The following is a 288358-nucleotide window of genomic DNA, read 5'->3' as shown; positions in this document are numbered from 1 at the left end:
TTCTCCCCTCACATATTCCTAATTCTTTCTTATCTCTCAGAGAAAGTTCTCTTCAGGCTCTCTCCAAGCATGAGCTCTGTCATTGATGACAGAACTAGGTCTGTGTCATAATAATCTTGAGACAGTGAGTGGGAATGAGGATTAAGACAAGGAATGAATGGGTATGTGTATCAATGAAGAGAAGAGTGAACATCTTCAGGACTCTCGTGGGCAGGAGATTCAATCATCAGTCATCTTGATCCATTGTATTAAACAAAAGGCTCTTCTCTGTTTCCTAAAGTTGTAGTTGTACATTTAGGTAACATTCAGAAAAACTAAGTACACAAATCTCTCTTTAACACATACAGAGCCCAGTTTCTTCACTTCTCCAAGTTACCAAAGGATATGTATACCCTTTATCTCTGATATCTAGACCATACAAGTTGAATTTTTCAATGGTAGAGGGTTGGATGGCAGTGATGAATGACAAGCCATATGATAATAAGGCATTTTCCATCTAAACACCAAGTCTCATGTAATTAAAATTTCTTTCCAATATCCTTTCTTTTCTTCTTCCTAATGTTCACCAATTTCAATTTTCCCAAGCATTACTACTTTTCCCAGCATACAATAGGTACCATTCATCAAAGATGACACATTCACTTAAATGGTTTAAAGGGGTTTAAACACCCTCCAGGTGGCGCTCGCCCTAATGTGAGAAATAGTCCTGTGGTAGATTATTCTGTGTGTACTGCTTCTGTGTACTTGTTGGTTTTTAAACCGTCCCAATTTCTGCTTTCTTCTCCCTTGTCAAAAATGCATCCAAGAAAAAGCAATCGGGGGCAAAGAAAAGGCCAAGTTTCTTCCACATTTTCCTCAGGCAAGATTTTTTTAATATTTCGTTTGCTGAAATGTGGCTTCACTGTTGGCCTTTGTTGGAATTTGTTTGATTGATTTCTGTAGCTTTCAGTACAGCTAAAAGGTCATAAATGTGTATGTAAAAGACCCCAAAGAAATTTCCATTGAGGCCTACCAGAGCAAGATTAAGGGGCAGGCCAGTCAGGCAGCTGACCAGGGCACTGATCAATAAGAGGATTAAAACATCACTGGAAATGTAATTAAATGGAGAAGTTGCATTTATCAGAAGTCTTCTCAGGAAGACTATAAGTTGTTGGAAAGAATTTCTGATAAGCCACTTCAGATGGGACTTGAGACCTCCAGAAACCTGCAAATTCTGTATTACCACTGAATTCTGATGTATCCAGTCAGGGGCATGATAGTGCTTTACTGAGCATCATATGAATGTTTGGGGCTAGAGCTGACCACAAAGGAGAGGTTGAGGGCCACCACCAATCTCCTTCTCTGGCTTCTTTATATATTCTGTGCCTTCCCTCTAAATAAATAATGAATGACTCCTTGAAGAACATTATTTCCAAGGGACATCAAATTATTGACTCATTTGTGGTAGTCACACATCCTGCTCAAGGGAATATCCATGGGCAGATGACTCTAAACCCCAAAACATTAGCTTCTTTGTCAAAAGGTGGGCCAGGGAACAGTATTCTTCAGAGTCTCAAAAAGTATTAAGAATGCTTCAAGCAGCAAGTATAGACTCCCAGGAATGAGGCCATCTGAGGGACCAGAAGCAACACAGCAGTGGTTTCCAGACAGGTAAACGGTGGCAACCTGAGAACCCTTTGTTTCTAAATTGCTTTCTTGGCATAATCTTGGATGTAGCACACCCAGAGATGCCCCAAGTGGGGCTGCCATCTGACCCATGCATCTGGAAAGGCTGAAGGTATCCTTCCAACAGTGGAACAGAGGTTAAGTGACTTGCACCCAATCCAATCCATGCTATTTCCTGACTGGTCCACAGTTTCAGTAAGGTTGCTTATGGTCAAGAGATTAAGCAATCCAACAGGATACTTTTTTTAAGAAGCACCTTTGACTAGGTGTTTTTTTCTGCCCAGTGAAAATTATCAAAGCCCAAGGGAAACAGGAGCCTTTAATCCACAAGGCCACAATGCATTCTGATCTCATTAGCTAAGCCCTCAAAGAAATAATTTTGCTGCTCAAAGCTTTAGTGTTATAACCTCATGATGCCTTCTGTCCCCACCCTACCACCTTTCTTCCCTTGGCTGCCAGGAAGTCTAACCCAAATTTAATTTTCAAACTGCTTTGACAATAATAACCTACATTTTGGCACATATATTTCTCCCCACTTGTATAATTTATTATTGTTGTTGTTAAATGTCTTATTTCTGCTTAAAAGTGGTAATGTAAAAGTGCCTTTTAGTTGTAAACTTCTCAAATACTTTATGGAAGAAAATAAGGAATATATCATAAGTTATTAATAGAAAAAGACCTTATTTTATCATTCATCATTGATAATTAATGTATACTTTCTTCTGAATTTCTCATTAGGAAATAAATTTTGCTATTATTGATATGCCAAATCAGAGAAATTTAGAATGTCCACATTAAAAAAAAAAAAATTCCTCAATTTATTGATATAATGAGGGATCTCTGATACTCTCCAATAGTGGGGAGTCCTAGAATGCTTAACTGAAGTACAACTGAAGTCTGAGACAGGAAACTTGAGGACAAATAAGGAGTATTCTAGGAAGCAGGGAAGATGGTGTAGTAAGAGGACCCCAGGTTCACCTGGTCCCATGGATACAACTAGATAACACTCACACAAGCATAAATAATCCAGAAAATGACCCAAAGATTGGCAGAACAAACTCCACAACTAAGTGTAGAGAAGAGACCACATCGAAGAAGATAGGAAGAGCTGAAATGCAGTGGGGAGCAAAATGGACTTTGGGTATCTCCAGGGTAGGATGGAACAGGAGGCACAGATAATAGGGAGAAATGGACTATCACACCAGGGAGCCTGCATAGGGTAAGACAAGTCCCCATATCATTTGGCTTTAAAAGCAAGAGGGCCTAAATTTCATGAGTTCTCACAATGAGTTGTACTTAAAATCTGTTATGTCATCAAAATAAAAAGCTTCTGCACAGCAAAGAAAACCATCCACAAAAGAGAAAGACAACCTACTGAATAGGAGAAGATACATGCAAATGATATAACTAATAAGGGGATAGTATCAAAAATATATAAAGGACTTAATTCAACATACACACACAAAAAAGTCCAATCAAACGATGAGCAGAAGACTTAAACAGGCATTTTTTCCAGACATACAGATGTTCAACAAATACATAAAAAGATGCTCAGTATCACTCATTATCAGGGAAATGCAAATCAAAACCACAATGAGATATCACATTACACCTGTTAGAATGGCTAAAATAAAAACACAAGAAATAACAAGTGTTGATGAGAATGTGGGAAAAAAGGAACTCTCATTCATTGTTGATATAGGAATATAAATTCCTACAGCCACTGTTAAAAAACAATGTGAATGTCCCTCAAAAAGCTAAAAATAGAAATACTATATGATCCAAGTATTTACCCAAAGAAAATGAAAACACTAATTTGAAAAGATACATATGCACTCCTATGATTAGTCCAGTATTATCTACAATAGCTAAGTATGAAAGCAATCTAAGTGTCTATTAATAGACAAATGGATAAGGAAGACATGGTATATACATTCACACATACACATATGTATACAGTGTATACAACACATAATGGAATATTATGCAGCTAAAAGAAAGGATAAGATTATGCTATTTGAAACAAACATGGATGGGCCTAGAGATTATTATGCTAAGTGAAATAAGCCTGACTGAGAAAGACAAATACCATATGATTTCACTCATAAGTGGAATCTAAAAAAAAAAAATTTTAAGAACCCAAATGACTAAACAAACAAAAAGCAGAATTGGACCTGTAAATACAGAGAGCAAACTGATGGTTGCCAGAGAAGAGGATCAGGATTAAATAAAATGGGTGAAGAGGAATGGAAAATACAGGCTTCCAGTTACAGAATGAATAATTCACAGGATTAAAAGGCAAAATATAAAGAATACAGTCAATGATACTGTAATGTATTGGGACAGATGGCAGCTACACTTGTGATGAACATGGCATTATGTATAAACTTGTCAAATCACTATGTTGTACACCTCAACCTAATGTGACATTGTGTGTAAACTATACTCAAAAGAAAAAAAAAAGATTTGACTCATAATAACAAATCCAATAGATTCAAGAAACATTTAAAGAAATTTCAGGATGGGATAATAGAGTCCTAATAGACTAATAAGGAAGACCAGGGATATTTTTCTGAGGTATCACAAGCACTTAGAATTTAACATCTCACTGGATAAACATTATTTCTATAATGCATTCTCTCTGTATCACTTCCAGATGAAAAATATTGAACCATAAGATCCAAGGATGAAACTGAGAATCTGTTTCATATCCTGACACTGAATAAGGTCTTGCCTACGTGCTATGTCAACTCCCAAGCTTTGTTCTGTGAAGCACTATGAGAAGATTGTAATAGAGGTACCCTGAAAGGGGATTCCCTTGTCAGGTAAATTTGGAAACTGCACTATACCATGAACTCATTCTTTGAGATTACTCATTAATTTATGAAAGTCTTTAGGAAATCCTGCGGTCAAGAATGTTGTTTCACTGCTTAATCTAGTTTTTCAAAAGCCTTTTTTGAGCAAGAAAGTCTACTTCCATGGAATCCCTATAAATATTCCACACTCAAATTTATGAAACTACTGTAATTAAGGTAGCCCACCCTGCTCCCTGATTGAATTGAAGAATGCCAGAGATTCTGCAGTTTTGCCAACCTTGTCTCCAGAACATTACAGAGAGCATGAGTCCTGCCAGCCAAGAAGGAAAAAAATGCTCCCCTCCCTCGCTCATGTTCTCTCTCTCTCTCTCTCAAGTAAATAAATAAATTCTTTAAAAAGTGAAAAAATAAACAAATGCAGGTCTGTTGGACCACAAAGACCATGCTTTTAATCCCTGAAGAAAGGAACACTGGAGAGTTTTAGAAATCCATCTAAATGAGTGGGGTGTACACATACACCCATACTCACCCATACTTCTCGGTGGTTATAAAAAGGTGCTTCAAGTGCTATAATTGGGGGGCACTATTTACCCATTTAATTCTGAGGGAAGGGAAATTGTAATAGCCAGGGAAACCCCCATTCCCCACCCACTACAGTTATTCTGCTGACTAATCTACTTGCAATTTACTGATCTAAGGATTCCCTTTCAAAATCTCCCTGTCTTTCTTTACGAGTGCTAATCCCTTTAAAAGGGTAATCCTTTCCCCACTTAGTTCCCAGGAAATCCATTCTTTCAAAAACAGCTCAAAAGTTACTTCCCCTGTGAAGGCTTCCCTAAGGGCTCCCCGCCAACACACACCTATCCCCATCCCTACCTCCCCACTCCTCCACCGCACTCTGACATTCACCCATAACTGTGGAGGCCGAGAAAATTAAGGCCATTACACTTTAAGTTCAGCGTTAGCACAGGTACAGCCATCCCAGGCCCCTGTGAATAAGAGCTGAAATTTACATTCCTTCAGTTACAGGGAGAAAACAGTTCACAGCTTAACTTCCTAGAAAGCCACATATTAAAATAAAAACAGAGCCCAAGCCAGTGGCAGGAAGCCCCACATTAGAATAAGAACAGAGCTCAAAAAAAAAAAAAAAAAAAAAAAAAAAAAAAAAGAACAGAGCTCAATGCCCTTGAAGGCCCCATATCAGAATGTAAACAGAACTTGAGAAATTCCTCCACCCCTTCTGGAGGTCCCCTAGACCAGCCCATAAAACTAAGCTGAAACCCACCTCGGGGGCCCAAGTCCCTGCTCCGCTGTGTCGGGTACACTTGGACGCAAGCTCGAGCTTGTAAATAAACCCTCGTGAGCTTGCATCGGTGTTGGCTCCTTGGTGGTTTCTCAGATTCGCAATCTTGGGCACAACAATAACCTCTACTCCCAGAGCACCCTGTATGTACCCAAACACCACAGGGCTCTGGCTGCAGAACCAGAGCTCTGGCTGCATATTTATATATCTGCTTTCCACTTGATGCCACAGTCCTGTTATGTCTATTTCTGTGTCTCAACGTGGGGCCTGACAAGCTGGAAGGCACTACAAGGATATTCCTTGAATAAATTCGTTCATATATGTGTCAATAGATAGTTTCTATGGTTATGCAAAGTAACCTGCGAGCATTATAGGGTTAAAAAATATATAAAACAGAAGGGAAAATTGATCCTCCTTTGAATAAATATTACAGCCATTCTAATGATTCATATAATGGGATACTATATAACAGCAGTTAAAAGTTAAGAACAAGACCTACAAGTACTGAACGGGTAAATCTCAATGCTGAACTAGAAATGTACCATGTAAAATGATATATGTGATGATAGCATTTGTATGAATTTTGAAACATGACAGTGTTCTGTATAATTTTATGTATAGTAATGATGACTGGTTAACAGCATGCATGGAAATGCTAATCATCAATTCGAAGTTTTGGTTACCTCTGGAACAGAAAGGAGAATAGACTCAGTGAGGGACTCTCCTGGCACTTTATCTGTATGCCTTAATTCGGGGTGGGGGAGAGGGAGTGGAATCTAAAGGAAATATGGCAAAATAAATAAATAGACCTGATTTGATGGAAAGATGGGATCTGGTAATGTGCTTCCCTATAATATACTGAATGTTAGAAATATTTTTTAATAAAATATTCATATATCATTACCACTGCCAGCTTGTGCAAGAGCTTGACCCCAGGCATACAGAACTGAAAGTCACAGGTGCTTCAAGGGGGATGACTGAGGTTGGAAGTGTAATGGGTTTCCTGGGGGGAGGGGAAGTGACTAACTGAGGGCACCTATTATACAGTGAGCTTGTGGTCACCTTAATGAAAATGTCCCAGTCCTGGGACCTCCTCAGCATCTGACAGATATGCCCCCACAGGGCCCTGTGTACAATACCTTCTCTCCACAGTGTCCTGTGCAGCAGGAAAAAGGCTTCTTCTATGGGCAGAAGCAGTCCAGATGAACCAGGATTAGGCAAGCAAATAGCATCTTTGCCCAAAGAAATCAGCTCACTCTCTCCAGCTGAGAGGCAAGCAGGACACCTGGCTTAGAAGCAAGACTCACTTCATAGGGGTCTCAGCTCTTCCAGATTCATCTGCACAGTGACTGAACCACACTGAGCAGTGAGACCTAGTGCTTCTCCTAGCTCTGGAACCACACTGACTCTAGGCCTCTCTCCCACATTTTCTCCTCCAAATCAAATGGGGGGAGGGATGTCCAAACTCACCTGAGATTTACTTCTCTCTAGGTGTGAGGTGTCTGTTTTTATGGGGGTAGAGTCCCCATATACAAACACAAAAAGAGAGACAGAGAAAGAGGAAGGAGAGAGAAGGGAGGAGGGAGGGAAGAAAGGAAAGCAGGAGGGAGAGAATGAGGGAGTAGAGGAGGATAACAGGATACACTCATTTCTTCCTGGCACCCTGCTTCTCCTCTTGATCCCTAACCTTTACCCTGCCCCTTCTTCCTAACCTCTCACTAGGAAGCCCCCAAGATGCCACTACAAACATCTACAACCTCCAGCCAAATCCACCTCATGGCCCCCGCCCCAGAAAACCGGGACAATCTTCAGACCTTTCAACTTCTTTCAGGCTTAAAAGCCTGAAAGCCTGTTTTACTTTCAAAAACTGGTTTTTTTAAACATCTTATGATGTTTTCACATAATTTGGTAATAGTACCAAAACAAAAATTTACTATCTCCACTAAAATAGAAAATTGATACCTATTTAACCAAACCTCCCTAAAAATCAATACTTAAACATATGACTAAATTAAATCCAATGGAAAAATCTTTGGTTCACTTTATATCACAAATCAAAATACAATTTTTGATAGTCACAGGTGACATTAATTACTCTAAATCACAACTATCTGATCTGTCGTGTTTACTGAGCACTTATTTCATGCCAGCATTTGTGCGAATTGCCACAGTCTATGCCCTCAAGAATTTGTTGTCCATACATTATGAATGACTCATCTTGTACAGTTTACGGCTTTTAAATGCATTTGACAGACCGCATAGATAGTATCATTTGAACTTACAAATGGAAATTAGCTATTTGCTTTGATTGCATTGGATTGTATGGTACCATAATTGCATCCTTCACATTTTTGTTATGATTACTTTGCTGACCTGTACTGAACAGAGCCCATAGTCAGGAGATTAGCAGTGAATCCAGAATGTGCTTCAAATTGATTAAAGAAATATAATTGCCACTTACAAGAAGGCAGAGGTCTTTGCAGCTACAAATATCAGTAAGTGTGTGGCCATCATTCACTTACCATTATGGAAATTATGAAGGTCATGGATAGGGAAATATGCAAGAATGGCAGAAATACTTAATCTGCTGCAGATATAGTAAAACAGACGTCAAATTAAAAATAAACATATCCGGGAATATATGCATGAAACGCTTTCTCCTGCTCAGAATTTTGTAGCTCTGGAGTCAACAGCATATTATTGTCAAACACTGTCCAATAACCAGTAACTGAATATTAAGGACTAGTACCTCTTACTTGGAAATCCATGTGTAGATATAATTTATATAAAAATACAAAATTCTTCCAGATACGATGACCAGAGTCATGCATTATATCATTTAAAATAATATGAGATGCCTGAAATGACAACACATTACCTTCTTATAACAGGAATGTTCACTTCTTTTTTGGGAAGACCACCAAACCCAACAGTTACAATTTTTCAGGAGAACCTTATATGTTCTTTCTCACTAGATTGAAGAAAACCTTCTACAACATCCTGATAGATGGTTGTCTGATGTCTGCTTACATAAATCGTAGCGCAGAGCACAGCATTTCAAAGTAACCTCATTGCTCTTCTTCATATTGCAGTAAATTATTATGGTGAAAATTTGAAATTTAGAGCCAGAAAAACCTAGATATGAATCTCACACTAGTGGTGTGACCTTAGACACAATTTTTAACCTCTATAAGTCTCTGTTTCCCAATGTGTAAATGAGGATAATAACACCATTTCAAAAATTGCTATTAGGATTAAGTGGAGAAAGTATACAAAGCATTAAACAATGAATGAAATAAGTGTATAGCTGATACTGTTACTAATAATCCTAGTACATATTTGGTCATGTTCTTACTTTATGTGACTCTCTGGGGCATTATCTCTGTTGACCATAGCTCCTTCTTGAAACTGTCTCTTGCTTTGTTTTCCACTATGTTGTTGAGGAGGAAAAAATTTTCCTCTACCCACCTCAGAGTCTCAGCTAGAACTCTGTGGCAAAAGATTAATAAGAGAAAAGCACACAAATTTATTTAAGTTTACATGATATGGGGGCCCTTATAAGGAAATAGAGACCCCCAAAAAATGCCAAACCTAAGTGCTTTATATATGAGGTTAAACAAAGAGGGAACTGTGGGAAAGTAACCACACTATATGGACAGACTAAAGGAAGAGTTATTTTGACAAGGTCTATTTGTATGAAATTCTCTTGCCCTTGACTACTATCTCTGATAATAAGAATGTCTCTTTCCTCCTGGTATAGGGAGAGCATCCTTCACATAGCAGTTATACCTCCTGCTTTCTGGAATAAAAGGAGAGGTTAGAGTGGCCATCCTGCACCTGTTTTTCAAGGGCCTTTAGCTCAAAAATAATTCTTATGCTAAAACAGCATATTTTGGGGTGGCCTTTTCTGCTATCCTCATTGCTCTCTGCTGGCTCCCCACCTATACTCTTCAGTCCTCTATCTCCCTTGTTAGTTTCTCTTTCTCCACTTCCACACAAATGTCGGAAAAACTGACCATGATAAAAAGAAAAGATTTATAATAGCCACCACTCCATCCCTGCTCCTGTAAGGAGTAAGGATTCTTACTTGATAGGTCCATCTCCTGTTTCTTCCTATTATATGCAGGGGCAAAGTAAGGGGTGAAAAATAAATTTAAAAATTCATATAGAATGCTACTGATTTATAAGAAAAATAGAAAAAAATGTGTGAAAGCCTTAAAGAGACAACTTATTAACTGACACATGTACTGAGGTCTCTGTAATCATTAATTTCTTCAGTAATCAAAGAAACTCTTTGGTAATCAAGAAAATGCAAATCAAGATATATATATTGTGTATCTATTTTACATAATGTATGTGTATACATACATATGTGGCAAGTATATGTATTTTAATATAAGCCAAGGTAAAGTGAAAATATCACTTCCATACTCCACTAGTGATAGTATAATTCTGAAAGGGAACTGTAGTGAATGTATGAAATATCTTAATATTAAGTCTTACTTTACCTATAATTTCATTCCTAGAACTCCATCCAGAAAATGTACACATAACAATACAAATTAAGTCTTGCATGAATATATGCCTTGTGGCATTACTTATTACTGCAAAACCTGAAAATAACGTAAGCATCCAACAATAAGTGATTCAGTATTCCTGACATGATATATCCATTGATAATCATTTATCTAATTAAGTATTATTGTAAAGGAATCTTAAATAATAAAGGTTATTCTCAAAATAGCATTAATTTTTTAAAATGTTACCAAACCGTATGTGCATATATCATATGTAAATTCCTATTTTTAAAGACCTAAACACCACAAATGTTAGCAGTAATGAGGGCCAAATGAAACTTAGGGTTATTTCTCTTTTCTCCCTTTCTACATTTCTTTACATTTCAGTTTTATAAATGTGTGTATAATTTTAGTGGTCAGAAAAATAAATGTGCTCTTCATGTGTGAAGAGAGCCAAGTGTCCTTTCCCAGAGCTCCTCTGTCCTCCACACCATGCCTGTTCGCACTGCATAGACACTAGGTCCTGAACAGCCTTCCCCATATTATTCCCTCTGCTTTGTGAGAGCTAAAGTGTTAAAATATTAATCAGGTGTTTTGCTTTGTGCACAGTAAATTTTGGAGCAGCTCTCCAAAGACTTGAATTGTGTTATCACTGGTACATGTTGCTGTTTGGCCTGTTTTATAATCTGAGCAATGTATGTACAGGCTGTGCTGCCTGCCAACTCTTCCCACAAGGACATCCTCTGCTTCTCTCCCCTTTCAGCTTCACCCCCTCTCTCTACTGAGCTCCACTCCTAGATACTGAATAGACACCTGAATACCTTCTTCACTCACTTCCTTACTGTGCCACTTTACTGTTCTCTTGCCAACTATTATCGATTCATTCACTTATTCAGTTATTGAGCTTTAATACATTTTTTATTAGGGGATATCATGTGCAAGACACAAAGATACAAAAAAAAAATTAAAACCCACACTTCTTGCCTTAGAGTATACAGATGGTGAAAAGACAAACAAACAAACAATCATAATATTCTTGTATGATTGCTTTAATGGAGGGCTTTGGGAACTTCAGATTGAACACAGAAGGCTTCCCTTAATGCAGAGTCAGGAAAAGCTTTGTAATTGAAGTCACATTTCAACTGACTTTAAAGAAAGGAGGAGTGTGAAAGGGAGATGATCTGTCTCCAAACAAAAGAAACAGCAAGTCTGAAAGCAAGTTGGTGGAAACTGAATGAAAAGTATAATTATTTTCCAGGCTCCTCTTTATCCTTCTCAATGTGCCATCTAAGCAAATGACCATTTCCCCTGGTTTTATTCTGCTCTAGTCCTGGAATATGCTTCTCTAAGCCTATGGATCCATAATTTTTAAATCCTGGCTCCTTATCCCCAGCTGCAAAAGTTACATGTTGTCTCTAAATTTTGATTTCTTTCCATGAAAAATAGAGATGATAATATTACCTACATTGGGGAGTTACTGCAAGACATTTAAAAAAAAATAGTAGCAATGCGTAGAACTTAATAAGTTCTGAATAAAATCTAGGTATAAATGTTAATATTATAGTTATTATTATCACTACTCCACACTTTCTTCAGAAATACTAACCCTCTCAAACTATAACATTGGAAATACTAGAAAATAATTCTCACTTGTTTTTGTTGTTAAAATTTTCATTCAGTTAGCTTCCCACCCACAACCCACCTAAACCCAGTATCTAAGTTTGCTCCATACACCTGAGAATTACTGAGTTAATCCTTGATTCTGCTGCCTTCCTCACACTGAATATCCTATTCTCCACATGTATGATCTCATTATAAGATTTCTCCTCTATCTCAAGATTTATTCTAAAATTTTCTAGATTAGCATTTCTGCCAAATATATGTATCACCTATTTTCAAAATTTTGTAGTTACACCTGTATCTTCCCAGAGAATACAAAATCTGGGGTTACAAATCATAGTTGAGCCATCAAACCAAATTAAAGTAGGCACTGTAAGTACTGGGGATGGTCTTGCCCTATGTCAACTATCTATTCATAACAGGGAACTAAAAGGGAACAAGTGAAATGGATGTAATATGACCACTTGAATACAGATGCTATATCTTTTTAAATCAACAGTGAGAACAATTTGACCTCTTATGAAATGCAAAATAATTTTAAATTTCTCCTGAATTTAAATTGTGCCAAGACTTTAAGAGTGCTTTTCTTTTTTTAAGTGAAACTTTGTTTGTTTGTTCGTTTGTTTATGAGAGAAAGACCACATGTGCATGCCCACACAAGCAGGGTAGGTAAAAGAGAGAAGGAGAGAAAGAATCTTAAGCAGACTCAATGCCCAGCATGGAGCCTGGCTTGGGGCTCAGTCTCAGGACCCTGAGATCATGACCTGAACCAAAATCAAGTCAGAAACTTAATCAAATGAGCTACCCCAGCACCCATAGGGATGCTTTTTTAAGTGATCTAAATATTCTCATAGTTAGAACTCTTCTCTAAATTTGATAAGTCACCTACAACTGCTTATTTGCCAGATTAGTAGATAGTGATGGAGACCCAGACTGTGACAAAATTTGAAGCTCTTTACACACTATGTCTATTGCACCTGTCAGACCATACCACCACCACCGTGTTCAGCAGCCAGATATCAAAAAGCTACATCCAGTAGTTTTCTGTACTTAACAGATTACAGACTTGGTTATGAACCAAAAATATTTAAACATAAGTAGGTATTTTAAATGTACACTTTTATTCCTCCAATGTTCGGTCACTGGCAAAAATAAAAAATAAATTAAATAGCTTTGGAATAATATAGTCTTCATCAATTATGTAACCAAACTCAGTATGAGCTGTCTAGTTGAATGACTTACTTAGAGGTGATATAAATTAAGCAAGCTACAAATAGATCCCTTTCCACTTAGCCACTGGCTCTATCTAATGTAGGGAAGGAAGGTAGTAATAATATTTTCATTTATAATGAAAATGAAGGAATGAATATTTAGCAGTCAAGATTTTCATAACCTTTAAAACTTGGTTTCTAGAGTATAGGACCCTGGTCTTATGGGACTTGGGTACCTCTCTAACATATCACATGAGAAGATTACTTAGGAAAGACCACTGTGTGAATACATTTAAATAAATACATTAGTAAGGCTTTTATTACCATTAAAAATGCACAAAGACTCTGAACTTAAAGAACTGAATTATTCTATCCTGTTCAAAAAGGAGTGGGAGATGGGGTAGAAGGAATAACCCTTTTAGGAAGCAGCTTAGACGAAGCTGATCTACAGCCTAATGTGTCTCTCAATTAATATTCAGATATTACATCCAGCCATGCTTAACCCTTGCCTGTATGCCAGAGACCCAGTGTTGCTCTGCTTCTATGATTATACCTAACCAATGGCTAGTGACTGAAATGAATCTTTTCTGACTATGGACACTGACATTCTCTATCCTGCTCAGGAAACTTTCTGTTTTGCTTTGGCTATTCTCAAGGCAGGGCGAGGCTCCTTTCTGAGATTTTAAGGTCTTTATAATTCTGGTATAGTTCTGAGTACTCTCACAGTCCACCTTGTTCGGAGCAACAGCAGCCAGAATTTCAGGCAAAAATATTTCCAAATAAAATACCCAGACTTAAAGAAGCAGTCCTTGAAAATTCAGTGTATTTCAATGACAGCAAATGCTACAATCTATTTAGCTCTTGGTGGAAAAAGAAAGGTATGGCTTGATAAACAGCCAGCACTTATATTTACATCAATTGTACCTTTTCAAATAATACTGCAGTGTTGATGCCTAGGATAGGATTTATGCTAGAAATTCAATTTAGTGGCTGAAGTGAGACAAGTATTTACAGTGTCTCACTGAAAGCCTCTTTCTCCAACCCTCCCCTGTTGTCAGGTTTGTAGAAGGTACTAAAAATGGATGAGGCCAGGTATAAACCTGACTTGTTCATTGATGGCCAATTGAAGGCTATGCTGCGTATACTTAGCTGGGATTGAACTATTGAATAACATTTATTTGCTCATTCACTCATTGCTTGCCTACCTAATTAATATTTACTAAATGCCTGTTTGTTATATGAGTCATTTCAAACAAATATTTAGAAGAAAAAGTAAAAAAAAAAAAAAATCCTGAATTTTGTTTTAGACCATGAGACCTAATTTAATTTTCTGCAAAACATTTTATTTACTGTTTCATCAACACAGCCAAAAAGTTGAAACATCTGTGATCAAATAAATCACCTATGAAACTGGATTTTAGACTACACTTGCATGAAATAACCTCATTAAGCCTCAAATGGATTTTTATGCATTATTCTAAGAGAAGAACAAACAGGCACATTGAAATCTACCCCACTAACATATTTGAATATGTTCATGTTTGTATGACTTTGTAAAAGCAAAATGGGTCTCAGTATGAAGATAAAGAGAGCGTGGAGGACTCCATTTCCAGTAATATGGTAGTTAATGACTCTGTCTCCAAAAACAACTAAAAAGACAGGATAAATTATTAAAGGTTCTTTTAAGATGTTTGAAATGGATAACAGAAATGATAAGAAATATACAGAAACCAAAAAATAAGTGGAAAGAAGAATTCAAAGAGAAAAGCAAATTGCTAAAGCAAGATTTTGCCCTGATGCAGGTCAAAACTGTGAATTTGAGCTTCATTTGCATGACTTCAGGGGCACCAGGGACAAAAGGGCCTTCCCAACTCAGGGAATCTCATAGAAGTCTCTATCCATGAAGCTGGCTGTCCAAAGGCTACGTTCTCATAGAAAGGATAAACTTGGCATAGATTCACGTTGTCCTCATCCCAAAGAAAGCAAGAAAGCATTGCCTATTGTATTTCAGTGCTGAGTGACAGGAGAAAATTTTTTCTCTAAAATTTCTTAACTATAAGTCAGCCTTCATGAGTTCTACAGCCCAAATTCACATTACCCGAATGGTATGAAAAACTTCACCAGAGAATTTAATGTAAACTGCCTGGAAGTTGGCAGTTGGAAGTTAGCCTGGCTGTTCCCAAAGGTGCCTGGAAAAATGCAAAGAAGTGGCTCAGATAAAGTACCAAGAAAATTGAGTTCATAGTCAAAAAATACAAAACATACAAAGAAACAGCAAATAGAAAAATCAGACCCAAACAGATCAGATGTTGGAATTATCAAACACATAAAAAGCACAGCCAAATTAATCATAAGTATCAGAAGTAAAAGAGATAAAAACATAAGAAAAAAAATATTTTTAAATGGCCAAGAAGATTTGAAAAAGGAACAAAATAGAATTTGTTTCTCTTTTTAAAATGTTAATGATAAATAAATGTAGGAGGAATGATACAACTAAAACATAATTGAATAGAAACCATAGTAAAAATAATTGATTCAGGCAGGAATCACCAACAAATGCTAGAACTGTTGGATAAAAGTTTGATAAAACACAGAATATTTACATAATTTAAAAGCTTCTCTCCACTGATTGCTTATTAATTGCAAAGGGAAAAATGAAAATTTTACAGTGGAGAAAGCTGGCTTACCCCCCAGGTGACCAAAATTAATAGTCTCAATAATTAGAAAAATTGACATTCTGATATCAGGGTCTGTAAAGGGAACAGTGTAACTTATACAGCATTCCTTTTTTTATTATTATTGGAGTTCAATTTGCCAACATATAGCCTAACACCCAGGGCTCATCCCACCAAGTGCCTCCCTCAGTGCCCATCATCCAGTCACCCCAACCCCCGGCCCACCTCCCTTTCCACTATCCCTTGTTTGTTTCCCAGAGTTAGGTGTTTCTCATGTTTTGTCACCCTCACTGATATTTTCACTCATTTCCTCTCCTTTCCCTTTATTCCCTTTCATTAATTTTTATATTCCCCAAATAAATGAGACCATATAATGTTTGTCCTTTTCCAATTGACTTATTTCACTCAGCATAATACCCTCCAGTTCCATCCATGTCAAAGCAAATGGTGGGTATTTGTCATTTCTAATGGCTGAGTAATACTCCATTGTATACATAGACCACATCTTCTTTATCCATTCATCTTTCGATGGACACCGAGGCTCCTTCCACAGTTTGGCTATTGTGGACATTGCTGCTAGAAACATCGGGGTGCAGGTGTCCTGGCATTTCACTGCATCTGTATCTTTGGGGTAAATCCCCAGCAGTGCAATCGCTGGGTCGTAGGGCAGATCTACTTTTAACTCTTTGAGGAACCTCCACACAGTTTTCCAGAGTGGCTGCACCAGTTCACATTCCCACCAACAGTGCAAGAGGGTTCCCTTTTCTCCACATCCTCTTCAACATTTGTCGTTTCCTGTCTTATTAATTTTCCCCATTCTCACTGGTGTGAGGTGGTATCTCATTGTGGTTTTGATTTGTATTTCCCTGATGACAAGTGATGAGGAGCATTTTCTCATGTGCTCAGTGGCCATGTCTATGTCTTCCTCCTGAAATTTCTGTTCATGTCTTTTGCCCATTTCATGATTGGATTGTTCGTGTCTTTGCTGTTGAGTTTAATAAGTTTTTTATAGATCTTAGATACTAGCCCTTTATCTGATAGGTCTTTTGCAAATATCTTCTCCCATTCTGTAGGTTGTCTTTTAGTTTTGTTGATGGTTTCTTTTGCTGTGCAGAAGCTTTCTATCTTGATGAAGTCCCCATAATTCATTTTTGCTTTTGTTTCTCTTGCCTTCGTGGATGGATCTTGCAAGAAGTTGCTGTGGCCAAGTTCAAAAAGGGTGTTGCCTGTGTTCTCCTCTAGGATTTTGATGGAATCTTGTCTCACATTTAGATCTTTCATCCATTTTGCATTTAACTTTGTGCTTATACAGCATTCCTATTAAAAATGTGACTGGGCCCAAATTGAGGGACATTCCACAAAACAACTGGCCTGTGTACTCTTCAAAAATGTTACTATCATTAAAGACAAAGGAGAACTGAGGAAATGCTCCAGATTAAAGGAAACTAAAGGGATATAACAAATAACAGTTATATGTGACTCAAATTGGACCTGGAATCAAGGAAAGGGTGTTGCTATAAAAGGCATTATTGTGATAATTGTTAAAATCTGAATATACCTGTATAGTAAATAATAGTAGGTCAATATAAAATTTCAAGACTGTGATAATTATATGCACTTAAATATCTAGGGATAAAAGATCATAACATCTGTAACTCTCAAATGATCCAAAATAGATACATTTTGAAGAAGAAAATACAATGAGGAATGGCACAAAAGCTAATAATTGCTCTGAATCTATAGCAGTTAATGCACTATGCTAGAGAAGTAAAACAAAGGTACAGCAAAAATAGACCCTCAAAAAGACCCTCAAATATATGTAATATAGAGGTATGACAAAGATGACATTATCAGGAAGTGTAGAAAGGATGCTTTTTTCTTAACTGGCTCTGAAATCACTGATATCCATGTGAGGGAAGGGGAAGTGGACTCTTACATTATGAACAGTCAATTCCAGGGGATTAAATACTTATGCATGGGAGGGAAAGCAAAACTATAAGTTTTGATTAAAAAGAACAGAAGAATTCCTGTTTGACCACTGGAATAGCGAAGAATTTCTTACACACGGCAAAAAGTTCACTATAAAGGAAAAGATGAACACATTTAAGTATATTACGGTTATGATCTGTTCTTCAACAGATTCTGACAGAAGAATGTGAACAGGCAAGTCATGAAATAGTGAACATTAAGTCAATATATACAATAATACTTGTGATGCCTCCGTTGGTTAGACATCTGACAATTGATTTTTATTTTATTTTATTTATTTCTTTATTCATGAGAGACAGAGGAGAGAGGGAGGCAGGGATACAGGCAGAGGGAGAAGCAGGCTCCACTCAGGGAGCCCGATGTGGGACTCAATCCCAGAACCCCAGGATCATGCCCTGAGCTGAAGGCAGATGCTTAACCACTGAGCCACCCAGGCATCCCCTGACACTTGATTTCTTTCTTTCTTTCTTTCTTTCTTTCTTTCTTTCTTTCTTTCTTTCTTTCTTTCTTTCTTTCTTTCTTTCTTTCTTTCTTCTTTCTTTCTTTCTTTCTTTCTTTCTTTCTTTCTTTCTTTCTTTCTTCTTTCTTTTTTAAGATTTTATTTATTTCTTCATGACAGACACAGAAAGAGAGAGGCAGAGACACAGGCAAAGGGAGAAGCAGACTCCACGCAGGGAGCCTGACGAGGGATTCAATCCCAGGTCTCCAGGATCAGGCCCTGGGCTGAAGGCAGTGCTAAACCGCTGAGCCATCCAGGCTGCCCTGACACTTGATTTCAACTCAGGTCGTGATCTCAGAGTTGTGAAATCAAGCCCAGGCTCTGCACTGGGCATGAAGCCTACTTAAGATTCTTCCTCTCCCTCTGTCACTCCCTCTGATTCCTCTCGAAAGAAAGAAAGAAAGAAAGAAAGAAAGAAAGAAAGAAAGAAAGAAAGAAAGAAAGAAAGAAAGAAAGAGAAATACTAAAGGTCAATGAGAACAATACAAAATTTCAGTAGAAGACAGTTCAAAACCTTGAATAGGCAATTCTCCAAAGCAGCTAGTAAGTTACAAAGATACTTAACTTGATTAGTGACCAAAGAAAACAAAATAAAACAATAAAATACCATTCCAAACTTAGAAGCTGACAAAAATTTATGCCTGTATATCAATAGTTGCAAGGATCTGGAACAACTGGAACTCTAATAGACTGCTATTGGCTGTTAACGTCATTTCAGAAAATAATTTGGCATTTATCTTACCAGATAAATGTATCTGGTGACCCTCCAATTCCACTCACTCTAAAAAAACATGGACAATAATAGTCCTACCAGTGTTTAAAACAACAGAAATTCGAAACATAAATACTCATCAACAGTAGAAGGGATAAATAAATTTACACTCAGTAAATTTTGTAGAATGAAAAAAAGAATGTTCAATTGTAAAATCTTTATTTTAGGTAATTCTGTTTTTGCTGCCAAGCACCTATTTCTCCTTCTGGTAATGGCATTCTAATCGGCATAGGAAACCACCCCTTACGTACTTCTGTGCATGTGGTGTGAGCCATCTAAAAGCCTCTAGCTCCCAGTTCAGGCATATGAAGTGATCTTGTCACTTAGCCATGTCTCATCCCTCTGGCCATAGTAACTTCTTTAAAAATGGGCACAAGACACAGTCCCGTCCAATGAAGCTCAAATACAGGATGGATGGAACTGTTGGGAAACAGAAGCACTCTTTACACTGAGAATGCTGTATATTTAACTTAGATTGATTTACATAATTCCTAAGAGTTCCATAAACCTCCTGGCAATTGGCAGTATAGTCAAATAGCCCGGATTCACTGAACTATAACAAAGACTAAACTGAAGGCCTAGAGTTAGGGGAGGAAGACAAGGATGAGGCCTATGGGCAGAAGAGCTTAGAAGTAGTGCCTATAGGGGTACCTGGGTGGCTCAATCAGTTAAGTGTCTGACTCTTGACTTCAGCTCAAGTCATGATCTCAGGGTTGTGAGATCAAGCCCACATCTGGCTCTGTGCTGAGTGTGGAGCCTGCGTAGGATTCTGTCTCTCCCTCTCCTCTCTCTCCTTTGAAGAAGAGGAAGAGAAAGAAGAAGAAGAGAAGAAGGAGGAGGAGGAGGAGGAGGAGGAGGGTGACGAGAATGAGGAGGATGAGGAGGACAAAGAGGAGGAGGAGAAAAAGAAAACAAAAAGTAGTGCCTGCAGGAAAACAAAGGAGAAGTGTCTATGGAACAAGTCTTTTGAGAATATATGAAAACATTAGTCTAAGCCAGAAACAACTGGAAGCAAGAAGAGTACATAATACAATTCTTTTTAAAGAAGTACTTCACGGGTGGCTAGTGTTATATGGCTCTCGGCTCCTTCTCCAGATTCATCTTCCACCACTCCTCCTCTCTAGCTCCCTAATTCAAACCATTTTCAACAACTAGCAATTGCCTAAACAGGCTATGTGGATTCCTTCCTCAGGGCTTTTGCATATACCCATCTCTGTACCAGGATGGCCTTCACTGTCTTCACTCACTTTTCATGACTCAGCCTCAGTCTCTCTGAGAAGCCTTAAGAGCCCCCTCTGTGACTTGTGATCCACCTCCCTGGGACAGCCTGGACCTATTGATGGCACTCCCTTGTCTTCCTATTCATCACTTGCTATAATAAAGGCTGCCTCAATAAAGGGACCTTACCTAATTAATTTTAATATCTCCAGTGCCCAGCATGATATCTGTCCATAATACATACTTCTAAAACATGAATTGACAAAATTAATTGAATTGAATGAAGAAAGATTAAAGATGACCAGTAATGAAATAGTCCTATAGATTCTGTACTTTCATCAACCCCAGCTAAAGACAAAAACAAAAAATCATCACACTAAAAGATCCAAAGAATATACTGAGCATTTACTATGGCCATGGGACTAGAAAAGAAATTTCTCTACCTTCTAATCCAGTGCACTACCCATCCCCAAATATAAAGCAGATCCTCCTCCAATTCCCCCATTATAGTCCACTCTACAAAGAGTCTTCTCTCTGCCAGTACAAGGTATTTTCTGAGACCCAAATTCATCTTACAAATGTAGCATGCGCTCGGCTGTCAAAATGCATTTGCTTTCTAATGGCCCCATTAGTTGTCTCCTCTACGTTATAAGCAACCATAAAATAATGACCAAATAAATCTGTGTGTATATAGCACTTAGCACTTAGCACTGCATTTAGCTAAGTTTTTATTGGTAGTTTTAGTTAATATGACTTGCATAAGAAATGACAGTTTCTTCAGGTTCTTTACATTTTTCCTAAATAAAAAAGCAAATTTTATTTTAGACTGGATAGTGCTTAGTGTGGATTTTTTAAAATCTTAGCGAGGAACCAAGGGGCTTATTTCAAATATTTAAAGTGCTAACATGTAGTAGAGGAATTAAAAATAGCATGGTTTCAGAGGATAAAACTGCAGTTAATGGGTAGAAATCAGCAGAAGACAGATTTTAGCTTAAAATAAGGAAGAACTGTCTGTCCTGCTATTAAAGCTGTTCAACAACTGAGGGGGCTGACTTACAAAACAGAGAATTTGGGATATCTGGGTGGCTCCGTGGTTGAGCATCTGCCTTCAGCTCAGGTCATAATCCCAGAGCCTGGGATTGAGTCCCACATTGGGTTCCCTGCAGGAAGCCTGATTCTCTCTCTGCCTATGTTCTGCCTCTCTCTCTGTGTGTCCCTCGTGAATAAACAAGTAAAATCTTAAAAACAACAACAACAACAACAACAACAACAAAACAGATAATTTAGTAAGAGTCATAAAAAGAAATACTCCCATTAATTTTATGTCTAAAGTATATTTCTTCATTAATGTTTGTGGCATTTTGAAATATGTGATGAAGCCATAGGTCTCTCTTTAGTAGATAAAGAAATCAATAGGCTTAAATGTTTTGCTCAAGGTCACACATATTGACTAAATTTGATGTTCTTTTTATTATATAACATTTATTTATTATCTTCAGAAATAATAAGCTTCCTACAATTGCAGGTGATGTTACTTATTGCTATTTAATTCTTGATTATCTAAGCAAAACCTGGATTTTTCTATCTGAAAGTTCACCCAGGGCACCTGAGTGGCCCAGTTGGTTAAGCACCTGACTTCGGCTCAGGTCATGATCTCAAAGTCCTGAGATCAAGTCCCACATTGGGCTCTGAGCTCAGTGGGGGAGTCTGCTTCTCCCTCTCCCTCTGCCCTTCCTCCTTGTGCTCTTTCTCTCTTTCTCATATACATAAATAAAATCTTAGAAAAATAAATATAAAAAATAAAAGTTCATCTACTTGGAACATTTTAGTACATGAAGGTTTTATAGTTCTGCAAATTCTTAGGCATGGCACTTTAATTAGTTTTAACCAATTTTGAATCAAACAAGCTTGATACTAGTGATTAGCCTACAAATTGCTAGATCTTCTGTAACAAATGTTAAAACCATTAAATGTCAACATGTCATTACAAATCCAGTGGCAGTTGGGGAAATGTCAAATTTTTCATTATTTTTCTTCAGTTTCAACAGTAACTACCAGTAGTAGCCACAGTTAATAGTCCAATCCTTTTCTTAAGAAACAAGTGCTTGCATTGAACCATAAAGCAAAACGAGATATAAATTTCTCTCAATTCTCTAAAGTTTACAGGAAACTCTTTCTTCCATAGATAGGTCACAATTTCAAAATAAATTAACATTACAAAACTATGGTGATAGGAGGGGAAGGGACTAAGATCCAAAAGGGAAAAAATGGGGGAAAATAAATAGACAATCTAAAGAATAAAATTAGAGGCGCACCTAGGTGGCTCAGTCAGTTAAGCCTCGACTCTTGATTTCTGCTCAGGTCATGATCTCACGGTCATGAGATTGAGCCTGGCCTCAGACTCCCTGCAGAGCATTGGAGCGTGCCTGCCTTTGGCCCAGGGCACAATCCTGGAGACCCGGGATCGAATCCCACATCGGGCTCCCGGTGCATGGAGCCTGCTTCTCCCTCTGCCTGTGTCTCTGCCTCTCTCTCTCTCTGTGTGACTATCATAAATAAATAAAAAATTTAAAAAAATATATATATATCTCCCCCTCTACCTCCTCCCCTCATGCACACAGTGTGTGCTCTCTCTCTAAAAAAAAAGAATAAAATTAGAAATAACCAATAAATAAAACTTTTTATTCATTAATAACAAAAGAAATTAAAAATGAAATTATAGTGAAATATGATAGTTTTATTTATCAAACTGAAATTTTTTTTAAATATAAAAGCATTCAGGGCTGGTAATGAAGCAATAACAGAAGTGCTCTGTGATAGGCAGCCTCGAAGATAGCTGCCGTGATTCCCATCTCCTTGTACTCTTACCTTGTGTCATCCCCATCCTCAAGTGTGGGCTTGATTTGATAACTTGCTTACTACAAATAGAGTACAGAAAAAGTGTGTCATTTCCAAGGTTAACTTACAGGAAAACTGTACTTTCCATCCATTCTGCTCTCATTCTGTCCCCTGTGCACTCTGAGAGACGTCAGCTGCCATGTTGTGAGCTGCCCCTAAAGAGAGGCCAATGTGGGAAGAGCCAGCAAAAACCTGAGTGAACTTGAAAGCAAACACTCCTTCCTTTGAGCCTTGAATAAAAGCAGCACTGATCAATACCTTGATTGCAGCCAGTAAAAGCATGATAAGCCATGCTGGAATATCAGACCCTCAGAAACTGGGAAATAATAGATACTTGTTGTTTTCAGTAGCTAAATTGCAAGGTAATATTTTATACAACAATGGGTAGCCAATGCATCCTCTCATATACTTTAAGATTCTGGAAAGTTAGTATGACAATATGCATCAAGAGCCTTGTAGGAATTTTATCTGTTTTTAACCAATAATTCCATATCTAGTATCTTTATAAATAAATTAATTGCAATCTGGTAAAAGATTATTTACAAGAAAATCTAAGCATTATTTTTGAGAGTAATCTTAAAACTATTACTTATAATAATTAAAATTTGAAAATAAGCTAAATGCCCCCAAAATACTGGAAATACATAAAAATACTAATAAGACTTTTTTAAAGGAGACAGTGCAAAAAGAAACTAACAATACAGCATTAGTCCTATCCTAATATTAAAATATATTTTAGAGTTATAATAACTAAAACAGCTATATATTTGCACATAAATAGATGGATAAGTGGATCAGAATGGACACAAATAGGTATATAAATTTAATATGTGTTAAAAACATGCAAAACAAAGAAGAGAAGATAGATAATTTAGTATTTAGTCAAAAAGGTAGTCACCTGCGGGGAAAAGCACTGTAATCAATGCCCCCAATCTTAACTAAAGTTCAAATCAAACAAAACGTGAAGCATAAAAACAAATAATGGTTTTTACATATAATCCTAAAGGGAAGAAATTATTCCTACAGAAAATACAAAATCTAAAAAACACACACAAGGGGATCCCTGGGTGGTTCAGTGGGTTAGCGCCGCCTTCAGAGTCCGGGGATCGAGTCCCACGTTGGGCTCCCTGCATGGAGCCTGCTTCTCCCTCTGCCTGTGTCTCTGCCTCTCTCTCTTTCTCTCTGTGTGTGTCTCTTTTTAAAAAAATAAAATAAAAAAACATACACAAGAAAATACTGATGGGGTACCTGAATGGCACAGTATGTTGGACATCTGACTCTTGGTTTCAGCTCAGTTGGTGATCTCTGGGTGGTGGGATCGAGTCCCATCACTGGCTCCATGCTCAGCAAGGAGTCTGCTTGGATTCCCTCTCCTGTCCCTCTGCTCTTCCACCCTTCCCCTGCCTCTAAAAATGAATAAATAAATCTGAAAAGAAGAAAAGAAAAGAAAGAAAAGAAAAGAAAAGAAAAGAAAAGAAAAGAAAAGAAAAAAGAAAAGAAAAGAAAAGAAAAGAAAATACTGATAAATTTGATAACATAAAACTAAAAATATCTGCATGGGATCTTGGGACAGTCTGAAATAAACCCAACTATTAATGAAAAAAAAATCTGCATGGGAGAAAAAAGGTCACAAGCAAGTACTTTTTCTTTTTTTAAAAGATTTTATTTATTTATTCATGAGAGATGCAGAGACAGAGAGATAGAGACATAGGCAGAGAGAGAAGTAGGCTTCATGCAGGGAGCCCTATGTGGGACTCAATCCTGGGACTCCAGGATCACGCCCTGAACCAAGGGCAGATGCTCAACCGCTGAGCCACCCAGGCATCCCACAGCAAGTACTTTAAGTCAAAGAGCCCTTAAAACTAAATTTTAAGAAGACAATATAGGAAGTAGTAAATACAGGAAAATAACTAAGTGATATGTAGAGTGAATATAGAGAAAAGGAAATTAAAATGACTCTTAAACAAAGGAAAATGTGCTCAAACTCTTTCATAATGAGAAATGCAAATTAAATAACAAGTATCATCCATCAGAATGACAAGGTCCAAAGTGCTGAACAGTATGCATGTGTGGGACAGCGGGCACTGTCAAACATGGTGATGGAAGCACTCATTGCAACAACCTCTCTGGAGAGCAATTTGCTCTGTGCATCAAACTTCTCAGACTGCTAGACCTCTATCCTAGACTCACATTTGGATAAAATTATACAGATTCAGGGATGTTCACTGCCACATTTTTGATAACTAAACACATCAGACAACTCAAATAGGCATCAAGAGTTAAATAAATTCAGGGACTTCACTACAATGGAATAATGTCTAGCCTCTGAAAAGAATGAAGTAGCCCAATATGACTGCAAGATGTACTGGTAAACTGAAATCAATTTAAATATATGTAGATTGTGTGACTATGTTCTATGTTAAGAGAGACAGAATATATTCTATGCACATTACAGCATAGAATTTATCAGTGATTGCAAATATATATGTATATGTATACATATATACACATGCACACATATATAGTGATTTTTCTCTGGATGGTAAGATTGCAAATGGTTTCGCTTTTTAAAATTATTTTCTTAATTAACATTTTTTCTACATTCTCTAAAATAACCACATGTAATATCAAAGTAAAAGAAGACTCAAAACATTCATGTACATATTAAAAACTATAAATGGTAAACATTATGTTCAATAGTGATTGAAGGGGTTAGGGAGGAAGTCTGATTTTTTTTAAAGGTTTTCAGAGCTGAGCATTTTCTTCATGTAGTCATGAAAAATGAACATTATATTGACTTTCACATATGTCACATAAAATTGATAAGGACAGAGTAATGGAAGAAAAGGTATAATCAATCTTTAGGTGCAACAGTTTGCTTTTCTGTTAAGTGTCTTTTCCAAAAGCAATTACTAAGGAAGAAGTGAAACCTGAACCAAAAGGAAGACAAACAAGTCAACATACGCTTTCAAACACTTTTGTGAGTTAAAGTTAGACCGGGCCAGTAATTGTCCCTAACTTGGAAAACAGAATGCATTGTGGGAGCAATGTATTTTGTAGTTTGGGGAAGATCCACACTAAAAGCAAAAACATCCTTACTTACTAGTTTCAAGCTGCCAGTAATGTGAAGAACCAATTGACCAAACTATAAAATGAAAAGACAGACTAGCCTGCAGATTTATAAAGCTATGAAAATACATACAGAATTACAGAAACATCTCCCAATTTGGCATCATCCATTGGTAAGTACTATGGTCTGAATATCTGTATTCTCCCAAAATTCATATGTAGAAATTCTAACCTCCAAAGGTGATATCATTAGGAGGTGGAGGCTTTTGGGGCATGATTAGAACACAAGGGTGGAGCCCTCCTGGATGGGATTAGTATTTATTAAAAAAAACAAAAAAACAAAAAACAAAACAATACTCACAGAACTCCCTTGACCCTTTCACTATATAAGGACAGATGTTTGTAGAGTTGGAAAAGAGCCCACACATAATAATGCTAGCACCCTGGTCCTGAAATTCCAGCCTACAAAACTCTGAGCAATATATTTCCACTATTTTATAAGCCACCCACTTTGTAGTATTTTGTTATGGCAGCCCAAACAGACTAAAACAGTAAGCTAGTCTTTCTCTTCAGGATCCCATCTGCCATTTTAAGGTTTACTTATCAGGGTGGGTTCAAGAAGGAAGGTGTGGCACAGAGGAAATTTTTTTTCTCTTAAATAGCTGGATTTCTTGATTTTACTAATGCATGAGGAGAAGGGAGAGAGCATCAGGAGAAACAGGGTATGAGAGGCATGAGGTCTGGCACAGTGAGGGTGGGGTGCTAGAAAAAACGAAGGAAATCATAGGGCATTGGGGAGAGGGGTTGCCCCAAATCAGGTCTGGGACTCAGAAATGATTGCTTCCCAGGATCACCCCAGCTCATATGCACACTCCCAGATACTGGCATGTGTGGGGAATGTTCAGTTTTTGTTAGACAGGTAGAAGGCCAGAGCCCAGCTTTCTCTAGGGAAAAGAGGTTTCTAATGTCATATTCCGGATCTACTGAATCAAAATTTCCAAGGTGAGGTCTAGCAACCTGTTTATTTGTTGTTGTTGTTGTTGTTGTTGTTGTTGTTGTTGTTTTAAACTCCCTAGCTGATTCTGAATTATCAAGACCATTGCCCACTCTTTAAAGATGACTTTAGCATCATATCTTACTCTGGATGACACCTATTACACATATCTTTCTTTTCTGATCCCAACACTGTAATCTTTCAGACAGCCCCAAGCATAGAGAATCATCTGAAATCTTCACCAGCCAACATTATATAAACAGTTGCTAAGCAATTAAATCATTATTACTGGAATATAAATTTCAGTAATATATCACTTGATTAAGCCTACAAAAGACAGAATGTGTGATAAATCAATATTTGTAAGCCCTCTTTCTGTCAACTACAATTTTTGAGCACTATGGGAAAATCAGTATGTAATTTGATTTTGAGTCACCAAGGAAAAAGAATAACAGAATCTCATAAATGGAAAGGACCTTAAAAGTCATTCAGTCCAACATCTCCTCTAATGCCTGAATCCCTACTAAAGCACCTCTGACAGGTGATTTTTACAGCCTGGCAGATCCTGAAAACAAGAATTTATTAGTTAATGCAGAAAGAACAAAATATAAACCTGTGAATGAAAAGTAAAATTATAAACACTTAGGTGAAAGCAATCTTGGCCTCCCAGGAAATTACAAGGATGGATATTTGGTCATGTTTTCTTGATGTTAATTTGACACAGAAATTTGAGCTTGGCCTAAACAAAAGAACTGCATCAAAACACTAAGCTATCCAAACAGGATGGTGCTTTCGTGAAAATACTGCCCTTGTTCTGAGGCAGAAATAGCATAATCACTACAAAACTCACAGACTGCAAATAGTCCTAAAGTTCACAGCACTGAGCTAACAGGCCACATTCTTATTTCACTACACATCCCTCAGAAAAAAAGAGAGAAAGAGATGAGCCGGAGGAGGGTCTACACTGGCCATGACAATAATTCTGTGGATTAAATTAAGCCCAACTCTTTTGCAGCAGGAAAAATGGTCATGGCCCTCCTGGATAACCCCACAGGCTGGGCCAGCATGAAGCAGGTGAGTATGTACTTCCTCACTGTCATCCAGGCACATGAGGAGAAATATTCTCAGGAGCTACTAATTTTATTTTTTCCTAAATTTCAAATACTGAAAGAGGCCGAGAAGAAAGCCAAGTTCATCCAGGGTAGAGGCTATCAGCTTACAACTCCACCACTTACGTAGTATCTACGCAATGTAGCAAAAGAGCACAAAGAAAAAAATATTAGCCTAAGGCCGGGTTTTCATATATAATTTTAGGTGCTTAAAGTTGACTATATCCACATGGCCTTTCCCCTTTCCTTACTACGAGGCTGGCAAATTACTCAACTTCTCTCTGCCTTGGGTTCCTCCTATAGGAAACCATGGTCTTCTAACACATGACTCACTATTTCTTCCTCAAGGTTAAAACGTTGAAAGGCTCCACACGAACAACAACAGAGCTCAAAATTGGTTTCCCCTTCAAGCCTGCCCCAGTTTATTCTCCCACAGCCCTACTCATCATCCTTTGACAGGATCTTGAGCTTTCACACTTCCGTACCTTTGCTTAGGTCTCTTTGCCCACCTGAAAGCCACTCCCCTCTCCCAGCACACCTTATATCTGTCTACTGAAATCTTGTGGATTCTTTGAATCTGATGGAAGTCTAATGTTTCTGAGCTTTTTGTTGGCACTCTCCTGGCCCTTATTACAAAAGGCCTGGTGCTGTTGCAGGTCTTCCCACAGGAGCTGGTCTTCCCAATGAAGTGTTTACTATTTGAGTTAAGGCATCTGCCTTTGGAACAAGAGTTGCCAAATAAAATATAGGATGCCTCGCTAAATTTGAATTTCAGATAACAACAAATAACTTATTTAGTAGAAATATGTCCCATGCAATATTTCAAGCTCATCAGGCTGGAGGATGTCAGCTGCAGCTGTGCTACTTAACACCCACATAGTCTCCATGCAGTCGAGAAAAAGTTTCCATGCAGTATTTGGAACATACACTAAAAAAATACTGTTTATTAGAAATTCAAATTAACTAGGTATCCTGTATTGTTATTTACTAAATCTGGCAACCTTAATATGGGACACTTATATCACTTCCCATGCCCAGCACAATACTCTAGGAGAGTTTAACAGCATATGCTAATTGGTTGAGCTGCACTAATCTAAACAAACCTAATGATGGCTATTATAGAAAACACCTCCAGCATGTGGCCCTCGGTTCCTCCTGTTCCAAAGGACCAAACCTTGATTCACCTGACCTCTATCCTGGGTTAGTAGAGTAACCAGGAACCTGCCCCCACTGGTTTAGTTCCAAACAGTTGCTTTGGGAGCATGGAAGGTGGAGGACTAGTCCGACCCTGAAACCCAGGGAAATGAGTTCCAGGCTCCAGGCAAGCAGTTTCCACAAACGGCCCCCTGAGGGTCAGATGTAGATCAGAAGAGAAAAGTCTGTTGCAGGAGGGTATGTGTGACTGAGAGAATCTCACAGAGCAACTACAGCCAAATTAATAACAGGGAGATAGTGTCCAAGACACTGAGTCCATTTGAACAAAATTCCTCCCTTGAGTTCACTAAAGTCAATCTTTTATATACTTACCATGACTTTTCTCTGTGCCTTTCATCTAACTGCTGTATGCTAGCTTTCTCCTGAGAAAGTGAAAAAGCTGTGTCTTTCCAAATTCATGCCCCACCAGAGACAAGGTAGGAAAAGAGAGCCATGATCTTTAAAGAATAATCCCATATCCCAGGGTGGTACTCTGCTAAACAAGCCAAGAGTTTCCTGCAGCACACACAGGGAGCCAAGTGTAATCAGAAGGTCTGTGTTGTGTGAACCAAGTGTAGTCAGAAGGTCTGTGTTAAGTCGTGGGGGGTGCTAAGAGGTCATGAAAGGAGGTCACAAAAAGAGGAGGCAGCCACACCAGTGCTTTTTAGGGCTGCCTTTTTGGCATTACCTTTCCCCTGAGATTCCTGAAATCCTTCCAGAGCATATCGTGGTTGCTTCATCCTCAGTGGTACCCTGACTACCTTCGTCACTGGCTCCTTGCTCTCAGCTTTCACCATGTACACCAAAACCCTTGGCAAAGAGCCAAAAGGCCACAGAGCAATGCAGCTGCCTGACTGACTGGCCCTCTACATTTGGTTGGTGCACTGTGTTCAAATTCCAGCTCAGCCACTTCTTTAGCACCTGCCAGTAATAAGGTTACTAACTCTCTCTGCACCTCAGCTTCAAAACATACAAAAAAGAGGTTATAAAATCTCCCTACATGGGAATGCGGCCCATTAAGTAATATTAACATGATTAAAACATAATAATAAGAACTCAATACACATTGGTATTCCCCCACCTTCTACAAGAATTTGCAGAGATAGGGGGAATCCATCTTTAACTTTGAAAAACTCTAAATATGGACAATTAATAAATGATGATAGTCTTAACGGAGTTCCTTACAGAAAAGTAGAAGTGAAGGAAGAGTTAGAAAATCTAATGAGCATGTATAAATTAGTAGACTCAGATGACATGCAAGGTAGAGTATTAATAGAACTGACAGACGCACCTCCAGGGTCCTTTCTCATTTTGACTAGAACGCTTGTGTGAAAGCTAAATGACTAGTAGGGTGCTAAGGAAGTGGTGTTAAATCTTTATATCTTAATAAAGACTGGGAGAAAGAGTGATCAGCAAGTTAATGAGATTTTCCTGATATTACTAATCTGAGGGATGCTACAAAGGTAAAATAATACAAAAACAGAAAATAAGCTTGGAAACACAGGCAAGATGTAGTTGAATAAAACTCAAACATGAAAGATGCTAATTCATTCAACTGAGAAGCTTGCTATGCCCAAGGGAATGGAAGAAATAGGGAACTAATATTGAAAAAAGACACCAAGGAGTAAACAAGAATAGCAAATTAGAAAGAAGTTTATATTATGAGCTTGGCCAGAGAGAAGAATAAACACCACTGTTTGAGTACATGTACAAAATTCTATTATTCCAATGAGGGAAAAAAAATGATGGCATGAATCTACTGAGATTGCTGTGAGGATGACACACCAAGTGTGGAGATTTGGAAGGTCGCAGAATTATGTCTAAAGTGAGGGAAATGAGTGACAAGGAATAAAAATGCTATAATAAAGGAAATGATAGTTCCCAGATAAACAAGGGCAGCTGAGTGGTTCATAAAAAATTAGAAGAACATGAAATTAGTCCATAAATATGTGAGAATGATGTGTAATGGGGGATGGCATTTTGTCTGAAGAGAAATTTAAAAAGAAGAGGAATTTTCAAAAGAAAAATGAAGTGTAATAACCTGGCAAACCCATGAAGAGTGAAGCCATGAATCTAATGCTGCCCAGGAAACAAGGGCAAGGCCATGTCTCCAGGCTTTTAAACCAGCTGGGTTCAGAGCTAGAGAGTGTCCTTCCTCCTGAGATATGGTCTTGCTAGTGCAATGGACCAAACGACCTATCAGGCCCTTCCCGAGAAAAGGTTTATGATAGGAAGAAACATATGTCCTGCTCTCAGAGGGAACATTTCTCAAATAAAAATAAAGTAGAAATCCCGGCTCCCTACAGTTATTATGTATCCCAAGACCTGGTTTCAGCAGTGACCCAAATCCCAAGGCAAATTCAACTTAATTTGTGACACTTCCATTAGCAAAGAAGACATGTGGCTTCATCACACTTTTTCCACTTAGAAAGTTTCTTACAAAGGTCAAACGATGTAGCAGAGTCAATGATGTGTTCCAGGACTCCAGAATAAGGAAGAGTTACAATACTAAAAAAATGAATTAAGTGCTAACTATTGTAATGTCAAAAGTGACAGAAATTTAAAAGTTATATCTGGGAGTCTTGGGGTATAAGGAGAAAAGGGCAAGGACTGCATTAAGTTTGAGAAGGAAGAAGGAGACAGGTTCTTCCCTGGTTAGGCAGAGCTGACTGCAGTAGAGAAAGCTCAATAAGTATGTGAGAGAAAGTAGAAAGGCCAAAGGGGAGGAAGAAAGGAAGCAGGGATGGGAAGAGGAAAGAAAAAAGACCTAAACCAGGATTCACTCTATGCCACTAACTTGGAGCTCCAAAAGTGAGTGCAGTGAGTGGGATCCACTCCGGATCCCCGGAGTTATAACCCAGAATATCCAAAGATGCTTAAATTGTCTACAGCAGAATAGCATATTGTAAGGAGCCTAGAGCTATCTCCACTGGGGGAAATGGCCTCAAGGATTTTAGAGTAAAATCATGAACTCTGTAAAATAACTATTCACATTTTGAGAAATCACTCTTGGCTTGCTCCTGAGACTGAATGTTTTATAATGAAAAACCAGGAGACATGCAAACTGGTAGAGACTAAATGTCTTATAATGGAAAATCAGGAGACATTCAAACTAGGTGTTCTTTGATTTTAATAACCCACAAATATAAGTATGTCCAGCAGCACCCTACTATCAAGTAGACATGGTATTGATGAGATAAGGCTGGAGCACATCTTGAAGGCATAAGCAGGTGGCTCACCCTGCTGCTACAGCTGCTCCTAAAGTCTCATTCCTAAAGCTGTGTAACCACCTTTTTGTCAACTTACTTTTAAAGTTCAGAAAGACATTCTCTATGACCACTTGACCAAGAGGACATTTTAAGCCTGACTTACAGATACTTCTATCCAAACTGCTGGCACCAGAAGTGTACTACTGCACTGAGTAGGTCTTTGAGCAGTTTTTCCTGTGGGTTTCTTTGCCTAGAAGCAGATAAGACCTAAGGTCAGAATTTATATCAAGTCATGGACAATGTTCAGTGGTTCATCCAGACTCTCAGGAACTTGGAAGGATGAAATTCCTCGGGAAATTCAGGAAAGAGCTATCTACATATACAGACCTATCAGAATGGACCCAGAGTGCCTATGGGATATTTTTGTCCCATATGAAAAATGACCAAACAACTTCCACTGGAAAGGATGTTTTCTATAAACAGTTATGTGTTAGCCTCCTCCTTCCACCAACCCATGCTTACTCACTGAGTTCATGAACAAGGTGGCCATGGAGCCAGGAATGAAAGTTACACATGAGTTCAACCAGATAGACTCCCTGTGTCCTCCAGGATAGGGAGAGGAGAGCCAGAGGGAAATGAGGTGTGAGATAAGTTTAGGGAGTTAGAAATCAGATGATAGCAGGCCTTGCTGCACATATTAAGGATACTGATCTTCATCTAAGGGAAGTGGAAGGTCATTTAAAGTGGATGGTACTTAAAGTGATGGGAGAGAAGAGGATACAAAACATGCTTGTGAAACAAAAAAAAATGTTTTGGAGTAAAGCTAAAGTAAATACATAGAGGACAGGAGCCTAGACAAGAGCTGATGAAGGCTGGACTCCAATGCTGCATTAAACAGATGAATAAAAGGATGGACTGGAGCAGTATTGGTAAGCTAACATCATCAGAGTGATCAGGTATAGAAACTGAAGAAGACAGATGCAGGAGCTCCTCAGGAAAACACTGGAAAGTTCTCAAAAGGAAGAAAACAGTCTTTTGAATAGAAACCATAGCTATTTCTTCTAATATACTTCCCCTCCCCTCCACCAGTCAACCAACTCAAAAGATTTTGATCAGTGATCAAAACACAGAGTCTGTCTCTGTCTTCAAAAATATCTGTCCATTGCTCACTGATGCCTCATCTTTTTTTTCTTTTTTTAAAGATTTATTTATTTATTTATTTATTTATTTATTTATTTATTTATTTATGGTAGACATAGAGAGAGAGAGAGAGAGAGAGAGAGGCAGAGACACAGGAGGAGGGAGAAGCAGGCTCCATGCCGGGAGCCCAACGCGGGACTCGATCCCGGGACTCCAGGATCGCACCCTGGGCCAAAGGCAGGTGCTAAACCGCTGAGCCACCCAGGGATCCCCTGCTTCATCTTTTTAAAAAATAAAAATAAAAAGTAAGCCTCAGTCACCACACTCCACAATTAGAAGTAAATGGCATTATACTACTTTCCTGGGGCTGCCACAATAAATTACCAAAGAAATGTATTCTCTCTCAGTTCTGAAGGCTAGAAGTCCAAAATCAGTATCATTAGGACCATGCCCCTCAGAAGTCTCTTGGGAAGAATCCCTCCTAGGGTCTTCCAAGTTCTATTGGTTCTTGGCATGTCTCGGCTATGGTACCATAACTCTAATCTCTGCTTCCTTCTTCACACAGCCTCCTTCTCTCTGTGTATCTCTGTGTCGTTTCCTTTTATACTTCTTACAAGGACACTGTTGTTAGGTTTAAGCCCATCCTAAAACCAGGATGATCTCATTTTGAGATTCTTAATTACATCTGTAAAGACCTTATTTCCAAATAATATTCGCAAGTACCAGGGGTTAAGAATTATACACATCTTTTGGGGGCCACTAGTCAACCTACTATAAGTGTGAAATGTAAACAGATTGTTTAGATCCACTCTGCTTAGGCAAGCTTCAATGAGTTTCAGCTAAAATGGCATTCTCCGGAGCATGTCAGACAAATGTAAGCTTCTAGACATGCTCAAAATAAATTTCTACCACGGTCAAGTACGTTTGGGAAATACTGGATGCTATATACCCTTCTTATGATTTACAAATTTATATATACCTATTAAATTTTCTGAGAAGTCCATTGAAGTTGTTCGATCCCACATTTTCCAAATTAATTTGACCTGCAACATCTTCCTTTTGGTTATACAGCACCCACTGACATCTGAAAAACTGTGGTCCACGGGGAAGACTCACAGATAAGTTGAGTTAAAATACAATCAATCAATAATCAGTGAGGATAAATGGTTTGGATTTCAGAATTCTCTCAATTTTGATGAGGGAGAGGAAGAAAGGAAGGGTCCTGTACACTGGGGGACATAGAAGGAGTAGTCTGTGAGTTCAGGCAGGGAGGTATGCTGGAGCCAGTGGGCCATATGCTGGGGCAGGGGCAGAAACATGAGACTGGATACTCGAAGGAATTTTTGCTCAAAGAATTCTTTCTTCCCTTTAAACTGTGAGGAGACAGCGCAAGCTGTGAAAGAGAGGGTTTTGGTTGATTGCCTGGCTTTTTATTTGTGGGTGTGTTAAGGTTGGTTTTCTTCAGTCAAGTAAAAGCATGTAGAGCAACTTTGTGATTTATAGTGGGTTTTGTTTTGTATTTTCTCAAACATGATGATTTCCTCCTAAAAGGGCATGTTTCCTGTGGGTTTTATTAATTGAAGTGCCGCTGTAACTACACTTCTGCCATTCTGAATTCTTCCTGTACTTGCAGCTAAAAGTTGTAGTCTTCCTCCATTTGGCTCCTCAGTTATCAAACATATCTAACAGACTGATGGCTTGGTCAATGAGAATCCTGGATCTTCACTGGAACAGGAGCTATAAAAGCTGTCTGTGCTAGACTTTGGCCAACGTGAGTGGGTAAGCCCCAGTTACCCGGAGATCTGGTAATTCCCAGTAGCCAAGAGCAAACAGAGGCCCAGGGTTCCAGAGAAAGCACAGGCCTCTCATACATCATGAGCTACTCCCAGATTCCTATGCCACCTGCAGTGTTGGACACCCCCTCCTCCTGGGGCATTCTTTGTGGTTGATCTCTCAGCCTCTAGTACACACCAGAACTGTGGCATACCTTCCTCTTTCTGGAAGATAAATGTGTACTCTTGGATCCTCATTCACAGGGATCCTACTACTTTCCTTCAAATAGATCGGCAGACTGAGACAGTTGTTGGGGGGCAGAGGCACTGGGCCCCTCCATTACTCTTCACTCATCTTCAGATTTTAACTGGATATGAAGCTCACAAAAGTTTGTGGCATAGCAAGCCAAACTCTATGCCAGAGTTTCCTGATATGGAAATCCTGTACCATTAGGGGAACACAAGATCATTTTATCTGATATAAGAACAAATATATTTTATGGGTTATGAATTTCAGCTAATGTGCATTAGGAGGAAAATGCAGCAGCACACAAAATCTGTGATTCCATGACTGTGCTTGCTTAGAATCAGTCCAATTTTTTAATACACTTTGCTGAATTTAAAGTTTAATTTTAAAACAATCAATAATCATACAGACCTTTCATATATGCGAGAGGTTTAACCTGACTGAGCTTCAGGAAGCTCCACTCCATCATATACAGACACCACCACAGAGTCTTAGACAGAGAGGGACTTCAGCGGCAGCCTGAAGAGCAAGAGTCTTTTCACCAAACTTGCCCTGATAAATGGATTCTGCGCCGAGTTCAGTCTCCGTCAATGTGAGAAAAATTCTAGGAGAGACAATTTACCATCACAGACAAGTTCGTACTGAAGGAGGATAGCAATGCTTTTCTTTCTTAGGGAAAAAAAATTAAGAAGCCAGACTGCCCTGGAGCAAGAGCTAACAGACAAGTATCAGGGCTTAGAGGGGAAAAGCAAAAGATTTCATTTCGGAAGTTGTAACTTAAGAGAGTAAAAATAACAATCCAATGATTCTGATGCAAAGGACATTTGCTTCTGAACACTTCTGAGTAACTTAGATTATTTGCAATTGGTTCTTGAACAAAATAGTGCTTGGCTCTTCCTCTAAACTCTACATTTTTTTCTTGAATCCAGCACCACACCTCCCCCCATCCTCACCCCCCAGCTTTATAGATCTGCTATGAATGCTCCTGCTCAGATTCTCCAAGGAAAGCCAGAGAGTCATTGATTCCCTGGATTAGCCAGCAAGTCCCTCAGGTACCAGACTCTTGACAATTTTAGGTCTTTCCACCCTGATGCCAAGGTGAGCATTTAAAAAAAAAAAAAAACATTACTCAGGGGCTCCTTGGTGGCTCAGTCGGTTAAGCCTCTGCTTTCTGCTCAGGTCATGATCCCAGGGTCCTGGGATGGGGCCCCACCTCACACTCCCTGCTCAATGGGGAGCCTGCTTCTCCCTCTCCCTCTGCCCACCACTCCACCTGCTTTTGCTCTTTCTTTCTTTCAAATGAACAAATAAAATCTTTAATAAAAAAAAAAAAACTATTACTCATGTATACCCCACTAGGAAACTCTTGATGGATCTTGATCATCCAAAGAACAAAGTTATTGTTTACTCACTAAATATTTTTTGACTATGTACCATATGCCAGACACTGCTAAGTAGCATCCCCCTTGCTTAGAAGTACTGGCACAGGGTAGGCATTTGTTGGAAAATGACTTGGAAGTATTCAGAATCTGGTGCCTCAGAGACCCATGGGCACATGCTAAAGAATGTTCTCTCATCCTTACCTTCTTGGTGAACTCCTACGCAATTTTCAGGTAATAGTGTACATGTCCTATGATACCTTTTTGAATTCATCAAATCATGTGTTTAAAAGTTTATCTTTCACAGCAGTATGTGAGCTTCTGGAAGGTAAGAACTTGGCATTTCTCATCTTTTTATCTCCAGTGCCCCACCACATAGTAAGCGTGAATTTATCACCTGAATATGTGAATTGCTAAAATATAATGCAGTCCAAAACTCAAAAACAATTCATTAATTAATCACTGTTTTGAGTTATATCTTGTTATATGAGAAGAATCACCGTCATTTTTTTGCTTTTATTTTTTCCTTTATAGCCATCTTTTTTAATGAGTATATTTTAGATGTGCCCAGTTAAAATAAGAAAAAGGACACCAGGGATTGGGCTGAGGATAAACTCAAACAAAAGGAGCCCCTAGGTGGCTTAGTCGGTTAAGCCTCTGCCTTCAGCTCAGGTCCTGATCTTGGGGTCCTGAATCTCAGAGTCCTGGGATCTAGCCCCACATCATTGGGCTCCTGGCTTAGTGAGGAGTCTGCTTTTCCCTCTCCCTCTGCTGCTCCCCCTGCTCGTGTTCTCTCTCTCTCTCTCTCTCTCAAATAAATAAATAAAAATAAAATCTTTAAGAATGGGATCAAGAGGAAGTCCATGAGTTTGGGAAAAACCAAACTATTTCAATGAAAAGGAATTATTAAACATCTTCCCTAAGGATGTAGAAGTTCACTCATTCAGACACTCATTCAAATGTTAAATGATGCTTTATAGAATGTTCACTAATTATAATTCCTTCAATATTGTGTTCACTGGAATATTAGGGAACTTCTAATTCATTCCCTCATTAACTCATTTAATGTCTCACAATGACCTAATCTGGGTCCTGCTCTAAACATTGGAAATAGAGGTGACTCTCACAGACAGGGTTCCTATTCCTTGGCGTTTACACCATCTTGTGAGCAGTTGGGTGACAAACATCTAAACTAGGACAGACATCTAACACTAGAGAGAAAGAGGGAAGGAAGGAAGGAAGACAGGAAAGGAAAATACACCGTGACCATAGTGCTACATAGAGATTTAAAATAGAAATAGGGAAAAGGAGACATCAGTAACTATTTTAGACAGATCATGAAGGAAGGTCTCTCTAAGGTCTAACTAACAATAGGGAGCCAGCCAGCTATGATCATGGGATGAAAGCACTCCAGGCAGACAGAATATCTAGTACAGGATTGTAATTCCTAAAATGAAAATTAAAAACATAATTTAACAACAAAACATACCCACAGAGAAACCATTAAAGTTGCTTGAACTTCTGATTAGTATGAATTCAGACTAGTTTGAAGACCAGAACAAAACTGTCATCACTAAGTGACATGAAAATTTAAACTGAAAAAAATTTTAAAATAGGAGTTTTATTTATTTTTTAAAAGATTTTATTTATTTATTCATGAGAGACAGAAAGAGGCAGAGACATAAGCAGACAGAGAAGCAGGCTCAATGCAAGGAGCCCGATGTGGTACTTGATCCTGGAACTTCAGGATCATGCCCTGAGCCAAAGGCAAACATTCCACCACTGAGCCACTCAGGAGTCCCAAAAATAGGAGTTTTAAAACAAAAAAGAATCTTCTGGCTTTTTTTTTTTTTTAGTTAAAGTAATCTAGTTTAGCCAAAATATGTTATCTTAGAAAGGAAATCATACCTTAAACTTTTAACTCTTCATTTTCCTACCATTTTGTCAATCTTCAATTTTTTTTGAAAAAAAAAAAAAAGTTATAACTTCCTTTTGGACTGACTACCAGCAGGATACAAAAATCCCAGTTCTGAAATGAAAACAATTAGAAATTTTAACCAAGTATGCAGAGTGCTAGGCTTTCTTTATGGATGAGGACATCTGGTGAACTTACAGTATCTCATCAATCATCACGACCTCTACTGGATTACAAAAATGATGATATTTAAAGTTTCCAATTCCATAAACAGACAATTAGAGAGGCTGAGTAGCCAAATAAAATGGTTAACTTACAATCACTGATTAAGGCACTGGCAATACTTACCAAAACCTAAGGGAAACTAATACTGCACCACACGGAAAATCTATGACCTCAAATCATGTTACCAACAAAAACAAACAAAACCTAACCACAACACTGGAATTGGAAAATAACAAAACATATATAAAGCATAAAAATATATTTTAAATAAATATACTCAACATGAATAAATTTTGAAAACATTATATTGACCAGAAGAGGCCAGAACCCCATTATAATACTGATTTATCAAAAATTCAATAATAATCCATCCTAATTTATGGCAATAGAAATGAGCAGAATAATTACCTCTTGCAGAGTGATAAGGGTAATGTTCATAAGAAAAAGTCATAAGAAACTTTCTGGAGTGATGAAAAGTTCTACAAATTGGTCTGTGGGGTGGTTATATGGCTGTATACAAAGGTAAAATTTCATTAGATTCAAGATGTGTGTATGTTGCATTGATAAATAATACTATAAACTTAAGAAAAAATAAATTAAATACAAGTAATTAATAAATTAGAAAACAAAAAAGTAGAATTAATTAATAAATATAAAAGCTAGCCTCTTAGGAGGGTGGGTAAATAAATAAACTAGGTAAAACCACTACACTACCAAAGATTTCAAAAATGAAGAAAACACAAAAACAGAAATTTAAGAATATGAAAGGGGAAATATAATAAATATAAGCTCAAATAATTTTAAAAGAATTTTTAATTTATTTAAATTCTAATTCTAAAAATGTTGAAACCCTTTAAAAAGAGAACACTTAAACAAAACCAAAATATGGAAAAAATTCCAAAGTTTTCAAAGAGCTAATTCTCACAAAAACATTGAATTCAGGCAAGTTTGAATGAAATATATGGGATAATTATTGTGTTATTTACACCAGTTTTGAGTAAAAATGGTAGATTTACACTGGTTTTGAGCAAAAATGGTAGATCACAGATACTCCATCTTCCCCCAAAATGAAGAAAAAAAGTAATAAACATGCACACACAAATACACACAAACAAGACAATAGAGTTTAAATCTCTGCCATAAATGTCTAGAAGAAAAAAGGTAAAGATTCTAGTATGATGTAACATGTCATAGTGTGGCTTTGACCCATATCTCAACAAGAGAAAGATAAGTTAAAATATATTGAGAATTCTCACTAATAGCCCCAATTCACAGAGAAGCAAACTGAGTGACAATGATGTTCCCTGGAAAGACATGGACAAACCAATTCTGAAGGAGGCAGAAGTTCTTGTCACCTTTCTACAAGTTTCCAATGATATGGGAAGAATGGCCACTACTATCTCTATAGAACAGGAGGCTATCAGCATTATTCAGATCTAACTATCCCCAAAGGATCATGGAGGATTGAAAACAAATGAGAATATTAATGACATAGGATCTTCTGAGAAAACAGTATGTCAGGGGACAGAAGAAACACTGAAATGCCCCAGTCAGGCTCTCATCATCCACTCACACCCCAACAAAGGTGAGAAAACCAACCTATTACTAGATTGAAAGATTTAACAAATAAAATTACAGGACACCCAGTTTCACCTGGATACACTTATACTAAAAAAATGTTCATTGTTTATCTGAAATTCAAATCTGAGAGTTACAGATCATGTCCATCTACTCTAATAGAACCAGAATCAGAGAGATGCCCTATTGTTTCCTTTTTGTCACACGATAGAATGGAAACAGCACTGAGGGAAAGATGGGTAAGTGAAGATGAAGTGAATCTAGGAGTTCTTCCTCTCCAACAGAAATTCCATGATATAATTAAAAAATAATAAAATAAAATAAAAAAGAGGCCCATCTTAGGCATTTCCATAGAAGCATACACTACCAGAAAATTATATTAACAATATATGCCAAGTCTGAGGAAATGTGAAATATCAAGAACCTAGCCAACCAAGAGGTTGATTAATTATAATGAAGTGTAGCACTCACAAGACTGTCTTGCAAATCCCACTGAAAAATGGAAACAAGGCAACTGAGATGAATAAAGAAGGCTTGCTAAAAGGATCAGTGGTGAATACTGAAAATATTAAATTATGGTAATAAGGCTAAGACAAACTAGAAATTATGAGTAAAGAATAGAAAGTAAGCAAAATAAATATGAGGACTTAAAATAACACAATATTAATAAAAACTGTTGAGGTGAAGATAGGAATTGTTAAATCACTATCAATCAATATTACCTGAAAGTTAAGTAAAAGTAATAAAAATTAAAAATAAATATAATAAATCAAATCTTCCTTTTTTATTTTATTTTTCTGAAACCAAGAGGCATCTTTTAAAATTAATATTTTGTGATAAAATGTTTATCTAAATTTCTGAACTGTCTCCAGTTTCAGTTATTTCAGCTATTTGTTTTCTGTTAATAATATCAAGTAAAATTAATTTTGGTAATTTTTATTTAAAATAAATACTAATAAAATTTAATTTAAAAATATAATTTAGTATGATCTCATGTTTGCAAAATTAATTACATGTAACCTTCCATTTATTCAATAAACAGACATCATTAATTGAGCACCTACCAAGTTCCAGCCACACTGTTCTTTGTATACACACACATAATATATATACGTATCAAGAGATATCTGGTATCATGTATTAATCAATATTAATATTAATGATAGTTATTTTCAAATGATAGAATTTGGAGTCTCCATTTTGTTCTATTTTTCCTTTCAAATTTGAATTATTTGTAAGGAATGGAAACCATTTTTGTAAAAACAACCAATTATCATAAAACATGGAGAAAGGAGGAAATAACATTTAATTTTTTTAACATTTAATTTTTTAAAACCAGCATAACATGTATCAAAACTTGAGCAAAAAATGCATCAAAATGTCATACATGCAAATTTCATTAATGAATATTTAAACAAAAACCTCAATTAAAATATAAGAAAAGGGAGTACAACAAAAGAGTAATATGCCACAAATACTTTATTCCCAGATGACAATCAATACTTACTCATCGGGATCCCTGGGTGGCGCAGCGGTTTGGCGCCTGCCTTTGGCCCAGGGCGCGATCCTGGAGACCCGGGATCGAATCCCACGTCAGGCTCCCGGTGCATGGAGCCTGCTTCTCCCTCTGCCTGTGTCTCTGCCTCTCTCTCTCTCTGTGTGACTATCATAAATAAATAAAAATTAAAAAAAAAAACTTACTCATCAAAGTTAAATTTAAAGATTTTAAATCATAAAATTTTCTTTTTTTTTTTAATTTTTATTTATTTATGATAGTCACAGAGAGAGAGAGAGGCGCAGAGACAGGCAGAGGGAGAAGCAGGCTCCATGCACCGGGAGCCCGACGTGGGATTCGATCCCGAGTCTCCAGGATCGCGCCCTGGGCCAAAGGCAGGCGCCAAACCGCTGCGCCACCCAGGGATCCCTCATAAAATTTTCTTGTTAGAAACTAAGACATTTTATAAAATGCATAACTGATTCCAAATATTAATGAATAATAACCTAGTAAGAGATAATATAATTTTTCAATCTAATAAAGCTAGAGGGAAATCAGGAAAGTAAGGTGTTCCAGAATCCAGGTGAAGAAACTGTTTCAGGAAGGGAGTGATCCACTGTTGAACATTGCCGAGATTCACATAAAACAAAAAAGGAAAAAGAATCACTGATGACACTCTGGTAAAAGCTCTTTTCTTGTCATGGTGAGGATAAAATTTTTATTGAAGTGTTCAAGCAAGAGAAAAGTGTCATCAGCAAGTATGGACAATCTTTGAAGAGTTTTACTATAAAAAGGAAGAGGAAAAAAGATGGTGTGAGGTCAAGGAAGGGATTGCTTGCTTGCCTGCTTGCTTGCTTGCTTGCTTGCTTGCTTGCTTGCTTGCTTGAAGATGGGATATATTCTAACATGCAAGGTGACTCCATAGAAAGGAGGAAAAAACTTGTATTTCCAGAGAGAGAGGGAACAGTTCCAAGAGCAGTATCAGAGAAGCAAGAGGCAGCTGGCCTTAGAAAAGAGCAAGGACAGTTCCTCCATAAAAAGTAAAGCAAAGGCAGAGCATAAAGTACAGATGCAGATAGGTCTGAAGATTTGATGCTGCAAAGGAAAGGGAGTTCTATGTTCATTGTTTTCTATGAAGTAAGAATCAGAATCATCAGTGAGAGTGAAAAATGGTGAGGGATGTTGAGGGGAGTAGGTAGGATGAAAGTAGACTTCTGAGATCATGGAAACATGATAGAGGAAGAAGAAAATAATTAAGATTGCTGGGCTGTGTTCAGGACCCACTTGGGATTCAAGATCATACATTCTAAGTTTAGGGCCAGTCACCATGAGTGAGTGCTGTCTCAGGCGTATCCAGCCCAGGGGCAGATGCAGAATGGGTAGATTACATTAAAGCAGGATTGGGCCTCTTCTGGGTGAGTACAGTAGTGAAGAAAGAGGCCTAGGAGTCAAGGGTTACACACCAAGAGTGACTGCAGTGACACATATGGGAGCTAGGTTGGATAAGAGAAGAGAGGACATTCTGGTGAGCACAGTATAACATATAGAGTTGCTGACCCACTGTGTTATATACCTTAAACTAATCTAACATTGTGTATAAGCTATACTCAAAAAACAATGAAATAAAATAAAATGTGCTTGAAATCTTACCTATAAGAGAAAAAGAGAGAGAAAAGAGGACAAGTTGAGGCAACAAATCATGAAAAATTCTGCAGTCGATGGATAAAAGGTCCTAATGTGGTCACAAATGGTTGTATTTGAGATTTTAGAATAAAATAGGACAAACAGGAGCCAGATGGTCAGAGAGTCGGATACTGAAAGCAGAGATTTTGAAGATAACAGTAAAGGAGTGGAGAAAAAGAACATTACAAGTGAGGAAGATAAGGTACTCAGAGGCCAGGATGATGGCTTTCCATCTCACTCAGTGCAAAATGCAAAGCCCGTATGGTGATCTGCAAGACCTTAAATGTTCTGTACACATCCCCCTTGAATACCCTGACTTTGTCTTCCACTATATTTCTTCTCATCACTCTATGAAACCATACTCACCTCCTTACTCTTCCTTAACCTTGCTAAGAATGTTCACATTTCATGTTCCTTTGCATTTGCTGCCTCTGCCCAGAATATTCTTCCCATGTTACCACCTCATCTAAAAAACTGCCCCACCACAACTCAACAGTTCCTATCCCCCTTCCCTGTTTTATTTTATTCCACTGCACTTAATCACATACCAACATATATATCTCTTACTTAGTTTTCTTGCTTACTCTCTCTATACCTGGAACCCCAAAGCTCCACGAGGGCAATGATCTGTGTCTTTTTGGTTGACTGCTACATCCCCAGCAACTAGAAGAATGCTCACAACATAGTATGCAATCAACAAATATGTATTGAGTGATTGAGAGAGAGAAAGAGATGAGTAAGGGAAAGAGTGAATGAAGAAATACATGGAGCTCTAAAAGCTTTGCTGAAATGGAGAAAGATATTATTATAGATATTATTCCAGAATAATATGATATACTTTATATAAAACATTACTAATCATCAGGGAAATGCAAATCAAAACCATAATGAGATATCACCTCACACCTGTCAGAATGGCTAAAATCAAAAACACAAAAACAACAGGTGTTGGCTAGGATGTAGAGAAGAAGGAACCCTTTTACACAGTTGGTGAGAACACAAACTCGTGCAGCCACTATGGAAGACAGTATGGAGGTTCCCCCCAAAATTAAAAATACAATTATCATATGATTCCACAACTAGGTATCTACCAAAAGAAAAAAAAAGAAAGAAAGAATTCAAAAACACATATGCACCCTTATGTTTATAGTACCATTGTTTACAATAGCCAAATTATGGAAGTAACCCAAGTATCCATTGATAGATGAATAAAGAAGATATATATATATATATATATCATATATATATATATATGATATATATATGTATATGCAATGGAGTATTACTCAGCTATAAAGAAGAATAAAATCTTGCCATTTGTGACAATATGAATGGATCTAGAGAGTATAATGCTAAATGAAGTAAGTCCGTCAGCGAAAGACAAATACCATATGATTTTGCTCATACATGGAATTTAAGAAACAAAATAAATGAACAAATTGAAAAAGAAATAAACAAGAATCAGACTCTTAACTATCAGAAAACAAACTGATGGTTACCAGAGAGGAAGTGCATGGGCGATGGGTAAAATAAGTAAAAGAGATTAAGAGGATACTTATCATGATGAGCACTGAGTAATGTATATAATTATTGAATCATTATATTGTACACCTGAAACTAACATAAAACTATATGTTAGTTACATTGGAATTTAAAAAATAAATATGATTTTTAAAAGTTTAACATCTATCAAAATATCCTTGGAAAAAAGTGTTCAAAAGTGAGGAAACTTCTAGATGACATACAAAGCAAAAACATACTAAGAATATTTAATTTTAGCTACTTCTCTCTCAGTCTTCATCCAACCCTCTGAGCCATTCCTTAAAAATAGTTCTCCCAAGAGTCTTGTGTAGTTTTAATAAAGCACACAAGTTCCACTGAGAATTAGAGCTACAAGCAAAATCCAAACTTAGAAGTTTTTTAATTTACTTCTTAAAGTATACATCCAAATAAATTTTAAAACTTCAACATTTATCTAAGTCATCCAGTTTAATATGGGGAGATAGCCCAGGAATATTCAAATACAGATTTATAAGCTTAAATCAATTCATGAATTTGTCCTAAAACTCAAGGCTGTTCCCAAGGAAGACAAAAATGGGGTAGGGCAGATTCCCAAATGGAAGATATGCAAGAGAGACCACAGGTTCCAAAATGAGGACTAATATCACTTATTTTCTGGCATTCTCAGAATTGCATGTATATTAAAGATTTAACCCAGATATTAAGAACAAAACGTAAAAACAACCTAAATCCTTCTCAGTAGACGAATGAACTGTGGATTTTTCATGCAGTGGAATGGGATACACTAGCTGAAAATGAAAGAATGAAAACAGCTCAAACAGAATTTTCCTCCTCTCATTCTGTTCTTCTTTCCTTCTCTTGCCTTCCTAGCCCTTTCTCTTCATCCTTCATCCCTTACCCTTCTCTTATTTTTCTGTCCTCACTCCTCCCTTCCCTTGCCTCTTTATGGTTCACTTCTCTTACACTCCTTTTTTGGAAAATTCAGGTTAAAAGTCATGAGTGACACCAAGCACACTTCCTGCCAGTGATAGGAATCCCATGGTTGCCTGGCATAGATCTAGTGTCAGAGCCTGAGTAGGGTGAGGAGACCCAGTAGGTTTCTATTAATCTTCAAATTCCATTCCAGAAGTCACTTCCTCCAGCAGGCCTTCCTCCATGACCCAAACCCAGGTGGAATTAATTTTTCCTCTTCTAAGCTCCCAAGATATTTGCGCATGCTTCTAATAATCAAATCTTATTATAACTGGTATTTAAACTGGTTCTTTCTTCTGCTAAAGGTGGATTATAACAATCGCCATACCTAATACATTACATTTTCTGATCCTATGATAACCTGAATTTGTAGAATGAAGTTGAATGAGAGCAGTGGCAGAGGAAGTATGGGTTCTGAATCTGGAACTGGAGAAATGGAACTCAAATGCAGGTAACATCTGGGATCATACTCCACAACACAGAACCTCAATTTTCTAATCTATAAAACATGAAAATACTGGAGCAGGAAGGCAATATTAGCTGCTTCCAGGTTGTTGAGAGGATGAAATAAAATAACTATAGGTGTAGTTAGCACAACATCGGCTTGGTAATCATTCAATAAACACACTGTAACGGTGTCTTTGCTGGGTACAGGCTGTGATTTTGGAATCATTCAGTTGTGTGGAGCTAGGTAATACCTTCCTCTTCCCACCTCTGTTTTATTTACATCCATTAGGTTCACACAGGATGAGGCTCCTTCTAGGGAAAGAACTCCTGTGGTACCTACAACAATTTAACTGGAAAAAATTGATGAAAGGAAGAGGAGAAGTGGCAGAAACCAAACTGTGAGAAGAGGAACCATCAAGACTGGAAAGACAGAGTACTCCATGGGGTGGAATGTGTCAAATTGTCCAAATTGTCACTCACATAATTACATAGAATTCAATATACATTCTCAAGTTACTGATATTTCCAGGCAAATATTTGCCCACCAGACCCTGTGCCCTCAGTGGAGATTCACTGTACCAGACAGCCTCAGTGGTAGAGCCTAGGTTCAGGAGGAAGCTGTGACCTGATTATAGGACATGACTAGCACCTGAGCTTTCCATCCCACGCACCCAGAACATTAGCAGATCCTCTGGAAAGACTGAAATTGTAACTATACCCAAAATAGGCACCCCATCAAGCTTTCTAACTCCTTAAAGCTAAGTAACCTGCTGTAACTAACCCTAAGTGACCAGAAAGAGGTGTCTGTTCCCCTATAGTGTCAGGAACAGTCCATCGGTTCTAATCAACCAAACTGACTCTGGCTGTCTTAGCCATAGAAGGAAAGCTGATGCACTTAAATCCAGGAAGGACGAAAAGCAGAATAGCCCCCAGGACCACTGTCAAAATCTCATAGTCTCCCTGAGGCAATACTGTTGGAATAACAATTTGCTTCCAAAGATGTGTCCCTTTAATCACAGTGCAAATATCCTGGAGACTGAGTCATCTCATCCTAGCTTGGGTTAAGAAGACACCTGTGGGCCATGTGTGCACAAGGCACTGTGATTAAGAACCCCACTGGAACACACAGAAGAGGGAGGGTAGGCTCCCAAGGGGAAGGTGAGATGAAGAGAATGAGAAGCTGGATAAGCATGAATAACAGCCTACTACAAGCTTGCTGTTCTCAGCCAGAGTACTGCAGCAGTATTAGGGCCAAGGCAGCGTGTGGCTGGGCCCCTGGGGGGGCATCCACTCCAGGAGAAGGGATCATCAAGCAGCATGGTGGCTGCAGGGGAACACCAATCTAGCTAGGGCAGAGCAACAACATCTCCTCACACTGCAGGCGTCTTGGCAGCAACAGCAGTCTAGTAGCAGAAGGGAGCAAAAAGGCTGGTTTGTGAGAACACAGAAGACCCCATCTGAGAACTTCCAAGAAGTACATAAAAAATGGAAAGAATTAAAAGTAGGCTGAATGAATTTTACCCATCAGGGGAGAGCAAATGAAATGTAGAAACTACTGTTGATCTTTGATTAGGAAAACTTCAAGTGACCCTTAGTTATTTTCTGTTCTTCAAGAACAGATAGAAAAAGGAACTAGATTCCAATGTCATGCTTACATGTAAGTCTCTTAAAATAGGGCACTGCTGCTAATAACAAGTAGATGGCAGTTCTCCCTCCCCAACAGACGCAGTCACAGAAGAATGACTAACTCCATGAACAGAACTGCCACACACAGTCTCCCTACTAACTGAAAAATCAGGTAATTTTCAAATTCAAAATCCTTCCTCACCCATATTTTATATGGATATGATTTTTCAAAGACATACCATGCCCGTAAGTCAACCAAAAGGATAAAAGGGGTGGATCCTGCCATGAATCACAGAGTGATGTCACATCCTTGTTTCTCTCCAGCCATGTCCCTATACATGCACAACAAACACTCTGTGCCTGTCAGATCTAGTCAAAATGAACAACAGCTAGAGAATGACTAAGGGGAAAAAAAAAACACTTAAAAATTGCAAAACCTACAAATAGGGAATGAATGAAAAGTTGTCACACATGCTCATGTACATAACAACATACATGCACTCAGTTTGTCTAAGTCATGGGTATATTTTTCACCAGGTTAGGAGATGATGAAATAAACATCAACTTCAGATCTTTTTTAAAATTTGGTTAACTTAACTTTCCCCATCTGGCTACCCGGAACCCTCTTGATGACTCAAGGTCTGTGGCTGACCCCTAAAACAGCCCTCAAAGGGCAAGCCCCAATTCACTGCAAACTCTAAGGAAGCCCTGCAGGAAGAAGGCTTCCCTCCACATTTTATTCAAGTCCTGACTTCTTTATACAAAGTATAATAAATAAAATTCTCATATTGCAGATGAGAGATGGCTCCAAAAGAGCCACTGGCAAATGAATGATCCATTGCTTCTTACATCTGGGTAAACCATTTAGAGAACCTGCTAAAATTATTCATGAAACCAGTCTTTTTTTTTTTTTTTTTTTTTTTTTTAATGATAGTCACAGAGAGAGAAAGAGAGAGAGGCAGAGACACAGGCAGAGGGAGAAGCAGGCTCCATGCACCGGGAGCCCGACATGGGATTCGATCGCGGGTCTCCAGGATCGCGCCCTGGGTCGAAGGCAGGCGCAAAACCGCTGCGCCACCCAGGGATCCCCATGAAACCAGTCTTATACCAAAGTCTTATCAAATGTAAGAGCATTTAAAAACTTGTGAGTCCTGTTCAATATTAGTTCCATGTTACTAAAAGGAGCACATTAATTTCTAAGAATATTCTTCCATTTGATCCTGACATTACTTAATTAGGAATCTTTTGCATAGATGAAGGCCTTATATTCTACTTCACCTCCATATTTGGGTTTCACTGTACACAAACTTAGCTTCTATGTTTAGGGCAGCTAAATATTCTCCATAAGATTATCTCTGTCGATCAGAATTTAATTTCTCCAGACATTAAGAAAATTATGGCTTTCACCATGAATACTTATGAAGGTTCTGTTCTCAGGCCTTCTGGGTATCACCCTCCAAAACCCTTGAGAGATCAAGGAAAGGTGAGCTCAAAGAGGAAAATTAGAATGTAAATCACACAAAAGCCTAAGGGGTCCTTCACTGAGAGGAAAAAAAAAAATGACTAACAAATTATCATGTCCATAAGTTCTGAAAAATTAAAAAGTTAACAAATAATGAAAATATTGTACATATGTTTTATATTGTGTTGCATCTTATTTCTATGGCTCTGAGTGTGAAGCAACTTTAGGATACTATCTTCAATAAAAGTACATTTTGCCGATGAAAGCACTAATAACATATGTATTTAAAAAGCAACATTTCATAAGAAACATGTGGTTCCATTAGGAGTAGCACATTCTTTGAGTCCTTTATGTTTTACAGCAGGATTCTGAAATGCCTTTATGATTGTGGGGCTGTTTCCTTTCCTGCTTGTAGTTTCACCAAATAAGGCTTCACTGTCTCATAATTATTACTCAGAGGTCTGATGGACTCACATGGACTTTGTTGGATTCTAACACACAAATAAGAATCTCATTTTAAAGTCGTCAATAAATCCAAATACAAAATTTTGCATTGTACACTAGAAAAATACCTTTTTACAAAAGAATACAAAAGAGACAAAGGTTGCTAGGCAACCACCAGGCACAAGCTTTAGCTTTCAAGGTAACAAAGAGACTACTGTACTTCCACCACCTGAAGGTCCTTGCTCAAAGCAACAAAAGAAAACTGACAGTAAGGAGTTGGAACATAACCCAGAACCACCGCCATTCTCCAAAATCATATTGGAACATGTTTTATTGATTTTAATATGTTGACTTAACAACATAAGTAAAAGAAACATTATTTGGATTGTATCCAACTTTAAAAATTCAACTGGCATCTGCTGCATGACTCTGGCCCTTATCTTCTGTGCACTCTAAAAGATATCCTACACACAAGCTTGTCTTTAAACGAGGTCAAGAGTAGGGAAAAACACCTCTGAAGGAACTCTGCCATTGGTGGCTTCAACCTGGTCTTTTCTCTTCAGTGTACTCCAGACTCCCAAACGTCTAATATCTGAGGTTGGTTTTATAAGTTTAAACTGCTTCAATAATCTAGTAATATCTTGGTGAGAATGAATCCAAGTACTAGGTGTCCTATAATGTTTGTGCCACTTGAAAGAGCCTAAAGAGGAACTCTCAAAGGGTTGAATTTCAGACAGAGCAGCTCCTGAGTGAGAACAGCTCACCAGACCACCACCCATTACTCTGTGACAAGCCTAGTGCTGAAGGCTAAAGGATTGCAATCCTTTTGACCTATGGTGCAGAAGAGTACATAGTATGGAGGCAAGCTGCCGGCCTTCAGTCCTGGCTCTACACTTACAAGCCTTATGGCCTTAGACAAGATGCTTATTCCCTCATTTGCAAAAAGGTGAGAAAGACATTACCTATCATCCAGCAGTCAAGTATTAACTGAAATAACATATGCAAAACCTTTACGTAGTTGCTGATATGTGATATGTGCACAAGAGTTTATATTTTTGTTTATATGTTTAATATTTTATTTAAATTCAATTTGTCAAAATATAGTATAACACCCAGTGCTCATCCCACCAAGTGCCCTCCTTGGTGCCCTCACTCAGTCACCCCATCCTCCCACCCTCCTCCCCTTCTGCAACCCTTTGTTTCCCGTAGTTAGGAGTAACATGGTTTGTCTTCCTCTCTAATTTTTCCACACCCAGTTTCCCTCCTTTCTCTCATAGTTCCTTTCACTATTTCTTATATTCCACTTATGAATGAAACCATAGGATAACTGTCTTTCTCAGACTGACTTATTTCATTCAGCATAGTACCCTCCAGTTCCAACCACGTCAAAGAAAATAGAATTTATATTATTGATATTACTTAATGTCAATGCCTTCAATATTATGAAGGTCAATAGTAAATGCTGCTCCATCTCACTGATTTAACAAAATACTCTCTGGGTACTTTAACTAAATATCCACTGTCAGAATATTTTGTTCCATCATATAGCATAATATCGGAATGAATGATGTGGGGCAAGAACACAGAAGTGGCACTAGATGGATGTGATTAAAGAACATTAAACATACACCTGTCCCTTTCATCATCCTGCATCATCTGGGGCCATGATATTATGGCAGTGGTGATACAGATAAATGGTCCCCAAAAGAGGATGGGGACCTCTATATAGATCTTAGTCTTGAGTTCCTTGCATTTATATGAATCAGGCTACATGGAATTCTGTACACTTAGGTCACCATAGAATTTCAGATCTTTGGGCTACTATCTAAAGGAAGAATACCCGTAAAACCATAAGGAAATTTCCATTTACAGAAAATCAAGAACTACACTGGAGCTGGCTCGGCCACTTATACGTCATTAAGTCCACCTAGTGCTGCCTTCTGTGCCCTCTGGCCTAATTCAAGCTGCTTTCTTGTGTACTGACAGCTTCTGTTTCCTGACGTTAGCTTCCATATGCTTCACGATGGCCTCACTGGTCCCTCCTTCACAATGACTTTCACTCTCATCCATGGATAAGGACGATGCACGTTGTGTTACTTACTCAAAATCCCAAAACAGAGATTCTAGCTGATAGCAAAAAGGTGAAAAGGGCTGTAACAGACAAATACTGCAATATGCTCCCCCAGAGCCTCTTTGGAAATACAGGGATTTCTCCCCTAGCCACTGGGAGTGCTGCTGCCAGACAGTCCCCAACTGTCAGCCCTCACAGGGAACTGCCTCAGCTGCCCCACCCAGGGCAGTGTCCCCTTCCTGGGCAGCTGGGACTTATGAATAGAGAGGATAGTGGCTTAGTCCTCTTGTCCCAACTTGGAACATTTCTGAAGATTCATTCTAGCTTCAAAACTTTCTACAGGAGCACCTGGGTGGCCTCAGTGGTTGAGTATCTGCCTTTGGCTCAGGTCATGATCCCAGGGTCCTGGGATCAAGTGTCACATCAGGCTTCTTACAGGGAACCTGCTTCTTCCTCTGCCTGTGTCTCTGCCTCTCATTGTCTCTCGTGAATAAATAAATAAAATCTTCAAAAACAAAAAAAACCCCTTTACGGTATCTGCTAAGCCCTGCACTGAGACTGTAGCACCATTCAACTGCTCCCTCTGCCCACTCTTGCTTGCTTCCTTCCCCTGTCCTCCTCCCCTGCCCCTTGTTGATCTTGAGAGCTCTCTTGGAGAACATTCTTACCCACTGATCTCCACCTCAGAGTGCTTTGTGGGAAACCAGGCAGTGACAGGAGCATACTCAGACTTTGCACACACCATATCTTCAAGCCAAGCCATATAGGTTGTCACCAGCCAGCCAAAATACTGTTTGCCCTAGATTAAGCACTCATTCCTGATCCAGTAAGCTGTGACCCAAAGGCCAGGAAGATAAGGTTGTGTGGTAGAAAACACCACTTTCAGAGCAGCAGAAACTCTGGGCTAAGTGGAAGGTTTGACAGCTCTTACATTCTCTTATCAATCCCAGGCTGGATGCATAGGTTTGTCCTGTTCTTCCCAAAATCCACAGAATTCAGTCTGATTTCTTTTTTCTTTATAGTTATCACTGCTTCCTCTGCCTCCTGGAGATCCCTGCCTACGCAAGAATGTCTGGAATGAAAACATCTCCACTTTACTGCTATCTAAAAACATTCCCCTTTGAGTTGGAGGGGTTTCCTGCAAATCCTGACAGGAAAACAGAAAGGAGATATGTGAAACAGCAAACATAATTAATACATTAAGAAGAGTTGTTAAAGAGATTTTTAGAAATTCAAGCTTGTGTTATTGCACTAATTAAGGACACTCCGTGATACTTCTTATAAAATTTTAAAAATCCCTTCCTCCTCACATTAGTAATGACTATATCTTTGTTAAGAAAAAAGACTTATTCATTTTGTTTAAAATTATGTGTGCTCATTATAAATTAAAGTAACACGACAAAGAAAAAAATTGTCCAAAGTCCTACTGCCCATAAATAACCATAATTAACATTATGTGAGATATTATTCTAGTTGTCTATCTATTCATATATCCAGAAAAATAGATTAACTTTCATTAAAATGGAATTACAATATGCATGCTATTTCAAACTTAAAGTTTCATTTTTAATTTTATCTAACCAAAAAAAATGAAAATGAGGTAAAACTGAAATAATCCTTGAGTATGAAATGCTTCATACTTTTTGGGAATAAGAAGTATTCCCAAAAAGATCACTCTTAGGCCAAAAGATTATGAGGGGCACCTGGGTGGTTCAGCCAGTTAAGTATCTGTCTTTGGCTCCTGTCATGATCCCAGGGTCTTAGGATTGAGCCCCGCATCACTGGGTTCCCGGCTCTAGGGAAATTTAGCTTCTCCCTCTCCCTCTGCCGGCCACTCCCCCTGCTTGTGTTCTGGTGTAGTCAAATAAATAAATAAATAAAATCTTTTTTTAAAAAGTGATTATGAAAGCTTTAAGCTGAAATAATTTCAACTACATATTTCAACTTTAGATGCTTCCCATGGAACCATGTCCTGCCATAAAAAGAGGAGGGCTGAAGCAGACCACATTACCTTCTCTCTCCCTCCTCATTTCCTGATTCAGATTCTATCACCATATTATCACGTGTGGCAAAAACTGCTGCTTCTTCCCCAATCTCTATTTCTCCCTCTTTTCAATTATAAGTTTGAGTTGAGCACAAGACATCCCTGCTAAAGACAACATTTCTCTTCCTCCTTTACAGGCAGTTGTGGCCATCTGACAAAATTCTGGGCAAGAAAATACTGGAGAAGTAATGTATGCAACTTCTACGCCATGCCTTTGACGGAGAAGGAGCAGGCCCTTGCCTAGATCCCTTTCCCATCTCTCCACAGGCTAGAATACAGACATGACGCTGATGGCTGGAACTTTTATGTGAGAATATGAAATGAAAGCCACATGCTGATGACGGGCAGAACAATAAAGCAGTAGAAGCCTGGGTCCCAATACCCTCAGCCTCCAAACCAGCCCCAGACTATCTACCCAGGCTTTTACTTGAGGATGAAATACATTTCTACTTCATTAAAGCCAATTCGTTTTTTAGGTTTCTTTTTATAGCATCCTAACTGCATTCTAGCTAATATCTCAACTAATCCATCAATAGACTATACATTTATTGTCTACTCTAAAACCATAATTCCCAGAGTTAGTTTTTCTTAGTTCCATATTCAAAGCCATTCAAAGTTCACAGCAAGTCCCTTTTACCAGGATATCTCCATTCCTGAATCCTGGGACCTCTCTTTCTCTCTTTGTTTTTATTTGGTTTGTCAGTAGTACATTAGTTTCCTATTGCTACTATAACAAATTACCATACATGAAAACAAACACGAAATCCCAACACGAACTTATCTTGCAGTCCTCTATGTCATAAGTGCAAAATAGATCTCACTGGGCTAAAGTCAAGGTGTTGGCAGGGCTATGTTCCCTTTGAAGGCTCCAGGAGAGAATCTGTCTCGTTGCCTTTTCCAGCCTCTAAAGACTGTTTGCATTCCTTAGTTCATGGCCCCTCTTCCATCCTCAAAGCCTACAATATAGTTCTTCAAATATCTCTCTGATCCTGACCTTCTTGCTTCCCTCTCTTCCTTATAAGAAAAGTTGTGCTCACATTGGGACCATTAGTAATCCAAAAAGGTTCCTCCTCTCAAGATCCCTAACTTAACTGCATCTACAAAATCCCTTTTGGGGACTTTGAGGATTAGGACATGGACATCTGGGGAGAAGGTACATCATTTTGCCTTCCACATATGGTTTTGTTTTATACTCTTTCTTTTATCTGACCAAGTGGTTTTTATCTAGAAAGGGTTCATGAGTGCTTCATTGCCTAAAGTATATGCTACATTATTGAGAATGTATCTTTCCTTTCTACTTGAAAAATTTTGTTTGAAAGTTTTATTAGATCACCACTTTTTCCAACATGGTATTTATTTCTATAGTAAAAACTTGAAGGCAGCATGTCATTTTTCTCTTTGTATGTGATATTCTTTTTCTGACTCAATGCCTTAAGAATTCTCTCTTCATCCATGAAGTTCAACCTAATCAGGCTATGACTAGATGTTGATTGCTTTTTATTATTTTTGCTAGGATACAATAACCTTGTCCAATTTACTCCTTCAGTTCTTTATTTCACAGAAATTTTCTTTTCTTATATCAATTTCTGAATACATTTTTAGTTCCATTTGTGAAATTATATACCAGGGTCATCAGCAATCTTTGCATTGGATTGATTGCCTTTGTCTCTCTTTCACATCTATTACTTTATATTTAATTACTTAAACATCTTATTCTTTTTTATCTGCATTCATTATGGCTATGTCAAGCCTTTTGTCTACATCAGTATTTTCATTTTCACCTATGCTAGTCTGTTCCCTGATACTTTATTATTTCTGTGATGTCTTACAGATGTCTTAGTTTGGTCCTCAATCTGTTTTATTTGCTCTAGAGCCACCTCGCTATATTATCTATTATCTCTTCCCTGAGATGTCACATGTCTGTCATTTTTGCTACATTGCAAGTAACAGAGAGAATTTGTGGGAATTTCTTTTGTTCTGGGTCATTTCCCAGACTGGAATCATAGTTTCTTTTCTGTTTTTGTTCATGTCTGCTTTTATTGTTGCCAAAGTATGGAAGTATGTCTTCACAATTGCACTGTCATTTCTTCTCATGCTTTTCATACTTGATCTGAGCTGCTTTATCCCAATACTTTTTCTGAGATGTAATGTGGATGATTGTTTGCTTTCTCCTCTCAGCTACAATTTGAAGGCTGAATATCTCATATTCAATCATAGACTGAGTCACAGCAGGTGGGGATGAGTTAAAAAGATGGCAAATACCACAAAATCATGGAATAAAGAATTTTAGTTAATAATTATCTACACACTTCTATAATGCTTTTTTCCTTACATTTTGGCCAAAATTTTTCATTTACCCCTTAATATGACCACAATTTTGTAAAAATCACTTTTTTTGGAGAGGCTAGAAAGATAATCTAGTCTCTGCTAACATATTCATCAAAATTTGCATCTATTATGGATAGTTTTATTATGGAGAATTTCTTTTATCTTCACAACTCATACTTCATAATATATAAATTTGGGGAAATATTATCAAATTGGAGATTCTCTATCAAAGAGAAAAATTTTTTCCAACTTCTGGCTTCAGTTCCAAATTTTTCATACCTTGTTTCTCCAGTAGCACTCACATATTTCCAGTGAGTGCCAGATGCCAGGGATACTTTCATATCATTACTCAGTCTCTGGCTTTGCAGTTGCTTGCTTAAAGTGACTCCAGTTGGACTTGCAAAGCACAAGGTAGAAGTATTTCTGGAGGCAATTTATATGCTGGTCCAGCTAACAATAACTTAATATTCATTAATAGAATTGCAAATCTCTTAAATATATCTCACTAATTTAATATAGCTATATCCCCAGCTCAACTTACCCTTAGTTAATTCACAAAAAATACCACTGGCCACTCTATTGTCACCCAACACAAGGAGAAGTCATAATAGAAAAAAAAATAGCTCTTAACTGACTACAGTCAAAATAATTTTCTTTTGCAAATTTTACAAAAACACAAGATAATGTGAGAATAGTATGCTAGAGCCCTCCTGTATCATTTCAAAGAATTTATACAGATGAGAGACTCTGAATCTTAAGCTTTATTATATTCAATGTATATGTATCTTTAAATGAATGGATATCTTCAGGTTTTAGACAGTCTCTTCAATTCATGTGAAAACCTGGATCCTTCCCTTCTTCGTGTTTCTTCCACTTACTCTTCTCTCCTCATTCCAATACTTCCCATCAGACAAAGGAAAAGATAAATCCACTCAGTTGTCTTCTTTCATATTTAAAGGTAATAGACATCGCTGCTGTAATGTGATTATATGTTCCTGATAAACTTTATTTTCTGTAAAATTATGCACTAAAAATTGGAGAGTTTATGGGGAAAAATACATTTGGAACACTTCACTCAAAACCTGTGCAACTTTGTTAACACAAAAATACTAGCCACAGTTAAATATCCTACTGGCATTTGTTAAGTGACAATTCTTCTTGGATCCTTTACTTTTTTTACACAGCCTATGCTTCCTAAGCAAAGATCAGGGATAAACTTTTGTTTAGGGATGATTGCATAGCAAATCTAAAAGAGAGAACATCTCCTTCCCCAAAGATATTCCACAGTAGTAAAGTCTCTTTCTCTTCCCTAAGGACACATGCTTGTGTTACAAGGATAAGAGTAATAGCTTTCCAGAAAAGAGGACAGGCAGGTCATTAGCAACCCTGATAAAAGCTCAAAGTCTCCTAAATTTGGGATTTGTTTCCTGTGATGAAAACCCACTATATGTATAGGCAGTATCCAGCCTTCATTTGCATCTCCCTATGGGAAATGGGGTTGGGAAATTAATGCAAGATGGTACTCCAACTATTTTCACTGAGTAATAAACCATCTGTGTCTCTGACCTAAGGGTTTAATGTTCTTCTGTATATGTGTATGTGTCTTATGTATACATAAGACACACACACACATACATACATGCATCCTGTGGCAAGCTAACTTGCTAGCCTCCAAGTAGGATAAAACCTTAGATCCTTCACAGTTTTTGGTTTAAAAGCATTTGCATCCAACATCATAATTGTTCCTTAAATCTTGGGAATTTCTCTTAGCCTTTAAGATCTGAGTCCTTAAGATACCAATTTCATCAAAATTTAAAATTTAATCCAGGTTATAGCCTTTTGCAATAATCCATTTTAACACAGAAAATAACATCCTTATAGCTTCTTCTTCATCTGAAGAATCTACTACAGATTTAACAAAGGCCTTCATGTTTAGGAAATGCAATTCTTGAAGCCACTAACCTCACTACTATTTGTACTCAAAGAAGACACATTTGTAAGATATGAAACTTTTTTATAGGGTTTTTATGTATCACCTAGGTTTCCTCTTTAAATGTGAAAAAGTCTGCCCCTGATCATTTCAAACAATTAATAGGATGGGGGAGGGAACCCAAAACTTTTTTCATCATTCTATGCTAACAAATTCACATTGAAAAAAACATGTCTTATAAAAGAGAACACACATTAGGAAAAATTCTCAGGGTCTACTTTTGTTTTGTTGTTTTGTTTTAACCTACTGGTTTAACCTAAGGGGCATCAGGTCTAGTTTATGAGCTACACCCTACTGCTTCCGAGCATTCTTCCATCTTTTTTAGCCACCACTTCTCATATTATTACTTTGCTCTCCTTTCCTTGTTTGGTTCCTACTTGGTTTGGGGTGGGGGGGGACTGGTGGAGGAGGAGGTGATAGTATTTGTTTGATGTAATTCGCTGATGCTTCAAAAATAAGTTTTGGGGATGCCTGGGTGGCTCAGCGGTTAAGCGTCTGCCTTCGGCCCAAGGCGTGATACTGAAGTCCCAGGGATCGGGTCCCACATGGGGCTCCCTGCGTGGAGCCTGCTTCTTTCTCTGCCGTCTCTGCCTCTCTTTCTGTATGTCTCTCATGAATAAATAAATTAAATTTTTAAAAAAGACAAATAAATTTTTTGTACTAGGCATGACACAGCATAGTGCAACATGAATAACAAGCTAACAAGTAAGACACCTCCCTTGTAGTCTAGTTTTCTGCCAAGAAATAACTAGATAGTCTTAAGAACACTATGTTCAGAAGTCCATCTGGAGTATAAGGGAATGGATTTAAAAATCTTTTTGTGTGTGTGGTAAGAACACTTAACATGAGATCTACCCCCCTAGGCCATTTTTAAGTGTACAACACAGTATTGTGGACTACAGGTACAATGTTAAATATCTCCTAAGTTTCTTACAGTTTACAAAGTCTGTAATTCACAGAAAAATGATGTGTATATATATATTTCCTGTTCCTCCCAATAAGAACCAAGAAAAACCCTGGACATTATAAAACAAATATAAGAAGGCTCTGAAAGGTGAAAAGAAGTAGGCAAATCTCATGATCTGAGGAACAATTTGGTAGTGAGCATCTTGAGTTTTCTCCTTTTAGCCACACAGACTGGGTACTGAGAAGCCAGCAACTCAGAAATGCCAAAGGGAACAAACAAAAAATAGCCCCAAAAGATCAGAAGAGAAGCAGTCTACCAAACATAACTTTTAGACAATAACTATTCTACAGTAACCACACACACACACACACACACACACACACACACACACATGACCTGTGGCCCCACCCCCATCATGCCAGCAAAGTCTGAGTGGCAGTCTAGACTTCTGCCCTCAAAAGGATGGAACAAAGCCAATACTCAATATTCTTCCAGGGTGGTATCAAAAAAAGGCACAGTAGGAAAGTGAGGCTTTCATCCTTACCAGGTGTAATGAGAACCTCTCCCATGGTGTCAGGGAAGCCTAGACTTTCATCACCACTTGGAAATAATAAAGTATCCCTCTCCTTCCCCAGTGAGGTAGTGTCAGACTGGGCCTAGTGGGGGGTCAAGAGTTTCTTCACTGCACAATGGTAAGGAAACCATATCCCCAAAGTCCCATTGTGTCAGTGGGAAGCAGTAGTAAGGCAACCCTCCTCCTCCCAGCCAGGGAGATAAAAGTAGAGACCTATTAAGGAGCTGGAACTCCTATCCCACCCAGCAGTGATGAAGAGTCCCCCATCTCAGGTGTCAACAGAGGTTAAGTGAGGAAGCTAGACTTCTACTCTTTCCTGGCAGTAATGAGATGGTGTCCTCTACCCCCTTCCCTACCAGAGCAATATCAGAGAAGTCAGCTAAAATAGAAAGTTTAAATAATTTCCAGAGTCTTACATGATATAACCCAAAATATCTAGGTTACAATAAAAAATCATACATCATAACAAGAACCAGCAAGATGTCAAACTTAATTTAAAAACACAACCAACAAATGCCAACCCCAAGATGACAGGAGTGTTAAAATTATCTGACAAAGATTTTAGAGCAGCTTTCTTAAAAATACCTCAACAAGCAATTATAAGAAATTACTCGAAAAAATATTTCAAATATAAAGTCTCGCAAAGGATTGGGAGATATACAAAAGAAATGATTGGAAATTTTAAAACTGAAAAATTCAATAACCAAAAGAAAAAAATCAATGAGTTGGACTCAACAGCAGGAGGACAGAGGAAAGAATCAGTGAGCTTAAAGTCAAACAATAGAAATTACCCAATCTAAACAAAAGAGAAAATATAGACTAAACCAAAATAAATAAACAGAGCATAGGGACCCTTGGGACTTTAAAAAAATCTAATATTCTAATATTCGTGTCATCAGAGTAGAAGGAAAGGAGAAAGAGGATGGAACTGAAAAGTATTTACAGAAATAATGAATAAAAACTCCCCAAACGATAGAAACCTACATATTCAAGAAGAGCTGAGTGACCCACAAACAGAATATATGAAAAGAAATCCACACAAAGACACATCATAGTCAAACTTCTGAAAATTAAAATAAGTTTTGAAAACAATGAGAGAAGAGTAACACTGTATCTATGAAGGAAAAACCATTCAAATTACAGCAAATATCTCACCAGGGAAAGAAAGACACATTTTTCAAGAGCTAAAAGAAAAGAATCTTACAGAATTACCCAGAATCTTACATCAAACAAAAATATCCCTCAGGTATGTTGGAGAAATCAAGGCATTCTCAGATGAAAAAAAGCTAAGAGGATCTGTTGGAAGCAGGTTTACCATAAAAGAATGATTAAAAATCTCTAAACAGAAAGGAAACAATTGAAGAAGAAACCTGAAACATCAGGAAAAAAGAAAAGGATATGGTAAGCAAAAACATGGATTAAAACAACAGAATTCCCTACCCCTCTTGACTTTTCTAAGTTATGTTAGATGAATGAAGCAAAAATTACAATACTGATGTGGTTCTAAATGTATGTAGCAGAAATATTTTAGACAATTATATCATAAATGGGAAGAGTGTAGGGACATAAAAAGGATTAAGGTGTTTATGTTTTACTCAAGCCAACAAAATGCTGACACGAGTAATCTGTGATAAATGTTTTATATATATATATATGTATATATGTATATATAGTCTAGTCTATACATATATATATAGTAATCCCTATAGCAATTACTAAAAAAGCTACGCAAGGTGATTACACTCAAAAAACTATAGAGAAATCAAGTGTTAATTCTTTTTTTTTTTTTTTCAAGTGGTAATTCTAAAAATACATCCAAGTAACCCACAGGAATTCAGGAAAAAGAAAATAGAGAAACAAAAAACAGAAAAAGCAAACAAAATAAAAAACAAAATAACAGACTTAAGCCCTAACATATGAATAATTAGATTTAATTTCTCTAAATACAGCAAGTAAAAGAGATGGGCAAATTGCATTAAAAAAAACATGACTCAGAGGCACCTGGGTGACTCAGTCGGTTAAGCATCTGCCTTCAGCTCAGGTCATGATCTCAGGGTCCTGGGATCAGGCCCCACGTTGAGCTCCCTGCTGAGCAGGGGAGCCTCGCTTCTCCCTCTCCCTTTGCCCCTCTCTCCCAACTCATGTTCTCTCTAGCTCTCTCTGCTTTCTCAATAAATAAATAAAAATATTTTTAAAAAAATCACAACCCAACTATATGCTATTTATAAGAAATGTGCATCAAATATAATGACCTGGGCAAGCTGAAAATTGAAAGTATGGAAAAAGATATATTATGCAAACATTAATCAAAAGAAAGCAGAATGACTATATTAATATCAAATAACAGGGACACCTGGGTGGCTCAGCAGTTGAGCATCTATCTACCTTTGGCTCAGGGCATGATCCTGGAGTCCCAGGATTGAGTTCCAGATCAGGTTCCCTGCATGGAGCCTGCTTCCCCCTCTGCCTATATCTCTGCCTCTCTCTTTCTGTGTCTCTTATGAATAAATAAAATATTTTAAAAATATATCATATAACATAGACTTCAGAACAAAGAAAATTACCAGAGACAGAGAGGGATATCCTTATAATGATAAATGGGTCAATGCTGCAAGAGAACATAGCAATTCTAAATATGTATGAATATGTATGTGCCAAACCACAGAACTGCAAAATATTTGTAGCAAAACCGATAAAGTGAAAGGAAGAACAGACAATTCTACATTTCTAGTTAGAGACTCCAACACCCATCTCTCAAAAATCAATAGAACAACTATCTAGAAATTTAGCAAGGATACAGAAGTCAAACACAACATCAGCCAACAGGATCTAATCAACATTGATAGAATACTCTACCTAACAACAGAATACACATTCTTTTCAAGGACCCACAGAACATATAACAAGATACACCATATTATGGTATTCTGAGCCACCTCTTCCTTGTGTCAACATTCCCCCTCAACTCACAGAAAAGCCACCTACCATCAACCAATCTCTCTTCATTCCAATTTGGTGATGTACAATATATTATAGCTCTAGGACATTCTAGTCACCAGATCCCATCAGAGTAGGGAAGAAGAAAAGGTAAAGGGGATTCAAATATCCCCCAGAGATACAAGCACATTCACTCCAGAACTCCATAGCTTGTTCAGGAAATAAGTAAGATAAAATGGAATTTGGAATCCAAACCTTGTAAATGGCACAGACCACAGTCATTGGAATTGTACAGCCCTAGCAGAGGAGGGCTTACTCAGGATACTTTCCAAGACTGGGAAAGATTAAGCATAAAAAAAAAAAATCACATGACTGGTGTTTTAATTAGATTTAGCCATTGAATTCTACTATAATGCCTGCACCTACCTCCAAAAAAAAGGGTAAATGACTCTTTCAAATGTGCATTAATTCTAGGATACCATTTAGAAAATTACCTCATGCAGTGTACTAAGTGGCACCCAAATTGCCCAGAAGAGTTATTGTATTTCCCCAAAGTGAGCAATTGACTCTTTTCTAACCAGTTGTATCAAGTCCAATTAGAAGCAGAATATAACTTCCTAGATATTTAAAATGGAATAGGCCAGTATTACAAAAGCCAACTGAGTAATTTATAGGAATTTTTTAATATACAGTTAATATTCCATTAAGATAAGTTAAACTGCCATTTGGAGAATAATTTTCTTTATATATAAAGATAGAACCCACACTTTGTCACTCCCATAAGGCCGTGTGTGTGTGTGTGTGTGTGTGTGTGTGTGTGTTGGTATCTGACTTAGACAGAAATGTATCATTTTCACATTGTTGTGCTGAATTATTCTTTTTTCTTATTTTTTCTTGAAAGGTTTTTGTTTTCTCCATATCACCTATATACTATGACATCATGGAGCAAGTACATCAGCACATTCTTTTCTTGTTATATAAATTATTGGACAGGAAAAATATTCATAGAGCTCTCTTGGGAGACAAATGTGAATCATAAAATCAAGTTTTCTCCATGAGTCTACCTAACGCACAATATGAATTTGTGAAAAATGCATCCCACTGGGAGTTAGGTAACAAAAATGTGGGCACTCAGTTTAACCTCTGAAGTCCTCAGTTTCTCCTTACAGAATGTGAGTGTTGAGATCTGTCTTCTGCCTCTTGAGGAAGCTGCAAAGTTCAAATTGGTTCATATGCATGAAAGTCTGTTGGCTCCCTTAGGACAGGAAGAAAACAATGAGAATTTGTAGTCTTATTCTTTAAGGTAAATCAAAGAAAGTCTTTTAAATTTTAATTAGTTTCCTTAAACCCCTGTGGATAAGTCTCTTTTGCCCATTTCACAAGTTAGAATTCAGGCACTGGGAAGTTAAATGGTTTGCCCCAATCATATAACCCCCTGGAATTAGAGCAAAGAATTCCTTGCATCTACTGATGTGAGAAAGCAACACAGAAGCATCCATGGGCCTTGTGCGCCGAATCATGGTACAGGAGCTTTAATGTGTGGTTGAGCTCTGTGGCTCTGCTGCAGGGTACCAGAAAGATTCTTTTTAATTTTTATTTTTGACAGACTGGGGATTTTTCATTTGGGAAAAAAGGGGGAGAGAGAAACTGAACAGCAGGATCAAAATCATAATCCCTGTTTTTAATGGAAATGTGAACTCAAGATTTTACCTTTGCTGGCCCCAGCTTGAAATCATGCCCCTGAGGGAAGTCTGCCTTCCTTACAACCAGCTGGCACAGTGTGCTTTGTTTTAAGCAGCTCAACTCAAATATGTTTCCCTTTTTATGCTCTCCCTAATAAAGCATTGTACAAAAGATACTGATACTGGAATGAAGTGTGCCTACTTCCTAGTTGAATGATTAAATACTGGCTAACTGGAACTGTAAGAAGGAAAAGAAATGCAGGTCTCCCTTCTGCATTTTCGGATTCTTGTTTACAGTGGGCATAACTCCAGTAAAGTCACTACTAAGGAGTGAAATTGGGTGCATTCTTTGGCTTCTTTGCTGTTCTCTATGCTGCCTCTAGTTTGTAGGAGCTACTGGCCTTTGCACAGTTAGATGGTATAAAAAGAGAGAAATTGACACAAGCAATAAAACAACAGTGGCCCTCAAACCATTTCTCTCTTGCTTTATGGGAGTTGTTTGTTTGTTTGTTTGTTTGAGGGTTTTTTTTTTTTTTGGTAGGTTGCTTTTTTTTCTGATGCTTATTCTCTTGTTTTTATTTTCTGCTCCTCAGCAAAGCAAGGGAGGAAAACTGATAAAAGGACTACCTTCGAGAAGCTTCAGAAAAGGCCACAAAATATTCTTTTATATAACTTGCTACTTTTTAAACCTGAGCACTGAGAAGTAGAGGATTAGGAATTGAGACAGAGAAAGGGGAAAACTAGAAGGATCTCTCCTCAACTTCCTTCTTTGCACTACAATATGGAAATATGTAACAAGTTGCAATTCCAGCCAGTAATACATGTTGTTAGGGCCTTAATTTTGAAAGAAGAAGGCCACTTATCTGGTTATAACCACTCTGGATCTCATCACTAAGAACTCAACAAATTAATCTGGACCCGAGGAGTTGCATAAAGATGTGAGACTTTATGAAGGCAGGACTTTTGAGACTGCCAAGATGTAATGTGAAATAGTTATTGCAAGGTCAGGCTCTGTATCATCTCAGATCTTTATCGTCAAATCTTTACATCTTAGATCTTTCCTCTACAAATTGCACATTGAGCAAATTCCCTACCCTATCAAACCTTTGTCTTCATAGCAACATTCTTTCTAACAACTCAAATGTGGAAACAATCCAAAAGTTCATCAGTTAATGAATGGATAAGCAGAATACACTGCATCCCTACAGTGGAATGCTATTCAGCCACAAAAAGGAAAAAAGAGCATTGATACTTGCTACAGAGTGGATGAACCTTAAAAACATCATGTTAAGTGAAAGAAGCAGTCAAAAAAGGCTACATATGATATGATTCCATTTATATGAAATGTCCACAATGGGTAAATTCATAGAGACAGCAGATTAGTGGTTTCAGGGGTCTAATGAGAGTGAAGAACAAAGAGTGACTGCTAATGTGTACTGGGTTTCTTTTATGGGTAATGAAAACATCCTGAAATATGATTGTGGTGATGATTGTATAGCCTGGAGAACATACCAAAAGTTATAGAATCACATACCTTAAAAAGGTGAATTTTATGGTATGTGAATTATATTGCAGTTGTTGGGGGGGGGACAGATTAATAATAGTTTCTTTCTCATCAGATTGTTAACAATTAAATAATGCAAGTAATGCACATTAACACAGTGACTAGCACATAGTAAGTGCTAAATTAATGTTAATTATTGACAAGAACTTGATTCAACTCACCACTCATAGTTAACATACAATGAACTATAAGAAGCATGCAATGGGTTCTCATCTGACCTCTAGGGTTTCCCCCATGTGATGGAGTGATTGACCCTAAGCAGTGTAGCTAAAGGAATAGCTCTGATCCAGTCTGCATTCTCTTCTGAGAATCCCGTGCTTATGTTGCCCTAAAGTAGGATGACCAGATTTAGCAGCTAAAAATACAGGAAACCCAGTTAAAGCTGAATTTCAGACAAACTAGACATTTTTTCCTATTATAATTATGTTCCAAATGTTTCATAGGACATACTATTACTTAAAAATTATGCAACATTTAAGATATATACTTCTACTAAAAAAAATTTTGTTGCTTACCTAAAATTCAAATTTAGCTGGGCATCTGGAAATCCTACTACCCATGAGGTCTACACTAGGTTGGAAGGCTTCATCTGACATTACAGACCTTATTATGAAGTCTTACCAAGCTCAAAGACCATCCACAGGGTACTGCACATTTATTTATAGATTTCTACCATGACACCACTACCATATACCTTACAAAATCATGGCCTCACTCTGGAAGTCTAATAGCTCTCCCACCTCTAGGTTGTCTACACCAGAGTTTTTGCTCTCAATACAAACATTGTTCCCCAAGAAATCAGCATTTGTCCACACCATGGCAATAAATGAGGCAAATTAAACTCTTCTAGTTGGAAATGTTATTCCTGATAGGAATGGAACAGTTGCATTTGCACAGATCTTTTCTGGGTAATAACCATCTCCCTTCTCCAGCAATAACTGAGGCCAGAACTTAATATCCAATATCTGTGGTTTACACAAAAAAACACAAATACACACAAAAAATAAGGTGTGAGTGCAAAAACATATGTGGTCATTGTCAAGTATAACTTCAATCATTAGGTATGGTTAAAATGTCAGTTGCCAAAACCAAATCTGTAGGTCTTTAAGAATATGATGAATGTTACACATGCAATCATATAAATATAATGACTCTATCTGGAATTTAACTTTTAAAAGCAGTTCATTACTATTCAATTCGGAATTTTCTTATTCTTTTAGAAATTTTATTCTACCTGGAGGTTTCTCACACTTTCAGCAAATGTTTCAACATGGTGTACCTCGGAGACTGGTGAGAATGTGAATTTTATTTATACTAGGTGACCATCCCAGTCAATCATGGATTACTTGTCATAAGTTATACTAGTTTTTTTTTAACCTAGAAAGTATTGCCAACAGGACTGGCTACCAAAATGAAAACGCACTTTCATTGTGTTCAAAAGTCATGAAGAATAGTGAGAGCAGACCATTAAAGCAAATACAGGTGGCCTTGTACAACCTTACAAGTTGTGTGCCCATGAAGCTGGCCCTGATGACAGGTATCACAATGGCTAAACTGAGTCAACATTTTGAGGGCAAAGTTATGTGTATGTCTCTTCCTCCAAACCAAGGATTGAAATCATCTGATAAATTGTTTCTTTCTTGATCTCATTTGACAGTTTTATCAAATCCAGAGGACCCTAAAAAAAAAAAAAAAAAAAAGATTGGGACAGGAAATGGGTTACCCCCTAGAGTAAGGAGCAGAGTGGGTGCAGGACAGGAGTAAGAGGAAGACTTTTGTTGTGTGTACTTTGGTATCTTATATATTTTGAATGGTGTGATGTAAATGTCTTACCCAGCCAAAAATGAGTAAATAAATTTTAAAGAGAGCTTTGGAGTCTCAGATCAAACCCAGCTGAATAAGCCACATGTATTTTGAATATATACAGGCACCATCATTTGGGTGTTTTTATAATTTTCTATTTTTTTATCTTTTATGCATCAAAGGAAAGATATTTCTTAAGGCAATTATGAAATATTCTAGGATGCCTTTAATAGAATTGATTGAATAAGGTAAAATAAGGTAGACTGAATAAGGTAAAATTGTTTCTGCACACCACAAAGTGCTTCACTTTCTAATGCACTGTATATTTTCAGTTTGAGATCATTGTGAATTATGTGACAGGATATGGTTCTCGCTTTGTTTTGGCAGTTCAGGGTCCAATTCAAGCTCAAAGCTAGTAACTGGGGGACCTTTGGGCCACATTTCTGTGTTCTAAAGCTTTCCCTTAGATTTCAACTCTTATCTTACTCAGTTAGGACTTATTTTTCATGATTCCATTTTCATATATCTTTATATTTTCTTCTTTTACTCCATGATTCTTTTAAACCACAAGAAATACTTTATGGAATGAAGTAAATAATTCTCAGCATTTATCCCACAAAGCAATGATGAATGTAGAAGAATTGAATCAAAAGGTTTTGCACTATTTTTTATAGTATCATCTGTCCCTGCTTGTGTGTTAAAGAATAGCTCACTAGACAGAGAGGCAGAATAGTGAGTTAAGAATAAAACCATGTATTTATCGGAAAATAAACTGTTGTGTAAACTTAGAAACAAAATCCAAACCAAGCTATGTGTTAACAATCAGATAAAAGTTAATAGTGAGGCATAAACTTCCAACCTTCTAATAGCACAACTATCAGATTTGGCCCTGATTTAGATTAGAGCTAACAACTGACAATATTATCAGTATCACCTATAAATCATACCTGCACTACGTATTGTCTACTCATACCACTATTGGTAATTGTAAAAAAATCAGGAACAACCTAAATAATGAAGCATGAGGAAACAGATAAGTTATCTATCTAAAACACAGAATATTATATAGCCACCAAAAAAGAATGCTTTGAAAAAGCCTAATGGCATGATAACTACAGTTAACACTGCTATTTGACATATTTGAAAGTTGCAGAGAGTAAAGCCAGAAGTTCTCATCACAATGAAAAAAAAAAAACATTTTTTTTTTGTTTTTTTTGTTTTTGTATCTATATGATGTGATACATATTAACCTGTTCTGGTAATCATTTTACAATATATGTAAATCAAATCATTATGCCATACACCTTAAACTTTTAAAACATTTTTAAATTAAATTCAATTTAATTAGCATATAATGTATTATTAATTTCAAAGGTAGAATTTAGTGATTCATCCTTTCATATGTAAACCCAGGCCTCATTACATCAAGTGCCCTCCTTAATGTCCATTACTCAATTATCCCTTGGCACCACCCTTCTCCCCTCCAGCAAATCTCAGTTTGTTTCTTAGAGTTAAGAGTCTCCTATGGTTGTCTCTCTCTCTGTTTTTTTATCTTATTTTATTTTCCATTCCCTTCCCCTATGACCCTCTGTCTTGTTTTTTTTTTTTTCACTGTCTTGTTTCCTAAAGTCCACATGAGTGAAATCATATGGTATTTGTCTTTCTTTGATTCACTTATTTTGCTTAACATAATACCCTCTAGTTCCATCTATGTCATTGCAAATGGCAACATTTCACTCTTTTTGATGGCTATATATATATATATATATATATATATATATATATATATACCACACCTTTATCTCTTTGTCTTTTGATGGGCATTTGTGTTCTTTCCATAGTTTGGCTACTGTATCTTTGGATCCAGGAGTGCAATTGCGGGGTTGTAGGGTAGCTCTATTTTCAACTTCTTGAGGAATCTCCATACTGTTTTCCAGAGTGGCTGCATCAGTTTGCATTCTCACCAACAGTGGAAGAGGATTCCCCTTCCTCTGCATCCTTGCCAACATCTGTCATTTCCTGAGTTGCTCATTTTAGCCATTCTGACCAGTGTGAGGTGGAATCTCATTGTGGTTTTGATTTGTATTTCTCTGATGCCGAGTGATGTTGAGCATCTTTTCATGTGTCTGTTGGCCATTTTTATGTCTTCTTTGGAGAAATATCTATTCATATCTTCTGTCCATTTCTTTTTTTTTTTAGATTTTATTTATTTATTCACAATAGACATAGAGAGAGAGAGACAGAGACACAAGCAGAGGGAGAAGCAGGCTCCATGCAGGGAGCCCCCCGCGGGACTCGATGCCGGGACTTCAGGATCACGCCCTGGGCCAAAGGCAGGTGCTAAACTGCTGAGCCACCCAGGGATCCCCCTTCTGTCCATTTCTTGACTGGAATTTGGGCTTTGGGGTATTGAGTTTGATGAGTTCTTTAAAGATTTAGGATACTAGCCCTTTATCGGATAAGGCATTTGCAAATATCTTCTCCCATTCTGTAAGTTGCCTTTTGGTTTTTTGGTTTTGTTTACTGTTTCCTTTGCTTTACAGAAGCTTTTTATCTTGATTACGTCCCATGCATTCATTTTTGCTTTTGTTGCCCTGTCCGTCCTTTGAAGATGTGTCTACCAAGAAGCTGCTGTGGCTGAAGTCAGAGATGTTGCTGCCTTTTTTTTCCTCTGGGATTTTGATGGATTCCTGTCTCACATTTAGGCCTTTCATCCATTTTTAGTTTACTTTTGTGTATGGTGTAAGAAAGTGGTCCAGTTTCATTCTTCTGCATGTGGCTATACAATTTCCCCAATACCATTTGTCAAAGAGACTGTCTTCTTTCCACTTGATATTCTTTCCTGCTTTGTTGAAGATTAGCTGACCACAGAGTTGAAGGTCCACTTCTGGGTTCTCTATTCTGTTCCATTGATCTAAGTGTCTGTTTTTGTGCCAGTACCATAATGCTTTGACTATTACAGCTTTGTAATATAAAATACTTGGCTTGAAATCCAAAGTTGTGATGCCTCCAGCTTTGGTTTTCTTTTTCAACTTTCCTTTGGGTATTCGGGGTCTTCTCTGGTTTCATACAAATTTTAGGATTGTTTGTTTCAGCTCTGCTAAAAAATGCTGATGTTATTTTGATAGGGATTGCATTGAAAGTGTAGATTGCTTTGGGTAATACAGACATCTTAACAATATTTGTTCTTCAATCTATGGGCATGGAATGTTTTTCCTTTTCTTTGTGTCTTCCTCAATTTCTTTCATAAGTGTTCTTCAGTTTTCTGAGTACAGATTCTTCACCTTTGGTTAGGTTTATTACTAATTCATTCTGTAAGGCCTTCATTGCCTTCATCCCAAAAGCAAAGACCTCATCAAAAAGGAAGATTACAGACCAATATCCCTGATGAACATGGATGCAAAAATTTTCAGAAGATACTACCTAATAGGATCCAACGGTACATTACAAACATTATTCACTACAACCAAGTGGAATTTTTTCCTAAATTGCAAGGGTGGTTCAACAACTGCAAATCAATCAATGTGATATACTACATTAATAAAAGTAAAGACAAGAACCATATGATCCTCTCTATAGATGCAGGAAAAGAATTTGACAAAATACACATTCTTTCTTGACCAAAACTCTGCAGTGTAAGGGATAGAGGGAACATACTTCAATACCGTAAAAGCCATATGCAAAAAACCCATAGGGAATATCATTCTCAATGGGGAAAAACTGAAACTTTTTCCAAAAGGTCAAGAACATGACAGGGATGTACACCCTCACCACTGTTGCACAACATAGAACTAGAAGTCCTTGCCTTAGCAATCAGACAACAAAAAGAAATAAAAGGCATCTAAATTGGCAAAAAAAAATAAGTCAAACTTTCAGTCTTCACAGATGACATGATAATATATGTAGAAAATCCAAAAGACTCCACCCAAAAATTGCTAGAACTGATACAAGAATTCAGCAAAGTCACAGGATATTAAGTCAATGCACAGAAGTCAGTTGCATTTCTATACACGAACAATAAGGCAGAAGAAAGAGAAATCAGGGAATTGATCCTATTATAATTGTACCCAAAACCATTAGATACATACACTTTAAACTTATACAGTGCTGTAAGTCGATTATATCTCAATAAAGCCAAAAAATACAAAAAAAAAAATACAACATGATAAAAATTTCTGATACAATATTGAGTAAGCAGACTATAATTTTGTTAAATTTATCCAAGAAGAGGGGTTAGGGAGGAAAATAGGTACGTGTGTTTACACACATGGTCAGAATGAAAGTAAGAATATTTTCCTTATAATAATTTCTTATAGTTTCAAATGCTTTTGCAATAAATATATATTGTTTTATTTTTTTAAAAAAGCATAGTTATTTTTAAAGGCAAATCAAGATTTTCCACAACCAAATGCAAGCTGGTACAGCCACTGTGGAATAGAGTATGAGAGTTCCTCATAAATTTAAAAATAGAACTGCTCTATGATCCAGTAATCACACTACTGGGTATTCATACAAAAAAATTCAAAAACACTAAATGAAAGGGATACACACACCCCTATGTTCATTGCAGCATTATTTACAGTAGCCAAATTACAGAAGCAACCCAAGTACCCATAAACAGATGCATGGGTCATTATATGTATACATACATATAATGGAATGCTATTCAGCCATAAAAAAGAATGAATTCTTGCCATTTGCAACAGTATGGATGGAGGTAGGGAGTATAATGCTAAGTGATATAAGTCAGTCAGAGAAAGACAAATACCATATGATCTCACTCATATGTGGAATTTAAGAAACAAAACAAATGAGCAAAGACAAAAGAGAGAGAGAGAGAAAAAAAAAAGAAAGAAACCAAGAAACAGACTCTTAACTATCAAGAACAAACTAATGGTTACCAGAAGGGAGGTGGATGGGGGGGGGGGGGATGATGAAACAAGTAATGAAAATTAAGAGTATATTAATCTTGATGAGCACTCAGTAATATATACAACTATTGAATGACTATATTGTACATCTAAAATTAATACAACACTGTAGGTTAACTATACTGGAATTAAAATTAAAAACTTAATTTAAAAAAAAAGATTGTGTACAACCAAACTCTTGAATTTAGCAAGTACGCCAATATGTAGGCATCCTTCCTGAATTACGGCTCCATTCAGGTCTCCCAAGGGAGAAATGGTAACTAAACTCCTAGTTCTCAATAACGAAATTCATAAACAGAAGATATGCCTCAGAAATCTATAGAAATACAACATCCAAATTAATTAAGGCAACATATATGGAATCAGTTCTTAAAATCAGCAATGTAGGAGAATAGCAGGCACATTTAAAAATGAGAAAATAAACCAAATTGAGCATGTAATTATTGTCAGTTATGTAAGCCCATAGATAGGCCTTTAGAAGAAAAGAGAAATAGTGAATAAGGACATATTTTACAAACCAAGGCCCTTGATAGTCTTTTTTGTCCCAAGATTCCATGTGGAAAAAAGATAAAGATTTGTTTCCACATCTTGCATTACACAGGTAACACTACCAGCAACTTGTCACTTCCATGAACAAACATATTGAAAGTTTGACCTGGATTCCCAGACACTAATGAACAAGAGCCTCAATGATACAAAGGCAACAAACACGAGTTTACAGACTTTTTTTCATCCCTTCACTTCTGTGGAAATAACATTTTTTTTTTTTTTGCTCAGAATTTCAAACCCCTGGTCACACCTCCAAAACAAATAAGTCAGTAATATTGCATACATGCTATCTGCCCAACAATGTGATGGATACAGCTGGTAGTTTAATGCAAATATAAGGTGGGGAGAAGTATCATTACCAAGTGTCTGCCATGTGCTAGACAGAAGGTTGGGGTCTGGAATCTAAGCTCTGATAGCCTCTTCTAGCACTTTAGGAAATAAAATTCTCCTAGAAATGTGGTTTGGGGTGTGAAAGAGTAGCGTTCAGGGCCTTGGAGGCAACATGCAGTTTTCTCTGAGGTCTTTTCCTACTTCTTTTAAAAACAAGCTCTCACTCTAAAAACAAGAGAAAATGAAGCTGCTGTGATTGTAGGCTTGAATATAAATGATTTCTGCCTCAGGAAAAAAAAATAAAAACTTTCCAGAATATTTAGTTCCTAAGTATTACTTTGAATGAGGGAATAAATAAATGAATTTATGAACAAATGAATGAATGAACAAACACATGAAGAATTTTGAGAATGTGTTCTCCGGGAGGGTTAGGACACTTGTAATTCATTCAAGGGGCAGATAGCATGGGAGAAAGTAAAATATGCAAAGTACAGGTGCAAAGAAAGGCTGAAGGTTAGTACATGGCTATGCTTCTCATCCCCCAATGCCCCACAACCTATGACCTCCAGGCTGGCAAGTTCAAGACTCAAGAAATGATAGGCAAGAGGATATGTTTAAAACTGGGAATTTGCCTGGAGCCATCTTTGACCAGAGATCAATAATAAGAACATCAACCACCACCACCACCACAATAATAATAACAGCAGGAATAGTAGTACAAATAGTAACAATAGGTAACTTTTTAAACTTATTGCCATGTGCCAAGTACTGAGCTAAGCTCTTTGCATAAAATATCTCAAGCAAGTGTCACCATAATCCAATTAAAAGGTAGTATTAGGGCAGCCCAGGTGGCTCAGCAGTTTAGCACCACCTTTAGCCCAGGGCCTGATCCTGGAGACCTGGGATAGAGCCCCACATCGGGGTCCCTGCATGGAGCCTGTTTCTCCCTCTGCCTGTGTCTCTGCCTCTCTCTCTCTCTCCCTCTCTCTCTCTCTTTCTCTCATAAATAAAATCTTTAAAAAAAAAAAAAAAGAATGTTTAAAAAAATAAAAGGTAGTATTATTAGCTCCATGTTACAGATTAGAACTCTGGCTTAGAGAAGGTAAGTGAATTTGTCCAAAGCCACACAGCTAGTCCTATGCTACACATATGGTAATTAATTATAGGGTATCTAAACTGTATTTGACACTTTATAAGGAGTTGAATTAGATCAATGTTTCCCAGCCCAGCTGAACATTAGCACCAACCTAACAGCCTCCACATTTGGATGTCTACTCGTTGATTTCCTCCATGTCAAGTTAAATTATTTCAGATGACTCTGGGTCCTGATCTGGATGCTGAGGCAGGAATACTCCTTGAGGAGTCAGCTTGGTCCTTGGATACACAAACACACTGCTTAAGTAACAGACCAGTATGCAAGACTTCCTCTCATTTGAATATTAACTGGCAGCCCAGTTAATACCCAAACTGCCCATTTCTCTGTTTAGAGATCTCAGAAATGTAAAATTATAATGTTTACTTCTTAAAATTACCTAATACTTAAATTGAAAAATGGACAAGGGAAATGCCACCAGCAATTTGAATAAAAAGACTGCAGCGTAATAGAAAGTTTCTTCTAAGAAAAACAAACTAATTCATAGACTGTGAAAGTTAAATCATCTGGCACAATGGTTCTCAATGCTGGATGCACAGTAAAATCACGTGGAGAAGTTATTAAATAATGTTAATAATAATGCCAGATCCATCCCGCAGTGTCTGATTTAACTGATCTAGGGTAGCTCCTGGGAATTGGTGTTTTTAAAAGCTTCAGTCATGGTGAAGAAGCACTGATTCAACCCAGCCCCTCATTACCTATAAAATGATTTGCCATTTAGCAGGCCATGACCACAAAACATCTCTCTAGTATCCTTGGAATCTAATTGAACCAGGACTATAGCTTCTTTTCAAAATTACCCAAAAAAAGTCTTAGAAAAAAATGCTAGCCATAAGACTTGAAGAAAATCAAAATCAAACATAATTATAAATATACTCACTAATAGTTAACACACTGCATCACAATAGTTCTCTTTCAAACATACTCCTAAGTCGGTGAATTACTTGTAATTGCTCATTAAAGGTGTTCTATTTTCTTTGCTTCCATTATAGAGAGTGTGAAATTTTTCAGAGAAACCAAATGGAAAGGTGATTGTCCAGATGTAGGCTAACAGAAGTTTCCACAAACACATGTGGAATAATATCTGGAAGTGGTTCAGCAGACATTGCATGGAGTGGTGTGTATAGCAAAAACTAATCCATCTCATTATGTTTGGCACTGATTCGATCCTTAGCTAAAATGCCTTACCTAGTTCTTTTTACAGTTAAAAGAAATGTTTGGAACTTAACATGAGGGCCAAAGAAAGCATAAACATAATAATGATGATGAAATAAATTCCTTATGAGAGTCCTCTTTTCTCTCTCAAATATTTTTACATTTGCTATTTCATTCTTCATACAACCTGAAAAAATATATATTAGAAGTAAAGATGGAGATAAACATCTTTCCTAAACTGCCTTGAAAAAAAAGTCCAACTCTCAGTAACTCCTCAGCTCCCCAAATCAGGGTCAAGTATTATTTCTGTCTTCCACCAGTATGAACACTGGGCAGGATACTTCAGAGTAGGGGGAAGAAATACAGATATGACTAAGGCAAACTCTCTTACTCATTATGCTCCTATTTTAGTGGAAAGAGTCAGATAAAAAATATGCAAAATAAACTCTGTCTTGTGTTATTCTTAACCATCCTAAATAAGGGAATAAAACTGTTCCCTATCTCAATGAATAGCACCAAGATCCCTTGCCAGTTGAGTAAGCCAGAAATTGAAAAATCTTCCCTCATTCTTACTTCTCTCTTACTAGCCACATCTGGTCCCTTAGCAAGTCCTGCAATTTTGCCTCCTAAGTTATGTCTTGAACATTCTTTCCATCACCACTGTCATCACCAGAGTTCAAGTCACCATCACTTCCCATATGTCTGAATTGCAACTACCTCCTCTATAGTCTCTCTGTTTCCATTCTGGATCCACCCAATGTATGCTACCTGTTGCAATAGGAGTGACCTTATAAAAAAACAAATCTAATCATAAGTTCTCCCACTGAAACCATTCCAGAAACTTTTTATTAGCTATATCGTAAAGCCCAAAGTTCCCTAAGCTGAACTAAAAGGGCTTGCTAGATATAGCCCCTGCCTATCTCTCCAGCCTCATGAACTACCACTGTCCCACTGTTTCCCTCTGCTCTCGCTACTATGGCCTTCCTTCAGATCTTTGACTATTACGTAGTCTTCATATCTCCTGGCATTTTCACTTGTTCTTGTGGGGCAAGAATACTATGCCCCAACTTCATCCTTTAATCACAGCTGAAATATCACTTAGACATGGAAACCTTCATCAACTTCCCAAACATAATTAGATCCTCTCACAGGACTTCACAAGCATCCTTTGTAATACCCCTCACAACTTATAACTGTATATTTATTGTGTGATTATTTAATATCTATCTCCTCCCACCCTGTTCCTATGGCACTGTAAGATCTATGAAAGTAAAGACAATGCCTTATTTGCTTTCCCAGTATATTTTCTGGCACATTGTAGGAGCTCAATACATATACTGATTGAACAGAAGGATGAATAAATGAATGAATGAACGAATGAATGAACACTAAAGACTGAATGAAAAAAGTTAACACTGTAAATAAGTAGTGAGGAAAAAGTAAGATTGTGATCATCAGAAAAAGGTAGGGATAGACTTCCAGCCTCCAAGAACAGCAAACACAAAGATAGTCATAAAGCAGGAATGGAAACATGAAGAATCCAGACTTACTGGGCTGAGGATAACGTGTAATGGAATATTTACCCAGAAAGACGTGATTCTGTCATGAAAAGTCTAGAATGCAAGATAAAAATGGCACTTAATTACAAAGTGAGCCACTGCCATCTTAAGAGCAGGAAGTGACATGTAGAAAGTGAAACTTGGGTAATATTCCGTGCTCACTGATGAAGAGGGTAAGACAATTTCAAAGCCTATGCTAATATCACCACAGAGAACAAAGTTATTTTTAAGTCATATTGCTATCATGTACTTAAAACTCATGGGGGTGCCTGGGTGGCTCAGTCAGGTGAGTGTCTGGCTCTTGATTTCTGCTCATGTTGTGATCTTGGGATCATGGGATAGAGCCTTATTTCAGGCTCTGTGCTCAACAAGAAGTCTGCTTGAGATTCTTTACTTCTTCCTCTGGCCCTCTTCCCCTCACTCTAAAATAAATAAATAAATATTTTTTAAAAATCATGAAGATACCGTGACCTTGAAGGAGAGTATAGATAAAAGATTTCTGTGAGTAGTAATATAACAGGAATGAGATTTCTCAATAAGATGGTGAACTAAAGCAACCTGATTTATAACAGAGTCCCCCAAAGGCTCAGGAACCATCAGCACCAAGTACTTCTAGAAATGGGGTTGAAAGTGAAGAAGACTAGCTAGAAGTCTATTTGAGAAATAGATCACCAAAACCCCTCCTTCCCTCCAAATGAGCATGTTTATTGTTTCAAAGAGGTGAAACAGAGGTGCCTGGGTGGCTCAGTCAGTTAAACATCTGCATTCAGTTTAGGTCATGATCCCAGGGCTCTTGGGATTGAGCCTCATATTAGGCTCCACACTCAACGAGGAGACTGCTCCTCCCTCTCTCTCTTCCCTTTTCCCCTACTCGTGTTTTCTCTCACTTGCTCTGCTTTTTCTCTCTCTCTCAAATAAATAAATCTTTTTTTTTTCCTTTTTAACGAAAGAGGTAAAATAGATCTTCACACAGACTTCTGGTACAGATTAGCATAGGAGTATGACACCAAAAATGAGGGTATGAAGCTAATGTTTACATATCCACTGCGGAGATTTTAAGCTCTCTTTCCTGATTCAACTCTCAGAAACAAACATATATCCCCCAGACAGGAAGTAGAAAGATTCTTTTCTGGTGCATTGAGCAGCCTAAATTGAAAGACCTAAAGATGCTGATATAAGAAGTACTTCCATTAAAGGGCCCAGCCAGGTCAGCCTATGGAGCATCTCATAGATAAGAATCACCAACTATCCACTGAGATTTTCTAATCAGATCTAACATACACTCTTCTATGAGAATCATTAGACACATGAATCTATCTATCATGAATGATAGAACCACAAGTTAATTAGTTAAATAGCTAAGTAATTAAGAAAAGCGACTTGGAGAAAAGAATTCTTTGAGGAAAAAGGAACAAGGCAAAGAAAAATAATGTTAATAAAGTTAGGGAGATAAAAGATATTACATGTATGAACCAAAAACAGAATCTTATTAAAGAGACAAGAGAGTCAAAGTAAATCTCATTAAAAATCCAACAGTAGATATAAAATCTTGGTAGACAGTTTGGAAAATAAATATAGGGGATCTCCCAGAGAGGAGAGCTGAAAGATTAATAAATGGAAAACACAAATGGAAAGACAGGAACATAAGAGATCCAGCTAAGGGGATCCACCAACCAAATGGCAGTTTCCAGCAAGAGAAAGAGAGAAAGTGAAGGGGAAGAAATTATTAAAGAAATAATTCAAGAAAATAGCCCAGGGGTAAAGAACATAATTTTCTAGATTTTAAAGGCCCAATCCAAAGCAGCCAACACAACAGATAAAAAAAAAGACACCCCTGGGAAATTTCAGAACACTGAGAGAAAAAAGAAAGTCTTACAAGGAGCACAGGTGAGAAAAACACAGTTCACAACACAAAGTTTAGGAATCTGAATAGCTTTTAATTTCTTAACATTAACCTTGGAAACCAGAAAATAATGCTAGATTTTCTAGATTTCTACTACCAGACATAAGTTATCAATCAAGTGTAAGGGTAAATAAAAATATCTTCTCAAAATCTAAAATTAAGTCTCAAAAAAAATTACCTCTAGGCACTCTCTTTCTGTAAAATATTGACTCTACCAAAACAACAAGGAGGAAGACAGAAGATTCAGGTAAAAGGGGGCCCTCCCCAGGAGGAAAAAGGATCACTAGAGAAAGGGAAATCTCAGGATTTCAGCTATGTACCAGCTATACAGGTAACCAGTCCAGACTACTACAAGCAGGTCATATTGAGACAAGAGTCCAGGAGAGCATCTCAAGAAGATGAAATTAATAAATTACTGATGCATCTAAATAAAGAATTGAGAAGAGACTTGGAAAATTGTAGAAGAGTTTTGGGTTGAATTAATAATGAGTATGTACATAAAAAACATACACACAAACAAACTAAAAACATAACTATTAACTCCAGAAAACAAAATGTTGGCAAGGAATGTGCTTCTTCTAAGCCTTAATATGCACAGTCATAACATTAAATAAGGCTTTAATCTAAGTTATGATATCACAGGGGAGGGGATGGATAGGGGATGAGGAAAGAGGTGAAAGAGAACTTAATTCTCCTCTTTCTAGTGGGAAGTCAATAAATCATTCCTAAATCTGAAAAATTAAGAATCAGAAATACAAACTTGCTTTTTAGAAATATAGTGATACACATCCAAACAGCAAAAAAGCTTAAAGTGATTGCCCATAAATAAGACGAAGTGAAGCATAGAAAAAACTTCTGTTTTCACAAGTCTTATGAAATCACCTGACTCAAACTATGTGTATTTATAGCTTTAATACAAATAAATATTGAATAAACAAACTATTTAAATTTTAAAAACTAGCAGGCCAACAATGAAGAAGGGATGCATAAAGAAAGAGAGAATGACATATAAATGACTCTGATTTTCAAATTTAAGTAACTAGGAGGACGGGGAAGTCCAAAGAAAGGGTAGGATTTAAAGAGAATAAGAATTATAACTCAAAAATACAGTGTTTATGACAACAAATAACTACTTAGTGACACAAAATGATGGAGAGCCACTCTCTTTAGAACTTAAGAGAATTTTAAAGCTGCAAGGACCTTTAAATATTATCTTGGTTCTGTTTCTTAAATCCTTTCTTGAATCTCCTTTGCAAGGGCTATCCATGGATGCTTTGTGTGAACATCTAGCTGACTGACCATTCACCATATCTTCAGGCACTCCGTTCCTACCTCAGGCTCCTCTTCCTTCAGTGAAGACATATCTGCATCAGTCTCAGTTCAACCTGGGTTCTTTACTCTGTGTTGCTGCTTGAACATACTGCGACCCTGCCCTAAGTATCCTCAGTACTTCCAGTAACTACTCAAATGCTTTTCTGTTTGTTCTCTGGACTCTTAATGAACCAGAGGACCCAACATTCTAGTAAAAGTATCTAAATGCTTAAATATAACTAAAAGTGAATTTTTTTTTAAAGATTTTATTTACTTATTCATGAGAGACACAGAGAGAGAGAGAGAGGCAGAGACATAGGCAGAGAGAGAAGCAGGCTCCATGCAGGGAGCCTGATGTGGGACTCGATCCCAGGTCTCCAGGATCACACCCTGAGCTCAAGGCAGGCACTAAACCATTGAGCCACCCAGGGATCCCCGAAAAGTGAATTTATATAGAATGATATCCATTTATTCTTGGCTAGCGACAAGGAGTTGAATAAATGACTTCCAGATATCCCTTCCGTTCCTCCAGAGACGAACCTGGTGAGTGCTTCCAGGACAGGGCTGCCATTTGAGTGATGGGTTGAAGCAGGCAGAGGAAGACAAAGGAAGAGACAAGCAGGGCTCTGCCTCCTACGCCTTGCCATCCACAGGCCCTTTTAAAGGCAGCAGTTGTCATGAGGCTAGACTCTAAATCCGTTTCTAAGAGCCGAAGTTCAAATTAAAGCCAAGTACTGCAGCGTTGTTTCCAGAATAATTTGAATCTTCAAGCTGTGCTAAGTGCCTTTTTGCTTCTACACTTGAAAATTACTACATTTTTCAGTTTGTTTCTATTTGAAAGAAAATGGTTTAGGTGATTATAGAGGAGTAGCTTGTCGATTCTGCACAAATTCCACTCGTGATTTTTATGCTAAAATTCCAAAAGTCTCTTTAATAGATAATTTATGTTCCTCTAAGATAGTTTTATTTTAGAATAATAAAAGCCCTCAAACTTCCCAGAGGCAAAGAAAGAAAAAAAAAAAAAAGATACTCAACGTGAGATCTAAGAGCTAAGCTCTTCACAGAGGCCTATCCATCTTACGTGATCAAGAGATATTTTCCAGTAGTTCTCTGTGGGCAACTGGAAAGTGCAGCAAAGTGATGAGACACAAACCCTCTTCCTGGACTTGAGCTACACTGTTGTCAAAAGCAAAAAACAAGAATTCCTTGGGATCCCTCATTTGAAAAATTCTAACTCTCCAGATATCCATTCTCTTGAACTTAATTTTCATGTGTTCATTTGGCAAGTACTGATGGAGCATCTACTATGTGGCCATCACTGCGCTGGGTGCAAGGGATGTAACAGTGAACAAGATAGAAAAGATCCCTAGAGTCCACATTTTGGCAAGGGAAGACAGATAACAAGATTTGTATTCATTTTGTTGGGCTATAAAGAAAATAAAACAGGTTGATGTTCTAGACCGTGACTATTCCATCTTGGGGCTGATAAGAAAAGCCTTTCCAGGGGAGATAGTTGTAGTAGAAACCAAGTAACAAGAAAAAGCTGGGGAAAGAATAGTCCAAGCAGAGGTTAAGAGTCAGAGCAAAGGCCTAAGAGAGCTTTCCCTGAGCATTATTGTTCCACAGGAATGTTCTCTGGAGAATTATAACATCTTTAGTGATAGTGAATGCCTTGCTCCATCTGAGCACTCAATTCAAGTGCTCAGAGACAGAGGCACCTGTTCCCCAGCTCCTGCACTGTTACAGCTGATGACTCCTAGCTGAGTCCTCTCTAGGAATTGCCTACAGCCCAAGAGTCTCTCATCGCCCTGGAGACAGTCTGTATCCAATGACTGGCCACAGAGGTATAGAGATCTAGCCCTTTGCTTCTGAGCCCCTTCTTCCAGCTCCTGAAAGCCCCATGGGCAGTCTCTGTGTGACTGTATCACAGCTCAGCTTCCCCTCTGCCCAGTCCTGCTTCCTTCACTCCCCACAGGCATTGAGGCTGAGGGCATGGCCCAACATACCTTCAGTATACATATCATCTCAGCCGCTCTTTCCCTGGGGATTCCAGCTGGAGATCTAAGTGGATCGTTTTGGACACATATAAATATTAAAATATAACAGCAGCACCACCATCAAATTTAGGAATCATAAGAGTGCCAGTGCTTGTTTCATTTCTGTCTAGGCTTAAAGATAACATGATAAGAAGTCCTAACTGGTTTCCATGACACACTGAGGTCTGTCCCCACACTGCTGACTGATGTTTCCCACCCACAAATCTGATCACGGTGATCCCTTGCCGAAGCCCTTCAGTGACTCTCAGTGGCCTTCAAGACAACATCTTGGTCCACAAGTCTCTTCATGACCTGCCTTCCCATATAGCCTTTCTACCCACCTTCTCCCACACTACACCCATGGTATTTTGACTATGCTGTTTCACACCCTCTTGCCTGTCTTTGAACCTGCAATTTCCTTCACTTAGCAAATCATTTTTTTTTATTCTTTAAAGCTACTTTCTTTGAAAGCCTTCCTCAGCCCCCATATTCAGAGTTTCTGATACCCTCCTTGTAACTGTGTTGTACATTGTGTAGTTTTGTACTGTTGTACCCACCACTGTAAGCATCTGCCCATTTCTGCTGCTCAACTGCATGCCACCACTTCCAACAGAAATATATTTATAGACTTTCCTCTATTCAGTAGTGACCCCTCCCCTGGCATCTAGCAGTAGCAATCACTTTGCAGACACTTGAGAAGGCTATCTCATTCTGACTTATGCTTGGAAAATAGGCATAGTCACAAAATATATAAATAGATCCCTTGTTAGCATCCATTTTGCAATTATAGAACCTATCTTTAGGGGGCAGGAATAAAGAGCTGGAGAAACTTCTGTATGATGCTGTTTATGTTACAAATGTCACTGCCATATCCCATCCCTACAATTCTCAGGCAGCTAACATCTTAAAGACCCCTACAGACCACTATATTTCCATATTCATCCACGTCAATTACACTCTCTAACTTAGCAATTCCCAGTCTGTGAAAGCCTTATCATGAATATTTATTCATTCTTCCAGTCTACAGAGAAAAGAGAGTGGGCATACCAGAACAATAGTCTGAATGCTTCTTTGTTTGTTTTGTATGTTCACAAATGTAAACACTGCCAAAACACACATAAATTGGAAAAAAATCTAGAATTTTCTTGGTTTGGTAATTTTTTTTTTAAGATTTTATTTATTTATTCAAGAGAGACACAGGCAGGGGGAGAAGCAGGCTCCATGCAGGACCCTAACGCAGGACTCGATCCCGGGTCTCCAGGATCAGGCCCTGGGCTGAGGGTGGCGCTAAACCGCTGAGCCACCCGGGCTGCCCTGGTTTGGTAATTAATAAAGAGCAAGCTCTCCTTTCAGAAACTTTGCTGTGGGGCACTGCATTTAAATATTGACATACACATACACACACACGGACACAATATGTATACATACTTTATATATATATATATATATATATATATTGACCATTGGCAATGGTAATAATGAGCTCACAGAAATATGATCTTCCCCTAGTGACAATTTCAGCATGCAGAAGAGGCAGTGGGGTGACAGAAATCAGTGGCCTTCAGAATAGAACACCTGTGCTTCTCTAGTCCTAGCTATGCCCTTTGGCAGCTTGGGATCTTGAACAAGACATTTCATTTCTCCTGGCTTGACTTCTTATCTGTAAAATGGAGATTATTCCTAATTCACACTATCCTTGTGAGAATTGAATAAATAGGTCACATGTAAGAAAGTGCCTAGGGGCTGGGCCAGTGGGTGGAGCATGCGATTCTTGATCTTGGGGTTGTGAGTTTGAGACCCACGCTGGGTTGAGAGATTACTTAAAATCTTTAAAAAGGGAGAGAGAGAAAGAAAGTACATAGTCCAGGCTTTAACATCATTTAAGCCACAAGAACTATCCATTCAAAGCACAACAAATGTTTTTACTGAAAGTATCTCCCTTATTTCCCAAAACTGAAGCTTAGCAAAAGTAACTGATTCTTACTGATGAATATCATCACTCTACCCTATGTGAGTTTAAAATATGCTGATTTTGAATTTTTCATTTCAATCTTATTTCTACATGCTCAGAAAATCTGTTTATTTAAGAAACTACATCAAACTGTCAACCATATATACTAGGCTTTAACACATCTGATTTCTCTTTCCTAAATAAGCAGTTTGAAGAATGACAGTTAGATAGTAAAAAAGGAAATCAAACCCATGGGATGGTTAGTACCTTTATATACTTTTATATCCCAGAAAACACCTATGCAGATTAAAACCTTTCTACATTTCTTTAAAAACACATTTCAATCTGACCACCTGCATGTTGAATTGTACAAAAACGGAATTTAAAAGAGTTAGGGTAGTAAATCTCTCCAATCAACATATTACAGAAACCAATATCACCAAAAAATTTTGCCTCTCCAGCAGAGTATTAAAATCACTCAGATCTGATGAGTGTAAAATGTTGAGCTTATCTTTTTAAAAGTCATGTTACTAGGCTATAAGGTTGATAATACTAAAAAATACAATGCTTGAACAGGGAAGAAAACAATCTACCACCATTCATGTCTTTTGATATGCAAAATGATAAATCTTGTCACATGGACTAGAGGCTAGAGCAAATTTTTATTTAAAAAAAAAAAAAATTGGAGCACCTGGCTGGCTCGGTCAGTTAAGCATCTGCCTTCAGCTCAGGTCAATCCCAGAGTTCTGGGATCGAACCCCACATTGTGTTCCTTGCTCAGCGGACAGCCTGCTTCTCCCTCTCTCTCTACCACTCTCCCTGCTTGTGAGTTCTATCAAATAAAATCTTTAAAAAAATTTTTTTAATTAAAAAAAATAAACTATTAATTGGCCTTTGGTGTAGCCCTGTTTGATGCAAATTATACTACTTGTCAAGACTTTTGTTTAGTCACAAATAAAAGGCTTAGTGGATAAAGGTTTGGCCTTTTGCTACAGGTTTTCTGCCAAACTGTGACCTGAAATGAATGAATTGGTATTGAGTGGGGCCTCCTGACTCTGTAATTTAATGCTGACAGTAATTAGCTAAGAAGGAGGTGTTATAATGAAAGCCCAGGGCATGGTGTTTATGTGATTTTACACAGCTGCAATAGATGGCACCTCCTTTTTCAGTCTTTTTCATTTACTACATCTGAAAAGGGAGAAGGTGTGAGTCGTAAAAGATACTGGCTGCTTGACTTTCTGATAAATCTCTGGACAGTGAAGACCTTGGGTTTAAATTAGCTGTCAAGGGTTCAGCCATCTCACTCACTGGCTCACTATGGAGTTAGTAACATTGCAAAGACATTATAAATGGATTCATACATCTTGATTAATGCCTTCCTTTGTAAACAGACTTTCAGCATGGAGCGGTGCCATAGCAGACGCCCTATTCTAAAGGTTAATCTTTACATCAATGGCATATTCAAGACATCCTGCATTTTCAGTTCTTCTCTTTTCTTTTTGAATTTCAAATTCTCTTGGAATAAATGAGAACGAAGAGTCCTAATAGCAGAATCAGAATCTATTGTTAGAAATGTCCTGTGTAAATAAAGGATCATTTTTGCACATCTGACTATTTCATAGAACAAAGGAAATCCTCTGTATAATTCTACGTCGAAGTCTTTCCTTCTTGGCCCTTAAAAAATTGCTTTAACAGGAAAGGTCCACACCTAAGTGACCCCTCTGTGCCTCTAGCTTGGGATGATTTCCCTGACAGAATGGTGCTCCTGTATAAAGTAGTTTGTGGGATCCCTGGGTGGCTCAGCGGTTAGCACCTGCCTTCAGCCCAGGGCGTGATCCTGGAGACCCGGGTTTGAGTCCCACATCAGGCTCCCTGCATGGAGCCTGCTTCTCTCTTTCTCTCTCTCTCTGTATCTCTCATGAATAAATAAATAATAAAAATCTTTAAAAAAATAAATAAAAATAAAGTAGTTGTTAGATGCTCGCAAGTATCCGACTGTATAACCAAACACTGAGGGCCTGTCCTTTTCCAAATGCTGCTAATCTTGGTATGTCTGAATGTTACTTTGCTACTACAGGGAAAAAACGGGGGACCATAAGAATACAAGAAAATAGAGGCCAAAAGAGTGTGCTAATACATTTTTACTTCAGCCAAGCTTTAGTTCAGAAGGAACTGTTGATATGAGATTTTTGTCACCTCAATTATTCACGATGAATTGGAAGGAAATCTTCCTTCCAAGTGTTTATTGACATTGTCATTTACTCAGCTTCCTAAAGTGTTTTGTTGACATAAATTAGATCTTTGTTTACTCTGTTCCAGATAGAAGCAAAAATAAAACGCTTTGATAAAAACAACTATTTAATTACTGCACCATCCTAGAAAATCAGCAATTCTATGTAAGATTAATAGGTTACATTTATCTACTTCCCTTGGTAAAATAGCAAGAAAACAGGATTATATGCAGAAAGTTGGTTGTGAATTCTAGTTAGTTTTCAGGGTCTTTTTTAGTCTACATACAGACTGTATACAATTTAATTTTGACTTGCATAGCATCTATTTTTTCCATGTTCAAATGAAATAAACAGTACACTTCTCCAAAGCTGAGGGATTATCTGGCCATCTGCCACTATTGACCTCCAATTATTGTATATTCTTACCATCTTTCTTCTTTTGAAGTAAAGACCTGCTGAAGATTTTAATAAAGAAAAGTCTAATGTAGTCTGAGTGGAAACAATGGTCAGTTGACAGTTTCAAAGAAATCCATCTACTCTCTCATCTTTATGACTAAGGACCCAAAAAGGAGCCCTCATTTTCAACAGAAGAACCGTAAGAATTAGACACTGGCAGGAGAGAAATGCAATGGGAATCTTTCTTCCTTAGGAAAATGGAGGCCAATGAGGTTATTAAGCAAGATCCAAGAACATGGAGCAAAGGAAAAATATTTTCAGGCCCTAGGAACAAAAGGCCCAGTATTGGTTCCAGTTCTCTTATCAGGCTCCCATTAGAGCACAGCTTTAGACCATGCTTGAGCAAACAAAAAGAAAGGTATGACACCACCTAAATGGGATTTGTGAGCCAAGAGTCAATAACCAGAGTAAGCAAAGTGTCTAGGAAAAAAGAGATACTTTTTGGGGGGATAAATTAGGATATGACATTGAAAAACTAAGAATTCCTCATAAATATATCCACAGCCCCAGAGCTCTTGGTTCCTGGAAAGCTAAAGCTCTTAGCACCATGTTAAGCAAGGATCATTCCAGAAAAGGCAAGAGATGCCAGATTGCTCTATCTGCAAAATTTCAGATCCAAACGCATAGTGATGAGATAAGCCTGGTGGCTTACATTGTGGAAACTCAGGCACAAAATAGGAATGAAGGTGGATGTCTCTGAAAAGAAAAGCTCATATGCTTGTTAAATATTGAGGTAGACTGAATAACAGTCCCCAAAGATATCCAGGTCACAGTCCTTGAAGCCTGTGAATGCTTCCTTACATGGCAGAAGGAACTTTACCAATGTGATTAAGACTCTTATGATGGAGACTAGCCTGGATTTTCCAGGTGGGGCCTAGATGTAATCACAATACCCTTACATGAAGGAGTCACAGAGAGATGTGATGGGGGAAGAGGAGAAAGGGTCAAGTGAAAGAATGCAGGCAGCCTCCAGAAGCTAGACAGGCAAGGAAACATAGCCTCCATAGCCTTCCCGAAGAAATCAGCCCTGTTGACATTGGACTTTCAATTGATTTCAAACTTTTGGCTTCCAGAATGGCAAGAGAATACACCTTAATTATTTTAAGCCACTAAATTTGCAGCAATTTGTTACAACAGAAATGTGACACCAATACAAATGTGTTCTGGGTTTAAGCTAAGATTTGGCAGCCAGAGACGTAAGAAGGGTAAAATATAAAAAATAAGCTAAAGCATGGTAGTAAATTTTCTAGTATTTTAAAGAATAAAACTTAATTTCTAAACCTAAATGTTATTCACCCAAAGCTAAATTTACCAGAAGTAAATGGCTTGATGTAAAAGAATAGCACAGCATTCCTAATGTTATTTTATTTGATTTGTACTTGGGTAAAGATCATAAAATTCCTTTTGACCAGTGCTTTAATTTCTGAAGGCATGTTATACTGTCTATTGCTTAGTCATACTCAAGTACTCTTGTATATTCTCCTCCAACTGTAGGGACTAGAAGTTTGGAAACAACACCTCCCAGAATCTCTGGCCAATAGAATGCCAATTTAGATTCCATCAAAAAGAAACATTTGCATGAGCAGGAAAGAGGGGCATCTGCTCTCACCCATGCTGCAGTGCAGCTTCCTTCCTGGGTTTCATAGTATATTTGTCAGGCTTTAGCTGGAATGTAGGCAGCAACTGCCTATAATTTCCTGATTTCTGCAAAGACCCCCACCTCCTCCTTTCTCTTTTTCTGGCCTTTCCTACAATATTATAAGCACCTAATTCCTTGGGGGGGGGGGGATTTTCTCCTTGAAAATCCTAGAGATATCAGGCTAATTTCTATTTTTCTCATTGAACATAGACTGACATGAATGAGAAGTTAGAAAAGGAAATTGCCCTATTTTATAAATAACTAGTTATGATTCTCAGTTAAAATAACTAAGATGTGTTGATACATTGTTTAAACTCGCAAAATATTTGCTAACATATAATAATTTGGAATAAAAGAAAGTTTTCTTACATGAGTCTTGAAATTATATGTCTATAAAGAAGAATTAAAAAAAAAGAAGAAGAAAATAATGAGAGTATAGGGTTAAGAGTGTGTAAGTGGCAATAGACTGATGATTCACCTTATAAATATTGTATTACACAGACTGATTTGCACAGGTGTGTGCTACTGGACAGAAGTAGTGAAAACTCAGTCCTGACAATAGGTAAGGAAACAAGAGACACTGGAATAGCACCTTGCTTTTTTTCTCCTCTTTTCAGTATTCTTGGACCACCACTGAATAAGTGGAATTTGTGTTTGTTTCTGAGGTATCTAATATAATAAGAATTAATCTCTTTCCCATATCCCCCCTTTTGGTCTATATCCAAGTTAGTATAAACTTCCCAGTATAACATTTAGATCATAATATATATATATATATGTATATATATATATATATTTATTAAATAGGTTTATTGAGGCATAAGTCATATATAAAACTCATCCTCTTAAAGTACATAAGAGCTGATAATATATTCACAGAATATATTGATAATGTAAGAGTTGACTATATTGATAATATAAGAGTTGATTGATAATATAAGTTGATCAAAATAAGAGTTGATAATATATTCACAAGTTGCAATTATCACCACTATCTAATTTCAAAACATTGTCATTACCATAAAGAGAAACTCTGGCTGAAGCTCTTTCTGCCCACAGGTCCTGTCCTATACTTTAATAAAACCACCTTCTGCACCAAAGACATCTCAAGAGTGGTTCAGTAGATTAAGTGTCCACTTGAAGATTCTCTCTCTGTCTCCCTTGACCTCCCCGCCACTATGATTCACTTGCTTGGTCTCTCTCTCTCTCTCAAATGAATAAATAAATCTTTAAAAAGAAACTTAGCAGTCTCTCCCCATTCCACTCTGTCTCCAGCCCCTGGCAACCACTACCTACTTTTGGTCTCAATGGATTTGCCTATTGTGGACATTTCATATAAATGGAATCATACAGTATGTACCCTTGTGTGATTGGCTTCTTTCATTTGGCATGTTCAAGGTTCATACGTGATGAAGCATGTATCAGTGCTTCATTTCTTATTATCACTAAGGAATATTCCATTGTATAGATATACCACATTTCATTTATCCATTCATCAATCTGTGGACATGTGAATTGTTTCCACTGTTTAGCTACTATGAATAATGCTGTTAAGAACAGGTTTTTGTATTTTTTTTTAATTTTTTTTATTTTTATTTATTTCTGATAGTCACAGAGAGAGAGAGAGAGAGGCAGAGACATAGGCAGAGGGAGAAGCAGGCTCCATGCACCGGGAGCCCGACGTGGGATTCGATCCCGGGTCTACAGGATCACGCCCTGGGCCAAAGGCAGGCGCTAAACCGCTGCGCCACCCAGGGATCCCCAGGTTTTTGTATTAACATGTTTTCAATTCTCTTAGGAATATCCCTGGAGTAGTTTGCTGGATCATATGTTAACTCTAAATCTAACATGTTGAGGAACTGCCAAACTATTTTCCAAAAATTGCATTATTTACAATCTCTCTAGGAATGTATTACAGTTGTAATTTCTCCACATCATTGCCAACACTTATTAGTTTCCCTTTTTTGATTATTATTATAGACATCTTATAGATGAGAAGTGGTGTCTCAATGTGGTTTTGATTTGCATTACCCCAATGACTAATAATGTTGGGCATCTTCTTATGTTCTTATTCAACCATTGTATATATTCTTTAGAGAAATATCTATTCAAATTCTTTACTCATTTTTATTTGAGTTATTTGTCATTTATTTTGAGTTGTAGGAAATAATTCTATACTCTTTATAAAAGTCCTTGTATCAAATATATGATTTGCAAATATTTTCCCTCATTCTGTGGGTTGTCTTTTTAATTTATGATGGTGTCTTTTGTAGCATAAAGTTTTTAATGTCGATGAAGTTTGATTTCTTTTTCATTTTTGTCACTTGTGCTTTGGGTCATATGTAGGAAACCATTAATTATCCAAAGACAAAAAGATTTACACCTATGATAACAACTAAGAAAGTTATACTTTTGGCTGTTATGGTTAGGCCTTTGATTCATTTTGGGTTAAATTTTAAGTGTAGTGTAGGAGTCCAACTTCATTCTTTTGCAATTGTATATCCCAAAAACACCTACGAAAGACCATTCCTTCTACCAGTGAGTTGTACTGGTGCTCTTGCCAAAAATGAATTGACCATAGGGGTGCTAACTGACTGGGTGGCTCAGTCGGTTAAATGTCTGACTTTGTCTCAGGTCATGATCTTGGGGTCCTGGGATGGAGCCCCATGTTGTGCTCTGTACTCAGTGGGGAGTCTGTCCCTCTTTCTCTCTCCCTCCCCCTACTCGTGCTCTCTCTGTCTCTCTCAAATAAGCAAATACAATCTTAAAAAAAATGAATTGACCATAAAAGTAGGAGTTTATTTCTGGACTCTCAAATCTATTTCATTGATCCATATGTCTATCCTTATGCCGGTGCCATACTGTCATGATTACTGTAGCTTTGTAGTAAGTTATGAAATCAAGAAGTGTTAGTCCTCCAAATGTGATTCTTTTGCTTTGGTTATTCTAGGTCCCTTACATCTCCATATGAATTTTAGAATTAGCTTGTCAATGTCTGCAAAAAAGCCAACTGGCATTTTGTTAGTGACTGCACTGAGTCTATAGATCAGTTTAGGGATTACTGCCATCTTAACAATATTAGATCTTCCAATCTGTGCATATGGGATATCTTTACAATATTTAAGTCTTCTTTAATTTTTTCAATAATATTTTTATACTTTTAAGTGTACAAGTCTTGCACTTCTTTTGTTAAATCTGTTCCTGTATTATGCTTTCTGATGCTATTATATATAAAATTGCTTTCTTGGGATGCCTAGGTGGCTCAGCAGTTGAGCATCGGCCTTCAGCTCAGGGAATGATCCCCAGAGTGGGATCAAATCCCGCATCAGGATTCCTGCAGGGAACCTGCTTCTCCCTCTGCCTATGTCTCTGCCTTTCTCTCTGTGTCTTTCATGAATAAATAAAATAAAATCTTTTAAAAAAAATTTTAAAATTACTTTCGCAATTTCATTTTTTCTTAATTTCATTTTGATATTTTTCATTGCTAATATATAGAAATACGATTGGTTTCTTTATACTGATGTGACATCTTGCAACCTTGCTAAATTTATTGACTCTAACAGATTTTTAGCAGAATCCTTAGAATTTTCTATACAAAACACATAACCTGCAAATAGAGATAGTTTTACTTCTTCCTTCCCAATCTGATGTTTTACTTCTTCTTATTATTTAGTTACACATCTAGAACCTCCAGTCCAATGTTGAATTGAAAGGGCAAGAACAGACAGTTTTATTTTGTTTATGATCCTAAGGGAAAAACATTACACATTTTGACATGAATATATTAGCTGTGAGTTCTTGATATTTGCTCTCTATCAGGTTGAGTAAATTCCCCTCTAATCCAAATTATCTGAGTGATTTTCATCATTAAAGGGTACTAGATCATGTCAAATTATTTTTCTCCATCCATGAAAATGATTATGTGAGTTTGTCCTTTATCCTATTAATACAATGTTATTCATTGATTATCAGATGTTAAACAAACCTTGTATTCCTGTATTAAACCCTCTTGGTCATGTTGTATAATTGTTTGTTTGTTTGTTTTATATTGCTGGATTCAGTTTGCTAGTATTTTCTTAAGGATTCTTGCATCTATATTCATATGGGATCAGTATGTCATTTTTTCTTCTCTTTGGTTTTGGCATTATGATAATATAAGCCCCATAGAATAAGTTGAGAAGTGTACTAGTTTCCTATGGCTTCTATAAAAAATTACCATGACACAGATGAATTAAAAACAACAAAACTTTATCCTCCAACACCTCTAAAAGCCAGAAGTCCAAAATCAATTTTACTGGGCTAAAATGAAGGTGTTGGCAAGGCCATTCTCACTCTGGAGACTCTGGAGAGGGATCTATTCCTGCCTCTTCCACCCTTTAGTGGCTGCCAGCATTCTTTTCCTTTCTTATCTCCTTCTAGGACTTCCATTATGCATTTGTTGACATACTTCAGGTTTTCCCATATATCTCTGAGACTCTGTTCATTCTTCCTTTTTTTTTTCCTTTCTGTTTGTCAGACTAGAAAATCTCAATTAAACTATCTTCAAATTCTCTCATTCTTTCTTCTGCCACTTCAAATCTACTGAGCTACCCGAGTGAATTTTTTTCATTTCAGTTGTAACTTTTCAACTCCAGATATTCTATTTGATTATTTTTTATAACTTCTATCTCTTCATAGATATTCTCTATTTGATTAAACATTGCTCCCATACTCTCCTTTAGTGCTTTAAACAGTTTCTTTATCACTCTGAACATATTTATAACTGCTGATTTAAAGTCTGCTTAGTAACTTACGGTGTTTTAGTAAAATGTGGGTTTCCTGAGACTGTGTTTTTCTTGACTTTCTTTTTTTCCTGTGTATGGGTCATACTTTCCTTTTTCTAAGTGCCTTGAACATTTAGTCAAAAACTAAATACTTTAAATAATAATAATACGGCAACTCTGAAAATGATATCTTCCCCCCAAGGTTTATTGTTGTTTTTTGTTTGTGTAATGGGTTTCCTGAACTCATTGTATAAAATCTGTGGTCTTTGTCATGTATGGCCACTGATGTCTCTGCCCAATTAGCTTAGATCAGCTAATAATTGGATACAGATATTTCTTAAATGTCTAGAACAGTAAGTCTCCCAGTATTTGCTAAGAGAGTTTGCATGGGTTTCAAACTCTGGCAGAGAATTCATTACACTGCCTTAGCCTTGACTTCCTGCTTGAGAAGAACCTGAGATCAGTGAGAAGTGAGAGATAAGAGCCTTCTCAGGTTAGTCCTAGATACACACACAGGTTTGCACATGTTATGACCTTCTAGATTCCTAAAAATATGTCAGAGCCCTCTATGAAATTTCATTATCCAGCCTTTCCTCTTAAGTTTCTGGCCAGCTTTTTATGTGGTCCAGATATCATCACCACCTGGGACTGATTATTCTTGACAAATGCCTCAGGGAAAAGACTATTAGAACTGAGCCAAAAAATCAAATGAAGACAAGCCCTGTGAGTTGGGTTTTCAGAGAACTGACAGATAAGTTAAATAATAACAATAATCTGGGAACGGGGCTTTTTATGGATCTCCAAACCCATTCTACCCATTCTAGTGGCTACTAGGTTGCTGGTTTTCTGAAATCATGATGGCTACCATGATTTAAAGGTTGATGAGAAGGGCATTGGATAGAGCTGATTAAGACACTGCAAAACCCAGGGCACCTGGGTAGCTCAGTCAGTTGAGCATCTGACTCTTGATTTTCGGCTCAGGTGTGATCTCAGGGTTGTGAGACTGTGCCCTGCATTGGGCTCTGCACTTAGTGCAGAGTCTACTTGGAATTCTGTCTCTCCCTCTCCCTCTCCCTCTCCTCTTACCCTCTCCAATATGCTCTAAATAAATAAATAAAATCTGTAAAAATTTTTAAAAACACTACAAAACTCACTGTTCCTACAAAGACTTAAACATTTTTCTTTTTTTTTTAATTTTTATTTATTTATGATAGTCACAGAGAGAGAGAGAGAGGCGCAGAGACATAGGCAGAGGGAGAAGCAGGCTCCATGCACCAGGAGCCCGATATGGGATTCGATCCTGGGTCTCCAGGATCGCGCCCTGGGCCAAAGGCAGGCGTTAAACCTCTGCGCCACCCAGGGATCCCAAACATTTTTCTTAAATAAATGGTCCCCAAATTACTGCAAACATTCATAATAATTCCAGAGTTTTTGAAATGTTGCTCTTGATAATTTTTTTCAATTTTCTCATTGCTTTTACAGAGGAGTAGATTTTCCATAGTTCTTATTTCACTGATCTGGAAGTGCTCTCCTAGATTATATTATATTAAAAGAGCATCTCTCTTTTTCCTGACCTTATATTACATCACCAGGCCCTCTCCTATTCCATTTGGCTTAGAGGGGAACAAGCTCTGTCACCTTTTTGTGAACTCTGATATTTTGCCTTTTAATTTTACTATAACAGCTGGGAGGGGAAGCAATTCAAATACATTTATTTTTTTCTTTCTTATTTCTCAGCAGTGAAAAAGTAAATATAGAGAGGAAAGCTAAATTCAAATAGCCTTTCCTCTGTTATAGCTTTGAGACTTGCTTTTTATGAAAATATGCCCAAAAGACAGCTTAATTTACATCACCAATTTTCTCTCATCAGCCCAAAAGTGTAATTGGATCAAACTTTACCCCTATAATTATACATAATATACATAACATAAATAGTAAGCACATGTAGGGTTAAATTGGAACATGCCTAAGAACCTGATGAAATTGAGCAGAGAAAATTATAGAAGGATAGAATCCAATGACATGAAAATTAGGTACTTTACATTTTGCATCAGTTAAAAAGTAAACTACAGCAGTAAGCAAACAGTTTGCTATTGCCTATCTATACCTTATCACATCCATGTCAGCATTGTTTAATTTATAGCATACTTGTATAAGCTTATTTTTGTGAGGCTGTATTCTACACAGTATCCACCTAAACTGGTAAAATGTAAAATATTGTGTTTCTGTGTGTGTCAGCACCACCAAGAGCTAAAAAAGAGAGCCTGTCCTGAGTTTAGATTATTCACTAAGACTAAGATGGCATAGGATATAGACAAACAAAGGCAGGCTGAGTTCATTCTATATCACCTTCAAGGCAGAACAAAGAAACTGGTTTTTGTTATTCAACAGAGGAAACATGGTATGATCTTCACCGGGGAATATGAATGAAGCAAAATGATGCTATCTTGGCATTATGAATTTTTACCTAGATGAATACATGAATATAGCTTCCAAGAAGAAACAGACACGAGTCCTATCATTAAGCCTAACCACATATTAAAAATAAGAATATTTTAGGGGGCACCTGGGCAGCACAGTGGTTGAGTAGACCTTTTTGGCTCAGGTTGTGGTCCCACGGTCCTGGGATCAAGTTCCACATAGGGCTCCCTGCAGGGAACCTGTTCTCCCTCTGCCTGTGTCTCTGCCTGTCTTTGTGTCTCTCGTGAATAAATAAATAAAATCTTTAAAAAAAAAAAAAAAAGAGGGATCCCTGGGTGGCGCAGCGGTTTGGCGCCTGCCTTTGGCCCATGGCGCGATCCTGGAGACCTGGGATCGAATCCCGCGTCGGGCTCCCGGTGCATGGAGCCTGCTTCTCCCTCTGCCTGTGTCTCTGCCTCTCTCTCTATCTCTGTGTGACTATCATAAATAAATAAAAATTAAAAATAAAAATAAAAAAAAATAAAGAAAGAAAGAATCTAAAATTTCACTGTGGAGAAAAGATAATGGCAGTGAGGGAAGGAACAGTATGTATGTATTAACATGTCACACACAAAATCTCAGGATGTTAATCCAGGGCATTTGTAGAAAAAAAAAAAAAAGTTGGCATTTTCCTCTGACCAATCTGTAAGAGTGACTTCTGTCTGACTCTCAACGATATTCAATAGAAGTTATCTATTCCCGAGATTATAGTTCAGGTAATGTTTATTAAGACACACAGCATCTACTTTCTGAGAATGACACTCCCTCAAGAACTCTCAGTAAATGGAAGAGCCACCAAAAGAGAAGAAACCCCCAGGCCCAAGGAGGTCATTGCTGTCTGCAGTGGTCCAAAGATGAAAGAGAATCCTTTGGAAGATGCTGCTTGGAAAAATGGAATCTCACTTATATATGGACTTTTTCCCTAACATTTAAGAAAGCTGAGGAAGAAAAGACTTAAACATAGAAAGGTAAAATCTTTAGGGCAAGCCATTATTTAAATAAAGTGTATTCCCATGTAAAATACGAGCATTCCATTGGCTTCCTGACATTGTAAAGAAAGAAAACCTTTCCTTTTTTCCCTTCTAGGTTCTTTGGCTAGTCTAACAATTGACATAAGATAGATTAACAGAAAAACAAATTTAACTTCATATGCACAGTAGTCCCAAAGATATGAGATGAGGTTCAAAGAAGTGACCAAAACAGGAACCTTTTATATAAAGCTTTTAGACAAAGAAATACTTATTTGTGAAGATGTGACAAAACAAAACGTTTGGGTTTGGGGTAGCAAATTAGTGAATTAACAAAGTTTATACAGCCTTCTCAGGCTTGAATTCCTTGTCTCTAGCAAAAAGGAAGTCTTCTACCCTCCAGGGGCAGGGAAGGTCCTTTTCACATGGGAGTTTTATTTCCTGTTTGCGGGGGTGAAGGGGGGGTTGTAGACAAAGGAGAGCCAGAGTGTCTCTCTTGTACCTATTTCTTAAGTAACTTTAATTCAATGTAATCAATATGCCAAAGTGGCACACTTTGCTCTCCTTCAACACACTAGATGAAACTACAACAATGTAAGAGAGCTGGAAAAATATTAACTTGGGAAAGAAATGAAAAGTGCCAAGCAGAAAGATTCCAGTTGAGAGGAGTTTGTGAAGAGATATTTAGGAAGATATAAGGGCAGAAAGAGTAAAGGGTACTGCAAAACACTTTGTTTCATTCCATTTGCTGCCTTTCTTTCTTCTTTTGCTTTGTTCACAAGAAAGAGAGGAAATCCAGGCTTTCTCATCTAATTCTATGTCTCGTTTAAATTCCCAACTATTTGGAGTTACCCATCCAAATTTTAATATACATAGGAATTACCTGGGCATCTTATGAAAATGCAAATTCTGATTCAATAGCCCTGTGTTGGGCCCCTCCTACCTAGAGGCTGATCTGCTAATCTGCAGACCCACACTTCAAATAAGGAAGTATTGGAGACTCCATTAATGGGGGAAACCTTCATTATCAGCCTACTTAACGCTAAGAATTTCCCTGTTTCCCAATATTAAGTACAAATAGCATTACACTACAACATCATGAGTTTGATCTCAAATACAAAAAAAAAAAAATATAATTCATGTGATCCAACACATTCACTGATTTATTCATTTCACAAATAATTACAGAACACCTGCTCTGTACCACACATAGTTCTACACTCTGAAGACAGACTCTAAAATAATGCAAAGTCCCTGTCCTCAAGATGATGCTTATATTTTAGTAGGGTAACAGATTAAAAGCAAATAAATATGCACCATAAGGCCAGATGGTGAAATATATAAGACAAAGGAAAGTAATAGAAGAGTGGGTGGTGCTATTTTGCCAGGAAAGGCCTCGGGTTTTTTACCCTCTGAATCTAACCCAGCCCTTTTTTGGAAAGTATCAAGGTCATTTAATACAATTCCCTCCCAATTCTCTTCCATTAACCTTACTCCAGGGTAAAGTCTCCCAAACTCTCCAGCTGTATAGAACCAGCCACATCTTCTGGATTTAGCCATGCCAAGTAGAGCTTGCCAACTTTTATGAACATATATAGTCCTTATCCCAAAGCCAAGCTGGAAAACGAAGAAAAAAGATCAAAAGAATGAGTATATCCTTCAAGTTTCACCAGCCATTGCCCCAGCATACTCCTGACTTGGTAAGACACTCATTTTTAATTTCTTCATTTGGCTCAAAAGACTAAGTGGCTTTACATAGATTAAAAATAGAGGAAGAAAAACAAAGTCTACAATTCAATATACCTTATAAGCCTTCACTTCTTTTTTAAAATATATTTTATTTATTTATTTGAGAGAGAGCATAAGCAGGGGGAGCAGCAGGCAGAGGGAGAGGGAGAGAGAGAAGCAGACTCTTGGTGAGCAGGGAGCCTGCAGCAAGACTTGATCCCAGGACCCTGAGATCATGACCTGAGCCAAAGGCAGACACTTAACCGACTGAGCCACAGGCACCCCATATGCCTTCATTTCTATTGCTTTGTCTTATCTGTTTATAAAATACTGTTTATTTCTCAATTTACTTATATTTGCATGAATATGCTTTAATCCATGCTTTCCTGATTTGAGAACTTAATATATGGAAACATAACCCAATAGCTTTTTTCCCCCCTCAAAGATGCCCTGGGAAAAATACTAGATTCTGGAACTACACTGTTTATATCTCTATTTGTCAGAACTATTTGAAAGCTGCAAAAACGTCCTTACTCTTTCTGTGCTATCTCTTAACATGGATGAAAATGTACCATGTGACATATATCTTCAATCAGGGAACAAATCATCTGAGGGCAGAAAGCCTTTGGTTTTATTTGCATGTCTGGTTTGACTCACACAGAATCATACCCCCTCCCACCACAACATTTTAATAAGTGTTTACATGTTACCACTCCCAAAAGACTCAATTGATAAAATTCTGCCTTGGAACTAATTATACTTCAAGACAATCCTACTCTCCATGGATACATTTTTGAGATAGAAACCCCTAATCCTGATGTTTAAATGAGTTCAGAGCTCCTCCTTGTGGATTCTATCTGAATGCTGCTTCCTAAACACCAATTAATTTAGTAGAGAAAAAATAATTAAGTACCTATGTAAAGACATCCTCAGATTTCAGAAACATATGTGTAGAAGATGAAATTTCTATTTTGTGTATAAACTATACCAGCTAGATGAATACTCACTGATGCAGTATTTAATTTGGAATTAGATCCTATTGTTGGTTCACTGTCTTAAAGTATCAATGTTCAATGAATAGTCTTTTGACATATGCTACCATAGCAGATACTGTGGGTTTCACAGAAAATGACTATGCAACATAGCCATTTATGAGTAGTAACATAATATGTTATGCTACCATTCCTATTCTTTGAGGATTCACTAGCTTGATGTGAAATGCTATACTACATGATAGTCTTGAGGATTGCAGGCACTGCTAGCTCCATAGACACATGACAAGCACAGCTACACAGGGACTCATACTCAGAAAAGTCCCATGCTCAAGAGTTCAAGGGGCTGCAGTTTCTGTTTTAAAATTCTTAATCATTTTATCTTGGAATTTGTAGCTTGTAAGTGAAGTCTGATGGGACAATGGAGTATGTGCCAGGGGTTAGAGCCTTGGCTCAGGTACAGTCTTGCTTCCTGCTGCCACCCTGGGATAGGTTACCAGCTGCTGGGACCTGACCCTCTGGTGGGCTAGGCCCTACTCAACCTCCCATCCTCACCTCAACCAACTAATGCTGCCCCCCTCCACTTTCTGGGTGTGGTATGTGTAAGAGCACACAGGCAGCAGTCTCACCAAGAGGCATGGTGGTGGCCTGTTCTAGGCTGGCAGTGCCACAGCTCAGTTAGGAGGAGACCTGGCAAGGGCAAGCCTCTTACTCACCCCTGATCCAGGTATTAGATGCCAGTATGGTGGCCTCAATTCCTTGGGGATCACCTGTTCTCAGTTGGTTAATGCAGCAGTTTCCTGGGAAAGGCAGATGGATTTGTCACAAAGGTCTGATGCTGGCAGGACGGGAAGCCTGGCAGCCAGTGGGCCAAAGCACAAAGCACAGGGCAGGGACCTCGGTACGTGTAAGGATCTACATTCACCCAACAAGAATCCCCATGCCCAAAGGAATGTGACATTAAGCAGCAAGAAAAAGATACTATGACAGATCAAGGGAGACTGCAAAATAAAGTTTTATATCTTAGTATTTTCAATGGCACTTGTGTCTTGCTTTTAATCAAGGGCTCCATGTTTTCATCTTGCACTGGGTCCTGCAAATTATGTAACCATAATGAATGCTTATGTCTCCCCAAAATTTCTATGTTGAAGCTCTAACCCCCAATGTGATTGTATTTGGAGACAGGGAAAGTAAATAGGCTTTGAAGTAATTCCAGATGGGATCAGTACCCTTATAAGAAGAGGGAGTTCACATGAGCATACAGTGAGAAGGCATCTGTCTATAAATCAGGAAGTAGGTTCTCACCAGGAATTAAATCTACTAAGCACCTTGATCTTGGACATTTCAGCCACCAGGACTATGAGGAATAAATGCTTGTTGCTTAAGCTACCTCATCCATGATATTTTGTTAGAGCAGTCTGAGCTAAGACACCAGCCTTGAATATATGCTGTGACCAAAATGTTTTTAGAATTTTTCCAAAATTCCATATATTTTTCTTGTTGAATTATTTTTTCCAGGTACATCTACAGAAGCTGGTAAAGATCTAGAGTATATGAAACATACGATCCATTATTGGCAACCTAATGGATATGGTCTGTAACTCTACTCTCCAAAATATAACCCTAGCTTCAGAAACTACAAAAGCCATTTGTAGTATATTTCATGGGGTAGAACCAGTTGCTCATAAGGAAGCCACCACTCAAACACATATAGGAGGCTTAATGGTTCTTGAAATGTCTGCAATGATAAATCCTCATTTGTATGTAACAGAGGTGTTAGTACTGAAGGGAGATTCACTAACTGGTGAGGCTTATTAGCCTACATTTTCTTCTAAATAACTGAGAGACATTTTATAGAAAGTATGGATGGAAGTCTAGAATATGATATCATATTTGTGGAGTATTATGAAAGGGAGATAATAGAGAAAGTCTGAACAATAGCTTACGGATGAAAGACTTCTGGGAGATACAGAAAGAACATGAAAGTGTGTCTCAGGATATGAAGAAATTAATATTGACAAAATGCTGACTGCAACAAAAGCATTGATAATGAAGAGGAAAAGAGGTAGCCACTGAAGGATTTAAGGGATCACAATGACATAATCTCAGTGACAATCAAGATGGCTAGCATTGCGTTTAGTACTGAGTGAAGGGAAAAGAAATTAATGAAATGAAAAGGTTTCATGGAATGACTCTAAACTAATGTGACAAGACTGAATTCTAGAAGGTACAAAGGAAAATCACTCTCATTGGTCTACAGCCACATTATACATATCATGTGAGGCCAGAAATGACAAGGTCCTGAAGAACTAACATGGCAGTACAGACTAAGAGGTGGGTAAACCCTATCTAATCAAGATCTAAGGACTCAGTGGACAGAGTGACATAAATATAACACTAACTCTGAGGTGTGCTGTTGGAAGAACAGTGGTGTGGCTGAGACACTAAGACAGGCTTCTAAGAGAAATGAAGGAAAAATTTGAGGGAGCAGAAATCATTCCACTCAGCTCATGAACAAGAGGAGAGAGTTCAGAACCCAAGCAGCAGACCTGGTGATTTTCCACATGCAGATGAACCATAGTTCACAGGAAGCCCTGACATTAAAACAGCAAGCTTGAGTTTGCCCTAATGTATTCATGCCTGGATTCCTCCAGCAACAAATCTTCCTAGATGAAGGGCATCACCTTTGACCCAGACTCTAACTTTTCCACTGGTAAAATGTGCAGAATGAGGAGTACTTAGCACCTTCAGTCTTTCTTTAAACACAGAGATGATCCCTCATACTTCACAAAGAGAATTTAAGAGGCTTTGTGAGATCACAAGAAAGTACTGTAGTGATTTGTCAAACAGACAAATCATAAATCTCCCTTCTTCCCTTCCGAAATTCCCCGAGTTCCTAAAGTTCCTTTAAATACATTGTTTAATCAAAAGTGGCATTTTCAGCAAGACATAGGGAAAACCAGGAGGACACATTAGACATACCATTCACATAAACCTTGGCTAAGATTCATAGTTAAATGGGAATGAGATGTTGTCAATGTTTGATTAAACACACATTTAAGGTATTTGGCACAGCTAATAGTTAGGAGTGTGCTGCAGACGTGATATATGTTGATGAGTCTACCAAATTCAAGTAATTTGATTATAATTTGGTTTTGTTCTCAGTTTCCTTTTATATCTTTAAGACAGTGCAGTATACTTTACCACCTCAACTTGTTATTCTATTCCTGGTAAAAATTTTCTTGATATTTCTTAATTTCCTGAAGTTCTCTGGACCTGTGAGTTAATTGAGAAGTTAATATCAGCTTTTGAATTGCTTTAGGGGAAAAAAAAATGAATTGCTTTAGGGGAGGTGAATACTAAGAAACAAGGTTCCCACCTATTTAGTTCAATTCTCAATCCCATTTGCTATAGAAAGTTGAGTCTACTGCTCTGTATTCTAAAACCTTTATTTTCTGATAAATTTGGAAATCCTGAATATTCTCTTACTTGAAATTGTCAACTTCTAAATTCCTATAGCTGAATGAAGGGGGTAATCATAAATTCTATTCGAGGTCATCCCACCTTCTAGGTCATTCAATGCCCTTAAATGGTATAGTCCAAGGGATGCTACATCTTTTTTTTAAGGCAGAGAAGTAATGTTCAGTTTTATCAGAATGTCCTTTCTTAAATTAAAGGGCTTCTAAACACTTTTATGTTACAGACCCCTCTGGTGATCTGATATAAAACTTATGAGGCTTTATCAGAAGAATGCATAATGAAATGCATAATGAAAAATGTATAGTATTGTAAAAGAAACTACTTATACTGAAATATGATAAAATATTTCTAAACTATTATAGAATAGCACATTTCTTTATTAACATCTTGAAAAGAAGATCCAGCAAAGCATCCTATAACCACCATAACTTTATTTTTTTTTAAGATTTTATTTATTTATTCATGAGAGACATAGATAGAGAGGCAGAGACACAGGCAGAGGGAGAAGTAGGCTCCGCAGGGAGCCGGATGCAGGACTCGATCCCGGGACTCCAGGACCACGCCCTGGACCAAAGGCAGGTGCCAAACCGCTGAGCCACCCAGGGATCCCCATCCACCATAACTTTAAAGTAGTGATGAATAAGAAAGATATTTTAAGAAACTAAAACAATTATGATATAATGGGAAAATATCTGTATTTTCAGATGATGTCAAAAGCACAAGTATTGATCATATTTCTGTGGTTTATCTACATTTGTAATTAAAGAAAATGCTGAATTTCAATTAGATATAATTTTTCTACTGAAATTGCCTGGACCCCTATTTTCTATTTATGAACACCTAAGGGGCCCATGGATCAGGTTAAGAATCCCTTAGAGAGATTTAAGAGCCTGAAGAAAAAAATGCAATATTAGCTTACTTACTCTATTATATGTCACTTATAGTACATTTCCCAGTATTTAAATAACTGTAGTAACTTTAGTGCTGATACATGTAACTGCCACTTTTAATACAAATATAGAATTTTCCTTTACATTCAAGCCTTTGAATTCTCCACATGTAATTCATTACATTGGTGATTTAGAGATTCTGTTATAATGACACTATAAAGTGAATTCTATATAAAGCAGATTCATTTTGGATTACTTTCAAAGATATTTCCGCGTCAAAATGGCTTGTTTTCAAATAGCCCCAACTCCAAGGTAGGTCCACAGTGTGAGCTCCATGGAAAATATTACAAAAAGGCTTCCATGTAGCTGCTCCACTAAATCAAATCTGCTTCTAATTAATTGCATAGTGTGTAATGTTTAAACTTTCCCAGATTAGTGGTTGATTTCCTGGCAAAACTCTGTAAACACCAAATAGTCAATACATTGCCATCTACAAAGCAGGACATTTTAAATACATACCAAATGCAATTCCCATCTCAAATGCACCAAAACGTTTTTCTGAAAGGAGCTCAGTTTTCAAATATAGCATGTTGTGGTTCACAATTTTCCATGCATACAAACTACTACAAGACTGCTAATTGATTACCTTACTCATTTATTTTGCAAGAAGCTTATCATAAATCTTAATAGTGACAATTTACTTCCTCACTCAAGACTAAGTCACATTATTAATCAAACTGGCATAGTTTGAGTTGAAAACAAAATATTTCAGTGAGCAGTTGTTTAATGGAGAAGAAAATGTCAGTATTGTTCCCAGGCTGATCACTTATGTAATAGTACCATCTAGTGGATTCTTGTCTATAACACAGGAAACAAATTCTATACTCGGATTCAGGAAAAGTATGTTTCTTCTAAAAAAATGTTTTGTTGTATGTATATTTAGTAGACTTCTTACATCCTCAACTAAAAGCATCTGAGCAGGCATATCCCAAAACTAGAACTGCAGAGTGCCTTGTTCACCATTCCAAGAAGTTCTAATTTATAAGAACTGGGTAGATTGTCTGAGGGATGTTAAAAAAAAAAAAAAAAAAAAAAAAAGCCTTAAATTTCTGTTAGCCAAACTACAGCATAGGGTATTCTGAAAGAGTACTATTCTAATAGTCACAATTTGGGGACATTAGAATAATTGATCACATAAGGCTATGGACATATTCATAGAATAATCAGTTATTTACTACCAGTGTGGCATTGTCCTAAGCAAACAAATATGAATAAGATGAATCTCTTGATGTCAAGAAGTACAAAGTATCATTGAGAAGCCAAATAAACAGTAGAAATAAGAGTGACCAAAGAGGTATATAAAAAAGATATAGTGACAGTAGAAGATGAAAGCAGAGATTAGCTTTCCAGTAGAAGATTTATTAAGGCTTCATGAAGGAGGAACAAAAACTTTGTTCAAAATGGCGTTAACAATAATCCTTTACATAGCAAAAGTTCCAAGGCACTGTGGCTCTGTATAGATTCAGTGACTTAATGATGTCAACCAAAGTGAAACCTGCAGGAGGATGCCAGCGGAAGCTGTCCACTCTGGTAGAGATGGGTATTTTTATCATTAACATTGTTCAGAATGACTAGCACATGGTGATAATGAAAAGCAGACTGATTTTTAGCCAGTTTGTTTTCAAATTCTCTACAGACAATGCAGTCCCTTATTGCTTTTTTTTTGCCCAATATCTGAAAATGAAGGGAAAAAATGTAATTTACTGTTAATTCAAGGAAGGGGAAGAATGGGAACAAAAAATAATCATCACAAAGCATGTATTTTACTATCCTAAGGAAAAGAAATACAGAAATCCTTTCCATAGCAACAGGGAGACCTTTGGAGGCCAACTGTCACCCTTGGGTCAGCTCCCTGAGAGAATCTCTCCAATTCTTTGTCCTCCGGGGCCTCTGGCTTTACACTTTGAGATTACAATCCTTGTCCACTGTCTTTGCACTGCAGAAGAATGTCTTCTTGGGCACTGCACATGTTTAGCAGCCTAATGTGTTATGCATCCATTCCTAATCCAATCACTGGTCAGGAAACAGGATTCATGATTGATTTAATGAAATGAATGGCTGTGTAAAGCAGTGTGTATTACACTTATGATTTAATAAAAGGAGGAGAGGGAATGAGGAATGAGTGATAGGCTGAAAGAGAAAGGAAGTGGTGGGGGGGATCGTTGGTACAATATTCTGTAGAGAATATTTTAAGGGTAAGCTTATATATCTTTACAAGTAGATGTATGAAAACCAAGTGGGGTTTATTCCAGACATGCAGTGTGTTGCAAAAGGACATATTAAAATATCTAATTAGGAAAGTTATAATAACCATTTACATATTGAAATAAAGATAGATGGATATTATATATTTAAGTAACAATAAATATTACATATGTAGATACATTTTATGTTATATATACATATAAATATATAAAGCAAACACACTTACATACATATAGTTCCATTTCAATCTCGAAGCCAACGTAACAGGACTAAAGGAGATCCTATTAAAGTCAAGAATAAGTCAAGGATTTCTACTATGACCATTAGTTTTTAACATTGTTCTAGTAGGTACAAGCCAATTCAAGTAGACAAGAGAGAAAAATAAAGGATATGAAAATTAGAAAGGAAGGGACGCCTGGGTGGCTCAGTGGTTGAGTGCCTGCCTGCCTTTGGCCCCGGGCGTGATTCTGGAGTTCCGGGATGGAGTCTACTGTATAGTTATCAATAGCCATCACTTGCCAACAACCAACTGGTAGTGATAATGGAAAGAAAGACTTCACTTAAAATAATAACAGAAGACATTATAAATGTAGGAACAAATGTAAGAAATGTATAAATCTACAGAGAAAACTCTGAAATTCTCATCGAGGTTAAAAAGAGTTGAATAAGTGGAAAGATACATAATGCACTTGGCTAGAAAGACACAGTATCACAAAGACATCAATTCTTTATAGCTCAATCAGAATTTAACATATTCCCAATTTTAAATACATTGAAAAGTGAATGATATGAAGAAGAGTGAAAGAGTAAACTTGCCCTGCCAAGCTGACTCTATGCAGCCATAAAAAGGATGCAAAAGTACTCGAATGGAATCCTCTTCTAAGATGTGTTGTTAAGGAGGAAAAAAGCAAGGGTCAAAGTGGTGTCATAGTGTGCTCCCAAGAGAATATCTATCAACCATCCTTTTAAAAGATTTTAAAAAAAAGCAGCTTTTAGGAGGGAAACTGGGTATCCAGGAAACAAAATAAGTACGACTCTCAATAATGAGAGTATCTTCTTCCTTTTGTGGAGCATTATCTGTCTTCAGGCAAAGGGTAGCCCAACACTGAGTAAAGCAAAGTAACTTTTTCTCACCTCTTTTTTTTTTTTTTTAAGATCGTATTACTTGATTTTATTTTACACTAGGTGGCAGGGCACAAAGCAATCCTCCTTAATCAAGTTGACAATTAGCTTCACTCAGAACACTTGTAATAATGCACATTAAAAAAACGCATTCATCTTACAAGTTGTTCTGTAATCCAAATATACAATAGCTTAGAAAACAATGTTTAGAAAACAAAAGCCAATGTAAAAAGACAGATTAAAACAACTAGAACAGTACAGGTTTTATATGGCTCTAATTTTACAGTTTTCTTACGGCATCATCAATGTCAGAAATCTGTTCCTTCAGCTGGCTCCATTGTTCAGGATTTAAAGAAATATCCTTTCTCACTTCTTTTTTTTTTTTTTTTTTGAGAATTCTTTTGTTTTTTTTCTCAATTAAAGAGAAAAACAATAGTTAAAAGTTACAGCTTTCAAGTAACTCATCGATGTTATATCAAAAATCTATGCTCTATCCCTAAACAACAAATCTCTTATGGCCTAAGGCATGCAGATACATACTTGTGGCAATGTGTGTTTTGAATTTTTACATACAGACATATATCACTTTTCTCAGAAATGCTTATTTTTTTTTCTAATTCACATTTTTATTTATTTATTTATTTATTTATTTATTTATTTATTTATTTATTTATTTATTTATGATAGTCACAGAGAGAGAGAGAGAGAGGCAGAGACACAGGCAGAGGGAGAAGCAGACTCCATGCACCGGGAGCCCGATGTGGGATTCAATCCTGGGTCTCCAGGATCGCACCCTGGGCCAAAGGCAGGTGCCAAACGGCTGTGCCACCCAGGGATCCCTCTAATTCACATTTGTATAGATTATGTAAAATTCCCATAAGATCCCTAGATTATAACTCCCATTTGAGGGAAAGACTGAATTTTTTTTTGTATATATTTTTTATTGGAGTTCAATTTGCCAACATATAGCATAACACCCAGTGCTCATCCCATCAAGTGCCCTCACCTCTTTTTTAACAATGAATTCTGAATCGTTAAGACAGATCACCCATTTTATTTAAGTCTCAAATCAAAGCATATATGGCTCCTTCCAAAAGTCAAGTCATCCCTTTGAAGATAGTCATTTGGCACTCCTGCTGATGTATTTTCAAATGGAATAGGAAACAGGAAGCAAAAGATTAGCATTTGTGAAATGAATCAAGTCCTAAACTATTTCAGGCAATACATTTTTACTTTCTCTTTATTAATATATTATCCTACTTTCCACAAGTTACAACTGCTTGAATATTTAATTTATTCATTTTAATTTTCCCACACAATTGATACTATGAATTTTCTTCTATGTACAGCTTTTGACATACTGCCTATCTTCTGGTGTCAGTTTCTTTATAAGTTTTTCTAAGTAGACTATAATAGCACTTCGAATCTCATTTTGACCTAAGTTCAGAGGCTTACTGTATGACATAATATAGGTATAATTTCATCTTTCCTTTGAAGTAAAGTGCTACATTTGTACCTGTAGATGTAGGTCTAAGGAAGACAGACGCATATGAGTCCCAATTGCTGAACCTCACTTTATTAAAAATTTCTGATCACTACTGATTTTTCATCATCTACAACTGTCCTGTAAAATCAGTTGTGATATATCCAAGGCACAATCTCTAGGGTAGTATAACATGGCTGATTTTCTGCAAAATGAATTATTAAATCAAAGAATAAAGCAATCATATCCTGAGTAATGACCATGTCCCCCAGGCAATCTTCTTCACTACTGTGGTTACCAGTGTCTTTGACCTGACAGCAGCATTATAAACATCATCTATTATTTATAAATCATTCACACAATAGACCATAGACAGTTCTTTGTCACAGGCCCTCATTTTTTTTTATGACCACCACTTCAGCTTACTGATGGGGTGCAAAGAAGGATCCCTAACCACTCCATGTAGGATGTTCTGTGTGAACACTTACTCCAAAAGCTTTTTATTCAATCACCAGAGGACGGCCTTTCACAGAAATGACACTTCAACAGAATAACTTCCAAATTCCCCTTAATGAATAATAAATTTTAATATGATTCCATAGGCAATAAAAAGATTTAGATTTTATCTCTAACATTACATTGGTAGGATGGCCAGTTTTCTGAATAAATCTCTTTTTAAACAGCACAGCTGAGGCCAGATAATGCCCTGACATATAGGTTGAATTAATGAGGTAATACTGACAGGCAAGGAGATGATGGATAAATAATAATAATGATGATGATGACAATAGACAGAGAATTACCAGATGCCACTTGGACCTCCTCTAAATGGGCTCTGAAAATATTTAGCAATTGAAAAGCTTTGTGATCCTCAGATCAGCCTGTGGCTCTCGAATAATTCTCCGCAGAGTTCCAAAAACACTTCTTGCTCTATTAATACATCAACTTATTCTCTGTGTCAGCTATATGGTCCTAATTTCTAACTACTGAAATCTTTGATTTGTAAAAGGGCATTCTTGCCTCACCCTCATCTGGCCCTGTTGCTAGGTAGAAGGGGGTTGGGTATAGTTCAGAGCTGTGGTCAAGTGAATATTAACATATCTCCCACCTTGTAATCACAGTCTAGTGAGGTCTGCTCATGTCAGTTACATTTAACAGAAATACATAAATTTAGCCCATGTAAAAATAGTCACATCTTTACAAAGCCCTTTAATTATTTACAAGTCTCACCAACAAGACCTAAACACAGCCAGCCACTGCTCCGCATATAACTGAGGATAAAAATGATGTCTAAGAAAAAAAAAATCAAAAGAATGTTTTCTGCAGCTCTATGTCTTACTGATAATTTCTTGACAGTTACAGCAATATAGTCAATATTCAAATGCAGGTTTTGTTTTGAAATAGTAAAGCCTCACAAAAAAATAAACAAATGACCAAACAAAACAAAAACCTATTCAGTTTTTCATGAAATAGCTCAAAAAATAAGCATTTCCTATGTAATTACTTTTTCCAAAGAACCAAGAATACACTCTAATCTTCCTAGAGGAAATCTTAATGCAGATGAAAAGGATGTTATCTCCAGTTCTATTCAGATGCTGTCAATAATAACAACAGCTATCATTTGCTCAGAATCTATTCTTTTAAAAAAAAAAAAAAAACTTAATATGTACATTCCTTATCTCTCAACCTCCAGGTAACCCTGTAAGGAAGTTAATCCCTATTTTTTATGGGTAAGGAAGCCGATGCTCAGGGAGGTTAAGTGGCCTGTCCAAGGTGGCAGAGTTAGAAATGGCACTGCTGGCATCACATGGAGGCATGTCCAATTCCAAAGCTCTGTCAATTTAGCTACTCTTTCCACTGTGGCAGATGTAGGGGCCCTATAGATTTCATCTAACATGAATACTAAAACAAATGACATTCACATGAGGACACATCTCCATGGGGCTTTCTTTTTCTTTTTTTTTTTTTTAAGCTTTTATTTATTTATTCATGAGAGAGACAGAGACACAGGCAGAGGAAGAGGCAGGCACCCTGCAGGGAGCCCGATGAGGGACTCGATCCCAGGATCCTGGGATCATGCCCCAAGCCAAAGGCAAGATGCTCAACCACTGAGCCACCCAGGTGCCCCCTCGCCATGGGGCTCTTAACACAAAACTATTTCCAGGAAAGTAAAACAAATGGTGTCAGAGGCAACACACAAGAATACAATAATTCTTATTGCACCACACTTTTTCATGGTAGATCAGTATTGATGACTTAACTCTAGATTGTAACTTAAATTTGGTATGACATACATTATAATTAACTTTAGACACTTTAGCTAATAACCCACAACTCTTAACTCAAATATGCATTACCAGAATATAGAAGAATGGAGGTGACCAGGAGGTCCATACAACATCGAATCTATTCTAATTTGTCATTCATTTTAAAGCAAATCATTTGCAAGCTTCAGTAATTTGTTGATTTGCTAATAGAAATTAATTCTTATGACACATTTCATAGCTAATTGTGATACATCTTACTGTCAACACTGCAGTTAGGAATCACTCATGTAGAATCAATCACTCATGTAGCATATAGTAGGTACTCAAATTTTAATTTTATATGATAAAAACTATAGTTTTACTTAAATTAATGTGAGTCTTCAAATCTGGTATGTGAGAAAGGGAGAAAAGGATGGAGTAAATAAGTGACTTTGTCATCTAGTCAATGGCTCAATATCTCTAGAGATTAGGAACTTGGTCATTCCTGAGGTGACTCATTATAATATTAAAAACTAACTTCTTAAATTGAACCAAAAGCTTTTTCTGGAAGCTTCCTCCCACCCAATGGTGCATGTTCTACTTTCTGCAGCCACACAGAACTGCTTCATACCTACTGGCATGTGACAGTCCTAAAAATATTGGAAGAGTAATCACATTTTTTTTCTAGCCAGGCCTAACACTGCCTGTTCTTTCAACAATTTCTCCCATGATGTGATTTTTTAATCTTCCCACTATTCTGGTTACTTTCCTATGTTTTTCTTACGCTGAATTCTTTTCTTGGATGCTTCTTCTACACTTAGCATTCTCACTAAGCATGTTGGCATCCCCAGCCTCGACTATCAATGAGAGTGATTTGTCATTCTATTGGGCAAACACTCTGTCTAATGTTGTCTTTGGCTCTTTACTGATATTGCTGCTATCACCCTATAGTGGTAATTTCCAATCTGAGCTCCTAGAAACCCTAAGGTTAGCAGAAGTGCCTCAGAGCAACTCAGGAGGAAGTAACAGCCAGGATGGGAAACTATACTTAACTAGAGAAACTATACTTTTATCCATTTTTATATTCAGTTTCTGCATGGAAATTCATCTGGAAATATTGTTCTAAAAAAAAAAAATGTTTCAAGCTTGAATAGCATCACCCTAGAACACTGCTGTGCAGTGTAAGAATTGTCCAGAAGGCAGAAGAAATCCAATAGAGTCAAAGGTCTATTCAGGCAAGAACACCTTGTCCCAGGAGCTCAGCTTATTCTAAGCAGTCTATCAACTTGAGATCAATATAACAATTGCATCTGAGAGTGTTGCCTCTGCTCTTAATAAAAAAAGGCAAGCTCATCCTCCCTACTAAGGGGTGCTCCTGCCTGACAATTGGACATAGCCAGCTCAATCCATTTGCCTAGCTCTGGGACCCCCACGAGGGTTTTGAAAATTGGTTCTCAATCTTAACTACACATCAGAATCTCTGAGGGAGCTTTAAGTAATACCAGTACCAAGGCATTACACTGAGAGATTCTGGATTTAATTAGTTTTAGATATAACCTGGGCATCCATATTTTTTAAAATCTCTCCGTGTGACTTTAATGTGCAGTCAGAGTTGAGAACCTCCGATTTAAGACCAACCAAATGTAATTTAAATAGGAAACAATTTGGTTAAATGTGGAGAGCCAGTGGAACTGATGGTTGAAGTGACTGAGGAATTCAGTGGAGCTGATTATTTTATGGTGAGGGTCAGATAAGGCAGGGGGAGGTTCTAGGAAGTAATCCTTTCATTGAGAATTTCTCTTAGACTTCCAAGTGATCAAAATGCATACATATTGAAAGGGTAAATCACGGTACTCTCAACATGTACCTTGGAATGATTTTTAAACCATCAGTAATGGGTACAAACAACAGTCTGGCCAAAACCAATGGCCTGCTAACCTATAGGTGTCTGTTAAGCATAGTAGAACCAAGCAAGGGTTTGAATCTGGAGAAATGAGAAAAGAAGGAGCAGGTCAGACTAAATCATTTAAACTGCTCTCCTGCCTATACCCTCAATGCCCTAATCCCTCAGCTTTCCTTTTCTCTAACAGATTTATTCAGTCCTTATTTACTAGGTCAAAATATACTGAGTGTGGGGAACTCACTTTTCACTAAAAAATGAAAAGACGTTAACCCTTTCCCTTAGAGCTCAAATTCCAGTAGATGAGCTGATGGTCTAGCTTTCCCTTCCTTTTCCTTCAAGTTTTAAAGGAGTAGGTTACATTCCATCTGTCAGGTTCCTTGCCTCCAATTCACACCTCACTCTATAGCAAGCTACCACCCCCTCCACTGCCCACAAACATGACCAATAACCTCTTGGCCACCAAATCCATTCACTCAACACTCAATCAAGGTTTGAATGGCCACAGTACTTTTCAGTTTCAGTGTTGTTTTATTAACCATGCCTCAGGATTGTGGAGGCCGAGAAAAATTAAGGTCATCCCACCTAAAGTTTAGCATTAGCACAAGTACAGCCATCTTAGGCCCCTGTGAATAAGAGCTGAACTTCACAGGGAAAAACTGCAGAATGTCCTCAATGTCCTCGGCAGGGAATCCCATATCAGAAAGACAACAGAGCTCAGAATTGCCCTCAGCAGAGAATCCCATATCAGAAAAACAACAGAGCCCACTTCCGTGGTAGAAAGTCCCATATTAGAATGAGAACAGAAAAAAAAAGAAGAATGAGAACAGAGTTCAATGCCCTTGAAAGCCCCATATCAGAATGTAAACAGAACTTGAGAAATTCCTCCACCCCTTCTGAAAATCCCCTAGACCAGCCTATAAAAAACCCAGCTGTAACCCACTTCAGGGTCCAAGTCCCTGCTCTGCTGTGTCAGGTATACTTGGACCCAAGCTCGAGCTTGCTAATAAACCCTCGTGCGCTTGCATTGGTGTCAGCTCCTTGGTGGTTTCTCGGATTTGCAATTTTGGGCACAACAAGAATTAGATACTATTGCCCATTTTCTCTCCCTAGAACTTCTTCCCTCCCAGAGTTCCTGAAAGAGTTCCTGTTCCTTTCTCCATATTCCACACTTCTTGTGTCTCCTGCCCAGTGTACTCCTCTACCATAGGTTCACTTTCTCCTTTGATCATCATATTTCTTTCCCTGTATATGATCTCTATCATTACATTACTGACTTGAAAGTCAATATCATCCACTCAACATTCCCAAGGCCTCAATCTATGTATTTACCTGCCCATCAAACATCCACCTAGGTGTCCCACAGGCATTTCCCTCACTGTTCTCCCACACTCCTACTTCTTTAAAACAACATCATCTTCAGTTATGTAAGTAATAAAGTAGGAAGAGTTCTTCATAGCAGTTACCCTTTCCCCACCAACCTCCTCACCAGCCAGTGACATAATATAGGAAAAACCTCGATGATTTATTTACTCCTTAGATGACATCTATTCTTTTGAGGAAGATGGGTATAATGACATTTCATACCCTTTTGATTAGAATTCTATTAGCTGGAATGGTATTTCAGAACCTTGGGTTTTAACAGCTGTTAATGAAAAGAAAACACTATATAACTACGAAAATGAATTTGTAAATCAAATGGAAATACTTAGGTTTTCTATCTTTTTAATGAGAAAAAGAATCAAAGGTAAATCGGATGCTTTTCAGAGAGTTTGATTCTTTCCCATTCGTCCTGAGTCTAATATAAAGATCAGCATCCTTCATAGTAAATGCTCCTAGAAGAAATCTAATAAACCAAGGAGAGAGGTATATTTAATATTTGTTTGTTAAAATATAATAAAAATAAGGGCTCTTCATGGATCAATCTTTGCATAGATTAGCATATAGAGGACTATGGCCCATCAGCGAAAGGGAATTAAAACAGTAATACAAACTCTTCTTGTACGTCTTAGGGAACATAATAGAAAATTCATCCATAACTTTAGATCAAAACTTCTTAAATCTCATTTCCCCTCCTCCCTAAATCTTTCATGCCCCATTCCCCTCTCTTCTCCACTCCTACTACCTAGGTGTGTCCTACCCCATACCTTCATTCTTCTGCTCCCACCCAGATCTTAGTGTCTCCACTTAAGTCTTTTCTCATCTTGCATTTCTCATCAGTCTTCCCAATCCTAGGTAATTTTAAAAGCCTGGAATTGGGCTGACAAAGACAGAACTCTCCTTAGAGACTGTTAGAAAACAAAATTCAACTGAGTAAATTTAAAGACTTAATTAGCTTTATTCAACAATTCATGAATCAGGTAGCATCCCATCTAGCAAGTAAAAAGAAGTTCCCAGAAGTTGTCCAAAATGGAAGGATTTTATAGGTAGAAACAGGCAGGACAAGAAGGTAATTAACAAAAGAAAATAAAAGATTATTTCTGGCAAAGTTACCTTCCAGCAGGGGGTCTTATCAAGTGCAGACCAGGAAATTCCAGACAGATTGGTTTAAAATTCCACTCTCGGAGGGTTTGAAACTGCAATTAAGTCTTGGTTTGCTGTCCTGGGAGCAAATGACTCCACTTTTGGCCTGTTTAGTTTTGTGAATAGAGGGGACTACGTAAGCAAAGACAAAGTTATTGTTAGCTAGTAAAAGAGTGAGAGAAGAAATAGAAATATATACATATAAGAAATATATATTTGGTCTTCATCCCTATTTCTGGTACAAGCTCCTTCAAATCCTTGGAATTCCCTGTGTGATGAGAAGAGTACAGGTGTCTTTTATGTTAATGAGGTGACTTGGAAAGCCCCAAAGTCTGGTTACTGCACTCCTGGCAAGGGGAGCTAATCCTGTGATTACAGAATTGGAATTTTTCAGTCCCACCCACCACCTACCTCCAGGCAGGGGAAAAGGGCAGATGTTAAACCAATCACCATGGCCAATGATTTAATCAATCATGAATATGTAATGAAGCCTCCGTAAAAACTCAAAAGAAATAACTTCAGAGAGCTTCCAGATTGGTGAATATTGGCAATTTGGGGAGAGTAATGCGCCTGGAGAGGGCATGGAAGGTCCTTGCCCTTCTCCGTACCTTGCCCTATGCATCTTTTCTACCTAACTGTTCCTATATATCCTTCTATACAATGAATGGGTGATATAGTTAGTGAAATATTTGAGTTCTGTGAGCCATTCTAACAAATGAATCCAACCCAAGGAAAAGGGTCAGGGGAACCTCTGATGGCAGCCAGTAAGAAGCACAGGTAATCCCCTAGGCTTAGGATTTGGCCTGTGAAGTGGAGGGCAATCTTGTGGGCCTGAATCAAATACCACTTCCTGGTAGATAGTGTTGAAGTGAGGGAGTGGAAGGGACTCCATTTTAGAAAGGTTCCGTCTCTGGTGTTTTTGCTGTTAGGCCTCATTTACTCGTGTTCTTTCTTTTGCCTCTGAATAATCCAGAGAAGCTATGTTCCCACTTCAAGAGGGAAGCAAGAAGATTTTAAAAAGGGGGGGGGGGTGGGGGCAAGAAAAGTATTCATTCTTTGAGTTTGGTCCTAAGCCCCAAACACCTAATAACATCCAAGAAGAGCCAGATTCTGAACATGAGCTTCAAACCAAATGGGGCTAGGCAAGGAAAGGTAAGGGAAAAGCCCAGAGTCAGGCTCCCACAAATCTCTGGACTCCCATAAATCCCAAGGACACCAAGAGGTCCCAAGGTCAGGCTCCCAGAAATTCCAAGGACACTGAGATGCAACAAGATAAGGCAATAAAAACATAGATAAGGAAATAAGTCTGCCCCTCTGGTTCCAAAGTACTAGGGAATATCTTCTTTTGACGGCTATCAAGTAATCACTGAGACTCAAAACAGTCATATGTCATTCAGTCAAGATGGCACAAATAATCTCAAGTCCATCAACTCTCTAGTCAGGTTTTCCACAAAAGGCCAGTCAAGAAAGCCCTCAATGGCATCCCTGTCAGGACCCCTCTCACTCCTGAGAGCTTTCTCTGTATCCTCACTTAATAAACTTCTTTCACTTTACTCACTCTCCTTTGTCTGCAAGATTCATTCTTCAACTCCATGAGACAAGAACCTAGCTCTCCTGCTTCACTGGCATCAATACCCCAACTTTCAGCAATCTATGGTTTACCACCTTTTGTTCACCTGACACTCACCTTTGATTAGACCCTATTCTGGATTCCTAGGAACATGTACCCTAGACCCTTCTGCAATATAAACCCCTGGACTCCTAGGAACTTTACCCTAGACCTTTCTACACTATAAACCCCTAACTCCAAGCAATGACAAGACTCATTCTCCTTTCCCAAGTCTCCCAGATACTCTATTCTCTACTTGTCATTTATGCTATTTGGAAAACTCTGTTTTTACTTTCTCTGGCTCATGTTTGATTTCTAACCTGCATGAAGCCAAGGACCCTCTTGGCTGGTCCTGTGAGATGCTCCCCTGGGCTCTGGTGATGAAGGAGCAGAAGGCAAGCTGAGGACAAAGCACAAGCTAACACCCCACAAACCACTCTCCCACCCCTGGTGAAATATGTGTAACATTCCTCAGGTACTCCTGGCTACTCTAAAGCTAAGGAAAAGGAAAAACAAATAGTTAACTTACAGAGATTATAGTCCTGTAGACATGAGTCTCCCTCAGTTTACAAAATGTCTTAGTGATTTACAAGAAAAAAGCATTCTTATCAATAACCTAACCTCCAGAAGGAAACTCCCAACCATCTTAATGTTAATGCTTTATTAGAGGGAAAAACAACCGTGACAATGGCAAGACTTCCAATATCTAATATGTCCTCTTTAGCATAAAAAAATTCTTTTGAAAATCTCCCTTTTTCCTTATCCCCAACTCCAAAATATAATCAGTCACCTCTCACAACCATTGTGCAGCAGCTCTTTCTGCCCACAGGTCCTGTCCCCATGCTTTAATAAAACAACCATTTTACAACAAAAATGTCTCAAGAATTCTTTCTTGGCTATCAGCTCCAGACCACACCCCATCAAACCTCACCTATATTCCAAAACTGTATCACTGGAGCTCAGCCTGCCTTGTATCAGTGTCACAATTAAGTTGAATTGTAGGACACCCAGTTGGTATCCAGAGCATTGCTTGGTGGTGTAAAGGGAAAATCTCCCTCCAAACACTGGAATTGGATCCATTAAGTAAGTAGCTGAACTCTGACTCATCTATACCAGTTGCCCAATGACTTCCAAGACTGGAGGGAGGCAGAGGACCGCAGGTTCAGAGTTCTATGTCTCCTACATAAAAATAAACTGCCTCTATTCCACTTCTACATAACTTATGACAATTACAAAAATATAGCTATTTAAAGTCTCTTAAAATTGCTCAAAGGGCATACAGCAAATTAAGAAAGATTTATTCAAAAATCAACTAAATCCTCATAAGAACAGTAAGCATCTATGACACTTAAACCCTGACTTGCTCCTAAAAGAGGACCCAGTTGTCACCTTAACCTCCATTTTGACCTCAGACTTCGTTCTTCTTTTCAGCATATGTCTTAACTCAGGTAAAAGACCTAGAGGATTGGAAACTACTCCCTCAAGCAGTAACAACTGCCCCGATACCAGCAAGACCTCGCATGATTGACCCCAAGACCATGACAGACCTGACCTTTACTTTTACTGCCCAACACATGTACCCATCAACCTTTGTCCCACACTGTCCTTGTAGAAACCTAGAAGTATTTTTAGTACTTCTGAGACAGCTTTTGAGACACTAGTCCATGGCCTTCCCCGTGTTGGCCTCACTGAAACAAATTCCTTTCCTGACTCACCACCACTCATCTCTCAGTCTTCAGATTTTGTCTGTGGTGAGTGGCTGAACCTGGTTTGTTTGAGAGTACTGGAGCCAGGTGCTCTTAGACTCTTTTTTTTTTTTTTAAGATTTTATTTATTCATGAGAGACAGAAAGAGAGGCAGAGACACAGGCAGAGGGAGAAGCAGGCTCCTTGCAGGGAGCCCAACTCGGGACTCAACCTAGGGACCCTAGGATCATGCCCTGAGCCAAAGGCAGCTTCCCAGCCACTGAGCCACCCAGGCATCCCATGCTCTTGTATTCTTGCTGCCTGGTCACACTCCCTCCTTGATTCCCCAATTCAGGATGAGGAAAAGTTCCCCTTTGGGTGAATATGGCCAAAAATATAGGGCTCTCTGTCTCCCCAGTTCCCAGTCAAGGTAGAGTATCTGTGCAGGAAGGCCATGCTGCCAGCATTGCCTGCTCCCCAACCCCCAGCCCCCAGCTCCCTGTGACAGAGGCTTAATTTTAGGTAAGTACAGCTAAGGGGTTGAGGGCTACCTTCCTCCACCTAGCCCACACCCACATGGTAAAGGCTCTACCCAAACACAGCAGGCCAGGAATACTGGGTCCCCATTGCCCTCCCCCACTCAAAGAGCTGTAGTTCCATGTCAGAAAAGGCAAACCCAAGCAGACCAGGCTACTGCCCCACCCAGTATTCAACACATAAAGCAGAGACATCACTGTAAGAGAAGGCAACTATCCTTACTCCCAGGTTTGGAGCAGTGATTTTTTTGCCCAGAGGTAGAGGATTTTTGCCCAGAGGTAGATTTTTGTCCAGTGGTAGAAGCAATGGAGAGATTAAAATCCAAATGTCAGTGTCTATAATCTTTCCTCAAGGACTCTTAATTTCCCCAAGGAAGAATCCTTCATGTCCTTTCCAGGATACATCCACCCAGTTCCAGGGTAAGAAGAAGGGAATGAGTGTGCCACAAATCAGAATGCAGGCCTCACGTGGTCTTCACACTGTTCCATACAAGGTCTCCAGAGACTAAACTACCTTGTGGAGGTGGTGGTGGGAGCCTTGGCACTTTGAGTGCTCACTATATGCATTTCCAACAATGCCCCCTCTTCAGCTTTTTCCCACACCCCTCTCCTTTATGTCTGGTTTCTCTAAATTCTGAGGCTTCAAACTTCTGTGTTGAACTTTCCTAATTTTAGACAGTGAATCCTTACTCTCCTGTATCCTCTGTTGCCAAAGAGGCTGGACAGCTAAAATGCATACTTTCTCATACCCCCTGAAGCCAGGGCTCGGTGAGGCACCCAGTTCTCAACCATAAAATGGAAGCCACTGATACTAAATGGGGCTGCAGGAGAGCTACCTAAGAGATGCAGAACTGGTCTTCATGCTGCTGTCTTCCTTTCTTGATGGAGCTGCAGGGCTCATCCAGGGGCTATGGGGCAGACACCTGTTGCTGAAGTACAGGTTAAGTATGTATGTATGTATGCATATATTAAGTTTTTTTTTAAAGTAATCTCCACATCCAACATGGGGTCAAACTCATAACACCAAGATCAAGAGTCTCATGCTCTATCAATCAAGCCAGCCAGGAGCCCCTACAATAGGTCCTTAGAAATCATGGTGAAAACAAAAAACTGAAAATGAGAAGCCAATGAAATCACTAAAGATCCCAGAAATAGATGTAGGTCTTGGAACAACACCAGAAACTTCCTTCACAGTAAATTCTCAGGTTTCCTAGAGCAGCTCAATGAAATATGAAATGATTTGCTCTGGGAATTTCTCCTGTATTGCTCCTTGACACTTTGTCTTCACCTTCCTCTCTCCTTGGCTCTACTATAGTGAATAATTTCCGTTTAAAATACATACATACACACACACACACACACACACACACATATGCACAACTCTCAGTTTGTCTTTCCTTTTCCTCAGTTTCCCTTTAGAAGTAGGAAAGGTATACCACTAAGGCCCCAGAAGACTGCCTGCCTGGAAGCAGTCCCTCTTCTCAGGCACACCTGGGCTTCTGAATCAGGACTCACTGTTCCCAAAAGAGATCAACCCCTTCCCCACAACCAGGGTGATGAAAAATACTTAATGATTTCTTGGAAAAGGCTATAAGGTGGCTTTACATCATATGGTAAAACATTTCACTGTCTTTCACTACAAAACTGCCTTAAATATCTGTGTTAGTCCCACCAGTCACCAACTACATCTTTGTTCTCTTCCTTCTCCTCTACCCTTCAACCTCCTCACAACCCCTGCCTTTCTATTTTATGCAGAGTAATTTATTATCTGCTTCTCATCTTTACATGCATCAGCTAACCTCTTAAAACAAGACCCATCTGTAGGATACATCCTTCTTAAAAGTGAGATACGCTTTCCTTTTTAAAAGTGAAATATACTTTCCCAGAAGCTACAATCAGACTTTCTTTCCTATGTTGGTAATCAGAATTGCATTACTTATTTCTAAAACAGTCACTGGTAAGAGGAATAAAATTATTATTACACTGGCTTAAATCAATAAAGATTCAACCCCTGGGTCCAGGAAGAAACTCAACCAACCCTGATGCTAAAAGTAACCAGCATGTTGATCAATGGAAAGAAGGGAGGTTATGTGGAAGCAACTAACATGTGCCACAGTGTGAACAAAGGAAGACATCTTGGATAAGGCAATGTCTGAGCTAAGGTTTCACATGCTAACAGAGGTGTAACAGACTGTGAAGACTCAGAAGGAATGGCTTGAGGAACAGACAGAGGAAAGAGGGCATTCTAAGGAAAGGAATCAAAATGAGCATAAAGACCAGGAAGATAATGGAAAACCACAAGCTATTCACTGAAATATAAAATGATGAAAGGTAGGATCATGAACCAGCACATAAACTAAATTGTCTGCCTATGAGCAAATGTTTATGAAACTAGGAAAAGACAGGTCAAATCTGTATTGGATTTCTCCATCAGACAGATACCCAATAAATGACCCATGCTTCCCTAAAACATCAAAATGAAAACTACTGAAACAAAGAAAAAACTCACAAGTGAGATTGTAACTTTAATCCTCCTGCTTTTGCAAAGCATCCCTGCCTCTCTGTCTCTTTCTCCCTTCCTTCCCTCCTTCTCTCTTTCAGGCACAAAAACCTGAAAGCCAGGGCCAGACCTTTTGGTAGCCTGTGTCCACTGGACTGCCCAGTGGTCTGGAATGGAGTAGGAGGCTCTTGCCATAAGAGATCCATTGAATGTAAACCTCTTCTACTCTTGAGCATTTTTGACATAAGGTGTTCCTGCATGGTTGTATGTTTATTCACTCTGAGTGAGTGCTTTGACTGGGAAAGTAGCTTAGAGAAGTTCACAAGGGAGAGAGGAGACTACATGCCTAATGGGTATTGTTTGGATTCACAGTGCTCCTGTAAAACGTCATCTGTCCTACAATTCATGAATTTGGGGGTGGTCTCCAACTTCTCTCCCCCAACATTTATGCAATTTAATAACATAAGCTATAACCAGGATCCCACAACCGAACCTGGGGAGGCATCTCTATCCAAGTGTAGCACTGCTTCATATTGAGTTTGGATGTGGCCTCATCACTTTTTAAGCTTAATGCTCCACAAAATCAAAAATAACCTGTTAGACTTAGTATGAAAAATAAAACCAATTTTCTTCCCCATAGTAGTCAAGATTAAGCATTGCTACCTTCAGGAATAGAAAAGATAAAGAGGGTGAGAGTCAGCCATGTCATTATACAGGCCTTACAGGTAAAAGGAATTTTATTTACTAAGCACAGACAAAGAGTAACAGATTAGTACCAATGTGGAAGAGCACTTTTCTGGTTGGGGTGATCAGGAATCACTGCTTTCACAATGATGAATATGGCTAATCTTTGGATTCTAAGCCAAAAACACCATCTATACCAATGGCAGTAATATGCTGAAACTAATTAATATTATATCCTAGGTCACTCTGGGACATCACCATTACACCTGAAAAATAGATACAAAAAATGACTTCCAAGTTCCCCACAAGAGAAGTAAAAACCTATAATCACTGAAAATTTCTAATTTAATAAGGAGAGAAAGCAGATGAAAACATGTTTACAGCTCATATCTGCCAAACAGAATTAACTACTATGCACTTTAAAACTCTTCTTCCAGTGGGGGATTAGGTGCAATAAAGCCCAGCACATTTTGTCTCAACCATGAAATAAAATGATCATCTGCTTATCTGTCATTTATTTCACACAGAGGGCTCACACCAATAAAACTCTGATTTTATAGAGCTAGGAAGGAAGATAAAACCCATAAAACATACTGTACACTTTTATAGCTTAAAGATATGTCTCTCAGAAAGGTGAACCAAATATTTACAAACAAGCCTATCTCATTATCTTTTTTTTTCAGACTGATTTTTTTCATGATATGGTGATTCCCTGGGTATCTGGAGGTCAGGTTCCAGCAATCCTTTAGGTATCTGAGCATGATCATTATAACCAGAATTTCCTTATTAGGAGGAAAATGTTCTTGGCACTGTTGTCTAACACCTGCTGCGTGGCTGTGGTCCTGAGCTAACAAGAGAAAAAAATGTTAGCCCCCTCTTATACTCACTGAAGCAGGAGAAAGGAGAGGACCAAAGGTCATAATCAGGGATGGGAGATGCCAAATAAACAAATAGTCCTCTCTTCTGGCATCACCCTTCATTTAGGGGGATTCTTGCTGAATCTTTGTTATTTTACCATTTAAAATCTGTCTGTTCAATTTGATAGAAATATATTGAATAACACCATGATCTGGGCACTGGAGAAATAATGAGGCCCCTCAAGGGGCTTATTGTTTGAGATGGAAACAGACAAGCAAACAGATGATGCTAATATAGCCTGGGTATGAGATGAGGATGAAGTCACCCTGTTGGAGACAAGTAGGATATTATGGAAGGGCTCTCAGAAGATGCTTCAACATAACTGAAATGATGTATTATGACTGCATTAAATACTACCATTTTATTTCTGTTAATGAGGTTGTAAAATGTATTAACTAGTTTAGAGAATAATGACTAATATAAGAAACCACACATCTTGGCTCTGTAGTCCTTATAGACAGATTTCTGATTCCATTTCTTTCTAATTGCAGGATTCCTACCCTGGAGGGGACAGAGATGAGTAACTGTGATTAGAATGAGGGGATAGAATGAGGGGACAGAAGGAGTAAAAGTGTCATGTATAAAGAGAAAAGAAGCAGGCTGTACACTCCCTTTTCTGATTCATACTTCCTATCCCTAGCAGCCTAAACTGAAGAAAATAAGATTTAATTTTAAGTCAAGATTAAGTATTTAACTATGACACACAACTGGAAGGCACCTTTGGCTATCTGAAAATATGAGAAAAATTATGGCATTAAATTTCATTCAGGGGCAAAGAAAGAAAATAAGACAAAAATAAACTGCTCCAGAATTTAACTCCAAAGCAAAGCTTGTTCAACATAAGAGATATAGTTGAAGTCCAAGAAGTAAAGAGAGGGAGGATTGGAAGGGAAAGAGGGAGGGAGGGAGAGAGGCAAGGAAGGAAGGGAGGAAGGAAGAGAGGAAGAGAAGAAAATTGGAAAGGGAAATGAGTTGAAAACCATACAAAGGAAAACTTCCAAAAAGTAGAATAAAAAGGAAAGTCATGTAGGAGAAGAAAAACAATTAAGAAAACTAGAGAATCAATCTAAGAACTTTAAGATCAACTAATAGGATTTCAAAATGAAAAACAAGTGAGAGTCATGTGATTCAGAAATACCACTTCTGGGTATATACATCCAAAGCACTGAAAGCACTTGGAGAGATATTTGTACATCCAGGTTCATGGTAGCATTATTTTCAATAGCTAACAGGTGGAAGCAAACCAAATGTCCATAGAGAGATGGAAGATAAACAAGAAGTGGTATTTACATACCATGGAATATTACTGAGCCTTAAAAAGGAAGGAAATTCTTCCATGTCCCAACATGGAAGAACCTTGATAACATTAGGCTAAGTAAAATAGGCAAGTCACAAAAGGACAAATGCTGTATCATTCTATTTATATGACAGTAATGATTAATTTTATATGTCCACTTAACTAGGCAGTAATGATTAATTTTATATGTCCACTTAACTAGGCATGACCCAGATATTTGATCAAACATCAGCTTCTATGTTGTTGTGAGGGTATTTTTTAGATAAGATTAACAATTAAATCAGTAGACTTTGAATAAAGCAGATTACCCTCCAAAGTGTGAGTGGGCCTCATCCAATCAGTTGATGGCCTGAACAATACACTTTAAAAATGGTTAAGATGGTAATTTTTATGTTATCCTTCTTTCACCACTATTAAACAAATACACACACACACACAAAATGAGAGAATATTGTCACTCATAAAGAATATAAATCCAGAGATTGGAAAAGGCTACCAAGAACCAGATAAGAAAATGAGAAGAGACCCACAATCAAGGCACACTATTGTGAAATTCCAGAACACTGAGGTTAAAGAGAAGATTATAAAAGTTTTCAGAAAGAACAAAACATATTAAGGGTCATTCATAAAAAGAAACTAGAATGACTCTATTGACTTCTCAAAAACCACAATGGAATCTGGAAGCAATGTTTTTAAAATTCTGAGGGAAAATTGCCTTCTACCTAGATGTCTATACTTAGCCTAAGTATTAATCAAATACAAGAGTATAAATTTAAGATATTAGACATGTTGAAAATGTTCATCAAAATAATAATAAACCAAGAAACAAGGTATCCATAAAATGAATCTAAAAGGGTGACAAAGAATATTCCCAGAAGATGTGCAACAGGCTGAGAGATAGAGACTAGAAATTTGTAGGCTCAAGGAAAGTCACCAAAGAAAAAGAGGTCCTGATAAAATATCTGATAAGTTTGTCTGTGTGTAAAATTATATTGAGACGTTCTCACTCTTTCTCTCTCCTTCCTTCCCTTCTCTATCTCTCCTTTTCTCTCTCTGCTTATTCACATGTATATTTGTGTTTATATCTTATTCATATCTATATAAATCTATTTATATAAATATTTTTATATACTTAATGTACATATAAAAAAGCAAATGAAAAAAGTTATGCAATTATTAATTTCAGGATAAACAAAAAACAGTGTACAAAAAATAAACACAAGTAGAGAAAGTGAGCAATGAAATTAGGCTGAGGAAAAGTTTAGTATTAAAGTGCTAAATCTTCATCCCTCATAATAGGAAATGAACAAATAATGTATAGAATTAATAAATTAAGACCGTACAGTGTTACTTTAAAATATGGAGGCAAAAAGAAAAGAAAAAGGTGAGAGTTAAGTACTTGCCTCTGGCTAACAAGACTGGGGATTAGGAAGAAGTGAATACAATAGGTTGATTTTTTTTCCTTAAAGTCTTCTAATTTATTTAAATATTAAAACCATATTAGGAAAAAAGGCAACCTTGAAAATTATAAGGAACTATACAACTATTAGATAAATCCATCTATTAAACACCGCCAAATGCTAATGAGGATGTGGAACAAGAACTCTCATTCTTTACTGGTGGAAATACAAAGTGGCATTGCCACTTTGGAAGACAGTTTGGCAGTTTCTCACAAAACTAAACATACTCTTCCCATACAATCCAGCAATTATACTCTTTGGCATTTACTCAGATGAGTTGAAAACTTACCTCTACACAAAAATCTGCACGCAAATGTTTGTAGCAACTTTATTCATAAATGCTATCTATTGAAAGCGACCAACATGTCCCTCGGCAGGTTGAATAGATTTTAAAAATTGTGGTATATTCAGATAATGTAATATTATTCAGAGCTAAAAAGAGATGAGCTATCAAGCCATGAAAAGACACGAAAGAATATTAAGTGCATAGTCCTAAGCAAAAGAAGTCAGTCTGAAAAAATTGTGAAGGGTAGCAGAATATGCCATCCAAAATATGCCACTTTGGCCTAAGGATTATTTTGAGCTAAAAACAATTAAGTAGAAGTAGATTCATAAAAGCTCTCTGCCCTTTTCTTATGTGATTAAAAACAGGACATCAATTTACAAAGACATCCCTACCTCTTCCCTACCAGAAAAGACAGAAGGTAACCATCGGAGACAACTACAGATGGCACCAAAGGAATCCACATAATAAACCTTGCTAAAACTAGCCTTTATCTTCCATTTATTTCCCTATACATTTGCCTGCCTACAATTTGCTACCCTAGAAACTCAGTCTTATTCCTTTGTCTAGTCATTTCTCTAAAAACGTATTTTTAAGATGCTGTATAAGCCCAAGTTCTAACCATCCTTTTGAATTACTCACCTCTGAGTATTCCCATCTTAATGCACAATATATGTATTAATAAAATTCTTCCTGTTTTTTTCTTGCTAATTTGTCTTCTGTCAGTCTAATTTATAGGTCCCAGCTAGAAAACCTAGAAGGGCAGAAGGGAAAAAATTAAGTTTTTCCTCCCCTACAATTACATACCACAGAATTCCAACTATGTGACAATCTTGGAAAAGACAGAACTATGAAAACTATAAAGAACCAGTGGCTGTCAGGATTAGGGGGAAGGAAGGATGAATGAGAAAAGCACAGGGGATTATTAGGGCAGGGAAACAATACTGTATAATACTAAATGGATACATGTCCTTACACATTTATCAAAACACATAGAATGTACAACACCAAAAGTAAATCCCAATGTAAACAATACTTTGAGTGATAATGATGTGTTTAACATAGGTTCATCCATTTTAACAAATGTATGACCCTGGTGGGGAAAGGTGACAACAGGGTAGGTTATGCATGTGTAGGGGAAGGGGGAATATGGGATAGCAGTGTACCATCTGCTCAATTTTGCTATAAACCTAAAACTACTCTAAAAAATAGAATTTATTTTTTAAATGTATATTGCAAAAAAAGCATGTCATGAAAAAAAAAATACTTAGGACTTACTCTAATAGTGGTCTTCACATAGGAAAGCATAACCAGGTGGAGCCATATGGAATCATGGAAAGAACAAAGACATGGAGAACTTGATTCCAGCTTTGAGACAGCTTTTCACCATCTGGGTAACCTTAGGAATGTCAATTCTCTCTTCTGGATCCTACTTCCTTCTACTAAAGAAATAAGGAGCCACTTATTTACCAGCACTTTCCCATATGTGTTTGACTAAACAAGAGCCCCACAAAATGATATGTTGGGAAAAAATAAAATTTGTGGTCAAGTAACCTCAAGAAGCACAGTATAACATAATTGTCCCTTGGAGACTCTATCCCACATTAACATTTTAAAGGAGATATTAAATCTTATAATAAACTTTGCATTTTTTTAACCTCCTTCATAAATCTCTTAGACCCTGTTTTCTCCTCACTGTGTTTTTTCTTTGAACCTACTGACAGTTCTCTAAACTACTCTTCTGTTAAAAATACAGGGATACACCACTTGTCCTAGTCAATTCAGGCTGCTTAACAAAGAACCATAGACTGGATATCTTATAGACAATAGACAATAGAAACTTATTTTTCATAGTTCTGGAGACCAGAAGTTTGAGATCAAGGTGCCAGCATGGTCAGAGAAAGGCCTCTTCTGGGTTGACTCCTGTCTTCTGATAGCCTCACACAGCAGATAGAGTGCAAAAGAGGACACTCTGTGATCCCTTTTCTGAGGACACTAACACCTTTCATTAGGGCTCTATCCTTGTGACCTAATTACCTCCCAAAGGCCCTACCTTCTCATACCATCACACTGGAGGTCAGGGTTTCAACATATGAATAAGAATAAGGGGTGGAGAGGAGACACAAATATTCAGTCTACAACACTACCCCAAGATAATTTCTAAGTTGAATATTTTAAGATTCCTTCATTATGTATAAGACTCCATAGCTATGCCTATACCATGGCCCTTGGATGAATGATAGATTTGGGTAAATGCATATATTTAAATCATTTCATTCTCTGATTTCTTTCCTCAGTGCTATGAAATAACTTCATGAGAAGTCATTTAATATGAGGTTATGAATGTCACTTCAGAAATAAAATGCCTATAAAATGCATGGTCATTTCAAAGTACAGCTTGGATCTACAGAATTGTTTTATCTAAAACTTTTTTATGTGGCATAAGCTACATAACATATAAATGTCCTCTTATCTGAAATTGAATAAACACACATGGAGGCACCATCAAAGTCTTATTCAGTGTTCTAAAAGAACAGAACCAATTCAGCCTTTCGCAGGCAAATAGCAAATCTTCCTCTTTGATAGAAATAAATCTGAATAATGAAAATGCAGTGTATTATTTCATGACTGTAAACTAATTTTCTTATGAACTTATGAACAAAGCTGATGAGGGCATCTATCTGTCAATGCAGAAAACACCTCTACTTAGAGGCAGGGAAGAGGGAACTGAATTAAAATGCAGTCAATAAGAAGTGTCCGTCATAGATCATAGAGTACCAAGAGGACTCTTGCTTTAATGCCCTGCAAACTGTGGGAGCAGATGCTGTTATTGGCTCAGGAGACTCATCAAGGAAACATAAATATAAAATAGCAGCTATGCAAGAATGTTTAGGGGCTTTGTGGTAGCACAGGGAGAAAGGTCTTCAAAGCGTATATACCAGGATAGGGCACAAGAGAGAAGTCTGAATTTATAACAGTCATCAGCTACAGAAGAGGCTCGACATCATTAGCAACAATTCCAAGTAGATCTTTCCCCTATGGGAAGTATTATTGGACAATTTACAGTCATTTTTCCTGATTCTTCCAATTAGGATTACATGAAAAATCTAACCTGCCAGAATTAACATTCTGCGGAGGCGTATCTTCCCAAAATCATCACCATAGCCAAGAAAAAAAGTATTCTTGTCCAGGCCAATTCAAAAATAAATTGCCATCTGCCATCAGTAGGAAACCTTCATTGGCCACAGAACAAAGAGACTATTCCAAAGCCATTGTTGAGTACCTGTTGTAGCAAAGAATAAAAACCAAGGGTTCTCACAGGCTCTAGGGCTCACAGTTACTGAAACAAAATACAAATATATTTCCCACTTCATTAGGGTCTAGTCAACTTATCTTTAGTCTTTTTCAGGTCCACAGGCATACAATTAACTTGAAACTACTTCCTCTATATTATCTTTCAGGTAAAAAGATATATATTGTACATCCAGCCTCGGTAGAGACTAAATCAATCTGGTAAGCCATTAAGTAGATAAAAAGTTGTCAAGCAGGAAAGAATGTTGGTAGATGTTAGTGACTACCCACTAAACATCAAAAAGTAAAAAGAAATAAAAGAAAGCAAGATTTTATTGTGCATATTGATTGCACTCTCATTCCCTATACCAATGTGCCATGTGAGCCACCAGCACCCTCTCCTTTCCTATGCCATGAGGCAGCATGGAATTGACCAATAGAGACACCAGTCAAGGTCCACTAACAAGAATTTATTCCTGTGACAAGCTGAGGTTTCACAGTAAAGGGAATTCCAAGATCACAAATCTCCTTTTGTGGAGGCCGAGAAAAATTAAGGTCCATTCCACCTCAAGTTTAGCTTTAGCACAAGTACAGCCATCTTAGGCCCCTGTGAATCAGAGCTGAACTTTACAGGAAAAACTGCAGAATGTCCTCGGCAGGGAATCCCATATCAGAAAGACAACAGAGCCCAAGCCAGTGGCAGAAAGTCCCATATTAGAATGAGAGCAGAGCTCAATGCTCTTGAAAGCCCCATACCAGAATGTAAACAGAACTTGAGAAATTCCTCCACCCCTTCTGGAGGTCCCCTAGACCAGCCCATAAAACTAAGTTGAAATCCATCTCGGGGCCCAAGTCCCTGCTCCACTGTGTCGGGTATACCTGGACCCAAGCTCAAGCTTGTAAATAAACCCTCGTGCGCTTGCATAGGTGTTGGCTCCTTGGTGGTTTCTCAGACACGTAATCTTGGGCACAACACTTTGTCCAAAAATCCATTAGAATGAACATATATTTGATGTTAAAATTAATTATGGTTGGCTTTCTGGGGAGATTAGAGGATATTTTGGTTCTTTTTTAAATTAAACTTTCTTAAAGTGAATTATAATTTTCTTTAAAAGGAACAGGAAACTATTCTGTTTATTTTTAAAGTTTGTTATTCCTTTTTTTTTTTAAAGACTTTATTTATTTATTCGTGAGAGACACACAGAGAGAGAGAGAGAGAGAGAGAGAGGCAGAGACACAGGCAGAGAGAGAAGCAGGCTCCATGCAGGGAGCCCGTTGTAGGACTCGATCCCCCGTCCCCAGGATCACACCCCGCAGGCGGCGCTAAACTGCTGCGCCACCGGAGCTGCCCAAAAGTTTGTTCTTCTTTATAATGCTCAAATGATTTAATTCTTTTGGAAGATCAGGACATGCCATCCCAAAATATGCCACTGTAGCATAAAAATTATTTTGATCTGAAGGCATTTGAGTTCCTGAAATCCCTCATCTTCCTGAAAGCAGAGTCTCTCAAAAGACTTTAACTGTCAATAATAAATCCCTTCCATGAGGACAACTCTAATCTTGGAGACTAGAACTCAAGAAGTAGGCACGACTTTCCAACAGTCAAGACTCAAGGCTACCCTACCTCCCATCTATTCTCCTAGGAGCCCACTGATCTTTCTAAAAAACCATTTACCTTCCATAGGTGCCCTTTCTCCCACTCCTCCCCCTTCTAAGAAGTCATTTGTTTTCCCCTGCCTTTTTCTCCTCTCCTTCAGCATTTAAGATGGTATATAAGCTCCAAAGTCTAACCACACCCTTTGAGTTACTCCTCTCTGGCACCCTCCTTCTGCACTCATGAATAAACTCTGCATTTTTCTCCTGCTAATCTGTCTTTTGTCAGTTTAATCTGTAGTCTATCAGACACTAAACATGAGAGGGTACAGAAAAAGTCTTTTCCTCCCCTCCATTTTTCAGACAGAGGTCCAGTTTGTTTTGGAATCCACATGGATTTTTTTTTTTTTTTATGATAGTCACAGAGAGAGAGAGAGAGAGAGAGAGAGAGAGGCAGACAGAGGCAGAGGGAGAAGCAGGCTCCATGCACTGGGAGCCCGACATGGGATTCGATCCTGGGTATCCAGGATCGCGCCCTGGGCCAAAGGCAGGCGCTAAACCGCTGCGCCATCCAGGGATCCCCACATGGATTTTACCTCAACATGAATTCAAAAACTCATATCTCCTTTGGCACACTCTCAAATCCATCCTTTGTTGTTCTATTATTGGCAGCAGTGGGCCTTATATAGGTGTTTGAAGTCCTCAGATGAGAAAAAAATTTAAATTATGGAGATGCTTCTGAGTCCAAAATTGAGGCACAATTTATCTAGAGGCAGACTGTCTTGTTAAATGAGCTATCACTAGAATGGTAACTGTTCTAGTGATGCAAATAAAGGAAGGCTTGGAGCCATGTCCTGGGGCAAAATGTAACAGAATCCTGGGAGTATAGTTCCCCTACCTAAGCTCCTTTGTATGCAGCACTCAGGAAGAGTGGATGACTACTTTGCTAAGGATCCCAAGACCCCTGGGAGAGAAGATACTTGAAGCCCCACAGGACCTGGCTAGATCACGATATCTAAGACAATAGTCCACTGGCAGGAAAATTTTTCAGAAATCCCATAGTGGAATCATGGGGGAATGGGGTTCTAGGCAACTAGTCCAGGCTCCTCCAAAAGGTAAAATATGGGAACTGACCTGGTATAGACTGGGCTTGAGTGTGGATCCACTATGACAGTGTCAGAAAAAAACGGCTGTGGCTCAACATGTCAATATAACCTCGAAGTGGGACATCAGCCTTTGCAAGAATGCCAAGAAGGGCATCACTAAAGAAATGGACATGAGGTCATCAGGCGTGCATTGAAGCCAGCAGCAGAACTCTGCAGTACTATCTGAAGCCACAGACAACTAATAGGCTGATTGGATGCCCCACCTCATTCTCTGCCTGGTGTGTGGAAGGAAGATTTGGTCCACTGAAGCTTTGGTTCAAATGTTCTTGCACAGTTGGAAGGGCAGAAAAAAATCACAGTGGGATTATATTTGACTTCTTTTCAAACAAAGCATGTGAGAACAAAGAGTATGAATTGATGTTTTTCCTCAAACTAATGAAACAAGTCACATCAATTGCAGAAAGGTCATTTGAGTTATTTTAGTTAATAAGCATATATCTAACAACTGCTGATTTAAATAAAAGTATTAATCATTTTTAAGTGATGGAAACTAGCAGTCATTCATACTCCCCGATCCACAGAGGAAGAAAGAGCCACTCATTTGAGAAAAGCATCTTACAAATATTTTTTTCTTTTTAGGACTATAGAGATACCAATTTCAACATTATTAGCAGGGCAAATAAATAACAAGTAATAAATACAACCTGAATTACATGTTTCTTTTTGAAGGTTCAAGACATGCACTATTTATAAAGACCTTGGAATCTTACAAGTCCCTTTGTTTCAATTTTGCTTCCAAGGGCAGATTTATATTAGGAGGAAACAAGTTAGCAACTACTACGAATATTCACAGAAATCTCTTTACTGCACAGAAAGGCAAGATTCAGAGTCTCATGAATGTTTCCAATGCTTTATCAAATGAGATTATTTGCTTTCTATAGCACAGAGAAGCTTCTCTCCCCCAGAAGCTGCAGGGGAAAGACGACCTCTTTCTGTGCTTTCTTCATTAAACAGAAAGATTTGCACTCACTAGAGAATTATAAGCAAACAGTAGCCTATAGAGATCAATTTTACTGGTAAAAATGGGGTGAGATGGGGTTCCTGGGTAGCTCAGTCGGCTAAGCTTCTGCCTTCAGCTCAGGAAATTACCCCAGGGTTCTGGGATCGGGACCCACATCAGGCTCCTTACTCAGCAGGGAACTCTGCTTCTCCCTCTGTCTCTCCCTGTGTGTGTGTGTGTGTGTGTGTGTGTGTGTGTGTGTATGGTGCACACATGCTCACATACACGTGCATGCACTCTCTCTCCTTCTCAAATAAATAAATAAAATCTTTTAAAAAATGGGGTGAGAAACGGATGGAGTCTCACTAATAGTGAAATTAAGAAAACATAGCATTAATCTTTCATTTTACTAAGCTGGTATTTTAAAATTACTATTTGTAAAAACCACAAATCAGATAATCCATAAGAATATGTGTATATGGCCTCTAAGTATTTTGAGAGAAAGAGAAATCATAGGTCATGAGAAATGGAAACTGTTAAGAACTTTTTTTCCTTTTTTCCTTTTTTATTTTTATTTTTTTTTTTGAGGTGAAAGTATAGTTTATTGAAGATACAGAGACAGGAGATACAGATGAAATGTCTGGGAGAACTCAGTAAGGAAAAAAGGAGCATTAGTCTCTTCTAGAATTTTATTTCATTGGTGCTGCCCAAGCTGGTTTTCTGGGGTATGTTTGTTTTAATTTTGTGTGTGTGTGTGTGTGTGTGTGTGTGTATGTTTTAACTTTTATATGGAGAGAAAGAGTATGAGAAAGCTGTGAGTACAGTATACCTTTATTAGCTCTTCATGTTTGGTAACTTCACTCAAGCTTTCTGAGCTACAATGTTATCTATAAAGGTGAGAAAACACCTCCAAGTCCTCTGGATTGTTGCCTTGTCTGTCCCTCCTAACTTCAGGCCCCTGGCCATGCTATATCCCAGCAGCCCCTCCCCCACGGCCTGTTCACTGCTACCCCTATGGTCACATGGCTCAGTCTCAGTAGCCCAGTTCTCCAATTCCAGACTCACCACAGAGAAAAATATTTGGGCAAGCTCATCTTTTCACGTGAAGCTATAGAGCTCAGGGAACAGTATTCTTGGGTCACATCTTCTCCTCTCACAAAGCCAACAACTGAGGTGTGAGGACGCAAGGTCATTCTGTTGTTGGTTTAGCAATAGCAGAGAAAATTTCAGTAGAAGAGAAGCCAGGCAATGATCCACAGCTCTGGGATAACAATAAAATATTTTAAAACTTCTATTAAAATATCTCTCCACAATGCATTTAGAATAAACATTTCTAAGGGTTCTTTATCAGTTTTTGACACTCAAAAATTTGTAAGGTGGGGCACCTGGGTGGCACAGTCAGTTGAGTGGTTGAGTGTCTGACTCCTGCTTTCAGTTCAGGCCATAAATCCCAGGGTCATGGGATAGAGCCCCGTGTTGCTTGCACTCAACATGAAGTCTGCTTAAGTCTCTCCTTCTCCCTCTGTTTCTCCCGATTGCAGGCACATGCTTGTGCTCTCTCTCTCTCTCTCTCTCTCTCTGTAACAAATAAATAAACAATTTTTTGAAAATCTGTAAGTTATCTTTTTTTGTAAGTGACAAAAAAAATGAAGTTTTGTAAAACTGAAACAGAAGTAAACTCAAGGCAACTCTAAATTTGAGAATTTTAGTCACTTCAGAATACTATAGTTTGAGATTAAATAGATATGATCATGGGATAAATAAATCACCAAGATATTTATTGGGATATATTTTTTTTTTCATTCTCAACCACCAAGTGATACCCAACAGTTCTGTAAATAATATTTGGTCTCCTCTAGTAGACAGCTAGGGAGGGGAGCATGAGAGTAGCTCAGGCTCTGGATTAAAAATGATACCACATAGTGGTACTCGGTAAATGTAAATGCACTAATGAATCAATGCTTTGGTTCTCTATTGCTTTGGCAAAGTGAAGCAATTAGGTATTTTCAACTAAGATGGACTCTAACGCAAAGTATTTTTTAAAGATAGGTTATAATGCAAACCACAGAAGAGGTGACGTTAACCAGGCAAATTCTGGCCAAGGTGAGGAGAGGCATATGGCAAGCAAAGATGGGGGTGTGTGGTCTTGCTTGGGGTTTTTTTAGTGTGAATGAATTTACCAAGGAATGATATTTCAAGGAGAAAGCATATGCCTCAGTTGCTTAGTAATGTGGTTTCTAGGAACCTGGAGCCCAGTCTCAGGGCACCTCTGCATAACCAGCAGAGACAACTAGGTCTTCCAGGGAACTGTCTGCTCTCAATAACAGGAGCTGGGGGGGTCTAAGCAGATGCTGCATCTTAACACTCCCATATTTTTCTGTTCCTTTCACAATTACCCACTCCTCCCTTCCTCTTTCTCCAAGCTTTCTTCCCTAGGACCATTCTGCCAATGGAAAGCAAAGCAGTGGTGTGCTTCTGGAGTCATTTGGCCATGGTTCTTACCATTGCACTCTCATTTACTAGTTCAGTGAGAAGTTACTCCCCTATGTCTTCAATGTTCCTATGTCTCAATATTCTCATTAGTAAAATGTGATAATAATTGTATAAATCTCTTATAGTTGTTGCAGGCATGAATGAGATAATATTTGTGAAGCTCTAAGAATAGTATCTGGAACACTAAGTGTTCAATATGTTAGTTATTTTTATTCTGACATTTGGAACACAGGCTAGCATTGGTTGCAGAGAATGGAAAAGGTATTTGAGCACTAAGTGTACATCTTTCTCTTGGCCTTTCAAATAAGGAGCCTCATAGCTCAAAAGTCCAAATTTAATGTATCAGCAGTTTTACCATGTCAGACAGTTCACTCTGTGGATACTGAAAGACTGAAAGGCAAGTTTGAACTTAATGCCTGTAAGAATAGAAGGCTGCACTTCCATCCATAAAATAAGATGCCATCTTGAAAGCCAAACATGAATAGTCAACCCCCTTCCTCTTTACTGCTATGATTTTTTTTCTGGCTTCTCTTCCTATAGCATTTGTACAGATAAAATGTAATCCAATGAGATACCCTGTCAACAAACTCTTTTATTGGCAAATTTCTGTAACAAGAAAGTTGGCCAGATGAATTCTCCATGCTATTTAAGAGAAATAACCCTTACTATAAATTTCTATTTTAGGAAGGCTTACTGATACACCCTGTTTAAATTTAAAGCCATATCTCTTTGAGTTTCAGTTTCTTATCTGTGAAAACAAATATGGCTTTTTCCCCCTTATTCAAATACACTGTTCCACAGTTTATTGAAAAAGAGCTTCAAGCTTTGTTTTGCATTTCTGCAAAATAACAATAAAAACGTTTTCTGATAGCTTTTGTATGCCAGACACTGTTCTAAACACACTGCACAGATTATGTCATTAAGCCTCAAAACAGCACCCAGAGGTAGTTTCTAACACCTATTATACAGAATGAGGAGGCTGAGGCTTTATGGTTTCCTAAAATCATACAAGTAATAAGTGATAGAGTCAGGGAGTCTGTTACTAGAACCTAGTATACCCTATCATATACAGAAAGAGGACAGTTAAGACTGCTTTTAGGAACTTTACATAAGAAACAAGAAAAGCCGGGGTGCCTGGGGAGGCTCAGTCAGTTAAGAGTACTCTTTCTCGGGGCAGCCCAGGTGGCTCAGCAGTTTAGTGCCGCCTTCAGACCAGGGCCTGATCCTGGAGACCTGGGATTGAGTCTCACCTTGGGCTCCCTGCATGGAGCCTGCTTCTCCCTCTGCCTATGTCTCTGCCTCTGTGTGTGTGTGTGTGTGTCTCATGAATAAATAAATAAAAATCTTTTAAAAAAGAATGAAGAAAAGCCATATGTTGCATAGTGCCTCAAGAGAGAAATATATTTAATAAAAGATATAATGTTGAACCTTCTGATATCTAATTCCTTCATTTTTTTTAAGATTTTAAAGATACAAAGATAAGAAACAGACATCTTGCTTTTGTTACTTCAATTTTGTTGACTCACTGATACAGTTTTGTGTAATTATGGTTTGTATAACATCATTTCTGTATAGTATTCCAGTGTATAGGTACACATTTGGCCATTTTCCAGAGTAACTATACATAGAATAAACCCAGATCTGCTAGATACAAAGTCTGAGCTGGCACCATATGAAGGGAACAGAACTGCTCTCATGCTCACTGCCCTTCAGAATGAGAGCAATAGAGTCATAGTTCAAATCCATTCCCCAGGTAGTCAAACAGGTCCACCTTCCAGTCATTTCCCAGCTTATTATAGACAATACACTCAGCAGCTGAAAGAATCCTCACACCAGCTGCCTGAACTGTGGATTAAGAACCACGTGGTGGGCAAGGTCCAGAAGAAGCCTCTGAAACTACCTCTGTGACCCCTGGTTTCACCCTCTGGAAGGTTCTTCCTATTCATCATCCTCCTTAGCCACACCTAAAGTAAGATGGGTAAAAGCTGCCGCCTTCATTCTGAGCAGCTTTTTCAGGCTACTTCCTGCCCACAGAAAATTCAGGACCCAAGATTGTTAAGTATGAGTCAGTCACGGCCTTCTTTAAGCAGACTCTTTTGTCAGATTAACTTTCCTACACAAATCTTTCACATTCTGATTCTTCTAAAGTCTATGTCCCTAATTTTATTTTTCATTCTTTTTTTTTTTTTTTTGGCAGAGTTCTCAGAATCACTACATTCCTTTGCTTTTTTGACCTCAAGACTCTCTCACATAAATTAATTGTATGTACCTTGCTTATAAGGTTTCTGTGGGAGTGCCTCACAATTAATCTCTTTTCCTTGAGGTGCCGAAGGGATGTACTGGGTAAAACACATTTAGGTGGATACTAAATACACCTACTTTGAAACTTCTTACCTCCTTCCATTGTTTTAACATCTGAAGAGTTCAACCCTTGACACAAAATTGATTTTTAATTGACTTTTATTCCCCAGACAGCCTTCTTAGTATTGGCTTTTTCTAGATGAAGTTGAAAGCAATGGTATCTTCCAAGAGTAAATCCCTGAATTTGAAGACTTTCTCTACCCTTTTTTATTTATTTATTTATTTTTTTTTTATTTTTATTTTTTTTAAATTTATTTATGATAGTCACAGAGAGAGAGAGAGAGGCGCAGAGACACAGGCAGAGGGAGAAGCAGGCTCCATGCACCGGGAGCCCGATGTGGGATTCGATCCCGGGTCTCCAGGATCGCGCCCTGGGCCAAAGGCAGGCGCCAAACCGCTGCGCCACCCAGGGATCCCTCTACCCTTTTTTATTCCTGACAGCAAACATAGCAATTCTTTTCTGAATTCATCTCTTCTGAATAATATCTTGCAAATTCAGCCATTAGAAATCCACATAAGCTTCTAATATTGTTTTCCCGTGTCATTCTCTAGAGCTTAGCCTTATTAGCTATGTGCCTCCCAAGTTATTGTGAGGAATAGTTTAATCAACTCTGTCACCATTGCATAATGTGGATTACCAGTTCTTCCAGCTCCAGGCATTTTCATACCCTAGTAATGCTAAAGAAAAAATTATTCATGATACTTTAGACTTTATTCAAGGGAACTGCTACAATGGGGTCTTTGCAAGAAGGGAGAAAGATTGAGCTTAACTCCAAGTACATTAAGGACAGGTGGAGGTATGTAGTCTAGGAGCAGGATGGAGGTCAGTATATGGAAAATTACTAAGAGGGAACATCAGGGTGGGGGATACTGGGTAAACTGAAAGGATGTCTGCTGAAGGTAGGCCAGGGTGATAAGACATCAAGGGTGGGAAAGAGTTGAACAGATATAAAGGGTAGGGGATATGTGCTAAACTGACTCAGCAAGATTCTTGATAAAATTGGACTAAATGGGTAGGGCCTCTAGACATGGATGGAGTTCCAAGGTCAGGGCCTAGTCAGAAAGAGGATTCAGAGGAGGCTGACTCAAGTTTGGTCAAAGGAAAGAGTCTTTGTCAATATTTTGGATCCTCTCCCTTCTCAAACTTTGAAAAATATTACCAATTTGGTCTTCTTTTGCTTGTATAAAATCGCTCACTTTCTGTTAGATCCTTTTCATTAGCTTTCAAACTTGCTCAGTGTAGGGTTGCCTTGGTGACTCAGTTAAGCATCTGCTTCTGCTCAGGTCATGATCCCAGGGTCCTGGGATGGAGCCCAGGAGCTAAGGCATCTGTCTCTCTGCTGACTGCTTTTCCCTCTGTTCTTCCCCCCCCTCTGCTCCGCCCCTGCTACTGCTCACCTGCCCTCCCTCAGGCTCTCAAATAAATAAAATCTTAAAAAAAAAAAAAAAAAGTTCCCAATGTAAATGTAAACAACAACAACAAAACTTTCTTGAGTCTGCATATCTTTCTAGTAACATCTCTGCTGCTCTCAGCTTTACATCTTCAAAATCAAACTTCTCAAAGTTTTTTCTCCATGCTCACCATCCTTACTTCTTCAGCTCTCATTCACTCCATAACATATTTCAATTTACTTTAGCCTCCATTATTACACTGCAACAGCTCTTCCTCCATCATTGACTCTATGTAACTAAATTCATAGGTCTGTCTGCAACATTTAACACAGCTGTCCCCACCCCCTATCCTGAATCTATTCCTAACATCCATTTTACAACACTCCTCTGATTTTTGTCCTTTCTGCCCTTCTCATTTGTAGCTTCATCTCTTTTTCTCTGCCATGAAATACTAGCATTTCTCTAGGTCTCCCTTTCCTCTCCCACTCTACTCCCTTTAGGTAATTAATTGCATGCACACTTTACCTTCGAGTCCCATTCTTTTCAGAAGTAACTCACAGATCTAAATCTCCAGCCCAGACTCTCCATTTAACTCCAGACTCTTATCCAATTGCTTATGCAACAGCTCCAATTGAAAAATCTCAAAGGAATGTGTCAAAATGTCTCCACATGTCCAAAATTCATCTCATGTTCTTGTTCCACAAATCTGGTCTTTTTTTCACGGGTCCCTGTAGCAGGTGAAGGCATCCCGCTCCATTCAGTCACACAACAGTCATCTGAGGGGGTCATTCTTCATCCCTCAATATTGCTCAAACATCCTATCCAATTGGTCTCAATATATCATATCACGATGCTGTGCAAGTTTGTCAATGGCAAAAAAGTAACCCAGAAAAATCTTTAGATTGTCAATATATAAAAGGATTAAACTCAAACTGACTGTGATCCTATAGTTTTTTTAAAGTGAAGAAATGTCATGTGTTTTGCTTTGCCAAAAATCTATTTTTTTAATCAAAGATTTTTATTTTTAAGTAATCTCTACATCTAACATGGGCTTGAACTCACAACTCTAATAATGAAGGATAATTGGAAGAAAGGTAGGTAGGGAAAGGGGCCCCCACCTGAAAAGGAAACCACCCTTGAAAGGATTTTATACCACCCTGGAGGGAGCACTCCACCCTTTTCTACAGGAACAGCTCCCTGATAAGTAGATGAGCCCGTGGACAAAATCCTGACTGGGTGACAGGCACCTGGAGATTAATCAGATTAAAACAGCCTGCCAACAAGCCATAAATACCCCTAGATTTAATGCCAAACTGGCAACCCTCTCAGGTCCCTTCCCTTTTTAGGAGCTTTTTCTTATCGCTCGATAAACTCTGCTTTCCTGCCTGCCACTCTCCCTCTGGTCCACCTCTTCATTCTTTCAAGCTGCCTGACCAAGAACCACAGGCACTAACTAAAGGAAAAGAAATCCTGAAACACTCTGGTCAGGAGTTGCATGCTCTACATCTTGAGCCAGCGAGGAGCCCCCCAAAAATCTATCATATTGATAAGCTATCTGACAATAAATTGTACTTCTCAAAGAAGTATTTTTACACAAGGAAAATATCCTGGATTAAAAACAAGGGTTGCTAGACAGGCCCCTATGCCATTAGAACAGCAAGGTCATATGGGGCCTGATGGTGACCATGATTCAAACCTTCTCATCCAAGGTGTAGTGAGGGGCACCATAGCCCTAGGAGGATGCCCTGGAGGGACAGGACAGACCCTGTTCAGTAGGCCTGGAAGGCCTGGGGCCTGAGGGCAAGTATGTGGAGCAAACTGCATTTTGCAGGCCAACATGAGCACCCAGGTAACCCTGGCATCATCTGGTATCTGGGACACATAGGGATAGATCAGGTGACCAGCGAAAACGTCTGGAGGACACACCTCCACACCAAGGTCCACCTCCCTCTTTTGCCAAAGAGGGATCCCACCAGAACTTGGGCTGGCCATCTACGTGAAGTCTGCTGAAGGGAGACACCTGGGAGACCTGGTCCACTGTATCTTCCTTGCCTGTGGCCAGGCTCCTGACACAAACCATCTTCCCCACTTCAGCTCCACATGCGGAGTGCAGCTCTGAGAACCCGTAGCTCCAAGAAGTTGGGCTGCAGTGCTGGGATGCCCACACTCACACAAGCCTAGGAGCTGTGGGGCAGGTGCGTGCACAGTGAACTGCCGAGTTGGCGCCCATGCTCCCAACAATCTGTCTGCTCCTGGCAGTGGTGGAGGGAAAGTCACAGTCACAGGCATGGGGGACACACTGGGCTGCCAGAGTCCGTATGCACAAAGTTGAGAATCAGAGAATATGAGTTAAGGTGTCAGTTCGTTACACATGGCCTGGGACTGGTCAGTTCACACAAACTGGGAACTCTCTTTCCTAGGTAAATATATTGCACTGGATACATCGGCCTGGTGAACAATCATAGATTGTGAATCACCCTAAAAAATCCTCAGTCTTCAGACACTCCTCAGTAAAATCCAGGTAGCAATCCATTCCGATTTCTTAGCATAGTTCTAGTTCCTGACATCACTTCTGGTATAGATGATGTTCCCATACTACTAACATTGTCACCCATAGTTTTCCCATTTCCAAGGTCACAATAATAAAATGGGCAATGAACACTTTTCTTCTCTCCTGCCCCTCCTCTTGTCTTTAAGCCATTCAACAAGGCTTCCTTATAATCTAAATGTCTGTGATACTCCTATAATGTTTTGTTGTTTTTTAAAGATTACTTATAGTTCTTCTGTATCTCTCTTTTCCTACATTTGGAATTAGACATGATTTTCCTTTGAGCCAAGTCAGAAGTCTATTTAAGTGTCATTGCCCTATAATGTGCTCAGAACCATTTCTCCTGGACAAGCTCTAGTCTGTCTCTGATTAAGTTTGTACGGTCATGCTCTCTATTAGTGTAAGTTCTTTACCTAATCTAATTGAGCACCTGAATGTTGATTTTTCACTGCTAAGGATGCTGAAGGCAAGCTTTCTGTCTCAGGTGTTTGCTCATTGGATCCCCAATATGTTCCCGTTGGCCTCCCCGAATGTGTCTGAATCGTTAGTTGATGGCTATCTTCTAGGCTCCTGTACTTGGAGCCTCTTGTACTTATCTGTAAAATGAGGGCAGTTAAGCCAATGAGTGAAAATTACTTAAGCTAAAAGAAACTGAGACATCCTCATCTACTGTTTTTTAGACTGCTGTTCACAACTTGTTAGTGAGCTGGAAGATCTATTTAGTGGCTTCCAATCAGCATTTTTAAAAAAATAAATAGAATAGTTTTAAAAACAAACAAACCAGGGCAGCCCAGGTGGCTCAGCAGTTTAGTGCTGCCTTCAGCCCAGGGCATGATCCTGGAGACGCAGGATCGGGCTCCCTGCATGGAGCCTGCTTCTCCCTCTGCCTGTGTCTCTGCCTCTCTCTGTGTGTCTCTCATGAATAAATAAATAAAAATAAAATAAAAATAAAAATAAAAACAAACGAGTGTACAGCACCTAGCAAGGAATGTGTCTTTATCACAAAACTGTTTCAGCTGTGTGTGTGTGTGTGTGTGTGTGTGTGTGTGTGCGCGCGCACACCTGTGTGTACTGGGTCATGATATACATTTATTTTCTTACTGATTGACATGAGTCTTTTTAAATAAGGTAAGAGTTGGTCTAGATCAGTGGTTCTCAAGTTATGGTCTCTACACCGGCAATGTCAGCTATTAACCAGGAACTCATTAGAAATATAAATTTTGGAGGATGCCTGGGTGGCTCAGTGGTTGAGCACCTGCTGGAGTGTGATCCTGGGGTCCCAGGATCGAGTCCCACATTGGGCTCCCTGCATGGAGCCTACTTCTCTCTCTGCCTTTGTCTCTGTCTCTCTCTCTGTGTATCTCATGAATAAATAAATAAAATCTTTAAAAAAAATTAAATATAAATTTTGGGGCCTCATCCCAGACCCACTGAGTGAGAACCTCTAGGAATGTGGACTGGCAATTTATGTTTTAAAAATCTTCCAGGTAACTCTCATATACACAAAAGTTTGAAAACCGCTGGGCTCTAGATAATTTAGCCTTTCTCAATCACAGAAGCGATTTGAGCCCTAGAGAAAATTATGTCAGTGACTCTTTTCTCATTTCTCCCAAGTATTACATAGACAGAAGGTATTCTTGATGTAAAGGAGAAAAGCTAATTATTACATATGTTGGATACCTTAGAGTATTAGGGCTTAATTCTCTCTTGGAAATGGTTGAAAAGGACTGGTCTAGAATGATGCCCCAAGATTTCCTACAGTGTCAAATTTATGTGACTTTACCCAAATTTTCCAAAACAAAGAAATCCAACACAAAAATTTAAATACAATTATTTCTGCTTAAAATACATTTCATTCTTATCTTTATGCTGTTGTAAACAATGATCCCATTCTGATAATAAAGAAATTAACTCTTGGGATGCCTGGGTGGTTCAGCAGTTGAGTGTCTGCCTTTGGCTCAGGGCATGATCAGGCTCCTTGCAGGGAGCCTGCTTCTCCCACTGCCTGTGTCTCTGCCTCTCTCTCTTATAAATCTTCATTTATAAAAAAGAAATTAATTCTTAACTATAGAGAACAAACTGATGGCTACCTAAGAGGAGGTTGATGGGGGATTGAGTAAAATGGGTGACGGGGATTAAGGAGTGCACTTGCTGTGATGAGCACAAGGTGATGTTTAGAAGTGTGGAATCAATAAATTGTACACCTGAAACTAATATTACACAATAGATTAACTAACTGGAATTTAAATAAAAACTTTAAAAAAGAAATTAAGTGAATATTACTAAGAATTGGAAACTAAGATTGCTGAGGATATTCAAAATTAGCCTCATGTTCATTTATCTAATCATAATGGTTGTATTGATAAACTCTCCTTAGGACAGTGATTTACAGCATTTAATCAGCTTTAGCCCTGTTCCTTCACAACACACTCCCAATCAGCATCTCTTATCACAATGCTGTGATTCTCCTGAGGACTGGGGGGTGGGGGGTGGGGGGGTGGGGGGTAGGAGGAGGCTTGAAAAATCTCTTTAAAGACTCTAATGCCACACACCATAAAGAATCACTACACTAGGATAAGAGACAAAGTTGCTAATAACAATCTAAGTCAGCAGAGAACATATCATCCTACCAGAATAGCCTAGTTTTAAATAGGCATTGACTGAGTTCCAGGATGATACAAGAGCTCAGAGCATAATTTATCGTTGTATACTTATTTATTCCCTGCAAAGAATCATTTTATTCTTTCAGAAGAAGCAAAATCTTGTCAGGAGAAAGGAAAAATTGTCTTGTCAATCAACTAATCAACATTTTTTATGCTTATTTTGTATGCATCAATGTACCAAACGATATGTAGGACATGCATGGTTTTATAGCAACTGGATAGAAAAGATCAGAACATATTAAATAAACAACATAAAAATAGAACATTAATATATGTTAAATTATGAAGGACTAATTATGAAACCATTTGAGGGGGTTTTAAGAAAAATAGATTTCTAAATTAATCCCAGAAATGATGGCATAAGACACATCAGAGGCAAGGCCCAGAACTCAACATTGAAGTACTCCAGATAGTTATGATAGTCAATCAAGTTAGGCACCACCATCTTAGAAATCCAAAGAGGAAAATCAACTTTTAATTGGTGCAGTGAGTGAACACAGTCTTTGTGGGGCAGCGAAGCTGAACTAAACCTTGAGGATCTGGTAGGATGTGAGCAAAGTAGCAGACAGAGAAGAGGGGATCTATGTGCCCCCACCTGGAACAGGAATATTACCTGGGACAAAACACTAAGGAATCTTTGATTGGTAGAGAACGAGTGCCTAAGCAGTCAGAGAAGACTTCCCCAAAACTGAGTCTGGAAGACTCAGCTGCCAGTCAGAGAATGAGGGAAAGGAGACTCCAGGTAGAAGAAACAACTTGTACAAAGTACAGAGGAATGGAAGGGCAAGGCGAGGTGTGTTAAGTGAATAGAAGTTCCATATGACTAGCAAAAAGAATCAAAATATGCCACTTTGGCATTTGGATTATTTTGACCTGAAGGCAACTGAGATTCAGTTATATGCTGAGATTCAGCAGATGCAGAAAGAAGTCTTCTCAGACCTTCCATTAACTCACTACAAACAGAAACTTCTGAGAAACTAGGCCTTCCATAAATCCCACCCCAGAAGAGTTTTATGGCCATGAAAAAAGTTGACCCCAAGATGAGTCTACACAAACAGACCTTTCTAAAATATCCCTATCTTCCATCAGTTTCTCCTATATACTTACCTTCCCACAATTTACCACCCCAGAAGCTCAAATCCCTTCTCTTTGTAGTCACTTCTCCACAATTTATCATTCATTGTTAAAATGATATCTAAACTCTCAAGTATAACTATCTTTTAGAGATTTTTGCTTCTTTCCCGTGAAGCACCATTAATAAAAATGTGTATGTCTTTTCTCCTGTTAATCTCTTTGTCAGTTTAATTTACAGGCCCCATTCATTAACTGAGAGGGTAGAGGAAAAATTTTCTTTCCTAGAATAGGCAGAGGAAAAAGGAGAGGAGTCCTATGAGAGACAGGGTAGGAGAAGTGATCAACAAAATTAAGAAGTAAAGGAATAAAAAGAATTGGAAATCCCAAACTCACATGAAGGCAAGTAAATTGCTGGGTGTACATGTATATTATACATTGTGTTAGTGATAGGATCCAAAAACCATAGAGAACTGGTAGATTCACACCAAATCTATAAGGGGCAGCCTTCTCGATACAAGCCAGTCATTGTCTCAATGGGCAATGGGAGCCCAGTGCTGCCAAGTTATCTGATTTATGTTTTCAAGAAAACACAGCAATCTGGATTTTTAGATATTATCTTCAAACTTCTAAATGACTCAAAATTCTTTAAAATATTAGAACAAACAAAAAGTGACTCTTGGGCTGATTTGGATACTAGCTCATCACCTCTGAGCTAAAGTCTAAAAAACTCTTTACTACATTCAAATTAGACCAGTGTCTGTCTATTCCTGAATATGTCTGCTTAACAGGTTGGCAGGAAATGGCAACTAGGCTGAAGCATCATTGGATAGACAACAGAAATCAGGTTTGGAGCTTTTATTCAGAAAGACCCAGAATAAATAAATAAGTGCCTAGGTGGCTCAATCAATTAAGCATCTGACTCTTGATTTCAGTTCAGGTCCTGATCTTGGGGTTGTGAGATAGAGCCCTGCACCAGGCTCCATGCTGAGTGTGGAGCCTGCTTAACGTTCTCACTCTCTCTCTGGGTGCCCCTGTGTCTCAATCCATTGGGCACCTGACTTTGGCTCAGTTCGTGATCCAAGAGTCATCTTACCAAGCCCTGTGTCTGGCTCCCTGCTCAGCAGGGAATCTGCTTGTCCCTATCTCTCTATCCACTGCCCCCCAACCCCCAGCTCATACTCTCTCTCTCAAATAAATAAAATCTTTTTAAAAAAGAGAAGAAGAAGATTCTCTCTCTCTCAGGGCACCTGAGTCAGTTAAGTATCTAACTTTGGCTCAGATCATGATCTCAGGGTCCTGGGATGGAAACCAGCATCCGGCTCCATGCTCAACAGGGAGTCTGCTTCTCCCTTTTTTTCTGCCTTTCCCTCCACTCATACTCTGTCTCTCAAATAAATTAAAAAAAAAAATCTATTAAAAAAATTCTCTCTCTCCTTCTCCCTCTGCCCCTCCCACCTGCACTTTCTTTCTCAATAAATAAATAAATAAATAAACAATTATAACAGGAAAGACCTGGTTATATCTCTATCATCAGTATCTATACTTTTTCCTCAATTTAAATACAGACAACATATTGTTCTCAAAGTTTGTAACATTCTCTTAAAATTGCCCAACTATATACTAACATGGTCAGAAATATATACTAACATGTACTATATACTAACTGAAAATATACTAACATAGCCAGAGGCATGATTTGAAAACAGGCATTCTTTATTAAAGTAAAAGTGTTTGAGAGGCACTCAGCTGGCTCAGTTAGTGGAGCATATAACTCTTGGTCTTGGGGTCATTGAATTTGACCCACACATTGGGTGTGGTGCCTACTTAAAAAAAATAAAATATTTAAAAAATAATAAAGTGAGTACTTGAGACGCTACAAGATTAATTCTAAATGCTAATATTTAGAGGAGAAAAGTACTGTTAATGTGCAAGCTGAAAAGGACTTTATTTAGTGCACATACAAACTCTCATTTCATGAGCAACACAAATAAATCTATGGTCCTTTCTTATTTTCTTTATTTCCTCCTTGTTGGAAGGTTATTCTAAAGCAGTTTTATTAAAACTGGAAAATGCTACTATTTTTCAAACTCTCTGAGAAAGAAAAATCATTTAGTTTAGATGCCTTGTTTATTTGACTCCTAGAAGACCATTCTTCGACAAATGACAAATCTTATGTTCAAGTTTGTACATACTGCTGTTGCCATTATAAAATTTATCCTTTTAATAGATTTTAGAAATAACTTTAAGAATCTTAGCTGCAGGGGATCCCTGGGTGGCTCAGCAGTTTGGCGCCTGCCTTTGGCCCAGGGTGTGATCCTGGAGTCCCGGGATCAAGTTCTGAGTTGGGCTCCTGGCATGGAGCCTGCTTCTCCCTCCTCCTGTGTCTCTGCCTCTCTCTCTCTCTATGTCTATCATGAATAAATAAATATAAAAAATTTAAAAATCAAAAAAATTTTTAAAAAATTAAAAAAGAATCTTAGCTGCAAAATTCAAAACTTATAAAACTTATAAACTTATAAAAAAAAACCTCCTTTATAATAATCTTTAAGATTATGACATGAAAAGATGTTCCGCTGAAAACTAAAATAAGTTTTCATTTCATTTTTCCTCTCTGTATTTTTTTTCACAAGTATGAAATATGATGTTTCTTTACTCTTTTCAAGAAGCTCTGAAAAGGCTGGTCTTTTAGATCATTAAGATTTCTGCTTTCCAGGAAGGGCAGTGTGGTAGGCAGAATAATGGAGCACTACCCCTCTCCCCCAACACACACACACATACACAAAGTTATCTGTGTCCTAATCCTCAGAAATGTTAGTTTACATGGAAAAAGGGACTCTGCAGGTGTGGTTAAGTTATGTATCTTGGGGGGAACCCTGGGTGGCTCAGTGGTTTAGCGCCTGCCTTTGGCCCAAGGCATAATCCTGGAGTCCCGGAATGGAGTCATGGGATTGAGTCCTGGGATCGAGTCCCACATCAGGCTTCCTGCATGGAGCCTGCTTCTCCCTCTGCCTGTGTCTCTGCCTCTCTCTCTCTGTGTCCCTCATGAACAAATAAATAAAATCTTTTTAAACATTATGTATCTTGAAATGGGGAGATGATTCTGGATTATCTGGATTGGCCCAATGTAACCACAAGGGTGCTTATAAATTATAAAGAAGGGAAGAAACTGATGTGACATCAAGGAAGCTAAGATTAGAGTGATGTGATTATTGAAGAAGGAGAGGGAGGGTAAGAAGCCAAGGTATGAGGACAGTTTCTAGGAGTGAGAAAAGAGAAGAAAATAGATTTTTCCCCTAGAGACTCCAGAAGGAAGGCAGCCTTGCTGATTTTAGGCCTATGAGATCCCTGACATCTGACTTTCAGAACAGGAAGGTAATCAATTTGTCTTGTAAGTCCCTAGATTTGTTGTCACCTGTTACAGCAGCCACAATAAACTAAAATAGACAGTAACCCCAGGGATAGATACTGGGAGGGATTTTAATTGGTATTTTACATTCTTTTTGGGTAAGAGTTTAATCAAAGGTTACCAGGATTAGTAAATAGCCCCATGCCTCCTCACAAGAGCACTCTCAACAAGTCATCATCCAGCCTCTACCTGAACACCTTCTACACAGAAAATTCATCATCTTTCATAGATACCTGATGGACTTCAGATACTTTTAAGTATTAGAAAATTCATCCTTGTACTTTTCTGAGGCCAAAAGCAGGGTTGCTTAACTCTTAGATCAGTGTTCTTTTCATTCTATCAAATTCAGCTTGAATGAGGTGTCTCTCTCTCTCTCTCTATATATATATATATACATATATATATACATATGTATGTATATATACGTATATGTATGTATATATATACATATATATGTATATATACACATATGTGTATATATGTATGTATATATACACATATATATGTGTATATACGTATATATGTGTATATATACATATATATATATATATCCAGTTTACAATATAAGCAATTTCAAAATAAAATCTACAAGAATCCTAGGTGATCCTATAGAAAAGATAATATTTACCTTTTAAAGCATTGTTTTTACTGCAGCAAAATTCATTATAAAATTATTTTTAAAAACTATGTTGGCTAACCTCCATTTAAATTGATGATTTGGGGATCCCTGGGTGGCACAGCGGTTTGGCGCCTGCCTTTGGCCCAGGGCGCGATCCTGGAGACCCGGGATCGAGTCCCACATCGGGCTCCCGGTGCATGGAGCCTGCTTCTCCCTCTGCCTGTGTCTCTGCCTCTCTCTCTCTCTCTCTCTGTGACTATCATAAATAAAAAAATTAAAAAAAAAATAAATTGATGATTTGTATGAGAGAAGAAATTTAGAGCAACATGACTTGTTCATTCACATTATGTGTTACAACTTACATCAAGAAGTGAGTCAAATATGAAAGCCTTCATTCTCCTCAATTGATTTTGCATTAAGGATTACTTTCTGTTAGCATCTTCAACAACCCTAGGGGAACAAATAATTATTCCATTTTCATTATAATTAGGTAATTATGTATAATACATATAGGCTTAAATTCCACTAGCTACATATTCCTATTTTTTCATATCCTACATATAAACCCTTATTTAACTAGTCAAATTAGAAAGAATATGGATTCAGATATGACTCAGTCTCAAAATCCAGTTCCTTTTTGGCCTTCTGATTTTTGACAGATCGGTAAGCTACTGAACCTTAGCGTCATTGTCTGTAAAATGGGAGTTATACTTACAGAGGCTTATGATTGCATAAAATAATATGGATCAAAGGAGTCGAACCCAACACAAGTACATACATAAATATTAATTTCTTTCCCCAGTCCAAATAATGCAAACTAAGAAACTAAAAGAGGATTAACGTTAAGGATAGGTGCATTTAGCCATTAGACACAAAAACGTTTGAGATAATATTCTTTTCCCCACTGCAAATAATGCAAACTAAAGAACTCAAAAAGGATTAATATTAAGGATAGGCGCATTTAGCCATTAGACAATGGCTAAATGCACCTATCTAAATGTCTAATGGCTCTCAAAAATGTTTGAGAACTACAAAATTAAATTTACTGGCTGAGTGTGAAAATTCTTTGAATGCCTACACAATTCAACATTATGCCAGCTCGTGGTGAAATATAATTTCCTAAATGTGCCATCACTCTGAAACAATTTCCCTCCTTTATCAATAATTTCTAAGGACGTACCCAGCCAATCACTGACAAGGAATCCCAAGCCATCATGCATCGAATGTCACAGGGAGCCAAGTGTCACAGACAAGAACATCACAACAGCAAACTTTACTCCCTGTTTAAATTGTGTGGGATTTAAAATATACGCTGTTCAATAAATAAATAAATAAATAAATAAATAAATAAATAAAATAAAATAAAATACAATAAAAAATAAAATAAAATAAAAAAATAAAAATAAAAATAAAAAAATAAAATAAAATAAAAATAAAATAATAAAGTAAAATAATAAAATAAAATAAAATGAATAAAATAAAATAAAATAAAATAAAATAAAATAAAATAAAATAAAATAAAATAAACGCTGTTCTATCTGATATAGAATAAACCCCACCCGCCTCTTTAAAATAGGACGCCTGGGAATACAATGCCCGGAGAGGGCTTAAGGAATCGGGGAGAGAAAGCAACAGGGGGAAGGAAGCAACTCTCTGGACACACCTGTGTCAAGGGAAAGTTGCCGCCTCTCTCTAAGCCTGAAATAAAGCTACTGCAGCCACAAGGAAATCACAAGGCATGTTATCTGCCGCTCTCGGCGCTGGTCCGTCTACGCCTGTCCTAAGGCATTACGAGTTTTCCCTTCCTGCACGACCCCACAGTTCAGGTGAGGCCGCGCCAGCACGGGGCCGGGCATCCACTCGGGTGACCCTGCGGGATCCAGAGACCCCGCTTCCCAGCCAACACCCACGGAGCGTCGAGACAACCCCCTCCACCCGCCCCAAGCTCCTCCCGCGCCCGCCCCGCCCCGCCCCGCCCCGCCCCGCCCCGCCCCGCCCCGCGACTCGCACATGCGTACACCCAATTAAGAGAGGTTAGGGTCCCCACGCCCAGCTGCCACGCAGCCGGTCCTCCTGCCCTTCTTCGGGCGGCCGGCTTCACTAGTCACTAGTACGCATGTGTGAGGCCGCGCCGCCCCGCAGCCCTCTAGCCGGCCGGGGCGGGGCGGCAGGCGGGACCGAGGTCCCTGCGCACGCTCGGGACATGCGCAGTGCGGCGGCTGAGGCGCCAGCTGTCGATTTGGAAGTTCCGGGGAGGCGGCGCATGCGCGAGTGTACGCGTTGCCGGCGAAGAGGGGAGCCTGACGACTCGGAAATTTGAATACCACAGTAGCATGGAGTGTGACCTCATGGAGACTGACATCTTGGAGTCGTTGGAAGATCTAGGGTAAGACTGCCAGGGTGCGGGTCCCCTGAGCCGCACACCGCCGGCCCCCCGGGAACACCTCCTCCGCCCCGGTCGGGGACACCTGCCTCTGCACGCCGCGCCCGGTGGCTCGGGGACCCCAGTGCCACGTCCACTGTCAGCCCGGTCGGGTCGGGGCCCTCCTAGCGCGACGACCCGAGGCCTGCCCTCTGCTCCCTGCAGCCCGGTTACCCGCAGCGTTTGTCAGTCATGCGTGTCATTGTCTGGGCTCTGGGTTCTCGCCACCCCCCCCCCCCCCCCCGAGCTTGTCTTCTTGCTCCCCATCCACTTGCCCTACCCCCCGCACTCTAGAGGTTGCCAAGAGTGGACTCTCTCTCTCTCTCTCTCTTTTTTTTTTTTTTTTCCTACTTGTCCTCCAAACTTCCTGCTCCTCTCTTGAGCCCCTATTTCTACCCCACCCCATTTCTCTGGAAAAACAAACCAACCAACCAACCAGCCTCTCCTTTGCCCAGTCATCTCTGCATGCACTCCCGCTTCCCCAAGCCACATGCCTGCATCCCTACCGCTAGCCAAGCTCGCTTGTGCACCTAACCTGTCACTACTTGGTGGGAACCACTCCCTGGCTGTTGCCCCCGACAGTGACACGCTCCTCCTTGAGCCACCATCAGTCATCTTCAACCACCAAGTGCTTGTATGTGTGCCGTGCATTTCGTCTCTTTTGACAATTACCCAACCGTGATTTAGTACCCAGAAGCTGGGAATGGGGCTTCTGACCTCACTGGGCCACTGAGGTTAGTGGACTCTATTAAAACTTGAGAATTTAGAACCTGTTGGGCCAAGTGCGGTTCCAGAAACAAATTGTGGGATTAAATATTTTGTCTACAGGTGGATGGTGTCCAAAAAAAAACCACCTAGATTCAGCTAGCTGTATTTATAAAGTAACAGGTCCTTTAACAAAACCTTTCCCGAAGGTTTTTCCGTGACATGGAAACCTTTGGGCAGCTTTTCTTCAGGAAGGGACACCGTGAGGTTCTCAGAGTCTGTCCATTTAAGTAACTTGGCTGCCCTGACGATGGGAATTTTGGGGAAAAGAAGTGGTGGTGGTGATCCTCTCTTTTGTCAAATTGAACGACCCTTGTTCTTGTCATTGGAACTTGCTTTGGATTTTCATGAATATTCCAGACTTTAGGGGACTCGCTTCTTCGATAAGGAGATAGGTGAAAGGTCACATTCAGTAAAATGGTCTCTTTGGTGGACATCTCGGACTAAATTGCTCGCTCACATATAAATCCATTTTTCAGTCAGTTTTTTTTTTTTTTTTTTCTTTTTGAGGAACACTTGAGCTATGGCAGTGTTAGGCTGATTATTTATGGGCGCAAAGTGAGGTGGAAGAGAAGTTCACACTGTGAGAATATGCTGTGAGGAGAACTAAGTAAGGCCCCCTTGGTTGGAAAGGACATCAAGTCCTAAAAGCTTCCTAAAAGAAATGACACGTAGGGTTAGCATGGAAGGAGTAAGTAGAATGAGAGGAGGGGGCCTTACTTACATGTGGTCACTCTGGTTGGGTAGACTTGCCTAACAACTCGTGATGGATGCTGTTTCTTCCCATTATTGTTCTTCTACCCTTTTAACTATATTTTTCTGGAGTACTAAAAAGTAATTGTTGCTATAATAATGGTTAATCAAGTAAATATTGGGGATGGATTGTAACGTAAACTATCAGATTTTCTGAAAACTTTGCTATACATTTTAAGCATAACTACTTAGTTTGGTGGCATTCAGTCATTAAAATTCAAGCTTAATTAATTGACATGTACTTTTAAAGGATTCACTGAGAAATACGAGAATTTAAATGATTTATCTTTTATCTTCAGTGTCGCAGACAGTAGGAATTCAATAACCACTTGTAGAATAAACTAACAAATTCTAAATGTGTAACACAAGGAGAGATTTCTAGGCATCGTCTCTTGATTGCAGTGTCTAAAAACATGTGCTTTTGAAACTAGGTGCCAGACTATATATAATCTGACTTTTTGTATAAGACTTTTTTACATTCCATTCAGTGTATAAACATAGGTGCATTTTGAGAGAATTAAATGTCATTTCTTTTACATCTCTATACTTCCAAACATCAAATTATCTTAAGTTTATTTAATGTTTCATCTTTAATAACTTCCTATGAATATCTCACTCAAAAGATAAAATAATCTTCTGGAGAATATGTATTTTAATATTACCTTGAAAATGACAGAATCTTTAGTTCTAGCTAAATTCTAGGTTGGGGCTCAGTATTAATATTGTCTTTTATGAATGTTTGAACATTTAATAATATTTTAAAATTATGCTTCAATCACTTTCAAAGGATTAGGATTCGGATGCAACAGTTCACCGAGACATCAACTTGCCAGCAATTATTAATCATTTAAATTATTCCAGACATTTCTCTGGGACTAGTATGTCTTAATAGTCTTAACTGTCATTAAATATAGAAAAAGGAAATAAATGATTAATAGGAGGGTTTTTGCTTTTAAAGTAAGTCATTAAAAAAACTAACCTAATTTATTTCTGGAAAAATTTCTGGAAAAGGTAACTTAACTTTTATGTCTGAAATCGTAAACTATAGTATAATCAACTATCATTTGTCAATGTGGTTTTAATATTCATTTCACTTAAAGTAAGAAAATCTACAGTAAGAGCTCTCAACAAATGTATAGGAGTTGACATAATTTAGTAGTATATATGATTTTCTTAAATATTTATATATATTCTGAAGGGTTGAAATGCAGTTACGTTGTAGCTTATTTTTCTAATAGATTTTATTAGATTAAATTTAAAATTTAGATTTAATTTTCTATAAATTTTATTTACATTTGCAAGTTTGCAAATTGGTCATCATAACTTATGAAATTGTTTCATCATAGAAATAATACATAGATATAGTGTTTATATAAAACATTAGGTGTGATTTTATATTCTTCTGAAGTATAATTTTTTACTTACCAGTTACAAGGGTCCATTGTTGGAAGATGGTGCTCTGTCTCAGGCAGTCTCTGCTGGAGCCAGTTCCCCCGAGTTTACCAAACTCTGTGCTTGGCTGGTGTCTGAATTAAGAGTGTTCTGTAAACTAGAGGAAAATGTGCAAGCAACTAACAGTAAGTAAACATTCAGTTTTAGGTGCAAAATATAAAAATAAAATTGGGGTATTGTCAGTTTAACATTATCAGTACTAAACTTGAAGTTTTAAGTTCTTTGTAAATGTAAAAAAAAGTTTATAAAGAAACCCAAATACTCACAGGATATAGTTGTGCAACTACTAAAACACTGTGGATGTTGAAAAGACCTTAATATTAAGATTCAGAAATGGGAGACAAGTATAGCATATGTGAACTTTCCAGTCTTTGTGAAACATGACTTGAGTTTTTAAATCAGTGGCTAGAACTGGCAACTAGGATATTCTTAGATTTCAGAAGTACATATAGTATATACATGCATTATAGTTTTGTTATACATGGGGAGAAAGAGAACACTCTTAAGAAGTTAGGAATGTTATCAGTACATCCATCACAACCAGATTTATGGTGTTGAGATCGGTTTTATATTTGCCAATTTTGTTATTGTATAAGCACTAGTTTGTTGACTCTGCAAAAGAGACAAAAGCTTGGAACCCAACACTCCACCATCTGGTTCCCTCCTACCATAGGTAAAACCTACAATAGGAGACAAAGAAAAATGCTCTCTTATTAACTTTCCCTCATGGAGAACTAAACACGTAATCCCGTTTTTCTCCCTCCACACGGAATCCTGTTTTAAAGAACTCACTTTCTTGCGTGTTCAGTATATATAATGTACACATTAGTTGCAACCAGTTCCAATTACTAAGGACACTGTAGTGTAACAGTAAGGGTAGCAGCAGCTTACATTAATTGAATGATAAAAGTACTTTCCATGTGTTAACTCACTTAAAACTTGAGGCAGGGAAGCACAGCTAGGTTAAATGTGTGAGTTGAGGTCACACAACCAGTACCTGATATACAGCCAGAATTCAATCCCAAGCAGTCAGGTTTGGGACCCAGTGCTCTAAATGCTGCCTCTTGACCTAACATTTCAGAGATTGTAGGAACTTGTGAAAACACCTGTAGTAAATGAAATCCTGGAACGCCTTTGTTCACATGAAAACATAGGAGCCAACATACAAAACAAGTAGCAGTGTACCTGTTTAGTTGACGTTAAGAAAGATTACTTTTTGCACAACTCTTTCTTCCTCTTCCCCAGCTGTTTCTAAATTTCTGTGGAATTTGAGTTCACAAAACAGTTTACAAAACATTGATAATACAGCCTTCCCATTTTACAGTTGAGAAGATGGACCCAGGTCAAATGACTCTTTCAGAGTTTGTTAATTTTTGCCTGTATGTGATAGACAAACATCAGAATAGTAAGGAAGAAATAGCATTATTTCTCCTTGGTTCACCTGATGAACTCTGTATTTAACATATTTGGGAATACAGAACTGTAAGTCATGTTTGCTAACTTAAATTTAACCTCACTGGGAATATTAGGCACAAATGAAACAAGAGGAGATTAGTACAGTCATTAAATACTTGGCTTTGTGGTTCACAGGGGGAGAAAGTCAGGGAGTGCATCAGTACTTGGGGAAGGTTTTATCAAGGAGCAAGACCACTGGGCTTTGGAGACGTGGGATTTGATAGATGAAGGGAAAGTATAGAGTATATCAATCACGGAGGATAACTTAAATGAAGGCACAGAAGTAGAAATAACACTGTTCTTGGGACAAGGAAGAGATTGGCCTAGTACAAATAAAATATCTGTGGAGGTAAAATTTAACTACCACACACATGTCATAGGTACTACTGCATAGCAATATGTAGGGAAGGCGAAGCAGAGGGGCTATAAAGAAATCTTTCAAGGCAGATGATTAAATTAGATGGAGTAGAAATTAGGAGACCATTAAAGATTCTCAAATAAGGGAATAATGTAATGAAAACTTCTTAAAATTGACAGTGGTATGAGAAAGGGTGAATTAGAAGTCAAAGTAACTTGTACTAGGAAGATCCTATTAAAACTTTCAATTTATATATAACTTTTATGCTAATAGGAAAAATAATCATTTTTATTCAATAAGGTTATTTTAATTCTTAAAAGGCCCGAGTGAAGCCGAAGAATTCCAGCTTGAGGTGAGTGGGCTACTAGGGGAGATGAACTGTCCATATCTGTCACTGACATCTGGGGATGTGACCAAGCGCCTTCTCGTTCAGAAGAACTGCCTCCTTTTGCTCAGTAAGTTCATGGCTACTAGAATGTAGCTATTATTTTTTATTCATATTTTTATTTATATTTGACTAATAAACTGGCTGCTATAGTACTGTGTCATTACCGATTTAATTCAGAATGCTACTTAAAGGAAACTATTACATTTCCAACTTAGAGCTAATGGTAGGCCTATGCACTGGTAACAGCGTTGTTTTATAATTACTACTCTTTTATCATTTAACTTTGCTGGTATTATTGTGCTTCACCTAATATGACCAAAGGTAATGCTGAATGTTCAAGTGTGTGATCATTAAACCTTAGTGTTCTACACTGGAAGCACATTTTAAAATAGACTAGGAAGATAGTGTGGGAATAATGATGTTTTTTTAAAAATTAGGATGTTTTATAATGTGGATTTTTTTTGTAGTTGGGTAATTGTTCAGGGATTTTGGTTTGTAAATATATCAAATTACAGTGTAAAATGTTCAAAATAGTATTTGAATTGTTCCTGTGCTTACTAATCATTCTGGGAAATAGATTGTTACCAAAACCCTTTCCTTCCATGTTTTTTGTATACTAACTACTATTTCTTTCTTCACCCTGAAAAACAGTAAGTAGACTCACAAATTTTATTGCCTTAAATGAACTCTCCAGTAAATAACAGGCAGTAGTCTTAACTCACAATTTTTGTAGCAGTCTGAGAAACACATTTAGATTAAGCTTTGGTTAACTGAATATTACAGTTCTTACTAGGACAAACACAGTTCGGAGGGTTTTTAAAATACTGTCTTTACAACTATACTGGTTTCTGAAAAATGAGACAGCTCCAATTTTGAAGGTTCAGTATTTAAAGAATGTATTCATTGCCATTATACCCAAGCACTGAGCTTTCCAGGATCACTTACATAATTTCCCCTTTGTTGAATGATTATGGGAAGGGAAGGTAGGCACATAAGGTCAGATACTGCTTTAAATAGTGATTTATTGCTGCATGTTGTTCTTATGCATGCATTTAGTATCCCTCAAATTGTGTGAATTTCATACACTCTTCATTCCTCTTTATCTTTGCTTCTGCTGTTTCCCCTTTAAAATATTCCCCTCAGGATCGCTGGGTGGCTCAGCGGTTTAGCACCTGCCTTTGGCCCAGGGCACGATCCTGGAGTCCCGGGATCGAGTCTCACGTCAGGCTCCCAGCATGGAGTCTGCTTCTCCCTCCTCCTGTGTCTCTGCCTCTCTCTCTATGTCTAAAATAGATAGATAGATAGATAGATAGATAGATAGATAGATAGATAGATAGATATAGTCACATAAAATATTCCCCTCAGTTTATATTTTCTGTCATGCTACTATTTATGTGCTCATTCTCTATTCGCTCTGTATAAATATTTCTCATGTTTCCAAGTATCAGTTGTCGTCTCTTGATGCTATAATTTTACTTCTTTCTCCAGCACCTTTTACCTTATTGATTTGAATCTTCTAATATGTTGTATTCTGAGGGGGAAAATAATCAATCTCATTAGAATTGTTAGTAAAATAGAGTAGTCTTTGAATGAGTGGCTAAAAAACTCTCCTGTGTCCGGTTAAGAAGTTTTGCCTGTCTGGTTGTCAGATTATTTCCCTTAAGTAAGAAAAAAAGTCGGATATCGGAGTTCCTAATAGATGAAGAATTATTCATCTTTAATGCATATATTCCTTATTCCTAACTAGATTGTCAGTAGAGATCATTTGTTTTGTTTGTTTTATATGATATCTCCAGTGCCCTTCTTAGTACTTTGAACACATCAGTAACAGATAATGTGTTTTAATGGTAATTATATTGGTAAACTAATTTTGTGGGTGCCTGAGATTATGATGTTCCAAATTTAGAGAACCAATTTATAAAATCATGAGTTTCTAGAACAGGGGTTGGCAAACCTTCTCTTTAAAGGGTAAAACTATAAATATTTTCAGCTTCGCAAGGTGTAATATCCTTGTCACAACTGTTTAACCTCTGTTGTAGTAGCATGTACCAGCCATAGAGATTCTGTAAATGAGCATGGGAGTGTTCCAGCAAAACCTTGTTTAGAAAAACAGTGGTGATTTTCATGACAGTGGAACTTTACTTTTTTGATCTTTTAACTCCTACGGTTTGTAGTATAGAACACATTAAGATGTTATCAAAGTCCTGTAGAATGACCTTTCCAGAAACTTAACTGTATTTATTGTTCCAGCATTACACCTTGGGGGTAGGAAATGAGATATTCAAGCTGGTCATTCTTTCGAACTTTTAATAGGACTTAGGGGCCCAGAAAATGTTTTTTTTCCAAAACTATCTTTCTAATGTTGTCAGAAGGCATTTGACTGTCATATAACCTGAAATCCTGAGGTCCCAATGGTTATTAATCATCTTTCCTAAAACTTTAAATGTCCTTGGGAAAGTTAAAGGAATAAGATTGAATATTTATACCTTCATTACAGCCCTCATTATACCTGGCTGAAATCAACACAGGAGGGGATAATATTGATACAAAAGAACTCTGCCAAGAAAAGATTAGAAAGTTTTGTTGATGTAGTTTTTCAAGGGAGTTGGGGAGTGGTGAGAGAAAAAGGAAGGTAGGGGGAAGGGAATACTGAGAAGAACATAGATGGAAGAGGGTTTTCTCTAAACAGCCAGAGAGGGTGGTATTAGGCTACTGGAAGCCAAGAGAGGAGCTTTGGGGAGTTTTGTGTCTTCCCCCTTTTGTAAGTTAAGTTTTGACCACTTGAAAATGTTTCCTGCCAGTTCTGAACAACTACCTAAGTATTGGAAGGTAGGAGAGCAAGAGAGTTATATCACTGGTGCACGTCAGTGGTGAGAAGTAAAAAAATAATAACAACCAGTTCCAGTTGTTGCTGAAGATTGGCCACTTGCTACCTTTTGTAAATTTGTTAACAGATGCCAACCCCTGTTCTAGAGTTCCTGAATAGTGGGATATTCGAAACCATATTTTTAGATGTGATCTACCTTGATACTTTGGTTTCAAAGAAGAATCACTTTTATTTTTAAATTGCCCTTTAAACATACACTGATTAAATAACCTGAATTACAGAACCAGTTTATATGTTATGTCATTTGCAGGTAAAAATGGTTTTCTTTTCTTGTTTTTATCCATTCTTGCAGCTTTAAAAGTTACATATTCATTAGGTCTATAGAGTTGTGACTCCAGACTTATGACTATTAACTGTAGCTGTATCTCATTTTGAAATCTTATTTTGTTTACTTCAGCATACCTCATCTCAGAACTAGAAGCTGCCAGAATGCTCTGTGTGAATGCTCCTCCAAAAAAAGCTCAAGAAGGAGGCGGTAGTGAGGTCTTTCAAGAGTTGAAAGGCATATGTATTGCTCTAGGAATGTCCAAACCTCCAGCCAATATAACTATGTTCCAATTCTTCAGCGGGATTGAAAAAAAAGTAAGACCTTTAGTACCAGATTGTAGTGTATTAAAGGCATAGTTCTACATTTGTTTGAAATGAATCAAGTTAATTTCTCTTAATGGGAACCTAATGTGCATATTATTAATTGTTACTAAATGAGTTTTGGGTTTGAATCCTATCTGCCTTAAAGAGAAATTAGTATTTTACTTTTTTTTTTTTAACTTGTTAGCATGTTTCTTTTTCAAAAAGGAAACTTTACACTTTGATTTATAAGCTGAAATAAGCTAGGTATAATGTAAAAAGAATGTAGACTTAAGTCCTTTTTAAAATTTTATCCTTGAACTTTTAGGCAATTAAATTTTAAGGTCTTTAATCATTAAATGTTGCCACCCTCCTTTCCACTGACTGGACAAAAAAGGTTGTAAACGTTTTTGGTTTTTAATCCAGTCACTATGAATCTTACATGTTTCAATTGGCAAACTAGTTTTGTTGACTGCTAACATACTCTAGTATGTGAAAATAATTCAGAATTATTTTTATGCCACGTGTGGCAAACTAGGTTTGTTGACTGCTAACATAATCTGGTATGTGAAAATAATTCAGAATTATTTTTATGCCACACATTAGCTGTTAAGAGGTTTTTAAAATATAATTGACTAGGAATAAGCAATTTTAATAAATTAATGAATATAAGAGAATGTTGTTTGTTGTAGCAGCGTTATTCTCTATATGCATATCTGCTGGACTCTTAAGAATTGGTACATTTGCATTGTGGGGTAGGTGGATGCCACGATGCACAATTTTGGCTGAACTCTACAGGGGAGCAGCACTGTATCCATAGTCCATATTTTTCTGTTCATTCATCCATTCAGCAAATACACATTGAGTGCCTGCTGTTACCAGGCACTGTTCTAGGTACAGTGAAGGAATCATGCTTCCATAGGCACGTGAGGAGTGGGACAAGTGAATGTCTATATCGTGTGGGTCCTGTACATTTTCAAACATCCTCCACCTTTGCCTCTGTCAGGAATCTTCTTTTGATGGCAAGATATGATGGGAATTGGGAAGATGAGGATATGTTGTACTTTTAGATTTGTTGTTCATTCATTTATGTGTTTGTGTCAGTTAAAGGAGACATTAGCAAAAGTTCCACCTAACCATGTGGGAAAGCCGTTATTGAAGAAGCCAATGGGACCAGCTCACTGGGTGAGTAGCAGTCGTCTTAGGTAATCTTAGTAAAGAACCATCTCCCTATCTAGTGATAGTGATACTTAGAGCTTGTCCTTTTTAAGTTACATTTTCCAATAGGTAGTTTCCTAGGTGGACATTGTTAGAGTCATTTTTGTGAATCTGAAGATTTAGTCAGAATAATTGTATTTGTCTAAGATTAGAAATACTTATCTCATAATTTATAAATATATCACATAGCTGGTAAAAAGAAATTGAAGTTCAGTATGTTTCTAATTGCCAAATGGGTTGCCTTCAAGCCAAAAAAGTCATTGGACTAAACTTTACACAGAGAATTAATAGGAAGGCCAAGTGAGAATTCTCTACTTAATCTTTATTATGTTTTGAGACGTTATTTAGCCTATCATTTCATCAACTTAAAAAGTTATTATGACTTTTTATATTATATTAAGTAATTTGGTACTAAGTGTTGAGGAATTAGTTACGAATGAAACAGACACAGCCTCTGCCCTTCTGGAACAGGGGGGTGGTCAAGCACATTTAAATTCTAACTAATCTTTTAAATTTCCTTTTTAGGAAAAAATAGAAGCAATTAACCAAGCCATAGCCAATGAATATGAAGTTCGGAGAAAGCTGCTAATAAAACGTTTGGATGTCACTGTCCAGTCTTTTGGCTGGTCTGACAGAGCTAAGGTACATATTAAATATTTTAAAAGAGCAGAATATTTATAGTCATGATCCTTAAACATTCCTAGCACAGTTTAGATACAGTGGAAACTACAAGAGAAATGCCTAGGAGACACACATCAGAATTTTTCTTTAGTGAGTTGCTAAGTACCAGTTTTTTTCTTTCAGCAATAATGAAAACACTTTCTTTTCAGCTTTTTAATATCTTTTAACAAAACCATGTTTTAGGGCAACCCCGGGTGGTTCAGTGGTTTAGCACCTGCCTTCAGCCCAGGGCCTGATCCTGGAGACCCGGGAGCAAGTCCCACGTTGAGCTCCCTGTGTGGAGCCTGCTTCTCCCTCTGCTTGTGTCTCTGCTTCTCTCTTTCTCTCTCTCTGTGCCTCTCATGAATAAATAAATAAAATCTTAAATAAACAAACAAACAAACAAACAAACATGTTTAGACCTTACTGGCAGTACTCGTTTGTAAGAGAAACAGAGAAAGTATTTGAAAATCACTAAAATACTAAATATCACTAAAATAATACATTTTTAAATTACTCACTGTACTTTAAGCTAACAATTTTATTTGCTACTTAAAATGAAAAATACTGGAGTTAGCAAGACCAAATATTACTAAGTATTTATAGAGAATCGGAAAACCTGGTAGGACTTCAGTTTTATTCAGATTAAATAAGATAATTCAAGTAAAGATCTTGGTCATTAAACAGATGTTTATTAAATATCTACTGTATGATTGGTGATGGGGAAGTAATTGGCACACATGACTAATTTGACCTCCTCAGGACCCTAAAATGGAATTCATCCTTGAACTATGGAGAGCATGGTCCAGATGTGTATTACATGTTCCCTTAATTTTAGTTAATTGACTCCAAAAAGTTTTTTTTGTAGTTCTCCAGTTATCTTGCTAATAATGTTATTTTCACCTAAACTCTTTAAACTTTAGCACAGCCCTGTTTGGCTGCTAAATTGTTGGGGAAGGTATTTATTGAATTACACTATTTCAGCATTGGAAAGGGATGTTAGATACCAGTTTTTTGTTTTTTAAGATTTTATTTATTTGAGAGAGAGTGAGCAGGAGTGGCAGGGAGAGGGAGAAGCAGATTCCTTGCTGAGCATGGAGCCCAACATGGGGCTCTGATCCCATGACGTGAGCCAAAGGCAGACACTTAACCGACTTAGCCAGTTGTCCCTAGAGATCAGTCTTAACTCCCCTCATTTTGCAACTGGAAAAAAAAAAAAACCAACCCAGAGACCCTGTAAGTGGGAGGCTTTGTCTGGGATCTCACAGCTAATCAGGAGCAACACAGGGAGCAAATCACTCTCTCCTCTGGCTATCCTGTAGGAAATGCCAGTCCTTCTTTAAGTTAATCTCTGATAGAAACAACCATTATCTTTTTTTTTTTTTTTTTTTAAGACTTATTTATTCATGAGAGACACTGAGAGAGAGAAGCAGAGACACAAACAGAGGGAGAAGCAGGCTCCATGCTGGGAGCCTGATGCAGGACTCCATCCGGGACTCCAGGATCATGCCCTGGGCAGAAGGCAGGTGCTAAACCACTGAGCCACCCAGGGATCCCCTCAAAAAACATTATCTTTGATAGAAATAGTCATTTCACTCTCAGCATGGTTGATATACTTCAACAGGAACCTGCACCTCTTAGCTAGAAAACTACTGACCTACTGACGGTGTCCCGCACCGACTGAGGCATTAACACACAGTGGTTCTGGTTTTGGCCCTGCCTTTACTGGATTGTATCGCTGGCCTCCTGACCCACTATGTGTGAACTTCCATTTCTCTCCCCATTTCTGACATCTTTAAAATGCTGTGTTTAATCGAGGTGATATTTAAGATCCTTTTGAACGTAATATACAATGATTTTATGAACTATATAAATATATTAGAGAAGATAAGAACTATACAAATTATACAAATTATTTGTTTCATCTAGTGGAATTTATATATTGATAATCTCATTTTGAAACTTGGTTTTAAATCACTTTCTAGAAATACCTTTGTATGCACAAAATGAACTTGTTTCATATAATGAAATTTATATACTTACATCAGTTTGAAATTGCATTTTAAATCAGTTTCATTTAAAACACTAAGCTCTCTTCTCAAAGGTGTTTGTTTCCATTCAACAAACATTGAGCACTTACTGTGGGTACAATGAGTAACTATGAGAAAGAAATACATGACGTGTTCAGGAAACTTTCCTCCAGACACTGTGAAATAACAATCTCTTTATCCTTTTAATTATTAAAATTTTTCCAAATAAGTTATGGATCGTCGCATTGTCTTAAACACAATAGCTATTTTCATTTTTAGTATTATGTTCCTTTGTCTGTTTGTACAACCATAATAAGCATACCTTTTTACATCCTTTTTTACATAATTTAATCAATATTTTTGAGTACCTGCATATAACTGACAGACTTACCAAATATTTTTTGTCTTTGTGCTTATTTTACTGTGTATTGTAGCTGTTGTTTCCAAGATTTGATAGGAGATTATTATTTCTCATAGTTCAGGTTAATTTACATTTATTGATTCCTATCTGGAAAACATTTCTTAAATTTGTTCAAACTTTATTTTCTCATGTGTGAAATTTCTTTGTTCTTTGCTCATTTATCTTTAATGGTCTTGTGTTTCGCACACATTTAAGTGGCGTGCCCAGGTGTCCCAGATTCCCATTGGTTTGTCTCTCGGGAGCTTGACAGTCTTAATCATTAACTCTTACTAAATGGTTAAAGTAGACCTTTTTTTCTTATTACTTACAATAGAGGAAAGTATTACATGGGAGGGACCACTTTGGAATATATGTACCCTGTTAACCTAATTAGTACAAATTAACCATAGCTAACACTTTTTATCTCACTGTAAGCAAAGATGGGAAAATTCAAAGGCAAAATTATTGAAATAGGTTTACATCCTTATATTTAAATTGATAAAATGAGTATGTTTGATCTGAGACCGATGGCAGGGGGAACATTTTTTACCTTTTGGCCCCACAGTCCTAAAGGGAAGCCCCTCTACCCTGTGTGTCCCCCTCCTACCCATCTCCCAGCATCATTCCTTGCTGTATCAGCAAGCCTGACAACTCTGTCTTAAGGTGGAACCAGGTAGAAGCAATGGTGAGTATAACCTTTTTTCTTCCTGTCTTAAGCCTAGTAACTATTATCAGCAGTCTTTAACTTACTTAATATCAGTGTTTCTATGTCGTTTTGAAAACTGACTTTTGTCTCTGGACACTTTGTTTCAACAGAGTCAGACAGAAAAATTAGCAAAGGTTTACCAGCCAAAACGCTCAGTCTTATCTCCTAAAAGTACTATTTCTGTTGCCCACCTTTTGGCTGCCAGACAAGACTTGTCGAAGATTTTAAGGACAAGCAGTGGCTCTATAAGAGAAAAGACTGCCTGTGCCATCAATAAGGTGATTAAAATATCTTTAATTTTCTTTCACATACACTTATTTCTATTTATAAAATACAGTAGTTTAAAATATCTTTCTTATCCCACAGGTGTTGATGGGCAGGGTGCCTGACAGAGGAGGTAGACCCAATGAAATTGAACCTCCACCTCCAGAGATGCCACCGTGGCAGAAAAGGCAGGATGGCCCCCAGCAGCAAGCAGGAGGCCGAGGAGGAGGGAGAGGTGGTTATGAACATTCCTCATACGGAGGACGAGGAGGTCATGAACAAGGAGGAGGGAGAGGTGGACGTGGTGGCTACGACCATGGTAGCCGAGGGGGAGGAAGAGGAAATAAACATCAAGGAGGCTGGACGGATGGAGGGAGTGGAGGAGGAGGTGGCTACCAAGATGGTGGTTATCGAGATTCGGGTTTCCAGCCAGGTGGCTATCATGGTGGTGGCCACAGCGGTAGCTATCAAGGTGGTGGTTATGGTGGTTTCCAAACATCTACTTATACAGGAAGTGGATACCAGGGTGGTGGATACCAGCAGGACAATAGATACCAAGATGGTGGGCACCATAATGATCGAGGCGGTGGTCGTGGAGGGAGAGGTGGTCGAGGAGGCCGAGGTGGACGTGGAGGCCAGGGAGGAGGTTGGGGAGGAAGGGGGAGCCAGAATTATCACCAAGGGGGACAATTTGAACAGCACTTCCAGCATGGAGGTTATCAGTATAATCATTCTGGATTTGGACAGGGAAGACATTATACTAGTTGAGGCTACAGAACCTTACATTTTGCTAGAGCTCAAGTAATAGAAACTTAGTTTCAGAATCCTGAGTCCAGCATCAGTTTTGAATTAATGTGAGACCACAGGTGGCAGGCAGATTCCTGCTTGGCATAAGTATTCCTAGGTCTTCATTCAATTCTGTTGGGGTTGTTGTTGTTTTCTTTTTTTTTTTTAAAGGACTTACATAACTCAGTTTGTTTGAGAAACATCTCTCCTTTATATGAAGAATTTTCTAAAAGGTAATTAAAATTGCCTTTAATTGACCAGTAGACTAATTCCACAGTCAGAACATGCATACTTTTTGGGGAAGAAATTACTTGAATAAGTAGTTTTCAATAAGCAGTTTTGAAAATGAGGATTCTCCTAGATTTTTTTAGATTTACAACTAGGAAACTTTCCTCATATTAACAATCCATTTATATGTGTTTTCCTTAAAAGTATTCTAATGCCTATTTTCCAAGCACAGTTCTGCCCTGATTGGCTTTTTATTCAGAGAGATTATGCCACATTTGCTTCATTATAGAACTTTTAGGTCTGTTCCTATTAAATGAGCTCTTCTGCAGATAGCACATTCAGTAGCCTTATCCTTTCGGTGGAATACTGTACCATATGCTCAACTCTGAAAACCTTGAACACGGCCAAAATCCGTAAAGATTATAAAAGCAAACTAAGTTCTGAACCTATAGTACATGTAGGCATTTATATAGTATAGCAATTCAAACTGACCTGCATCCATTCAAAACAAGTTCCTCCTTAAACCTTATTTTTACTTGAAATCTGTTAGAAGAAACAGCAAACTGAAATTTGTTTTATGCACGAGTTAATACCACTGGCTCAGCAAATACAAGTTAGTTTGCTTTGGGCAGGAGACTTTTTTTGTAATGGAAGAAATGCACTACCAAGTAAGAGGACAGATTTTTGCTTAGTGCAGGAGGCCCTTTATTATTGCTGCAGAAAACAAAAGCCTGGCAGAGTTGATGTTTGACATTCTCCTTGACTGAAATCTACATGAAGCTTCTTGCTGGGTTTTTGTATAAGTAAACATTGTCAAGCTGTGAAAGAAAATGGCTGGAGGTGTGCTTTGTGTGAAAGGTGAGCAATAAAGTATCTGTATGTTCTCTCTCTGGTTTGAGTTTTATTTTAGCTACTTACAAAAACTGAATTAATGTGGATACTCATTTCAAGCTTATGAGCTAAGGCGTTTTGTTCCCCCCCAAAATTCTTGAGTGTTCCCTTAAAACGTAATTTGTAATGAAAGCTAACCCTTACCCTAAAACCTTAAGTAAATTGAAAAATACTTATTTTCAAATTTACCTTTTACTCTATCATTATAGCTACAAAACCTCACTACTCTTGTCTGGCCACAGGGTGTAGCTGTTGTTACACAATGTATTAGGCAAAGATAAATCAATGGCCCTAATCTTTCAGGTTTTTTTTTTGGTTTTACTTTGTTTCTCCATTCTTCCTAAGAATGAGGGACATTTTTCTTAAAAGGAAGTAAAATGAACATATATGTTCATAGAAACAGATTTAGGATTTCCTTTTACTACTAATTTGGGCTTTATAAAGAATCAACTCATGTCTTAACATAGGATGGCAATATTCTATTTGCTATTGAGATAAGCGCGTTGTTTTGGTACTTAAAAACCATTTTGAAAGCCTACCTTAAAAAAAAAAAAAAAAAAAAGAAAGAAAGCCTACCTTATCATTTTGTTAATTTTACCTGTTTAATAGATTTTTTTTTTTTTTAGCTAGCCTTTACCATTCTAAAATGTTTGAACTTGAAGACAATTTAAAATACTTTGATTTATCATTAAAGATTTTAAGGTCTTGAAAGTTGTAAGTATTAGTCTCTTTATGCTGTTAAATATGTCTAGTATGTATAGGAGTTTCCTGTTAGAGATAAAATTGTCAAGGTTTCGTATCTTAGAATGTATTCACATTTACCTTAGCATTTGCTTTAATCTGTTTTGTAACCAAAGAATCCACGATATATCATGAATATGTTTAATTCTCTTGACAAATATAATTGATTTATTTTTATGGTTAATAGATTGCTTTTCAAATTTGAGCATATAAGTGAGCAAATTATACATTTCTCCATGATGGCTCTAAAATTTGCATCTTCATTTTCTGCTTCAAACTAGAATTTTTCCCCCATTACAAACCCGTAAAAGAATTGTCTTTTAAAAGTTTCTCTTTTGACATAAATTAAGTTCTCGGAATAGGATATTTCAACCCACCAGTGAATAAAGTTCTTAGATTTTGTGTAGAGTGTGTCTGTTGATTTTACATCCATTCGTAACCTTAACTTCTAGTAAATAATAACTTACTGGAGTAGGGAATGTGGGGATTTCTTGGAGAAACAGGAGAATAAAATTCTTACGGAATTTTTGATACGTGAAATTTTAAAATGCCATTACTTAAACAGATTGAGAAAGTTTCCTCTCTAAACCAGGATCTAAAACAATGTCAACATTCTCTGTGAAAATTATCAGAGATATGCCATTATCATTTTCATTTCTTGCTCTCAATCCAAACTGAGCTAGTGTCCAACTATGCTGGGCATAGAAAAGTTAAATTCTTGCTAAGGGAAAGCATTTTAAATAATTTCTATATACACTTACCTATTTTCCCACTGCCCAAATCACTTATATTCTTACACTTAGATTTTTTTAGGTTGTGCCCATTCTACCTTTCTGGTAGGTAAAATATTAAAGTATATTTACCTGTATTATATACTTTTGAAAATAGGTTTTAAATGCATGAATATCATTTGACTATCTTTTAAGTATTTTGAATGGTATTTGATTTTTTTTTAATTTTTTGATAGGGCCATTGGGTTTACTTAAAAAATACATCACAGGGTTATCAAATGTTATATATAAGAAGCCTTTTTTTCCCCTGCTAGTCTTGTTTCTCTCATTCCTCACTAACAATTATAATATTAGAAGTGCTCTTTCTGTTCAGTGTTCCATTTCCACATTTGGCTATGTTAATGTTTCCCCACAGTTCAAACCACTGATAGAAACAAGTATGCATGTCAGTGTTTGAACTGACTTTTTTACCTTGGGTACTTCTACTCACCCGTGGAAGTGTGTTGGTAAAGATGTTGCATAAACAGAACCATTGGCATGAGAACCTCCCCAATATATCATTTACTTCCCACTAAATGTAAATGAAGCTTGGGGTGGGACTAAAAACATTTTTTTAACATGTTCCCTGGGGATTTCAGGGAAAACCTTGAAAAAAATACAAAGGTCAATTAGAAAGTCCTGCCTTAGAAAATGTCCAGGGGAGACCCTGAAACATAATTAGAGCATAAAATAGTAAAAAATGAAAATTATGCCAGCGACCTAGGATAGCAGATTTAGTATTGCTCATACGAGATGGAAATTGACAGAAGTTGGAAAGGTGAGTAGAGGCCAATTAATAGAGGCTCTGTATATCTTCTTAACCTGGATCCTGTTTATGTCCCTTAGTATACTAGAGCAGGCAACATGGTCAGATTTGGATTCTATATAAATCACTGGCTAGAGTAGAGAATAGATTTAATGAGGGGCAAGTAAGAATCAGAAGCATAGAGCTTACACTAGTGTATATAATAATAGGGATGGGCGGATTATTTCAATCTGAAACTTCGGAAAATGTCTAGAGGCAGATTGGGGAATGATCAGCATCCAGTGATTTTGCATTGGCATAGAATATTGATACTATATTAAGTCAGCCAAGAAAGCATTAGACCAAGGATAGAATCTTGGGGAATCACTTAAGGCTGATGCAGCATGGTCACAGAAGCAAGAGGAAAATGAGCAGTGTGGGAATCTAGGTTTAGTAGTAAGGGCATTAGTCTATTTCTCTTTATCAAGAGCATTGTGTTAACCCAGTTTCACATATAGAATGAAGCCCAGGATGGTTGAGTAGACTGTCCATATCCATGTAGCTAGTAAGTAGGGAGCTGAAATCAAACCTAGGTCATCTGGCTCCAGAGCTCAGTAACCAACAGTTCCAATTCCAGATGCTACAGAGATTCAGAGAACCAGAGCTTAAAATATCCATTACATGTTATGACCTTTACAGTAGAACTTTCAGAGTAAATAACTGAAGCCAGCTTACTGCAGTTTAAGAAAGACATGAAAGCAAGTTTAGACTTTCTAGAAGCTTCACAGAAGAGAAGGACAGAGTAAAATAATAATGTAAAACTTAATGGGGTGAAGTGTTATACTCAGAGGTTATAAAAAGTCAAGGAAATTTTCAACAATATATAAATGAATACAAGAAATCAAGAGGGCCAACTGCAGAATTCTCTAGGAATTCAAAGCAAACTGACTGTATCTTAATGCCATCTTTTTTGAATGAGGCATTTACAAGATGGCTGAGATAAATCAGGTTTTCTTGGGGAAAGGTGTGAAAAGTACAATTTCTTAGAACAGAGAGGCTTACTCCCAGTTACACATAGATTTCAGCACTTAACCACAGCCTCAGCCAGCACTGGAATCCTTTCTCTCTCAATGGAGACCAGTTGTGGGATATAGAAGACCAATCAGAAGTCAACCACATTCAGTGAAACTGTATAGAAATTTGTTCATTCTAACTATAATCTTCAATTACCAGAAATCAGTGAAAAATATTCTCATGAAACAAGTGGTAAGTAAATCCCAACCTAAAGGGATGAGGGAGGACTATTTGGTAATCTTACAATGATGATGAAATACAATAGTTTTAAATCTTGTAGTGCTGCTCACTACCTTCTTAGCCCTGCTATGTAAGTGCTTACCATGGAAAAACAAAAGTAATAGAAAGCATGTATCCCCTAAAGTCACTTATCTGTAACAAACTAGGACAATGAAATGTGTACCCGTATTAAATTAAAAAGCAATGTATAGATACAACAAATAACTTGCCTAACAATCCATTTAGAGCACCAAGAGACAGGTGATCTGGATCCAGATCAGAACTCTAGCACACGAGCCATTATCTCCCAATCTGTAAAATGAGGACAGTAATTCCCACCGTCTTAGAATAGCTGTGCAGATTGATCATCTGTATAAAATGCCCTCCGTGGTGTATGGTACATAATATGCACTCAGTGTTTTGTTACTATCAAAACTATCATAATTACTATGCAGGAACACCTGAAACAGAAACTAAGGGAGAATCTCTTCCCTTCCTGCTTCAAGTTTGTAATAAATGTTGCAAAGCAGTTCACAGCATTCAGTTCTCCTTATTATAACTTCAAAACAGCCTAAAATATCTTGATATCCCACATACAGAACCTATGATGGACAATCTTCAATGCATCCTTCTTGATTCTAGTTTTTGTCTAATAGAACTTTTCCAGTGCATTTGGGTGTGTGTGTGTGTGTGTGTGTGTGTGTGTAACAGCAGCTTTGCAACAGCATCATTAAAGACAACAAAGGAAAGATGTGAAGATTAGGAGATTTGTTTCTTTTAGATCACTGTCAAATAGTCCCTCTGGTTGGGCTCTTTTTTAAAAACAAAAGCAGGTAAAATAAGAATGTAGGATGATGCTTCCAATATAGCATAGAGTTTTCCAAAATTGAATTATCAAAGATATGCAGTCATTGCAAGGGGGTATGCTGCTTGAATGGATTGCTCTAAGCAAGGCAATAAATTCCCAATCCTTGTCTTCCAAAAATACTCTTTTCCAAAACTAGCTGAGAAAATCACTTTTCCCACTTTGCCAAAAAACAGACAAGCAAACACAAAACGTCCACAATACATCTCTGACATCTTCCTCTTGTGAATTATGCCAGGTGTAAAACCCTCTGGATACCAAACAGACCGTAAAAAAATACTGGTTGAAGGAAGCCTCCTTTAATATCTATACAAAGCATTCTAGCCCTTTAAATCTTTTACATTTATTTCCCTTAAGGATCAAATTGGCCTGTCTAGGGATATTCTGAATTCAGGGCAACCAAAACAGTATTGGTTAATTATATGGATTTTTAAAAATATAACCGGACCATTTTATAAAAACCAAATCTATTAAGATACATTGGATAAAACTTAAAGAAAAAAATGTTAAATGATTTCTTTCAGACTGAAAGATAAGATAGAACCTATTTTCTCAAATCATGTCATGAGCTCTTTATTCCCATCACAGTCAATGCTAATTTCATTTTACAGCAAACAGTAGACATTTATGATAAAACATTTTGAATATAAACTTAAAAATGTGCAGGTGAGCAGAAAGGCTTAAGGACCACTAACAGATAAATGTCTTCATATATGTATGAGGACTACTTCATTAATAATTCATTGTCCTAGACCAGGAATAGATGTCTGTATATTGTAACACTAGACAAGCCTCTTCTTGAGAATATAATCTCTACTATCATTTCATTCCAATCTTCTGAGGTTGTCTTAGCTATAGAAACAGTAAGAGTGATGGCATGTGGTACTGGAAAGAATGCTAAATTTGGGATTTTTCAAAAATGGTTTCTATTTTTTGAATAGCTGACACATGGCTCAATCAAAATGTAGAAAGAAGTTAATCAGTGAAGGCTCTTCAGTTTTGTCCCTGTGCCACACAGTCCTCCCCACCCCAAAACCTTAACAGACATCTCATTTGTTAGGAGTGTGTACGTATGTGTTCCTCTTTCAGACATTTTTTAAACATATAAAGAGAATAAATATATTCATTTTTGCCTTCCACTTGTACACAAATGATGGTATGCATTACATCCATACATAGTGTTTTTCACCTTGATTTTTACTTACAATTCATTTTGGAGAACTTTCCGTATCAGTTCATGAAGAGTGTTTGTTTTTTTTAATATCCAAAAGGTATTACATTGTATGGTTGTAACCATTTATTTATTTAACCAGGGCTTTATTAACGGATACTGGATTATTTCCAGTTGTTTCCTATCCTGAACGATAATACTGTTGTGAAAAACCAAGTTCACTTTTTACTTCTCTTGTGTCCAAATATATCTTGAGAGGCCACAAGCAACAGCCTGGATTCTAGACACATATGGCTGGGGTTTGAACCCTCCTTTCACCATTTACTGTGTCCTTGGGCCTGTTAAGTTCTCTGTACAAGTTTCTCATTGGTAAGAACTCAGGTTACTGCAGAGATTAGTGAATGGCTCTATATGGAAAGTTCGTAGAAGGATGCCTGGCATACAGTAAATGCTGGATTAGCTGTAGCTATGACTGCTACTGTTACTATCATCATCGTCTTTAGGACACATTCCCAGACACAGAATTACTAGGTCAAAAAGGAAATACACGTCAGATTTTGACAGATGTTACCAAAGTGATTTTTTTTTTTTACCAAAGTGATCTTCATTAAGGTTCTACAAATTTACATTCCCAACAGTGATGTGTGAATTGAATGTCTACTTCCTCACATGCATGCCAAGAAAGTATTTAAACTTTTTGAGTCTGATGAATGAACTGTTACTACGGTGTAGTTTTAAGTTATATTTCTTTTTAGTGAGGAAGGTATTCTGTTCTCTGGATTTCTTTTGGTGTAAATTATCTGTTCAATTCCTTTGTCCATTTTATTTGAAACCTGGAACTTGAATTCGTCTGAATGAATTTGTAGCTCTGTGTACTGTGTCATACTTAGGCTTTCCCTATATAAGAGTTCAAAATATTTTATCTCATAGCTTATAATATGGTTTGATTTTTTTGTCCATTTAAATCATTCATTTGGAAATTATCATGGTGTAAGTTTTGAGCTATAAATCAATGGCTGCTACCCAGTTGTCTCAAATTATTTTACTGAATAATATCTATTTTCTGAAGTGATATGAGATGCCCAGTTCATCATATACTTAATTACCATATTGCCTCTTCTATTTCTGGAGTTGCTATTCTACATCTCTCAATTCGTACCCTTGTAATATTGTTTTACTTTATATTTCAGTATCTGATGGAGCTAATTTGTACTTACTCATTAGTCTTTTTCAGATATTGCCTAGTTGTTCATGTTTGGTTTAAAATGAACTTTAAAATTGATTTGATAATGTAAAAAAATGTTTTCCTCTTAGCATTTTTTTATGGATTGCAATAAGAAATTCAAAGGCTCACTGGAAGACCACTGAAATCTTCATGATGTTTTCTTCTTATCCAAAAATTTAGTGTCTTCTCATTCATTTCAATCTTATTTTGTGTCTCTCAGGAGCATTTTAAAGTTGAATTCTCTTGTTCCCTTTTTTTTATTATTAAAGATTTTATTTAGAGATGGGGTGAGTACACAGGGGAAGGGAGGGGCAGAGAGAGAGAGGAAAAGAGAGAATCTCAAGAAGATCCCAAATAGACTCTACACTGAGTGAGAGCCTGACTTGAGGCTCAGTCCCAGGACTCTGAGATCATGACCTGAGCCAAAATCAACAGTCAGATGCTTAACCAAGTGAGCCACCCAAGCACCCCTGCTTGTCTCTTATTCAGTTTATTCCTTGAAATCTTAACTTCTTTCTGTCACTCTTAGATGAGGTCTTTTCTTTTGTCTTTATATTGCAGTATTTATGAAAACTATTTGTCTTTAATAACCAACTACCTTATTGACTTTTCTATTTGTAATAAGTTTTCAGTTGATTCTCTTGGGATTCCAAAAATAGAGTCATATCATAGTAATTATTTTACCTACTTTTAAATATTGATACCCTTGCAGTGGCTGGGTGGCTCAGTGGGTTAAGCATCTACTTTCGGCTCAAGTCTTGATCCCAGCCACTTGTCAGGCTCCCTGCTCAGTAGGGAGCCTGCTTCTCCCTCTCCCTCTGCCTTTCCACCTGCTTGTACTCTCTCACTCTCTCTCTGTCAACTAAATAAATAAAATCTTTTTTAAAAAAGGCAAGTTTATTAAAAAGTAATAATAAAAAAAATATTGATACTCCTATCTTCTTTTATCTATTTGTTTTACATAATACTTCTCAAGGCAATGTTAGATAATAGTGAGGATAGGCCTTCTTCTTATCTTAGATAAGATTTTAGCATAAATGCTTGCAGTGTTTCCTCATTAGGAATCATGCTGGTTTGGGGGTTGAGACAGATGAATTTTAATCACATTCAGAAATTTGCATCTATTTTTATCTTTAATACTATTTGCATCAAAATGTGTGTTGAATTTTGTCAAATGTTTATTTAGCATGTATTAAGATGATCATATATTTTCATTCTTTAGATTTATTAACAGAATCACATATTCATAAATAAATGAATATGAGCCTTCTTTAAAACTCTAATATGAACCTTCATATGAAATTATTTTAGTTTTCTTATTTGGGGCAATTCTTACTGAGTTTGGTACTAGTACTATATTTCCTTTATTTAAAGGAGTTTAGAAATTTTTTTCTTCTGTTCTAGAACAATGTAAGTTATACTGAAACTGTCTATACTTTAAAAGTCTGATAAAATTTTCTAGTAGAACCATCTGATAACTTTGAACAGTAACTTCAACAATGCCGCTTTCTCATTGTCAGTTTTTGCAGATTATATTTTCCTAGAAAATTATCCATTTTAACTAGGTTTTTTCTTCTTTTTTTAGTCTAGATTTGCAAAGTAGCCATTTACTTTACACCTTTTTTTGTCTATTCATGCATTTAAGACTTTAACTTTCCCTCTGAATACTGCCTATGCTGAATCAAATAGGTAGTATGTACAATGTTTTTGTGATGTGTTATACATTCAACATGTTCAATTTCCTCTCTGAGTCAAGAATTGTTGGAATGATTTAAAGAGGTGGGCTTTGTTTACTTCTGTTTTGATTTTTGGATTTTAGAGACTCAATATTTTTGGTTTTGCCATTAAGTTCAAATTTTATAGTATTATGATACAGTTTTATCTGTATTTCCAAATTTTTGAAATTTACTGATATTTTTTTCCTTGTGACCTAACATATGGTCAATTTTTGTGAATGTTTCTGAAGAAGAAAGAGCAGGAAATAGATCTGTGTTTTCCAACTACAACCTTAGTATGTTAATGTATCAATTTTCAACATCATGACTTAAAGTACAGACTCTGAAGTCAGACTGTTAGGATCCAAGTCCCAGATTCACTATTGAGATCTTATGCAAATTACTTAATTTCTATGTTTCTTAATTTTCTCATCTGTAAAATGGCTGTAATGGGAACATCTACCTCTTGGGATAGCTGTTAGGCTAATATGTGCAAAGCATTTATTTCATTGTCTGGAATGAAATCACTATAAGTGTATTAGCTGTTACAATTATTTAGATTTACCTTGTTAATTATCTAGTTCATCTAGAGCATCACTGTCCAAATGAAATCTAACACAAATCATGTATGCTATTTATTTTTAAGATTTTAAGTTATCTCTACACCCAATGTGGAGCTCAAACGTACAACCCTGAGACCAAGAATCAAATGTTCTGCTGACTGAGCCAGCCAGGTGCCCTCATGTATGCACTTTTAAATCTTATGGTAGCCATGGTAAGAAAGTGGAAAAGGTAAAATTATTTTTAATGGTATATTTTATTCAACTCATTATATCAAAAATCTTATCACTGCAGCATGTAATCAATATTCAAAATTTCTTAAGTAACTTATTTTACCTTCTTTTTTGTGTACTGTCTTTGAAGTCTGGCATGTTTTATACCTATACCACATTTTAATTTAGACTAGCTACATTTCAAGTGCTTGACAGCCACACTGGGTAGTGCTTGGTGTTTTGGATACATAGGTCTAGAATTTATTTTTTGTGTACTCGGTACTTAGTATATCATGAGCTGAGAACATGAAAATAAATGTCATATATTATTAATATATTTCTGTGTTTTTCTTGCTGAATCTCCTATGCCTTTTGTTCTATAAATGTTTATGTTCTGTAATTTGATGAAAAAACAGTGGTAATTATTATATTTTCATTTTGAGCTTTTTTTTTTTTAGCATTAAAATGGGCCTATCTCTCTTTGTGCCTTTTGCCTTGAATTTAATTTTGTGCAATACTATATTTATGAGTAATGTTATCTTTGTTTTCATTTACCTGCAATATCTTTGCCTGCTTTTTTAACTTCTCAAGCATCTGACTCACTTATGACAATCTCTCATACACAGCCTATAACTGGATTTTTCTTTACTAGTCTGTAGTTCAGTTTAGCCCATTTACACAAATATGACAGGTATATCTGAACTCAGTTCTGATTATTTTAGGATTTATTTTCCATTTTTATGACTTTTATGTATTTATTTTTAAGTATTTTATTTATTTATTCATGAGAGACACACAGAGAGAGGCAGAGACAGAAGCAGGTTCCCTTGAGGGAAACCTGATGCAGGACTTGATCCCAGGACCCCGGGTTCAACTCTGAACCAAAGGCAGAGGCTCAACCGCTGAGCCACCCAGGCATCCCCATTTTTATGACTTTTAAATGTTATAAACTCTCTTTGCTTTGGTTTTTGAATTCTGGTATTTAGAAAGATTTAGAGTTTTATTCCAATGTTTACCTTTATAACTATGTGAAGTTGCCTTCACCATATGTTTCTCCAGAATTACTAAGAAAAGTCATTGGAAACCTGGAAATAAGGCCAAAGATGGCTTCACAGCCTTTGGGTCTCATTCTAAAGTACTAACAGTGTAACTAAGAGCCATCTGACTTTCTAGAGCAGTGATTTTCAAATGCAGTATCCAACTAGTAGCATCAGCACCAACATTATCTAAGCACTTGTTAGAAATGCAAGTTCTCAGGCCCTACTCCAGACCAGTAAAATCAAACTGTGGATAGAGCCTAGCTATGTGTTTGAGCAAGACCTGCAGAAAATTCTGATACATGAGTAGTGTTTCTCAAACAAGAGCAATTTTGCCCCATAGGGAACACTTTTGACTGTCAGAATTTAAGGGAGAAGAGAATGTGCTACTGGCATCTAGTGGCATACTCTGCAATGTACAGGAGAGCCCTCACCTCTTCCCAGCAAAAAATTATCTGGAAACAAATGTCAGTCAAGCAGAGTTTGAGAAACTCTCTTCTAGGGGAATATAACTTTATTTGCTACACTACTTATTATGGATTAGGATCCAGACGTTAACTTATAGAAAACTTCAAAAGATGCAAATGATTTTTGTCTGGTAGAGATTCAACTTATTTCTGTGCAGTAGAGAAGATCATCTAAATCTTAGGGTTGAATTGCCCTGCAGGATATTGTGTTAGCTCTCTATTATTATGTGACAAAATGCAGTAAAACTTAGTAGCTTAAAACAACACTAAGCATTTATTGTTATGGTTTCTGTGGATGGGGAATTTACTAAGTGGCTTTGATATGCAGAGAAACAATTTTCAGATGCTCTGTAACACTGTGGCTTGTTTTCATGTGAGAGGTCTTCTGACATCTGTTTATCCTTTTTTTCCCCTCTACTATGCGCCTGGGTTTTTGTTTTGTCTTAATTGTTTTTAATTTTGAGGTTTTATCCAAAATTTGTGGGAAGTTAATTTAGGGAAGGAGCCAGAATGATGTTCAGGCCAGGTGAAATTTGTCATGATCCTGGGTTTTGCATGTAAGTTCAATTAGCAAAAGCTAATTGGCAGAGATTGGCAACTGTGGGGTTTTTTTGTTGTTTGTTTTGTTTTGGTTTTTTTGTTTTTTTTTTTAACCCCAAGACTGAAGCACTCTGCTATGGTAAAGACAGATGGTTTTCTTGCAAATATTCCCTGTGTGCTCTGCTTCTTCGGCTTCTCAGAACCAAACCAGGTCCAGGAAGCTCCTGCCACTGGCTGGTACATGCATTCCTTTTGTTGTGAACAAAGGATTGAGGATACACACTTCAGAATGTACCTGTGTGTTGAGAGGGATACTTATATGGCCTGATGTTTGTTTATAATCTCTTTACTACAGCAACCTCTCCCCAGGTCCTCCTGCAACCTCTGATCAATCCCTCTTGGGCATCTTTCCTGTTGGCCTAGGATTTCAGATCTCTCCTGGTTGCTCTGCATATGGAACTTGTTTCTTGTTTTTATTCTGGTTGTTGTTTTTTAGTGATTTTCAGTAAGATTAGATAATTTCTTTTTCCCAACTTTTTAAACTACAAAACTTCAGAAAAGCATAAGAAATAGCACCATGAGGGGATCCCTGGGTGGCTCAGCAGTTTGGCGCCTGCCTTCAGCCCAGGGCGTGATCCTGGAACCTGCTTGGAGCCTGCTTCTCCCTCTGCCTGTGTCTCTGCCTCTCTCTCAGTCTGTGTCTCTCATGAATAAATAAAAACTTAAAAAAAAAAGAAAAGAAATAGCACCATGAATATCTATAGACCCTTTAATAAGTTAACATATACAGTATTCCCTATCAGCGGGGAACGTGTTCCAAAACCCCCAGTGGATGCCTGAAACCGCAGATAGTACTGAACATGTGTTTTCTCTTCTCCAAATGTACCTCTGATAAATTTTAATTTATAAATTAGGTACAGTAAGACATTAACAACAAATAATAAGAGAACATAAAATACTATAATGAAAGTTATATAAAAGTGGTCTCTCTTCTCTCAAAATATCTTATTGTGCTGTACTCACCCTTAGTCATCTTGTGAGGATGTGATGATAAACTGCCTGCGTGTTGAGACAAAATGAGGTGAGTGAAGCCCACAAAACTGAATCCTGTGGCGTCTGACATACCATTAGGCTACTACTGATCTTTGACCTTCTGACAATGGGTCAGAAGAAGCGCCTGCTTCCAATGGCTTTGACTCCAGGTAACTGGAACTGTGGAAATCTGAACTACAGAGAAGGGGACTGCTATCCATATTTAAATTTCCCTAATTGCTGCCTCCAAAGTGTCTGCTTTATTTGTTGATCCAGAATCCCATCAAGGTATACAATATTGTATGTGGCTGTTGTGTTTCATTTGGTTAATGCATTTCATTTGATCCAGAACTACTCAGTCTCTTATTTATTTACTTACTTACTTACTTATTTATTTATGAGAGTGAGCACAAGCAGGGGGAGCAGCAAATGGAGAGGGAGAAGCAGACTCCCCGCTGAGCATGGAGCCTGACGTGGGGCTCAATCCCAGGACCCCGAGATCATGACCTGAGCTGAAGACAGACGCTTAACCAGCTGAGCCACCCAGGTGCCCCAGCCCTTCTATTTTTTTTAATGACGTTTTATTTTTGAAGTGTTCAGGCCACCTGCCTTAGAGAATGTCCCCAAGCAATGTTTTCCTTATGCTGTTTTGCATAAACCACAAGTCACTTAGTTTCTGAATAGATATGAATTCCAAGTGCTTGTTTTTAACATTTTAAAAAGAAAATAAAGTAGATACTTTTGTTTGAGGTCTGAGTACACTCTAGACTTCAGCAAGTTTTGGATGCAACTTGGAGGAAATGATTTCCTGATGAGCCTTAAATCCCAAGTAGTTTCCTATCATTACCACCTTCGCTAGATGTAAAATATATTCTGGTTATCAAATGAATGGTGTACTTTTTATTTTAAAAATAATTGTTTTCCTCTTGTATGTCTCTATTAAACTAAATTCCTTCAAGAGTCAACCTCTTAAACCTAAGCTAGACGTTGACCTATATTTCTCTTAACTCATTTGCATTTTACCCATTTGGTTTCTTAGTCTTGCCTACCTCTATTCAAACAGAGAGAGAATAGCCAATGTTAGGAAACTGACCAGAATTAACCCTACACACACATAATGCCAGAAATAAGAAAAACCCCTTAAATATTTTTCATTTATATTTCTCATTTAAATAATTGTTTTTGATACAGAAGTTAGTTAAATGTTGGATATAGAGCTTCCAAAGTACACAGCCGTGTAGACATAGAGTCTGGGATCCTGTAGACAATTTTAGAAAAGAACCCTGCTTAACTGCAAAGTATTATTGACTGACTTACTATGTCTTTCCAAAGTACTTTTACATATATGATTCGACTTGATCCTTACAAGAGCTCTGTGAGGTAGTTGAGGAAGGGGTGAAATCTCTCGTTTTGAAATGAGGAAACTGAGGTTCAAACAGAGTACATGACTTGCCCAGGGTCTCATAACTACAACTGGCAGAGATGGGATTTAAATCTGATTGCGGATTACATGCCAGAGCCATATGGCCATATGTTCTTTGAATTTATGTCCTCAAAAATCAATATGTTTATTTTAGGTATGCTAAGGTTTCTATCATCAAGAACAGTTTGGTGCTCCCTTCTGTAGGAGTCCTGCCTTCGTTGTGAAACAGCAAGCCCTTTGGACCTTTGGAGGGACTCTGTTACCATGGATATTTGGGAACGTTATTGCTTCAGGAGGCTGCCACTAATACCAATTAGGGCCACCCTCTAGCTAGGCAAATCTAAAGATCAATCCAATCAGTACATCCTTCAAGGAAGACTCAGTTGCAGCGCCTAAACTATTCTCTCCTGGGACTTGATAATAGTCACTGTTAAGAGTCTGATTTTGCTTTTGCCTTTCACCAAAAAGGTGGTGGTGACCATTAAACCTACAAAAGGGAGGCCTGGAGGGACCAAACATAACAGTTCTTTTTGCTTCACCATGGGTTTGCCTAATTTACTTATCTTACTGATAATGGGAAACTGACAGATTAGAACCATCAGAGTTACCACTTGTTGTGAGTAAATAATATAATCAAAATTATAAAGCAGCTTCATTATGGACACAGAGTCCTCTTCAAGAAAATTGTAATACTAGTGTGTGTGTGCATGTGTGTGTATGTATACCCATATACACACATATACATGTTTTGTTTTCTTTGTTTGTATTTATTTGTTTTTTATTTGAGGTACATTTCTTATCTTCATCATAGGAAGGCTGACAATATAAAATTCTTAGATATGAAAACTCAAAAATAACCCAAACTAAGTGATGAGTGAAATAATTGCTTTGAGAGGAAAAAGAACAATCCAAATTTTCTTCTTGAATTTTCTTAAAATTAAAAAAACACACATGTTTAAGGTACTTAAATGGTCATTTTCTATTTTTAATTTTGTTAACACATATTTCATTGCATTTGGGAAGAGGAATAGATACTATATATACATAAAGCCAACACTTGGGGATGGCTGCTTGCTTTCTGAGGTTCTTTGCAAATGGTGAGCAAGTTCTCTTATTACATAGCTTGTTCAAAGCACCCTCAACTAATAACTTCATTTAATTCGCAATATTTCTGCAAATCAATTTCTCAATCTGTTTGGCACAATGAAGTCTGTCCTAGCAAATCTGGAATTGTACTTTAAGGAACCATCTCTCCTTAAAGGGTAGATATTAAATATTGCTTGTCTTTGTGCATTTTAGCACAGGACCTGCCTAAAGCAGGTGGTCAAGTGTTTGCTGAGTAGAACTGTCCTTAATTTTATCTAATGGAAAAAGAGAAGAAAGGCATTTATTTACTGAAGTGACTGCCCCAAATATAAATAAATTCAATCTTGTATGGTTTATACATTTAAACTTCCAATGAAGACCAGTGCACTTCTGTGGGGCCATAATTTCACACTGGCCACATGGCAGCAGGTCACTCCCCTCGTCCACTGGCTCAATTCAATCTCTATTTGAACACCTTGAACTAAGTTCTCTCTCCTCTAATCATGTAAAAAACAGACCCACCTGTAGCTCTGTAGGTCAAAGGGAGACATTGAAAAATACTGATACCTTAAAAGCTAAATAAAATATTAATCAAAGGTTTCTGAGGATTTGATTTCTATGACTACTCTTTAATTATGGATGGCAATTTCTTCGGAAGAGGACAAAAGTTCTCTTTTATAATCAAAACTTTTCTTTTTTTAACAAACAAAGTTCTTAAAACTGTTTTGAATTTTTAAAGATTGCTGGTTGTTTTTCATTTCACTAAGTGGTTTGCTTGTTGGTTTGCTTCTCTCCTAAATTTTATCCGCCCAAACTTTAATTGATTTTGTAATCACTATCCACATTTCTTACTGGCAGTCTTAACAGGAGTCTTAAGAAAAATGGCTAAACATAGTCAGCTGAGACAAGTATACTTAATTTTCCCCCACAGCAATTATAAATATCAGGAGATTTTCATGGCTGTGTCATAGCTTCCTTAGGATGCAGAATTGGTAAGACTTATATGAACATAAATGTATGACCTGTTACACATTGTGACAGCGACTGTAGGGTAAGAACAATGTAAACATCTCTTTACGTTAGAAGAACCACCTCATTCCAGGATCTGAAGAGCTTTCTTTGTCCCCTCAAGAAAATAAGTCCTGGTCCCATCCAAAAAGCACACAAAAAAAGACCTCTAAATTGACTCCTCCCCCACCAAAAGTTTATAAAAATACTGAAATAATATTCTCACAAAAAAAGTAGAGTTCAGAGAATGAGTATCAAGTACATGCAGAAAAGCTTTCACTTCACTCATATATAAATGGCTCTAGAGAAAGATACAGGAGAAATCTACTAGCTACATCACCCAGTCTTGGTAGCACCTGACTAGGGCCTGGGAAGGAGGAAATAAATAGTTCATAGGGTAAATCCTCTGTCCCATAGTCCAATCAGGGAGACCCCATGGTGTCACCAAGCAGTAAAAGTCCCAGATATCTTTTCAGATAACTTCCTGAGTTGGAGTGTTCTTCAGAGTTTCTCATCTTGCTCCTTCCAAATGCTGACATCATTGCCTCCAGTGTCCTCAGCCTGAAGTCAGCCATCCTGCAACATGAATCAGAACCTGTTGTATGGCTGGGTCACACTTAATAAAACAAGAATATTCTTAGAAAGCAGTTTATCAGTTACATTTGAGGGAACATCTGAAATGATCACTTTGATCAAATGATCAAGCACTTTGTACTCTTAAGATTTAGAGGGAATTAAAAGATCATGTATTCTACACAGCACATGAAATCTTAAATCTTATTCAACAAGTTTGCTTACATTAATGTTTCCTAAGAGGGGCTCCACAAAACACTGGTCTATGAAATATTTCTTGTTGAGGTTTCTCTCTTAGAAAAACACAATGTAAACTTGGGTAAGAGCACTGAGAAAATTTGTATGAGAGAAAAGATACATATCTATATAGGTATATGTAGAGATATGCAGAGAGAGCTATACATAAACATATCAAAACTTACAATAAACTGCATAAGACTTAAGATAATTTCTGGCCTCCTTATTAATTGTCTTCAATGAGGAAAGAACTAGAGGAATTTGGGTTAAAGGTCACTGGAGTTTTTCTCATCACAGGAAACCAAGGGGACTGTGTATTTAGGTCTCCCTAAAGAACGGAATGTGAAGGACTACCCATAAGAATAAAGAGCACTGGCTTGATTCAATAGGTTCTCTGCCTAACCCAATAATTCTGTTTATGAGAACGACTCCATAGGGAGGCTATGGCTGCCCTCCATGGCATGGCTTGAAAGGTTAGGAATATGACACTGATTTCCCCAAATCTTTTTTCTTAATACATTACGGACTGTTGACTAATAAATTTATCTAAGTCTAACTTGAATCAATTTATATTTTCAGCTTATTCTAACAAATTCCACATGCTTCCAATCTGCTTTGGATGATGTGAATGTCATTTTTATGTGGAGCCAGGGCCTGGCTTATAGAACCTTCAGGCTCCTATGTCTCTGATTCTCACCACCCCTGCTTCTCCATGATGCTGTCAAAAGACTTTTTTTTGCAGGTGTTGGGGGTGGTAAGGGCAAAAGTTTCCAACTCTTCTTCTCTATCTGCAAGTCTTTTGCTTCCACTGCCCATCACCCTCCCTCCCCTACCCTGATTCTAGCTTGGAAAACTAAACTGATACAGGTACTGGCCTATTGGATACACACAGTGAGTCATGGATCCCTGGGACATCATATCAGTCCACAGAAATGACAGCCTCACTAAGCTTTGGAATCCATCTGGTTCAATTTTATATATTAGGGAATTGAGGTGCAAAGAGAAGAAATCATTTGCCTGGGATCATATAACAAGCCAAGAGTAAGATGAAAAGTGGTATGTGTTAATGTGCAACCACTCAGCTCTCAAAACTAGTAGGCTAGGGGTACCTGGGTGGCTCAGTGGATTGGGTGTCTGCTTTCAGTTTAGGTCATGATCGCAAGGTCTGGGGATCAAGCCGCATGTTGGACTCCCTGTTCAGTGAGGAGCCTGCTTCTCCCTCTCTCTCTCTTTCATTCACTCTCAAATAAATAAATAAAATCTTAAAAAAAAAAAAAAGAAACCTACTAGGCTGTCTCCTGGACTCACTATAATGGTTGTCTCAGCCCCTTTTAGCCTCCTTCTTGTGATTTTACTTGTGCTTTGACCCAGAACTGACCTCACCATCCTGTCTGGTCTCACCCACGTCTGCTTCATCCTGGTCAGGCTCAAACTCGGTACCCCGGTCCACAACATCCACACCAGCCTGCACCCTGGGCTTCTCATTTTCCCACTTGGCAAAACCTTTGTCCTTTGCTGCTTTGTCATGGAACTTGGATTTCATTTTGGGGAAGGTATGCGACCCTGAGTCCCCCCAGCCAGCCTCTGACCATACAGGCTCGGTCTGAGTGGCCTGGCTGGTGGTAGCCCTCTGCAGCCTCACAGAGATCTTGCGAGAAGAGCCTGTAACCAGTGTGATGGCTCTGCTGTCCAGGTCTCGGTGTCCTGCAGCCACGCCTGGGAACTCGAACACCTCATCCTGCACTGGAAGAGGAGAGACTGTTGTGATTATTTGACATCTGATTGCTTTAGAGCAAACTGTCAAAGCTGGTGCAAATCACAGGAGTCCGATGAGCAAGGCCCTAGAAGGACAGACCAGAGGTGGACCCAAACTGCCTGCAGGTGAAATGCATAGATGTGAGACCTGAGAGCAGAGAGAAGCAGGTGGGAGTCAAGGGTATAGCCATAGCTACTCACCCTGAAGTAGGGTGTTTATAATGACTCTGACCAGGTTCAGATCCAGAACCCAATGAAAGGCCAATATGGAAAGATGAGCAGAAGGAAATTGAGGTAGAAAAGAAAGCAGAGGATCTTACCTGGGGGCAATGAGGGGCTTCCAGGCAGTGACCCATGACTACTGCCCAAGGAGGGAGCACGAGCAAATCTCCTACAGGCCAGAACCAGGAGGTCTTTGCACTGTTTGTGACAATTGGCTCCACAGTCTGAAAAATCACCAAGTATCACAAACGATTAGTGGCAACCATGTGCACCTGGTGCTGACTGGGCTGCCAGGGTGCCCCTGAGCTGTTGGCTGTGCCCTCCCCCTCCTCTGCTCCATGTTGACTCAGAGTCCAACTCAGGCCAGCAGAGTGTGTCTAGGGACCAGAGAAAGGCCAGTGGGACTTACTTGCCTCCCCGGGGTTCCTCTCACACTTGCTTAACTTCTTCCTCTACACAATTCATTGAGGCGCTGGGGAGCAAACCAGCAGGGCATAGACCTAGCAGGGAGTTGCCTTTGCCCCAAACTAAATGCCAATTCCATGGGACTGGGGTTGCCTCCCAGGCTCCACCAAGAGGCTCCTTGAGCCAGAATGAGGGAAAGAAACCCCAACTTCTAGTGTCTTCTAGGCCCAACAGCTGCCTCCGCTCATTTACAGTCAGGTATCCCTTTATTCGGTATCTGCCTGCATTTTATTATTCTTCTTCATTCCTCCAATTTTTTTAAAATATTTTTTTATTTATTCACGAGAGACACGGAGAGAGGCAGAGACAAAGGCAGAGGGAGAAGCAGGTTCCCTGCAGGGAGCCTGATGCAGGACTGGATCCCAGGACTCCAGGATCACGACCTGAGCCGAAGGCAGATGCTCAACCACCGAGCCACCAGGCATCCCCCTCTAAATCTTTTCTAGAACAAGGGATCTTATCTCCTGCTTCCTGTCTTTGCATAGAAACAGAAAACAAGATGGGCTTATGCCCAATAACATATTCTAGATTTGATTATGGCTTTGAAATGGCAGCAGACTCTGTAAAACTCCCATTAGAATGCTTTAGTTAAGAAAGTAGACTATAAATTGCTACTTAGAGTAGAAAACTTGGGCTGCTTTGCAAAAGAGAAACACAGTTATTTCCCATAGAGGGTTCTACATTTCTCTTAGAAATGAACAGATAGGATCATTTTAAAGAGCGTATTTCTCCCTATCAAAGAGGATCTTTCTAATTCTTTCCAATACTCGCTTTCCCCTCAAATGATCTTATTTCAAATACTCTTGTAATGACAGCATGGAAAGACTAAATTATAATGAAATGTTGTCTATTTTAATTAATTTTAACATTCTTTTGCCTTTAAGAGAAAATACTGTATATACACAGATGATCCAAGGGTTTAATTGATTTTCATCTTCATAAAAGTGTGTTTATATGTGTGTGTGTGTCTGTCTTTAGAGGATAAGGGTCAGAAACCAGAATAAAACTATAGCTAGGTGGTAAGATATCTTTGCTGTATCTTTGCTGCTTGAAAGTACAAATCCAAGTTACACTCAGACAACTAATACCAAGAACTAAAGGGAAGGTTTTTGAGATGAAAAGGTGGCTCCTATTGAGCTTCAGGAAACTCTGTTCATACAACATGAGGACCAAATCCTAAAAGATAGCTAGGGAAAAAAGGCACCAAAAGGCAATAGTATTAATCTGAAAGCATTCTGTAATGAAAATGTTTTCTTTTGTAGTGATATCTTTCAAGAGCATTGTCAGATTCTTAAAACCATCAGTAAACTATCCAGTAATTTCTTTATTTAAACACCAATAATATATGGCGGGTGGGGAGATGGGGTCACTGGGTGATAGGCATTAAGGAGGGCACATGATGTAATGAGCACTGGGTGTTATATGCAACTGATGAATCACTAAACTCTATCCCTGAAACTAATAAAAGAGTATATGCTAATTAATTGACTTTAAATAAAATTTAAAAATAAACATCAATAATATATAATGATCATATAGGCACTAGTGTCAAGAGTCCTAAGTGCCTATTAATATGCATGTATATTGCATTTATCAAGTTATATTTCTTTATTTGTTAATAAACTTCAATTAATTGGGGAACCATATGAACAAATTCATTGAAAGGGACAAAAATAAGTTTTAAGGAGAAACTTTAAATCTGTTTTTCATCCATCATCTGTGATTTAGTGGCAAAAGGAATAGCTAGCTGTATGTGAGAGCAGAAAGAAAGGCATATGTATTACAGGAATGAGTATGTGCTTATTCCCATGAAGGACAAAGTTCTTTTATATGGTATTTTAGTTAGGCCTTTTCCACTCCAAAATTCTCACCCTAACTGTGTGATGTTTCACAAGACATCCTAGTGAAGAGGCCACATGTCTGTGGGTTGATAAGGGTGGTTTGCTTGCTCTTGCAAGCAAGAATTGTGAAATTCTGATTGAGGCTATCCAGAACTGCAGGGATTTTTTTCCCTAGACACATTACCTTCTTCAGTTGCCAGTGGCCCAAAGACCTGAGTTCTCCAAGATGCCAAGAGTTTCTGTAGTTTTGTCAGACACACGGACATTTTAACATTTTACAACATAACATTTATTTACCTTTGCATTTGTATCCTTGCTTGATTATGCCCCAGAGCTGTAACAAAAGACAAAAGAATGTCAGAGAATCTGAATTAAAATCTGGAAAAAACAAAACAAGGCCAGAGAGAAGGAAGTCCTGGGAAGCATGATGGCTGGTAGAGCACAAACAGGATGTAACTGATCCTGACACCCTTCCTGTCAGATAGAAGAATGGTCTCCTAGCTCACTCCAGCTGGGGTGATAACAGTTGTGCTTCCCTTTTCTATCTGAAAGCCAAATGGGAGCCGGGATGGGAGACTGATATTGGTACATTTATTGGACCTTGGTATAATGAGTTCTCAGCAAAATTTACTGGGGAGACTGTCACTGTTCTTGGAAGCCCCCAGCTCCCTCTGCCTTCTTTTTAATCACTCCAGCTGCTCTTGGCGCCCCCTAACGAAATAAAGCAAACATGGTGCATATCCCACTAACGCGCTTGCGTGGTACTAGGCTCTTTTCTGAGTAGCATTTGTACCCTGAAAGAATACAGAGAAGGAAAAGATCTATTTGTTCACGTAGTCATTCTCTGATTGCTCAGTGTTTGGCCTGTGCCAGGGCTCAGGGAGATGCAGAAAGCTTTCAGATTGTGCCAACCCCAGAGGAAGTAGGATGTAGGAAGTGACAAGTGCCTCTGGAGAGATGTGAGGGCCTACAGTTTAAGGAGGGGTGTTTCCTTAGGGGGTTCAGGGGATCATCCTGGTGGTGGTGTGTTCTTCCCCATGCCTCCCACAGCATTGCTCATGGATCCCAGGGAAACAGAAACATAAATATTAATGAATTCAGTGGGCTTAGCTTTAAGCTGGAAAAACTCCATTTGTAACCTTTTAGTGGTTATGTTAGGTGACTGATACCTGGTTAATACAATGATTCTAAAAGAAACAGGACCGGTGGTATATGGGGACTGATGGGAGTGTCATTTACCTCTATGATAGGGGAACAATGCCCTGAGAGTGGTCATTATGACCCTCTCTATAAGAAGAATAAATAAATAAATAAATAAATAAATGCCAGTAAATAAAATAAATGTCAATGTCAAGTGATTCGAGAGTGTCAGGAAGACCGATCCTTACCCTCTTTCTGACAAGGAAATTCCACCAGTGGTAAGTGATTCTTTTGAGTCTTAAAAGTTATCATGTCCTCCCAAGTACATTATTAAGTTGCAAATGTATGCTGGGAAGGTAGGATTATTAAGACAACTGATTGGAAGCAAGGCCTCAGTTACCTTGGATGACTGGAAGAGGATAAGGAACAGTCTATCCAGAAAGGGGAAGGGGCATCAGGGTAATCACATCATGCCAGAGCTACAGGGATCTTCAAGATAATCTAGTTTTCTTCTCTCCTATAACAAGTGAGTGGGATGACCCAGAAAATTAAATAATCTGCAAGGTCGCACATCTGGGAAACTTTGCAATGGTAAGAAATCCTTTGCTCACAGAGCCCTTGGTGACAGCAATAACAATAATAATGACAGCTAACATTTATTGAACTTTTGTTGTGTGAGAGGCACTGTTTTAAGCTTTTCTAGTTAATGTATGTTAACTCATTGCATGCTATGTATACTTAGACTGAGCTATAAACAGGTGATGTCACTTGGCAAGGTCTGTCTCATTGCTAGTGAGTAAGAAAAGAAGAATGTGTCACAGGAGGGAAAGACAGGAAGCCACTGCTCCTGGGTGTTTTGTGTGTGACCAAAAGCAACTGATCTAGGACAAGAGAAGTTAAGATTTGAGAAGAAGCATTCTAATATCCAGATATGGCACATTATCAGCATAGCTGCAGGAACTGCTAGAAAAGATAGAGTGAAGCCTGAGTCCTATCAGGAGGGAAACTCAGGGCATTGCTTGTTAACGTTCCTTAATAATGAAGAGACAACACAAGACAGGAAGAGGCTCTGGGTCACTGTCACTGCCAGCCAAGGACAGGAGATAGTGACCTCATGTGGATGGGTGTATAAGACTTATTTCCCCAGGCTTTGATGTGAGACTTCAGGTTGCTTTAAGATTTGAAGGGACTACAATGTAAGGAGCACTGGGAGTGCATATGAGTCATGGGCCTGCTGCTAATGCTCCCTGTGATCTTACAGAAATCACTAATCTTCTCCAGACCTCAAAACAAGGGAATTAGCAAAATTCTTTCAGTTCGGGAATTCTGAGATAAATGGATTTCAAATACTGTTTGTTTTGCTTACCCCTAAAATGGAATTTATTTCAAAGGCAGGTGGTCCAGGCACCAAAAAATAGTTCCTTGCTTTCCCCTACAATTCCTTTCAATGACACATCTAAACTTATAAATCCCTCTGAAAACCAATGGACTTTAAAAAAAAAAAATGTGTGTGAATAAAGATCAAATCAAATCTCATCCATTGAAATTAAATATATTTTGAAGAATAAAAAGGGCTATTAAAACACTTAAATGACTTAATTTCAATTAACCTCGAAAATATTAAGGAGCACTTAAGAGGAGAAGTATTTATTCTGAGCTACATGACGTGCAACACGTCTGATGTCATTTAAGTATCGCAACAACATGGCAGGATGTGTGCTTGAACACAAACTCCTGTCCTTGGGGCCCCCTAAAGCCAGTGCTTCAAGCTTGGGATGAGAAAAGTGTAATTTTTGCAGCAGTACATAATATCAGCTGTGAATTCAAAGGAGTCACCAGTGGACACAATGGCTGAATAAAGCTAACATAACTGAGCTCTGGCATTTGGACAAAGGAGCAGTAGCCATGCTGGCTGCTGGGCCATCCTCACCTACAGGATCACATTTTCATCTTCTACAATTTGGGTAACAACTAGAGTTTCAGGGCCCATGAGTCTTTGTTCAATATCAGGGCCAAAGCTGCTCTTAGTTGCAAAGAATTATCAAATGTGGGGAAACAAAGTGTAGGTAGCTGTGTAGGTAGAGCGCAGGATTTAGAGTCAGAACACCTGTGTTTGAGTCCCGGCTCTGGTGATTACTGACTGTATGATCCTGGAAACCTGACTTATCCTCTCTGGACCTCGCTGTCTTACTAGGCAGATGGGGAGAATAAAATGTCCACTTCATGAGTGAGTGATGAGGATTAATTACACTAACGTCTATGGAAGCACTTCATTACTGTCAAGTGCCAAGTAAATGTTATTTATTATTATAACCATCTTCCCTCCAAAAAGATTTTTTCCTTTTTGGGTTATGAATTATTGAGCCATGCCATGATGGATTTCTAGTGACTGACATCACATGAAACAAGAACTGGGAAGAACTGGCTAAGATAAATACTCCCCTTAATTGCACCTGCTATGAGTATTAGCACTGAATGCCAAGGCTCATTGGGCAGAAACTTGCCTTGGCAGGGATTAACAGACAAACTGCTCTTCTGAGTTAACAAGCCTCACCCTCCTTCTCTGTCATCAGCCCTGCATTCCTAGAAAGAACATAGTGAAACCTGCAGATCTTGCTTTTGTTTTTAACTTAATTTTTAATTTCAGGGAGCCATCATATTTTACTTCTGATCTAAAGCAGACAATACCCTGTTGGTGTATCATTTTCCTACCTTCTCAGAATGAGGCACGGATAACTACCCACAAGAGAAAACAATAGAAAACAGACTTACAAATCCTGCACAGTGTTCACAGAAGGTTGGCTTGAGATAAGTCATCTCCTGAAAATTATGGACAAATCCTGGTCCCATCTTACAGTGTAATTGGGATTTCGCTCGTAGGAAGTAAGCCATCATTTCGTCTTTACTAATTAGGCCATCCCTGTGAAGAGAATCAGAAAAAGGAGGGGTCTTTGAAGATCATGTTGCTAAGTGGCTGACACACTTTAATCACCCAATGCTCCAAACCTTTGTGGCCAAAAGTGGGCGGGGAGTGATGTTCTTTCTGAAAGGAGAGAACCTCAAAGACAGCATTTAGTGTCAAAGGCTTTCTTAGTAAGGAGGAGATATGTACGTGTATCCTAGGCACTGTACTAAGGAAAGTCTCCTTCATTTCCAAATGGTAGTTTCCAGAAGGAAAACTCCTTTCTAGCCCGTACCTAGCAATAGGGTGTGTAAGAATCGGGTTGCTGGAGAAAGGCAGCAAACTGTAATAACTGGGTCACCATGCTCAAGTTCATTCAGCCTGATGTCATCCAGGCCACTATTATTAGTAATCTCTCATTCATATGTTACTGGCTTATAGACCATTTGCCAGCACAATTCCCCCAGATCTTTTTCACAAAGAACCCTCCAGACTTCTAGTTTACCAAGAGATCAAATCCACCTGAAGTAGGTGATCTTCACACGGCTTCTCTCCACATCAGAATGTACTGGAGGCCACACCCTTCTGTGCCAATTCAGAATCCCTTTTTATCTTCTTGGGTCCTCCCATCTCTGAGGAAATCAGGCTCCCATCTCCTACCCTGCAGCCTCCCAGGATGTGGCTCCTTCCAGGTTCTGCTCAGTTTCTTCACCCACTCCTTCCTCTGTATACAAATATGCTCACAACTCCCTTGCCTGGAAAATGTCTTTCCTCAGCCTTGCTTCCATCCCATGTACCTGTTTTTTCCCTTTCCCTTTTCTTACTCCCAAAGTATTAAAAAAGAATATTCATTAGAGATTATTCCCCCCTTCGTTTACTTTTCACTCCAAATAACCAGGCTTCTAGCCCTACGATTCTATTGAAACTGTCACAATGACATCCTCAGTGGCCTTCTCACCCCTTGAAGTTGTTGGCCTCCTGGGCTGCATGTGGCATGCGGACAAGCTTCTTCTTTGGTGATCCTCTCCTCCATGTAACCCTGTGATTCCACACAGCCCAGTTTCTCTCCTGCCTCCCATGCTCCTCTTTCTCTGGCTCTCTTATAGGATCAACTTATTCCTTTTAGCTTCATGGTATGGGGTAGAGGGTAAGAGTCCCCAAAGCTGCCCTCCTCAGGCCCCAAGCTCATGTTCTTCTCAACTTTCCCATCAGAATTTGCTCACATGCCTGGGACTCCAGCTTGCCTGGCTGGGCTGAAGACCCAGCAATGTATACCTCTGCAACTGTTCTGCTGAACCTTGGTATCATATCTACACCTTACTAGAATCTCCTGGATGTTCTACTTGCCTCTCAAAATTGACATATCTCAGCTTGTCTGACAAAAATCATGTAAGCTATGAATATTTCAAACCTTCATTTTTAGTAAAAAAAAACATTTTTATATATCTTTGCTGGGACAGTGTTTGGTCCATCTAAAGAACTGGCAGAAAAAAAAGAGATGAAGAGTAGGAAGTGATTTTAAGTTCATGTCCTACCTACATGTTCCTGACAGAAACAAACTAAGGGAAGTAGATAGTAAGCAGGTAACTTAAATTTTACTTTGTAAAAGAAGTTTATATTTCTAACAATTTATTTCAAATTATTCTTTGTTCTAGATATGCAATGAAGATGAATTAAGGTTTTAAGGTGTTTGTGATAAAATACCAAGGCTTTCCTTGGTGTATTGAATTACTTACAGATTTAGTTTTTAAAAAATTCTCACACCAACAAAAATATTACAGGATGTTAAAGTGATATAATTTGGACATTTCACCAATATAAAATCTAGCATCTCATTACAGATGCTTTTGAAACAAGGAACTAATCTCACACAATTAAAAATTAAGCAATCAAATTACTAATGCCAGTGTTTCTCTGCAATATATATTTTTTATCATTATTTTCTAATGAGCTGGCTTTTAGCCTCTAAAGTCATCTAATTTTCAGGAATCATTTGAAGCTAAAGAGAAATATATTTTTACTTCATTTATCAGAACAACCTTTGTGCTAGCAAAGAGAAAAAGCAAGGACACTTCCTGGCTACCTATAGATATCATCTGCTCTTCTGCATACTATAAGTAATTTAAAATAATTTTACCTATTTGTGTGTTTTAGGATTGCCCTCAAGTCCTTTGATGCTGAGGACTTGACGAGCCTAGGTGTAACTATATTTCTCATCTACTCTTGTTCGATGGAGGTTTGGGGGGTTGATGAAATAGCTAAGCAGAAGTAATGTGGAGAAAGGAAATTTGGGCTCATTTGCAAATGGGCACTCAGATTTAACACGGATGGTGTAGTCTGACCTGTGACTTTATCCAGTCATGTTTGTGGACACCAAGAAAAAAATCAGTGAAACATTGGACTTCTCTCATCAATGTGCTAGGATTAAAGCTGTCAGGATGTAAATTAAAGATATCCCTGTTCTCCTCTGACACTAATTTTCTACTTCAGTATAGTTGCATTACAATATAACAAAATTAAAACTTACTGATCTTTGTCCAGCACACAGAAGGAATCCAAAAAGGGAAAATTGGCAGCTATACTTTCAAAGTCCTCTTGGGAGATGTACCCATCATGGTCATGGTCATAGTTTCTAAACACAGACTGAAAAGGAAAGACAAATATTTATTGAATAGCTATATGAGTCAGGCTCTGAACTGATTATTGGGAAAGCAGTGATAATCAGAATATTGTTCTATCAAGGATCTTGGAACCCAGTGGGAGATAATGAAATCCAGAAGTCTTTATGGTATAACAAGATAAGTGTAATGCTGAGGATAAAAATAGTCTGTTAAGTGGGGAGAGTGGAACAGAAAATGAAGCTTTAAAATGTTAAATTATCTAAAAAATTCAAGTATGCTCTAAATGCAATTTCAATCAGAATTCCAGTGGGAATTTGTTTGAAATGAACACATTGATTCTAAAGTTCAAATAGAAGTGAACATGTTGAGAATAGCCTAAAATTGTTTAAGATGAAAAATAATGAGGGAGAATGTGTCCTATCAGAAATCAAATAATCTACAAAGTTATGTGAATCAAACAACATGGTACTGTAACTTACTACAGGGAGCAGAGTCTGGAAATAGACCTATGTATATACAGGAAATTAGAATATCAAAAACTATCTTTTCAAATCCACAGGGAAATTAAAGATCATCCAATGACTGCTTTGAGTTAAAATGCTAATACTCTTACAAAATCAATTGCCCCAAACTAAATTCTAGATGCATTAAATATTCTAATGTAAAAACTAAAGCTATAAAAATATGAAAGGTAAGTAGATAAAAATATTTTTTTGTTTTGTGTTGAGTGGGAAAGGCCTTTCTTACCATGACAGTGAAGTCAACAGCTATAAACGAAAACATTTTATTACATAAAATGCAAAATATCTGAATCAAAAAAGCTCAGCTGATAAATTTAAAGATAACTGACAGAGAAGATTATTTGCAAATATACATGAGAGCAAAGACACAAAAGGAAAATGGGAAATCACCAAAGTAAAAATACAAATGGCCAATACATTCATGGAAAATGATCGATTCTGCTAATAATTACAGAAACACAGAGAAAAAAAAATTTTTAACCTCTCAGATTGGAAAACATTAAGATAATTGGCAATTTCCTAGGGTGTGAGAAAATAGGCACTCTCCTATTAGTTGATAAAGTAAATAGCTACAATTTTTCTGGAGGATAGTCAGTGCTTACTCTCTGACCCAGCAGTTCCACTTAGGGGAATCTGTTCCAGGAAAACAGTTGAACAGTGTTACTTAGGGGCATACATGGGTGTATGTGTTTATGGGGAGCATAAAGTCATACAAGATAATTTACAAATTATCAGTGTTTTTCCCTAGAGAGCAGAATCCCCAAGGCATAAAAGTAAGGCTTGTATTCTCTATATTTTATGACAAATTGCATATTTACAATGATTCTGACTTTCTTTATAACCAGAGAAAAATAAAAGTTTTCCATTGCCCTCTGCTAAATTGAATTTTCAAAAAGGTTTGTTAAGTTCTCCTCAAAAACACAATGTGATCTGATATATGCAAACAGATCATAATGAGTCTTTCTCCCTTTTCCCCATGGTTTCTGTTTATTCTCTTTTATCCATATTGCCCTATGTTGTAAGCTGCTTCAGGAGTATTTTGGAAGATGACAAAGGCATAAATGAACAAATTACTTAATTAAAAATTGACTGTTTAGCACCCATTGTAAGTTTATTTTTAGATAGCTGAATTGTGCAAAATCATAAAGCATTACATTTTTTGCAAGTCTCAATATCAATATTTATCTACAAAGTTGCTTGAAATGAACTATTCTACAGTACCTACTATTTATAGTCTAATATCCATATTCATGTCAAAATACAATCTTTTTTGTAGAATAAAATTTAGTAGAAAAATTCATAATAAAGCCCAGTCTTTCCTTTGATTGAACCAAAAGTAGGCAACATATTCAAACTGAGCCACCCTTCCCCCATGAAATCGGAGAGAAAATAAGAGAGATGTCATAAGGGAAGAGAGAGACTCCCCATGTGGAGCAAAGAAAGTCCGTTTGCAGATAATGGAATGAGCACACAGCGAAAAGCAGAGAAGAGAGTAGGAGAATCATTCTGTCTTTTATTTCCTGGTTACAGACCTTCCTGAGCTGTAACTCCATCCTGCTTGGATCCCTTACCCCCCCTTCCTTGGCTCCAAGTTGGATCTGCTACCACAGCACCAACACATGGCTTCCACTGGAGCTTATGCTTCTCAGTGCCTTCCCTCATCCTTTCTGACCTTTCCTTGCTGCCTCATAGGCTCCACAGAACTTTCCTTTCAATGCATCACAGTTCCCTGAACGATCCAAGATGTAGAATGTTCTTTTTCTTTAAACATCCAACCTCAGCAAAAAGTTCATTTTATCCCAAAGATAAAAGATATGATCCTATTGCATCATATCCAGCCATGAAAGCAGATGTTTAATCAGGGATCACAGTTTTGTTTTGTTCTAAGATTTTATTTATTTATTCATGAGAGACACACATACACAGAAGGAGAGGGAGAGAGAGAGAGAGAGAGAGGCAGAGACACAGGTAGAGGGAGAAGCAGGCTCGACATGGGACTGACGCGGGACTCGATCCCGGGTCTCCAGGATCAGGCCCTGGGCCGAAGGTGGTGCTAAACTGCTGAGCCACCTGGGCTGCACAGGATCACAGTTTTTAGGGCCAGGTATGTTTCCATTTGCCCCACATTGGCACTTCTACTCTTCTTTCTCCATGGAAAACTCTGATAGAGATCTGTCCATCATTTAGTGATGTTTCAGACCTAAATGGCATTGTGCTGCTGTGTCACAGACTCCCAGTACATACAGCAAGAGAAACTATGCAACATACAGGATTTTTTCCTACCCTCAGGTTATTAATTTATTGGGCATTTTATTGTGATCCACATAGGTTTTCTAATGAGTAGATTCTAATTCCCAAAGAGTCCCTCAAGTTGCAAGGGCAACAGTGGCATCAAATGCTACAGAAAGAGAGTTGGAAGTAGCTGAGGGTATTTGGGCAAATGAGAACAGAAGGCCAGAAGGGGGAGGGGTCCTTTCTGGGAGTCTCCCCCAGAGGCCAATGCCAGTAGACCTAAGTATCTGCTAAATTGTTCCTACCTGCCAGAGGGCTGTTTCATTGACTTCAGCTGACTCTTGGGCAACTATAGAATATTCTGGAAAGAGAAAGGGGCCTTCTACTCTCTCCCTCAATCACTCACCTCAACTAATTTCCTTATGTGCTTGTTGATGACTGTGGGGTCTGGCTTTGGCATCACTCCTGATGCCCACTCCAGGGGCACCACAGGCTTGGTGGGCGTCGTAGGGGAGGTAGGCTGTGACAGAAAAAAACACATTTTTCAACTTTATCTGAGACCTTGAGCAATTAGGGGACAAAGAGAAAGACATATACATTTTATATATTAATAATACCAGGAAAAACTTATATATTAGCTCTTAAATGTTGTAAAAAACGAGCATCTTTTGTCAATGGGATCTACTCTGTGGCTAAATACACATTTGGATAGTGCATTTTCTGTAGCAGTAGCCTGGATTCCATTATTTTAAGTGGAAAAAGAGGTATTGCTCTTCCAACACACCAAAAAATCCTATCTTGTCTCCCCAAACATTACTAAAACATTCTCAAAACCTATATAATACTCCATACAGATTTTTGTATAATGTAAAATATACAAAACACCAGTTGTCTAATTCTTTAATATTTGGTGTTGGGGATAAATTAGTAGATGTGGGCAGTAAGTGAGCCCATGAGAATGGTCAAGTTTATGTCCTCAAACCAGTTTCCCTCTCAGTATGCTTAGTCACTTCTCACTGGCTCAATGGGTCTCCCTAGCCTCTTTGGTGAATTTACTTTATACGTTTTTCCACATTCTTGCAAGACATTTTCACTAAATGATGTGGAGAAGACGGTGGTGGTAACATATAACATGTTCACACAACACAAGGGAAAACACAATCCTGCCAGGAGACCAGCCAAGAGTGGTGTGTGCTTTATTCTTCTCCTTTGGACCCATATAATGTAAATATTTTTGCTAGTGCATGCATGCAAACCTGTACTGGCAGGTTTTTAGTTGATACTGAATTGGGAATAAACATGTTTGCAAGAGGAATCGAGAAGTAACTGTGCTAAATTTAAGCCTCTGGCAATGTTATGAGGTGGGTGTTGCTGATACCCTGCAGGCTACCAACTGAACCAAAAATTATCTGCTATCTGAATAGGATCATCGAGACATAGACTCACTCATACACACATCATATATATCACGGATCTTTTTTCCCTTTATTTAAATTCAATTTGCCAACATATAGTATAACACCCAGTGTTCATCCCATCATGTGCCCTCCTTAATGCCCATCACCCAGTTACCCCATCCTCCCACCCACCTCCCCTTCCTCAACCCTCAGTTTGTTTCCTAGAGTTGAGTCTCTCATGATTTGTCTTCCTCTCTATTTTTTTCCCCATTCAGTTTTCCCTCCTTCCCTTATGGTATCTTGCACTATTTCTTACATTCCACATATGAGTGAAACCATATCATGACTCTTTCTATCAAGCTTTTCATTTTGTTCATCTGATGAAGGATAAACCCATGGTTCCCAAACTGTATAACAAGGTACCCCATCCAGAACACTGCAGTGGACTTCAAACGTTTACTCAAAGATATTTCAAACTTCCAAGGGAAATACAGCAGTATTTGTCAGACATCATGTGAACTACCAGCTTGAAGTAGTTCACAGTTCACCCATTAGATAGATCATGCTACATTTTTTCAATGATATCATATCTTTCCAAAGCAAAAAAAAAATCAATGTGGGACAAGAAAAAAGGTAGCAGTATTCACTCTGATTCCAAGATTTAAGAAATTGTTCCATGCCCAACAGGCACACACATCCATTAGTAAGGAATTTTGGTTAGGAATGAAATTACAATATTATTTTTATTTCAACATGTATTATTTTCTCAAGTGGGTTCTAAGTCATTAGAACATTGATATATATTAAGTTGTTTGGACCTAACTATTTTATACATGGAATTGAACGGTATTTCTTTTGACCTAGAGGTGGTGTGAAAAAAACAAGATGCAAAGTAAGACACAAACTGGCAAGACACGAAGGGTGCACTGTGAGGAGCAAAGGTTCGCAGTGGGACTACGGTGAGGCCCACCAGCACCAACCATCAGCACACTGAGTGTCCTGACAGGAGCTTGTTCTCCAGTGTTAGCATATGTCACACCTAAGCACAAAACAGGATGATATTCCACTTAGACAAGAGACAGAAAGGGAATGGAGAAATGCATTTTCATAGATTCATAGGATTTTAGCCCTTGGAAGGAGCCTTGAAAGCTTCTGCTTTTACAAAAGATAAAAAGACTTTTCTACATTTGTTGGAAATGTCTTCTAAAATTGGCAAAATGTACCCTGAAAAGAAACTAAAACAAATCTAAAGAGTGCAAATCAGTCAAGTGTGCTAACACGGTCATTCCTAGCCTGTTCCTGATACAAGGGCAGGAAAAAGATGAGCAGCATCACGTGGTAGAAAAAGCACAGGCATTAAAGACAGGCCTGATGCATCCCATTTCTCCACCATACTGGCTATGTGCTCCGTGTGAGACATCTGTCCTCACCAGACTCCATTTCCTTAAAAGTTCATGAGATACTGTTGCCCCACCAGGTACCTAACAACCAACCGGTAACAATTCAGGTACCTAGTCACAGGTAAATAAGGTGTGGGGAGGTGGAAATGCATATATACAGCTTGCCACTCCGCAATCAACTTCTTCACACCAAAACTAAGGAATGAGAGAAGAGTTCATAAATTCTTTTTTCTAATAACTTTACTGTTCTCTCCAGCTGTTTGTCATGCTAACTTTGCAGAATCTAACCCTCACTCATTCCTTTGACCTTCCCATGTGGATCTGTTCTTCAGTGTCTCCAGGAGATGGTCCTCTGAGGGCTGGTGGTGAGGTGAACATAGTGATGGAACCACCACACTCACCATTCTAAGAACAGGTGCTTCTAGTCAACTGACTCAGACTCAAATGCATGACCTCCGAGCACCAGAGAATGACCTTACTGTCATTCTGCCTCTTTGGGGCTGATGCTTCAGAATCAGAATAGATGGTCAGACCTAGGGTCCATGTCTCTGACAATATGCCACTGAATTCAACTGGTAAGGAGGTAGGGCATGAGGCCTTTATCATAAACCTGATCTCATCTAAGAAGCAAACATAGACAGTTTTTCCTTCAACATGCAAACCTCATCCTCACTGTAAATTTCAAATTCACTGAGGTATTTTTATTAGCATAAAACATATCTAAGATACAATCTACTCACTAAAACTAATGACCAGTGTACATTCAGTAATGCAATTTGCTCAATTGCAGCAGATAATGTTTCTTTACTAAGAGTCAGCTGTTAATTGAGACATGATCCAATGTGATACTGAAACTCTGAGCTGAGTTATTAGCAGAGAAATTTGTGCATTATGATTAGGGCATTCAAAATTTATTAAACCAAATTTTATGCTGAATGGGATTTTATATTGAAGAGTCTAGATGCTCTGTAACATTGAGTTCTTCTTTTGTTGGGAAGAGGGCCTATATGTATAACAAATTCTCACAGGACACAACACATAGAAGATAAACAATAAAACAGTAATTAGGAATATGTTCTTCTTTATTAGACTCTGCTGTGAAGAAATAATCCTCAAACTGTCAGGGCTCAGCTGTTCCATTGGCAAAATGGAAGATTTTTTAAATTCTTCAATCTTCAGATCACAAAGCATCACTGTAACAGGCACTTACTATAAATGACAAACAACAGTATTTGGCACTGATCCTTAGAGAGAAAACACCACCTACCGATTTAGAATTTCTAGGCTCTAGCACCAGTGACAGTTTATAGATATCATCTTCTGTGTGATATAGGTCCAGAGAAAGCTGCAAGAAATTAGAAGAGATAAATGATGATGTTGGCTCACATTTACTTATTTACACTGCTGAAATATTTTCCAAATTCAATGCTTAATGTCTAATAATTTGAGAGAATGCAGAACATTAATAAGATAGCATGTAGAGGTACAACATGAACTTTTAAAGAAACAGTTAAACCTACTATGGTCATCATTATCCTATGATGTGTTTACAGCAGCAAAAGGCAACACTCTCAATGCTATAGGGATTGTTCAGGGAGATGGTTGTCTAGAGTCTGGTAGGCCTGAGTTCAAGTGCTGAATCTACCACTGGTTAGTCCTGTCACCCTGGGCCAGTTATATTAGAGAAGTCTGATACTCAGTTTCCACATCTGTAAAATGGAAATTACCATAAAAGTCCCTAATGAATTGCATTTTGATCAGGATCAAATGGAATACTTCATGTGAAATACTACCCGTGAGCCCTGGTACACAGTAGAATGTCAAGAAAGGTTATTTGGTGTTGCTACTGTTACTATTGATATTTCGTGTGGATGTCACCAAAGACAGAAATGATCAGGATGGAGTCACAGAAGAACTTGTGAAGTAGGACTTACCTGGGAGGTCTTGGGGAAAGAAAGAGGGAAAGATCAGGGCAGGCAAGGACAACAACTTGGATAAAAGATTGGAGAGGATGGATAAAATCAGTAAAACTTAAAATGCACAGTCTCATTCACCTAAAATAGTAAGTCATGAGACTTCAAATAAGCCTGGATGAGTCCCACCCACACCCTTCAATGCTAAGCTACCTGATGAACCACATCATGTCATCAGTAGTGACTGTAATCAGGTGCCCTGTCCTTTCTTTGGCCATTTAGACATGAAAAGTTTCTTTTAACACATTTGAGTCTAAAGACTTGGTGTGTGTTGATATGGAATGAGGGAAAAGAGCAAGGAGGAGGAAGTGGGAGAAAACTCAGGCAAAGGATGTCTTTCAAGGATTTATCTTTTTGTTCTCATTTTTTTTTAAAAGTTGACATTATACAATGTCATTTTTTAATTAATCCTTCATTCATTCAACAAATATTTATTGATCATCTAATATGAGCCCAGGACCATTTTAGTCACTACTCTAGCTCCTAAATTCAACATTTAAATTAAGGATTTTATATATCAGGTCATACGTGGCTTTGCCTAGATTTTGTCACCTAGAGACTTTTCTAAACATAATAAAATCGACTTTATTATAAAGTGGCTCCAGCATCACTTCAGATCTTGAAAATCTTGCTCACAAAGAATGTATCTACCTTTCCCTCAACAGCAGGCACTCCTGCCTCCAGGGGCTCTGCCTTTTTGTTGGCGTCCATCATGTATCACAAATGAATGCCTTTAAGGCCAGTCCATTATACAAAAGAATGAAGTGGGATGCAGGAAAGAGATCTTTTGATAGGAACATTGGTATAACAGTGTTTTATTTAGGAAAAAAAAATCTTTAGAAATGTAATTACCCTGGGGACCTTTCCTCTCAGCTGAATAATAAAAACTTGTGATAAGTGGAATCTGACACTGGATCTCCAGGTTAGGGAAGCAACAGGGAGAGCAGTGGTCCCTGACGAATGAGAGACAACCACTGCTCAGCTAAGGCAAATTGTTGTGAGCCTGACAAGTGCCATATCTTTTCATTTGTCAAAAGAAGCCAGAAATCTGGATATTTCATTAAATATCTCACTTTTTTTTTACTATATGTGCTGCCAAAGTAACCACTCTCAATTTTTTTTTAAGATTTTATTTATTTATTCATGAGAGACACACAGAGAGAGGCAGAGACATAGGCAGAGGGAGAAGCAGACTCTCTGCTGGGAGCATGATGTGGGACTCGATCCTAGGACCCTGGGATCTTGCCCTGAGCCAAAGGCAGATGTTCAGCCATTGAGCCACCCAGGTGTCTCAAAATATCTCAATTTTTAAATACTGGCAACTAATAAAATCTTTATGATTCCATGTGGGCCAAAAAAAAAAAAAACCTATCTGCCATGGGGAGTTGCCTGCCATTTTGTAAATTCCACAATGGAAAACTCTACTGGCTTCTAAGCTTCAAGAAAGCAGGCAGTGCATCCATCTTTTCTACCTCTATAATCCCAGCCACAGCTTGCTGCCTTACATTGTGAATACTACACAAATAGAAAATCAAATGACTTCTTCTAAATTCCTTGTTATAGGAGTTAATCTGGACTTTGACGAGTCCTGTTCCTGTCCTCCTGATTAGGCCTCTAATGACTGGCATTGGCATCTGTTGGAGAAGGGATGACAACAGTGGTAGAACATCTCACCAGAAATCCAAGTAATCACACACTAAGTAGGGGAGATGTTCTTTTAAAAGACACAGAATATCTTGGCTATTTTCATACATCACATGGACAAATACCAGATCCTTTGATGGAAATATCTTCTCCAAATGTTTGCTATCTATTAGCGGTGGTGTGAACTTAGGCAAGTCATTAACCTTGGGTCTGAGTCTGCTGGTCTATAAAATGGGAGGCATAAATAATAGCTCCCTCCCAGGACTGCTGTGAAGACTAGATGAACTGATGTGTATCCAGCAGGGGTTTGTTTACTGGACCACAGAGATGGGCGCTGTAGAGTATGGCTTCCAGTCAAATGCCACCATGTTCATTAGTGAATGTAAAGCTGCCCCTGTGTTACTCTTGCCATTGCTCTACTTTCCCAGCCATGACCTACCTACAAGCATTCTCTCATACCCTCTAGGTTTTATAGCCCTGTGTGGAGTAACCTGTTTTACTTCCTATATACCTATATTTTATAATTATAGGCAGTTTGTCAGTGGAATTTCAGGAATGTTTGCTTGTGTCTAACATATTTTGAGTTTGATTGTTTTTGAAAAAATATCCTTAGTCACTGTCTCAGGTTGCTGCATTTACATCCAAGCCTATCAGCAAAGATGGTTGTTTTGATTTACTCTGTACATTAAGACCACACTGCCATGACTGGAAAATTATAAAATAAAACACACTTGGTCATCAAACTATCTCCATTCACCATTTTTGCAATTCTTCTTCTTCTTCTTTTTTTTTTTTTGAAACTGTAAAAATACAGGGGGCTTTCCAGTTATTTGCATATACTCAGAATGGTAAAAGTAACTGATAGATCTAAAAATACTATGAAAAGAATCAGACAATTTCGTACACCATGAAGCAAGAAGCATCAGCTTTCAAAGCTTCTGGTTCCAGGATTGGGATCACAATGGAAAATGCCTTCTCTAGATCTTCCCCGAAGAGGGGAACAACCCAAATCCCAACAGTTTAGTGCTGGGGTCCTCCTTCCTTTACAGCCCAGTGCTGTTCAGGGGGTAAGTTTACAATGATAAAAATGGCACAGAGTCCCTGATTCACAGATTTTGTTCTGTAATTAACTCCTTCTTTAGACATCCATGAAGAAAGAGAGATTTAGTTTTTACAGATGCAAAATAAAATAAATGTCAGCAATGTTCCCACATTACAGAGTAAATGTCCATCATTGAGAGAGAGAGGGAGGAAAATCTGAATCCCTCATCCCTCCAAACTGGGATTTAGATTTTTCGCCATTTGCAAGCCTGTTGTCCTATAGAAATTTGTTTCTTCCTTTGTAAAATACAGAGGAGCAGTGGTGATGTTACATGCTCTGCCCTGTCCAGGCTACCTCCTAGGGTGTCTGTGAGGATCTATCAAGAAAATACATGTGAAAGTTCTGTGAAAATGCAATCAATTATTACAGAAAGTTCAAACATTGCTATGCAGCTCACTGCATGGAGCAGACACTCAGTAGTTGTGGATTCATTTAAGAGTTCTTATTTTTACCTTCCAGGGCTCTCTATTGTGAATTGGCTGCCTTACCTGAGGCCATGTTTAGAAGCGAAAAATCACTTTGGGCAAAAACTTGACCTAGAGTCTTGGGGCAAAAGAATGGCCCCTTCAAATACTGCACTTATGGATGCCTTCACATACATTTGGGCAGCTTCTGTCAATCAAATGGTTCTAATCCCAATCCATATGTGCTCTGTGAAATGCCCATTGGGCTCTAGGTGAACACCTGATGGGAGTCACCTCTACCTGCATTGAAGAGATGAATCCACCTGTGACCAGGAAGAATGAATGTGCACTGAACCTCTTCCTTGGTTGTGGGGAGGAAGGAGGGATGTTGTCTTTAAATAGAAACTGGCTTGATGATAGATGCTCATACGTGGGGCTATGCTATCCTGAGGAGCCACTGGGCTGGAACCACAGAATCAGACTGACACCAGGTTCCTCATTCTCAAGGCTCCACCAATCTTTCTATTTAGAATCATAGAAGTTTAGAGCTGGAAGAGATCTCACAAATGAGCACAAAACCCTTCATAAAAAGTCCAAAGTCCAAGCCCAGTTAGCAAGGAGACAAAACTAAGTAACTGCACACATAGGTAAAGGCTAGATCTCCCACCTAGGATTTCTGCTACTGCACTACACTAGATAACACTGCTGTTCCTAAATATGGTATTTGGTGGCTTCTATATTCTCCTTTATTACCAAAAGGAGGAGGAGGAGGAGGAGGAGGAGGAGGAGAGAGAGAGAGAGAGAGAGAGAGAGAGAGAGAGAGAGAGACTGAGTGGGTATCCTCTTTTTTTTTCCCCAGAGCGAGAGATTGAGTTGATATCATCTTTTTTCTTTCCAGCAAAAAAAAAAAAATTTTTTTTCTTAGTCCTTATTTCTAGAGTTTAGAACTTCCATTTGCACCCAAAAAAATTTCCTTCAAAATCCTTTGATACTTCTCTAAATATCTGTCATTCTGTTGCTTGCTGCATTCACAACTCAAAATTAATTCCCCTACTCCACCATTATCTTTTGTCTGGATGAGAAAATGCCCGAGTACGGTGACCTGCTCTGTGATGTTCTCCCCCACATGGTGAAGCTGGCCTGGATGCAGGCTGTCTTAGGCTGGTCTGCAGACATCACCTGTGCCTGTGGCTTTGCAGTCTCATCAGGGCTGCAACTCTGGTCACTTATTCATGGAAACAGATTTACATGGCAAATGATCAATAAATGCAGGTGCCTAGATTGTTGTGAGGTTTTTTTTCCCCCCCCAATAGAGAATGTCTGTGTGTTTACTGTTGTCAGACAAACTCAACCCCAAGAGATTCATGTTTCTGTGTTTTGGCCACTTCTGCTTTATACTAAGGTACAGCTAGCATTATTGCATGCACTTTAGGGGTTCTGTTCTTTCGTAAACAATTATGTGCTCTAGGAACAGTTTGTGAAAAAGTCTAGGAACCAACACTCTTATTCCAGTGTAGAGTCTTAGGGGGATTTAGGCTCTCAGAGCTTCAGAATGGTTATTCTTTTCATTTTCTATGGCCATTAAAGGAAAATAGTCAATTCAGTATTGCAGCCAAGTGTCAGATGCTTCAGTGTTATAAACCCAAACAGGGAAGTTGCTTCTCCATTTGTTAAACAAGGGTTAGAGAATTTGGTTATGCCTCTTCCTCCTGACAAAGCAGCCGCCAATGGGGAAGGTTCTCTTCTTACACCTGTGGAGTCTAAAAGCACTAGAGCAGCCTAAAAGCACTGGAGACCAGCCACAAATGACAAAAAAAAAAAATACATGAATGTTAAGTAGATGTCTTCTGTCCAACCCATTTCATTCCTAAATACAGCATTCAAGTCATCTGTTGAGCTCTAAACATGCCAGGTACCATGCTGGGGATATGGAATGTGTAAAGCAGGTAAACAGAAAAAAAAATTGAATACAAATGATGCCTCCTATGGTTATAAAAGAACAAAGGGCAAGAGCCACACATGTGACATATGTATTACTGCTCTGGAGAGGAACAGAGAATGATCCAGAAAGACAGAGGCTTTTGAATTGAGCTAGTCACAGGGGTGGGTAGGGAAGGGATTTTCCAAGAAAGTGCAAAGGTCAGGAAGCAGAAGGCAACTATTCATGGTGGAAAGTCCAATGTTTCTCAGAGGCAAGTGTGATGTGGGATCAGGTGATAACAAAACAGTTTGGATAGACAATGAGTCTGGAAGGGCCTCGAATGCCAGGTGGGTTTGCAGAGGTTGGTGGGGGGTGGGGCAGGGAGATTACAGAAGAGGTCTGGACATTACCCCAAGCTTCAGCTATAACTGCACAGGGAGGGCAAAGGGAAGGGGATGAGGTGAGGCCATGTAGAAAGAGGTGTGATGAAAGAGAGTGAGAAGGGCTGAGTGCAGGAGGGCCTAAGAGCTCTGGATGCAGGCAGAACTATAGGGGTGGTGACTAGGCTTCCCCAGACAACAGGAAATTTCTTTGCCCCAAGATTATAGTCTCAATTCATGCTGCTTATGGGAGTGGGTTCCCCTGCCCTCACCCACCCTTTCCGATTTCTTCCCACCTACCAGCCCTGCATGCAACCTGGTGAATGACTGGCCCAGATCATCCTGCACCCTCCTCCTGTCATGCAGTGAAGCCCAGAGGGAAGAGCCTTAGTGCAAACTCCTGTCCCTTGAACTCACTGTTAGCAGGTTGATCAGATCCATGTTGGGTTCTAAGTGGTGGGAGGCGTTCTGGAGGGACACCAGTTCACTCAGGGTCACGGAGAGCTGGTGCATTTTTACAATGTTCACTTTGTTGTCCTCTGTCCAGTCTGGGAAAATAACATGGACTGCTATCAAGTCCTTCAAGTGCACGCCAAGGATGGGGATCTTGAAGCCCTCACAGTCGGCGAAGGCTCTGCGGTAGCTGCAGTAATTGCCATTGGAGGAGACCAGCTCTGTCATTTCATGCCAGTTCTGGGAATGGATGGAAAAGGAGAAGTTTCAATCTTCCTTTCTGCCCACCCCCAGGCCCTGCTGCATGTGGCTAGGACATTCCTTGGCAGCTGAGAGAAGTATCAATTGCACCTACCCTGATGTAGGGGAAGTATTCACCTGGAAAAGGAAAATTAGAAAAGGTACTGGTTCTGGCTGTGAGTGGGAAAGACTGTCCTATTTGACTACAGAACAGAAATTGCCCTCACCTCTGCCTGCCTGCTAGGGATGTTGGCATGTTAAACAGCATCAAACACCTGCAAGAATGTCACACTTCATGGAGATATTATGATCCACAAATATAAGCATTATCATATTAAAATATATAGTATATGACAGTGTCCTCATTGTTCTAAGAAAGTTGTAGTCATGAGATTACTTGAAGGTTAATCTGGGACAGAATAGGGTAGGAAAAGCCACACTGGGGTGTGAGATAGCTACGGTTTGGGACTCTGTCATTAACTAGAAGGGTGACCTTGAAAAATTAACTTCAGGTCAAGAGGGCCTCAGTTTCCTTTTCTGTAAGAAAAAGGAGTTCAGATAATTTTCAAACAGACACTAGTGATTCCAAGCCTGTAAGAGCCTCTACTGAATACTTACTCTTCACAACATGTAAAATAGGTTTTGCTCTTTACTTGAAATTCAGTACAAAGCTAAAGGAAAATAAGACACTTGTATAGCAACCCCCCTTATACATAGAATGTGTGCCATGTTTTAGGTCAGACAGCAGCATATCTTGGCTTACATCCTGCTGTTTATTGTTAGTTGCCCAACAGCAACTAGATCTTCCAAATAGACCTCATTTTCTATCAGTCTGCACTTTCTCCAAGCAGCCCATGTGACTCAGATGGAGCTGCATCCATTCCCAGGTCCAAAGATGGGTTCTGATTTACCATCATCCTAATTCCATCACTCTGGTTTGTGATTAATTCAGGAACACAGAGGTAAGCCAATCAGCACATTATATTCCTATAGCAACTGTTATGGTCCAGGAGTGAGCATATGACTTGAGGTAGTTCAATCTGCCTAAAAAGAAGGTTTTTCATTCCAAGGGGGCAGAGCTGAAGAGAGTTTTCCCTATCTCCAACTTTCATGAGCAAGAAAGTATCATTTTCTTGCTGCTGCAGACAGTCCAACCAGGAGGGAAACCAGTCTAATGAAACAAACAAAAACCTAATCCTCCAAAAAAGAGAGAGCTACTGAGCCAGAGTTCTGATCAGACCACGCTTGGAGCTGGCCCTGTCTCTGGACTTCCAGGTATAGGAGATGGCTCATTAGCTTACTGTTTCAGCAATTTCAAGATTTTTAAAAAACTTATAGCTGAAAGTTTCCTTACTGATTACAGCATACTACATGGTTACAAGGAAATCTTTTCATAAGGATGAAATGTTCCTTTTTACTCAATAAGGGAAAATATTATTATTGTGATCTGGAAATAAATATGACAGAAAAAGCTGGGTTTAGGACAGGATTATTATTATTTTTTTTATTATTATTTTTTTAAAAATATATTTTTGTTCCTGAAAACTCAGCTATAAGTCTGCAGGATTTCTAGATAATGTCGGCATCTCCCTTCACCTTTGTATTGTTCACTGCCCTGAACACAGTACTATGTGTTCAGTGACTTCATTTGAGGAGGGTAGGGTAGGAATGATTGGTCTTATTCTCCTTGTACCCCTGTGTGTGTCACAGTGCCTATCACATAGTAAGCACCAAACGCATATTTGGGGAGTACTCACAACTGCAATATGTTAATGGTTTTCAAGGCCTTCTTACTGGGACACTTGACACCACTTCCAACCTATTTTTCTAGGCAGTGTGGTTACTCTCTTCCTATTTAATTCCCCAAGTGTAACCAATCATTGCCTAAAAGGAAAACTTTCCCCCTGAGTGACATTTATTAGGAGCATCCTAGCTCTCTTTTTTTTCCCCCCAAAGATTTTATTTATTTATTCATGAGAGACATAGAGAGAGGCAGAGACATAAGCAAAGGGAGGAGAAGCATGCTCCATGCAGGAGCCCAATGCGGGACTCGATCCTAGAACTCCAGGATCACGTTCTGAGCCAAAGGACAGATGCTCAGCCATTAAGCCACCCAGGTGTCCCTAGGAGTATTCTATCCCTAAACAATTTATAAATGACTTTTTTTTCCTTGGGATTAGGATCTAATCCACTGTACCTTTGTAACTTCTGAAGAAAGATGAGAATGAGTCTCCTTGAGGCGTGAAATGGAACTATGGCTAAGGCCTCCCACCACTGCCATCAGGGTGTTAAAATTTTTGAGCTGAAGGAGCTTCTGCAATGAAAAATGTTAACATCAATACTTTGTAACAATTTTAAAATTATTCTGGCCTTTCTGAATTACAGGTGAATGCATGCACAATTTCAACAAGGATCTAGGAAAAATATTATCAATTTAAAATGAAGTACAAATACAATCAACCAGAGAAACATTATTTTATAGAAAAAATAGTTGTAATACATGCTTCTAAGTATTGCCGATTAAAAGCAATCTCCTTTCATGACAGCATTATGAGTTGTTCAGTAGATATGAATACTTTTACTGTCCTTTATATTATGAACCCCAAATTTCTTCAACTTTTCTCTAGAGTGAGTGAACATCTAGATTCGTTTAAGAATCCCATCTAATTCCCAGACATACCATACCTTGGCAACATTGATAAACTTTGTAATGACTTCTGCCCTTTGCTGGGGGGTTGGTTTGCTAAGGACCATCAACTGGACCCACTTAGAGATTCCATTAAATAAAGCAATAGATCTCTCCAAGGTTGGATTATTCTCCAGGCATCCATGGATGACATAGCTTTGGTAATCAGTGAACTAGTAAAGGAAGATCAGAGACTCTGAATTATAATGGAGTATTTGCAAAACCAAAAATTAGAATGCTGTATGGAAGATGTGAGCTACTATTTCATAACAACATGATTTATTTAACATTCATAATGGCATCTTACACATTTGAATATACATGTACCCTTAACATTATTTTGCTGTGTTTCACTTCCCCCATACACAGACACATACTTCCACATCACAGTGTTGGGGGTGTGGGTGGGAGTGGGGAAGGACAAGATTTGAAGTCACATTCCAATGAGTCCTAAATTTGCTGGTTCATAAGATCCACCTGGGGCATTTGTGTTATACGTAATGGTTTCTGGGAATACTCCAGACCGAAAGGATCAGTACCTCCAGAGGAAGAACCTAAGAATCTCCATTTTTCAGTCACTACTGATGATTCCAATGGTCAGGCAAGTTTGAAATATAGTGGCATACATTAAAGAAAAGGAAATGAATATAAACATAATGATTTCAAGTCAGGATAATTTTGTAACTTTTTTTTTTTCAAGAAAAAATAGAAAAAAACACTAGTTGAAGTAAGGTAGCTCCTAAGCAAAAAGAGACACCATTTCAGGAAGTCAGGATGGATGTCATCAGATACATATGAGCCTTCCATCATATAAAGAGTGCAGGGGGTTCCCTCTCATGGCCTGCTGATGGAGAACCGTTAAGGTCCTCTCCAGGTAGGATTATTTATTGAAAAGAATCAGCCTTTCAGAAATCCATACTTTCAACTTCATGTTCTTCTTTGCAAGTAATAATGTAATTAACTCACTGGCATCTTAGAAAAGAAGGAGGAAGAATAACTACCCCAGAGTTTGCTAAGACAAAGGCTGATTGTGAGCCATTGTAAAAATATTATCCTAACAAGTGGATAGTGAGTAGGTGGCTAGGAAGAAACCGTAGCAGGAGGAAGAGAAAAGAGGTAGAGAAGGAATGCTATCAAGACAGAGTAGGAAAGAAAAGTATAATTCAGGATCTCCATTCCTGGGAAAGAAACAACCTGATAGGAGATTTTCATCAAAGCCTACAAGTCTTATTTTCAACCTACACCCATAATTAGGCATTTATACAAATCCTTACCTAAATAAAGATTTCTTCCCTCAAATGAAGGGGCTTGCAAAACATGTTCACTTGGGAGAAGTCAGTGGAGCTACATAAACCTTGAATGGTTAAATCTCCACTGAGTATTTAGAAAATCATGCTTTAATCCTATGAAAGGAGACATTGAAAATAGCGACAGATATATAGCTCCTAAGCCAGAAAATAAAGACAGGATAATATTTATCTTTGGTTAAAAGGGATTGTTCCTGTGAATTAAGGGCACTTTTCCAGTGGAGCACAATGACAGAGCTGCCAATACTTCAGAGTATGAAAATGCAGCTCTTGGGAAAGTTGGCATGGGGGTTGTTATCCTTGGAAGAATAAATGTCAGTTTCTTACTGAGATCCTTCTAAAAGATTTATGCTCCAGAAAAGTGAGGTGCTCAGCCAATTCAATGGGCTCCAGATGGTCAAACAGCAGACAGGCTTTTCCCTTCTTGGATACTTTTTTCCTCTGTGTGACTCTTCTCATCCAGTCATAGGAAGGACTATAAAAGAAACAGTGAGTCTGGTCAATGTGCTGAAAGGCCATTTCACTCAATGGAAGTTATTAACCTACTGACTCTGTAACTCTTGGCCTGCTTCCAGGAGCTTGTGCAAAATACACGCCCTGTCCTTCATATTTGAAGAGAAAGCCACTGACCCATTGCCAATAGAACATAAACTTTGAGCTGTTTTTCCAGACAGGGTGGGTTTGCACTGATCTATCCAGAATCTCTTGGCCGCTCTTTCTTGTGACCAGTTAGGTTGGGATCATAGGAGAGAGGTCAGGGTTAGGTATATAAATTTGGCAGATTATCAGTATATAGGATGGTGATTTAAGGCACCTGAAAACCACCAAAAGGTGGTTCTCACACTCCAGCAACATATGCATTATCTGAAAAGCTCGTTATAAAGACAGAAGTCAAAAAAAAAAAAAAAAAGTCAAAAAAAAAGTCAAAAAAAAAGTCAAAAAATAAAGACAGAAGTCTGACCTCACTGCCAAAGATTCTGATTTGCTAGGAATGAACTGAATAATCTGTTAACAACATCCCTAATGATTCCTAGATCACACACTGTTGATCAGGACTCTTGAAGAAGTATTCTAGGAAAATGGACTAGAATATGAATGCCGAGGACACAAAGGCATATCTTTGCAAGATGCATTAACCATATGTAAGGTCATTAAATAGTTTTCTAAGGTAACTAACGAAGCTAACTAGTAGATATAAAATGCTGGTCTAAGAAGTACTGAGTTCCTAATAACTGAGCTAACCAGTTCATGGCAAAATTATAGTCAATATTTGTACAGCCTCAGACTAACCTCAGAAGCACATGGTACAGGGCTTCTCAAACTTGAATGAGCATATGAATCACCTAGGGCTTTTACTAAAATGCACTTTCCAATTCAGCAGGTTTAGGGTGAGGCCTAAGAGTCTGCATTTCTATTGAGCTCCCAGGTGATGCCAATGTTACTCATCTACAGACCACACTGTGAGTGGCCAGGACATAGGAGACAGGAACTAGATTTAGTAACTAAATATTGAGCATTTATTATGTGCCAAATGCTATGTTACTATGTATTTGTTGGATGCTCATAATAGCTCCATGAGAAAGGTACTATCACCATTTTACAAACAAAGAAACTGAAGGTTGGAAAGAAGCATATCCAGTGGGGCTGTGCTTATTGCAGCAAGGTTTTCCTCAAAGCAGTACACCTTGATTCCGAAACAGTATGTACTGAGCTTAAGTGGAGTCATCACCACTCCCTCCCCCAAACAGTGGACTCATCATGTTTGAAAGAAGCTTGTGCCACTCTTACATGCTGGATATGTCGATGAGGCTGATGTGCTTTTCATACCCTAGTTGACTAGCTACTTCCCGGAACTCTTCGGTCATACGGATCAAACCAAGATCCAAATTAAACTCTGCAGGAAATTTGAGAATCCAGTACCTGAAAGGCATCAAGTATTTTTGACGATGAGATTTCAAGCTAGACCTTTATGGAAACTATTGTATCCTTTTACAGATTATATTTAACAATGAACCCAAAACCATATCCCAAATTAGCAATCTCCTATTCCCCACCCGTGACACGGGGTCTCACTCTTCCCTCCTTCGATCAAGGACTCTAGTCTATCACATCCACTCTGAGTCTCTCTCTCTGACCCTAAGTTCTGAGCAACTGCGCTCACATCTAAGTGTTGAACCACAGCTGAGAGGAAACACTTCTCCCGACTCATGACAAACTAGATAGGAAAGCATGTGTGTGGTGGGGGGATAGAGAAAAAATGAATTTAGTCTTTCCAAGAGCTAGTTTCATTCCCTAACCACATCTGCTACTGCTTGATCTCTAAGAGAAAGATAAATTCTACTCCCAGGAACAGAGAAAGGCCAACTTAAACAAAATGAGTATAAGGAGGAATCTGAGTCAATTCTATTGCCAAACCAGGTCTGCTGCCTGGGGCAAAAGAAATTGTCAACCATTCCAGAACCATATATTACAAGACAATTACATGTATATTTACCTCATGAAGTAGCAGATCTTTAACCGAACTTCATCACAGCTTTCTCCACTGGCATCTCGATACGTATACTAGTTAAAGAAAAAAAAACCTCTGCACGCTGTTTCCTTTGCCCACACCTTCAGCTGTTTGACCAGTTTAGATGAATTCCTAATAAGAAGGCCATACTGGGGACATGTGGGTTATGTGGATGTTCAGATAGGGGAGAGAATGGGCTCTGACGATGTCAGCACTGAATAGTTATAACCTACACACTACTCCTTAATATTGAGACCTGGGGACCCTCAGACCACTGGGGACTAGGATCTTGCTCCCTTTTAGGGACCTCTGCTCAGGGTGAATGTCCTCTTACCCCCTGACGTCCCCTTCTACCCTGTGACTGTGGGAAGGATGGAAAGAAGAAGTAGGAAGTGGAGGAAGCTTGCAATGAGTAGATGGATGCCCATGTGGCCCTAATAAATACTTGACAGACCTTTGGCCTTTCAGACTCCTCCTACCCTGTGAGGATTCCCAGTCATCTGCAAGCTGGGCTTGAAGCAGTGGGAGACTGTAGGAACCAACATTAGTGATGACATAATAAATATTAGATCTCCGGGAATAAAACCTCCCTGTAAATGTGAGACTGTTTTGTCATTTTGGGTCATTTGGCTTTCATCCACCTTTCAGGACTGTGTACAAAAGTGGTAGACTGCTAAAAGCCCTTATTATAGAATGAGGTTTCTGTATTTTGTTCTGTTTTTACTTTTATACCCAGAAGGAAATCTGAAATTAAGGTCAGCCAACAAATTGCAATAAACTTGCTAGAATGTTCTTTGTGTCTTGTCAGCAAGGGAAGATGTGAAAACTCAGGTGGTGTTTATGCCTGAGCCAGATCCCATTATTTTGGCTGGCATTTCCATATGTCTAAACTGTATCCTCCAAAATGTCCATCATTTTGCCATCCTAAAAAGAATAAATTAGTTCCTGGGATCAGTGTTGGCTATTCTTTCATTGTACTGACAGCAGAAATGTTTAAGTCAAGTTAAAAGCCTTCAGCCTACAGCTTCTGTTTCATTTTATATCTAGTAATTATTTTCAAGTAGAGCCAAAACATCCAGATGGATAGTCAACCGTTTGGTCCATCATCCAGATGTCTTGTCTAGACATCTATATATATCCACAAAACAGCTGGATAACTGACTAAAGACTGTTTATTCATCTTAATTTACCGGCTTTTGTTAGATGCTCTATCTAAATACAGAACTTGATTTATGATGGTAAAAATTACACAGTAGTTGAAAAGATATATGCAGAGAAGTTTTTCTGCCAATTCAGTGGAAGATAAATACCATCGGTGCATCAGTAGAACTATTCTTGGCAAATAACTGTTATTCAGCTCTCCATTGTCATCTGTTAAAAAATAAAATAAAATGAGTGAGAAGACAACAGTACTACTCTTCTCTTTTTCTAATAACAGTAGAGAAACATTAGTGTCAAAAATTTTCTCATAGACCCAATTATTGTTTTCCTCCTCCTTCCACTGGTACTTCCTTGCAAGTGGATAGGAAGGTTTCACCCTCCCTCTGGTGTTGGATAGCCAGATTTAGCAATTAGCACTATAAGACACTTAATAATCTGAATTAAGGTAAACCACAAATAATTTTTAGTATATGTATATCCTATGCATTACTTAGGACATGCTTACATGAAAAATATACTTTATCTGAAATTTAAATTTAACTGATCCTCCTGTATTTTATCTGGCCACCCTACTCTGGTCTAACTCTTTCTATAAAAATCAATTTTAAAAAATTAAAAAAAAAACCCACATGACTTTGTGCAAAGAATAATCTGAAACACTGAAGTAGATATGTAAACAACGTTAAAAAAGCATATGGCTGGGCAGCCCCGGTGGCTCAGTGGTTTAGTGCCGCCTTTGGCCCGGGGTATGATCCTAGAGACCCAGGATTGAGTTCCATGTCAGGCTCCCTGCATGGAGCCTGCTTCTCTTTCTGCCTGTGTCCCTGCCTCTCTCTCTCTCTCTGTGTCTGTCATAAATAAATAAAATCTTAAAAAAAAAAAAAGCATATGGCTGTAAAGTCTGTAACCTAGTAGGAGATCTAAGACATATATGCAAATGTAGAATGGAGCAGATTGTGCTACTCACACTTGTCTGAGCCAAAAGATGGAGAGAGGATCACAGCACCCTAAGAAAGTCACAAAGGGCTGTGGAAGGAAGCAGTTAGCATTCCTGACAGGGGATTAGGAATGGTATTGTCAACATCTGAGACAATATCTGAGATGAGCCCTGAAGCAGAATTTCAGTGAAGGCACAGAGGTAGAAAGATGCAGGGAATGTTCCAGAAACATTAAGTAGACAGAGTGGCTGGCATTTTAGCTATGGGCAGTAGAGGGAAGAAGGAAATGCAGAGGGCAGTGTTATTAGGGAGATAGATTGAGGTAAATGAAAAAGGACTGAAATACCAAAGATGGAGACTGAATTCTGTTCCACAGCAACACTTGCATCTGAAAAAAGGGGAAGTGAGAGTATCAAGGTATATCAAAGGGAGAAAAAGGCTCATACCAAACATCTCAATGCAAGTGCTCAGCAGTTCATCTAACGTTGCTGCTTTTCCAAGTCCACTTGACCCCATGGTTATTTAGCCGTTGTCAAAAAACTAGACACATTTTCAACATCAGATAGACCATCTCCATAATCCTGTAACTTGGTAATGTTTGTGTTGGTACCAGTGTCTATTCTTAGTTATACTTCAAGATTCTAAAGAAACAAGAAAAGAAAGTTATCAGACCAGAGTGCAGACCACATTAGAGTATTACTTCCCTACCTAAAAAGATAAGGACTTCCAATGACTGTATCCTTTTACAAGGATCAGAGTGACAGAGATTATGTCAACCACGAGGGTGGCAAAATGCCTACAAAACTGTTCCTTGGTATGCAGGGTGCTCCAGGACCACAGAAATGTTCTGTTAGATACCATTCCATTTTGTAGCTGACATTTTTTTGATACAAGATCTTACACTTTCTTCATATTCTTAAGTGATAAGAGATACTTAAGAATATTACAAATGTTACATGGTTTAATATTATTACAAGTATATAGAAGGAGATAAATTTTAAAGTTCAAATATACTGATGAGCATCATCCACAATGATCATATATACATTCAACAATTGATTTAAAAAATCTTACTTGCCTATTTTTAATAGTAATAGTAACATTAGTAGAGTAGTAGTGGTAGTAGTAATAGTGAAAGTATTAACGATAAGCTATTGAACACTCACATTATATACCAGGTACCATACCAAATGCTTTATATATATTATCCAACTTGACCTTCATAATAATACCATTATGACCCACACAGTGATGCTTCATAGCAATGCTTCCTAACAATAGTAATTATTATTCCCAGTTTACAGATGAGATCATGAGATTTGCAGAGATTCTGCAACTGGTCTCAAACCAGACAATTTATTTAATAAGGCCTAGAATCAGGACTCTGTTGTAAAATAAAACTTTTAGTTTCCTGTTCCATCTTTCATTGCTCTCTCAAGTATGGATATCATAAACTGTTACAATTTGACCCCGTAATCTAGTAAAGAATATCACTCCTCCATACCGTATCAGAAGCTGGTCATAGCCAAATGATCTGTTGCATAGGTAGAAGAAAAATATGGATATAACAGAGGTCCCATTTTACAGCATCGTCATGGGAAGCATGGGATTAGAAATAACCTGTTAGAGTTCCTTACACTGGAAGTACTGCTGTTGGAAACACCATCATTTTATTTTACAGAATCCTTATGACAGCTTCCCTCTTAGAGAAGGTCAGAGATCATGATGTAAGACAGTTATCCACTTTGGTCAGTTTAATAGGCAAATGTGGCCACTGGGCATTAATCTCTTAAACTGTTTGAAGTCAGTGTCTATTTTACTTTCAAAATATATTTATTCAACTAGTAATCATTGACTACCCAACAAATGCCAGGCACTGAGCTAAGTACTGAGGCTGCCAAGATGAACAAATCATTGTCCCATCCTTGCCTTCAGTAGGCTCAAAGTCAACTTCAGAAGACAAACACATGAATGAATAGAAAAAGAAGCTAATGTGTTTGGTTGTGTTAGTTCAATCAGACCACCAAAGAGTGACATTTGAGTGGGTCTGTGCACTAGGCACATAAATCCAAAGAGAATTTTTTACCATGTATTATTTCTGTGTGAAAACCAGATTCTTATACTGGAGGTGCCATGCTCAAAGAATAAAAAATAGAATTATTTCCCATGTGCTGTAAAAATAACAGAAACACTGGATCAGTGCTCTCCCACTTCTGCTGCTCAAATGATTTGTCAAAGGGAAATATTAAAGATGTCTGGAACCAACTCTTTTTATATCTCTTGACCAAGTTACCTTATCGGTGAGACCTTTCCTGACCACCCTATGTAGAACAACAAGACCTTTCTCCCCAAACTCACCTCCTATTTGGCATGTCTTTCCTCACCTCCTGAATTCTTTTTCTTCCTAACGATTAACCCCACATGACATATTATATATTTTACCTGTTTATTTGTTTTGAAATCTCTCTAGCACTATAAGCATAAGCTCTATGAATAAAGGGATTTTTGTGTTTTGCTCTCTTTTGATGTGCTCAACTCCAAAAATTTTTGTCCCTCACAGAGAAGATAACAAGAAAAGCATTTGATGAATTAATGAATAAGTGGATGGATGAATAAACGAATAAAATAAAAAACTTGTTAAAGCCTTGTCTTTGAATATGTATATATTTGTATGAATGTGTACTACACCTTTGTTAGTTTTAGTAATTTAAATCAGCTTTTAGTAAACATCCTGGGACAGAAGTTCCTGCCAGCTTTCTAGACTTAATAGTATCTGTCTGTATTCATAACAAGAACTTTTTATCTCTTCCAGAACATTCTGGGGGCAACCCTTTTCTTATTTCCCTAATGTAAATTCTGTCAATCCCATTAAAGTCAAGATTGGACAAGTGACAAGTTTGATTACCCCTCTCATATATGTAGACATTTTTTATCTTGTTAACTTTTACTGAATAATAAAAATAAATTTAGATCCAAACAGCCTAGATTAACTAATAATCTAGTTAACTAGATTAACTAAATAATAAATAATAAATTTAGATCCAAACAGCCTAGATTAACTAAACTAGATTCTCAGATCAAAAGAAAAATTATTCAGTGGATCTACTTGAGGAATCCGGGGTTTCCCGATTCCTCTCTATAAGGAATACCTTATGGAGGGGTTTCCTGATACCTTTCCCTAAGGGGTTAGAAATAACCTTGTACCAAAGACCTGTCACCATGTTTGGAGTTATATTTATGATCTGCAATGAAGCCAGCACCTGGGAGCCAGGGGGGCTGGACTATCCAGTTACAATCTCTTTCTGAAATCAATAGTTATATCTATGTCCCTGCTTAGCATTCTGTCACCTGAATGTGTACCTGAGATTTCATTTTTATATGTGTGGATATTACTATGTCTACAACTGCTTCTCCAAAAGTAAAGCTTTTCTATTATAGAAGCAATATAGGGGCAGCCTGGGTGGCTCAGCGGTTTAGCGCCACCTTCGGCCCAGGGTATGATCTTGGGGACCCGGGATTGAGTCCCACATCGGGCTCCCTGCATGGAGCCTGCTTCTCCCTCTGTCTCTGCCTCTCTCTCTCTCTCCCTCTCTCTGTGTCTCAAATAAATAAATAAATGAATGAATGAATAAATAAATAAATAAATAAATAAATAAATAAATAAATAAATATTTTTAAAAAGCAGCAATATATATTCATCCTTCAATATAGGACAGTAAGGAAAAGGGAAGGAAAAATGTTATCCATAATCTCATCATCCAAAGATAACACTCATTAGTATCATAGCAATTTTCTTTTGTTTTTTTCTAGGCATATTTGTCTTGTCAAGTTTCTTACATAATCTACAGTAGTTTAAAGAAATACTTACTCACTGGTTTCATACTGAAAGATATCCAGGTCTGAACGAATTTTAAGGGCAGTTATCATCATTGGAAAATGCACTGGGGATGCAGTCTGCAGGACCAGCTTATCCACCTTGAATAATAAGTACTTTGGAGAACCTGATAGCAGAACATAAAGAAATCCCCAGGCAGAGTTAATTAATAAAAGCCCAAAAGAATCTGCATTGTTATAGTATTCCCAAAACCCTATAGGTAGTTTTGAAATTTTGTCTAAATTTCATCTACAAAGTCAATTAAAAAAAAAAAGAAAATTATTCAAAATAGTTATTTGATGACTTTTTTAAAAATAAAGTAATTTAAAAAATCAGCCTATAAAAGCCCTGCAAATGTGGCAAAATCAAATTTATATCCATTGTGTAAACTACTATTTTGATCCAAATATACTTCTATCATTGGAGTACTCCTTAAGAATTTCCAAACACTGACTTTGGAATGTTAGTAAATCTCTAAAACAGTTTGTTGTGGTGATCATCAAACTAACTCTAAATCACTCCTGACTGTCACAACCTGAATGTCAATGTTATTTTAGTCCAGGTTGTTTAGTCTCCAAATGATTTGAGACTTGCTTTATAGTGTTGATAGGTACTCTTTGGCTGCAATGCAAATTACTGCTCTCCAGCATCCACATTTTCTCACAAGTTTGAAAAGGACATAATAAGCCAAAAATTTCCCCAGGGTTTGAATTACTTCTAAGAGAGAAGTTCTCACTTCAAAAGGGCAATAGAGTTCTGTTGGGTGTGATTTCCAAAGGCCATGATGTATTCATGCAGCAAAAAGGCTTTCATTAACATGAAAGCCTCTATCTTCAAAAAATCCTCATGAAATTTCCTAGGACAATAAGAACTATGCTCCCAATTTTAGAAATAGTAAAAAGGAGCCAATTCTACACAGCTGTCCATTAACAGACATAAATTAGCACCCAAGCCTCTTGACTCATAATCTTGGACTGGATTTCAACATTAGATAAGCAAATGGGGAAAGTTTTACTTACCTCTGAGTAAAATGCCATTAATGCTGCTTACTTTACTAAACTGTTGAAGGAGTTACAGAGGTAAAATCTACCCACTGCAGGTCCCATAGAACACTGGTTGCCCACACTACCTCTTCCCTTCCAATATATTTTTAAAGATTTTATTTATTTATTCATGAAAGACAGAGGTAGGAGAGGCAGTTTCCCTGTGGAGCAGGAGCCCAAAGCATGACTCGATCCCAGGACCCTGGGATCATGACCTGAGCTGAAGGCAGACACTTAGCCACCCAGGCACCCAATCCTTCCAAAATGTAAGGGTTTCTAAAATGAGGCCTTAGGTGAAATAAAGGACCAATATGATTGAAGTGACAGGAAGAGAGGTGTTACATTAGAGAAGGAAAAAGGAAATCAGAGAAAAAATATTGTGACACTAGAGCTGCCAGGGGTAGGGCAGGTGGCCTCATCAGCAATGGAATTCCATTCCCAAAAGTTCTCCAGCCAAAGTAAAGTAATGACTGTCAGAGATGTTGTAGGCTTAATTCCCAGATGGTGTCTAGGAAGCATGCCAGAATGACAGCAAAGTTTGCTCCTGGTTCCAGGATTGTAGGATTTATAAGGTGAAATATTATATCTAGTAAGTATTCAACAAATAGTTTTGAAATGATGTTGGCCATATTAGAACTTCCAAAGATAGTCTCGTCTATAGCATTATCTCCATTGCAATAAAAAAAAAAAAATAACAAAAGCCTTTAAAGACTCTTCCCTCCCGATGGCAGATATTGTCTTTATTTATAAATGACCATAAATATGTCTTTGCTTTTATATGACCTTTGTATGGAGGTAAGGGGATTTCTCTAAATGCCTAAATCCTTAGTGAGAATGAATGCTAATTATTACAAACCTTTAAGCCTTAAGGATTAACAACTAATGTGTCATAGCATTTGTTGTTCTGGCCACATTCAAGCTTAATCTACTTTTCTCACCACAGACATAAGATTTGAAAGATGCTGTGATTATATTCTCTGAGACTCCATTGGAAAAACCAAGGCTATTAAGCTCAGTACGAGAAATGATAACAAAACCCTAAAAACTAATGAATTTATTTGACAGATACTGAGGATCTGTTAGACACCAGATACTAAACAAGATACTAGAGTGGCTGGTAGAAGAGATTGGGTACAAACAGAGAAAAGGATAAATTGGTGAGCAAGAAAGACATAATTCTTATACTCTAGTAAAGAATTAAACAAGTCATTACAATAAAGAATCCCAGGAAGGGGAGGAACTCTAATTTTATTCCAGGAGCCAAAGGAGTTTTAGCTAGGCAAAGAGTGGATGGGAAGATGGCAATTATGAAAAGCTGAAAGACATTTAGAATGACTCAAGTATTGAATGTGGCAAGACATGAGACTAAAAAAATCCATAGGCGTAGCTCATGATCAGTATTGTAAGCTATATGAAGGAGTGTGGGCTTTATCTGAAAGGCAGTGGGAAACCATTGTTTTAAAGGGGAGTAAGAATGTGGCATGATCCTATGTAGGTTTTTTTAAAGATCCCTTCAGCTGCAGTATGGAAAAGAGATGTACCCTGATGCAGAAACCAGTTAGTAGTCGATTATAACAATCTAGGCAAGAGACAGATTGTTATCTAAACCAGCGTGTGGCAGTAGAGATGATAAGGAAGGCTGGCTACAGAATATAATTTGAAAATAGATGCAACAAGATTTGCTGATCCTATGGCTTTGGAGAATGAACAGAAAGGTTTCTGCTAATAACTTCCAAGTTTCTAGCTAGACATTTGGTTGGGTTATAGAGCCAATCCCTTGAGATTGAGAAACTGAGGGGAAGAGGAAGGAGAAGGAAGTTCATGGTAGACAATGATGAGTCCAGTTTTAGATGGGTTAAGTTAGAGATGTCTGAGACATCCAAAGGGAAATGTTGACTTAGCTTCTGGATACCTATTAAATTTCTGAATTGACCCTTGAGCATATTTAAGTGCTAAGAATCAGTGGAAAGGAAAATTTAAGGAACAGGACAAAAAGAATTTAATCTATATAACAAAGTCCCTGAGAGGATAGAAGTGATGGCCCCATGCCTAGGTGGAGGGATTTACCTTGGATATGGTAACAGGTCACCTTTTTCAATTCAACAGCAGGAAAAAGGGGGAAAATGAGTAGAGGTATAGATAGATTTGTCCTTTTGATAGCAGGAAGTCAAGGAAGTTTCTAATGATTCATTAACTCTAAAAAGGAGATAAGGTCATCTGCTGGAAGATCCAAGGTTTATCAAGAGGAAAAAATATGCAACAGATGTAAAGCACAGAAGAAAGAAACCAGAATTACTGGGCTATTTTCCATTATTTCCATTGCAAGGGCTGATGTTTCTCTTTTGGAGTTTGTTTTGAGAGAAGTTTAGTGTTCCCTGTTCCCTGGGTGACATCACTCACTTGTGCCACGTTTCTGAAATTATTGAACTTTTCTGGAACAACTTATATGGCAAGTTTCTTCTTTATGGAACAGGCAATTCTGAGTTAATGCTATTATATAGTCCAGTCACATGTGGTTTCCATAATTCAGAGCTAAAGCATGGCTGCCATTTGCTAGGCAGTTCCCTCACAAGAGCATGCATCCCTCCCATTTCACCTAGCTTTGCTTCAAATGGTGCAGAAGACAGACCCTACTGGAAGTGAAATAATAAAGAAATCATTTGTCTCATTTGTCTTGATCCAGGATATTGCATTCAGGTATCTACAGCCTCAGCCACCATTGCCATGTCCTCTACAATCCCTGCTGGGATTCCTGTATCTCTGCTCCCTCACATACATTTATGAATAATGGAGCAATATCCCCAAATTGTTATTTAACAATGACATATGGAGTAGCTGCAGAAAATACTTTCTCAACTCTGAAAGTAATTTTTTTCATTCTTGTCTTGGATGGATTTATTTAACGTGATAATGAAGTTTTCCTGGGTTTTAAACTTTTGTTGTTGTTTGTTTTTCTCCTACAATGAGCTTTTCCTAAATCAATAGGGCATTAGTAATCAACATTGTTGTGGATTTAAGAAAACAAAGTAATATTAGCTCTCTCAAATACTACTTGCTGGTGGCATGTAATGTGATACACATAATGTTGGGAATATTATATTTAAATCTTGTAATATCCTGAGATCGAAATATTATTCTATTTCATAGATGATGAAATTGAGGCATATGGAGATTAAGTTATTTGTCCATATTATGTTACTAGTTTAGTGGCAAAGCCAGGTCTGTCTAAACCTGAAAATTTATATTTTATTTATATTTTTTCTACTACCCACACAAGTGTTAACTGTTCTTAAGACTTGCCTATTAGATCAATTTCTGGGCATTGTCTAGAACAAATGTGGACTATGCCCTCTGCTTAGATTCTAAGTATTCTATCACTGGCCCTATTGTCTGAAGATGAATAACCATCATTATTACAGCAAGCGTGGCATTTCAGGGACTCACTGGTACCAAATACTGAATGGAAGTCAAATAAGCAGCTCAAAGCTCATTCCAAAGGCCCCCTTGTTGTTTGGGTTAACAATTAAGTAACAAGGTTAAGCTGCATTATATTTATTTTCTTGGTTACTGATATTTATTATCGGCAACCAAGCAAACATATTTATAGCTATCTGACATGAGTTGAATGAGAAATGAGAATCTTAAAGAAACTATAGTAATAAATATGAAATTCCAAAGTCCAACCAAAGAGATATTTTCCTAGCATTTGGCTGAAGCCAAACACAGAAGAGAACCAATATATGCACATATTGGACATTTGCAATCAGATGGTTTCCAGATGGACACATTCAACTCCATGGAAAGGTTATGACCTCCTATGGCAACTCTAGTGTTCCGATTGTAAATAATATCCCAAAATAAGATTCAGAACTAGAAAACATTTAGCTTAGAAGTTACCATTTTAAGCTTTGGGAAAACAGTTTTTATGAAGATCGGATGTTTTCTTCAGCATTATATTTCTAAAAATTTTGTCTGTGGCACTAATGCTGGAGAAGGACCTGGTTCCAAATCCCCTGAAATGAAGTCACGTCCCCTTATCCTTTGATTGTTCATTTACTCAAGAGTGAACTAGATGATGATGATGCTGGTGGAGGAGAAGGAGGAAGAAGTCATCATTTTGAATGCTGTCAGTACCAACATGGTGCTGGAGTGCTTTACCCATTGCACTCTGGGAGGCCAGTATTCTCCCCAGAAATCTAGCAATAAATAAAACTCAGTTAAACCTTGTTAATTAATCCTTACAAAAAATTCAAGGAGACCATGTGGGATGAGCTCTGAGCTCAGCTTATTGACTTCTGTTCAGTACTCGGTACCAGCACTAACATGGTGATGCCTATGTGCCCACCAGGAGCAAGAAGACATTTTCAGCAACTGGCATGAGTGAATAAAACTCTTAGAGATCCACCCACTGGAGCCAAAGGACAATCTTAGGGGTTAGAATCTACATAAAGGGGATCTAAGAGAATGAAGATAAACAAAAGAATGTGAACAGAAAGCACAGCCTGCAGTATCATCTCTCTCTCTAACCTACCATCATTCTGTGCTGGGGTGGAAGCTGCCCATCTCTGAAAATCTTGGAAAGCATTTTAAAACCTGAGTTCTAAGTTCTTTCATAGGAATACAGCAAGAAGCACCAGACTTCAAAAGTATCACCATGCTCACAGAAAGACATTTGTTTGGTTGAACCAAAAAAAAGGGCCAATGATTATTAAATGTCTTTTAAACACTAGGTGCTATCATATGGCCTGGAGATGTAAAGAACCACTTAAAGGGCCTATATCCCCTTGTAGGATACAGATTATAAACCAATAATTATAAAACAATGAGTCTAGTAAGTCCAGTGTCACTGAAACATGCTCTGAGTGTTTATGAGAGCACAAAAGTGGGATCAAATTTAACCAAAAAGATATGGAAAGGCTTCCTGAAAGAGGAGACATCTGAGAATATTTATGGGTCACAGAACTAGAATAGGAAATACCAAACTCAGTGGTATCAGACAGCAAAACAGCCAGAAATATCTGAGCTTGATTCTGGAATTGGGCAGATTGATATCATCAATTTGTTATCAAGAAACTTTTACCCTCACAGAAAAAAAAGAACACATATGAGACAATACTTAGAATAAGAGCTGATGACAATAAAATGATTGGGATGCACTGAGTTCTGAACTGACATTGGATTTTTAAAAAAGCATAAGTAAATGGATGCACTGTGAAAAGCACTGGGATTATATAATGCTGCTTTATTAGTAGTATTAAATTTATTATCCAATTTTACTATTAACGGTGATGACTTTTTTTTTAAGATTTTACTTATTTATTCATGATAGACATAGAGAGAGAGAGAGAGGCAGAGACACAGGCAGAGGGAGAAGCAGGCTCCATGCAGGGAGCCTGACACGGGACTTGATTCCGGGACTCTAGGATCGCGCCCTGGACCAAAGGCAGGTGCCAAACCGCTGAGCCACCCAGGGATCCCCAACAGTGATGACCTTTAAAAGTTAAATTTCTTGCACTATTCTAATGCTACCTTTGGATACATATACAGACCCATTCAAGGATGTAATATTAATTTCTCCTTTTTAAGTAAAGCTGTGCTATCATCCAAATGAAAACTTTTGCTCCTATTTAGAAACCAGTATGTTCAGAGTATTCTTTGGTGGGATGGTAAAGTCTCAGTTTGCAAATACTTCTGAATCGAGGATTTGGGGCTAGACCTTTATTTTTTAAAAAGATTTTATTAATTTATTTGAGAGAGTGAGAGAGAGAGAGAGAGAACCATAAGCAGTGGGAAGAGGGAAAAGAAGGCTCCCTGCTGAGCTGGGAGCCTGATGTGGGAGCTCAATGTGGGACTCAATCCCAGGACCCCAGGATCATGACCTGAGCCAAAGGCAGACATCAAAGGCTTATTCAACTAAGCCACTCAGGCGCCCCCGGAGCTAGATCTTTTACTGAAACCAATTAAAAATAAAATATAGGAACCAAAAAAAGTGTTTTTAAAATTATTTCTGTATTCTCAATTAAATGTATACAGCCCAAAGGCCATAATTAGAAGACTCCAGTTAATGACTTTGTCATCTTTTCTGATTTCAGGTGTTTTTCCTACAGCAAATGTTTTTTCCTTTCTCTAAAAGGAAAACACATCTCAAGAGGTAGTGGTATCTTTTTTCTTCTCATTTACAGCATTAACTAATTTCACCTTATTCCTGAAAAGAAATCCCTGTACATACCAACATGAGAGAAAATATTAGTGACTAATATATGTCAGCAAAAGAGAAAATATTAGTGACTAATATATAAGTTAAGTGTCTTAGGTCCCACCTAACTTCTCTAATGCTTGCTTTCATCATCCCTAACACAGAGAAACAATATTACTCTGTCTTCCTCATTAGAGCAAAAAAAGTCCACTTAAAAAAGGTTTTAAGAGCCTAAAACACAATGAAAAAAAAGGAAGTCCTAAAATTATGAAATGTTCCCAACTATATTTGTAAAGTGGTTATTTAGAATTTAGAAGATATTTCCCCGCTAGAACAATATTATAAATGGATTAATAGCATATTACAGACAGAGGATGAGGAAGTCAGTGGGCATCCATCACAATGCTGAAAAGAACTTTGGAATTCTCACAGAATTTAGAGGTTGACAGTACTAGTTTGTTAATATGCCAAATTACCCTTTGGAGATTGTGTAACAGCTAGAAACATGAATCAGATGGATATTTTTTTTCTTATTAGAGGATCTAGAGAGACACAGGAAGAAGAAAAACAGAGGGAGAGGAAGATTCCTTCTAAAAAGTAACTATTAAAGAGTTGGAGGAGACAAAGGACTGGAAATATGGCTTTGTTGATACAATTATAAAAAGGGAGAATGATTGGAGTGAAATTGTTAGCAGTTCAAGTAACCATGAGGTGTCTTTTCTGGCCAAACCTAGAAACAAACAAAAGACACCAGCTCCCTACTGGCCACCTTCCCTATCTCTCTCATCCTTTTACAACCATGTAGAATTTGCCGGATTGGTTGCATCTTCTCTTTAGTCCACCCAAATCAAACTCTGTCCAGTCCTCCCCTTTCTTCCCACCCCCACACTTCACTGAAACTACTCTGGTGAAGACACCACGTATATGCTAAGGCTCAGCAGCCTTGTGTTACCTCTTGACCACCCTCCCCCTGAAATTCTTCCCTCGGATGGTTTTCCTCCTGTGCCCTGGTCACACCTCCATCACACACAGACTTCTCCTATGGCTGGGGGTCTAAAGGTATTCGTGCCTGGACTTTTCTTGTCACCTCAGACTCTCCGTGATAAACTCATCCACAGCCACAGCTTCCACTACCACCTCCATGTCAGTGACTCCAAATCAAACTGAGGCCAGCTACATGCTGTACTCTATTGGAGCAGGAGTGGGGGCTGCAGACAGGCAGACCTGGGGTAGTGTCTCAGCTCTGTCACTTAATAGTGGGTACCTTTGAGAAAGTTTCACTTGTAGGTAGGCTTTCATGCCTTACCATCATACATTGCTACTAGAGATATGAAATGGTGCAGCCACTTGGGAAAACAATTTGGAAGTTTTTCAAAAACTTAAACGTAGAGTTACCATAACACTTCAGCAAATTCACTCCTAGGTAGATAGATACCTAAAAAAATTGAAAAGTTACGTCCACATAAGTTCAGTAGTACTATTCATACAGCCCCAAAGTTGAAACAACCCAAATGTCCATGAACTGATAAGCAGATGGACAAAATGGTATATGTGTATAATGGAATTTGATTCAGCCATAAAAAAGAATATAGTACTGGTACATGCTGCAGGATGGGTACACCTTGAAAACATAATGCTAAGTTAAAAAGGCCAGACCAAAAAAAAAAAAAAAAAAAAAAAAAGGCCACATATTGTATAATTCCATTTAAATGAAATGCTCAGAATAGCCAAAGACTCTACTCATGACTCTATACTCATAGAGACAGAAAGTAAATTAGTGGCTTCTAGGGGCTGAGGGAAGGGAGGCATAAGGAGTGACTACGAGTTCAGGGTTTCTTTTGGGAGTGATGAAAATGTTCTGAAGATTGATAGTGGCAGCTGGTGAACAACCGAGTGAAACGACTAAAATATCGCAAAGCTGTACACTCGAAAAGGACAGATTTTAATAGCATACAAATTATATTTCCACTACAATTGTTTATTTAAAAAATGTCCCCTTCACCCTCCTAAACTGCTGTACCTATATAGCCTTCCTTGATGCATGGTTCAGTCTGCCTCCCAGTATTCCATGCCAGAAATTTGGGACTCATCCTAGACCTCCCAGCATTTTCTTTAACCATCCTTCTATGCCCAAGTCTGAGCATCTACCTTCCAAATACTTCTCCCATGTGTCCACCCCTCTTTCTCTCCACTGCCACTCCTAAGTATTATGAGATGGAGCCTTTGGGAGATAATGAGGTTATGAAGTGGTTTGTTGCTTAAGTCACCCAGTCTATGGTATTTTTGTTGCAGCAGCCCCTAATGACCAGGACATCATGCTTTGTGCATACTGTTTCTTTTTTAGAATGTTTCCTTTCCCCTCAATATGTCTGTTTGGCAATCACATGCTTACTTCTTAAATGCTTACTTGAATTCTTTTCCCCCCTCCCAGCTCCTCCAGGCAGACTTGGCACTCAATGTCCTGACTTGTGTTAGGCTTTGTATGATTTATGTTGCCAATGGCTCTGTCTCCCCAGCAGTTTCTTAAGAATCAGACTGTGGGGCAGCCCGGGTGGCTCAGTGGCTTAGCGCTGCCTTCAGCCCAGGATGTGATCCTGGAGACCCGGGATCAAGTCCCATGTCGGGCTCCCTGTGTGGAGCCTGCTTCTCCCTCTGCCTGTATCTCTGCCTGCCTCTCTCTCTCTCTCTCTCTGTCTCTCATGCATAAATAAATAAAATCTTAAAAAAAAAAAAGAATCAGACTGTGTCTTTTGTCTTTCAAGCTCTCAACCCAGAAGTGTGTCTGATATCTGTATATGGCTATCTTGCTCTGCCATCTTATTCTTCCAACATCATCTGCAGACTTCAAAATTGTTTCTTTTCTACTTTTTTCCTCTCATCTTATTTTTGTCTTGAATATTTTCCTTTTATTGAATGAATTTACTCATCTTATATTAACATGCCCCTGATGGAATTTCAAGACATGCTTCCAGATTTTTATTACAGATTTATGTTACAGAGAATAAAATTACACTGAATATTTCTTCCAGTCATTTTATCATTTATTTAATAAACACTTATTTCTGTGCCAGGCGCTGTGATTAACACCATGGCAGAGGTACAAGATTATATCAGCCACAGATTGTGATCTCAGAGGCCTTAGAATCTAAAGAGAGGGGCACAAAATAAACAGAAATGATGATACAAGGCATTAGGAAAGAGTCACGAGAGAAGTAAAAATTTCTGACTAATAGAGTTGAGCTGGGCTTTAAAGCATGAGTGGGGTTGCTCTGAGTGGAGAAAAGAAGAAACCACATGCAAAGAAAATGACACTGAAAAAGGCAGAGAACTATGGAGAAGCAGGAATGCTAACAGAGTGGGGAGCTCTTACAACTGCAATTAAAGTATCTATGTGTTCATTCTTTCAGTCAACAAACATCAAGTGGGAGGAAAGGAACTACCACTCTATGCATTGGAACCAAAAGCCACTGTGAAGGCCCAGGCAATATAATCCAAATGCAGCAGCCCTTTCCTATGGGTTTGGGCAGGCTTCACACATTTAGTCATGTCATGAGTTCTGGGTACAGCTTAACTGATGGATAAGAGTCTGGACTCTAGAGCCAGACCAAATTTGACTCTTGTGCTTTCCAGTATGTGGTCTTGGGCAAGTTATGTAATCTTCCTATGTCTCTGTACCTTTACCTATATAGTTGGATAGTAAAAGGATCTATGTTGTAGGGTTGTTACGAGAATTAAATGAGTTAATATAAGCTAAGTGCTTATTAACTGGAACATAGTATATTCTTAGTAAGTGTTAGCTACTATTCTTTTCTTCCTAATAAATGAGTAAAAAGTACCCTCTACCTTTTGGAATAAAATGATTCCTATTTATAACATTTCTCTCAAAGTTATAAGCCCCATATATTTTATCTACATATACTCATTTTGTAAAAGAAAGAAGAGACAGAAACAAAGAAACCAGGGGGAAAGGCAGCATAGGCCAGAAATTTGAGTTATGAAGGGAGAACTAGTTTAAATCCCATTTTTTTAGTATTATTTATTTATTTATTCACGAGGGACAAGGGGGGAGAGAGAGAGAGAGAGAGAGAGGCAGAGACATAGGCAGAGGGAGAAGCAGGCTCCCTCTGGGGAGCCCGATGTGAGACTTGATCCCAAGACCGTGGGATCACAACCTGAACCAAAGGCAAACACGCAGCCAATGAGCTACCCAGGTGCCTCTTAATCCCATTTCTACTAACTGTGCCTCATGCCTATATTTCCCTAAATAAAGATGCCATGATCAGCTCCTTACTATGTAGTATTCACTATTTTGGGAGGACAAAGTAACTGCCTTTAGACATACAGCCCAACCTATTCATATTCACTTATTTATACTTAGGTTAATATTTGTAAATATTAACTTATTTTTAAAGAAATGTCTATCAAACATATAAATACTTAAGGGGATACAAAGACACATACATGGCCCCAAAGAAGTTAAAGAGCAGGAGATTTTAGTAGATTCATATAGAAATCCCAGTAATATTTCAGGTGTATCAAAGAGTCTTGAATAGGATTCAAGTCTTGACATTCCAATCATTCTTCTCCAGCATGGGAATAAATGCGTATCAGATTATTAATATCCATTAAAAGCAATTCTTTAAAGTAGAAATCACACAAAAACATTTCCACCTAAAGTTCTGCTGATGGATCCACTAGTCACAATAAGGATGTTGAAGAATTGAAATAGTAAGCGAAACCGAGCTGGGCACTAAAATTAGAATGAGAACCTCATCAGCTTCTGTGGTAATTTGTGGGGATTTCACAAGTTCCCATGTTCACACAGTTTTAAACCCTCACCAATCTTTATCTCACCACAATATCTCATTTTTAGTGACTTTTTTCAATACCTCTAATTTCTAGTCCAGGAGCCAGGGCATGTATTTATTTATTTAGCTATATTAGCACTAAAGGATTTACCAAGCATTGAGGTAAAAAGATACTTCCTCACTACTAAAAACAATGCCAATTATTTGTTGCATTCTTTAAAAAAAAAAAAAAAAGATTTATTCATGGGAAACAGAGAGAGAGAGAGGCAGAGACATAAGCAGAGGGAGAGGCAGGTTCCATGCAGGGAGCCTGGTGTGAGACTCAATCCTGGGACTCCAGGATCACACCCTGAGCCGAAGGCAAACGCTCAACTGCTGAGTCACCCAGGTGTCCCTATTCATTGCATTCTTAAAACAGAAAAATACAAATGAAAATGTTTAAACCTCTCATTAATTTATTACTATGCAGTAATACTTGGTTTGAGAGATAAAGGGGGGAAAAGCTATCATAAAACCATCAATGACTGCAGGGAAAAATACTGGACTATCTCAATAGGTGTTTATAATGAAAATGAAGGAAAACTCAAGACCCAAAATGTGTTTCCTTCAGGTATCTAAAGCAATGTGAATAGAGCCCAAGTTTTATAAAAGTGTTTTTGGTTCTTAGGCATACTAGTTTTTTTCCCCCAAAAAAATTTAATTTTGTTTTTTTGTTTGTTTGTTTTTGTTTTGTTTTGTTTTTGTTTTTTTGTTTTTTTAGTTTTGTTTTGGATAAGGGAGTCTTGACTTCAATAATGCACTGTCTACAAGGTGCCAAAACTATTTTCTTAAAACTAAAAAATTGTTCATGTCATTTAGATATCTCCAAATCTCCACATTTTTGTTGTAAAATGGAGCGATCTGAATCATCCCAGTGAGTTTTTTATTGAGAACTGTGTTAACAGCAAGATGACTGAATAGATGTCATATGCTTGACATCAGCAACATCTTGCATAGGTATTCTTGTGGGTCTTAATACAAAATTCATACTTTCATACATATTTTTTGCTATTGTTGTTGTTGTTGTTGTTAGGCTCACACAGGATTGGCTCTCACAAAGTTTCAAAAATTCTGCATCATTTGCAACATGTACAAATCCAGACTTTCACTTTTTCACAAATCCAGTTTTCCAGATTCTTATGGTAAAATCAGATCTGCCTCATGAAGCAACATCCAGCTGAAGCTGAGTTGCAACTGCCTTCTAGTTCCTCAAAGTTCCCGCTGCTCTCTATTGTTTCTCCAGCTGAGGTCAAGGGTCATTGCCATTTATCATCCTACTATATGCCTTTTCTTTTTAGTAGATTTAGAAGGACAGTGAAATATCACTTGTCCCAAAAAGAGAATTTTTCTTACCCCGAATCTACCTCACTCATTATATTCCTCGTCCTGGAGACATTTGCATTTGTGAGCCCCTACCCCAGACACATCACACTGTCTATTGACATCACAGATGCTAAGTGAAAGCTAAAGAGGACTCTTCACCGGGCAGATCTTCAAATGTTACTATTTGTGGATTAAGCAAAGAAGAATCACAGCTACTATGCCTTCTGGCATATTTTCATTCACAAAGTAGGTTCAAATTGCAAGACAAACTATACCTCATGCCCAAGAAAGAATGTTTGAGGATTTCTATAGCATTTGTCAAGCTTGCTTTGGATAATAAATTATTATTTATTTCCATTTATAACATGTTTAAAATGTCTACATTATCTCCAAGTTTTGCAATTCCCTCAGATTTCTGTGCTTTCCTTTTGCAGAAAAGTTCTCATAACAAAATAGATGTCCACTAATGGTTCCCAAGGAGCATGTGACTTGGTACGAACTCCCTCTCAACACTTTACTTTGTAGATTCTGGAAATATTAAGGGAATATAGAATGTATACTGGGAAATTTATATAAAAAACATGTACCATTCCTGCTTAGAGGCAAATACATCTTTAGATTCCTCACATTATAGTGAGTATCTAGTTTCATTCTCTTCCACTTCCTCTCTACATTACTTTGGATCTGTTTACTACAGCTAGTAACAGCTGATCCTCCAGGTCAGATTTGAGTAACACACAGGTACTCATCACTGTGAGCTTTTCAGGCTAGCTTCCTGTGGATAATTCCCAGCACTTAGATCATGAGTCACTCAGGTAACTAGTGACTATACAAGTTGAGCTGGTATTCTTCCTTTGTTGTTGTTTATTGCTCTAAAAGGAGAAACCAGAAACCAGAGAAGGGTTATTTACTGGACAGTGCAGCTGCAAGGACTGGTCTCCAAACACCTGACTTTCATCAGCTTGCTCATTCAAGTCTTCTGACAATACTTTGTTTTGTCTACTCAGAGAAACTCTGTAGTTCAATAGAGAAAGAGATTGTGGTACAGGAGGCACAGAGAACATTTGTACTTTTCAAGGGGACCCTTTTTTGGCCAGGTAAACTACCTCACTTTATAAAGGATGAGCCCCAGAACCAAAAGGATAACAATTCGTCCAAGTTTAAACAGTGAATTTAGGCAAGAAAGGGAAATACACCATCACAGTGAGTGTCCAGAGAATCCAGCCTCACAGTGAGGTCTCTGGACATAAAAAGTGCATGTATCAGAAAGCTGATTTTGAACTTAGACTTGGAGAAATAGAGCTGCTATATGCTATCTGTCACAGAATTTCTGCTCATCAGTCTAATTTTAAGGAAGTTTGGCTCTTTGACTTTGCAAATATGATTCCTATCCTATCATCTCCCTTTGTCAAAGTATTTTTTGTATTCAGGGGTCTAAAATGGTAATGGAGGTTTGAGTAAGAGGGTTAAATCCCTGGTTGGTGGGTACTGAGCATCTGAAGCAGTTCTGGGTAATTTTGAGCTGGGCAAGGATGTGTTTGTTGGGAACAGTGAGCTTGAGAAGGTAGAACCTTGGAACTTAAAATGGTCCTGGCACCAATGACTGGTCTCTGGCTCTGACGCTTCCACACTAAACCCTGTCTTGTCATTTACTTCTGTCACATGAACCCCACATATTTTGTTGGTTAACTTTGGCCACTCAAACTTTGGCTTCTCATTTTAAGTCTTCCAGAAAAGACTTGCACATGCTCCCTTCCCCCAGTGTAAACTCACTCCTATGGCATCACTAGGCTTTGAGAATCTGCCTTTGCTCTCCCAGGTGTGAGACCAAAATGGTCTATAAATTACAGTTCCTATTGTCCTCACCTTCAACTTCTACCCACGCCAGTAGTGACAGCCTTTTCAAGAGGGATAAAGCTATATTTTTAAGGAGCAAAACACTTCCCACGTTCTCAGCTATTTGTCTCTCGAGTAGGTAGCTCTAATCTTAGTTGGAGAGAGACCTCTCTACTTTGCAAAGTGAGATTATTGTGTTCTGGAAGATACCTGCCTCTTACTAAATTCTTGGAAGAAATTCAAGGAGGCCCTGGGTTCAGAGGGACAACCTTGCCAGTGAAATGAAGGGGGTCTACAAAAGAGGTCCACATCCAGCTTGAGAACACATCATCCTACTGCATGACCTTCATACTTTGATCTGTCAGTGTAGACTCATGAAGCCTGGGGCAGAAAGAGAGAGCCAGGCATGGTGTTGCCAGCTGGGCCTGTCCCTGTTCTCCCAGGCTTCCATATACTCTCTCCCCCAAGGTGGTTCTTCCACATGTAGGAAAGTTGTTCAGTTGGGAGTGCCCCTTTCCCATACCCACGACTTCAAAGCACAACTACTTTAGGGGGCACAGCAGTTTCTAGTCTGCTCTGGCTGCTATAATAAGATATCACTGACTGGGTAGCATAAACAACAGAAATTTTTTAGAGTTGTAGAAGCTAGGAAGCTCAAGATCAAGGTGCTGGCCAATTTTGTTCCTGGTGAGACTCTTCCTGACTTGCACTCTTCTTGCTGTGTCCTCACATGGTGGAGAGATAAAGAGTGAACAAGTACTCTTTTGTCTTTTCCTCTTCTTTTTTTTTATGATAGTCATACAGAGAGAGAGAGAGAGGCAGAGACACAGGCAGAGACACAGGCAGAGGGAGAAGCAGGCTCCATGCATCGGGAGCCCGACGTGGGATTTGATCCCGGGTCTCCAGGATCGCGCCCTGGGCCAAAGGCAGGCGCCAAATCGCTGCGCCACCCAGGGATCCCTGTCTTTTCCTCTTCTTAAATGGTTCCCAGCCCTATTGGATTAGAGTCTTACCTTTATGACCTCATATAACCTTAATTACTTCTGTATAGACCCTACTTCTAAATTCAGTTACATCGAGAGTTAGAGCTATGACTTATGAATTTGAGGAGGGACACAATTTAGCCCCACAGCATGACTCTTAACCAAAATCAGATTTGTAAGATCCCCAGCCCCCAATACCATATGTGGAATTGTGTTTGTGCCCACAATCTTCTTTCTGGGGGGAGGGCCCATAGCCTTCCTCATGGTCTCAAAGGGGTCTGTGATCAATAAAAGTTTAGAAACCACTATTTAAACCCACAAAGACTTATTGCCTCAGAGGATTTCAGAAGAAGACAAAAGAAAGTCAATATTCCTTGAGGTTCTACCATCTGATGTCATTTTTTAATGTCTTAGAATAGATGGACTTGCCCAATGCAAAGGACAGAAAAAACACATCATTCCCTGATTCCTACCAACAGCTGTTTAGAGTTACAAAAATCTGAGATACTGAAATGTTTACCCCCTCAAGAGTCCATGTACAACCTTAGATTGAATATCCCATTTAAGAACAACTTAAGTACAATGTAAGATTTCTCTCTCTCTCTCTCTCTCTCTTCAGAGATATCTATGATGCTGTCAAGGTCTAGAGAGACTACCCTCCTCCTCCTAGGAAAGTTGCTTTCTTCACCACTTCGTTCAGCACCTTGGCCAGACACCCTCAGGTGAGGCAGGGTGGACACTGTGTTGTGTGGTACACCGGCTTCTATGTCAGTTCCCACAGGGCAGAACAGCCAAGAGGAGGGCTCTAAGGGCACATAGACAATGATAGAAGACCAGCCACTTCATAAAAAACACTGTCAAATGGTGTCCTTTCAAATAGGGCTTATAACAAGCCCAATGACATTTTGTTGACCCATAAACCACAAGAGTTCAGACATTAGTGCAGTGCAGTTCTCAGACTAAGGAAATTGATAATACATGTAATCTCTGCATGATCTCAAATGGAGCTTTGTGCCTCTCTAATGTCTTTCTTCAAAAGACATTATAGGGCCATGATCTAACTTCACTCTACAAAACAATTCTGAAAAAGAGAGTTAATAGTATTATTTTTAAGCTATAAATAAACAGGAATATAAAAAAATTAAGAGAATTTTCATTTAGCTACTCAACCAATTCATCAACCAACAAGCATTTATCAAAGATTAACTTTTTTCTTTTTTTGGGGGGGGGGAGAAGAGCAGAGAGAGAGGAAGAAAAAGGATCTTAAGCAGACTCTACACCCTACCATAGAGCCCAATGTGGGGCTCAGTCTCACAATTCTGAGATCATGACCTGAGCTGAAATCAAGAGTCAGATGCTTAACCAAAAAAGCCACCCAGGCACCCCTTTTCTCTTTTCTGAATGATGTTTAACTACTATCTTTTAATCTACTTAAGAGTATGATTCAAATAGCAAAATGATCTGATTCTTATCTCATCAGGAGAAAAAAAAAACTATCTCTTTAAGGCTTACAATCCAAATAGTCCTTTATTGGCTAAACAACTACTGACTGAACACAATACCTCTACCTTCCAGACAGTATGCCAAGGCCTGGGTACCCAGCAGTGAACAAAAAAGGCCAGAACCCTGCCTTGGACTGTACAATTAGTGAGGAAAACCAACATCAGACAAGTAGACAAGCTAATATACAATTACAAGTTGTTATAAGAGCAATGAATGAAAACCTTCACAGGATGTTAAGATAGAGAATGACAAGAGAGATTATTTTAGGTGAGTAGCAAGGAAAGAACTCTTTGAAGTGTTAAAATATGGAGATTAATTTAGTGAAAGATGTGAGAGAATGAAAGGTCTGAAAAACTGTCGGGAATACAATTCTATTTACTAAGTTGGAGAAGGCTGACAGGACAGAAGGAGAGGTACAATGGAAGAAATCTAGAGCTGTACTTAAGATGTGCTAAGTTTGAGTTGCCTGCAAATTTCCGGTACAGGTCTCAAGAGGCAGTTATTTATCCAAACGTGGAAATATCTGAGATAGAATTTAATAGCAGCTAAAGCTACAAAAATGATACAGATCGCTTGGAAAGAAAGCCTAAAGAGAAAGGACAAGAGAGCCCACTCTTATGCCTTGGGCATTCCAACATCTAGAGGGCAGAGAAAGGAGGCAAAGCAGCAGAGTATTGTGAGGAGTTGTCAGAGAGGCAGAAGAAAAATGTCAAGCATAAGGCCAAGACAAGAACATGCTCATGGAAGCTGAAACTGTGTGTTGAATGCTACTGAGAGGTCAAACAAGAGAAGGATGGGAAGCTATCTGCTTTTTAAATTTTTTCTACAAGGAGGTCAATGGCAACCTTATAAGAGCAGCTTTAGTGGAGCTGTGGACTGAAGCCAAGTTGGTGTGAACTAAAGAATAAATGGGAGATAAAGAAACAGAGACAGCAAGTTTAATGACTTTGTCTAGAACTGAAGAGAAATTGGCAGAGGATGTGGGGATCAGGGGATATTTTTATAAGATGAGAGATACTGAAACATCCCTTTATTCTGATGGGGATGATCTTGTAGGGAGGAAGAAGTTAAAGAAGGAGCAGGAAGGGGTAATAGAGGGGATGAGCACCTCTTGTAGCATGAATGAAGAAAGGAGAACATGGTTGCAAACACAGAGCATGTATAATTAGCAAGGGGAAGATTAAGGAGAACAGAAGTCAGAGATATAATCATCAGGTTGGCAGCAGGAGTTTATCTAATCCACCTGCTTCCGATACTCTCAGTTCTTCTTCCTGAGATTTTGAAGAGGAAAGAAGCAAGCAAATTAATGAGCTTCCCACATCCTAAAGGAAGAAGTTCTAGAATGAACTGTCCTAGGACTTAGGATCTAATGATCCCTTCCCTTGCTCGGTATGGCGCGAATTCCCTTAAATATGTTCAAAGTAATTAAATATCTGTATTCTTGCCTCTGCCAACATTTGGTGCTCTCAGATACCAAATAATGCGGTCAACTTGTGCTGTAAAACACTCAGCTCTGCTTTCTGTGGACTTTATTCTGAAAGACTTGTCACTTTACATCTCGTTTTGGCCTGATGCCCATACAGTAGTGTTTCAGTAAGGGTATTGGCTCTTCAGTAGCAGCCATGAGGCGAAATGCACATGTAAATCAGCTAGTGTTTCTAAGGCACACTAGTGTAAGATTTGTGACTGACACATATTGATCAGGATTTCTCAACCTCAGTAGTGTAGATACTTGAGCTGGATAATTTTTCCTTGTGGGGGTCCATCCCATGTACTGCAGGATGTTTAGCAGCATCCTTGGCCTCTATCCACTAGGTGCTGGTAGTTCGCCATCTCCAACCCCAGAAGGAACAGCCAAAACTGTCACCAGACATTGCCAAATGTCCCCAGAGGGTAAAATTGCCCCTGGGTGAAAACCATTGAAATAGACTGATGTCCTAACATCAAAATGGAAACTGAAAAAGTCCATCAAACACCTAAATTTCTTTCTAGTATTAGAATGTCTGCTTTTTCATGTAAGCAAATGCCTGGCTATCTGACTGAATTTTTCAAATGAATCCTAGATATCTTCATCAGCAATAAGCATTTGAACAAATGCATCATCTAGACATCCTCTCAACTTGATTTTTTAATTCTTGAGCCAGTTTGTGGGTTTTAACATGGCAGAATTTTATTTCACTTACAACACTTCAAAGCTTTCTAAGTCTAAGCTTGTTCATCACTCCCCTAACTGACATACTTTGGCCTTTGTTTTATTCCTGTGCTAATCATTTTCTGTTTTAGTTTATTTTTTCTGTTTATCACAACCTGCATTTATTTATTATTTTTAAAATATTTTTATTAAGACTTATTTTATTTTAAAGACTTTATTTATTCATGCGAGACACACACACACACAGAGAGAGAGAGAGAGAGAGAGAGAGAGCGCAAGCAGAAGCAGGCTCCATGCAGGGAGCCCGATGTGGGACTCAATCCTGGGACTCCAGGATCACGCCCTGGGCCAAAGGCAGGCTCTAACCCGCTGAGCCATCCAGGGATCCCTCACAAGCTGCATTTAATCTTTCTGGAGAATGTCAGAGGATGTATGAACACAGGCATTTTTTTTCTTCATTTGTGGATAAAAAGTTCTCTTTTGTGAAAATAGTTTACCTTCTTTCCTCTTGCCCACATACTGGCTCCTCTTGACTAACCTCAGGATGACTTTGTATGGAATACATTGCCTGTACTACAGTTTTTACTTATAAACCATCCACTCTGTCACACTATTCTACAGAGTAGTTACAGGAGGGGACTGAAGCTCAGTGTGAAACTACTGGAGGAGATCTGTTCTCATACCTGCTCAATCACTTACTGGCAGAGAGCTTATGCTTTCTGGGTGCCAGTTTCTTCACATTCAAATTCAATTAACATTTACTAAGAAGCATTAGTTTTGCCAAGTCAATACTTGACATTGCCTCAGAGGCTGTTTTGCAGTAAGGTTATGGTTGCTCCATATGATAACTTTTGAGGATCAGGAAGTTCTCAAACGCTTCTCATTTTCATAAATAACCTAGCAGGAATCAGCCATGAATTGTGTTAATCCTTCTTGAATCACAGCCTTTCCTTATGGCAAAATAAATGTGTAAGTTTAATCTCTCTCTTGTAAAATACAAATTTTGCATAAACAAATATTGAACCCCCCAGTTACTAATATGTATGATGAAGTCTTTATAAATGAAGTGTAATGCTGTCTGCAACTTATTTTGGGAAAAAAAATGGATGAACCAGTGGATGGATAGAAGAATGGATAAGCAAATAGGTGTGAAAATGCAAACATGGTAAACTGTTAATGATAAAACTGAATTGGTGGTATATGGATATTCAATATACAAGTTTTTTTGTTTGAACATTTTCATCATAAAGTATGAAAAATTCCATTCCTTATTTTAAATTTACATCATTCAAACCTTTAGTGTTTTGCGGCCTTTGATGAATAAGTCATGTTCATTAGCCTTTATGATTTTATAGCTATTATCAGATGTAAACTAAAGAAGTCTCAGTCATCAGTCTGTCCAAGTGGCTCCTCTAACCCCTTGAAAATTTTAGATGTTACTTTGGATGTTTTCTAATTTTTGTTAATGACACTCTTAAGATGGAACAATCAAAATTACTTCAAATGTTCCAAGTCTGAAAGCTTTGAGGGTAATAGGAAGATATATTTTGGATTTGTTTCCAAATGCCTCTCATGTTAAAAACCTCTAAATTTTCCTTAACTCCCTTATCTCCTTTACCCCCATATCTAATTGCTCTCAAGAATTACCAATTTACTTTTTAAGTATTCTAAAAATTCTTCCATTTTCTCCATCACTACTGGCTTGATTCAAACCCACCTCTGGAGTCTTCTATCAGTTTGGTGTTGTTATATTCCCATCGTTGCCTCCAGAGTTTTCTTTCCAGATTACAAATATATTCATATCACTTATTTGAAAAGCTATAACAATAGTTATGAATTATTAATTATTTTAGATATGTTAATGATATTATAGATTTTTCAAAAGAGAGTACATCTTTTAGAAATACATACCAAAATATTTACAGGTGGAATGATTAAATGCCTGACATTTGTGTCAAAACTAATATTGGGGCAAGAGAACATTTGTGGGGATAGAAAGGAAACACAAGATTGGCCACTGAAAATTGTTAAAGTCAGGTAATGAATACATAGGGGCTCACTATATTATTCTGTCTACTTTTGTATATGTTGGAAATTTTCTAAAATAAAAAGACTTTCTAAACACTTTAAATGGTCCTCAAAAATATCTAAATGCTTCAGAAGGGCAAACACTACCCTTAGCCATCAGAACAAGTGATCTTTAGCCTTTTATACAATTCTTCCTCTAATGCATACTCTCTGATTCATCTCTACCAGATTACATGCTCCTCATGGAAAGAAGACCTTCAAAATATAGTTTTTTCTTCTTGAACAAGGACTAGTTCCTTGTCACCTTTTATACCTAGTTCAAGTGTCACCAACTCTAAGGAACCTTCCTTGACTCACTCAGATAGTTATCTCCTTTTTCCCAACTACCATAAAACTCCATACAAACCTCTTTTATAGGCAAAATATTGTATGTCGTGATTATAATAATTTTTAAAAATATTGATATGCTTAAATAAGTGGTAATATCCTATAGGTTAAAGTCTGTGCCATGATTCATGTTAGTGTAATATGCAACACAAAGCATGTTTAAAAATACTTGCAAAATGAATTGTATGAAAATATATTTTGGGCTTTTTCCTTTTTTTTTTAAGATTTTATTTATTTATTCATGAGAGACAGAGAGAGAGGCAGAGACACAGGCAGAGGGAGAAGCAGGCTCCATGCAGGGAGCCTGATGTGGGACTCGATCCTGGGTCTCCAGGATCATGGCCTGAGCTAAAGGCAGATGCTCAACCACTGAGTCATTCAGGTGTCCCAGACTTTTTTTCCTTTTACTTTTATTATCTAAACATAAATTCTGGCTTCCACATAAGAAGTCCCATAAGCTAGACTGTACTTATTGAAGTTGATAACTTTGGTTGAATAAAATTTCCATATCTGAAGATTAAAACTCAAAATAATTTTTCAAGCATATTAGCCTCTCTTCCACAAGCTTGATATGAGAGAATATTCCAAATAGTTACAGAGTTTTATGTATACACATTTCTCAGTCATCCTTATAGCTAAAAAGATAAATCCTCAATTCTTACCCAATAAAACTACCATCACTGGCTTAAGTCAACCAAAGCTCCTGCAGCTTCCAAGAGATGGTAAAGAAGGTATTCTAAAACAGAATTAAAATAGCATGAGATATGTTCCACTGGTCCTGCTTCAAGGTCTGCTTCACCCTTTTATCTATTTGTAATCACGGCCCCAAGGAAAAAATGTATTAAGTGAGTACAATTGCCTCTTTCAATGCCAATATTATGTCACTTCTTATAAAAAACAAATATAATTTAAAGTAAACTGTCACTGCTGGTCAATCAGCCAGGTCCTCCAGTCATGATCTTTTTTATACCTGTCATCATCTGAGATAGTGTAATGATTTTTGAGTGTAGCCAGAGGCTTGCCTCTGCAAGACAACCCTGCCCAAGGTGCAGAGCACTACGGTTGAGAGAACACCTCAACGATAGGAACAGGATGAGTGCATTATGGGTAGAGGCTAAGAGGAGACTGCAGGATGCACTCATGCATCCACAGAGTCCTAGGAAGTTTTGTCCTATAGCGTCCCTCTAATGGAAATGGCTATGATGTAATGTTGGTTGCATGGCAAAGCAGGCAGATTCCAGACTCCACAGAATGGCTGCTTTTTCCACAGTGAGCAGTTTTTAGCATGAACACAGTGAGAGACAAGTGAAGTTCAACACAAAAGGCACACACTTTGTTTTCCTGACAGACTAGAACCAGAACCCTGGATTCATTACTTGCTGGCTTGTGACCTTACAGAGGATACTCAGCCTCTCTGAAACTTAGTTTTCTCTTCTGTAAGAGTGTCAGTGATAATATCTACATCTGGGAGTTGTGAAAATAAAGTCTCTTTTCTCTCCTAGTAGCAAATTATGTTTAAATGCCAACTACAGAAGGAAAAGAGACAGACTCATCTTAGAATTGAATGAGTGGGGAAAGAGACAACAGAGAAGTCCACAGCACTGCCATTCAGATGGAGCACTGTCCTTGCCATAAACAAACAATAATCTGCAAAACATCCTGTCAACTCATATGATTTTGAATGGCAGGCATTCCATGCATACATGAAATACTTTCTACTTTTAAAAAGCAGAACTGAAAGTAAAGCAGAATCTGAAGTTCAGTCAAATTGAAGCCAAGGTAGGATTTTTCCAGAGCCAAGTATGGAAATTATACTCAGCTCTTCTATTTTAAAATGGTTTTAAATTCTTGAGTAGTTTTTGAGCTTCAGAATTCTATGTTGAGAACATTCCTCCTTGATAGTCATAGGCAGGTTGATAGAGTATGGCTGAAGAAGGCATTTGTCCTTCCTAGCTCCTTGATTCTAGATCCAGAGAGTTTGGTCAAAACAGTGTGTGTCAATTCCTAAAAAGGAACCCCTTAGTGGTATCTTCCTAGAGTGAACGTAGGTAAATGTCTCTAAGGAAAACTGGTCAGCTCATTTTAAATTGTTAGATGAAAATAAAAATATTACTTTCTCAAAACAGGCAAGTGACTAAACAGCTTTTTTTTCATTTTTCTCTTTCTTTCTCTCCTTTTTAAAAAAAAAATTGATTCCATGGCAGATTGATGGCCCCTGCCTGAATTCCTCTTCAGCCCCTTGACTTCCTTTTGGCCAATTCATCAATTGCTAAGATCTCAACCACACTACAAAGACCTCAGAGGGGAAAAAGAGAAGCAATTAAAATCACACACATTCAAATGTAGTTAGTTGTCTGTGATTTTTGAAACAATGAAGCAGTGGCAAAGTAGTGACTAAAATGAAATTCTGGAATTAATGACGAAGTTTTTTCCATGTTACTTTCCCCATCACAAGTTCTCTGTCAAAGACTGTACCCCAGACACATTCATTTCTAACATTTACAATACAAAAGCAAATTAATGACAATGATCTAGGCAAGGGTCTTCGAATATTTTGTGGGCTATGCACAGGTTCTCCTAAAGCAGCACTAAGTTAAGCATAAAGATAGTGTAAAGGGCAGCAGTTGGAATACATGAGCCTTCAAAAACCAAAATGACTGATTTGATCACAGGGAAACTGATCAGATGTTGGGAAATCTGCAGCCATATAAATTATTCATATATTGAGTTGAATTCTCCACTTACAATAGCGGCATTTGAGTTTATATTACTTTCTATTCTACAGACTGGAATCCAAGGCACTAAGCTTTTATATATATATATATATATATATATATATATATATATATATATATATATATATATATAATAGAGAAGGAGGGGGGAGGGGGAGGGGGAGAGGGAGAAACTCGAGCTAACTCTGCACTGAGCATAGGCTCCACTTCGGGCTCGATCCCATGACCCTGAGATCATGACCTGAGCTGAAACCAAGAGTTGGATGCTTAACCAACAGAGCCACCCAAGCATCCACAGAACACTAAGCCTTTAACCTATTTCATTTTCTTTCTTCTTTTTAAAAAATTTTCTATCCACTTTTATCCTCTTGAGAGGTACAAAATGTTCTGATTATTACAGTAGTTACTAAGAAAAACACTCTGAGTCAATTCATGAATCAAATGTTTTTCAGAATTTTTTAAATTCGAAAAGGCTACCTTTAACATACATACTAAAAAAAAAGTGACTTTAGAAAGAAACACTGTCATAGCTATTATTGTCAAAGAGCTGTTCCCTTGCTTCCCCCAACTCCACCTCTAAGTCATAGCCATTAAAATGTGCAGCTGCACTGTAAAATCATCAGGCATCGGGCACTGTCATTTTTATGACATCGCCAACACAAAGATAACTCTGTTATACAATGAATCGGGTGACCATAACAGAAAACTGACTAGTAGTGAAGATTCTCAACTATTCTAGTGAGCTAGGACTCTTGTAGATAACTTTGCAAAGGGAAATGGTCACAGTGGACTCTGTTCCTAGTAGTCAGAATAAACTATTTCCCATGAGAATAAGGGTATTGTAACCAGGCGGAGCTTCCAAGAATGCTGATGGTTTTGTGGGATAATGGAAGCACATGCTGAACAACAGGCTACATTTTTTTCTAATACCTAAAACAAACAAACGAATGACCCAGATGCCTTATAAAAGTTGAACATTACATCATGCCACAGTTAGTAGGATGGCAGGGGAAGAAAAAGACCACTAAGTTCGTTTAGAAATACTACACAAATACTCTTGTGTCTGTCACTAAGGCTGATCCTGTTTCTAAAGACAAATATCCACAGGTTGTGGAAATAGCCTCACGGACAGGCACGAGATGGTACATCCTGAATCAGTCTCCCATTTACCTTTTGTTCATCAGAAGATAATGCAAATGACAGCACTTTTGATCACAGAGGACAATTCTCCAGGTATTCAGAATCAGAAGATGGAGGATTTAGCTGAGCTCTGCCAGTTACTGGTTCCATGACTCACTTTCCCTCATTCTCAGTTTCCTCACTAAACAGCAGTGATGATGTTCTCCTTTCACAGGATTGTGGCAAAGTGCAAGAAAGTGCCTTACACCAGAAAATACCAGTATAAATGCAGGACTTTATACTACAAATGGGCTCAAGATCAAACACTGTGAACCTATAGACTCCAGAGATGCCTCTGTGATCATTTGCAACTACAAAAACAACCCACCTGCTCCCCCCAACCCCTCAACTTTCAAATCCATAAAACAAAGGAAATGTGATTTGCAAGTAGCAGAACAACTCTAGGGATTGTAAATGAGCCATCAATACAAAGGGAAAGTGGGACCCAAGGGAGTTAACTCTTTGGGAATAGGTTCTTTGGAACACACAAGATAGAAAAAACAAAGGAACAAAGCCAGCCAACATGGGCATCACAAATTTTGTTTCCTCATCCTAAAAGGTCCCAAGAAGATAATCAAACACTTTATTTTGCTTTAAACCACCTCTGGAGGGGCACCTGGGTGGTTCAGTGATTGAGTGTCTGCCTTTGGCTCAGGATGTGATCCCAGGATTCTGGGATCGAGCCCGAATCGGGCTCCCCACAGGGAAAGCCTGCTTCTCCCTCGGTCTAGGTCTCTGCCTCAGTCTCTCTGTGTCTCTCATGAATAAATAAATAAATAAACAAATTACCCAACCAACCAGCTCTGGAGTATAACTTACGGACTCTGGTGATTTTGAATCTGTCTCATGTGTTTCTGCATAACCCACTGGACTGCACTGACTGCCATGGAAGGAAGCCATTTCCAGCAAGAACTGAAGGTCATTTCCAGTGGTTCTGGTTTAGCAAGACTGTCTTGCTGACTTCCCTGGAGTTGGACTTAGTTTTAGAAGCATCAGTAGGTGATGGGGAGATTAAAAATTCCTCTTTCTTCCCATAAATAGCTTGATCTTCAGAATAGTATAATCTTGCTATATAACAGCCTCGGAAAAACATTAATAACTTCCTCAAAGATATCCATGACTGGTCTCCATACTTAATTGTTCTCCTGATTAAGCAAAAGACCCCTCTGCTGTGTATCATGTATTAGACCCTATGTATTACTCAGTGTTCCTTCTCATCACCCACCTTAATTTTGACATTTAACTACATGGAAGAACCAAATGAAATTTTTAGAAGGTTCAAGAATGAAGTTTCTTTAAGGGCCTAGTCTCTGGCTGACAACCCAGAGAAGCTTAAGGTTCATGGCTCACAAGGAAGACAGCCAGTCTTTAGGTATGCGGCAGGTGCAGGAAGAAGTATGTACCTGGGCAAAGGCTGGACCAGGCAGCAACCCAGTCAGCAGAGAAAAGCTCTCCTCTCTCACCTCAGTCTCCTGGCCTATAACCTCCCCCTCACAGCTCAGAACAAAGGACTGCATTGTTTCTCTTCGTGAAGAGCCACCACCTACTTGGACAACCAGCCTTCCAGGTTGAACAACAGTGAACAGGTCTGGTAATAGTTTTATCACCACCAAGTGAGCTCTTTGGGGTGGGGCAGGGGTGGAGTGGCTGTCCTCCAAAGGAAAGGAGGGACAGGAAAAGCTGAGGAAAGGGCCAGAAAGGGCAGTGACAGTGGTGTGCTCCACGGTAACGATAAAACTCAAACTTGCTGTTCTTACCAATGTGAGAGCCATCACTGAACCACTCTCAATGAGAAAAACATGCTGCAGGTCAGTGATCCTGTGCAACTTGGGCTTGGACTGTCACCAGGGGAAACCTCACCCTTCCTGCTGGGGAGCGTGCTAAAGAGCCCGAACACACATTGTGTATCTGTGTTGCACACAAAATATGCTCATTTGCATTCCATTGAGCATTCCATTAAGCACTCAGCTTTTAAGTTTAAATGTGTGGGATTAGCATAGGTGTTCCACGTTTATTATTTAACGTGTGCAGGTTCTGGAATCAGATCCAGGAGCCACTTCTGTGTGTGCCATATATTGCTCAGCAGATAAAGGGGTTTCTGAGCTTCAGTTTCTCCACCTATCAAATTGGTATAATGATATGTAGTACATAGACATATTGTGAAGATTATGTGAAAATAAATACACTTGCTTAGCACATCAATTGGCAGAGTAAGTGCACAATAAATTTAAGTTATAATTAGTAGTGCTAATGTTGTAACAATAACATAATAATAGTAGCAGAAGCCCAGGGCCCTCTCTTGTGGATCTGCAACTAACTAGCACTTTGACCTGAAAAAAGAGGTCACAATTTTCTCAACTTTGAAATGAATGCACTAAATTGCACATTCTAGACTTCTTATCGAGACATGAAAGTCTGACTCTGTGAGTGTACTATCTGCATGTAAAATAACTATTTATTATTCTGTTGATATTTTGAAAGTCAAGCTATCATTGGGTTTTTCAAAATCATCTGTGGGCCTCAAACATTCAGCACTTGAGTAATTCAAGAATACTACTACCGATGAGATTACCCCCCCCCCCCCATTTTATTGTGGTTGTCTCTATTCTTTTGGAGACATAATGGCACCTCATAGTCCTTTTCCACTATGCCTGCAGTAAAAGTGAAACTATACCGTAAGCAAACTCCCTTAAAAAGTGGCCCCGTGGGCAGCTGGTGCCCTGTAGTCAAACAGGGAAGTCACTGAGCCATGTGGCCCTGGGCTATATCAAGGACTTCACACAAATGGTATAAAAACGAATGCAGGAATTAGAAATATTTTTTTTCCTCATTGAATATTCCAGGTCTTGTAGATTCTTCTATGTTTTAAGGAAAAGAAGGGGAGAAATTTCTCAGTGCCAGACTAGCCACTTTTTCAGATAGGCATCAGAGAGTGCTTCCAGCCCCGATCTTTGACTAGTGTGGTCCTCAGGACCAACCACTGAGGGGAGCTGCAGCAGGACCAGCGTGCTCTGGGTCATTTTCAGACCATCCTCTACATTCAAGGGGGGGGGTGTGGTGTGGGGAGAGCAGAGCTCCCTCCAGGCAGGGGGCAGAAATTGCAAGGCAAACCCAGCAACCTGAGCATATCTGACAATCCCCTGGTCACCCCGGGGAAACACACTTCAGAATGCCCTGTGCTTGTCTCAAGCCAAATAACTGTTCGTTAAGAATTCAAGTCAAAACAACCTGTGCCCCCACCCCCCCTTCCTAATGTCCAGGCAATCCAGAAAAAGGAACTTGTTTGGTTATCTCCCCCAGGCTCTGATTCAGAGGCCTGTCACTTGCAGAGGGTTACCTCATCAATTCCGGTTCTGTCCTCTCCCTATCCCCTTTTCCTTTCTTAAACATTCTGGCTGGTGGCCTCTACAGGACAGATGTCCCTGACCAACAGCCCCATTCCAGCAGGGTGCCTGCACTGTTGCTCTCCTGAGAGCAAGCTCCAGGATGGCCGAGTGAGCCTGAGAAAGAACAGGTCTGTTCCTTGGAAGCCAGTTGTCAAGCCCCCAGAGTGGATAACCAGCTGCAGGCAACCCTTTTATATATAATTCAGGTCATCGACAAGGAAGGAGGACACCCAGCATCATCCAAACGCTAACTTCCTCTTATCTAAAGTAAGAAAGACCAAAGGCGACTAAAAACTTTAGCTTTAAAGTAATGAAGCTGAATTAGCTTGTTAAAGAAAAGAGCTACCAAATATATCTTCAAGGAGTTAGAAAGCTGACCCAAAATCTAGAAACACTTTCTCATCTAAACCTCAATATGACTTTGTTCGTTGTCTATATTGCAGGTTGTCACACACAGTTAGAAGGGATCGTTTCCAGAACTGGTCAAATCAGACATGCACGTTTCTCAAAACACTATTTTTCAAATTTCAATGGTAAAAATCGATTAAAAATCACATCTAGTCCATCAGTTCACGTTCACCGGCTCTTTACTTCGTAACCTGAATCTTGCCTTTAAGCCTCAACACCACAGATCATAGAAACCCCAGACACCAGGGAATCAACTTGCTGCTTCCTAGGTCGGAATGGAAAAATATGCCTCATTCACCCTTAAAGTTAGGACGTTGCTGCAAATGACAGAGTCCAAAAAAAATAAACAAATAAATAGGCAGGTTCAGTAAAAATACAAAAGGCTCTTAACAGATAACACAAATAAAATACCTCCTTGAGTGCCGTTGGAAACCAAAATCAAAGTTAAAAGTTGTCAGTGCCTTGCACACACACACACACACACACACACACACACGCACACTCTGTCTCCCCCTCTCTCCAAAGCTCTGCAGTTGCTTACCGGGCGCTTCTGAGGCCGACCCCACATCAGCACCCTGCCTGTCCAGCTGCCAAGTGCCGGAGCACGCCGCGAGCAGCTGTTTCCTTCAAACCAGGGCGCTGTGTCTTAAGCAGTCACATGCGCCTCCTGATAAATACTGCTGCCGTGCCAGGAGGTCAGCACTGAAGATCATTATTCTCCTAATTCGCAAACCTCATAACCCCTGAGCTGGCTCAGCCGTTTCACTAGCACGCAGAGCAGTACCTTCCACAATTTGTTTTCTTTCAGCGGCAAACCCCAAACAGCTGATAAGTCACCCTGAAGGGCAGGTCACTGCAAGTGGAAAGTTGACGTGTGGTGGGGGTGGAGGGGAAAGGGGCTGGCAGGCCCTGTGCTCTCTCATCTCCCTCAGGTTTTCACTGGGGCTCTTGAACAGAGAGAAGAAGGAACCACAGGTCAGCGGCAGGTGGAAGCTGCTCTGCGTCCCAGGTGTGCAATCCACCCCCCCCCCCCCCAGTACATCAAAGTGCCGCCCCATCTCGGTTTCGTTTTCTCAGCATCCCAGGCTCCCATTTGTTGGAAGGGCCGTAAGATGGGGCAGCCTGTTCTGGGGAAGGTGGACTAGCAGTCTAAGGTTTAGGTTTAATTTCAAAGGCCGGGGCTGCTGTGCCAGGCAATGCTGAGGGGCAAATGTGTGAAGGGTTAATGAAGACCAAAACCCCTCAGATGCAACTTCGCCTAGAGAGCTCATGGAAATGACTCTCAGGTAGCTTAAGACCAAATTTAGGCAAACTGTAGTTATCTGTTGGATTGTATCAACATTTGGGGTGGGGAGGTGGGCACAGCAGAGCCATTGGGACTATCAGCTAGGGAATCAGAGTGGAAACAGAAATTATCACAAGACTTACAAGCCACTTTACAGATGTGCTGCTGCCTGCTTTGCTGCTAGGAAGTTGAACGAACCTGCTGTTTCCTGTGCTGCTCACAAAGGTGGCGGACCATCTGGGTGCATTGTTGGATTCAAACTTCTCACCTTAGCTGATTTTCTCACCCCATCCTCTTCATTCCCCTCTCCAAGGAGAGCCTGTGGATGCTCTGACTTTGGATAGCACCTGACTTCTTGGTATAGTAAGAGTGACACTTTCTAAAAGCAGAGCCCAAGCAGGGTAGAATGGAGATATGAGAGGCAGTCAGCTCATTTGGCAAACTGAACATCCAAAAAAGATTTTAAGAGGTTAAAATGCCCCAGGGGATTTCTGCACCAGCATGAGCCTGTTAAACTGTCAACCTTGATTTTTAATAAGTGAGATCTTACTCAACAGAGGAGCTTGTGTGGGCAATCTTTCATATCTGCGTTTTTGCCTCATAATTATTTACAGAATTAATCAAACCAGAAGTTTCCCTCCATACAGAGGAGAGAGTATTTTTCCAGAATAACAAAAAAAGAAAGAAAGAAAGAAAGAAAGAAAGAAAGAAAGAAAGAAAGAAAGAAAGAAAGAAAGAAAATTAAAAAAAACAAAACCCCTTGGTCCTTGCCATTCTTTCAAGGCACTAAATTTGTTACCAACATGTAAGTGCCCAAAACATAAATAGAAAATTGTTTTGCAAGCTTCAAAACATATCCCTTTTTAAGAGGTCAAAGTTAGTAATAGAAACTACAGATATCAAAATACAATGTGCTAAGATATGTCACCTTCATAAACCTTTTTTGTCGTGTGACAATCATTAATCAGAAACAGAAAAGGAGGTCCACTAAAGATCTGAAAAGTTATTTTGATTTATTTATACTTTACACTTACAGTAATGGAAACTTTTGTGATCTTATGGCATCCATTAATCACTTTATTTGTAACTGGTGGTGTTAATTATTCTGATGATTCCATTGCATGCCACATAGTTAGTGAGGCAGAGACTCCCAGAAACCCTTCACGACCAATTAAAAAAGCAGCCTCAGGAAAGACAAGCATAGAAATTCTTTGATTCTGTTGGGAGAGAGGAATCATACATCCCAAATCATACATATGGAGTGAACTGTCAACCCAGACCAAGACCCTGGACCCTTCTGACAGTGTCCAGGAGTGTCACTGAGGTTCCACAGAGACACTTTTCTAGCCTTGCAAGTAAATGGGGAGATCCCCCCTCTCTGGCCCAAACACCTATAGTTTCCAATCTCCTCCTTCAACTCAAAAAGAAGTGGCCTCCTCCTCCCGAAGGCCATTGACTCCCCCCGCCCCCCGGGGTTCTGTCTCACCCTGGGACCCCTACCTGTTCAGGACTCTTTGCCAACAATCATGCCTTCTCTCCCTGTCCACTCACCCTCCTCTTCATCTAAGTATGCTCACATTATTTTTACATCTTACAATCATTTTTTATCCTTTGCTCCTTTAATTCCTGTCCTAACAGGTCACAGGTCAGTTTAGGTCAGCTTCTAGAGATATAGCTCATTCCCTTCACAGGTCAGCTTCTAGAGATATAGCTCCTGTGTCCATCATCTTCACATCCTATTTAAGCTGAGGCCTGCTTCCAGTTTGGCTCTTCCCCTACTTCACTGAAACTGCTTTCCCCAAGTCACCAAAGACCAACGCTATTGGACACGTTTTTGCTTTTATCTTACTTAACCTCTTGGCTGCACTTGACCTAACTGACCAAGCATTAATGTGTTCTCTTTTGGCTTCCGTGAAATTCAATTCCTACCTCATTCAGCCTCCTATGTGGACTTTTCTAATACCTGCTGCTCTCACACGTGAAAATCCCCTCTGTTCTTCCTGTTTTCTAACAGCTCTCCTATGTCTTCTTTTATTACTGAATGACTACAGTGGTTTCCTCATTAGTCGTCCTGCCTCCAAAAGTCTGTCTCTGATCTCAATTTCTTTTATTTTATTCTTACACTTATGTACTGAAAGCCTCTCAAAAACTGTGATAGAATCTTAGCATTTTTGTATTCCCAGAACCTAGGACAAGGCTTAAATCCCTTTTTTGTACATTCTGTTACTGTTTCATTTCTTACTCTGTGTTCTAATTAGGTCTTAATGTGTCTATGTCCCATCCAAACTTTGACAACCTTAAAGAAATCCTGTGACTTATTCATTTTATATCCTGAAATGCCTAATACGATGCCTGAAGTGTAAGAGACCTACAGCTGAAACAATGCTGAATGACTAAATGAATGATTAAAGAGAAAGATCTTCTGCTTATTCCTCCCAGAAAAGATATAATAAAGCTTTACAAAAACTGATTTTATATTAGGCCACCAAAAAGTCTTATGTCCCCCTCCCCCAAAGAAATTATTTTCAGCATATTCTACAACCACATTGTAATACAACTATAAAATAATTGCAAAAGTGTTAAGTCAAAAGAGAACTCTTTTTTGAGCTCTTGGAAAATTATTAGGACTCTTCTTTAAGAAAATCATTGATTGGAAAGAAATCAAGAAGGCAATTGCAGAATGCTTAGAAAGTCTTAGTAATGAGAATACCACATATCAAATACTGTAGGTAGAGCCAAAAGAGTTAATTAGAAGCAAACTGACCCAAGATGTTGAAAAATAACAGATCAATAATCATGGAAAAATGTAAAAGTTATTGAGAAATTGTTTCCAAGAAAGGTTTCTAGTCCAAATTACTTACACAATCAAGTTCTCCCTGAGTTTCAAACCACAGATAATTCCCAGGCTGTATAAAATGTTCAAATGGACAGAAGTAACAGAAAACTAGCATAATAGTCCTGACATAAAAACAAACAAAAGCAGAATAATGGAAACCACAGACTAATCTCACATATAGTTTACCCGAGAAATGTAAAAAAAAAAAAAAAATTCCCAATATTAAGGAATATATTTGCATGATGATATGATGGGAAAAAAACCTTTGAATTAGCACAATAGGTACCCTTGAAAGTCTTTTGATAAAATTCAGTATCAATTTTTTTAAATTAATAAAATGGAGCTAAAGAATTTTTATTGGAATGATAAAGATTATCCTCAAACACAAGCATCATACCTAATGGTGTAGTAGTAGAGGTATTAACATTAAAATCAGAAACAGGGAAAGGGTGCTCATTGTCATTGCCATCACATAGCACCGTTCTGGACATTTGAGCCCTTGCAACCAGACCAGAGAAAAAGAAAAAGAAAAAACAACTGAAGAATGATAAGAAAGCAAGAGACAAAATTATCCAACTTGCCTATGTTATAATCATTTACTCAGTAGAATCAACTTTCAAAAATATTTTAATTAGAGATGTCAGTAAACAGCCACAAAATAAAATTAATTGGGTTTCCCACATCACAGCTTAAAACTGTTTAGAAAAATATAATGGAAAAATAAATCTCATTCAGAATGGCAACAGTAATAAAATTTCTGGGAAAAACAAGTAAAGTGAAGAAAATATAAAGAAATTTATAAAACTTGACTGAGAAAATAGGAAATATTTCAATAAATGGAATATTCTATGATTTTCCAGGACCAAAAGATTCAACATTGTCACGATGTTGACTCTCCTCTATTTAATTTTTAAATATAATTAAATTTTGATTAAAATGCTGGAGATTTAAAAAAATAGGTCAGAAAAGAAAACCTGAAGCTTATGTGAAAGAACAAAAAACTGAGAATGGTAAAGAAAATTTTAGAAAACAACAAGGTGGGTGGGGAGTACTAGGTGTTAAGTAGGCTGCAAACATCAAGAATTAAAAGTTTGAATCTGGTACCAAAAGAGGCAGAGCAATGGAGGAGAACAGAAAGCCAGAAATATAAATACAAGTACTATATTAAAATGTTTATTTGTTAAATATGATATTTAAACCTAATGGGAAAAGAATGGATTATTTAATAATTGGTTTAATAGTTAAGTATTAGGAAAAATTAAATAAATTATTACCAATTATTAAAATAAAATAAAAGTCAATTATTACCTCACAAAAATAAATTATCTCACACCATACACAAAATAAATGCCTGTGGACAAAAGAGCTAAGTGTGAAAATAAGACAACACATGAACTTGAAGACAATAATGTGATTATTTTCATAAACTTAAAATTATTTTAATTTTAATTATTTTAATCATGATTAAATACTTTATCATAGAAATTACTTTGATTATGATCACAAAAGCAGAAATCATTTAAGAATGTCTTAAATATTTAAATAAATAAAATGTAGAATTTATGTATGTCTAAAATAACCCCACCATAAACAAAATTAAATCACAAATGACAGAATGAGATAAAAAAATGAAATCTATAAGATAAAGGGTTAACGGCCTTAATATATAGTCTCTATCATTAACAACTAGGCAAAGAATATATAAAGACTTTACAGAGAAAGAAATAGAAGTGACCCGAATACATACACATGAAAAAAAAAATCCAGCTTCTTAAAAAGGGAGTACAAATTAAATAATGATAAGATACCATTTATTATTTCTAAACTTGACAAAGATTAAAAAGTTGATAATCCCCAATGTTGATAGGAGGTTTCAGAAAATGGCACCTTTATATCTTGCTGGCAAGAATCTAGATTGGTACCACATGTAAGAAAGATAATTTTGTGATACATAGCAAAACCTTTTTAAAATATGTATACCCTTTAATTCATCAGATCCTGTCTTAGAAATGTATCCCAAGGAAATAATGTGGATTTTCATACGTGCAGGACTGTTTCTCACAGCACTGTTTATACTAGTGAAAAATTAAAAACAGTCTACGTACCAAAAGTTGAATAAATTATTATATATTCATAAGATTTAGCACTACACAATCATTATAATGTTGAAGTATATTAACATGGAAAAATATTCAGCATAGATTAAGTGGATAACTCAAGTTATAAAAGTTTATTCAGTATGATCTCATTTTTCTAAAAAGACGTGAACATGTGAAAAAGACAGAAACATGATGTAGTTGACACTTGAACCACACCAGGGTTAGGGGCTCTGACCTTCCACATATTGAAAATCCTCGTATAACTTTTGACTCCCCAAAACCTTAACTACTAATAGCCTACTCTTGGTCAGAATCCTTCCCAGTAACATAAACAGCTGGTTAACTCATATTTGTATGTTATATGTATTATATACTGTATTCTTAAAGTAAGCTACAGAAAAGAAAATGTTAAGAAAATAATAAAGGAAGTACATTTACAGTGCTGTATTTATTTAAAAAAAAATCCACATGTGAGTGGCCCTGTGCAGTTGAAACCCATGTTGATCAAGAGTCAACTGTGTATCAAATTTTTAATAGCAGTTATCTTTAGGAGTTGGGGTCAGTGTTCTACCCCCCTTTATGCTTATTGCTTTTTTCCTACTGTTTTTATTACAAATATGTATCAGTTGTTCATTTGTAAATGAGATCTTTCTTATAATAAAGAGACATACCAGCATACTAGAGTGGTTTCATCATCTACACAAAGAGGAGAAAGCCATTGACAAGAAATGTGTTCAAGAAAAAGGACCCAAAGCAGCAAACCTCCCCGTCCATTAATAAGACCTGACACTTCTTCCCGAGTAAGTCTCGATTCTCTATCCTTCTGTATCCTTCTGTTCCTGGACCCCATACTGGATAGCAAGTCCCTGGAAGTATTGGAACGACCATGTTCAAAGGATGCAGGAAGAGGAGAGAAGTATGGTCTTGCTTGAGCACCTTGGATTCAGTTTCCCAGAGATGCCCTGATAGGCCTTTATGACTATCTGAAGTATTCCCTTAAAGTGGAAATTCCCAAATGGTTTCCATCCTGTGCACACTTGGTCAGAGAGCAGGAACCTCCTCTGCCAACTGCCCCCCCCCCCCTCCCCGTGAAGCCACCCATCTCTCATTCCACCTTGTGCCAAATTCCTGCTCCAAATTGGTGATACACCATCTGCTGGTCAATTTGAGGTACTAACGCCATACCGTACCCCGACCCCCACCTCCCTTTCCTTTCAGAAGACCTTTTACACATTACTATATTTCTACCAGGTCATCTCTTCCTCAGATACATATACTTTTTAGATTCCTTGTCTCCTCTTTTTCCTCCCAACATTTGTCTAAGTATTATGGAGAATTTTCTCTCTCACTCTTGTTCTTCCCCTTGAACCAAAATAAACACCTAGACAATCAGTGATCATAAGAGTTGTGCTAGCTACATGCCTTAAACCAACAGAAAAAAATTGTGAAAAAATCAGAGAGTGGAGTTTTTAATCTCTAAAGCCCTTGAACAGAGCAAACCATTGTCGACTAATGAAAAAATACACTGTCTGTGTTCAAAGTGCATTGCATTTGAGGATTCACCAAAGCGTGTGACATAAATCTTTGTTCTCAAAGCTTACAATCTCTCTTGGAGAAAATGGAACATGCAGAAAGCCATACAAAAGGAATTATAATTATCATATATCATAAAAATTAGTGTCTATTAATATTATAACATAGTATACTAATACAGTATTAATAATATATAACAAGCTAACATCTGGGCAAAATACTCATTTAATTCTCACAACAATGCTCTAAGGAGATACTATTATTACTCTGATGATGACCCTTAATGAGATTAACTAGTCTGCCCATAGCTAGTAAGCAGCAGAGAAAGAAAGAGAGAAATATGGATTCAAACAAACCCAGGTCTCTCTGACTCTAAACCTTCCACATTTACAGTCCCCACCCAACCAAATGATTTAGTATCCATAAAAGTTTTCATAGACTTTCTCGTCCAGTTTTAATTAAACCTGCTCACTCTCATGCACAACCAAGACAATTGCATTGCGCTTTGGGATCTAATAATTGGAGATGAGCTGTACAAAAACAAAAGGGGGACTGAATCAGGAGGATGGCCTTTATAAGAGGAAGCCTCTGCAGAAGTTGCTCCCACACCCTGTCTGGGTGCCCTGCCTCCTTTCAGCAGTATCTCTGGAGAAATCCTCAAATTGCTTGACAAATTGGTCCTGTTTAAAAATGGATTTCCTCTTTCGTTCTCTTTCTTTTTCCTATATTTTATTTTTTCTTTCTTCCTTTTTGTAAAATTTCATTTTTTAAAAAACCACGTTACATATTAGTATAGCTGCATTTACTTAATCTAATTCATTGAAATTTACCTTTATGGCAGATTTTTTTCCCTCCATCTAATCAGCTTCTTAGACTAGGCTGGCTTTCTAGCTGAAGCTGGGATCAGTAAACATGAGAAGGAGAAGTTAGCATCCACGACACAAATTACCTCACTTAGCATAACTACTTACATAATAAAATTTCCAGTAGTTTTACTACTAAACCCTGATTTGACAGCAATTTGCATTAATCTTTGAAGATCTTAACCCTATAAATCACCTTTTTAATCAACTAGTAGTCAATTTAATCTGAATCTAAATCTTCTAACATACCATTGTTCCTTCCAGAATTTAGTTCTTTTTTTATTTATTCATTTGAGAGAGACAGAGAGAGCACGTTAGGGGAGAGGCAAAGGGAGAGGGAGAGGGAGAATCTTAAGCAGACTCCCCCACTGAGCAGAGAGCCTGATGGTCTTGAGATCCCAAGATCCTGAGATCATGACCTGAGTTGAAATCAAGAGTTGGCTGCTCAACCCACTGAGCTACTCAGGCACGTGCCCACAAACACAGAATGATTTTAGTTCTTGAAGAAGTTGCTTAGAGGAAAAAAAATTTCCTAAGGCTGCCTCTGTGCATTTTTCTGAGAAATCATTTAGTGTGCAGAATATTAATAGAAGGGCAATTTCAGATTTATAATTTCCTTTCTAGTCAAGTTTCCGCATCATTGCTATTTCAAAGGAGAAAATACAAAGCTGATTCACAGCAAATAAAGCAAAGAAATATATTTTAAAATTTTGTTTTAAAATGTGTAATAGCTAAATACATGAAATGGGCATAGTTTGATCTTTGTAAGAATCATAGGCAAAGCACCGTTAGAAGCTGCAAGTCTTATTTTTCTCTTATGAGAACTCAAGGGCCCCCCTCCTCCTGCCTTCCTCTCTCACCTTCCCACTAGGGCTGCACTCACTGAGTCTGCTAAACTATACTATATGGTTCATATTATAGCCCACTAGGCTGAAGATGATGCTCAGTGTACACCTTCCGAAGGAAGGAAGGAATTTTTATACCATGGTTGTAATCATAAAATAGCCATATTATTTTGATACTAAATCCATCTGCTAAAACTGTGTCAAAAAGGTATGCCCCCACTTTTTGAAAGTTCAAGTTATGCTACTTCAAGTTATGCTAACCTGTTTATGCTACTTCACTTTTACAGTAAAAGAGCTACATTAGCACCTGTTTTTGCTAATAGAAATTTTAAAAAGGTGAAAAGCAAAAACAGTGTTCAGCATTTGGCCTTACAGAGACAGGGCACACCCCGGAGCCATGAGTGTGGCACCCCCGGGGCCAAGAGTATGGCTCCACCAAGCTCCTCCCCAGGAATTACACTCACCATCCATGTCTGTGAGCATCTGTGCTTTTTGTCGATTTATTTTGCGCTTCCATTAATAAGATGTGATATCAGAAAAGCCTAAGAGAGGTTATTTTTGGAGTGTGGGCACACTCAAAAACTTTTCCATATAAATTAGTGGCAATTGCTTCATTGCTTTACACAATTTTGGCTTACAAAAGGTATCACAGAAATGCTCTTTTTTTTAAGATTTAAACATTTTTTTTATTTATTTGACAGAGAGAACATGCACACCCAAGGAGAGGGAGGGGCAGAGGGAGAAGGAGGGGCAGACTCCCCGCTGAGCAGGGAGCCATCACAGGGCTCTATCCCAGGACTCCCGGGACCATCACCTGACCCCAAAGCAGCCGCTTAACTCACTGAGGCTCACCCAGGAACCCAGGAATGCTCTACTTTTGAATAGCTGGGGGAAATGTGTCATTCTGAACAATGTCCATTAATTCTACATAATCACTTCCCCCCTTCACTCTATCACATTATCCAAAACCAGCTAGCTGCCTGCAAGTCCTGCTTTCCAGTCCTTTGTGCCAAACTACTTGCTCATGTTTTAATCCAACCATCACCACCTCTAGGTTATAAATCTGTGAGGATTGAGCTTCTAACTTTATTTCCATATCCTTAAAGTATCATTAACTTTATCACACACTTCAGTAAACATTGCTGTGATTTACCTTCACTGTTTGCTCAAACTTTTGGCTGCAATTTTGGGATTACTTACAGCCTTTGTGTACAGAAAGCCTTTGGATAAGATATTCTTCACCACGACTGGCAGGGAGAACACAAAGGCAACCACAGACAGAGCAGGAGCCCACTGAGTACTAAGGACCTAGTATTACTGCAACCGGATTTTCTGATTTGTAGGTCAGAGGGGGGTCAACTAAGAAAGCACTTATAAAAGCACATTAAAAAAAAGTGGTAGAAAATTTTCCAGTTTTCCTTCACGTTTTAATTAAACAGGAAGTTTTTGTTCTCAGGGCTCATCTTTGTGATTGCCATTCTTATTAGTGAAAAGCGGTGGAGTTTAATGTATGCTGTGCTCAAATTCTCAAATTGAGGGGCAAGTGGAGGGGAAGAGTCAGAACTGAGAGGTGGGTGTTGTTTCTTTAATATAACCATAGGAAGTAAGAACTCTGCAAAGCTTCTTGCTGCTGGAGATAAACACATGGAAGCGAGAAATCACTGCAGGGGAGCACAGGCTAAAACATCTGCAAAATACCAGCCTCCATGGTGAGGCTTTGATAGGGATTTTAATGCCTATAAATTCTTTTAAAATTTATATTCTAGTGGTCAGAATAACTACATTTTCACATGAAAGAATAGTCTTGTCTCCTTTTGCAAAATAGGAAAAGCAGGACTCCTATGTTTTTTACTTTATAAAATATTTAAGTTTAAAAAGCAATAATGTTCTGTAGCTAATCAAATGACACAGAGATACACACAAAGAAAAATGTAGTAACCTCTCTGTCCTATCCATTCGCATCTTGCCAAGACAATATACACCTGTGAAAAATGTACGGGGTTCTATTTTTTCATTAAAAAAATCTGTATTTGATTTTTCCCCTTGATGTATCATGGTCATGTATATTGGCTCCAAGGTCAATAATAGAGATTTAACTTCTACTTTTTAATAGCTGCATACTTCTCCTCAGTGTAGTTATAGCATACTTAATTCACCCTATTAATGAATATTCAAGATGCTCCCAGTTTTGTGCTTGTGTAAACAGTGTTGCACTAAACATACTTGTACATGTATCTCTAGCTTCCAGTGCTTTTAATTCCATAGTATAGATATCCAAAACTGGGATTATTGGGTCTGCAAAATTATTCATGTTACTATACATGCTCAGTTACTTCCCCAAAACTAGCTTAAAATCAATGCAAATGTCCATGGCCTTAAAAAGATTGATAAATATCAACGTAGAGGATCAAGAGTTTAATATGAGAAGCACTAAAAATTCCTTCTAGAATTCTGTACCATCAGGTATATTAACTAAACCATTTATATTGAAGATATTTGCTTGCTTTTCGCAAATAATAATGGTTTTTAAAACCAAAATGTTTTAATCCAATCAACTAAAATGTGTCAAAGTTAAAAGCTGGAGCCTATTTCCCTCCGGCTAGTCCTTGTGATCTTCCCACACCAAGAATTCCATAAACTCTAAAGGCCATTCCAGTTGTAGAATCAATTGCTGATTAATTTTTTTAAATTATGAGTGGATGTGAACTGATACATTATGAAGAACTAAAATGTTAATGTTGGACAAAAAAATGTTTCACTGTATTTTCACAGAACTCAAAGAATGCAGTGGTGCTTGTAGGAAAAAGGGTCAGTCAAAAATTCACTTGTTTTGGTTTTATTCTCTGGACTGTGGCCTTAGTACCTGAAGAGCCAGCTCTTGCCCATGCCATCTCCGTGAGACAGGAATGGGGCTCACAATCCAAACACAAGGATAGGAATACCCAAGGTCGATAGCTCAACCAGGTTGCTGCCTGGTAAGGGTTGGTTTTCTAAAATCACCTCTTCAAAACTATATGGTTTTGCCATGTCATCTCATTTGGGACTTTGGAGTGAGAAGTTGGACTACATTTTTCTATACTTTTAACAATATATATATATTCCACATTATCATTAACTGACATGGCTATACCAGGCAACGCACTCTACGACACAAGCAACCATGCATAGGGTTCCCTGCCTTAAGAAATGTTAGATTCAACATAAATTTAGGAAATTTGTTCACATTACCAAAGCATTCTTTGTTTTAGAAAGCCAGTCATCAAAGGATTACAAGAAATGTGTGCACCCCTGGTGCATTAAAAATGGCATTCAACCACCCACCCAAAATTCAATTCATATTATTCAAGAACACATTTATTAAGTAACATAAACATGAGCCCGATTTTAGATCCAACTTACTGGCCCAGCTGGTCTGTGTCCTTTCCTTCGGCACAAAAAAGTGGGCAAGCAGTTCTTCACTGTCCTGTGATGGACAGGCTATTTCACAACTACCCCGCCCCCCACCCCAACTCTGGGCTTAAAGTAACCTGCTAAAAATAGCCCCTCAGCACTCACATTAGTGTCCTTAGCTGCAGGGCCAGGTGAAAACATAAACTGCTTGAAATATGTCCTGCATTCTAATTCCACAGGACTACCATTAGCTGATGGTAATCCCCGCTAATCCTCCTGACAATTCCAACATTAATAAGCATTTTTCTTTTTTAACTGTTTTTCCAAACTAGTAGGAGAGGCAGTGTGTTGAGCATTGAGGATGTTGACACATTGGAACATTGGGAAGTTAGGATTCTCATTCTCCTCATCAGCCACTCAGAAGCTGAGTAAGCCTAACCCTTTACATATAAAATTCCTCAATTGTAAACAAGAAATAATAATACCCAACTCAAAAGGTGGCTATATGGGCTGAGAATAATATGCTGTATTTCAGGATTTTATCCTATAAAAATATTCAATGAGTGCACAAAGATAAATGTTAAGACAAACTCAGTGAGACACATACATGTAATCACAACAAAAAAGGGAAAATAACCTAAAAAGAAAGGGAGGTTGATCAAAATAATCACAGTGCATTAATTCAGTGCTATATATGTCATGCAGCCAGGAAAAGGATGAAATGGGAAGATGGCTTTGTTGTAAGAAGTGAAAAAAGCAAATTGCAAAAATCACTGTATATAAATGATTATTGGAGAAAAAATGAGTGGGAAATATCAGAAAGGGAGACAGAACATGAGAGACTCCTAACTCTGGGAAACAAACAAGGGGTGGTAGAAAGGGAGGTGGGTGGGGGGTGGGGGTGACTGGGTGACAGGCACTGAGGGGGGGCACTTGATGGGATGAGCACTGGGTGTTATTCTATATGTTGGCAAATTGAACACCAATAAAGTTTTCCTTATTGAAAAAAAATAAATGATTATTGTTTTAAGCCCAAAAAACCCCTCCCTTATATATTAAGGTCCATTTCTATCACAATCATGTATGCTTTCAAATGCATAGAAAATATCAATGATATTTTCAATGATAATGGGCAATAGACATATATCCACTCTGAAGAAAATAAGACTTGCAAGTGTTGCAAGTCTTTCTTTTTTCACACTATTAATTTTTTATATTGAATACATTTATTTATAATAAACCTCTGCTGTTTTTATAATTAAAAATTAAAGAGAATAAAGACTGCAACGAGAACTAATTTACTATAAAGCAGTTGGCACATGGCTAGTGGGCTTTGATGAATGATTATTATAGTTAATTCTGTCCAGAAACCACAGAACTTCTTAAGTAAAAAGGGGTAACAGAAAGCAGGCCTTGGTCACATGTTGCCAGTTACGCTTGAGTGTGAACCTGATCCGTTTTATTTTTTAAGTGACCGTTTATGATCTTGATTGTGGTGATGGATTCCTGGGTGTCTACATATATCAAGACATCAAACTATATACTTACAATATGCACCTTTTATTATATGTCAATTATACCTCAACAAAATTGTTTACAAGAGAAAAAAAGTAGAGCTAAAACTTTCAGCAGTGATAAGATGACAGATGGGAGAATGAGATTAGAATGAAAGGTTTCTAGGGCCTTTGTGTTATTCAGAAAAAGATGTCAAGATGAAGACATTAGCATTAGACTTTAGTTTTCTGTTTGTTTTTTTAGCATTAGACTTTGTTACATCAAAAAATGTCTTTTATGTGCAACCACTTACAAGAAAAGAAATAGAAGACGTAACTTCCAAAACACTAGAGGGGAGAAACTAGAATAAGGAAAACTTTGAAAAGTCCAAAAGAATGAGGAGAAGAAAGGAAAAGAATATTAAATAGAAAATAATGCTATTAACTATTCATAGCATTATGGACTGCCTGAACTCACCAACAAAATGCAAAGACTATTATTAAATAACAAGCAAAAGGATGGATCCATTTTTAATCAGTTCAGCTCCACAGGTGTAGGGGGTGTGTGTGTGTGTGTGTGTGTGGGTACACAGAAAAGAGGATCAGGTGTCTTTCCTCAACTCAACCTTCTTTAACTGCTTTTCTGAAGCCTTGAAATTAATGGAAGGAAAGTTCTTTATACCAAAAATAACAAAGGGAACTGACTTGGTTGGGAGGGCTGAGGGTGGGGAAATGTAAGGGAGGCAAGGACAACTGGCAAATAGAAAGCATGTTTAGCTGCCAGAACCTTAGCAAAAGGTGAATGAAAAGTCCAGGGAGTTGTCTAGTGGATACCAAATGAGGCCACCCTTCCTACCTGTAGTGAGGCCCTCTGGCCAGCCTGGGGCTCACATCTGGGACCTCTAGCTCCTCTTCTCAGAAGGAGGTCTGAAGGTAAAGAGGCTTCCGCTGTCTGGCGGAGCCAGCACTCTTCTGAGAAATGTGAACTAAACATAGCCATGCCAGACGGGACAATTCATCCATTCTTTCATGGAATCTGCAAAACTGGGTAGATGGTTCTAATCAATCTTATCTGGAAAACAGATGAGAAATTCTTCCCAGAAGTTAATTCTTTAGTACTATTCCAAAAAGAGGCCACGTGGCTCCTCTGGCTGTGTGTGCTTGGCAGCGCTCTCCCAGCCTCTACTGATCTGACACATGTTGGGGTTGCTGCGTGGGCAGTGGTGGAGGAGACCCTAGGTGACTGGGAATGGTCAGTCCTACAGTCCACTGCCCATGAAAGGCACCTCTACATGCCCTTCCCTGCCCAGTTATCTAGGAATCTGATCACTGGGGTGCTAACATGGAAACTGAACCAGACTAGGAATCAAAAGACAGAAAAACCGTAAAAGACTATGACAGAGGGACGCCTGGGTGGCTCAGCAGTTGAGCGTCTGCCTTCGACTCAGGGCATGATCCTGGGGTGCTGGAATCAAGTTCCACGTCGCACTCCCTGCGAGAAGCCCGCTTCTCCTTCTGCCTTGGTCTCTGCCTCTGTGTGTGTTTGTGTGTGTGTGTGTGTGTCTTGTGAATAAATAAATAAAATCCTTAAAAAGGAAAAAAAAAGACGATGACAGGGAACAAACAGGGTTGCATTTCTTACATTAGTAAAGCAGCTTTAAGCCTTCATAGTACCTCTGCCTACATAACACCATTGCCTACAGAGGAGGTTAAGGAGTTTCAGCTGACATCTCTGACACCACCTAACATGCCCACTCTTAGTGACAACCTCATCTGTCCCTCCTACCTTTGGAACTTCTTTGGTATTTTGGGCAAAGTTCATTGGTCCAGCGATGGGCACGGGCATGTGACCCAAAGTGGAGTAGTCCTAGTTCTTGTCTTACTTTGGCCACATTTGAGTGTTTCAGGGATGAACAACTGATTTGATTCAGGCAGATGATTCTCTACCCTATGAGTCACTGCCCCATGCTTTTCAGACACGGAGCCAGAACATCCTTCTTCTGTGGTCAAGGCTTAAGATACAAAACCTAGAACCTATTAGCAGTTACATTTTCTGCTTTGCCTACACCATTCTAGGAGGTGAGTGGGAGTAGAGGGCTGGTGTTCACTTTCAATTAAATCTCTAGTTTTAAGTATATAATGCCTGCCTTAGCTGGGTTCCATCCAAGGATCAGAGTCTCCAGTCTACACACCCCATGTTTTAACTTCTTGAGAGAATAAACCACCAGAATCCAGCAAAACAGTGAGAGAGGGGCAGTATCCCAACTGTGTGAAGTAGGGCAGGGATCTGGAAAGCTAACTGCTTTTTAAGATTTTGAACCACTCCTCCTCGTATTGGCCTCATCTTCACCTGCAGTTTCAGGGTGTCTGGGCTACTAATTCCTGGGTCTTTGAAGGGTTTGTCAGTGTAAATCGGATTCATTTTCTGATTTCTATTGTTGAATTAGTAGCCAAATGTCTGTTTTCCAGCTCTCAAAATATTGTCACTGTGTATTTGTGACTTTAAAAAAACACAGCAGGGTGCCTGAGTGACTCAGTCCATTAAATGTCTGCCTTTGGCTCAGGTCATGATCCCAGAGTCCTGGGATAGAGTTCCACATCGGACTCCCTGCTTAGCAAGGAGCCTGCTTCTCCCTCTGCCCTTTCCACCTGCTTATGATTGCTCTCTCTCTCTCTCTCTCTCTCATTCTCTCTCTCAAATAAATAAAATAAAACCTTCAAAACAAAAACCAAATCCGAAATCTTTGACCTCATTTGAATGGGATCTCAGAAGGAAGAAGAGGAATTAAAGGTTTGTGTTACACCCTTCTTTAGCTGAACACTCAAGGTCTGTACAATATACTCATCACTCTTTATAATACTCAATCCTCTTTGGCAGTCCCTGTGGGCCAGGCCTATCCCAAGGCTCTCTACTTTGGCCACCCTTCCCAGTCTTGTGCTCCAGATTTCAAAACTATCTCTCTTCCCATACCACCATCCTAAGTCACAAGATTATTTAGAAAAGCTCAGCTAACCAAACTTTATGTCAAGGTATCAGGGATCCACTCGTTCCTATTTGGAATGGTTATGGTTTCTGAAAAGTGAGTTGTGTTTCTTTGTATGCGTGTGATTTCAAAATTCATGTATGTTCACCACAAATGATCTGAAAAGTACAGAAAAGCACAAAGAAAAAAAAATCAACTCTAATCACACCATTCTTAAAATTTTATTTTCTTATGAATGTATGTGTGATAACCTGCAGATAGATGGTTCCAGTGATCCTCATATGGCTTATATCTCAGGGAATTTATAGCTAAGTTGATGAGAAACGAAAGTCCTGGAAAATGAACCATGCAGGCATCTAATGACTTGATAAGTGAAAGTAGTATCACCAAACATAATGTGATTAAATGTATTAGATAGATGGCGTGTTATAGTGTGTCTGAAGCGGGCAATGTCCTTGAAGACTGATGGTGTCTTCATCAAACAGGGCAGATATGTACAGGGTCTAGAAGCCTATAGGATTTAGACTGAGAGAAAGAAAGGGGAGTGGCGGAACCCCAGTCACCTAGATCAGCACAGGGAAATCCACATAGAGAGTGACATTTCAGGCAAAGTTAGGAGACCTGTTGGCTAGGGTCTGGTAGAGAGAAGTAAAAAAATAAAATAAAATGCTCTATTACACTGACGGCCAGGTGTGTAAGACATAGCTTTTATACAAGCACAAGGTTCTTTTCTAAAAACTGCCACCATCCTCAGGATGAGCACTGTGACTCTTCTGCCAAGCTCATAAATGACTAGGCAGGAAATTGACACCTGAGGCAAGTTTAAGCTGTTCTGATAGTGAGATTCTTTCTCGAGACTTTGGAATTGAAAGCAAGACATTTATCCATTTCTACCAGTACTTGAAAAAAATAAGACCATACTGAGGAGCTGATGGACATCCTCTGTCCTGCACTTGGTGAGGTAGAGGTAGGAAAGGCAACAGGGAAAGCAGGGGAGGTGAGCAGAGCCTCTGAAGAATGGAGGTAGAAACCATCATGGTCCAGCATTGATGGCTTCAGGCTCTGATCACCTAGATTCTGGACGGAGGCCCTTGCAGTTCTCAGCTTTACTTCTTGTGCTTTCATGACAAACACTTTTTCTTATAACCGATATAACTACTTTGAATATATTTCCATTCACTGAAACTTGGCTAAGATCCCAGGTAGTGTGCAGCCTTGCATCATGGTGTTGCTGCCTCAGCATCCATTAGCCACTAGCCCCACTAGCCTCACACAAGGGCTTGCCTTAGATAACACCACAGCGTGACAGGTTAACGTGAGTTCCTTACAGGACTTCCCTAAAGCCTCCCCAGCCTCCCAGGGCCTTTCCTTATGCTACCCTTAGGTAAGACCCAGTGGAGCTTACCAAAAGCCATACTTTGTGGTTTGAATCAACTAATCTGGCCTGAGCCCAGGAACCCCAAAGCATTCCACCCACAGCCTCTAATAAAGGCATGTACCCGGGTCCATGCCTGTACCCCGTCTTGACCTCCCTGTGTAGCCCCTAAGGTGTGCAGTGAGCTTCATCCGGGACCTGTGAGTAGTAAATCTCTCTATTGTGTCTGTTGTGGTCTTTTGTTTCGCTCGCCATCCAGCAACCCAGGGCTCTACTTAACAAATGTTATCAAAGTCATAACACCCTCCAAGACCGGATTATTCTCTCAAGAGGGTGGGGAGGTGAGTGTGAAGGGAGCAGAGAGCCTGCGCGAGAGCCAGCCATCAGCTGGATGGCTTCTGACAGAGTCCTGGATTTAGGTAAAAATTTAGGATTAGGACTGAGAATGGAAATACTAGTGACAGGAAGGGAGGAATGGAATGTGAGACACATTTAACAAGAAGGATGATCTACTGGGTTACCAGGAGGTGAAGAACAAGATGGAGGAAAGATGGCTCCAACCCAGATGGGATGATGTCATCATAAAAGGAAAGAACACAGGGAGGCTGAGTAGATAAGGGAAGAAGGGTAGGATTTTTATTTTGGACGGGCTAAGTTTGAAGTGATGATGGAACATCGAGTAGAAACATACGGACAGATGCTTGGTCCTAGAATGCAGGCTACAATTCCCTCAGCGCTAGATAAGCAAGCACAGGGTTCTTTACATATGGAAGCCATGAACAGACTCTCTGAGGGAGAAAGGATTTTTTTTTAAGATTTTATTTATTTATTCATGAAAGACACAGAGAGAGAGGCAGAGACACAGGCAGACGAGAAGCAGGCTCCTCACAGGGAGCCCGACATGGGACTCGATCCCGGGACTCCCTGAGGATCACGCCCTGAGACAAAGGCAGATGCTCAACCGCTGGGCCACCCAGGCATCCTGGGAAAAAGGATTTAGAGAGAAATGGAAGACAAGGATGTCTGGTAAATGGCTGCAACTGAGGACAGAGGAAAAAAAAAAAAAAAACCACTTATCAAGACTGAAAGAAAACAGGAACAATGTGACACCTCAGATTTCAATAGAGGATGATTTTAGTTTATTAAATGGTGCAGGGATCAAGAGGAATAAAAGTGGAAAGAGGTTATTTCCCGCATCATTTAGAAAGTTTCTGACATTGTATTTTCAGTGGGGTTGAGGACAGAGCAGCTGATTTCATGTGTTTAGAATCTTGAAAGAGAAATGAGAAAACAAATGTGTGAGGTTTCCAGAAGACACACTGAGAATTTCAGCAGTGGAATTAGAGAATTCAAATGGGTAACTAGTATGGGCAGCAGATTTTTTAGGCAGTCTGGGTTGTAGTTCCCACGGTGAAGGTTTTAAAGAAAATGTCCTAGAAGTAAAAGAAATTGAGAGAGAGGACCCTGAAGAAGGATGGGTTCATCGTGGGGGTGGGGGGGTAGAGGTTGTTTCAGATGCAGGAAACACAGACGTGCATGCTCCAGGTGCGGCACACCTCTTGGAGCAGCATGCGGCACCGCCGCCACCCTTGGCCTTGGTTGGTGGACCTCCATAACCAGAGAGACAGCCTCCCCGTTCCCAGCCAGAAGGAATTACAGGAAGGGCTTCCAGAAGAGGGAAGTCACGGGAACACATTATTCTCCCGGTCTAGACTCTTGTCCTTGAGCTACACACATAATTTCCACTCACCTAAATGTCCTTCAGTTCTCTTGCTGACGTGTGGAACCACCCAGTGCTCCTCGTGCCTGAAGGCTAGCCAGTGCCTAACTTGGCCACCTGCTCTTCATTTACTAGTGGTTACAAAAAGCCGTGGTCATACCTGCAAGATCCAAGAGCTCACAGCTCACAAAGATACAAAAAACTGAGTCAGAAAGTACCCTCTACATGCAGAGACCAGCTGCGCATGCCTGCCTCCTCGCCTTCCACCCCCCACTCCCATCCCCCCCTCCACCCCCCTGCCCCTGGAGGCTGCAGGGAATAACACAGACCTATAGCCAAGTCCCCGCCACTCTGCTTTTCTTCCCCCACTGGAGACCTGAGCAATTGTGCACAAACCTCTGCCTCATGTACTCACATATACTCCACCGCAACCTTTCTCTCCACCTTCCTCTCTGCCTACTGTTACTTAGGAAACACTCACCCTATTTGGGAACAAAAAAAGATCCTAATTATGGTTACACAGTAAGAGCAGTGTCAGATGTACTTCATCCTTAAGGAAAAGGCAAATCCAAAGTTCAGACATACAGATGCAAAGGTCTTCTCCACCGACCAGTCATGTAGGCAAGGGAGCCTCCTTAGAAAAGAATTCCATCTGTTTCCTCACTCTTTGGTGAATTTGCTTTCTTACCAATATTCAGGGACAAACTAGTATCTTTTATACTAGTTCCCATGCATGCCCGGTGCAACATCTGATGCTCGCTTAGCTCCTCTATCAGTGCTTGTTGCTTTGGACATAAGGTGATTTGTGCGTTGTGCATGTTCTTTTTTGTTTTAATTATTCATATATAATCAATGTGATTATTAACATATTATTAACGTAGGATATAATATGCTAATGGAGAAGTGATACATTAATAATTATACTTCATGATGACTGCATTGCAATAATGTAATCCATGTTCATGGATTAATAATTTAATCCATGTTCATAAAAAATAATCCTGATTTTTATATAAAGAATAACAATTTAATGTAATATACTGTGAATATAAATATATTGTAATAATTTCACTGGAAGTACACGGCACTTTAGGTGTGCATATCCAGTCACTTTGTGATTTTGTTTCTATGGGAGAAATGGAAAGTGAATTCAGAGGGCTGAGAAAATTCTTACAAGCAAGCTTTTGGTGCACTACCAATTTGCCACTCATGTGATGGGTGGTCATTACTTACATTGTGAATGTCTTTAACTTTTATTTTGATTTTAGAGTTTTCTGACTGCTTTAAATCTAGCTCTCATAAACAAACCCTTATGGAATAAGAAATGAACCCAAACTATGATCAGTCCAGGGGGCTGGGACTTATTGCCAGGACTTCGGGGCCCTTGTCTCCAGGACTCTGCCATTGGCGGAGCCACAAGAACCTACAGAGTCTTTTAGTTTTATCCACTTCCACCAGTTCTATTTTTGTATCCCCATATTTAGCACACAGAGCTATCTTTATCGCTCCAGCTGACTGGCATGAGAGTCCCCAGGGCATAGTAGTTATACAGGATTATTGAAGCATACTTCCTATTCTTCAAATAAGACAATGCAGAATGCAGAAAAGACATCAGCAAGGGATCACAATGTTAGAAAGAGTGTGTGTGTGTGTGTGTGTGTATGAATTACTAAAGATTTCTTTCTTTGTACTAAGTTTTATGCATTATTAGAAACAACGTTCATAATGCTTTCTGGAAGTTCGTTTTAGGCTATGTAATGAGATCCACTCTTATGCCTAAGTTCATGTGAAAACATCATTATGAAATAAAGTTTCTTACAACCCAGATTTCAAAAATTGGGAGTTTTTAAAAACTTCTATTACCCTATTCTCAAGTGAGGCATCCATTAGTTACACAGTCTAAATGAACAGTTGAACTGTTCTCATAGGCCAACACGGCCAATCTTTTGCTTGCTTTTCAGTTATTCAGTTTTCGTCGATACTTATAAGAGTGGCCGGCTGAATATATCACAGAGGAGAGGATTGAGTCCTGAATAGGTAGTAGGATCTCACAGCCCAAACTTCAGATGCTATTTATGTAACGATAGCTCTTCTGGTTTAGATTTGTCTAGTACAGGAGCCACCAGGCACCTGAATCCATTCAGCACATAAAATGAACCTTGTCAGAACTGAGATGTGTGCTAAGAGTAAAATACACACTGGATGTCAAAGACCTCTCCTTCCTCCAAAAGAAACGTAGACTATCTCACTAACACTCTTTTATATTGATTACATGTCAAAATGATAATGCTTTTATATACTGAGTTAAATAATTATACTTTAAAGACTAATTCTATGGGGGTGCTTGGGTGGCCCAGTCAACTAAGTGGCTTTCTTTTTATTTATTTCTTAATGTGGCAACTAGAAAATATAAAATGCCATTTGTGGCTCACATTTTGTTTCTCTTGGACAGCATTGGTCTAGAGGACTCCACAAAAATAGCATGACCTGTAAGAGTTCTTTAAGATTGGAAGCAAGAGCTGCTGCAGAATTTTACTCCAAATCAGGCTAATCAGAGGAGAATATGACTTGCAGTAAAGGTTAAAGCATGCCCTGCATGTTTAGTTCCCCCACCCAAAGAATTTTAATGGTACCCAACCTGACAATGGAGTGATGCTTATGAACACAAGCCACTAAGGGAAGAGAAATCCTAGTATGGTGTATTTACTACCTGCCTCACCTAGCTCTTTCCTAATTGATAACACAGCCTACATTTCAGCTCAGTGGTTGCTAATTGTGCTCATTCCACTGGAGAATGAACCATGAGTTTGAGTTTTTGTTGTTTGTCCCCCCAACCACATGCTGCTAAAATGAAGACCAAGGATCATTTCATGGAAAATAGAAATATGAATTTGATATTTTTACCTCAAATAGAAAATAAAACTTCTAGGATTTTATGTATGGGCAGCCAATGGCTAGTTCATTATTCAAGGAGCATTAGTAGTGGACACACATGCACAAGGAGAAGTTCACACTGACCCTGAGTATTAATATACATAAAAAATTGAGCACCAAATCCTTGAATGTGCGATTACCAGATAACCGAACCAAAAACATATTGGGGAATCACTGCTGCCAGCAAAGAATTGTGTAACTGCTGGTAAAAACAACAGCAATTTCAGGAGTGGATTGAAAACAAAACAATACTATCTTTGTAATGTTCTGAAATCGTTGCATGAATAAAACTGAGACTGGCTCCTTTGCATTTCCCAGTCTGATCTGCTGACCATCTTGTCTGCCCATAATTGTTTTCTGCCATTCATTTCCTCCAATTGTCAATTATTACTAAAACAATTATGAAAAAAATGTGTGTGTCTTTGTTTCCTGTTGCTGATGAATATAGTGAAGTCACAGACCAGGCTAGTGCATCATAATCTTTTCCATTACAATGAATTATGCTGTCATAAACAGGATACAGCTCTTTACTGGGCAAAGAGGCCGTAAATGGGGCTGAATTAGCACAGACATTATTGTCAGCCGTGACAGCCATGACAGCAAGAAATTAGAACACTGGGACTTAGCTCTCTGCTTCTTAAAGACATGCTGTTTTTGGCTCCCGACTATAAGGGTGGTACATGCTTGTCTTGGGGAACATGTTTATCCCAGAGACAAAGCAGAAAATAAAAATCCTTATTATCCCCCTAACCAAAGACTCCTATTGTTAATATATTTTTTAGGATTTTATGTATTTATTCATGAGAGACAGAGGCAGAGACACAGGCAGAAAGAGAAGCAGGCTCCCTGTGGGCAGCCTAATGCAGGACTTGATCCCAGGACCACAGGATCAAGACCTGAACTATTCAACTACTGAGCCACCCAGGTGCTCCCTATTGTTAATATTTTGATATGTAAATTTTAGTTAACTATTTTTCATTAAACATATATAATTTTTAAGAAAAGGAGATCACACCCTATATATAATTTTTTTTGCCTTCTCTTTTTCATTTAACATTCACTATAAACATTAAATATTTTAATGCAGTTTAATAGCTATATAAAATTCCACATTGTGGAACACTATTTGACAATTTCCTAATTCTGTATATTTGTGCAAAGTTTATCCGTTACAAATAGATAAACATTCTTTTACATACGTGTTGGTCTCAATCTATGAATATTTCCTCAGGATATATTCCTGAAAGTTAGATTATTTAACTTTTGACTAAAAACTATACTGTGTATCTTGCAGTAAATATTTAGAAGAAAAGGCCTAGGAAACATTCTTAACAATAAAAGCCCATATGCTCATTAAAAGCTTAATAAGCAAACTTGGTAATATGTGCCCCCTAACAAAATAAAGAAGGGCCATAGGACGCCTGGGTGGCTCAGTGGTTGATCGTCTGCTTTCGGCCCAGGGCGTAATCCTGGAGACCCGGGATCAAGTCCCACATTGGGCTTCCTGCATGGACCCTGCTTCTCTCTCTGCCTGTGTCTCTGCCTCTCTCTCTCTCTCTCTTTCATGAATAAATAAATAAATCTTTAAAAAAAAGGGGGGGGACATATTTTTCATGGTTACAAAGTTTAAGAGAAATCTGAAACTGGCCTACTCAAACTGCCCTTCAGACCAACCAACCGTAAGGGGAGGGGTATGTAATTCCATGAAGTCCTTTTCCAGAATCTCCTAGCACAGCAGCCCACACATGGTTCTGCAGTGGTTCTGTGAACTGGTTTCCTAAAGAGCTTGCTTCTAGCTGCTCCTGTACGGTCCCTGCCTGGCCGGGGCATCGTTACCTGGCACGGCCACGAGAGGGCAGCCAGGGACAAAGAAAGGGGTTTAACCTTCTAGACCCTGCTTTCAGCATACCCTTGAATTCACCAGATAAGCAAGGAAAAGTAACAAACGAGGCATTGAAGGGAGAACCAATTTCGGAAATAAATAAGCACGCAAATACATAAATGTAAGTACAAACTCGTCCCTTTGCCTCGGGGAGATGCACCAAAAGCTGCAGAATTCTGAGAGCTACCAGTTAGAAAAAATTAAAGACCAGGAATCCAGGTAAAAATCGGGTGACAGCTTGAAAGACTGGTGCCTTTTGACTTTTGCAGATGCAGAAAGGGAATTCAGAGCAGATCCCTGACCTTCTCTCGGGGAATTAGCAGGGAACAGGGGCCTGTCCCCCTCCCTACACACCTGCATTCCAATCTCTGCCCCCCTAGCTAGGGAGTCCTGGACAGATTGCTTAACCTCTCCTCTGTTTTCCCTTTTTTATAAAATGTGGCTAGCCATGCAGCCTGCCCACGGGCGGTTGTGAGCATGAAACAGGAGACTGGACATAGAAGGCTTGGCATGTAGGAAATGCCCCATCTGTGCTGGCTTCTGCAATCTCTTTTGCTTCTCATCTCCCTCCTAAGCTGTTCCCATTTCCAGCTGTTTGCTTGGGATTTCTACCTGACTGTCCCATCAGGGTATCAAAGTTAAAATGTCTAAAACCAAAATCCTCATCTCCCTAACTCCCTGACTGCTGCTACCTCTCGGATTGGCTATTCCTTAGAATAGACTATAAAACATAACATCCTCTCTAAGGCTTCCTCTCCTGCTGTAACCCTAGCCAATTAGTTTACAAAGCGTGTCGGTTTTTTCTCTCATGTGTCTCCATCTAGTTTCCTTCTTTCTCTTGTCACCAGAACCCAGGCCTTGGCAACCTGTTCTCTTTGCCCCACCAGGTCCTGCCTTGAATGGGCAAATTTTATTGATGTCATTTCCCTTTTCAAAGCCCCTCAGTGGCTTCCCAGTGGCTTTAAATTAGATTCTAGACTCCTCTGTCTGGCATTAAAGTCCCACCACACTCTGACCCCAACCCCCTCCAGACGCTTCTCTTGTCCCATGTGCTCACGGCCTCTGCCCCTGTCAAGCTGCTGACGCACAGCTCCGTGCTATGGTGGCCAGATTTAGGAAATTAAAACACAGGACATTCGGTTACATGTGAATTTCAGGCAAATAACAAATAATATTTTTGAATCGAGTGTGTCCCGTGCAGTTGGCTTCATATACACCTGTGCAATAGGACATAGTTACATGAGAAAAAGTTCATTGTTTATCTGAAATCCACCTTTCACTGGGAATCCTGGTTTTCATCTGACATCCCTAATCCTAAGCACACCAAGAATATTCCTATCTCACAGGAATGTGCAGAGGCCCACATATACAGCTCCAGTCTTGTTTTGGATACCCTTATCTCCTGCTATCCCCATCAGATTTCTGCCCTGCAAAGTCAGCTCACCTTCATAACTCCATGGAGCCTGCCTGAATCAGGACTTCCTTATCTGGTACCCACTATCTACATCATTCATTTGGTTAATATTAATAATTAATTTCCTGTGGGATGCTTTGTGTCTTACGGAATTCCCTTTCTCTGAGTAAATGCTGAGTTATCAAAGGTAAAGACTGCGGGAAAACTTAATAAATATGCTTTGGTGGTGGGGTGCCTCTGTTAACCGGTTATATAGGGTGTAAGGGGATCAGGGCATTGGAGAAAGAAAACCTCAGATGCCACTTATCTGGATTTAAGGTGCTCATAGAGACACTAAAACCAATATGCAATGCCTCCTGCCCCCATGATACCAGGCCAGGTGGGCACAGCTGCCTGACCTTGGCATGCTTCTCTCCACACTCCACTTCAACACATCCTACAGGTTGTGGTGACATTTCAATTTCTCACCACTTCATACCATCTCTTCAGTAATTTGATCTCACTGATATTTAAATGTGAGGGACAGAGGTGGGTCTATAATGTAACCTCTAAATACACAGCAATTACAAGAGTCATGCTGGAAACCCAGCAATAAATTTCTATTTAATTAATAGAAAAGTTTTAAAAATGACAATTTCTTTCCCTCATAATTAGCTAACTCTAACATAAAATGCTCTCAGAAGCTTAAAAGTACATCAAGAAACTTGCAAAGCTATTCAACAAACCCCCCAAAATCTATTTTAAATAACTGGTGTTTCATGAATACATTTATAAGCATCTGTGGGGCATCCAGAAAGCAGTGTCCAACCATAAGACTTCTAAAAGTGAAAAACAATACATTCTTAGAATAAAATGCCTAACTCCTAATTCTTTCTATTATTTAAACATTCAGTAGTATTTAAAACATTTTTATTCTCATAGTGTAAATACACAAATGTGTCAAATGAGAAAGTTGTGTTGAAATCAGGATCACTGTCAACACCAAACCCACGTAGGGTGGGCAATTAATTAGGTTACCTTGGATTTCACTTTGTGTTAATAATAAGGCAGACTCAGAATTGACTTTGTAGCACTGGAATGTCTTGGAAATAAGTGGGAAGAGTTTATCTGTTTCTTCAGATCCATCATATTTATCCAACATAATTTTCTTTCCTTCTTCATGTGGATGGTTTAAGTTCAACTAAGAAACGTATTTTCTCTCTTCAAGCAATACTACATTTTACTACGGTTTCCAAGGAATGAATTATAATTTTTTAATCAGAAAAAATAACCCTTAAATCCTCCTAGGAAAGACAATGGCCAATGAACTCCATATGGAGACAAAACCAAGGCTTGGCCTCCTTGCACCAGCTGCAATCTGGCTGGCTCAGCTTTTCTGGCTTCCAGCTTTGCTATCTCCTTGCAACAGATTCTAAACATACCAATCTCAAACTGGGATAAGCCAAAATAACAGCAACACGTTTCCTTCTGCTCTTTCTTTTCAGTAGACCACTAGAAACTTACTCCTTTGTTGTCATTGTGACATCAATTGAGTGACTCCAGGATACAAATGTAGGTATTTTCAGGGGTGGATGCAAATATGGTGCATCATTTAAACAAACCTTGTTGTTTGATGGCAAGGAATGTTAAAAGAATTTGGAATGTCCCTAGAAGCTTTCCAAGTTTTTGTGGGCAGCATCAACTGTTCTTGGATTTAACCCATTCTATTTAGACCTTTCCACTTCCAAAGCCAGGGGCAATTTTCAGGTCACTCAGAAAACGTATACTACACGAATGTTTTGAAATCATAATTTAAATGTAAATAACTATTGTGAACAGTTTCTATCACTGGAGCTGTTCAAGGCTGTTTTGGGTGCTTCTGGAAGGTTCTCCTTTGTCTGAAAATGAATGTCCAGGAAAAGAAGCTTTGTATCAACAACAACAACTTTATCTTCACTTACTTTTCTACAAAATACTAACTTTTAGCTAAACAACAACTTTATCTTCACTTACTTTTCTACAAAATACTAACTTTTAGCTAAAGTAACTTTTCCAAAGTTGATGTTTTTTGCTTGAGAGCTGATTTCAATGGACTCTAAACCAGAAGTGACAAAAAAAAAAATCAAAACAAAACTATAAATAAATAAGCCAGAAGTGATCAAAGAAACGGTACATGGATTATTTATCAGCAATTCGAGAGGATTGGACAGAAAAACTCAAATTATTTTCAAAAATGATCTTCAGTAAAGTTATTGATACTACTTAATCCCTTGGTGATGACAAAACAGAAGAAAACATACTGGGTAAAAAGCTATCTTAAGGAAACAATTACTATTTCCAAAAAAAAAAAAAATTATCATTGTTAAAAACTGAAGAAGTCAATGGCCAAGACTGACTTCTACATTTCTTCAGAAATAGAAACGAGCCTACGAGCTTTTCCTGAGGACCTGCCCTCACAGCACACACGCGTCCCTGGCGAACGCCCATTGCTCGCCATGTGCGTGTAGACACAACAATGGACAGTCTTAAAAATGACACTTACCTTAAGTCGCAGACGTGCAATCATTTCCAGCTCATCCCTCTGTTCAAATGTCTCTTTCTGCTTCGTCAACCCCTCACAAGTTTCTCCTCCACGCGTGCAACTACCTAGAGATTCCTGTCCTGTCTCCTAAAATGCTGCCATCACCTCCACTGCCCTGATGCCGGCCAAAGGGGGAAAGCATGAAAAAAATGTCAAATTTGCAAGCTGTTTACGCCTAAGGACGACAGTGAAGCTGCTAAGCTTTGAGCTCAATGAATTAAAGGTTGTTTGGCTAAATGGCAGGCACACTTCCTCCTATTCTTTCTGAACTTAGTTTTCCTGCCTCCAGTGGAGCTTTTTCCTTTCCCGGGCTATAAATAGGCTGGTCGTAAGAGCACTGAGGAAAGAAGAAGGCAGGAAATGTATTTGATTTCAAAAAGCAGTCAGAGGTGTGTGTGTGTGTGTGTGTTTGTGTGTGTGTGTGTGTGTGTTTCTTTCAAGTGAACACCGATAAACAAGCTAAGGGAAATTCAGCTTTGGTAATGGTACCAGAGTCAAAGTTTAATTTCCTATTATCTTGGTTTCACTAAAGTGACATTTCCCACAAGCAAAGCTTGGGCTTGGCGATGTACCATCTTCTGTATAAAATACCGTCAACAAACCTACATCATCTCCTTCATTTCCCACAGGAATGAGCCAGAAGGAGAATTTCCTGGGGGAAGTGAGGGAAGGGGGCAGGCCACGGGGGTCAGTCACTACTCTGATTTCTTTTCATTCGAAAGAAGCTGAAGTACTTTTGAGGCAAGGTTCAACAACAGGAAGATATTAACAGGTGAACGAGAAAAGCAGATACTTTGGCTTAAAAGAAATTACGAAGCTAAGTTTATAAACTGGTCGTCCATCTGCATTAAACTAAAGATTGTCCACAGTTTTGCTACTCAAAGATATTTAACTTCTCTCATAATTACAACAGAAAATAAAAATTAGACCTCATTTTTCACATATCAGATGGACAGATCCAAATGTTGACGTTGTCAGATATCATTCAAGTGTGGAGGAGTAAGAATTCTCAAAACAGTCCATGGGAGTACAAATTGGCGTCAACTATGTTGAGAGTGATTCTCAATTTCTTGCAAAATATGAAGTTTACATACTCTAACAAAACACTTAAACATGGTTGATTTGGCAAAATGGGAGTACAGATCTTGAATGTGGGGACAGTCTGGTTTGTGATATACACATTTAGTGCTCTTCTATTTTTTTATACTGTGCATCCCATGCTTTAAAAACTTACTAATTTGGGGACGCCTGGGTGACTCAGCGGTTGAGCGTCTGCCTTTAACTCAGGGCATGATCCTGGTCCCAGGATCGAGTCCCACCTTGGGCTCCCTGCAAGGAGCCTGCTTCTCTCTGCCTGTGTCTTTGCCTCTCTCTCTGTAACTCTCATGAATAAATAAATAAAATCTTTATAAAAAAAAGAAACCTTACTAATTTTGAAGACACATTTTAGAAACTGTTATTACTTAAGGTCCTTCTCATGATTCTATTAGTTATCTATTGATTATCTATCATTTTCTGTTGGTCATTTGACACCTACCTCTGTCAACAGGCTGCTCTTTATATTGGGGGAACACTTTGAGAAGCAACACAGGGGAAGTCAGAGAATTCCCTTGATGGAGGGGCTGCTTGGTATGCTGTCTGCTGTCCTGGACCAGTAGCCTCAGTACCTCTTGGATCAGAATCTCAGAGTGGGGGAGGGGAGGAGCAATCTGTGTGATCTCCAGGTGACGCTGATGCTCCTTACAGTATGAAAAACAGTGGTCTACAAAATTATTTTGTTTATTAATATCCCACTTTAGAAAAAAGATTTGGGGACTATCATAAATAACACTGCAATGTGGGGCAGCCCCGGTGGCCCAGCGGTTTAGCGCTGCCTTCAGCCCGGTGTGACCCTGGAGACCCACGATCGAGTCCCACGTGAGGCTCCCTGCATGGAGCCTGCTTCTCCCTCTGCCTGTCTCTCTCTCTGTCTCTCTCTGTCTCTCTCTCTCTCTCATGAATAAATAAATAAAATCTTTAAAAAAATAACACTGTAATGTATATTTGAAAGTTGTTAAAGGAGTGGAACTTAGAAGTCCTTATCACAAGAAAAAAATGCTTGGTGGCAGATGTTGACTTACTGTGGTGATCATTTCATAATATATAGAAATATCAAATGATGATGTTGTATACCTGAAAGTTTACAATATTATATGTCCATTATACCTCAATTTAAAAAAATAAAATTGAACAAGATTTAAGGCAATTGATTTTGTTTTATAGAAGAATAATGAAAATTTCTAAATGCTTTTTATGCTGGTGACTCCTATTTAGAAGACTAGAAGAGTCTATATATATATATATAATATTAGGAAGACACACTAATCTCCCTGTTACTGTGAAGAAGTCACCTGGAGCAAAGCAATAGCAGCAGAAAGAACAAGCTGATGGTCTATAAGGGAGAGACAAAAGTTCTCTCTCATTTGGGGTAGTCATGATAAAAATGGATAAAGTCAAAGCCAACTTTACTTATATGTATATCTGAAAATTATACATTGCCTAAAATTAGATGAAACCAAAGAAAACAGGAAGAAATTAAGTCTCTAGTTGGAAACAAAATGTCCTATTTCCCTACTTTTGTTTAGTGATTTGATTATTGTTTTCAGATCCAGCCATTTCTCATCATCCATTTGTAGCCTTCATGTAAAGACCTGATAATAGATAGAATAGGTCAAACAATGAGCTCAGCCAGAGCTGGTGAGGGAAAAGCAAGAGTATGTACATTCCCAGGCACAGATGGGGAGGAAAAGATTTCTTTAAAAGAGAGAGAGGGAGAGAAAGGAATGAATGACACTGTTGTAATAGCAGAAAGGAAAAAGGAAATCCATGGTGGTCAGGATATAACAGCTGCAGTGTACTGAAGTGGCTAAAAGGGACACGAGTTGACATTGGCAAGAAAATGGCCAGCCACAGGGTAGTATGTTTCTGGGGGCAAACCATGCTCCCATGTGTGAAGCATGAACTCTCCAAAGAAACTCCAAGTACATTAACCAGGCTTTCATTGTTCATTGGAAACGTTCCTTCTCCTTTCTTGAGGAAGTATTTTACTTCTCACAAAGAACAGTTTCACAGAGCTCCCCATATAGCCCATCTCTAGAAATGAAGCATTAAAACATTTATGGGAACAGAAAGGCTCTGTGCTCTTAATCTAAAATTAATGATAGACTCTCTCAAAAGGCATTAGGGGAAAAAGTCGAAAGGCCTCGTGGGGAAAGGTAATGTGCAACTTTCTTCCACTATTTTGGTTTTGCAAGTGGAGGAAAATACCTTTTTTTTATTGTAGTCACCTACAGTGAATTTCAATGTATACAATAGAAAGGAAATCCAAGCAAAAGTTGTTAGGGAAAACTACAAAAATAAAATTTGCATATTTTTGCTCAAGCTGAATGCACTGTACCTGAATGTCTTATAGATGCTTTTAATAAAATTCAATCTTTGTTCACAACATGCAGAAGTGCTAGGTGATTACACGTTGTAGGGAACTGTGTTCTTTTTCTTGAATTATATCATACTAATGAAAAGAAATCAGAACTCCTGAAAATTGAAACCATGCAGGCAGGTAAAGAATGGACCTCTAAATTGCAGCAGGAATGCTGAAAAGATAGTTGAATGTTAGGAAGGAGTTCTACCTTATAAAAATAAAATATAAATATGAAAAAATAAAATATGAAAGCTGACTCTTTGAAGGAATGAGAATACTTATTAGGGTAGTAATAAAACTTCTCCATTAATTTTATTAAAATTCAATTGTGTTCATCAGTAGTTTAGTTTTACTTAGTCTAATTGTCAGTAAACAACAATGTTAAAGTTACCTTGCAAAATTGCAATAATCCTGGCACATATGAAATAGATCAGAATATCTCACAGGGGAAGCCCAGCCTTGGTAAAGTTCAGTGGGAAAATCTAAACCAGACTGCCGGCCTTCACTGGATTTGGCTTTGGCCTCTATTGGTATTCCCCCACTGCCAAGCATCTAAAATAAAACAGCGCTAGTTTCCATGTAATGAAGAAGAAAAAAAAGGATTCTGAGACTCTCCAATAATAGATGCCTAGAGCATTATCAATTTTGTCAAGACTAAAATCTGATGTCATAATAACTAAAGAGATTATAATTGGTGTGGTGGTAAAAGTTTTTCAGGGACTTTCTTTTTGCTGTTTCTGCCAGTTGTGTGTCTCTTTGGGAAAAGCCTTTGGACTCTACCGTAAGGTAGTTTGTGAACTAATCACTGTTGGAAGCAGGGAGAAGCAAAGCTATCACTGGGAAGAAATATGCAGAAAAGAAAGCAGATCATTATAGGGACAGGGCATAACACATTTCTGAAGGCAGAGGGAGATTACCATCGGCTCCAAGAGCATTGGTGCCCAAATATTACCTTATCTTTGTTCAACATTTGGAAGGAAGACAGGAAGGAAGGAGGGGAAAGAACATGGCAGTGAAATTGATTTGCCGAGCAAAAATTAAAATTTATTGCTCTGCAAGTCACTCTGGTCTAGTAAAGGCCAAGTGGTAGGTTGGTTGCTAATTTAATAGTGTGTACAGTTTCCTTGCTTAAAAAATAGTACATTTGTTTGAATTCATAATAGAGTCAATATGCCCCATAATCCCCTGAACCATATAATTATAAACTAATGAAAAAAGTTCAAAATGGATTTAAGTTGATATTGTCAAGGTGAACATAATCACAAATTTTAGAACCCACATAACTTATGGGGTACAGGATCACCCCAAATAGATGCAGCAAGTTAAAATAAATGAGTCTTCTGATCATATCTCATATGACCAAGAGATAGATTCTCTCTTCCTTGTCGGCTTTGAAGGAGCAAGCTGCCATGTTGTGAACTGCCTCTGGAGACCACTACATGGCAAGGACCTGGGGGTAGCCTCCTTCCAACAGCCAGCAAGTAACTGAAGCCCTCAATCCAAAAGCATGCAAGGAACAGATGCTGCCAACAATCACATGAGCTTGGAAGCAGCTCCTTCCTCAGTTGAGCTTCGGATAAAAGCAAAGCTCTAACCAATGCCTTGATTGAAGTTTTATAAGACTCTTAAGAAGTGGACCCAGATAAGCCATCTGGCGAGGCAGGCTATAGAAGAGTCTCCCATCAAGATGGTTTACAGTCTTATACAAGGTAGTCACACACATATAACCATGTATTTCCCATCACCTTTGTGGCATTTTATTGGTTAAAAGCAAGTTACAGGTCCTGCCCATGCTGTGGGGAAGGGAATCAAAGGGCACTGACTACCAAGAGGCAGGGGTCATGGTAGCTGCCCTAGAGTCTATCTGCCTCTATGGTAAAAGACTCAGAAAGGGGCAGCCCCGGTGGTGCAGTGGTTTGGTGCCGCCTGCAGCCTGGGGTGTGATCCTGGAGACCCGGGATCGAGTCCCACATCGGGCTCCCTGCATGGAGCCTGCTTCTCCCTCTGCCTCTCTCTCTCTCTCTCTGTGTCTCTCATGAATAAATAAATAAAATCTTTAAAAAATAAATAAATAAATAAATAAATAAAATCTTAAAAAAAAAAAAAGACTCAGAAAGAAGCAATGAATACATGTAACACCTAGTGGATGACTGAAGACTATTTAGGATGATGTTACCCAAAGACAGAATAGACAAACATTTCTTAATTGTTCCTCCTTCAAAGCAGAGGAAAATCCACTGCCTTGAGACAGAAATAGGACATCTCTTTACCACCATGCACTTTTAAGTAACTCTGTGACCTGAATGTCCTCAGGCTCCATTTCTGAGGTCCTTTCAGTTCTAAGCTTCTGTGACTTTGGACCTGACCTTCCAAGCCTCCGAAGATGTTTCAGAATGCCACAAATCCTGATTGTATTCATACCAAGCATTTGGTGACCTCTGGGTTACTGTCGATATCTTAATAAAACAATACTGGGGAGAAAAGAATATATAACACATTAGTCCCTTAGAAAAGTTAAGCCAAATCGACTGGGGTGTTACTATCTGATCCAACT

General features: G+C 38.3%; 2 protein-coding genes and 3 long non-coding RNA genes across 12 annotated transcripts; 2 read left to right on the top strand and 3 right to left on the bottom strand.

The window, feature by feature from the left end:
* The first annotated feature begins 50844 nt into the window (after positions 1 to 50844).
* On the top strand, positions 50845 to 55254 carry LOC111090566. Its single transcript, XR_005371857.1, has 2 exons — positions 50845 to 51261; positions 54917 to 55254. It is a non-coding gene; the product is annotated as an uncharacterized LOC111090566 (long non-coding RNA).
* Positions 55255 to 66966: 11712 nt separating this feature from the next.
* On the bottom strand, positions 66967 to 136033 carry LOC111090426. Of its 2 annotated transcripts, XR_005371855.1 has the most exons (5): positions 135616 to 136033; positions 130673 to 130843; positions 128839 to 129002; positions 128203 to 128314; positions 66967 to 68439 (listed from the first exon to the last, which is right to left on the bottom strand). It is a non-coding gene; the product is annotated as an uncharacterized LOC111090426 (long non-coding RNA). The 2 variants fall into 2 exon arrangements; XR_005371856.1 differs by lacking the exon at positions 130673 to 130843.
* Positions 136034 to 136069: 36 nt separating this feature from the next.
* On the bottom strand, positions 136070 to 153030 carry LOC111090425. Its single transcript, XR_005371854.1, has 3 exons — positions 152770 to 153030; positions 151469 to 151556; positions 136070 to 136128 (listed from the first exon to the last, which is right to left on the bottom strand). It is a non-coding gene; the product is annotated as an uncharacterized LOC111090425 (long non-coding RNA).
* Positions 153031 to 153336: 306 nt separating this feature from the next.
* Positions 153337 to 169335, top strand: FAM98A (family with sequence similarity 98 member A). Its single transcript, XM_038561253.1, has 8 exons — positions 153337 to 153492; positions 156475 to 156623; positions 158632 to 158766; positions 161984 to 162168; positions 163258 to 163338; positions 163897 to 164013; positions 167278 to 167445; positions 167534 to 169335. Exons 1-8 carry the CDS (start codon positions 153440 to 153442, stop codon positions 168197 to 168199), a joined length of 1554 nt encoding a protein of 517 aa, XP_038417181.1. The 5' UTR covers positions 153337 to 153439; the 3' UTR covers positions 168200 to 169335.
* A 14544-nt stretch (positions 169336 to 183879) lies between these two features.
* RASGRP3 (RAS guanyl releasing protein 3) lies at positions 183880 to 282629 on the bottom strand. Of its 7 annotated transcripts, XM_038561248.1 has the most exons (20): positions 282306 to 282629; positions 273970 to 274036; positions 273585 to 273714; positions 223120 to 223252; positions 219698 to 219892; positions 218421 to 218523; positions 217138 to 217200; positions 216432 to 216563; positions 214971 to 215118; positions 213336 to 213509; positions 212848 to 212964; positions 210375 to 210650; positions 203801 to 203878; positions 200143 to 200256; positions 196890 to 197005; positions 194233 to 194380; positions 190618 to 190654; positions 188113 to 188238; positions 187416 to 187780; positions 183880 to 185803 (listed from the first exon to the last, which is right to left on the bottom strand). In XM_038561248.1, the coding sequence occupies exons 5-20, from the start codon at positions 219765 to 219767 to the stop codon at positions 185795 to 185797; spliced, it is 2076 nt and encodes a 691-aa protein (XP_038417176.1). In that variant the 5' UTR covers positions 219768 to 219892; positions 223120 to 223252; positions 273585 to 273714; positions 273970 to 274036; positions 282306 to 282629; the 3' UTR covers positions 183880 to 185794. The 7 variants fall into 7 exon arrangements, with proteins under 7 accessions (XP_038417176.1, XP_038417178.1, XP_038417177.1 ...); XM_038561250.1 differs by lacking the exon at positions 273970 to 274036 and having other exon boundaries at positions 273585 to 273737; XM_038561249.1 differs by lacking the exon at positions 273970 to 274036.
* Between the last annotated feature and the right edge of the window lie 5729 nt (positions 282630 to 288358).

This window comes from Canis lupus, chromosome 17 (assembly GCF_011100685.1).
Source record: "Canis lupus familiaris isolate Mischka breed German Shepherd chromosome 17, alternate assembly UU_Cfam_GSD_1.0, whole genome shotgun sequence".
Taxonomy (NCBI): Eukaryota; Metazoa; Chordata; class Mammalia; order Carnivora; family Canidae; genus Canis; species Canis lupus.
The sequence above is the reverse complement of the archived record's forward strand: the minus strand, read 5'-3'. Positions and strand labels throughout refer to the sequence as shown.

What these genes read in the sequence shown, in the direction of transcription:
- RASGRP3 (XM_038561248.1), bottom strand. Translation starts at nt 219,767, where the DNA reads ATGGGGTCAAGTGGACTTGGAAAAGCAGCAACGTTAGATGAACTGCTG. An exon ending in CTCATCGACATATCCAGCAT is followed by an intron (nt 215,119 to 216,431) that starts GTAAGAGTGGCA and finishes TTTCTTTTATAG; the next exon opens with TCCTTCCTATGACTGGATGA. An exon ending in AGTTTATCAATGTTGCCAAG is followed by an intron (nt 212,965 to 213,335) that starts GTATGGTATGTC and finishes TTTTCATTGCAG; the next exon opens with AAGCTCCTTCAGCTCAAAAA.
- FAM98A (XM_038561253.1), top strand. Translation starts at nt 153,440, where the DNA reads ATGGAGTGTGACCTCATGGAGACTGACATCTTGGAGTCGTTGGAAGAT. An exon ending in GAGTCGTTGGAAGATCTAGG is followed by an intron (nt 153,493 to 156,474) that starts GTAAGACTGCCA and finishes TTTACTTACCAG; the next exon opens with TTACAAGGGTCCATTGTTGG. An exon ending in GCTGGTCTGACAGAGCTAAG is followed by an intron (nt 164,014 to 167,277) that starts GTACATATTAAA and finishes TTGTTTCAACAG; the next exon opens with AGTCAGACAGAAAAATTAGC.